Below are 288,358 nucleotides of genomic sequence, written 5' to 3' on the forward strand. Positions count from 1 at the left end.
CTCTCTTCCAAACTAGATTCCAAGTAATTTTTGTTTTAACTTCTTTATTTTCTTTGTTAAGTATATACGGATTAATTAGAGTGGGTTTGGCTAAACATCTGGATAAATGTCACATCCTCCCAAAGGGACCTATATAGGCTAAAAAAGGAGTCTGCTATTAGAATACTCCATAATAACTAAGTCATATGTGCTTTTAGTCAACATCCAGGGGAAACATGCCTGTCATAAAAAAACATCATATACATTATTACTCCTTGGCTAGCAGATATTTAGATACCATACTTAAGTACTTTCTGGTAGTTCCTCATGAGAACAATTTCTCCTGAGATGAATAGATGAAAGAAGAAAGAAGTAGGGAAGAATTATTAACGTGTGCTTACTTATAAAATTTACATATACTATTCTGGTGCTGAGTTCCTGTTAGCTTTTGGGTTCTGTTGAAGATTCCATAACATGAAGAAAGCACTGTCTTATGAAGTAGTTTCATCCCTTGTCATATTCTGATCCCCCAGGAGAATTGAGTCAGCCTTAGAGAGAGAGTGTGTGTGTGCAAAGGCAATTCAGGACCTCTTGGTAGCTGACTCAGAAAGCAACTGGGTAGAAAGGAGAGAACATGAGCCAGTTGGGTCCTTCCTGGAATTCTGGCTCTTTTAGTTACTGATTGAATACCATTATGTTACAGACTTGAACTTTCCTGGATGCCCCCACCCCCCATCTCTGTTTACTTCAGTGTAAAATGGCAACGATTTTACATGGCAAATACTATGGAAAACACAAATGGCAAATACTTCAGAAGACAAGAAAAGTGAACAAATACATGAAACACTTCCCACAGAGTTTGACTTTTACAAGACTCTCAAGTACTATTTTAGTTTTTCCTCTCTCTGATAAAGAACACAAAAGCTTTTCTGGCTATTTGATGAATAAAAATCTTATAATTTCAAGACTTCTAAATTTAACAATAATAAAGTCATTTTTCTAGATTAAGGCTTTCCATTTTTATAAGTGTATGAATTAACCAGTATTTACTGAGCTCTTATCCAGCATAATTCCCATATTCTAGATGTTTTAGCTTTATTTAGAACAATGAAAACATCTAGTTCCTACTTTGCTCTCTCTATGATATAATTTGAACAATGGAAATTACATGAAAATGGAATACAATTATGGGGAAAAGATATACAATAAATTGTAATGATATCTTTATGTGGAAGTAACATCAATAGACCTGAAGATTCTATCACTAGACTTTCAGATTATTTTATCAAAGGGAGTAAACAATGTGTAGGTTGTTTTCTATAAGTTTCACTCTATGCTGTGTTGTGTGCCCATTATCTCCTGTTAAACCTTGTAATGATCCTTTGCCCTAGGTGTTATTATATACATTTTAAACCAAACAATTATTTCAAACTAAGGAATCCAAATCTTGAACAGATTAAATAATTTACAGAAAGTCATATGGTTAACAAGGGATGAATCTGATATTCCAAATCAAGTTACTCTTTCAGTAAAGTCCATGCCTTTCTTAGCTACCCTCTTTCCATACAGGAAGTTCAGAACTCATTAGTACCAGTGCCTTTAGAGTTGTGGGTTTTTTTGTTTTGTTTTATTTTGTTGCCACCATCACTTCAAGAAGCCATTCCCAAATCATGAGTGTTTGTACAGTCTTCTCTCCCATGTATATACTGAATGTGTCGTGGGCAGAGAAGAGTTATATAGAACAGTGACTACTATGTCAGAAACAGAGGTCCCTAGATACCTGAGTTGTGAAGTAGAAAGAAGCACTGTTTTTTCCACATATTCAGTATTGTAAACAGTAATTGACTTCCAAAGCCAACACCCCAAAGCCCACTTAGTCTAAATACAACAGAATTATATTCCTAATGGTGATATTTTAGCCATTGATGATTTCCTCTTTTTCTCTCTTACCTCCTTTTAATCTTTTCTTTATATAAAAGCCAGAGGCATTGCTTTAAATCTCATTATATCTCTCTGTTGCTTCTACAAAGGTTTGCCTTTTCTGTGTTTGAAGATCCCAATTCTTCACCTATTCTTCAAAATACTGCATAAGCTGTTTTTCACATCTCACATTTTCAGCATCATCTCAAACCACTCTTCCTCTTAGTCTGTGCACTCCAGGTAACTTAGCTTTCTGTCAGATGCTTGAAACACTTCAGGGCCTTTATATATGCCTCTGTCTGGAAATATATTCTCCCCCATCCTGAGAGTTTTCTCTTTTTTTAAGTTTATTTATTTTTGAGAGAGAGACATGCACAGAGGAGAGAGAAAGAGAGTGCATGCACGCACGAGCCAGGAAGGGACAGAAAGAATCCCAAGCAGGCTCCTTGCTGTCAGCACAGAGCGCAATGCAGGGCTCCATCTCACAAACCACAAGATCATGACCTATGCCAAAATCAAGAGTCGGATGCTTAACTGACTGAGCCACCCAGGTGCCCCCCCGCCTCTAAACTTTTTCTTAATTAACCCATGCAGAACACAACCTTATACCTCAGTTTAAATAATCGCTTTGAGGAAAATTGTCCCTGACCCACTATTCTAGATCTGCTGTATGCTTCTATAACTCCATGGACTTCTTCTCCATAGGACTTATGAGAGTTTGGAATTACATTCTTGTGCAATTATTTGATTAGTGTATTCACTACTAAACTGTAAGCTCTTTGATAACAAGATCCCTTTTGCTGAGCATTGTTCACCTTTGATTTCCTTGCAGTTTCAGTCACTAAAATATGACCAACAACCAGGAGAGGGCCTGGTATAGGTAACCAAAAATTAATTAAATTAATTAAATTAAAATTAATTAAATTTGTGGAAAAATAAAGCATATTTTTATAAATTATATTCTTCTTTATTTCTCTATTCTGAATAGATAGTAAAAGACTTACAAAATAAGATGGGAAGATTAGAGAAAAAGAACAAAGCTTGTGGATAAGTTTATTGGAAAGGACACGGTATGTTAGGATATTTGCATTTCATGATTTTATTCACAAAAGAACACCCACTGCAGATAAGATTCTTTGGGTGGAGACAACGATCCATTTTATGAATGTCAGTTGACTTTTCTATCCTCAGTAACCCCAGTATAAGACCAGTGAATCCATGTACAACATGACCATGGCTTCAAAAAAAGATGGTATAAATGGGCTCAGCAATAAATATTCCATTCAACAAAAATTCTCTGTCAATTGCCACTAATGAGTGCCTAACTTGCCATTTACAAAGGCCAAAGATGAATTCACTATATGCTACCTGAATTCTGGGGATTATCTGTCCATCTGATGGCAAAGTGACTACATTGGATACTTCCATCATGGAGGGGTCCTTGCAGAGATGGATATTTGTTTACTTAATATTTTCTTTTCTTATCTGCTTTACTTTTCTAGCACTGCCATCAATGGATTTATTAAAGGCCTTATTTTCTATCATGGCATTCCATGTTTCTGACTAAGGAATTCATTTATTATCCCCCCCCAAAAAAATCAATGAGTTCATATCCATGATATTCATTGCTCTTACAGCATACCATACTAAAGGAAGCAGGTGGCCTTGCAGAACAATGGAACATGAAATAATTTGCTGAAGATTCACTGACAGTTGAAGAGCAAAATCTTGCAAATTTGTGCACTTTCCTAAAAAATGCAGTGCATACTTTGAACCAACAGTCCTTTATGGCCAGTATATACAGATCTAGAAATTAATAGATGGAAGTTAGAATGCCCTTTTTCTTACAAACTTAATAACTCATTAATATTTTCCTTTCTGTCTGAAACCTTTGGGCTATACTAGTTCAAAAATGTTAGTTCAAAAGGGAGAAATAATTCCAACAAGGGACAAAAAATGATTTTTGAAAATGGAAATTGTGATAGCTACCTGAGTATTTGGGGCTCGTCATGCCAATAGGAAAAGAAGGGAATCTACTCTGCTGTAATAGATGGAAGTTATTCAAAGGAGAGAGAGCTTTGTATAGGACCCAATGAAGTATGTGGGATCTCTCTTGGTATTTCAATATTAAGTGTTAAATGTTAATAGAAGACTACATATAAACAATAAAGGGAGGATGACTTAGAGACTGGACCTTGAGAAATAAATGTTCAGGTTGTTAGGCCATACTACTATGGGAAATCCTGGCCAGGTGAGGTTAAAGGAATCGATAGTAGAAAAAGGAACTCATAAATGTCAAACACTGTCTTGTGCGCAATGACGCATTTTTTCCTCCTTTTCCTATTATTTTAAATAAAGAGTGTTGAGGATGAAACTGCAACTGAACTAGAAGAGGAATTAACATTCTCCAAAAATAGTTACAACTACTAATACTATTTTCCTACTTTTGTTGGGGGGAGGGAATGAAAGTGCTGTCATTTATGTGAGCAATAGTTGGGTCATATTCATAAAAATATGATTCTGCATTATTATTGCTTTTCAGAAGTTTAAATATGGCAAGAAAGTGTATGGGTACTGAGTAATCAAAGTGTTGGAAGTGAACAGACATTCCTAGTTGGCACTTGACCCTATCATACTCTTCTTTCTTCTATACTTTCTTTTGTAAAGTCAGGTTGAAGACTGCAAATTACATTTCATATACTATCTTAACCAACTAGGTTCTAGCTGTCTTCTGGTAATGGAGACCCTATCCCAGATATGAAGGCTGTCAGGTAGAAAGTGTTCTCTTCTGACAGCAGTAGGTGAGCAACTATGGGTTCCTGCAAAAGCACAGGTGATTCCATATTTGTCCCAGAGTTCTGAACGTAGCTGAGTTAGTGGTAGCAGTGGGTAACTCTGGACCACTGAAGGTTATTGCAGGATGTGCCAATAGTTTTAGAGTTCTGGCAGTGACAATTGTTGTGAATGTGAACACTTTATGGATAACATCCAGCAGATGATGGAGCTTCTGCCCATATTATATTGCTATTTGAAAATAGTCAAATGGTTTCTAGTTTCCTAACTGGATGCTGGTTCATCTTTATCCCCCCTACTTCTTAATCTTGCCCCAGAGCTCAGTAATTCATCCTCTTCTATGTATATTCACATCTTCTGTGATCTCAACGAGATTTATAGGTTTTATACATATATTTATCTCTGTGCCAGCAACGCTCCAATTTAAATCTCTAAACACATATGTCCAACTGCCCACTTGGCATCTCCACTTGGATAGCTAATAGGAATCCCAAACTTGTTCCCTCCAAAAATTAACTTCTAAACTTTCTTCTCATACTTGTTTCCCTCCCATAATCTTTCTGATTTCGGTTGATGGAAAATCCACCTTCCAACAATGTTAGCATACTTTCAAATGTCTCTTTTTTGTTCATATTCTATATCAAATCCATTAGTAAAATGTATTTTTTCTACTCTCAAAGTATTTCAGAACCTGCTCATTCTTAACCACAATATTTGCTATCACCATCACCTGATTTACTTCAACAGTCTTCTAGATAGTCTGCCCTTCTATCATTATTCCCAATACTTCAAACCAAGTGCCATTTTCAAATTGTCAGTGAGGGGTCCTATAACTCCTCTGCTCAAAATCTTTCAGTGGCTCGCTTCCATTCAAAATCAAATCCGAATTCCTTATATCTGACTCTAAATGAAAAGGCAACAGAAGCAAAAATAAACAAGTGAGACTACATCAAACTCAAAAGCTTCTGGACAGCAAAAGGCAAAACAAAACAAAAAAGACAACCTACTGAATGAGATAAAGCATTTGAAAATTATATATACAATAAGGGGTTAGTAGGGTTAATATCTAAAATACATAAGAAACTCATACAAATCAATAGCCAAAAAACCAACACAATTTAAAAAATGAGCAGAGGATCTGAATAGCCATTTTCCAAAGAAGGCATACAGATGGCCAACAGGCACATGAAAAGACACTCAACATCACTAATCATCAGAGAAATGAAAATCAAAACCACAGTGAGATATCACTTCAAGCCTTTTAGAATAGCTATTATAAAAAAGACAACAAATAGTATCTATTGGTGGGAACGTGGAAAAAGGAACCTTTCAACTGTTGGTTGAAATGCAAAATGGTGCATACTGGAAAACAGTATGAAAGTTTCTCAGATAATTAAAAATATAACCAACTACCACATGATCCAGCAATGCCACTTCTGGGTATTTATCCAAAGGAAACAAAAACACTAATTTGAAAAGACAGATACACTCCTATGTTTATTGTAGCATTAATGCACCAGACAAGATATGGAAACAACCTAAATGTGGATGAGTGTGTAAAGAAGATATATACAATAAAATACTACTTTGCCATTAAAAAGAATAAAATCTTGCCATTTGTAATAACCTGAATGGATCTTGAGAGCTTTATGCTAAGTGAAATAAGTCAGAGAAAGACAAGTACTAAATCATTTCACTTATATATAGAATCTAAGAACAAAACAAACAACATAAAACAAAACTCATAATTACAGAGAACAGAATGGTGGTGTCAGGGATGAAGAAAATTGAGGGGGTGGGCATAATGAGTGAGGAGGGTCAAAAGGTGAAAACTTCTAGTTATCAAATAAATTAGTCATGGATGCAAAATCCTTAACAAAATACTAGCAAACCAAATTCAATAATACATTAAAAGGATCATATGCCATAACCAAGTGTTGCTCATTTACTCTAGAGATATAAAGATGGCTCAATATCCACAAATATATCCAAGTGATATACCACATTAACAAAAATTATATTATTGTCTGAATAGTACAGAAAAGTATTTGATAAAATTCAACATCCATTTATGATAAGAACTCTCAACAAAGTAGGTATACAGGAACATACCTCAAATAAATAGACTACATATGACAAACAACAGTTAACATCATACTCAACAGTGAAAAGCCAAAGGCTTTTTTCCTCTAAGATCAGGAACAAGACAGGATGCCTTTCTCACCACTTCTATTCAACATGGTACTGGAAGTCCTAGCCACAACAATCAGACAAGAATAAGAAATAAAAGGCATCCAAATTAGAAGAAAAAGTAAAACAGTCACTATTTGTAGATGGCATGATCCTGAATATAGAAAACCCTAAGGATCCACCAATAAAATCAGAATAAATGAATTTAATGAAGTTGCAGGATCCAATATGAATATACATAAATCCATTGCATTTTTATACACTAATAATGAACTATCAGAATGAGAAATTAAGAAAACAATCCCATTTCCAATTGCATCAAAGTTAATAAATCTCGTATGGACTTTAAGAATTAATATTGTTAAAATGTTCATACTACCCAAAGCAATCTACAGATTCAGTGCAAGCCCATTCAAAATACCAATGACACTTTCCATGGAACTAGAACAAATAATCTTAAAATTTGTATAGAAGCATCAAAGATCCTGAATAGCTGAAGCAATCCTGGGAAAGAACAAAGCTGGAAGTATCATGCTCCTTGATTTCGAACTAACACTACCAAAGTATAATAGTTAAAATGGTATGGCACTGGCACAAAAGCAGACACATAGATCCATGGAACAGATAGTCCAGAAATAAGCCCATGTCTATATGATTAATTAATCTTTGACAGGGGAGGCATAAATATACAAACCATGGGTAAAAGAGAGTGTCTTCAATAAATGGTGTGGGGAAACCTGGACGACATACAAAAGAATGAAACTGGACCATTTTCTTATACCCATACAAAAATACAAAGTCAAAATGAATTAAGGGCTTAAATATAAGATTAGAAACAATAACAAATCCAGAATAAAATAAAGGCAGCAAGCTTTTGTACATCAGTCTGAGAAATATTTTTTTTGGATCTGTCTCCACAGATAAAACATATGGACTGTATCAAACGAAAATACTTTTGCACAGCAAAGAAAGCCATCAACAAAATGAAAAAGCAACCTGCTGAATGGCAAAGGATATTTGCAAATAATGTAACTGATAAGAGGTTAATATCCAAATATAAAAAGAACTTACACAACTAAAAATTTAAAAAATAGACAAAACAAATAAAAAATAGGCAGAGGACCTAAATAGATACTTTTCCAAGGAAGATACATAGATGGGCAACAGATACATGAAACAATGCTCAATAATCAGGGAAATGGAAATTAAAAACACAGTAAGATAGCACCTCATGCCTATTAGAATGGCTATTATCAAAAAGATAAGAAATGATAACTATTGGCAAGAATGTGGAGAAAAGGAAACCCTTGTGCACGGTTGGTGGGGATGCAAAATGTTGCAGCCACTATGGAAAACAGTATGGAGTTTCCTCAGAAAATTAAAAATAGAACTACCATATAATCCAGCAATTCTACTTCTGAGTATCTGAAGAAAACAAAAACACTAATTCAAAAAGATATATGTACCCCTATATTTATTATTTATTGCAGCATTCTTCAAAATACCCAAGATATGGAAGCAACCTAAGTATTCATTAATAGGTTAGTGGATAAAGAAAATATAGCATACACATGCATACATACATACATACATGCATACATACATACATACACACAAGGTAATATAAAAAAGAATGAAATCTTGTCATTTGCAGCAACGTGGATGGATATGGAGAGTGTTATGCTAAGTGGAATTGTCAGAGAGATGAATGCTGCATTATTTCACTTATATGTGGACCCTAAAAACAAAACAAATGAACAATAAAACCAAACAGAAATGAACTCATTGATACACAAAACAACCTGGTGGTTGCCAAAGTGAGGAGGGTAGGAAGATGGGCAAAATAGGGGAAGAGAATTAAGAATTACAAACTTCCTGGGTGCCTTAGTGGCTCAGTCAAGTTGAGTGTCTGACACCTGCTTTCAGCTCAGGTCATGATCTCATGGTTCATGGGTTGGCGTCCCATGTCTGGCTCTGCAATGATGGGCTCTGTGCTATCATGCAGAGCCTGCTTGGGATTCTCTGTCTCCTTTTCTCTCTGTCCCTCCCCTGATCATGTGTGCATGCTCTCTCCCTCTCTCTCTCTTTCTCTCAAAAATAAGTGAATAAACATTAAAAATTTTTTTAAGTTACAAACTTCCAATTCTGGAATAAATAAGACAAGGAACTACAACATACAGCATAGGGAACGTAGTTAATATGTAACAGCTTTGTATGCTGACAGATGGCAGCTACACGATGATCACTTTGTAATGTATATGTGTTGAATCACTATGTTGTATACCTGAAATTAATATAATATTGTATGTCAATGTCACTTCAAAAAATTCTCATCACAAGAAAAAAATGTGTAACTTTGGTGACAGATGGTAACTAGACTTACTGTAGTGATCATTTTGTAGTGTATACAAATATGGAATCATTATGCTATACACTTGAAACGAATATAATGCTATTCATCAATTATACCTCAGTAAAAATCCAAATTCCTTGTAATAGATTACAAGATCTACTTCCTTCCCAGTTGTATCTCTCTGACCTCAATTCCTATAAACCTTCTCTTGATTTATGCTGGGTTTTTTTGATATACCATGCCTACCCCCCGATTCAAGCAATTTGTTCTAGCTATTGGTTCTTCCTGATACTCTCTTCCCCTACCACATCTATAAGTCTAACCTACTCATTGTTTAAGTATTTGTTGAATGTTTTCTTCTCAATTACACTTATCCTTACTACCTGTCCCCAATACTGTAGATGCCATTCACCATCTGAGTTTTTTTCTCAACAAGGCATATATTTATGACATACTAAAATGTTACTATTTATTATTTATTGCCTCTCCCACAAGAATATAAATTTAATGAGGGAAGAGATTTATTTTTAACAATCTTTTTCACTTATGCATCATTCCCAATACCTGGCATGCGTAGGTATTCAATGAATCTTTGTTAAATGGTGTAATAAATTTATTTTCTTGTACAGCTATTGTCTCCTGAATCTAGGAGAATTCTTTGAGAATGAGCATTGCTGAAATGTGGAAGCAGATTATCTTTTCCTTCCTGTATTCTTATCTTACTCCTTCTGTCTCTTTCACAGACACAAATACATACACAACCCCCCCTCAGACATGTTTAGGCACACACATTGAAGAGGAGAAACTTGGTAAGCGTGACCTGAAATATAAAAGGTTGATGTTGCAAGTAAGAGTGGCAAGAAATAAAAAGAAACAGAGAAAGGAAGGAAGGAAGGAAAGAAGGAGGGAGGGAGACAGGGAGGGAAGAAAGAAAAGAAGTCATGTGAAATTGATTATTTCTGATGAAACAAGGAGTAGGGTTTTAAGCAGCCACTTGAACTGTTGTGCACAGTATGCTTTCATTATTATTCACCCTCGTTTCTTCTCATGCACAAAGAAGGAAATTAAGATAATACCAAAACAATCATCCTACAAGAGAATATTTTTTATTTTTGGAGATGCTTTCAACAGCTAATGAATGAGACCACTAATTTGCATCAGAGTAGATTGTCATTCTGTATCCTGGAAACCTCTCTTAAAATATATTTTTGGAGCTTATATTATATTGTGCACTCAGGTGAATAATAGGGAGAAGTTTAATGGTACATTTTAGCATTCTCCCTTTATACTCCTTTACCTGCCCCATCAAAAAGCTAGCACAGGTTTGGAATTTCCTAACGACCATAGATTATTATGGAGGCAACTATATTCTCATCACAGTTCTTAATTACCAACAATGTTGTATACATGATAAAGGTGAAAAGTGTATGTGTCTATACATATAGAAATATTTTGTTTAAAGTCCTTTTGAGACCAATTAATTTACCAAACAAATATAAATATCTTCAAGACAAATGCCTACTGATTTGTGGTTACAAATTTGGATTTCAAAGTTGCAGATATATATGGAAACTGAGGATGTTGAGCCTTCTAATAGTTGGCATAAAGACCACAGAAACAGAAAGGAACTCACATTGTCCCAAGGTATTTTCCCTTGCCCTAACCTTCCCTTGGCTACACATTATTAAACATTCTAGAAGTCCCCCGCAGCCTAGGCTAGGAGTTAACAAACTAACCTGGTCTTAAACTAGTTTGTGTCAAGGTGGGCAGTGGTGGTTTACTTTAAAAAAGGCCTAAATGGAATGTTTAAATGGAATATTTTCAGTATCCTGTTGGACTTTTGGGCTGTGTGGATTGGAGCGCAGAAACCAGAGGCTTAGGAGTTATAAAGTAATTGACACGTCCTTACTTAGAACAGGATAGAGGTTTAGTTAAGGAAAAGTATCTCTGTCTCTGTCATTCTATCTCCTCTCTCTCAAAAGTAAAGCATATGAACTAGTAATAAGGATAAACACACAGGCAATTTTGCCTGCATTTAGCAGATGCTGCCAGTGTGGCACAGGTGGATGGTCACAGATGAGTCTTCCAGAAGACTACTGTTCTCACTCCACCATCTGAGGACACTTCAAGCTCGATATCCAGAAATCTTCTCAATGGGCTTCCCTCTGGATTCAGAAACTAGGTTTTCAACTATTAATCTTTGTTTTTCTTTTCATAGATACCCCCTCATTAAATGCCTAAATGTTTGTACAATTCAGCAAACATTCTCTACTACCAAGTCTCAACAGATGGTTCAGCAGGTCCTTAATGATCATAAAGCAATTGAAAGATAAAATGGACTTACATTGTTCAGAGGAAGGAAGGATGTCTCTTCTTTCCCCCAATCAGAGGAGGAACTGACAGAGATTCCTCGACCAAACTTTAGTCAAGCTCCTCTGAGCCATTTTCTGGACTAGGCCTTGACCTTTGGACTTCTGAGTCAGTCTTTGCATTGCCCAAGGATCCTGCTAAATAGGTTTAGTCAGAACTCTCCACCTTAATATCTAATCATTCTTGACTGCCTTCAGCAAGTATCCTGTCGAGTTGGTTTAGCGAGAATCTCCATCCCTCTTAATAATTTTCCATCCACAGCCCTGCTCCTTGGTTATAAATCCCGACTTATGGCTGAACCCAACCCCCCCTCTCCCCTACTGCAAACCCCATTGCACTAGTCCACTGAATGAAGTCTTCCTTATCATCTTTAACGAGTATCAGAATAATTTTTTTCTTTAATTTTTTTTTCTCCTCAATACATAGAGGAAAATGCAGGTACCTAGGATGAAACAATAGTTTTCCTGCAACAGAGAACCACCATTGTCAAGGATTAAAAGATATCCAAAGTATTTCAATCTTGTTGGACCAATGTGCTGCATGTTTGCCTCATATCTGATAATTAGTAGTAATATCCAGGTAGTCTCTTAAAGTAATGTAATAGTGTTCGTAATCATGGGTATTAGAATCAGACAGACCTATGTTACTATCCTAGCCATGTCAGTTTCATTCTGTGATCTTTAGGTGAACACTTGACCTTTCTAATATTTAACACTTCATTTGTTACATGAGCATAATGATGACATATATAATATATTAAATGAGATAATACATAAAAAGAGCATAATATAGTGCCTAAAACACAGTAGGTGCCCAATAAATATTAGTCACTTTGATTTTAAATATTCATAATAATTAAGTACTTTCCAAATATTTTGTTTTGAGTTGTTCCACTTGTTATATCAGACATTCCCAGGAGTCTCTTTAAAGGGGATATGCTACTTAACACCATATTCTGAAATGAGTGATCTCATAGAAAGGTACGTTTGATATGTGAGTTATATATACATATATAATTTTTTCAAAATAACTCACCTAGTAATTCTTTCTAAACAAATCATAGTCAAAATTTATTTCCTTTCTAATCATGAAAGCCGTCATCTGGAGCCCAGGTAACATTCTGATATTTTATAGGTAATCACAGAAATCCGGTAACTTCTGGTGGATAAGAATATTAATGTGGAAAAAATCCATTTTTCTGTAACTCCTGAGAATAAAATATGCTACATAAAGGTGTAGTCAACTCAGTAAGATATTCTTATTGTTGACTTGAACCTTATGGAATCACCACTGAATGTCAAAAATAATCAAATATCAGCAATTTCACATTTCATAGTAAAAAACTATCAAATTTGTTTCCATGAATAATGTTAACTACATTTCCCCTTGTGGGTTCTAATTCCAAAAGGATAACTTATTTACTTGAGCCCTATATTTGTCCATGCCAAGCCTAAACCTTCATGGCTTAATTCCCATGCATATGAAGGTGAGGCACTGTAAAATTGAGGTTCTTAGATATAAACAACAGAAATCATTTTGGGTAGCTAAGCAACAAGGGTATTTCCTGGAAAGATCGTCATGGGATAGAAAGGAAGTTTGGAAAACCAGGCTCAGGTACGAAGGCCAAGACCCTAACACTTGTCAATTTAGGATATTTCCATAGTTCGGGACTCTGCTCTCTCTGACATTAGCTACTCCACTGTATCTTCCAAAAATAATCTCTACTGGACCCTGCACTGTTTTTCTCACTCTCCCAGGTTTGAACTCCTGGGAGGAAGTATCTGATTAGCTGACCACACATCATGTCACTCTACCTTCTATATGACAACGTCCCCTCATTGTCTTCTGTAATGGAAGACAAAGCCCCACCTCCAACCTTTCCTGTTATTCCTGCCAAATAGGAAGTTTATAAGTTGGGCACATGTACATAGTTTTTTTTTTTTAAGCTAAAATCCTCTAGATTTACTCCTATATAACATTATGTCATGATAGTACCAGACTGCTACAGACTAGATTTTGCATTTTCAATATTTTTGGTTGTTTATATATACTCCTATTTAAAAATACATGTACAAATGTGTAAGTCTAAAAATAAAATATGATGAACTAAATAAATGATGAACTAAAACACAGTTTCTAACCCTTAAAAAGTCTGTGGTTCAGAATTGCCCCATATGTATTTGATTTTTCTCAATTGTACTGTCACTGTCAATTGCTGTTACACAAAGAGTGACATGAAAGTCACATAAAGAACAATCTTTTGTGTGTTTTATGGTGCAAAATATACTTAAGAGAGGACTTCCAGGGATGTTATTCGGATATAGAAGTCACACATTTAATCCTTGCATAGAAAGTACAGAAGATTATCAGTTTAACAAAAGGGAAACGAAAATCAATTTTGTGTGAATTTAATCAAAATTGAAAAGTAAATAAACCTGCCTGCTGATGAATATGCTTTCTATTTGAGGGGAAAAATATTTGCATTGTCGGTGAATAAATCATCTTTCACAAAAAAAATGATTTTGTTCTTTTCCAAGGTGAAGAATTTACTTCAGACTAACCTTAAACTTTGGTGTTATAGGAGAAGTTAAAACTTTATTAAGAGATCATAAAACTATATGTAATCAGAATTATTTCACAATAGGAATGAAACTGACTGAATCCTACTTTCCTGAATCTCCCATGATATTTCAGCTCTAAGAAAGATGTCTAGAATCTCAGAGGCAGTGTGTTTTTTACATCAGCACTTCTTAGCACATTATATTCCCTAGTCTCAATTATCTCTCCCTTTACTCATTTAAAATAAGCCAGGAAAAAAAAAAAAAAAAAACCAAAACTCAGTTTCAGAACATGCATTAAAATGTGACCCTTTCCATTGAATTAACAATTGAAATCACTTTAAGTTTCTATCCTAATTATACCTCTTTGTAAATGTTTCCTTCTCTAATTTAAAAAGAGAAGAAGTTTTTGTGTGGGTGTGGATTTTTGGTTTTTGTTTGTTGTTTTTTATCCCTTTTGGGGAGAGTAGAGAGGTTTGGGGGAAAGCTGCCTTTAATATTAAGGAAAAAAACAAGTTTGTTGGTAAAAAAACTGATTAGAAAGTAATTGAACATTCACTAAATCATAGTTTTAATACAGCAGTTGTATATATTTAAAAACTGTCTTTTAATAGTATTCAAAACATGGTGTTTTTCATTAAACAATGTAAGTTCAATACATGAATTAATTGAGTATAGTACTGGTGAGGTACTTTTCCTATAATTGGGATGATTTTTACCTAATCAACAACTTAGCTGAGAGTACTCATTTGAGGATGGTTGATTGTTAACATAGGGGTGTTGTTTCTTCATCATGAAACAGAAAAGGATGAAAGGGTCTATTGAACCTTGATTTCTGATCTTGGTAAATTAGCATTATGTTCAATCAGGTTTGGCTATTTGTTTTTTTCTATTTAATATTTAAATGATGCTATAATAAATATTTGGTATCCTATGTCTATGAGCAGGAAAGGACATTTTTTTTAGGGATGCCAAAAACTAAAGTTCTAAGATTGCAATTTTCATTTTCCCCCAGCTATTTCTATGGGGAACACCATTTTACAGATACCAGATACATTACCATGAAAGAAAAACATCAACAGAGACAAGTTTTGGATTATTTTATTTCCGTGAATAACAAAGTCTTTTTTTCTGAGCGTGAGCATGAATTCATGGTATGTACCTAATCATAGAGAACTTGGTTAAAAGGGGACTGTCGACGGTTCCAGGTCCAGTGGCTAAGTTATCCATATTGTTTTTCCCCAAAGAATAGGCTAGCAAAACAAAATGCAAAGATATCAAAGGAGGGAATAAAAAAATGTATGTATGTCTGCTTTTGCCCCCAGGTATATTTAATATGAAGATGTATGTGTATGGTGTGTGTGTGTGTGTGTGTGTGTGTGTGTGTGTGTGTGAGAGAGAGAGAGAGAGAGAGAGAGAGAGAGAGAGAGACATATATCTTAGATGACTCCTTTTAAGTTAGAGGAATTTGGAGCAAATATTAATCCTCTCTAAGGCACAAATATGTGCCACCTCACTTGAGTATTCAGCATCAGATGTGCTGAAACAAAGAGAATAAAACAAACAAAACTAACACAAACTACTAAGAGAAGGCAAGGAGGCATTTGGTATAAGACATCTATATCTTCCTCTCCATCTCCTCCGTTCCAAATCTTCCAAGTCTGTACCCAAAGTGTTTCTACCTCAGAAAGCAAGTCAATGATAAAAGACATGGCGTCAGCTGGTGGTAACCTTGACCCTGACTCTGCACGTCTGGGCCCTTGACTTCGGTGTCTTGTACAAGAGGAAAAGTCAGAGAGTTCGCATGCAGTCTTACAGCATCATATGAACAAGCATGAGGTGTCCCGTGCTGTGACTGGGAAAGTCCTTTCACTGAACTTCCCTCCTGATTCTGTCACTCAAGGCATTGAATGCAGGCATTTCTTGCATATCCGTTCATTTGCTGAGGATCCACTCAAAAGGCAAAACTTAGTTATTAATGATTCAACTATCCTATATTGATTAGGAAGACAAAGTTTAATGAATCCTAAAAGCAGACCTCTATTTCCAGCCAGCTTTTACTGACAATAAAAAATTATCTAAGGCATGTGCTCGAAATAGTGCATTCTATCAAAAACTTATTCAGGCTGACTTTACTTCAGCTTTACCCAAGATGAGATCATTATAAAAATAATCTAAAGGAGAAAAAAATTCTCCAAGCAACATGTATTTGAAACTCAAATTTCTCAAAAATAAACCAGTCTAGGAGTAAAGATAATGGCCTAATAAGCGTAATAAAACAGTATTTCTGTTTTTGCCACTATGCATAAAATTTCAGAAGCTTCAGCTTTCTTCAGATTTTTCCAACAGATTTTAAGCTGTCCCCATGGGGATAGCCAAAAGCAGTCCATTCAGCTCACATGCAGAGAGTATGGTTTCCTCTTACATATTCTTCTTGGATACCCCAGGGAGCCCTCGACTTCTTTTGTCTCCTACTCCAGCTGCTGTGAGGATATGTCTTTCTTCTAATGCTCTGATGTTCCAGCCCTGATATAGTTCTTTTCTTTTCCTTCATTCTACACAGAGGCTGGATTGGTTTGCTGCTTCCACTAATGTGACTACAGAGATCAATAATTATCTAAATTACGGAAAGCACTGTACTCTGCTATATAGACTACTGGGTTATGGTTTTGCTGTACTTTTCAGGTTTTACAGAGATTTTAAGAAACCAGCTCTATTTAATTCATGTCTCTTATACTCAGATTTCTGCTATATGTCTCTAAAGGAAATGAGGAAACACATAACATCTGATCTGAACCAAATTTTCCATCTTTTCTCAACACTTAAAGTTTATACGCACAGACTCTCTTTATCAAAGAGATTTGTTCTTTCCAAGGAAAGACCCTTTCCTTTATGCAAAAAGACCCTGATAAACATTTAAACAGACTCACTAGAGTTGCTGAAACATATCTGAAACAGATCTCTCAAGCTAAGATCCCATCATCATATATGTACACATATTAAAGTGATAAAATTCTAATTAAGAACAGGCTATTTTATTATTTTAAATATAATGGTGAATGGGCTTCAAATGAATTATTTTATTGTATTTGTGCCATAATTTACATTTAAGACTAAAGAAAATTTCTATTAGAGGAACAAGGAGAGCATCGCTTCTTAATATCATTTTGAATGGTAGGGTACCAGGGTAACTGAGTTTCCTGGAAAGAATCAGTGTTATTCCCAAGAATAACCATGATGGTCATTCTCAAGGCTTCTTGGGGGATTGAAGCACCAAGTGCACCATTTTGAGTTATTACAATGATCTATTCAAAGAAGCACTTCTCTAAGAAATTAGTCTTTTGCTTGATAGGCTTTGTTCATGTTTTTCAGACTCAGTCACTCCTAATCCTATGTGCAACAAACAAATCGCACATGCCCATACCAGTCATTCTCCCATATTTTCAAAACTGTTACACATGGGTGGTGCCTTGTCATTTTTACATATTCTATAAAAAATACATACACAGGATAATGTTGATCTAGTAAGAAATTATAACCTGAGTCTAAATGTGACATGGCTTTTAAAAAGGTGTTTATAAACCATATAAGGTTGGGGTTCTTATATGGCTATAAGAAGTTTATAAAGCCCCCTCCCCCCACTTTCATGCTCCTTGAATCCTGGTTAGGATTCAGTCTTCACTTTGGACAGACACCTAAGCCTACCACCATCTGAGTGTATATCTAAATGAGGGAAGTAGATGAGGTTCCAGAAGTCCTGGTCATAAAACTTCCCAAGCATGATATTTTTTTTGTATTCTTTTCCAAAAGCTGTATCCTTTAATCTTATAGTGATAAAATGGAACTTGATTAAATTTTACGTATTGGAATGACTAGTTTTATAAATTTTCAAAATTTTTTTCTGTCTTAGCTGCCATGCAAGTAAAGGTTTTGACTAAGAATTTTTTAAAAAAGACTATTTGATATTCCTATAATATTTATTTAATCCATTCCTAAGTGAATATTAATCAAATTTATTATAACAATGAGGCTATATCCAATCATTCAAAGAGACTTCAAATATCAAATCTGTATCTTCCTTCTTATTCCCTGACCTTGAGCTCAAGAGGTTGGAGTGAGCAAATGGGGTCTCTTAGACTTTTACATGGATGGGACAAAATAAAGGAAAAAAGACCAGATTTTTGAAAAGTTTGATGTATATCAACTGTGATAGGCTTCCATGTTTGTTTATTTTCCCTAATATCATATTTTGAACCAACTCCCTGACAAAAGGAATCCAATCCAATACAGAGGATTCTGGAATCCCAAAGTCATCAAACACCAGGATAGAAATATCAACTCAAAATTTTCCACAATGGAACCTGATTCATAAAACTAAAGATGTTAAAATATGGGTTATCTATAAGGAAAGAAAGAAAAGGGTCTCTATTGAAAAAGGTCTAGAGTAGAGCAAAGAAGAAAAGAGACAGCCAGAAGGAAAATCTGTAAAAGATATCTCTGAGAAAGGTCACTTCAATTGATGTAGGTTTTTCTGTTATGAATTCCTTTTTATGTGTTTAGCTGTTAAATGTTAAAGCTTCCATTTTAAAATGTACTTCAGTTTCACTATGGAATAGGGCTCTAACCCCTGCAAATGATGGTCAGTCTCTACATATGTATTTCATTTTATGTCATGTGCTCTTTGCTCATGCTTTCTATTTTTCTTATTTGGTGCATTGATATAAGGGCACTTATCTGTCTGAAATGTCATTGTGTGAATGTGTATTGATATCCTCTTGTGTAAGTGCCTCAGGGACATTCTTTTCTGATGGATGTCCCAGATGTCAGAGTTTACACCTGTTCCTAAGTGTAAAATGTATATGTTAACTAACAAAAATAAAGTTTTATAAGGCTAATATGATTTTAAATTAAGAAGCTCATGTAAATGGATATAGCAAGGTGTAGAAATAAAACACCTCATATTTGCTTGGAAAACATATTATTTCCAGAAGAATGCAAATATGACATTTGAAGGAGAGGTCTGGATTAAATATCATAAAATTAAGTGACTAAATAGGGTAGCTTAAGTAAATGGTTTCCTGGTTCCCACAGGGTTATGATTTTTCTCCTTGACCTGACATTAAATAGCCAATAGTTTGGGGGTAGAGGGAAAAAAAAGGGGGAAAATTAGAAAATAAATGTCAATTTTTGAATATAGAGTTTAATAGTTTTATGAGTTCTTTAAATATAATATAATCCACAATACAGTTAGTGGTGATATGTGTTAATAGAAGCCTAGATGATATTCTCCACTTTATCACTTATTAGTAATAGTTACTCAAACATCCATTCAACAAATATTTAAGTGCTTAATATGTATCAACACTATTTTATATTTATGTATGTCACAAATCAAAATAGTTCAAAAGACACATAACTGACACCATGTTTCCACTTATCCCAATGGCAGTCCATTCTCTACACAAAGTAATTTTTTTTTTAATTTTTTTTAATGTTTATTTATTTTTGAGACAGAGAGAGACAGAACATGAGCAGGGAAGAGGCAGAGAGAGAGACACAGAATGTGAAGCAGGCTCCAAGCTCTGAGCTGTCAGCACAGAGCCCGACATGGGGCTCGAACTCACGAACCGTGAGATCATGACCTGAGCCGAAGTCGGACGCTCAAACGACTGAGCCACCCAGGCACCCCATACACAAAGTAATTTTAAAATATAGAAATATATAGATATAGATAGATATAGATGATATAGACAGATATATAGATAGATATAGATATAGATATAGATATAGATATAGATATATAGATATAGATATAGAAAGATATAGATGATAGAGACAGATAGAGAGATAGATAGAGATAGAGAGATGATAGATCAGATTATTCTACATCACTCCTGCTCAAGACTCCCTGGTAACTTAAATTCATAATAAAACACAAACTCCTTATATGCCTTTAAACCATACTTGATCTGGGTCTTGCCTCCTCCTTTGACTTCACTTCTATTCCCATCTTCAGCTCCCCGCCCCCGCCCCAGGTCCCCACCACTGCCACCCATGGTTATCATGTTTCTTCTTTACGTGTATACTCTCTGCCCTTGAATACATCTAGCTTGTTTCTACTTCATGGCTTCTACACTGTTACCTCTCATTCATGTTCTCATCAGATCACATATCATTTATCCCATCCCATCACTATTTTTTTTTCCTAGTATTTAGCATTATCTGAAAGGACTCTATGCATTTGTTTACCTGTTTTTATTCTGCCTCTCTGACTAAAGTGCAAGTTCCTTGAGAGCAGAGAACTTGTCCATTGCAGTCACTGTAACTTCTCATGCCAGATATTTCATATAAGTTTCCCATGCCAGGTACTGATATAAGACTTAATATAAAATGTAGTTAATTTATTGAATGAATGATTTAAACTTTTACTGTTGATTAAAACTATCATGCTGAATATTTGTTACTCTATTCTCTTGTAATATGGTAGGCTACTTTGGAAGCCATTGAGAATCTAAGAACTTTGGGTCTCCATATTTCGGTACATTTTGAGTACTAAAGTATTTGGGTTAGTTCTTCCTTAGGTTCATTGATTTATCTTTCTGTTGACAGTAAGTCTTCTTTGAGTAACCAAGACTTCCACCCTACCTCATCTACTACTGTTCTGAAATCAAGAAGAGGCAATTTGGTATGCATTGTGTGTAAACTAAAGGTGAGAAGGTTTTGAAGGAGGTCAATTTACAACTATCTGCTTGATAAAATTGTTCCAAGTGAACACACCCGTGTAACTTCCTTCCAAATCAATAAATGCAAATATAATCTACAATGTGGGAGCCTCCTCCTACTTCTTCCCAGTCATTATTTGTTTTCAAAGATCAGAAAATTACTTTGATTTCTATCACCACCAATTAGGTTTTGTTTAAAATTTCACAAAAATAGAAGCAGAAATAGGTTTTTGTTTTGTTCTGTTTTTTGGCTTCTTTGGCTCAACAGGACCTTTGTAAGTTTTATCCATACTGTTGCATGTAAAAGTAGTTCATGCTCATTGTTGTATAACAGTTCATGGCAAATATATATACTACAGTGTATTTATCCTTTCTATTGCTGACAGATACTTGAGCCCTTTCTAGTTATTGGTTGTCACAAATATTGATACTGTGATATATCTGATAGATATTTAGGTAGGATTAGAATTGCATAAACTTAGCTATAATAGATCTAGCAAAAATAGATTTCCAAAGTGTGTGAGAATATTACTTGCTCCACATCATTGTCAACTTCTAAAATTGTCAGCCTTCTTAATTTGCCATTATAGTACTTGTGTACTATTATAGTACTTGATGTATAGAAGGTGTGTGTGTGTGTGTGTGTGTGTGTGTGTGTGTACATATCCTCAAAATGTCTTTTGTCAGATAATACATTGCAAATATATTCTGCCATTCTTTGATATCTTTTAACATTCTTTCTTTAAATTTTTCAATGTTTATTCATTTTTGAGAGAGAGAGAGAGTGAGACAGAGACAAAGCACAAGCCACAAGCAGAGGAAGGGCAGAGAAAGGAGGAGACACAGAATCTGAAGGAGGTCCAGGCTCTGAGCTGTCAGCACAGAGCCCAATGCGGAGCTCAAACCCACAAACCGTGAGATCATGACCAGAGTGGAAGTGGGACCCTCAGCCGACTGAGCCACCCAGGCGCCCCTCATCTCTTAACATTCTTAATGGTGAGTCCTGATGGGCAGAAATTTTAATTTTTGTAAAAATACTTTATTTATCTTTTTTCTTTTATGATTAATCAATTTTATGCTATGCTGCTCCACAATCATGAAAATGTATTCCAATGTTTTGTTTTAGAAGGCTTATCATTACAGCTTTTATATTTAGGCTTATTGTCCAAATTAAATTAATTTTCATGTTTGATTTGAAGTACATGTTAAGATTCATTCACAAACGAAACCACAACTAAGCAAATTATAATCAAATTGCTAAAAAAATGATATGGTTATGTGAAATTATAACTTTATTAGAGAGATTTACATTTTGGATAGTGACCTTGAATAGCAGTTTAAAAGAATTTTGAGGCTTGTTTAATTATCTGGCCTCAGAATTCCAAATGGATCTTTAAGGTGGCAAGATAGATACATGTTTCATTTTCAGAGAAACTACCTGAGCAATTTCCAACGTGGTTGTAAGATTTTCTACTTCCAACAGCAATGTACAAGAATTTCAGTTTCCCCATATCCTTGCTAACACTTTTCAATCTTAGCTGTTCCGGTGGGTATCTCATTACAGTTTTAACATTTTCCTGGTAACTAGTGACGTTGAATACCTTTTCAAGCACTTATTGGAAATTCATGTATCTTCCTTTATGGAGTGCCTATTCAAGTCTTTTGTCCATTTTTTTAAAAGTTTATTTATTTATTTTGCGAGAGAGAGAGAGAGAGAGAGAGAGGAGCAGAGAGAGAGAGACTGAAAATCCCAAGCAGGCTCTGCACTGCCAGCACAGAGCCTGATGCAGGGCTTGAATTCACGAACATGAAATCATGACCTGAGCTGAAAACAAGAGTCAGACGCTTAACTGACTGAGCCACCCAGGTGCCTCTCTTTTGCCCATTTTCAAAATTTGGTTTTGTTGAGTACTTAGAACAAAAGTTGTCATTCTCAGTGTTAATACTTTTGAAAGGAGAAGAGTATAGACAAAATAGGTAAGAATACAGGTGCAGTAAAAGTAGACTCGGACTCATAGAATCCAGTTGGGAATAATTTGGGGAAAGAGTGGACAGAATCTCAGAGGATTTAGGGTCAGAATTTAAGCCTATGGATTAGTTATTATTTACTACTTGAATATCAGCTTATTCACAGGAAGGGGAGGGTCCACCTAAATAAAACACTGTATTCTCTTTTTTTCTTAAATAATCTGAGGCTTAATCATTTGTATTCAACTTTTAGAAGATTTTTTTACTTTTTAAACATTAATAAATTATTAGCATTTAAAACTGACACTTGGTAGCTATTAATAAGGTTTCACATATTTTGAAAATGTAAACTAATGAAATATTTATCTCTTGACAACGTTGAAATTGAAAGCATTACTTTATTATTAATATTTTTAATATGAAATTTATTGTCAAATTGGTTTCCATACAACACCCAGTGCTCATCCCAACAGGTACCCTTCTCAATGCCCATCTTTATATGTTCTATCATTTATCAGGTTCTTATCATGATATCCATCTTTTAGTTTTCCTTTATTGTTACAAGTGAAATGATACATTTTATAGGTAACTTAGTTGAGAAACAGTGAATTACGTGTAGTTACAAGATACTCGGGAGCTCAGGATTCAATGGCATGTGGTGTGAAAAAGGAATTGAGGTCATTCACTTAAATCTAGATGTCCAGGGCACCCAGTTTGACACATAGGTTACGGAAATCAACATGTTTTGTAAATTTTTTGGAACATCAAACTTCAAACACAGTAAAAATTGTGTTTTTACGAAATATTGATCATTTTTTAGAACTGTGCTTCCACAATGCTGCTTTAGCAAGTTAAAGCAGGACAAGGGGTTCCCAGCAGCATCCTGACACATTCACCTCAAAAGTACTCTGATGCTAGGGGCACCTGGGTGGCTCAGTCGGTTGGGCGTCCCAACTTCGGCTCAGTCATGATCTCACAGCTCCTGAGTTTGAGCCCCGCGTTAGGTTCTGTGCTGACAGCTCAGAGCCTGGAGCCTGCTTCAGATTCTGTGTCTCCCTCTCTCTCTGCCCCTTCCCTGCTCACACTCTGTCTCTCTCTCCTTCGAAAATAAATAAACATTAAAAAAAAGTGTTTTTTTTTTTAAAGTACACTGATGCCACTTAACATCCTCTGTTTTCCTTTAGGTTATATTAACTCCAAGATGCTTACCTTTATTTGATATCATACCCATATAGAATCTCAATTTCCCAGATCATGTTACTGCCTTTGCCAAAAAAACTACTGCCACTATAAAAAAAGAAAAACCCAAGGTTAGCTATTATGTGTAGCTAGTGAATGAGAGTGCTACCTTTTCTGCTTCTCTATTTTCAATACTCTATTGTTATCAATTATCAAAAGCTGTAAAAGATGTTTACTGTAACACGTGAAGCCTCAGAATATAGCTAAGATGAATGTTAAATTACATATAATGTAATCTGCCTGCATAAAAGGACGATATTGTAGATTACATTTTCAACTATGCCACACACTTACCATCAACAGAAAACAACAGAGTTAGCCATGGAGTTGAACCAGCCCATGCCAATTTTGTTATTTCATATGCTGCTCTCAAAACAATAGCTCTGGAAGAAATCCAAATGGAAACTCAATTCAATAGCACTCTATTCCAAAGGGTTTGTGATGGGACCAGAAGTATAACAAATGTGACTTGAGGGCACAATGTTCTAAGAAAAAAAATGGCATATCTCACATAAAAGATGAGCTGATTACAACTAGTGGGGGGCAAATTATAATATGCGCATGGATATTCTGACACATAAGAACACAAAAACATTTTAGGTGCATGAAATAATATACTCTACACACTCAAAATCTGAAGTTTCACTACCCGATTTAATTTCAGCGCAGAATTCTTTTTGCACCCTACATATTACATATTAAATTATATTACCACTAGTATCACAACCTGTTGCTTTGTTTTCCTTTCATTCGAAAATGTTTCTTCTCTTTCCATTTATTGTAAACTCAATGAAGCTATTTATCGCCAGATGACAAACCTGCCAACAATATCTATTTGTACATAGAAGTAGAAAAATTTCTCAGGCAAAATGAGTGCTTTTTTTTCCCCTGAGGTAACAAAATATGTCATTTATCTAGATACAAATGTTTCATTTACATTATTGTAAATATGAGGCAAAAATATAAAGTTCTCACCTTTTGGGGGCTCCTGGGTGGCTCGGTTGGTTAAGCACGTGACTTCAGCTCAGGTCATGATCTCACGGTCTGTGAGTTCAAGCCCCATGTCAGGCTCTGAGCTGTCGGCACAGCCTGCTTCAGATTCTGTGTCTTCCTCTTTCTCTGCCTCTCCCCCGCTTGTTCTCTCTCTCTCTCTCTCTCTCAAAATAATATACATTTAAAAACTTTAAAAAAGAAAGATTTAAAATTCTCACCTTCTTAATGATTTCCTTGGGCATGAAACCAGCACAAGGCCAGCAATGTTAGAGTAATTTTCTCATAAATTTGTTACAGATTTACTGTAACAAATAGAAATACTCGTGTGTATGTGTGTCTACAGTCCTTAAGCCATCTTCCCTTGTATCACTCTAAAATCTTGATTTCAAGGATAAAAATTTGGTCCAAATATGAAACATGGCAATAAGAATAAAGGAGTTCCTTTTTTTCTCAATTACATTTAAGTTTCACCATAAAATTGTCCCTATTTCCTTTTCTTAACAAAACGCAAATATTCAAGGGGTTAAATTCCCTAAAGTACACCAGGAAGCAGCTTATCTTTCCCTCTACTTCACATCCTTCCAACCTTCCTTCTGATCTCCCTGTCCTGGCCTTTTGATGGCAACTCAAGCCTATCTTATGAGTTTACAGTGACTTTCAGATATTAGAAGTCTTCATTTCAGATATTAACAACTTTAGCCCAACCCATATCAAAACATCAATTTCTCCTTCCATTTAAATACTACCCCAATCTAGTCTAACCCATGGCCAAGCAAGTAGCATTATGGAAAGGGACATACACTGTCTATTCTTTTACCCAGGTTTGTGGAGTCTAAAATATTTACAGTTTGGGGAGAGGCACCCTCTTTACAAAAAAAAAAAAACAACAAATTAGTAATACAAAATTTGGTCCATGGCATCCCAAGGATATCTGTGCAAATGAGGCACTCTGAAGTTTCAGCTTCATTAGCTTCAAGGTAAATCCACCCATACCTTCACCTTGCACTCCCTCTCTTCCTCCTCATCCTCTTGGTTTTTCCAAGAACAAAAGCACAATGAAGAAGGTTTTGAAAAATGAAAGGTCTTTTTAGTAGTGGAATTATTGGCTATTCTTTCTTGGCTCGCAATGACTGGTTATTTGTCAGAGACTATGAGTCTGGAGTTCTCTATGCCCAGCAAGAGAGTGGATGCAGAATTGAATACGAGAGAGGCTAATGTCCAGGAGGAGACAAGAGACCTAAGCAGGGGTTTTGTCTCCGTATTTATTGAGCTCTCAAGACATTACCCTCGTGGTGAATGTGAAGAAAACAAGATCTTACACACATGGTGAATGTGAAGAAAACAATCAGAGAGTAATCATTAACTTGTATGTGTAAGAAGGAAAGGGTCTGGCGGGTAAGTGGAGTTTGTGATCAAAGCATAATAGTATATTGGCATCAGATGGAAAGTAATTTCCTGCAGATGATATAACAAGTTACTCGTGATCTCGTGACAATATCTCACTAACTAACCTCGGGCATTTTCACTCCATGGTGGCAGCTTTCTGCCCTAAGCTTTGTTCTAACTCATTGATGTAAGTAGAACCTATTTCCCCACAGTTATTGCCCTCTGTCATGGCAAACATCCAACACTTGTAATTTTATGAATCATGTTATTCGATTCTTTATGAACCACCTCCCCTCTCTACCCATCCCATGGTGACCTTCACTATTACATGTTCTATGGTGAAAATGTGGCCATCCTGAGATAACATTTTGATTTCACTCTTGGTTAGTGCCTCTGACAGTTTACCACACTAGGCCTTCTCTATGGCAAGCATGTTTTTGTTTTTGTTTTGTTTTTATTGGTGGTGGTGGTGGTGAGGGAGGGGCACTACTTTCAGTAATACTTCAGTCTAGCTATCTTCCACAGTACCCACTTGGCTCAATGAAACATAAACCCCCTTGTTTGTCAAATTATAGAATTTCAGCTTGCTTCTACTATGGCTTCTCTTCTCTTTACCTCATCAATGTAAGGGTGCTCCAGTCATCATCAGAGCTTAAGAACTTTTTTTCTTAATTTTTAAATGTTTATTTATTTATTTTGAGAGATAGAGTGCACAAGTGGGGGAGGGGCAGAGACAGAGACAGAGACAGAGAATCCCAAGCAGGCTCTGTATTGTCAGCACAGAGCCTCATGCGGGGCTCCTTCTCACAAACTGTGAGATCATGACCTGAGTCGAAATCAAGAGTCCAACGCTTAACTGACTGAGCCACCCAGGTGCCCCCAGCTTGAGAACTTTCAATGTGAGAGTGAGGCTGAAGTTTCTTTGCTGCCAAAATTCAGGCTCTCCTAAAACCTCAATACTCTCTACCCTGATAGCAACACCCTGAGTTTCTGAGCTCAGGAACATGCATTCAGGAACTAGGACCCTGATTTCTCCTTGGCCCCAATTTCTCCTAATCTCTTCAAGGATTTTTTAGAACTTTCTAATTTACTTTAAGGGGTACCTACAAGGAAGGTACCTACCTTCTTATAAATTCCTTCACTTCAAGAAATCCTGTCCTCATCAATATACCCCAATCTCAATCTACATAGGTTTCAGGTGAGCAATGGTTACTGTGCTAGTCTGACTTTCTTTCAACCAGTTCCATTACGATGTGTGTAGTACCTCTCTTTGGTTTGTGGCATTTGTATCAACAACCAATAGTATAAGCAATGTGGCTTTAGCCAAGATTATAAGGTAATGGAGAAGCCCCATTCTAAATGTTGTGCTTTTCTTTCCTGGCTGTGAAATGACCAAGCAGCTATTTAGCCCAAATTAAATACAGGCTTTGTGACCTACAAATAGAGAAGTTATATTGATTCAGCCAGAATTCTGTTCATTTATGGTTTATGGAATACCAGTGTAAAGGTTTGAAAAAAATTGCAGGCACATTATTTAAGACAGGATATGGACTTTCAGTGATGTCACAAAATTATCAATGTTTAAGATATGTCGGGGCTCACAACTCTCTCTCTATTTTGCACCTGGCTTCTTGACTGATCCTTATTAAATGAAGTTTTTATAATTTCAACATTTTCTTTCCATTTTATACTTTCCAAAAATATTTTAGCAGCTATTCATTGCTGTCCAGAGTCCAGCTTTATTCACTTGGTTATTTAAGCCCCTTTTTTATTAGAGTTGAGCCTTCTGGACAGTCATATTTTTATTCTACTCCAACTTATTTGATCCATTCTAGATAGTCTATTGCCCACTCTCCCAAGAATTTATTTACACCCTCTATACACCTGGAATTCTCCTTTTTCTTTACCTTATCTCCATTCTTCAATAAAATCTCTATAATACATCAACACAGAATAGATGATCCTAATTCACAATTGCTAGTATATATTTTTTCTGCTTATGAGGTACAACTAGTTGGTTATATACTGGTTTTTTTCAGGCACTACCCCTTTTTGAGCCACTACCCTATTCAGAATATATGTAGTGATTTGTCTTCTCAACTGTATTGCAATCTATGAGACTTTGCCTTACATGCATAGAACTACATTTTGAAGGCCCTTATTAAGACTTGCATTTTTAAGAATAACTATGAATAGAATTTTAAGAATATAATTAAGAGGTTCTCTTACATCAACCACGTAAGAATCACACTGTAAGAAGCAACAATCTCCTCTTCTTCTCCACCATCTGCTTGGCAGCCTCAAAGCAGCAACCATGCATGAATGCATCTCCATCCATGTTGGCCAGGCTGGTGTCCAGATTGGCAATTCCTGCTGGGAGCTCTATTGCCTGGAACATGGCATCCTGCCCACTGATCAGATGCCAGTGACAAGACCATCATGGTGGGGGGAGGACTCCTTCACCACCTTCTTCAGTGAGATGGGTTCTGGCAAGCATATGACCAGGGCCATATTTATAGACCTGGAACCCACAGTCATTGATGAGGTTCACACTGGCACCTACCACCACCTTTTCCACCCTGAGTAGCTCATCACAGACAAGAATGATACTGCCAATAACTATGCCCAAGGATGCTACACCACTGGCAAGAAGATCATTGACTTTGTCTTGGACTGAATTCAGAAACTGGCCAACCCGTGCACGGACTTCAGGGCTTCTTGGTTTTCTACAGCTTTGGAGGGGGAACTGATTCTGGGCTCATCTCCCGGCTAATGGAATGTCTCTCTGTCGATTATGGCAATAAGTCCAAGTTTGAGCTCTCCATTTACCCAACTCCCTAGGTTTCCACAACTGTAGCTGAGCCCTACAACTCCATCCTCACTACCAACCACCCTGGAGCACTCTGATCATGCCTTCATGGTAGATAATGAGGCCATCTATGATATCTGTCATAGAAACCTCAATATTGAATGCCCAATTTACACTAACCTGAATAGGTCGGTAGGTCAAATTGCATCCTCCGTCACTGCTTCCCTCAGATTTGATGGAGCACTGAATGTTGATCTGACAGAATTCCAGACCAACCTGGTGCCCCATCCTCACAACTACTACTCTCTGGCCACATATTCCCATGTCATCTCTGCTGAGAAAGCCTACCATGAGCAGCTTTCTGTAGTAGAGATCACCAATGTGTGCTCAGAGCCAACCAACCAGATGGTGAAATATGACCCTCGCCACGGTAAATACATGGCCTGATGCCTGTGACACCATGGCAACATGGTTCCCAAAGATATCAATGCTGCCATTGCCACCATAAAGACCAATTACAGCATCCAGTTTGTGAACCGGTACTCCACTGGTTTCAAAGTTGTCATTAATCACCAGCCTCCCACTGCAGTCCCTGGTGGAGACCTGGCCAAAGTACAACGAGCTTTGTGCATGCGGGCAACACCACAGCCACTGCTGAGGCCTGGGCTCACCTGGACCACAAGTTTAACCAGATACATGCCAAGTATGCCTTTGTTCAGTGGTATGTGGGTGAGAACATGGAGGAAAGAGAGTTTTCTGAGGCCTGTGAGGACATGACTGCCCTTGAGAAGGATTATGAGGAGGTTGGTGTGGTTTCTGTTGAAGGAGAAGGTGAAGAAGAAGGAGAGGAATACTAAAGTTAAAAATGTCACGTAGGTGCTGCTTTTACAGTTTATTCTGTTTTAAACATTGAAAAGTTGTACTCTGATCAGTTACATTGTATGTAGCTGTGTATACTCTCATATACAATTACTGACCTATGCTTTAAAACAACACTTTGTTACAGACTTAGGCTATCCATTACTCTTAAGGGTTTGAATAAGGGATTCCCTGTCTTAGACAAAAAAAAACAAAAACAAAAACAAAGAATAGGGGCGCCTGGGTGGCTCAGTCACGTAAGCAGCCAACTCTTGATTTTGGTTCAGGTCATGATCACACAGTTTGTGATATCCAGCCCAGCAGGTTCTGTGCTGACAGAACAGAGCCTGCTTGAGATTCTCTTTCCCAATCACATTCTCTCTTCCCCTCCCCCACTCATGCTTTCTTTCTCTCTCAAAATAAATAAATTTAAAAAACAGAATAGAATTAAAATAATTTACTTTTTTTCTTTTACAAAGCATATGCATGGGGCGGGGAGTGGGGAGACAGATGAAAACAATTCATCAAAGAAGCTGTGACACCTTGCCACGACATATTTTGTTATTATTGACTATGTCTAGTCAGGCAAGGGGCAGTAGGGGGGTCAGTGCAAAAAGAGTTGGAGAGGATCTTGTTGTTTTTCCCCTCTCCCCTGCTCCTTCTTTATTTCATTTGGATTAGATCACGTTACATATTGTTTAGTTAACTTTGTCATTCAAAGCATCATTATAATAGACAAAGATGAAGGGCAGAACCTCTCAATCTTTTCCAAGACCACAGTGTGTATATGTAGCTTATGTTTTTGGCATTGTGCTATTGGTTAGAAAGAGGGGTTAATAGAGATCCTATACAGTTGTTTCCAGAAGGCACCTCAAGTGTCCATAATATTGTAACTGTTCCCTATATTTTCACCCTTGGCTCCCTTCAATCCATTATAAATTCAGAAACTGATGTGATGCTTTAAATTATATTTCACACAATTTTCCTTTCTGAAAAGGAAAGTTAAAGTCCTTACAAAATTAAAGTCAGTCCTTACAATTAACTTCAGGGTACTGTATGACTGCCCCCTACTGTCCATTCCATCCACCCTATAATTTCACCTCATCTGCTACTGCTTTCTCCCTTTCTCTTTCGCCTTCAGCAACAACTCCACAGGGCCTTTGCACTTGCCATCCCATCAGCCTGCAATGCTCTTCTTCCCAATTGTCCCATGACCTTTTCTCCTACTTTCTTCAGCTTTCTTAACTTTTTCAGACGTCTCCTTCCCCTATGTTACCCTATTTACATGACATTCCCCCACCTTTTTCAGTTTTGTTTTTTCCCCAGCTCTACATTTTTACCAACTTCTTTTATTTATTATCTGTTTTCCTTCAGTGACATATATATTCCGTGAGCACAGTAAGTATTGTGTATTATGTTCATTGCTACATCCCTAGCATTCAGAACAGCACCTGACACCAAATAGGACCTCAATGAATATTCGTTGAATGAATGAAACAGCACCTACATGAATGCCGAAGTAGCAAGGCAACGGGGGATACACAAAAATGTGTAAAACATAACCTTTATGATCCAGGAGTCCAAAATGTGTTACAGGAGATCAATATAAACATAATGAAGATAAAACAAGTACAAAATATGTTACAAAAAAGAACTATGGTAAAGACTTCTTTGAATTTGAGTAGGACAACATTAATAATTATGCTTAATCTTGTAGAATGAGATTTAAATATAAGACAATAGGGGGCGCCTGGGTGGCTCAGTCGGTTGGGCGTCTGACTTCGGCTCAGGTCATGATCTCGTGGTCCGTGAGTTCGAGCCCCGCATCGGGCTCTGGGCTGACAGCTCGGAGCCTGGAGCCTGTTTCGGATTCTGTGTCTCCCTCTTTCTCTGACCCTCCCCTGCTCATGCTCTGTCTCTCTCTGTCTCAAAAATAAATAAAACGTTAAAAATAAATAAATAAATAAATAAATAAAAATATAAGACAACAGAAGTAAAAACTAATTCTCAGCTGGGGTGCCTGGGTGGCTCAGTCGGTTAAGGGTCTGACTTCAACTCAGGTCATGATTTCACAGTTCGTGGGTTCAAGCCCCACATCGGGCTCTGTGCTGACAGCTCGGAGCCTGGAGCCTGCTTCAGATTCTGTGTCTCTCGCTCTCTGCCCTTGACACTCTCTCTCTCTCCCAAAATAAACATTAAAAAATAATTACAAAAAAATAAAATGTGCTAATTATTTAAAAAAAAACTAATTCTCGGCTAATAACCAAGCACGAGAAAAACAAAAAGTCAGTGTTAGGCAAATATGTTGCCTATTAAGTTGGAGTCAATAATGCAATTTGATGGAAGTGTTGAGTATGAGGAAATACAGTGCAGACAGAAAGGTTATATCGGTGTTATGTTGGAGAAGAGTTTTAATGTCAGAGGCAGGGAGTGAGTGATATTTTATGGACAGCAGGGGACCTCGTAAAATTTTCTAGCAGGAAAATGAGATGGTCATGCCTGTGTTTTGGAGGAATAAATGGTAGTGAGGGAGAGGACAAGGACAGATTGGAAGTAGAGAGATTAGTTAGAAAATTATTAAAATATTTGGGGAAGCACAATGAGGGCTAAAGTAGGGAGTAGCAACAGGAACAGAAATGAGAGTAGATTCCAGGGATAACAGAGGGTGGATGGAAAGAACTGGGCGACTAATTTAATGTTTGTTATAAAAGTGCTGTCCGTTATCCATGCTGATAATTTTCTGACTCAACTATCAATGAGAGTGATCATCTGAATTAAAAATTTTGTTGTATTTCTACTCAGTCCTGGGATCTTACAGGTACTAGGATGTGAGAATATATTCAGAAGCAGAAAGTGTAAGGATCCTTTCTTTGCAATGCACTAAGAATTCATATGGAATAAAAATTTACTCCTAGCCTGAAATTTCCAGCAATGCCAGGAGCTCAGAGTTAGACTAATTTGTGCCTGTAACCATCAGATTCAAACAATGGTCTGGCACATATGGTAAACCAGTCATCCTCATTTGCCTCAATTCCACTAGGGAATGATAAAAAGAAAAAAAAAATATATTCTCAACATGAAACATTTCATGCTTGCAAGAGGAAGATGAGCATCTCTTTCAATGAGAATAAAACCTCCAAAAATATCCTTCAAATTTGAGCAGGAGGCTTGCGTACTAGAAAACAAAACACAACAAACAAATAAAGGTGATCAAAACACGCTCAGAATGGCTGAGCAGCAAACAAAGACAGAAAGGGTTATGTTGGGGACACAGCAACATAATTGGATTCCTCTGCCAATCCCGGTAATTAAAATGGAGACACTCCGTACCTTAGTTGCTCTGCAATCCCATAATATGTTTGAGATTAACAACCCTTGAATCTTGGTTTTACTGCTATATTATTTGAATATACAATACGTATCTCTTGCCATTTTCAGAATACACAGATCAAGGTTCCTGGAGGGCTGAGAGGATTTAGAAGCAGCTAACGAGAGAGCCTGACTTACACTCTCCATCTCACTTCCCTTGCTGCCATGGGTATTTTGGCCAAATCTGAACAGAAAACAAACAGAAAAGCGGAAGTAGCAACCTTTGCAGTGATTTAAACCTTTGCTTTCCCATTTCAGAGGGGGAAAAAAAAACAAGTTGCTGCTCTGTTGCTTTGCATAGTCTCTTCTGTTTTGCCAGCATGGGGTGTGTGTGTGTGTGTGTGTGTGTGTGTGTGTGTGTGTGTGTGTGTGTGTGTGTGTGCGCGCGCGCATGCGCGCGTGTGTCTGTGTGTGATCTCACCAGTGCCTTGTAAAAATGAAAGATATAAAATGCGTTGTTGGCTTGAGCTGCCTGGCTGCGTTATCTGTGAGGGACCGTTATCTTCATTGATGCTGCCTTACCCCACAGCCTTAATACCCGCCCCCCCGTGTCTCAGATCCCATCTGTGGAGGGGGTGGGGGAACTCGGGTCTCCTCACTGGTCTTTGGCCTTACCTGGCTGGTGCCCACAGGTAATGTACAGCTGGCTGGCCACTCCAACCACCCACACACAGGAGACTCTGCACATACAAAGAGCCCCTCTGCTGCTAAAAGGCTTTTCTGTCTATAGATGGTAATTTCAGCCAAATTCCTGCTTGCAGAGTGATGAGAGCTCCTCTAGACTCTTGTGGAGCTGCTTATCAGGTGGCAGATATGGTATTACAAAGGGAACAGGAAGTACATGCCAGTAATTAATATTATGTCTCGTCCCCAAAGACATTCCTGGTCCCTTTATATGTTAGTTAGCTGATCCTCCAAATCCTCTGAGAGGTAATGATGAAGTTCATATAAACACCGAGCTTTCTATCTAATTTCAGCTATTAAAAGGGAGGGAGGCAAACAAACAAATAAAGCAGGTTGGCAATGCCTAAGAAAAACCTCAGCAATATTGGGTATGCAATCCAGAGGACAGGGACTTGGGCACCTTGTTTTTCTGGCTGCAGGGGTAGTTTCCAGTAGGTCCGCTCATTGTGATGGGTATTCCAAGCAGCCTGGAGTAAAAGGAAGTTGAAAGGGCTAAAAGAGAAAGCACAGGAAGACTCTGCACCATTTTACTTCTGTTTCATCCCTGGACTAATACCTTTTGCAGAACAAGACCCTGCCAACAGCAACTCATCACTAGTCTGCCTGGCATGGTGCAAAAGAGAGCCCCGTTCGTAGCCAACCTGTCTGGTTAGTGAACGAGGCGGTGAGCAGGAGACCAGAGGTCAATCAGTGATTGCTCTTACCTCAGTGTACACATCTGTCCGTCTTTACAGGGTCCTGGCGATAGTGAGAGAACAAGTGGAAACTCACACCTTTAAAAATGACTTACGTTATACATCAACTACATGTTGGCATTAAAATAATAGGCATTCCTAAGGTAAATGTGTAGTCTAAGCCTGTGGAAAATCCTAGAATTCATGCTTTTGATCATTCATTTATTCAATAGATATTCACTGCAAGCTTCGCTGTGGCATCAGCCGCTGCTGGGCAGTACACATGACGATCCCCGTTTTCAGAGGGTTTATAGACTAGACGATCAAGTTGGTTGGATAATGCTTGAGAAAAATGGGACATCATAAGCAGACATAAATGCTGTTAGAAGTATTGACTGGAGAGAACAAAGGCGGATTTCTTTTTTAAAAACAAGATGTATTCCTCCAACCCACCCCACCCCCATCTGCTATGTTACACTGTTACAATTTTATTTTTTATTTTTTTTCCAATATATGAAGTTTATTGTCAAATTGGTTTCCATACAACACCCAGTGCTCATCCCAAAAGGTGCCCTCCTCAAACTGTTACAATTTTAAAAGGACTCAGAGATTATACAGGAGAGGGAGCCCAGCCCCAGTACAGTCCCATGAATGCTGAATATGATCTGCCACCAAAGAATCAAAACAGCCAGTGGAAATCTGATCATTGTGTTATTTCTAAGAGGAAACGCCATCCTATCTTTGTGATTTAATTGAGTTAAAAAATTCCAATTTGTGACTGACTGGGTCATCTTCATTATTTCAGGGGGATCATGCCATCTCTTGACTCACGATGGCCAAATATTTTTGATTCATATACAGTAAAAATAAAACATGACATACTTTACCTTGAGGACAAAGGCAAGGCACTGTAAAATAAAACAACTGATGAAGTGTCAAAACTCCTCCAATAAGGACAATCTTTGCATTCATAAGGTCTTTATTTTTTTAAAGACACCATTTCTCTAGCACCCATTAGCAAAATCAAAATATATTTTTCCTCCAGAAAAGTCACACTAACCTCTTATAACTATTTCTGTCGGTGGAAAAATACCCTGATTGAAACCACGAACACTACTTCTTCCGAACACCAGTATCGCACCAATGGCTGTTGGAATCTGAGTATTTGAGTTCAAGTAGAATTTTCGGATCTGAGAATATCAGGAGGAAAAATGCTCAAGTCTGGGTCCACATATGCTCAGCAGGAGTTACACTTCATAGCAGATGCTCCAGGGGGAGAAGAGAAGCAGATGTAGCTGTGGAGAGGAGCCGGCCTCGTCTCTGGGATGCTGTTCCACATAGCTGGGGCTCAGCGCTTGTGAATCTGGGCGCCGCACAGCATTATGGCGGGTGCAGTGGTTCAGTTGTTATTAGTGAGTGTCATTGTGCCCTGATTGCAGGCACTCAAGTGTTCAGAAGGGGAATCAGGGGTACCAAATGGAGAAAAACAATACACAGGAGCCTAATATCTTTAAGCGGGTAAATTATCTTTTCCTTGAGAAAGCAGAAAATGTTAATGGCTGAGTCTGCCAAGACATTTTATAACAGAGGTAAATAAAGAAACAAAAGATTGTTCGAGTACTTTCGTGTGCAATTAAAGCACGTTATTCGCTACCCTGAATGAATCTGGGATCACTGACTTAAATGTATGGATATGCCATAAAGAGGTGCGAGTTGGCTTGATTTTTGTCTTTGTGAAAAATACTTTGTAACTGGAGATTTTTCATTTGTGCAGTCACATTTGATATGTCTATACTGCATCAGAATTTGAGTAAAAGTAAGCTCTATTCCTGTTTATCTTCTATCTTTTCCCTCTTACAATCCATCTTATTGGACTATTTTTCCATCAAGACTAAATTTTGTTAATCAAAGTTTCTTTTGTTTTAGATGATAAAACAGTTCCCAATCTATAAAATTACATTAGGGGGAAAAAAAGGTAAGAGTCTGTGAAATAAGGGGTTGTCAGAAACAGCAGAGCTGAGCAGGCTGGACAATGGTGGCTGAGTCTCCCTGCCTGTCTCCTCAGTCTCAAAGGGGATGCTTTTACCTGTGACACTAAGAAAGTTAGGCCTACCTTCCCCTCTGGGGATTTCTGGACACGTTGAAGGAGAACTGACCTCTTTACCCCCAAACTGTGCCGGCACTTGACTATTCCACTGGTCAAATGGCAGAAGGCAATAAATGGAAGTTACTCTGCTGATGTCACAACAGAATACATTTGACTGCTAAAATAATCTCCCAAATGTCCTTCCTTCATCCCGCTCACAAATGACAAGTAGATTGATAGAAGAAAATATGTCATATCCTAAGAGGAGGTGACATGACAAAGTAGAATAATCATAGGATGTGTTTTCAGATCTCTTGGGTTCGTGTTCAAGCACTGCCTTTACCAGCTGTGAATAGTAAGTCATTTCATCTTCCCGAGCTTCATAATCCAAATATATAAAATGATAATGCCCCTGCCACCTAATTTACAGTGATCCCATGGTGACTGAATGAGAAATGGATATGCAAGCATATTTTCAACCCACAAGCATAAGATTATTGATATTTCCTTGTACATGGCATGTTCTCAATATAATATGTACATATTGAATGAAAGACTTGATGTACTACGAAACCCTTCTAAATAAGGCAAAATAAACAGGATGGGCCCTCCCTACCACCAAAAAGAAGAAGAGGAAGGAGAAGAGAGAGGAGGGGGAGGGGGTGGAGAAAAGGAACGGTGGATAGAGTAACCTCTTCAAAAAAATATTCGGTTTATCTACTGAAGCCAACATTTCATATGCATTGAGGGTAGACTCCTCCCCTACACATACTGAAAATATATTCAATTTCCAGAACTCTCATCCTGATTTGGAAGTTGATATCTTTCCTTTGTGGCACATCTCATTTTTATTTTTAGCTGAAAAGGGAAATTTGCACTCATTGACAAGAAAGATATTTTTCATTTGCTGCTTAAATGTCTACATTTAAGACATGGGTGTTTATTCAATATGTTTTTATAATGACACCTCTTAAAAAATGGAATAAATAACATTTGATTATGGCAAGTAATATAATGAATCCAACTACAAACTATGAAAACTGAATCACTGTACAATGCAAGTTAAATCATAATGAAATAATTTGAGTTTAATTTGAATGTAATAACCCATTACATCTTCACATCTTTTCTTTCTTTTAATATAGTGAGCTAATTACCTCCTTAAAACCTTTATATACAAACATGTATAAGAGCCAGAAAAGTATTCTGCTCTCTGAACTCCAAAAACACTTAGGATAAAAATATATATTTCAGATGAATTCAGTAGATTGTTACTGAGAAATTATTTTTATGCACTTCACTGTCATGTTAGGGTGAAGTGCTTATTCCTTTTCAGATTTTCCAGTCACTTTTATGTCTTTTAATATTTTTTAATCTTAAGTTCTTCCCTTTTCCTGTTTATTTTTAATTCTTTTGGTTTGAAGAGTCAATAGCCTGCTTTAATGCTCTTAGCGTTTTCATTTACAACTTTAGTGTGCATTTATTTTTGACAGAGAGAGTGAGCAGGGAAGGGGCAGAGAGAGAGGTGGACAGAGGAACTGAAGTGGTCTCTGTACCGACAGCAAAAAATCCTTATGTGGGGCTCTAACTCACGAACCCATGAACCACGAGATCGTGCCCTGAGCCGAAGTCGATGCTTAGGCACCTGAATCACCCAAGGTGCCCCTACAATTTTTTTTAAGTTTTTAAATTTATTTACTTATTTATTTTGAGAGAGAGAGAGAGAGAGAGAGAGAGAGAGACAGGGTGAGAGCAGGAGAGAGGCAGAGAGAGAGGGAGATGGAGGGTCCCAAGCAGGATCCATGCTGTGGGCACAGAGCCTAATGTGGGGCTTGAACTCAGGAACCATGAGATTATGACCTGAGCCAAAACCAAGAGTCAGAGGCTTAAACGGCCGAGCCACCTAGGTGCCCCCACAATCTTAAAGCACGGATTATTCTCCAACTGTATTATCACAAGTTACCGTAGTGGTTGAGTTCTCCTTTCTGTAGATGAGGAAATTTTACTCTTTTTAACTGCTGCCTTTCCAACTTCTGAATTTTAGTTTATGTTAACTGGTATTTCGACGCAGAGTACCTTTTCCGCTGATAAGATTTTTTCCCAGACCTCCTTTATCATACAGTTCTATTAGAATTCCCGTGATAAATTTGACTTTTTTCAGCATTTCAACTTTTCTAATAAACAAGACACAACAAAAACAGATACTGCATACATACACTGGCAAGTATTTTTTAATTTTCCCCGGTGTTATCTGGTGAAAAAACTGGCCACTTATTTTGAATCATTAGTTTCTATCTTTCGGGTCATTTTTGATTTCCATTGTCTTATTCCAGATTTGCTGAACCTATCAGTACTGTTTATAAAGGTCTTTGGAATTTATTTGTGGTAGTTTTTAGTAAAGTACACAGAAAAGATAGGAAAAAGAACGAATGACCGTTGGTGGCTTTGATGTCAACAAGAATTTAAATCACAGACTACCTTTTAAAAACATAATATATATTTAATCATGGAAGAGGTCAATTTCAGGGAAGTTGGTCAAGCAGTTTTTGTCTGATACAATCTCAGTAATTAAATGAAATCATAGATGTAAGAAATCCTCATCGGCAAATTGGCAAGGCTCACTAAACAAAATGTGCACTTGAGACCATTCAATGCAATTCTGGTTCCATGACCCTTGTCAGTACTGCCGCCACAATAATTCTTATGTTGAACCCAGATGCACATTCTACCAGTCTTACATAAGCAAAGACAACCACTTTCTTTTGGGCTTCCTTCTTGTCAGCTTTAATAAGGTGCTTCATCTTACTGACCATTATGGTGCTACCCCAAGAGCCAAAGATCTTTGATTATGATTGTTAAATTTATTTTAAAGAACATATTTTCCTCTTCAAAAACAATTTCTAAGCACTTGCTTTTTATTTTGGAATTGCACATGCTTTGGAGTTACATCCTTTTATAACCCAAACTTCCCTTCCTCTTCCTTATCTCTGTTTACCTCTGGTTTAACTGCCATGTGCTTTTCATTAACTGTTTTTATTGGGTAACATAAAAGGCATAGTTCCTGAACTCCTATATATGTAAGGTTGTTTTTCAATTAATTTCTCATGCGATCGAAAACTCAGATATATGGAATTTGGGGTCAAACCATTTTCTTCAGCAAAAAGTCTGTAGACATTGCCAAATCTTCTGGAGTTTGGGTTATCGAGTAGACATTTGAGGCAAATCCGATCAGTGATTTATTTATTGATTTATTTATTTTGCAAATTTTATTTTATTCAGATGCCTATAGAATTTTGTTAAAAAAAATATATTACATTCAAAAATTTAACCAGAGTGAGGCCAACACTCCTTCAGGACTGTAGAGTTCATTCCAGAGCAGTGTAAGCTGTGGTGTTTATGTCATCTGTCTACGTTGCATTATAACTTTCTGTTTTCTAGTGCATCTGCCAACTAGACATTGTCTCTTTAGCCCCAGCGACAGCTTCATCTTCAACCCGTATCTTTAACATGCTGCACAGTACTTGTAGGTACAATATAGCTTTCAAAAAATTTTTGTTGAGGGAATGAGTAAGCAAGCAAACCTCCCTTAAACCTCCCTTCAAATTCCAGAATGCAACAAATTTTTTTTCCACTGAAGTTCAGGGCAAGCCCACAGATAAGCAGAAATGAGGATGAAAAGTCTGTATATTTTTTAAGAAACTTTGAGAAAAAACATTAAAATATTATGACAAATATGAAAACATGGTTCCTAATAATGCACTATCAACTATTAAGATTGAAATGCAGCTGTTTTATCTTTGTTACATCTGTTGATTATTTCATAGATGTTTACTTTGTTATGTGGTTGGTGATTTTTGGTGGTATGATTATTTCCAGTGGGCACTGTCTTTCCTGGGAAAAGCCTGGAAAGCATACACAGGATTTTTAAGTTTGCCCCTGAGAGGGACAGAATTCACTTACAAAACACTGAGAAGAAATTGAATCTCCTAGCTGCATGTGGGTAGGCTTGGATTTCCATTTCTCCCACGTGATTTTTTTCTACCAGAGCTGTAGATAGATGGAAGGCTTCCGTGATGTACTTCAGGATAAACAGCAGAGTATGCTTTTGGTTCCTAAGTGTATTTGGAGGCTTCATGCCTTTGAAGGCATGAGGGCTTCATCTTGTATCTTTACTTGAGCATCAAAACCCAGGATCTAACCTCATAAAGTTAAAATCTATGCTGGAAAACCCTAGGCCCACCCTGCCTTCAGTTCTGCATTGACCGTGTTCCTGCCTCATTCATAGCATCTGACAACTTTTTTGTTTCAATTTTATTATTTGAGTTCAACCATATGATATTTAAAAGTTTTTATCTATACATCATTGGTATGTATTTGAAGCAGAAGTTCACTCTGCTTCTGACTTGACATGCATTCACCTTTTTATTTCCGGTGCCTTCTCAAATGTAGACCACAGTTGCTCAAATGTTTATGGAATTAATTATTGATAAGTGAATAAAACAGATGTGAACACCTGAAGTACTGATGTTTGTTAAAAGGGTGGAGAATAAGCCACAAAATGGTTTCCCTTATAGGACCAGGAAAAAGAAAATAATAAAAAATAATAATGGGAAATACAGCAGTGTAAAAAAAAAAAGCAGACAACAAAGCACTAAGGAATAACTTCTGTGATTTGCAAAATTTGGTCTGAGACTTGACTTCTATAGGGAAATAAAACAAAAGTCCTCATTATGACCCTAGGACCCTTAATTGCCATGTTGATACTTCACTTATTTTATTATATTAAGCTTCTGTTGCTCTTCATAAAATAAACACTATAAAAATTCTGCCAAAAATGAAAGAATATGTCATTGAAAATAAATAGTGAAAATGCCATCTAATGCAAATTTCTGGTAGCAAATTCCTCTCCATGACACCCCCAGCTTGACAAATTTGGATCATACTGTGGATGTATAATTTTTTTGGCAATAATGCCAGTTTTCTCCCAAACAGAAACTATGTGTTCACCGCTTTCCAGATGTACAACTCCCTCTGGTTAATTCTTACAAAAATGGCTTTCATTGTTCAAAAAAAAAAAAAAAAAAACAATTTGAACAAGTTTCTTTGTGTCTTTATTGTTTCATTTGATAAAAGCCAGTTTATCTACCCAGCACATACATTGCCTTCTCAAAGTACCTTGTGGCAGCCTAGCTTTTTTTTTTTTTTTTTTAATCTGCATTTGCTAAATTTAGTATGAACGGTAGGATAATCCTTGCTAGGAAAGTGGATTATAAAGATAAAAGAAAGAAGCATTAAGTTCTTTCCCCAACCAGTTCCAAATGTGCCTTTATGCCTATAATATCCCATAAACACCAGGGCAATTGCACCAGCTGCTCTTGACTCTCGGAGGGCATGATATTTCCTCTCATTCTGGCACCAGCCACCACCCCAAAGGAAAGAAACTCTCACAAGCCAGAAGTAGACAGGCGGCACTTTCACCAGGACTATAGATAAACACTAGGACCTGATAGCTCTCTGCTGACAGTCAATTCCTATAAAAATAAAAAAGTAAAGTATAAAAAGACACTCAATCCAGACATAAAAACAGGTTTTTGGATATTTTTGCATTATATCCTTCTGATATTTTATTAGGACGATATCCAGAACTCTTGGCAATGATGCATTAAATGGGAGTGAGGTGAAAAAAAAAGAGGGGTTTAACTCACTGATTAATACATGGTTTGCTCACTTCCATTAGCAGGAGCACTTTCTTTTGCGTTACTGTATTTTTGTATATTTGGCTTATGTTAAAGCAAGAAACACCATTCAAATACCATAGAGCATGAGGTATACATCATGCTTCACTTTATGGCTTTATTTCATGCTATCAAATGGTGAGACTAGACTAGACACTTTCTTACTCTTAAAACGCACATAAAACAAAACCACACCCTCAAAAAGCACTGAGAAGTGCTAATGATGCTGTCACTAATGATGCTGTCCCGAAGCATCATTATCTCAACATTCTTGAACACTGGCCACAAATTACTGTGTTACTGATACTGAAAATAAATAAATTAATTAAATAACAACAAAAGGAAAAAAAAAGAGTGCACCATCCCAAGCTTGAGCAACTAATAATGATTGTCCAAAGGGGTGTCCATATATTGTGGCAATTCTTTTACATGTATTCACCTCAACTCTTCACTAAATTCCCATCATACCCCCACCTTGTCCTGGCTCTATACTGGAGAGAGGCAGAAAAATACAACCCACTGAATCCTCATTCAATATGATGAGTGCATATAAGGGTACCTATCTACCTCTTTAGAACAGGCAGATAAAGCTTCAGCAAATTTTTCAGAAGAAAACCTAGATTTCAGTCTTATCCCTGACACTGCTGAGATTTGATGCTGGTTATTTAATTTTTTAAAACCTCTGTTTTTTCATCTGTAAAATGAAAATACTGTAAAATACCCTACACCATTTCTTCCTCAGTGTTTTTTGCCACCACAGGGTGAAATATAGCACACGAGAACCTTTTTGAGACGGTTTATAGTCGTCCCTGTTTGGGGAAGGTTTACATTTGGTATATACAGCTGACAGTGAGAACTTCCTATGGGCCAGATACTGTTCTAAGTGATTGAATATTTAACTCACTCTGTGCTCACAACAACCATAGAGAGGATTATTGCCCCTATTTGACAGATCGGTAAACTGAGACCCTAAGAGAATAAGTGACTCATAGATGTTGTTCATCTTTACATTCTACCAAAGCTTTATGGATGCCACTGACTGAACTGGTACCACGCTTACGCTATGACACAAGTAACTGGAGTCTAAAGTGGTTTAGCTATACTATTGTGCGACATTTGAGTCCTCAAAAACAATACCAGCCAATATGAAGGTAAGGTTGGAATCGATACACCAAGTATCTGAATTGTCTACGTGGAAACAATGGAGTCCAGGCATGGAAGGACAAAGGTCAATGACAGTGACCTGCTTTTGAATGGCCCATAACTGCGTAAGATTAGACTTTTATGTCATAATCAGTTTGGTGGTGTTATGACCACAGTCTATGGAGGCCACAGCAGGAAAAAAGGGTGGTGGGGAGAATTTGGGAAATCCTACCACACCACACTCTAGTGGTAGGAGATGAAAATGTTACCAACCAAAATTGCCTGAGCAGGGGAAGGCTGAGAACAGGAAGAAATAGGTATTATTAAATTGTTCATATAATCTGGAAGGCAGCCTCAAAGAATGCATTAGAGTCTTTCTACACATATCGTACTGTTTGACAAGAACAGCAAGTCCTTAGGGGGTGATCATAAGTAGTAATGGCAATAACAGCACTTTTATGGGGAAGGCAGAAATGTGGATGCATTCATGGGTGTATTACGGGGTATATGGTCCACCTTTTAGCTATTTTCTCTCTTTTTCTTAGAGACTATTGTTACTTCCAACTTAACAATCACCTAATTGCTCAACATTAGTTCCCAGCGTTCATGTCAGTTTCCAAAGAAATGGATGATTTTCTTTTTTGGCTGTAGACATGGCATCTTTTATCCATTGCTTAATAACAAAGCTTAATGGCTTAAAAAACAACTTCGTCTCACAGTTTCTGTGGGTCAGGCATCTGGGGACACTTAGCTAGGTACCTCTGACTCTGGGCATCTTGAAAGATGTTGTCCAGGACCTCAGTCATCTCAGGGTTCAACCGAGGAAGGATCTACTTCCAAGCTCACTCCCATGGTTGTTGGCTGGATATACTTCTTTTGCAGACTGCTGGGCCACGAGCCTCAGTTCCTCACTGGCTATTGGCTAGAGGCTGCCCTCAATTCGTTGCCACATCACCTCTTCATATCACAGCTCAAACATGATAGCTTTCTGGGAAACCATTGGACACGAGTGTCTTCTAGATTTGGGCCTTCGCTTGTGACATTTAGAGGCCAGGTAGTTTCAGGTATTGGTAAACTAAGAGTTTAAGATAAAAACAGTGGAAGGCGATAGCTAACCTCAAGTGTCCAACGTCTTTGGGAACCAGAAGGTCCAGGAACTGAGAGTCCACACACCTGGTGCATCTTTCACATGAATGCTGAAGTCATTATAATCGCTGACGGGAGTTGGAGTGCACAGAAAATTCTGAGAATCAAAGGGAAGGCGTCACAAATGTAAGACAGGGTGACAACATGACACGGGAAGCAAGGAAAATCCCTGATCGCACTGGGGACATAGATTCTGGGAGTGTGAGACATTAAGCTGCCTCTGATTGGGTGAATTGTAAGACAAGTGGTGACCTCTAGGGAGGCCCAGGTTATTTCAGTCCAGGAGGTGGAAGGCCATGTTCACTGCAGTTATTGTGGATCTAGAAGAGTATCTTTATCATAAAGTGTTAAGTCCAGAATTGCCCAAAGAAGTGGTCAACATAATAAACAAGAGCTATAGTAAGTGTCCCCCCCCCCGCCCAAGTGCTTCACTTGCCCCGTTACCTCCTATACTTCTTAGTTATTCTCTATGTAAAAGACTGGGAGGTGAATTTTTTAACAACGAGAAACTTAAAAAATTATTAAAAAATGAGTAGATAATTTATAAACAGAGAAAAATTACAGTTCAGAGCATGTACTAGTTTCCTAGAGCTGCTGTAAAAATTTTTCTACAGCTGGATGCTTTAAAACAAGACAAATGTATTCTCTCACAGTTCTGGAAGCTAGAAATCTGAAAGCAAGGTATTTCCAGGTCTCTGCTCTCACTAAAAGTTCTAGAGAAAAGATCTTCCGTGCCTCTCCCTAGCTTCTGGTGGCTGCTGGCAATGATTGGCATTCCCGGCTTATAGCTGCATAGCTTCAATATCTACCTCTGCTTTCACATGTTCTCTTCCCTTTGTGTGTATCTTTGTGTCTCCAAATCTTCCTTTCCTTATAAAGTTTCCAGTCGTTTGACTTAGAGCCCAGTCTGACCTTACCTTAACTTGAGTATATCTTCAAGACCCTATTTCCAAATCAGGTCACGTTCATAGGTACCAGGGGTTAGGACATTGTCTTTTGAGGGAACATAATTCAACCAACTACAGATAATTATCAGATAATTCTTGGACTTTCAACACTAATTTTCACAAGCCATATCATCCACTAAAAGAAGAGATGACACAATGAACCTTAGAGTATTTCTTATTCAGTTAAACTACAGTCTCATGGCCCTAGAGCAGAAACTGAAAAGAAGTTATTTCCTCAACCCCAATTAAGTGAGTTCTTTTTCGTTAAGTTGCTCAGCCTTTAATTGCGATATCTTCCCTTTTCAGAAAGTGTTGTACAAATAATGACTAAATGCATATGAACGAATTTAGATTAGACATAGCCTTAGCCTTGGTGATGTTTTTGCGGTGCTTTGCTCTTCACACTTCCAGGGCTGAAAACACTGTAGGGAGCTGAGCAATTGAGGAAAACGGAGGGAAGAGGGGCAATACATCAGAGCTGTTTTCCCACTTCAAGTGACTTGACTCTAAGCTTTCCCACCAGTTCAGGGTTCTCTGGGGTGGAATGCTTAACATCCAAACAACGTGCAAATGCATACCGTGAAACAATATGCAGCCTCCTTCCCATAAACACCACTGGGGAGAAAGAAAAAGGTGTTTTTTTTTCCATGTTGTCAAATGACTTTGGTCACAAAGGAAGTGTGAAAGCAAAGAGATTTCTCCCCCCCCCCCCCCCCCACCTCCGGCCTTATCACTGCAAATATGTGCTGTCACGTGGACCGGCTCTCAGGTCTGTACAATATAAAACCTCTGAATAGAGATGCTATACGCGAATGTACAAAGGGTGAGGTGCATTTAAAGTTTTTTTTACATGGTCAACTGAAATACATACTAGTTTTTTTGTTTTTTTTTAAGGAAACTACCATCTTTTATCCTTTTTTAAACCATTGGTGAACAATAATTCCTGAGGAATTACGAATGTGGAGTTAGTTCACTTATTTTGCAAAAAAAAAAAAAATAATGAAGACCAAATTTTATACATACATACACGTAGTTTTTTTAAGAGAGAGAGAAAGGGAGAGCGCAAACAGGGGAGAGGGGCAGGGGAGAGAAGAAAGAATTTCAAGCAAGCTCCTCTCCGAGCACAGAGTCCAACACAAGGCTTGATCCCACGACCCTGAGATCATGACCTGAGCTGAAATCAAGAGTCAGACACTCAATCAACTCAAGCCACCCTGGCCCCCCCAAAATGTTTTCATCTTTAACTGTCTTTGTTCTCTCTGATGACAACATTTTCCTTTTTTATTATTGACTTATTTTTCTTTTTGAAATTTTGACATTAGTTTCAATGTCATGAGGTTATCTTTAGACATAATTTGTGAGTGCATGATGTGATTCCTATTGTATTTTCTTCACCTCATTTTCATCACCATAGACTTTCACCAGATCCCGTTTAACTCACAAACACATCCCATGTAGTCGTGTTCTCACAAGTGGTCTTTACCTGACTTCTCTTTAGTCCATTTTGTCAGCCAGCACTATCGCAAACTATGAAAGCAAGTCATATTGAACTCTCGGTGTACCATTTCTCAACTGACTCTCTTCTTCCAATATACAAAACTCAATTTCCCATTGGCTTTAAAACCTACCACTAGGAACTCAACACTCCCCCTGGATGAATTATTTTTGGTGTATGCCTGTTGACCTGCAAGCACAGTTATTTATTCCTCAACAGTCCTGTCTGGGACACTTTTCTCAATCTCTGAACCTAATAATCAAAGCCCTTTCCACATCATTCTTCTGTATACAACTTTGGCCTATGCTATCCCAGCTTCAGTTTTTTTTTTTTACCTGTAAAATGAATGGTTGGAATAATTATTATAAGAATTTAAGAGTGCCTGGGTGGCTCAGTTGGTTAAATGTCGGATTCTTGATTTTGGCTCAGGTCATGATCTCACAGTTCATGAGATCAAGATTGCTCTTGCTCTCTCAAAATAAATAAACTTCTAAAAAAATCCATGAATTTACGTCTTTTGTAGTTATTTATTTATTTATTTATTTATTTTGTGAGAGAGAGAGAGAGAGAGAGAGAGAGAGACTGAGAGTACAAGCAGGGGAGAGGGGCAAAGGGGTAGAAGGAGAGGGAGAGAGAGAGAGAGAGAGAGAGAGAGAGAGAGATCTCAAGCAGACTCCACACTAGCTGGGAGTTGGACTGGGGCTCGATGTTACGACCCTGTGATCATGACCTGAGCCAAAATCAAGTCCTACGCTCAACCAGTTGAGCCACCCAAGTGCCCCAATCTTGTATAGTCTTAAACCCGGCGCAAGCTCTATTGGCTAAGTACTATTTTAAATTAATCTTATGAAAGCTCAGTAAGAAATTCTATTTGATATAAGAATATACTGCTTCATCTCATAATTTACACTCTACCCCAAATCTCATAAGTAGAAAAGAATGTAAAAATAAATGTAATAAACAAAAATATAGGCTTTACCAAAAACAGATGTTTTGAGAGCCTTTGCTTCGACCCTGAGCTCCACTGCTGCTGGCATATTGCTAAGAGTAAACTATTCAGTTGAAATTCCAAGTGACGTAGTGCCTGGATGGCTCAGTCAGTTAAGTGTCCAACTCTTGATTTCAGCTCAGGTCATGATCTCAAGATTCATGAGTTCAAGCCCCGTGTTGGGATTGACAGCACAGAGCCCCATGTTGGGATTGACAGCACAGCACAGAGTGGTTGGGATTCTCTCTCTCTCTCTCTCTCTCTCTCTCTCTCTCTCCCCCCCTCCCCTGCTCATGCTGTCTGTCTCTCTCTCTGTCTGTGTCTCTCTCTCTCTCTCTAAATAAATAAATAAACTTAAAAAATTAAATTTCAAGTTAAAACAAGTGTTTTTTGTTAGTGTAATTGATGAGTGATGAGCTATTTTATTCTTAAAGAGTCAAGTGGAAAATAATCATCTGATTAGACAGAATCTTGACAAGAATGTTGATGGTACACTGTAATGTGTAAAATAAAATCTACACATTTTTTCTTTCCCATATTGCTATGTAAAAAAGAGAAATCAGAAGACTTTAGAACAGAGATGATAAGATGAAAGGTCCTGATCTTTTGGATGATGACATGTGTAATGTGAAAAATACAAGAAATAAATAAAAATACAATGAAGACAATCCATTATTAGCATAATGGCTTAAATAAATTTTTAAAGTATGTATGCATGATGCAAAGATCTTTTCAGCAGCTAAACTAAATGTGATATTTTTACTTCAAGGTAACTTAAAACTAGAAAGCCAGTTTCAAGATGATTTAGTATAGTGTTAGTATAGGATTAAGGGAAATAAATACCCAAGTTACATCTGGGGATATGAAGTACGTCTGATTAAAGCTAGTAACAAAGAAATAGGAAAAATATTCAATTCTACATATTTACTAAAAAAGAGACAGATGTTTCTGTATAGAATTATTTCCTTAATTGCAGCATTGGGTAAATTCAATTGTTTAAAATATTAACTTTTAAGTAATAAAGAATGTGTGATTTATCAGTTTGCATCTCAGAAACATCTCTAATTCTTAAATTTTGCTATTTAGGTAGGGTGATGGTGACCATCCAAGATATTAAACTTAAATTCATTCATTCTATCAATTATATTGATTCAAGAAAAGTTTATTGTTTGCCTATATGTTGTCAGAATTGAAATGTTGAAGGATGAAGAAATAAATATTTATTACCTATTAATGTACATGGCATTTTGCTAGCTATTATGGGACTATCTGTCTAGGTGAGAGCTTACAATTCTCTAGATCCATGGTGTTATGGGCTGAGTTGTATCCTCCACAAATTCGTATGTTGAAAACCTAACCTCTACTACCTCAGAGTAAGACTATATTTGGAGACAAGACCATTCAAAAGGTGGCTAAGTAATGAGGCTTCTGGGTGGGTCCTACTCTAATCTGCCTCGTGTCCTTACAAGAAGAGGAAATTTGGCCACATGATGGGACACGATGTGCACAGAGAAAAGACTATTTGAAGACACAGCAAGAAGCCAACCATTCATTTATAAGCCAAGGACAGAGACCTCAGAAGAAAGCAAACCTGCTACCACCTTGACCTTGGGCTTCTTGACTCCAGGACTGTGAGAAAATAAATTTCTGTTGTTTAAGCCTCCCTCTGTGATATTTTGCCATGACATCCCTAGAAGACTAACACACATGGGTAAAAGCCTGAAGCAACTCCTGTGAGTTGCTTCAGAAGCCTTTCCATTTATAACACTGCATTGTCAAGGTTCAGCCTGAAGGAATGATTGCACCAAAAGATATCTGCTCAGTGACTCCTGTTTCAGCTCTTCTGGTGACTCACTGTTCTATTATAAACATATGCTGCCAGAAAAGGTCTGCCCACCCTGGCTTACTTCTGCTCTGTATTTCTGGACACCAGTTCTGTTTCTACCCATTTGATTCTCCTGGCGCTACCTAGGGTCTCCCTGGGCAGCCAAACTTCAGTAGGCATCACTACTAAAACTTAATCTTGCTGAACTTCAAATGGTGCCAATGAACTACCTACCCCACCAGCTTCTCTGTGCTTCCCAGAGCCATCACTGGGGTGAGGTGACCCTACACTGGCATGGCCCCAGGCATGAGTGCGTCCTGGGCCTTTGCACCTTTGGCATTTCACTCTCCTCATCAGAATTCCAGCACTGCTGGTACCACACATTTCCCGAGCATTCCTTAGTCCAAGTGCTTGACATTCTCTCAGAACATATACGGTGTCGTTAATCCTTGAGAATAAGTGCTAAATGAATGATATAAGTGAATTCTTCAGAAGCTGAGGGAAAATTTGCTCTACCTTCAGGCTATAAAAATAGCTTCATAACATGAGGAGCCCGAAGCATAGAATTTTACCAGTGTCTAGAAGGTAGAATCTTCAAAACCAACCATAGGAGGAGACGGATTATAAGTACCACAGTAACTGATTCAAAAACCTCAGAGAAAACCTGGGCTGCAAGTAGCCTGTCACTTACCAGCTGTGTAGCACGGAGCAAATTACAGCCTCTCTGAACCTCTATTTCCTCATGGGTTTCTTTAGATGATTAGAAATAGCCCATGTAAAATGACTTACTTTGTGCCAGGCAAATGGCCTGGACTCATTAAATGGTTCTACACTTATTATCATTGTTTCTTGATTAATGCAAATCCAACCGCCATCATCTCAGCAGGCCTCATTTTAGCACTCACATGACAGACATCAGAAATCAAAATTGACCTTAGCAATGATTTAGTCCAGTCTCCTCATTTTTCAGGGAAAATTAACGCCCAGAGAAATTAAATGACTAGCCCCAGGTTATAGAGCCAGTTGGTGGCAGTGACAGTGACAGCCACAGAACATATGATTGCTTACTCAGGTTCAGAATACTTCTCATTTCAGAGGATTTCTTTAACAGTAGTGCACATATCTTAGCAAACATGCATTTTTACATGTATACTAATTACATATTGTCAGTGAACTGAAATAAATGGAATAATTATTAAATCTAGGCGCTGGGTAGTGCGGCACATTTATACTCAGGACCACCCAACGTACAAAGTAATTGAGGGTTCCTGACTGTCTAATCTCCATCACAAGCCCTGACCCTGCCAAACAGGGACAGAGTTCATGGTCGAAATTTTAACTTGGCTAATTATCAGTATCTCGGACTCTGGATTAAATGTTTTTTTCAGGAAAGTGCTTTCTGTTCCAGACTGCCACTTGCAAGTCTCCAAATGGCAAATGGGAATGTGGAGAGGGGACCCAAGGGGGCATCCTGCCTTTGCAGAAGTGGAGATGACACCTGGGGCTCCTGGGGTGACCTCTGGGCCCTCTGGCCGGTCCATCCTCAGGATCCTTGTACTGTGTTCTGAGGTAAAGCATAAACCTGTGACTTGTTCTCTTAGACGCTTCAGGTCTCGATGGTCCTCTCCTCTTATTTTCAAAACCACCTCCCATGTGGTGCCTGAACAGACCATTTGTGCTGTGGCTTTGCACCATGATCACCCGTGTCTTGCAAGGGTAGTCCCAGGTAGGCCTCCTAGCTCTGGTCTCAGCTACCTTCCATCTTCTCCATGGGGCTTGTGGGCACTTCTGAGTCCCATCCATGCCCCCACAAAACAAGGGCATCTCTGTGCATTTTTTTTTTTCAGAAACGCTCTCTGCTTAATTCTGCCATTTTCTCAGATACTCTGTCTGCTTAATGCTGCCATATCTTCATTTTTTTCTGTGCCATGTCTGACCCACGTTGCTATAAATACCACAGTGTAGAGGTTGTCTTTTCAGAGTTCAAAATAGAAGTGGGCAAAACCCCTTCTGATTTGTCTTTCCCCTCAATTAACTCCACACCTCTGACTGGGATTTCACAATAGCTAGTGAAAGCTCTGACCCTTTTGTCACAATCTGCTTTTTTCTCCACCTTGGTGTCTGTCTTTCTTCCCAGACTTCATTGGATCATAAGGAACTCTCATGACCCTTTCTCTTCAGTCTACTTCAAACTCTTCTTCTGACATAATTTCCTGTGCCTTCTCCACACTTTGGATATTAAATACCTATGTTTTGAGTCAGATAGGCTACGATATCAATACTAGAGTTTCCGGAGTCTAGGAACTAGTACTTAATTGGGACAAATGATATTAATATCTGTGTCAAAAATGGCTTAAAACTCTTCAAAGATTTTTCTTTTCACTGGGAATAAAATACAAACTTGCTACCATAACTTATAGGGCCTAGTATCACCTGCCCCCCCCCCCCACCTTCCAACCTCATTTCATTCTTCTCCTTGGCCATTCACCCCAAATACATATATCATATCAAGGAAGCCAATGCCCCCATTCAGAATCTTTTTTTCTCATTCTCTTTTCTGGAGCTTTGCAGACCCAGCTTCTTCTTATCTTTTAGGTCTCAGCTTAAAAATCACCTCTCCAGGGGCACCTGGGTGGCTCAGTTGGTTAAACATCTGACTCGATTTCAGCTCAGGACATGATCTCACAGTTTGTGAGTTCGGGCCCTACATCAGGCTCTGCAATGACAGTGCAGGGCCTGCTTGGGATTCTCTGTCTCCCTCTCTCTCTGCTTCTCTTTCTCTGAAATAAATAAACATGAAAAAAAAAAACTCTCCAAAAAAGGAATTCTCTGAGCTTCTTATTGAAAAATTTTGGAAATTAGTACTCATTGCCTCCAGCCATTTGTTTCTAAAACCTTGGTTATATCCCTCATGGTGCTTAAGACAATTTGAAACTATTTTTCTCATTAGTATGTTTGTTCATGCTTTCTCAATAGAACAGAAAATGCATGGTACCTGAGATTGTGCACTTACCTTGTTCACCGTTTTTATCCCTAGAACTAAATAGTGTTTGGAGGATAGTAGACACTCCATATGGAAGGAATTAATGAATTAATGAATATATATTGATATGCTAGGAGTCATCATAAAGCTGACATTTTCTTATGTACCTAGATTATTTATACTTTTGAGAATATTATAAGTTCTATAATACAGAATTATGGCACATAAAAACTCAAAATCCTGTGATGTTTTTACCTAAGGGTATAGTTTTCCAAAAAGACTAAATGACATGTATTAAAAAAAGGAGAAACCTTAGAATTTGACTATATTTCAGACTAACATCTTATTTTCTTTCTAATGACTTTATCCATTTTATTGCTACTTAGTTTGCAATACTTCTGTTCTCCGTTGCACATTCTTTTATATAAAACATCTGTTATCTCTGTCGCACAAACTTGAACATCCTCTTAACAAACGACAGTTATAGCTGACCCTTGAACAACAGGGATCTGAACTGTGCAGGTGCACTTACATGCAGATCTTTTACAATGAATACAGCACAGTATTGTAAATGTATTTTCTCTTCCTTATAAATTTCTTAATAACATTTTCTTTTCTCTAGTTTACTTGATTGTATAATGTAGCATATATAATACATATAACATACAAAGTATGTTCATCAATTGTTTATGTTATTGGCAAAGCCTCTCATGAACAGGAGGCCATTATTAGTTAAGTTTTGGGGAAGTCAAGAGTTATGCATGGACTTTGACCATGTGAGGGTTGATACCCCTCACCTCTACATTGTTCAAGGGTCAACTATTATCAGATGTCTGCTTTTCAAGTATATAAACACCAGCAGATACACATTTATGGAAATTTTACTAAAAGTTAAATTTATACTAAAAGTATAAATTATTCTAATTTTTATTAATAATTATTATACCAAAATTATTATTATTATTATTATTATACTAAAATTATGATAATTAGTATGATAATATTATACTATATTAATATTATACTAAAAGTATATTAACATTATACTAAAAGTATATATTATTCTATCTGGGGATATTGAGGCTGTAATAAAGGGCAATTGTCACCTGATACTGTTGGTACCTTGTAATGAAGCACATCAAAGCAGTTTTTTTCAGCTAAAGCTGATAGAAAAATGGCAGAGCAATGGCCGTTTCTTCATTATTTCCTTCCCCCTTTTCTTCTTCTAGGACAAAATGGAAAACATGTTATTAAAATACCAATTATATTACTCAACTGGAATATACATAAGGATATACTTACAAGGAACAAGATTTAATAGAATTTTGTGACTAGGCTTGCATTGTAATTTTCATTTAATTGTCCGTTATTCAGAATTAAACCTCTGTTTTTCTGCTATAGCTCAATTACCTACTTAGAAAGTCATTTTATTGTATGGCAGAAACTATTCATTTCTATATATTCTTTCTTTTAATTAACCATTGCTTCATGTGGGTTCTAGATTTATAGTTTGAATCTTGAAACAATAGATTTTACGTGTTTGGGGTTGGATTGGAGGTTAATGATTTTAATAGTTCAGTTATAATTTAGCTTCCTCAGTGTAAGTCTCTATAGTGTTTTACGCTGGTGTTTTTCTGAGCCTATATGTTCCTACCAGTCCTAAAAAAAAAAAGAAAAAAATCCTAATTTTATCTTTGTTCCCTGCATGATTCACAGAACTGAAATTTAAACAAGAAAAAAATAACCACATTGAGACAGAGGCTGTTCCTATTCTGTAATAATATCTATTCATGAAGAAAAATGCATCACACTTTTGCCTTTTAATTCTAGGCATTCATTCATTTGCCATCTTCATCTAATACAACCTTATTTGAAAAAACAGAATATGCAGATATTAAATTTTTAATTATAAACATAACTGATAATTTAAATCTTATTTTCTTTCCATATTGATTAAACAGAAAAAAATTGCTTTACCTTTCAACATGGACAAATGTATTTATTTTATGAATAATATATGGAGTATTAATTTCTTCACAGCCTCCCATGGCCAATTTAACTGTAAGATGAATCATATTAGCTGCCCTCTACTGAATGTACAAACTGTGGTATTCATGGGTTAATTTTCTAGGTCTTTGTTTCATTCATGTCTTTTTTTATTTTTTTATGTTTATTTCTTTCTGAGAGTCAGAAAGAGAGCATGAGTGGAAGAAGAACAGGAGGGAGGGAGACACAGAATCCAAACCAGGCTTCAGGCTCTAAGCTGTCAGCACAGAGCCCGATGTGGGGCTTGAACCCACAAACTGTGAGACCATGACCTGAGCCAAAATTGGTTGTTTAACTGACTGAACCACCCAGGCGTCCCTCATCCGTGTCTTTTGTATGGTACAATATAAATTTTGTACATTGTAAAATATTAGTTTTTACTAGTTTTTGCTTAATGATTTCTTTCAGTCTCATAAAACATTGACAGATAACTAGAGAGTGTCAAAACTTAGATTGTTTTGTACTGAAAGATTTTCTTTAAACGAAATTAAAATTGCTGAATATATTAAAGCTCTAATACTCATGCTATTATGTTGGTAATGTTCCATATTTCATAAAAAGTGTATATATGATTAATTAGTTCTTGAATTATATCAAGAGCACATGTCGCCAGTTTGTTCACTGACTGAATAATTGAGACATTGGCTGGGAGGTTAGATTTATCTTTTTACTCTCAAGCTCTGTATGAAATAAGTAAAAATCTGATTACATTTTATTCTTTATCACTAACTTTTTGCCTCCCCCTCCTCTTTCCTTCTTCCTCCTCCTCCTACTTTTCTTTATTCTCCTCCTCATTCCCTTTTTTCATACACCCCCCCGTTTTTAATTTGTACCATTTACAGTAAGGAAAATAGCACCTTTGTATCCACTTAGTGTTTGTCAGTACACCTTGACAAATACCTGTACTATTATTTTTTTAAGTTTATTTATTTATTTTGAGAGAGAGAATGAGAGAGTGACGGAGAGGGAGAGAGAGAGAACTCTGAGCAGGTTCCACACTGTCAATGCTGAACACGACCCAGGGCTTGAACTCTTGAACTCTGTGAGATCACAACCTGAGCCAAAACCAAGAGCCAGACACTTAACTGACTGAGCCACCGAGGTGCCCCAACACCTGTACTGTTTTTTTTTTTTAAGTTTATTTATTTTGAGAGAGGAGCCTGCAGGAGGGGAAGAGAGAGAGAGAGAGTGAGAGAGTGAGAATCCCAAGCAGGTTCTACACTGTCAGTGCGGAGCCCGACGTGGGGCTTGAACTCACGAATCATGAGATCATGATTTGAGCCGAAATCAAGAGTCAGGTGCTCAACCGACTGAGCCACCCATGGGAGCCCACCTGTAATATTTTTACTCTTGGTCTCTTAAGTATGGAGTAATCCCTATTGGATTATCATTATTGCTTCCGTGCTCTGTGTAAAGAGTTTGTTTGTTCAGGGGCGCCTGGGTGGCTCAGTCGGTTACGCGTCCAACTTCGGTTCAGGTCATGATCTCGCCGTCCGTGAGTTCGAGCCCCGCATCGGGCTCTGTGCTGACAGCTCAGAGCCTGGAGCCCGCTTCAGATTCTGTGTCTCCCTCTCTCTCTGATCCTCCCTCGTTCATGCTCTGTCTCTCTCTGTCTCAAAAATAAATAAACATTAAAGAATATTTTAAAAAAAGAGTTTGTTCACACAGCTGTATTTTAACTAGACGAAAGTTAAGAACAAATTTTAATAATTAAAATGCATTTAATTAAATTTAATGTCCCGAAAGTTTGGAGATTTTATTGCTATTTTCGATGGAGCCATATAAAATTGTTAATGCAAGTTTTTATAACAATATATTATTAAAGCTTTAAATTTCCATCGAAAAATTAAATGAATACAGAAGTATATAAAGAAAAATGTCAAAGCTCTCTGCTTATCATCTTTAAATGTTCACACAGAAGGCAGTACTGATAAGTGCACACTTCCATAATTTTTAAAAATATATATAGACATATCCATGCAAAAACAAACACATAAATATATTTTTTAAGGAAAACTGGATCATAAAATACAGACTGTTTTAAAACCAGATTTTTAAAATGAATACTTTTTCAAGGATATCTGTATTTTTAAAATTATTTTAAAATTATGTGCTTAGGCAAGTATTTTAGGTATAAGTGACATAGATATGACATTCATATTATTGACATTATATGCTTTTCATCTTTAACTACAAAATGGAGGAGCAAAGCAAAAACAAAAACCTAAGCATGGTTCAGGTGAAATTCCATTAAGTTGCAATAGGTGATTTATTTGAAATTCCAGAATTTGTTATTTTGGGGGCTTAGATTTTTTTCATCTGACAAACATGCATGAGGTGAGAAGACATCGGTCTGGTTGATGTCTGATAACCTGTAAAGATAGCACTTTATAATTCCATAATACAGGTTACACACACAATTAACAGCAGTGGTGATCGCAATAGTGGAATAAATTGTAAATTGTATTGTGTTTATTAAAAGATTTTAATATAATCTTAATGTTACCCAGAGTAATTGTACTCTGAATACAATAGAACTTTTTCTTTCATATACAATTCTAAGTTGTGCGGTAGCTTAGTCATCAAAGTTGTCAGAAATTTAGGCTCCTTCCATTTTGTTGTTCTGCCATCCTGAACAGTAGCTCCCATCTCATGGCCCGAAAAGGTTGTTGTGGCTCCTATGGTCATGGCCACTTTCTAGCCAGCCTGATGAATAAGATGGGAAATGAAATGCTGTCTCACACCCTTTAAAAGCAGGGGTGCCTGGGTGGCTCAGTCGGTTAAGATTCCAACTTTGGCTCAGGACATGATCTGACGGTTTCATGAGTTTGAGCCCCACATCAAGCTCTGTGCATTGATTGCACAGAGAGTGCTTAGGAATCTCTCTCTCCTCTCTCTCTCTCTCTCTCTCTCTCTCTCTCTCTCCCTCTCTCTCTCTCTGACTCTTCCCCGCTGGCACTCTCTCTGTCTCTCCAAAATAAATAATAACAGAATTTTTTTAAAATTTTAAAAAATAAGCATTGTTGAGAATTTGCATACCCATCTAATCTATTCCATTAGCCAGACCTTTATCACCTGGTTATACCTAACCCCAGGCAAAGCTGGGATACAAGCTGGGATTCTATGTGTTTAGCAAAAAAATGTTACTGCATTGAAAATTATAGGAAGGGATATGGGGGACAAATAATATTTCTGTCACATATTGACACTGTCATGAAGAGTTTGAAAAAGGTTTTGAAATGCTTTATCTTACTTGATAAGGAGGACCAGGGGTGGCCCAAGATGGATGCTTTAATATTCATGACATCTATGATTTTATAAAGAAAAATGATGTGTCTAAGAGATTCTTGGATTAGAAATTAGCTTATCCTCTTTCACCCTGGCAATTTATCTCTCATGTCAATTATAATTTGTTTCCATCCTTTGTGTATGCCACCACTCCCCCACTGCCATTAGTAGAAAGAGTGTAATTGTAACAGTAGAATTGTCCTGTCTTTCCTATTCCCCTTGGTTAAATCACTTAACTTTATTTTATCGGAGTTTTTCCACCTGTTAAATTCTGAGCACAATGAGTGTGCTATTTCTGTGGATATGCCTAGAAAACTATTACGTAGAAAAAAGTAAAGACAATTACAAATATTAAGAAATTTGATAGATGTCACGGTTAAAGGAAATAATTATAACCACCAGTTATTTATTGCCTACTATGAACCAGACACTCTCTTAGATCCTTTAAATATATCTTGTTTCATTTAATCTCTACAACAACCAACCATATACTTCATTTCATATTTTCTCTATTTTACATTTGAGGGAACTGAGGCTCAAGACAGGTCACATGATTTACCTACAATGTCACTTTCACCATGCTCAGGCTTTCCTATGTCAAGCTTTTGGGGGTTTTATTCTTTTATGCTTTTGAACAAAAGACTAAAATATCCTTCTGAATTCATTTACTGTAGTGAGCTACTATATGAAATTATGTCAGATACTCTCACAAGTATCTGACATAATAACTCCATTGTGTGTAATAACTAAATAGTTCTAAGACTGACAATATTTTCTAAGACAGATGATATTAAAATCAAATACTTTGGTTCTTTCTCCTGAAGGTCATCCCTGTCACGCTATTTTTGTCCTCATTTAATGACTGACAAGTGATGCTGCTTAAAGTCCACTGCACTCATCATTAACTTGAATTGTCATCTATCTTAGTCCAGCCCTTTGTGAAATCAGCATTGAAACCCAAGGATAGCTCGGCATGTGCTTGCTCTGGTTGAGTGAACGTTGGGGCCTATAAAGACATGGAGGTTGAATTCTCATTTCGGTATATCACCTTGTAAGGTGGGCAATGTGCGCTGACATGGAAACCCAGAGACGGTTTCATCATGGCTAATGACAGTGTACCTAGCTGGTAGGTAATTGCAGGCCTTCAGCCTACAGTACTCCACTCTTCATGAGACTAATGTTTATTCGGAACAATAAATATAAGGTCTATGACACCTTTAAAGTTATGCTTAAATGTGTTCTGGCCACTGATGAATGACGGTAGCTGTTTCATGCCTTGCTAAACATACCTGGTTTTTCACAAGCAGTAGGTTCTGAAAGGAGAAGCATTGACAGTGAGTGCTAGAAAAGTACACATACTAATTTTGTAAAATCTAGCTCAGACTGGTGTCCACTTCTTCAGGGGATAACATTAATAGTTTTGTGATCCCATCTTGACTCTCATAAATGCTGAGCAGATGAGGGTGGGGGTGTCGTCTCTATATCCAAATCTGCACTCTGCTTGAGCTTTGTTTCTGACAAGAAAGCTAAAGAATGTGGCTCTCCAGCCCTTTTGGAGACACTGTGAGATAATGTACCTTTAAAAATTCCTTTTCTGGGGCGCCTGGGTGACTCAGTCGGTCAAGCGTGGGACTCTTGATTTTGGCTCAGGTCATGATCTCCCAGTGGTGAGATCAAGGACTGTGTCAGGCTCTGACCTGGGCACGGAGCCTGCTTAAGATTCTCTCTTGCCCTCTGCCCCTCCCCCACTTGCATGCGCATGTGTGCTCTTTCTCTCCAAAAAAAATTTCCTTTTCCGTCTAAATTAATCACAATGGACTTTACTGTCTGCAAATAAGAACCTTGAAGCTACATCCATGAAACCTGATTAAAAGTTCAGAAAATGAGATTCATCCATTCATTGGATCGGATGTTTGCTGTTTCCATTTATTAATTCTCTTGGCCCTTCCTGAGTAAATAACTGTCTTATTTAAGATATTTTTTGAGCACCAACTGTATGTATGCCTTTTTATTAGTTCTTGGGGGGGGGGGGTTAAAAATAAATACATTAGACAGGGATCCTATCTGCAAGGAATTTGTACCAAGTTGATTCAACCATGCTAGAAAACACAAAGTGGCGAGTGCTATGGGAAGAAGTACAGAGAAGTACTTTGCTATGAAGAATCAGAGGAGAGAGAGTGATTTGGTACAGCAAGAGAGTCACCTCCTTCAGAGAAAAGATGGCATAGGATATGGGACTAAAAGTTTGGAAAAATTGGGGCAGGAAGATCAAGAGATAGGTATCTCTTGGGTAGAGAAGGCATGAGGGAGAGAAAATATGTGACATGTATGAGCAACAGGCATACTTAATTTTAATGCAGCATGAATGGACCAAAAAAGGAACAAAACAGGAAAGGCCAGATCACAGAGCTTTTAGCTTATGCCCTGGCATTTTGACTTTAATTTGTCGACCAGCGAGATTTCTTGAAGGATTTTGATGAGGGAGCATTTTGAGAAGGTATTATTTTATATATTTATCGGCTTAACTGACATGTAATTCACATATCATTCATCAACTTAAAATGTGAAATTCAGTTTTTGGGTGTTCATGATGTTTTGTAGTTTTCGCGCTATAGATTTGGCACTTTTGTTAAATTTTTCTTAAGTATTTTATTTTTTGATGGTATTATTAATGAAATTGTTTTCTTAATTTTAATTTTGGATTGTTTAAGTGTATAGGAATACAATGGCCTTGAAATGAATTAAAGACCTGAACGTGAGACCTGAAACCAGAAAACTCCTAAAAGACAATGCAGTAAGCTCCCTGACATCAGTTTTGGCAATGGTTTTTTTGTTTGTTTGTTTGTTTTTGTTTCTTTGTTTTTTGGGTTTTTTTTTAATTTAACACCAAAAAGAAAGGCAACAAAAGCAAAATCAAGAAATGGGACTATATTAAACTACAAAACGTCTGCACAGTGAATGAAACCATCAACAAAATGAAAAGGCAAACTATTGAATGGGTGAAAATATTTGCAAATCATATTATCTGATTAGAGGCTAATACCCCCAAAATATAAAGAACTCATACAACTTAGTAGCACAAAACAAACAATTAAAAAATGAAAAGATCTAAACATTTTTCTGAAGACATACAAATGGACAATAGGAACATGAAAGGATGCTCAATATCATAAATCATCAGGGAAATGCAAATCAAAACCATCATGAGATATCACCTCATACCTGCTAAAATAACTGTTATCAAAAAGAAATAACAAATAAAATATTAGCAAAGATGTAGAGAAAAGGGAACCCTTGTGCACTGTTTGTAGGAATGTGAATTGGTGCAGCCACTAGGAGAACAGTATGCAGATCCCTCAAAAAATTAAAAGCAAAACTACCATATGATTCTGCAGTTCCACTTCTGAGTATTCATCCAAAGAAAATGAAAACACCAACTAAAAAAGATATATGTACCCCCATGTGTACTGCAGCACTATTTACACTAACCAAGATACTGGAAGCAACCCAAGTGTCCATCGTTGGATAAATGCATAAAGAAATGGAATATTATTCGACCATAAAAAAGGAAATCTCAGAGAATAAATTTTAAAAGTACTCATTGCAAGAAAAAAAAATTGTAACTATGTATGGCAGAGGATGTTAACTGGATTTGTTGTGGTGATCATTTCGTAATATATATAAACAATGCATCATTACATTGTACACCCGAAACTAATATAATGTTATATGTCAGTTATATCGAAAGAAGAAGGAAAGAAAGAAAGAAAGAAAGAGAAAAGGGAAAGAAAAAAGGAAAGAAGAAGAAAGAAAAGAAGAAAAAAGAAAAAAGAAACGACAGGAAGGAAGGAAGCAAGGAAGGAAGGAAGGAAGGAAGGAAGGAAGGAAGGGAATTTTGCCATTTGAGACATGATGGATGGATCTTGAGGGCATTAAGCTAAATGAAATAGGCGAAACAGAGAAAGACAAATACTGTACAATCTTGCTTATATGTGGTCTAAAACAAACAAACAAACAAACAAACAGCAACAAAACACTGAGCTTACAGATACAGAGAACAGATGGCCAGAGGTGAGGTGAAGGAGATGGAGGACAAAATAGGTGAAGGAAGTTAAACTTCCAGCTATAAGATAAATCAGTAATAGGCACATAATGTACAACATGGTAACTATAGTTAATACGGTATGGCATTTTTGAAAGTTGCTAAGGGAGTAGATTTTAAAAGATTTTATCATAAGGGGGGGGAAATGCAATGGATTTATCTGCATTCATCTTGTATCTTGAAACCTTGCTGAACTCATTTGTTAGTGAATAGATTTTTAGTGCTTTCCTTAGCATTATCTACAGATAAGATCTTGTCATCTGCAAATAGAGATGTTTTTATTTCTTCCTTTCCAATACGATTTCTTTCTTTCTTTTTCTTGCCAATGGCTCGGGCAAAACTTCCAGTAAAAGACTGACTGGAAGTAGCAAGAATAAACCTGCTGGTCATGTTTTTCACCATTAAGCTTGATGTTAGCTGTTCATTATTCATAGATGACATTTCTTAGGTTGAGGAAGTTCTCTTCTTTTCTTAGTTTTTAGAGTACTTTTATTATGAAGGCCATCCCAATATCTGTATATGCAAGGGACTGGAAACTGAAGATACTGAAGATGTTATGCAAAAATCAAGGCAAAAGGTGATGATGGTCTAAGTTAGATCATAAAATACAGCATAGCCATAGATGAGAGGGATATTGAAGAGATGCAAATGTTAAGTACTGGCGACTGAGTTGATAAGGGTGAAGTGCAGAGGGAGGTGCCCATGTGGGCATCTGAGGGCGTTCAACACGACAGAATATGGTTAAGAAGAGTCTGGGTTAAAATCTCCGCTTGACTCTCACAATTATGTGATCTTATAGCCAAGCAACCAAGCCTCTTTGTGGCCTCATTTCCTTGGCTATACAAATGCTGATAACAAGAACTGCCTCACAGATTTTCTGTGAATATTAAATGCATCCTAATATGTAAGTCTTAAACAATGCCTGGCTCTGAGTGTTACCTGCAATTATCATTATTTCAAAAGAATCTATTTGTCCCCATAGTTTATGAACAAATACAAACGTATAGTCACCACATCGATATTTTCCAGCCAAAAAGTAGACATAGAAATAATTTTCTACTCACAGTGAAATGAAAAATGCATTGACTTTATTGGTGTAAAGTATTATTTATCAGAGGTGAGGTTGAGAACACATCTTTTGAAATGACATGTTCACATTTTCAGGGCAACAGGTTTTTTTTCTCTATTCAAAACCCTGACTATTAATGAGAAGACGGCACAAAATACTCAGAAATGTTTAGAAATAGGTATCCAACTAATATATGCAAAATTTGTCTTTAGAGAGTAAAAATGCATAGTAAATAAATCCAGTGAAACACAACCATAGCTAAATTGTCTCACACACAGACCTGCTAAACAAAAGGAATAAAATGTCTCGTCTCTAGGAAACTACTGCAGTTAATCAAGCCTTAACATATTTTATTCTTGAACTTTTCTTTTATCCAAGTCCAGAATAACACCTAATTAGAACATAGAAAATGGTGATACCATGGATTATTTTATCTAAAATGGCTACATTTAATCATTATCTCAACTTCTATGTTCATATACCTGCTCCATAGTGTAGAGTAATTCCTTAATAAATATATTTGAACATTATTCCAAAATCACAATTTAAGAAATGGACTAAAGAAAGCCTATAATGCCCAGAAGAAATATGGTGCCATATAAAATAAGATTCAGGTCACATATTTATACTTCGCGTTGATAAGAGTATAACTTGTTTCCATCCCAAGCTAATAGGGATTAAAACCTTAACAAATGTTTTCCTCAATAGGTCCAACTTCTCTCTTTCTAATCAGACTCTTAAATGTCGCCAATTTTAGGGGCGCCTGGGTGGCGCAGTCGGTTAAGCGTCCGACTTCAGCCAGGTCACGATCTCGCGGTCCGTGAGTTCGAGCCCCGCGTCAGGCTCTGGGCTGATGGCTCGGAGCCTGGAGCCTGTTTCCGATTCTGTGTCTCCCTCTCTCTCTGCCCCTCCCCCGTTCATGCTCTGTCTCTCTCTGTCCCAAAAATAAATAAAAAACGTTGAAAAAAAAATTAAAAAAAAAAATGTCGCCAATTTTAAACTAGTTTGGAAAATTTGAATAAATAAAATAGCATATTAAATGAAATTGTTTATGCAATGTACTTTTTATCTAATGATGTTGCATCTGAAAAAAAATACATATCATAGAATATATGATACAATTATACTGCTTCAAATTCCAAAATATACTCAATAAAATTTTACCACAGGAATACTGAGAATAAAGAATAAGTGAACACTACTATGAGAAACAATGGAAATAAAATAATTCAACTTTCTACAAGCAGTTTAGATTTAGGTTTCAAGAACTTAATAAAGGATGCATTAAAAAATAAGACCTCTATATTTCAGAGTCTGTATTAGAAAAATAATCAGAGACATTGACAATGACCTAAGTTGAAAACGGCCTAGAAATTACAAAATAAAAAAGAATATTTTATGTATTTATAACAAATATCCTTTAAATATACTCATTTGTAACTAACTTTAACATATAAAAGTTGGAATTCGCCTATACAGTGAACTTTTGAACAATGTGGGGTTTGGGGCACTAACCCTCTACACAGATCTATGTATAACTTTGATTCCCAAAAACTGAACTACTGATAGTCTACTGTTGACTGGAAGGCTCTAGTGATAATATAAATAGTCAATTAACACATATTTTGTGTTATATGTATTATGCACTGTATTCTTACAATAAAGCTAGAAAAAAGAAAATGTTATTAAGGAAATCATAAGGAAAGAGAATATACAGTATACATAATACTATGCTATATTTATTTAAAAAAAAATCCACAAATAAGTGGGCCCATGCAATTCAAACCTGTGCTGTTTAAGGGCCAACTGTATATTCCAAAATAGAGACATAATAGTACAACAATAGGATGAAATATTTAGCAACTATTCAATAATGGTTTAAAGACATTTCACTGACTTATGAAATAATTCACTATATAAAGTAAAAAGGAGACACAAAACTCTAAATATTTCCTGTTTTAATTTACAACATTCATATATATTTATCTGCATGTTTTCTCCGTTATGGTTAGCTATAAGAAATCTTTTTTCTCTGAGGCCCGGGACTCCTGAAGCAAATGTGACATTATAACGCAAAGTTTTTAGTCACTAGATAGTCAACTAAAGAATTTCAAGCCCAGAATGCTTAAATATTACATTGATTTAGCAATTTGCTTACGGCATGACTAGTTAACTTTAAAGACCAGTACAAGTTTAGAAATGTAAAAGTGTCGACTGGCTTTTAGCTTTGTTGTAGGAGGCCCAGGGGATTGTTGTTGCTCTGGAATCCATAGCTCTTGGACCACCTTAGATGTGATCAAGGAGTCCATCTCCATTGCCTTGCCACTCTCGACTAATGTAAGAACTAAATCCACCTGCCGCCATGAGATGGAAGGCCCCATGACCATCTTTCTATAACAATCAAAAGTAAAACGAGCTGCACTGGATACTGGACTCAAGACACCACCCTTATACCTAGACCTGCTGATGAAAATGTAGCTCCTCCTTCAGTCAAACAAGAACAGATAATTGTAGGGTTCCCTCTATTCGCTCTTCTGTGCCAACAGCAATAAGGCCTGCATCAGTCAGTTTGGGCTATGATAACAAAATACTATACTGGGGGGCTTTAAACAAATAGACGTTTCTTAAATTTTAATCTTAAACAATAAAAAATTTCTTAGAGTCCTGTGGGCTGGAAAGACCAAGATCAAGGTGCCAACTTGGTCAAGTTCTTAGTGAAGGCTCTCTTCTCGACTTGCAGACAGAGTCACCTTTTCATTGTGTCCTCACTTGGCAGTGAAACAGAAAGAGAGCTAGTCTCTTCCTTTTCTGATAAGGACACTAACCCCATCATGAGGACCCCACCCTCATAACGTCATCTAAATCTAATTACCTCCCCAAACCCCACCTCCAAATATTATCACATTAGGGGCCAGGGCTTCAAAATATAAATTTTGAGGAGACACAAGCCTTCAGTCCATAACACTAGGGCTCTTTTAGTTCTTCCCTAACGTGTGTCAGAAAACTGAGAGCTGTCAGTAGGGGTTGTATGTTTCAATGATAGTCTGTGAGTTCATTGTAAAGACTCAGAAATTTTGAGAAGAATCTGCTTCTGATTGTACTTCTAGGCCTAAAAGTGTACGTCAGATAGGACATACAAACCTATAGATGGATGTACAAATAATAGAAAGAAATCATCAAATTTCTCTTGGAAGTGAAATTACAAGCAAAAATTTTCTCTTACACTTCCCAATTTTTAAATCTGTTCTAATTTAAAAAGATAAGCATAGGGGCACGTGGATGGCGAAGTAGGTTAAGCATCCGACTGTTGACCTCAGCTCAGGTCATGATCTCACAGTATGTGAGTTCAAGCCCAGCATCGGGCTCTGGACTGATGGTGTGCAGCCTGCTTGGGATTCTGTCTCTCCTCTCTGCCCCTCCCCAGCTTGTGCTCTCTTGCTCTCTCTCTCTCTTTCTCAAAATAAAGAAATAAACTTAATTTTTCACCAAAAAATAAAAAACTCATAAACTTAATCATAAAAATGTATAAATCCAATGACATAGTGCCTGTTCAGCCATTAAGGGCTGGAGATTAGACTTAGGCCTATCGTGAAATCATCCATGTTAAAGAAGGGATCCATTAAATAGATTATAAACATATTATTTTTTGTATTTTAGGTTCTGAAAACTTTACATGAAGGCACACTAAAAGGCACACCAGTTTACATCATGATAATGCTAAATCAACTCAGAATTCTGTCTTTGACAATGGCAATGAGGGTTACCTCATCCATCGTATAGTACCTCTAGCTTTACTTTCGGAGACCAAGTCCAACTGAGGTGAGACACATTAAAAGATGTGAGATGTGTCCGTGGCATTTACCTGTCATCATCTTTAATTCACTATCATTCCATATTTAAACACAAAGGTTTAAATTTACTTGCACTATGCTCAGATGAATAAAATAAAGTAGCTCCTTTATTATGTCTCTAAGTTACTTGACCTTTCTCTTGAGCCTCCTGAACCTCAGAGAAGGGAAAAATCTTATTCAGTAAATCAAAGAGTCAGTTCAATGCAATAATGGAGAGAGTCACCTTAAGCAAAATGCTCAATTTGCTCATTCTACTTCTCTTTTCGTTTTCGTACCCAGGATGGCATCTGACACAGGAGAGAGACTTTGTACTGGAGGAGAAAAGTCTCTGCTGTTGTTGTTAATCACTGCGGCATTTTCTGATTACTTTAGCTACCTCTCCCTTCTCCTTGCCTAGTGAGTGCTCACCTTGTTGTTATTTTTGGTTCCAGGGTAATGTTTTTTCTGGCCTGCCCATCTAGGCTTTGTCAGAGCCTGGTCTTTATCCTCAGTAACCCAGCCTTCTCTGCAATAATAGGTGACAGAAATCTCTCTAATGCTTCCCCACACCTTCTGTCTACACCATGGCCAAGATGTCCTCTCCTCAGCCTCTCCAGGGTCCTTGGAAGGCTCTGACAGCTGACTGTACACCGTGTCCCCAACATGAGACTGGAGTTCCATCCATACAAGACAAGAACTAGGTGAGTACAATACAGTTAAACATGAATCCATTTTTTCCTTAACAAAACTGAGATTCCAAATTTACTTGCCATGGAGCTGTTCTCCAAGGTCATGGAGGTGCAGGATTTGGTGGTAAGAATTGGGAGAAAGAAAAAACTAACATTAAAGAAGTGTTCCCAAATTCTAACATTTATATGGAGCAAAGTGTCCTTCCCTTTTTCCCTCATTTTCTTTTTTTTTTTTAATGTTATTTATTTATTTAGAGAGAGAGAGAGAGTGGGGAGAAGGGGCAGAGGGAGAGGGAGAGAGAGACTCCCAAGTAGGCTGTGTGCTGTCAGTGTGAGATCATGAGATCATGACCTGAGCCGAAATCAAGAGTCAGTCGCTTAACCAACTGAGCCACCCAGGCACCTCCCTTCATTTTCTTTTTAATGCACCTCCCTTCTCTAGACTAAACCTCCAAAACAAGAGAAAATCAGGATCTATTTGCCTAACCTCTCTCTCTCTGGCATCTTTTTTTCTTCTTATTCCTATGACTTTTATATTACTAAAAGGAGCAAGAATCTCTTTGTAGAAGTTTTGTGCCATATTCTCCTACCATTTTCCTCCCAATCTCAATGCATCGCCGCACTATCAATCAACTAGGTACACCAGAAATCTAGGAATCATCCTTCACATTTCTTTTTTCTTCATTCCCCATATGTAATTCTACCAAGTAATTTTGGCTGATCCTTGTACGAATCTCTCAGCTTTATTCACACCTCCATTTCTTCTTCCCTCAATATCTTACTTCAAGTAATAATCCTCATCTTCTGCCTATTGCAGAAGTCTGTACTATTGCAGTAGTCTGCTAATTGCTCTTCCTGAAACTACTTTTTTTTTTTTAAGTATAGTTTAAACTATAACATGCAACGTTGTATTAGTTTCAGGGGGACAACATAGTTATTTGACAACTCTAAACATTGTGCTATGCTCACCACAAGTATAACTACCATCTGTCACCATATGCTTTTACATTACCATTGACTATATTCCCTATAGTGTACCATTTATCTCCATGACTTATTCATTCCATAACTGGAAGTCTGTGCCTCCCACTCCCCTTCCCCATTTGGCCAGCCCTCCACCACCATTCCCTTTAGCAACCATCAGTTTCTTCTGTGTATTTATTGGTCTGTTTCTGTGTTTTGTTTATTCATTTGTTTTGGTTTTTAGTTTCCACATACAGGTGAAATCATATGGGATTTGTCTTTCTTTGTCTGACTTACATCACTTAGCATGACACACTCTAGGTCCATCTGTACTGTTGCAAATATACAATGGAATATTACTTTGCCATGAAAAAAAAACAATGAAATCTTACCATTTCCTGCAACTATTTTTGCCTTCCACAAGTTGTATCTTGCAGCTTGATTGCTTTTTAAAAACTTTTTGCTCTCTAAGGCTTTCCCTACCTAATTCCTGTCTCACCTCATACTATTTATTTCTTCACTCTCTATGCTGACCCATATTGACTTTTGATGCATCATGAATCATTTTCTTCATTGTTCCTGATTCACTCTAACTCATTCTTCAGATCTGAGCTCAAATATAATTTCTTCAAGGAAGGCTTTCTTGAATTTGTTGGACTAGATGAGGTTCCTTTACTATAGATCATTAGAATATTTTTTCATAGCACAAAATAGTTTGTAATTATATTAGGTAATATATTTCTTTGATAGCTGATATACTGTAAGTTCTACAGTGGTAGGGATCATACTCATTTGGGTTTTTATTATTATATGTATTACTATATTTTTATTAGTCCTAACATTTTTTAGAATAACTGGAATATAATGGTATTTAATAACTTTGTTAAATAAATTAGATGATACATGATTTTGAATTTGGATGTGGAATATAAGTAATATGAAGTCAAAGATGATTGTAAGTATAGAAGGCTTGTACACATGATGTTCCTGTGTCAGATATTAAATATTTTGCTTCCCCAGTCATAAATATTAGAGAAAATATTTTTATGCTGATCTCCACTGAGTTATAATTGACATTATATATAAGATATTTCGAGGTTTATCATGAGCTTTATGTCATTAAAACTGAAATTAAGCACTTTCATGTGTACGTGTGTATGTACACACATATAGAGTAGCTGGGCCATAAATATTTAATTATCTAGAAGTACTTCAAATGCTATGACATAAATATATACATGATCAATCCCATATTCCACGTGATATTAAAATAAATAGTCTAAAATTTTCTGTATTTGCTGTGTATATTATCAGTGAATCTCAAAAACAAAAATGATTATATGCAGTAATATAATTGATTTATTACCACTAATTATTTCAGTGATAACTTCAAAGTGCTTGAAGAGATTCAAATTATTATATGAAACACCAATTAAAATAGATTTGACAGCTGATAATAAACCCTTCTTTGATTATCTTCACCAAATTTTATGATAAATTTGCACTTTTTAATAGTGATACTGGGAAGAGACTGAGTGGTAAAAATAATTTTTGTAAATGACTCTAAGATTTTATTACCATACCATTTTCAATATCGTAAGAATATGTTAGTTTTAATTTGGTCTGAGATTAAAATACAACGCATGATTTTTTGAAGAGTTTCCCCAGTAACTGTAAGTGAGAAGTATTCCCATTTTATAAGGCTATTAAAATGTTGAATCTGCTAATTTTAAAAAATATGGATGAGTATATTTCCCAAACTCCAGGAAGGCAAAGACCACGTCACACAGCATAAATTTCAGTTTTATCACTACTTAAAACATATCATTTGAAAACTTTCCAAATTATCATTAAAATTTATATTTAAGATATTAAAATCCACCTGAGCAAAACTGGTAGTATTTCATTTTACACACACACACACACACCAAACTAAACAGACTGTATGATATTAAAATTGACCTGAGGATATTTTTCATTTCCAAATTAGATTCAGATGAACCTTTCTTTTTTTTCAGGAGTGCTCCCATTTATATATTTTAAAAGGTTACACATAACTCTTACATAAGTAAGGATATGAAGTTTGCCTTCTTAGAAAGTGTTTTTCCCATTAAAAAACAAACCAAAAAACAGATGCACCATTGTCTGTTTCACAGTCAGAGCCAATCTGAAATGGCTGATGCTAGCTCAGGGAAGTCATAAAGAGATCAAATGACTTCTGGGCCAATGGAAAGCCCTACTGTCTAAGTGCTTTTCAGGCCAATTTGAAGAAGTAATTAGACTTACTGGAAGCTTGTGTGAATAATGCTGCAAGTACAATTATGAATGCCCAGACATACTGCGTTCAATATAGAAGACCCTGTCTACTGATTCTGATGGGACAGATGCAAAATTCAAGACTTTGATATTAGAAAGAGTAAAATGATGGTGATGTTATGATATATTAAAAATTGTGGTTCATTTCCAGAATTAGTTGTCATTAGGTGAAAAGCCAGCTATTTGTCAGTTCAAATATAAATATGCTCTCCTCCTATCTGTCTTTATCATTCAGCTTTTCTTGTTTTAAATGTATACAAATGACTGTAAATCTAAGGAGTTTACAGGTAACAATAGAAAAGGCTTCTAAGAACTGAAAATCAATAAACACATGGCAATTGCAGGCCATTGTAATGTAATTAGGGGATGTTGTGTGGATGCCTCTGAAGTGCCTATAAATGAATGTGACTTCAGTACTGCTGCCAAATGAGTCCAATGTCCCACAAATGAACTGAAAACAAAGTGCCTGGAACACTGTATCTGCAGTGTCACTTTAAGATGACTGCTGTGCTGTATTACTGCAGTGATTTGCTGGAAATAGCATGGCATATATATATACCCAGATACTGTATTTAAGCCTCATCTTATTCTAATGAAAAAACATGTTCACCATTCATGAGAGTCTGTATGTCACCAGAGTCAGTATTCAGCATGACTGAAAAAGATGGAAAAATGCTTTATTCAATGTATGACTAGAAGCCGATTCTGACAATATTAAAATGTTCATTACGAAGTTGTAATAATATAGAATATAGTTGGTTTCTATTGATTTCAAACGTGCAATAATAGTCAATATTCAATACTCGGACGCTTTCTAGGGAGTTTTGTTTTTCTTTTTCTATAGAAAACTCGTGTTAACTAGGACCTGGTAGTTCAAATAAACATGTACTATTTTCATTATCCTTTTACAAACTCCTATTTTCTTAGTGCTTATTATGTGCCCGGTAATAATTAATTTATAAATGTGAATTCACTTAACCCACATAATAATCCTGTGACATAAGTACTTTAGTCCTATTGGCAGTTGAGGAAGACAAAACACAGAGAAGGAAGGTTAAATAATGAACCTAGGGTCCCAGAACTGAGTGAGTGAAGGAGCCCAACTTAAACCCAGAGGGTCTGCTTCAGAGTACTGGATCTGAGTGTTAAGCTGCAACATATATATTAGTATGTATGCAAACGAGGATCATCACAGAGTTTTAAAAAACGTTTTGATACCCAGATCCACCCACCCCCCCAACTCCCCACCCTAGGTTTTGAATTAGTGAGTCTGGGATTAGGCGCAGGCATCTCCAATTTTAATAAGATTTCACAGTGATTTTGGTGCTGGTATTTTGTCGGCCACCCTTAGAGACATACTGATTTAGAAATGCCAGGTTATGTCCGTAACATTGGATTCTTTATTCTCGTTCCATTTTGTGTTCATCCACAGTAATTTTTGTCACCAAATGATTAAAGCTACACCAGCACTCATTCTGCTCCTAAATAGAGTGAGTTCAGAGACAAAAAGCCCATATGGCCCATGCTGCCATTTTCAATTATCGCTGAGGTCTGACCCTTCACAGATCAAACACTTTTAGGAATATTATTTATTAATCTACAGTAATTAGTGAGCCAAGAACTATATAAATTTGTGTTAACAGAAATAGTCATGAGCATCTTTACTTAATACGACTAAGATACGTGTCTGGGAGTCTTTGCACTCTTTTCTATTAAACTTTTTTTTTTTTTTTCTTACTTCATCCACAATGATCTAGGATGAAAATTTCTTTTTGTTTTTCAAATGAATACTCCCTACTAGCACCACAACAGTTAATTGAGTACTTTCATTTTATAAAATATCTTTGAGTGTAATGACTGCAAGTACTTTGTTGAATATTCATTAACTATCCTTTTCTCACAGGGCATATAAATCCTCTGAAATGCAATACATATACACTTTAAACTTTGACATAAAATACTCATATTTCTAAGATAAAGGAGTTTTTCTTCCTTAAGCACTCTCTCAAATCATATATAATCAGGAACATTGGCAACATTGCCGCTATGAGAAGGACAGAGAGAACATCAAGAAATCCAAATGAATTCAAACCCATTAAATGTAATGGTGTGGTAAATCTCAGTGTACCATCTGCTGTAGAACACTGATACACTATTGGAATTCCGCATCTTATTTACATAACAGATAAGAATGCGCTAGTAGATTTATACGGTGAATAAATACCGGAGACAAAACTAAGTTTTTCCTATATTCACATCTGGGGATATCCACATCTGTATGAAATTTAACCTATTTCTGGTTAGCTATTCTGGTACAATTTAAAATACCACCTTACCCAAATGTTATCAGTAATGTTGCGTATACGAACTGATCAATAAAAGAAACAAACAGTTCATATACAATACTGTATAAAATGTGAAACTTACACGAAGAATTCTATCTCCTCAATACTGATATGCATATTTAAGGAACAGAACTCTAAGACTATAGTAGATGCTTAATATATCTGTGCTTACATTTCACAAATAACTTGGTAGTAATTCTTTCTAGGGATGTTAGACTCCTACTTACTCATAAACACTTCAGGAATTTTAGGGTTGTAATTAAAATCCCATTAAGTTTATACAACTAATTAAGTTCAAATGCTTTGAAATCTAAAATATTTAAGTGAGATCCTAAAAACTAGAACAAGTTTGAAAGAAACAGAAAATCACATTTTAAAGTGGAGTAGTCTCTTGCCCTGGAATTCAAATTAATCTCTCCTTTCTTCCTTTGCTTTTATTTAAGGATTTACCTTAAATATACATGAATCACAAAGCCTATAGATATGTTCACGAAGCATATCCCCCAGGAGATCACATTATCTATTTCTATATGTATCTTTTTCAGCAGCTGGAATTAACAAGGTATTCTGATGAGTTATGCATACTTTCATCTGCATTATTTTTAAAGTATTTTTTTTTATTTAAAGGAGATAAAGAGAAAATTGATATTTTTTCAGGATTACTTAAATTGATTTTTTTTTCAAAGCTCATGAGATACGAAATTTCTGCTGGATCCTCTTGTGTGACTTCCTTCACTAGCGATGTTGAATAATTAAGCACTTTTGCATTTACATCCGGCGACCAGGATTTAATTAAACACAGTTCTCATCTCTTCAACTGCTCTTACCAAACCTCCCGAAGTTGAAGAGTGTTGCTGTTGACAATGGCAGTCCACCAAGTGGAAAATTATGCAAAGAAAATTGGGAAAGTAGGAAAAATGCCAGGCCTGGTGCCTTAGGGAGGGTGGAGGGATATGAAAGTAAATACAGTACAGAGTATTTTGGTTATTGCTGTTGGCACTCTCCTTGATTATGTAATTGACTTTGTAAATTGATATATTACATGTTTATTACTTATTATCAAATCACAGGAATAGGAAACAATTTTGTTCTTGAAAGAATGATGGCCCATTACACAAGTCCCATCAAGAATATATTTGGCTATGTAATTGACCATGGTGGTAAATTGAACTAATTTTAAAATGGGCTTTGTAAAGCAATATTTATGTGTGATTCCCAATAGTGAGAGACAAGTTTTTTACTATATTCGCATGTTTCACATCTTACAGAGGACCAATTCTTTTTCATACAATTAGAATTTTGCGAACAGGGACAATTAATGATTATGAAAGTAGACTCCAGATTCACATTTTAAATGCTGTGAAACCACGGTGTCCTACCAATCTGTTAACTTTAAAAAATTAGTTTAACTTTATAATTTAACAAAATTCTAGAAAAACTTCAATTATTGGTCACAAATGCTATTCTAATTCTTGCAGTAATTGTTAAATACCTATTGTGTGCAGACACGCTCCAAAATACACAATGCCACAAAAATGAAGAGAGGGTCTTTGCTCTCCATACGACTTCGATTCGTTTCCAAATTGTATTTTATTGAAGTATAATTAACCTACTGTGTTATATTGGTTTCAAGCGTACAATACAATGATTCCACAGTCTTGAACGTTACTCAGTGCTCATCTTCTTTATCCATTTGTCTATGGATGGACACTTGGGCTTCCATATCTTGGCTATTGTAAATAATGCTGCAATAAACACAGGGGTGCATATACCTTTTCAAATTAGTGTTTTTGTTTCCTTTGGGTAAATACTCAGTTGGAATTATGGGACCAGATGTTAATTCTACTTTTAATTTTTTGAGGAACCTCCACACTGTATTCCACAGTAGCTACACCAGTTTGCATTCTGCACATAGGTTCCTTTTCCTCCTCCTTTCCAACACTTAATACTTCTTGTGTTTTTGATTCTAGCCATTATGATAGGTGTGTGGTGATATCTCATTGGGGTTTTATGTTTTATTTTCCGGATAATTAGTGATGTGGAGCTTCTTTTCATATATGATGACCTCAGTTTAAATGTGCTTAACTCATAAACATATGTGTAGTGGTTGAATGGTGTCACTCTTCCCAAAAAATATATGTCCATGCCTTGAAATCTGTGTATGTGACTTTATTCAGAAAAAAAGAGTCTTTTAAGATGAAGGATTTTAATATGAAATTTTCCTAGATTATTGTGGGCCCTAAATCCAGTGACATGTTCTTTTTTTTTTTTAAGTTAACTGAGAGAGAGAGAGAGAGAGAGAGAGAGCGAGCCCACACGTGTGCGAGCAAGTGGGGGAGGGGCAGAGACAGAGAGAGAGAATCGCAAGCAGGCTCTGGGCTGTCAGCACGGAGACTGATGCAGGTCTGGATACCAAAAACTGTGAGATCATGACCTGAGCAGAAATCAAGAGTCAGACACTTGACCGACTGAGCCACCCACGTGCCCCAGTGACATGTCCTTACAAGAGAAGACATAGAGTCTAAGAAGAAGATACTGCGCCCTTATAAGAAAAGACACAAGTATCATGCTAGGTACAGAAAGACAAATACTGTATGATTTCACTTATATGTGGAATCCAAAATCACCAAACTCACAGAAGTAGAGGGTAGAAGGGTTATTGAGAGGAGCTACTGGTAGACAGGGAAATGGAAAGGTGATGGTCAAAAGATACAAAGTTTCAGGTATGAAAGACAAATAAGTTCTGGATATCTACTATACTATGGTATTGTGCCTATAGCTAACAATACTGTATTGTACACTTAAAATTTTCCAAGACGGTAGATCTTATGTTAAATGTTTTTTCTACACACTCCTCATCCTCTTCCTCCTCTCCTGCTCCTCCTCCTCCTCCTCCTCATCATCATCATCATTATCAAGGTGGCAAAAGGTAATGGGAGGTAATAGATATGTCTATGACCTTGATGTTGGTGATGGTTTTATGGGTGAATACTTATTCCCAAACTATATAGTATACATTAAATATGTACAGTTCTTTAAATGTCAATAATACCTGAATGAAATGGTTTAAAACAGAGAAAGAGAGAGAGAGAGAGAGAACAGAGACACAGAGGAGACAGCCATGGGAAGATGGATACAAAGATTGGAGTTAGGTAGTCCTAAGCTAAATAACCTCTGGAGCTACCAGGAGCTGGAAGAGGCAAGGAACGACTTTAACCTAGAGTGTTCAGAGGGAGCGTGGCTCTGTCAACACCTTGATCTTCTGGCCTCCAGAACTGTGAGAAAAATATTTCTATTGTCTTAAGCCACAAAATTTGCAGTAATATATTATGGACTCCCTGGGAAACTAACACAACATGTTTAATACAAAGCATGTGCTGCTGTAGCATAAAAAGATATGGGCTTTGGCGTTAGATTAAGGCTTTAAGACAACTATTTATTACTTATGATTTTAGGCAAGTTATGTGACCTTCCCAAGACTGTTTTCTCAACTGTAAAATAAAAATGGTAGAGGTCAAGTACTGTGAGGATTAAATGCAATTGACTATGGCTGTGGTATGCCTGGAACAACCGTGCCAGTAAGTTCTCAGCACATATTTACTCCTTCGTTTTCCTCTCTCCTCCTTTTTGTTTTTCTTCTTTTCTCCTGTCTAAGTAATTAGCTAAAATATTAATTTGTTAGCATTTCATTTGTTATTAACTTGTGGGAAAATGATCATAAGAAACAAAAGATACATTAACATTCAAAGAAAACAGAACATTTTAAAATCTTGTGTTCTTTTTATAATCACAGATAGTGCTATTTATGACTAGGTAGAACAGAGAGATAAGAACATTTTCTCTGCTGGGGGCACGTGCGTGGCTCTGTGGGTTAAGTGTCTGGCTCTTGATTTCTGTGCAGGTCATTAACTCACAGTTCGTGAGACAGAGCCCTGGATCTGGCTCTGCACTGAGAGCAAGGAACCTGCTTGGGATTCTTCGTCTCTGCCCCTCCCCCATCCTTGCATACACACATGCGCTCTCGCTCTCTCTCTCTCTCTCTCTCTCAAAATAAATAAATTTTAAAAATTTCTCTACTTTCCTCAGTAAATAATTTATTCTCTCAAAATAATTTTATATACTATTTTAACTCATCCTTATAACATACAAATAAAGAATGCAATATAAAATACATTTCCCCTCATTTAATGGATGAATGAATTGGGCCTCAGAGAGGTGAAAATAAAAATCAATAAAGAGAGAGGCAGTTTTAGAATCTAGAGCTGGTAGAATCATGGACCCCAGAATGTCTACATTTTAATCCTTAAAACCTATAAATATGTTATCTTGCATACTAAAAGGAACTTTAAGGTATGATTAAGTTAAGGATCTTAAGATTTTCTGGGATTTTCTAAGTGGGCCCAATGTATGTGCACGGGGCCTTATGAAAGGGAGGCAGGGAGGTCAGAATTAGTAAAGGCAACATGACAGTGGAAGCAGAGATGAGACAGATGAAGAGAGAGAAAGGGAGAGAAAAAAGGAGGGAGAGAGGAGTGAAAGGAGGGAGAGAGGGAAAGAAGGAATGAGAGAGGGAGGGAGGGAGAAGACTGAAAGAGGATATACTTCTGGCTTTGAAGATGGAGAAAGCAAGGGGTTATGGGCAAGAATGCAGATGGCCTCTAGATGCTGGAAAAGGCAAGAAAATGGATCCTTCCTAGACCTTTCAGAAGGAGTGCACCCCAAGGTGCAACACGCTGATTTGGGGATTTCTGATCTGTAGGACGATAAGACAATAAATTTGTATTATTTAGTACATTAATTTTGTGGTATCTGGTTAAAGCAGCAATAGGAAACTACCACAGAGTCTGTGACTCCTTTTTGTAACTATTATTTATTCCCCTCTCAAAAACTTCCCCAAAATATACTTGAAGTCATCCATTTCATCCAACAGTGAAAAGCTATTTTTTCTGCCTGTTCTAAACCAAATCAGAGGATTAAATATATGTCGACTTAAAAAGTAATTTCTGTAATTAAATTTGGAAAAGGTCATATTTATCTGGACCTTCATGCCTGAAATTGAATTCCGTCAATTTCACATATTCCAAAATATGGGTTTTTGGAACATTAGCCCTGGGGTAAGGAGTCTGAGGTCATACACATTGGAGGCATTCTACATATCACCTTTTCCCCTGGGAGGCTCACAGGGAAATTCCCTGTAACTTTACATACATATGAAAGATTCAGCATGTGTTACCACTTTTTCACTTACTGTTTACCCTTGATGTCCATCTACTCTGACTTACGCCCCTATTCCTCTACTGAAATTATTCTTGTTGAGGTCTTTAGAGAAGTCCATGATGTCGAATACAAGGGAGATTTTTTTTCTCCTCTGATGTTTCTCAAGTTTTTAGGAGCAGTAGATTTGATTGATGACTCCCTCCAATTATTCAATGATTTATGTTATATTTATACATATTTATCTAAAGAATAGAGTTGACTTAAGATATTCTTATATTCATGGTAAATGATCACCATCAATTGATGTAAACCTCTTATGCTGCCTTATTTTTATTTATTTTTATCTACTTCTCTAAGTCCATCCCTATTCTTATTATCAAAATAGGCACCCACTCTAATATATCTGGCATACACTTTGAGAAATACATACTATTTTGTGTATGTTCTTTAAACGTACATAAACTGTATTGTGTTATACATTCATTCTATAGAATTCATTCTGTTTCTTAACTTTTCTCCTGAATTTGGTTTTAACATCTATCTATATTGTTGAGTATATTTTTAATTCGTTGTTTCCAAATGAAGCAAAATTTTTTTTCTAAAGAACTCATCTATTTTCACTTACTCATTCCCTTTGTAATGGGTACCCAGGTTACCTTCAGATCCTCACTATCATAAGTATTACTATAATAAATATCTTCACACTTCTTCCTGTAAAACCTATATGCAGGGTCTCTAGAGAATATATCCAAGAATGGGATGACTGGAAATGAGGATAAATGCATAGATTTTGACTGAGAGTTTAGTAAATCTGTTAATAAATTTGTGAAAAGTTTAATTTTTAAAACTACTGATTTTTCCAATCCATGAATATGTTATATCTCTCTTGTTATTTAACTTTTTTAAATGTATCTCAATAATAACTTGTACTTTTTTGTAAGAAGTCTTTTAAATCTGTATTAGGCTTAAATCTAGGTATTGGATAATTTGTATACTAGTGTAAATGCTATATTTTTTAATTTAATTTTTTTTTTGCTGTTATAAAGAAATTAAACCAGAGATTATCTTCACTCTTTCACTTTACTGTTAAGTCTCTTGGGAGAAAAACTGACTTCTCATTCTCTATTGTGTCCACAGGAAAGAACACAATGTATGTACTAAACAAAGTACTGTTGAAAAAATAAGTGAAAATTTTGCAGGAGTACAGATACTTGTGTAGTCAGAGAGCCCACCCCTGGGCTTTGTTGGTGCTCCGTGTGTGTGTGTGTGTGTGTGTGTGTGTGTTTTAAAGTTTATTTATTTTTGAGAGAGAGAGAGAGAAAGAGTATGAGCAGGGGAGGGGCAGAGAGAGAGAGGGAGACAGAGAATCTGAAGCAGGCTCTGCACTGTCAGCACAAAGCCCAATATGGGGCTCAAACCCATGAACCATGAGATCGTGACCTGAGCCGAAGTCAGACGGTCAACCAACTGAGCCACCCAGGCGCCCTTGATGCTCCTTGGTTTTAATCAATAAGTCCTTAGCAACAGCTTCCTGTCATCCTAAAATGGATACGATTTGGCCCAAATGCATAGTGTTAAATTATTTCACCATAAATCATAAGTCTCTACTCTCGATACCAAAGACAAACATTATCTCCAATACTAAACACACAAAAGAGTATAATGAACAGGAGCTGCATAAAAATTACAGCCTTGTCTACTGACTGTCAAATTCTGTCAAACTGGCATCTCTGAAATTTTTTAGAGATTGTCCAAAAGCTTAAAGCACAAACAGGGCAACAATTCTCAAAGTTTAATTCTCGCCAACGAAGTACTTATCTTTTTGCACTGAAAGAAATGAACTGTTATAGTTTATATCTCTGAGAAAGCCCCAGAAAAGAATTCCTGATTCTCTTCATTCAAAACCTAATAAATCACCCAATGTTCTGTTTTTAATGAATATTTTCACATAATCCAAGATATAATCCAATAAATAGAAAATGCAAACAAGTTGGTCATGGGCATTAAAATGAGACAGTTTCTATGTGACTATTCAAATCAAATATTTGGCTCTGCTTCTTCAGATGAGGTATCTGCCAACTGTCAAATGTCAGGCTAGATGAGGCTGGAGGAGAGGAGAGGAAGAGCAGCCTGGAAAGAGGGATTCCTTCTGTTTATATCATCACACTTCAGCACCATCCATGCAATGCTGTCATGAAGAATCAGTATCTTTTGTCTAACATTCAGTCCAGTCCTACCATCTGGACAGCTCAGCTCACTTCTGCAGATGAAAAACCCAATGTAGTCAGGATTTGGGTTTTTGGTGTTTGGCTGGGTTTTTGTTTTTGTTTGCTTTGGGTTTTTTTGCTTCTGTTTTAATACAAAGGTGGATCATTTTTACTCTTACTTCTACTATTCTTGATTGCCACATCAACATAGAAGGTAATAATCACTGGCTTTCTTCTCAGAGATCATGCAGAAAAGACATCTTTTGGCATTGCATTCGATGAGATATTTTTCTTTACGTTTATTTATTTTTGACAGAGAACGAGAGAGAGGATGAGCTGGGCAGGGGCAGACAGAGGGGGATAGAGGATCTGAGGTGGGCTCTGTGCTGACAGCAGAGAGCCTGATGCGGGGCTTGAACCATAAGATCATGACCTGAGCTGAAGGCAGACACTTAACTGAGCCAGTTAAGTGAGCCAGTTAAGCCAGACGCCCCTAGATGAGATATTTTTCTAATGAAAGAGAAGTTTACCTGCTCCTTATTAGTGTAATCTCTCATTTGACTTAAAACTTTGGAACATGTTACCATTTACTGTTTTTTACTGTATTTTCTCTGAAAATCCTAACCCCAAAAGTTTTATCTGTCAAGACTTCAAGTAACCAATCTGCTGGATACACAGCAAACATTTTGAAGGCAAGCATACTATTAGTTTCTTTCCAAGATTCAGAGATTTTATAAAATAAAACTAAAAATAAACTAGATAAACTGAAATATAAGCTTTATGTATATATCTGACAAAATTTATACTCATTATCAAAAGTATGCTTTAAAATAGCAAATGGGATCATCTCACTACATTTTGATTATATGACATTGTACAAGGAAAATAATTATTTCTATTTTAATATAAGCTTTATCAGTGGAAGAAAATAGTTCACCTTCCTCAAAAAGTTCAGGATCAAATTTCATCTTTACAATACACAAAGAAAGAATGTGAAATCAATTATTTTGGTAGGAAAAATTTTGGAAAGGAAAATGAATTTGCCATTTGGAATGGTTCAGAACTTGTCAAATGTATGAAAATATATTGAGATCCAAAATAGTATGCTGCTAATTTATTATAAATCCAGTGGCAACTTCTTAATATCCTTTGTTGGTAAGCAATCCTATGAAAACACTCTTAAAATCATTTTGTTGTTATGATATAGACAAGGGTACCAGAATGCTTTTAATGAAATTATATTAATTAATGGCTTCCTAAACATAATCAGAAGACAATATAGAAAATCTTAATAAAATTATGTAATATGTATAATATTGTATATTATTTATATATTTATATTATATATTATTATATATTCAATATTTATTGAAGGTGAAAGCTAATTTATGAAAAATCTTTGGTGCTTTTTATCATAAAACAGTACTCACTTTACTATCTGCTATGTCTTACTATATAGACATTCAATAGTTACCTTATGGCATTACGTTATGAAAAACCCATGAAATTTTGCTCATTTTGGATATAAAAACTCATCTTCTTCAAAGAAGATGTTATTGACACTACTCTAAAATGTGTTTGTGAATCCCCTGGTAGAGGCTGAGGTAGGGCAAGAAGGAAACAAAAATTCAAGGTTCTGGGGAGAATGCCTAGAAGAGGTAGCCCTGACACCAAGAGGCTCCCCAGAGAATGGGGGAGAGGAGTCTGTCACGGCACTTAGACACTATTTTGGATTCGGAAGAGTAAGGCAAGAGTCTAAACCTTACAAAGGTCACTAGTGGTTGACTGAACATAAACATGGGACGAATTCCAAGAACAAGAAATACGTAGTCAAGAAGGAAATCAAGAAACCAAGAATTACAGGAGATTGGTAAAGAAAATTGTGGATATGGCATAAGTTGGCTCAGACAGGATTCCTTTTACCCCTAGGCTTATGCACACTGGACATAATTTCTGATGGGTATTGATTAGTCCAACAACCTACCTTGTATTTTATTGTTTCTAAAATGACATGTCACTGAAGTAATTAGATAATAGTTTGAATACCCCCATTTTTCATAAACATATCTGTTAAGATTCACAGAGGAAGCTGAAATGAGGGTAATACCCAGTCATAAATGTCCAATATCCCAAAGATAGGTAGTGATATATGACAGATAATTCATCCTAACTTTAAAAATAAAACCTTAGATTTCATCCTATTAAATTATTTTCCCATCCATGTTTCTTCAAATTTTTATCAGTAGTACACATTATGGATAAATGCTTTAATTAAAATCTATATACTTTATATGAGGTAGATATTATTAACAATAAAGTGTCTTGAATACCATTCATTTAATTTTTCTCTGGGCTCAGAAGTGACAAAGTTCAAAGTTCATACATTTTTATACATTAAGATAGCTGCATAAATACTATCTTTCACATGTTATTTTTTTCCCTGTTTGCAAACAAATGCTGATAATCAAACAAAATCTCAATACTAGGGAATTTTACATAAATCATTTATACTTTGAGAGTCTCAAAATGAGTACTAGACCAGACATTTCACAGTTAGAAATACTGGCACAAGCAGTTTAGAAGCAGCAGCATCCAAAACTTAGGAATTACACAATATAATGGATCATGAGTAAGAGCCATAGGATGAAAAATAAAATAAAAATATCAGATCCAACAGAATTTTTATGGTGGTGATGTTATTTTAAATTTTTCCATTTATTTTTTCCTCCATACCTTCAAGCAAGATACCTGTCTTTTAACCTAGCTGTCTATCTGAAATGTATCTCAGAGCCTTTCTTGTAAATCTTTTCAATATTTTTCAAGTCTTTCTACCCAAATAGATTCTTTTTTGAGTATTGGACTTCCCTTTTGTAACTTAGTCTGATTTTCTTATGTTTTGTTTTCAGTGTATAAGTAAAAGTGCCCGGGATTCCCCCAGAGGCAATGTTCATATTTACTGCTGGTCAATTGCCAGAGATGTGGAATAGATTAAAAATGCCTTCCTTCCCTAAGTTCCATGATGTCATTACTCTACCACCACTCAAAGAACAAGGTCTTTCCGGGAGAATGCAAACTTGAGAGTTTCTGAAGTGAGCTATCCCACCCAGTTCTACTCAGCCTTTTTGTGGTATGCACATTACTGTTCAAGGAATCTTGTCATGTAAGCAACTCCTGAAAAAGTCCAGTTTCCTTTGACTTAGTTCCAGCATCCGTCCCCCTTAGACAAGTAGATGATATTTCTTCCAGTTACTCAAATATTTTTCAGGATGAATTCAATCACAGCTGAGCCTCTTAGTTCAATTCAGAATCCATCTCATTTCTCCAAAGACATACAACACAAGTTCCCTTGACCACAAATATATCTGACCAGTCTCCCTTGTTAATAGGCACTTTGTAATGTTCTTATAAGAATTTAAGAAATAATCCATGTAGCACAGCAAAGGCTTTACAAGGTAAACACTTGAAAAACTATAGCTTTCACTACTTTTAATATGACTAGTGTCTTCTTCAAGTCAGTTCTGCCTCCCCTTCCAAGTTTAGGTTTAAAAAAAAAGTTTATATTTCTTGGTTTATACTTATTTTCTGAAATAATCTCAGGCACAAAAATGCCTTTATTTTGGTTTGGTTCAATCAAATAATTTAAGTGCCTATGTTTTCAGTTTTTAAGTATCAGTATGTTCAGTAAAAAAGTTATAGTTAATTAGGGAGGGAGATAAGATGTAACTACATATAACAAATACAAAAGGAAATAAAAAGTATTGTTAAATCAGTAAAAGTATCTTATGTTTATAGAAAAATTAAAATGCGAGAATTTTCAAGAAGATATTGATAAATAAGAACACCAAGCAAAGACGGCCTAACAGATATTAAAACTTAGTAAAAAACTAGTATAATCATGAAATCACATGGTTAGCACAGGAATAGAAATATTTATCAGTGGAACAGAATCAAATCTAGAAGTAGGGTAAAGTTTACATAGGAACTTGAAAATGTCCATGGGATATCAGGGTGCCTGGGTGGCTCAGTTGGTTGAGCATCCAACTCTTAACTTCAGCTCAGGTCATGATGTCATGGTTCAGGGCTCATGGTTCAGGAGATCAAGCCCCACACTGGGCTCTGTGCTGTTAGCACAGAGCCTACTTGGGATTCTCTCTCTCTTCTGTCTCTGTCCCTCTCCCTTGCTTGCACTTCCTCTAGCTCTCAAAATAAACAAACAAACAAACAAACTTTTAAAAAATGTCCAGGGGGTTTAGACACATTATTCAATAAATTGTGCTAACTACAACTTACATTGGGAAAAATTAGATCAGACCCTACAATACATTATATAGAGAAAAAACTTATTCATGAATTAAAAACATATATGTAAATCAAGTAAAGATACTAGAAGAAAACAGAAAAACATTAAATACGAGGAGACTATTAATTCACACTAACAACCCAGAAAGCATGAAAGAAAAAATGTACGTATTTAATTACATAAATATAAAAATAATTTATTTGGCAAAAAATCACATCAAAAGATGATTGATAGATGAGGAGAAAATGATTGGAAACAAATGTTAAATAAGAGTTAACCTCTCTAAGGTACAACATGTTTCTACCAATTATTAAGAAAGGCAGGTAATGCAATTTGTTTCAAGGAAATAAAGGTACTTTGCTGAAATATAGATTAGATATGAGTGAATATTATGATTAGTTCTCAGTAAAATGAAATTAAAATAGATACTATATTCACTGGGTTGTCAAAAAAATTTTTTAAATGATAGATACATTTAAAGTTGCTAAAGTTGTGGGTATTAAGAATGTGAAGTATTACACACTCTTTTGGAAAATAATCTAGTATTTAAATAATTATTACTGAATATTTTATTTTATTTTAGCATTTAAATTAGAATTTAAATAATTTAAATATAGTACTTAAAATGTGCATAGCACTTGCCCTATTTCTCTCATTTCTTAGCATTTATCAAATAGAAATAAAATTACTATGATATTTATTATATCATTGTTAGTAATAGCAAAGACTTGAAACATTGTGTATTGTCTCCCAAATTAGAATGATTAAATGGTATATCCATTGATAGCTTGGTGCATATGCAACATTGAGTATTATGCAGCTATTCACACAAATCAAATTGGCATATGTATTGCCTTGGAAAGATATCTAAAATATATTGTTAGGTCTCAAAAGATGGAGGATGTACATGTAGCATGTGTGTGTGTGTGTGTGTGTGTGTGTGTGTGTGTGTAGTAATCTCGTTCTATAAAATGTGACCACAATGTTTGGAAATGTTTTATATTCAAAGTGAAATGTGTGAAAGTTCACAAATCAAAATGCTATTAGTGGTTATATTTGATACAAGAAAATAAAACTAGTTTTATTTTAAATACATGTATTTATGTTCAAAGTTCTAGTGATTGGTGTATAACTTAGACCCCTAAGAAAAAAAGGCAATTAAATATTTCCAGGAACTTGGGAAGTTCCTGTCTGAATAAAGCAGACACTTGACCTGGCTGTAGCCCAGGCCTTGAGTAAATCACCCCCATACTGGCAATTTCTTAGTCTTCAGGTCTTAGATTAAATTTCACTTCTTCAAAGTTCTAGAGGTCAGAAGTCTGAAAAATGCCATGTTGGTTTGCATATTCCTGACATCTAGTGAGTTAAGCTTTTTTTTTTTGCATATTAATACCCACAGGTATTTCTTATTCTGTGACTTGGTTATAGTTGAATTCTGACCAATTTTTGAAGTGTAGTTTTAATTTTTCTATTAATTTTAAAAAGCTTTTAGACAAATTATGTATGGCAAATATTTGCCTCATATATGTTTCAAGTATTTATTCCAAATTTGTTGGGTTTTGTTGATGGTGTCTTTTATCCTATACGATTTAAAAGTTCTATATAATCAATGTTACTGTCATCTCTGCTTCATTCTATCATGATAGTTGAAATGTACTTTCCAGGTTCAGGGTCACGGGAAATAGTCTCCACTTCTCGATAGGAAATGTTGAGGTTCTGCAGCAAAATACTGGACCAGGAATACTGCTCTGGACTTTTTGCGAAAATACATCTGCCACAGGATGCATTTGACTAAGTGCTTCTCATATATAGGTAGGTAGGTAGATAGATAAGCAGACTGAGAAAAACAGATATTGGAAGAGAATTTAGGTTTTGTTTTGTTTGTTTTACAGAGACAGAGCATGTGAGCAGGGAAAAGGGGCAAAGGGAGAGAGAAAGAATCTAAAGCAGGCTCCATGCTCAGCAAAGAACCTGATGTTGGGCTCCATCCCACAACCCTGGGATCATGACCTCGGCCAAAATCAAGAGTTGGACACTTGGGGTGCCTGGGTGGCTCAGTCAAGCCTCTGACTCTTGAAATAGGCCTGTCTCTCCCTCTGTCTATATCCCTCCCTTGCTTGCACTCTCTCTCTCAAAATAAACAAACAACCTCAAAAAGAGTGTTGGAGGCTTAACCAACTGAGTCATCCAGGTGCCCATGGAAGAGAACTTAGAAGAGAATCTAAGTTTAAAATGCAGGACTTTTGCCTCAGAACATTGATGAAATTGCTTCATTGCTTTCTCAATTCAATTTTGCTGAGGGAATATCTGATGCTACTTTGATCCGTCCACCTTTGTAGATAACCTAAGTCTACGTGTGTGCATGCACATTTGTGTGCACATGTGCAAGTGCCCGTGTTTGTTTACTTGCTTTCTTGTTTTCTTCTGCAGAAATATTCTTTTATAATTTTGCCATTATTTTCTTTGCTCTGAACATTCACTACATTGAATCTATTTGTCTGTGTTTTTATTGTATCTCGGTAGCTGCTTTCAATGTGAAGGCATGTCTTCCTTCAACTCTACAGTATTTATCTTATTTACTATTCCTGCCTTTTTGAATGCAACTTGGTCAATACTGGACTTCTACGTCTATCAACTTGTCTTCATCCATCTCTTTGCAATTTTGTTTGTTTTTTTTTTTTTTTTGCATCCTGGGGTATATTTTCCATCTTAATGTCCAAATTCAATTCCTTCAAAAATTTTTCTGCATCAAAATGCAAACCTAGAAGCTAAAAGTAATTTTTAGTAACCTCTGCAAGTACTCATCCTTAGTCGACACTATATGTGCTTCAAAACTGTCTACACATGATTCTGACAGGCTGCCAAATTTTAACTCAAAATCATTCCCACATTGCTTTGTTGAAAATGTTGTATTTAGTTTTGGGTAAATAACTACACATTTTTACTGTATAAACACCAGATAAAATGGTAAGTTCTATGAAGTTTCAATATCAGAGAAATGTTCTGTCCTGTCTGGTACTAATTTCTTAGAACAGTCTTTCAGCTCACCAGTTTTATCTTGTGGTTTGACAACTTGGTTACTTTTTCCATAATTAAAAACTGATGTTTTGTTAATCAGTTTATTCTTTCTATTCATAGCTTTTGTTATTATTGTTAATGAATGTTTTGTTTTACTGCCTTCTTCCCTCCCTCAAAGGTTACTGCTTATATTTAAAATTTTCTATTTTCCCTAAAAATAGGGACCTATTTCCTGTTTTACTCGTTTGGTCCCTCTCATTGTACTGATTTGTTTTGTTTTGTTTTTTTTCTCAAAAGGTAGGTAATTTTAGATTATCTGTTCTTATTTTCTATTGATATTCTAGTTTGAATAGTGCATTTCTTCGACCAAAATAGAATTTTATTTTTCCTTTTTAGAAGCTTTTGCATGCATATATTCTTTGCTGTGTTTTATTCAGGCCTGGTTTTTCTATTAATTCAATTTTATCTATTTGCTATTTTATAGGAATTTATCATAATTCCTGGTTTACTTAAGATATATATATATCATATATATATGATATATATATATATCTTTCATATATATATATGAAAGATGTATATGTATCTATGAAAGAGACTAAGTATATATTTGTGTTAGCTTTATAATTCTTTCCTTTTAAAAGTTTATTTATTTTGAGAGAGAGATGGAGAGGGACAGAGAGAGAGACAGAGACAGAGAGAGATACTCCCAAGCAGACTCTGCACTGTCAGCATGGAGGCCAATATGGGGCTCGATCCCACAAACTGTGACATCAGGACCTGAGCCAAAATCAAGAGTCAGATGCTCAACCAACTGAGCCACCCAGGCGCCCTAGTTTTATAATTCTTTAAAACATTTTTTTCTTAAGTACATGATATTTTTAATTGTAAGAGAGGTGAATTTCTTTGTATGCAATCTGCCATTTTGGCTCGATTTCCACCTACTTTGCAACCTTTTAGTCAAGTTGTTAATATAAATTTTGCATCTTTTAATTATATTAATATATAATTCCAACACCCAATCTCCAGGTGTGGGGTTTTCTCCCCACATCACCAAGCAATTCTCCAACACCAGCTAAGTGTCCTTACAATTCAACTCAATGCTGATACTACCTTGAGCCAGCATCAGCTCCCACAGGTTAAGGGCTCAGTCCCACAGGACCGCCCTGCCCCTTTCACTTCAGAGGCCAATCGCAAGTTCCAGTTGTCATTTGAGCTTTTGACCAACTGGCTATTGGAGGTTCTAACAATCCTCTCCTTGGGTTTGACTAATTTGTGAAAGTGGCTCACAGAACATGGAAACATTTTATTTACTAGATTCGTTGGTTTATTATAAAAGGACATAATTCAGAACAGCTAGATGGGAGAGATGGATAGGGCAAGGTAGTGGGGAAGGGTGCGGACCTTTGACGCTCTTCCTAAGCACACCACTCTCCCCAAACCCCCACATGTTCACTAGCCCAGATGCTCTCCAAACCCGTCCTTTGGGGGTTTTATGGAGGATTCATTACTTAGGCATGACTGATTAAATCACTGGACCTTGGTGAACTTGATCTCCAATCCCTCCCTGCTCCCTGCAGCTGGGGGGCGGGGGCGGTTGGGGGAGGGGGCATGGACTGAAAGATCCAAACTTCAAACCTCAGGGTTGGTTCTCCAGGCAAACAGCCATCTACAGGTGCTTCACCAAGGTCGTTAACATGACAAAAGTTACATTTACTACTCTCATCTTAGGAAATTCCAAGGATTTTAGGAACTCTGTGTCAGAAATGGGGATGAGGACCAAATAAATATTTATTATATTTCACAAAATCACAACTCATAATTCTTTTTTAATTACACATCCCTCTTGATAATTTGGTGACCTAAGGGGAGAACTGCTGAAGCATTATTTGCTTTAGAAGGTGATTTTTAATCCAGCTGCATTTTTTTAGCTGAAAGAACTGGATATCATTTAACATTTTATTGTTTGTATTCCCAGATTTAAAAAATAGATGTAATCAATAATGGAAGCCCAGCCTTATTTTCCTCATTGGATAATCTGCATGTCAAATTAATGACAGGAGTGGATTCTGCTATGGTGTAAGATCATATATATGAAAGGTATTATTTCGTTCTTGCTTGCTAAATTAAATCCCTTTGAGGGAAAAAATGATTTTTAATTTTTCACACGTATCTACTGTCTATATCATGGTTGAAACACTTAGTGTTCATCACACAGTTAACATTTTCCTGTGGTTGATGCTTTTACTTAGGATGATCCCTTAGCTTGGAGTTCTCAAACTCCTCCCCTCCTGACTGATGCATAGTCTTCAGGACCCAGTTAAACGCATAGGACCTTATGGAATTGGCCCCCAGTAGCCCTACCTTCATCAACTGTACAACCTGCAGGCTAGACTAGTGACCCATTCTGGGTGCTGTTTCCTAGCCAGAGCATAGTTCTGTCACTTCTCTTACTACATTGCATTATAAGTCTCCCACCCGTGCCTGTGAGCATCTTGAATTGCACATCTTTGCATCTCTAGTGGCTAGAGATTCACTTCTCTCCTAAACCAGCTTATGATCTTCTTGACAACAGGGACTCTGGGTGTTTTCTCTTTGTTTTCATGGCACGCAATAGTAATAACGGCAATATTTATAATGTGTCGTCACTCTTGTAAGCAATAACTTTATATATTTTTCTTCATCTAATCATCATGACAAACCTGAGACATAGATAATGTTATTCCATTACATTTTGTAGAGAAATAAAATGAAGGCACAGAGAGATCAAGTAAACTCCCCAAGGTCACACAGCTAGTCAGTGTCGGAACCAATATTCAAACCCAAGGAGTTCAGCTCCAGAGTGTAATACTATGCTTAAGCACAGACTTGATAACACTGACTCAATGAACATACGTCAGAAGAGTGTAAAGCACACTGCGAATTCTCAAGTAGATACCATGGTTTCTAAGCTACCTCTTCTCACATATCCATTCCAACATTTACTATAAAAAGCTGTGTTTTTAAAAGTGAACATGATAAAGTCAAGTAATTTCTTCACAGACATGTAGCAATTTTCCTATAATATTTACGAACTATTACAAAGGTGTTTTCAATAATTTAACCATTAATTTTAAGAACGTATTTGCAGCATGACCTGGTGATTGAGAATAGCTTTGACCACATAGCTATCTTTCTAAAAGAGTGTAATTATCAAAAGATTTAGATAGATAGTGCCTCAATACAAAGAAATCCAGTTTATGCACTTGCAAATACTTTCTTAAATTTTAGGGTTAAATCAGCTTATTCTTTGAATGAATAGCCATACATCATCAAATAGAGATTAAGATTCAAGTATCAATCTTGTACTCCCTTGGAAAAAGATGCTTTTGTTTTAACACCGTATATAATTACAAAATATCTAAATTTATAAGACTGATCTTTTTAAAAACTCTATGTATATTTGTGATTCATTTTTACATCTTTTCAACCATGTCTTTTTGAGAATGACACATGGAGGAAAAATATGTTAATATCTTATCTGTCCTGACAAAAACTCTCTAGGATAAACTTTTAAAATATTGTCATATATCACTTTAAATGCATGTCCAATCACTTTATTTGCATCAGAAATAAACTCATTAACTCAGTAAAACAAGACCTGCAAAAATCATGGCCTACAACACACACTCACACACAAAGTTAAATATACCCTTTTCTGCATGTTAAGGTATTTCATGCCAGCCTTCCTAACTCCCTGTGCATGGAAGTAATAATACTACATATCCCTGGTTTTATTTCACTTCCTTTTTTTCTCTTCTCAAGCACTGTCGTAAAAATAAATGAATATTGTTCCACTGTGCACGCTTTTTACACTTCTCATGATGAGAATGGATTCGTGATAACCCATTTATTTTCTTTTCTTCTAACAATCTTTGCAGCAAGAATGAGATGCCTGAATTTTAATGCCTAATATGATCTTTGGAAGACTATAAACTTTTAATAGACTTTAAACATAAAGTGAGGGAGAGGATAAATAGCAAGGAAGTCTGTGGTTTGTCCCAGGAAATCCTGATTAATAGCCTTCTGATTGTGTCAGACCACCCTGAATATCTTCTGAAAACAATTGGTTCATTTTATTGCCAAATAAATTGTAATTGAACTTACCAACTTCTAACCAAATAAAAATCTAAGTGCAAAGAAGGGACAGAAGAACACACATTTCTTATGTGATACAGCATCTAGGATCTGTCTCATTTTATTTACTCTGCAATATTCATTCCTGTTAAAACACAACAGGTTTAAGATGACAAAGTTTTTCTTTCTTTAGATTTGTCCTCTCTGTGAATCTTTCTTAGATATCCATACATTAACAGCAAGTCAGAAACATTCAACATTGTTTTAAAAATCTCAAGGCAAAAGACTGACTAATTTCAGGTGTATGTAGGCACAAAATTTAAAGCCTCCTTGAAAAAAATCTCTTCTGTAATACCACTTTTAGCAATATTTCTTATATGGTTTGTTATTTTGGCTTCTGTTTAAGATTTTTAAAAGTAAAGTGTAAGCATTGTGATGCTTACAGCTCTGTAAATACGTCAGCCTTTCAAGCCCTGAATGAAACAAAAACGCAAGCATGCTTTATAAGCAGGAAAAAAAAAGAGGACTTAGGCGTTGAGCATGTACAAAAGGTCCAAATCATACGAATTTTTTTAATTTCCTTTTATTGACTTCTTTTTAAAATATAAAATGAATTTTTTTCACTACATACAAGAGAAGCAAGAACATGATCTCTTGGAGTGATAAAATAAATGATTCTTCAAGAATTGCATCTCCCTTTAAATGGAGAGAAGAAAAGAAAACAGTTTTAAAAAAAATTAGTTGGTATTGCTACAATATACACAACCCCCTGAGCTTTGCCTTTTAAATCAGCATTCTGCTGTTAAATAATAAAAGAAAAGTCCCATTATTTTCCCGGCTTCCCTTTGCTTAAAGTGATTGATGTAGAATTTTACTGCCATCCAATGGCAGCTGCCTAATATAGCTCAAGTAAATGTCTAAAGCTTTTTGATCAAATTGCAGTCTAGGGAATTTAACTTATGTAGTACACTCACAACTTACATCAATACATCTCTGTTTGTTACACAGTGAGAAAGAAATATGACTACAGTTTCAATTTATTGTGCGTTCTTCAAATTCAATTTAACAGTGAATTACTAATATTGCTGAACATAATTACCTAAATGAATAAATCAACCTAGGCTACTCGCTAGAGAGAACATTAGAGCATAATATTAATTTTTACATGCACCTCATCATATTAGTTTAAAAGGTTTCTTTTTACAACTAACAATCTTTTCCTACCAGGCAAAATGGCCTTTATTAAAAGACTGTTCTCAGCTTTACTTCTGTTATTTGGAAGTCATTTGAATCTTTTTAGCTGCTACTGTATATCATATAATTTCTGATTAACATCAAATCGCATACTGTTTTAATTATAATCTCCATTCCTAAATGATTGAGTATTTAGATCATTTCTCAAAAAGGCAAAATAAAAATTATGTCTGATTGATATGAATGAGTTTGTGCTTTAAATATTCAAGCTTAGTTATTTAAAATTCCCAATTTGGCATAGAGGAGTTGATGGATAATAAACCAATTTTATTTTTCATTAACATTAACTAAAATATAATATGTTTAATATTATAGGTAAATTGCTATTACATGATGATAGGATGTGAATAAAACTTCACAAAAATGTATGGTTTATTTATATACGAATGACACTTTGCTAAAATATAAAAAGTTTAGTTCAGTAATTATTTTAAATAAAAGGCAAATTGAGATAAATATCTGGCTTATAATTTAAAAATATTGCCAATGTTATTTTATTCAATTGAATGTTTTAGAAGAGAGAGAGAGAGAGAGAGAAAGAGTGAGTGTGTGTGTGTGTGTGTGTGTGTGTGTGTGTATGTATGTATGTGAGTGTGTGTGTGTATAAAAACTGCCTCAGGCTTTAAATATGTTTTAGTACTCTTGAACATCTGAGACCAATAATTCAATGGAATTGAAACACAATAACATATTTATTTTAACTGATTTTGCATTAGAATATTTAATTCCAACATTTCTTTTGGATAGAAATGTCACATTTTTGTTTTTCTAAAAGATTTCCAAATGAAGTCCAAGATATTTTTTAGAAAAATCCAGGCTGACTTCATGCTGAGAGAGATTTTGTAAGGACCTTCAAACAACTCTAGGAATTTTGAAAGGAAATAGATAAACTGATGAGCATTTTCTGATCTCAGATGAAATTTGAAGACTTGGTCTTTACAGAATAAAGGCAAGGTGCCTCTGTGTATGCTGGGAACCTTAGCATTACAATATCTGGTTTACACAGAGGTGCTACAAAATCACAACTCTGAAGAAAACATCATGACTTTGACGGACACCAACAATGAAATTGTACATATAATCCTAAAAATACCAAGCTAGCAAATAACGAAAAGAATTATTCTTTTTGCCTGATGGCTTTTTCAAATTTTTCATTTCTCTACACTGGATTCTATTCTTGTTTTACACATTGAGTAATTATATCACCATTTAAGTACTTTCTGGCCTGATATTTTTGGTGTGACCCCTGAAAATCTCAGTTTTAATCATATCTGTAAAGAAAATCTTAAGTTCACTCTAGCTCAGCTGTCTTATTTACCAGATTAGAAACTAAACCTGAAAGATAATATTGTCAATAGATAACTCAGCTGCTTACTGTTTTCAGACATTTTAAGAAGTTTGAAAAATATTTAAATGAATTTGCATCAAAAGTTCCATTCTACCTATGCTATATTTTATATATCATATATTTATAAATTATGATTTATATAATATACACATAAATATATTTCTATACTATAAAATATCACTTTTAGAAAGTTTTATATTTGACCCCCTATTCTCAAAATTTAGGAATCAGTTTCATTTGTGAATGATGTTTTAAAGGTACCAATTATATTTTCTTCACTTCATTGATATTACTCTATAAATTCTCTTTACAAGGGAAGGGCATTTTGCTTTACCACCAATCATCCTGCCCTTTATGTGCAAGTTAGTATTTTCTCCATCCGTATGTGTTTTCAAGAAATCAAACCAAAGTATAAACAGCAACTGCAGTTTTACTACTTAAATCTCATTTGTGAATAAGAAAATTGTCATTGATATGACTTGTACATCTACTCCTATCATTTTTTCATCCAGTGTAACAAACAAGGGAGACAAGTTAATTTCTTTATTCTTTGTAAAATACGGAGAGTTTGAAAGTTTCAATTACTTGAAACATCTTCTTTTATAGTGATTTTCAATTTCCTTTTCATTAACAAAAATGCAAAGGACTGCTTAACTATCAATGGCATACAGTACTCTATGTCATATTAGGCCTTAAATCTAACTATATAGAGACACATTTTAATGTGAAATTAATAGTATGTCAATATATAAACTTTTCTTGTACGTTCATTTTTGTGCTCGGAGTTAGCACAGTTATGGCGCCTTTTTCAGATGCAGAGAGGAAAACAGATAGAGAAAAAATGATGTTACATCCACCGAGAGACAAGAATGGGTAAATTTTTGAGATGTATATCTTTGATGAAACAAATGTTCTAAGACATACCTAGATATTTACTTTTTTATCCAATAAGCATCTTGCTGCCAAACTCATGCTCTTATACTTGCATTACATTTTTTAAAAAATCATTTGGAATAAAACCTATTTACATTAAAGCTACGATTAGTTACAACATTTTGGTTGCTTCTTTCCCTGAAAATAAAAATCCTACACCGTGGGTAACACAATTCCTATGCCATGACACAGAAGTTCCCACAGCTTTCCAATTTCATCAGAAATGGAAAAGCCCATTATGTTTCTGCAAGACAGCATTGCTGATGGCTACCAGCCATCTAATAAAATGATAGCTATTTTGAGGTAAGCATGCTAATATCAGACCCGATCAAACCAAAGAATTTCAGAAGCACAGAGCTTGGTCTTTCTTCCTCCAAAGACAGCATCAAAATCTGATCAAGATAAAAGCAAAAACTTCTGATGAATATACACTACATGATTAAAACCCTAAGTCCCTATGGTTTAAACCTTGAAGACATTTTAATTATCTATTTAACATCTTGCTATTTCTGGAATTCTGACTGAGAATGTTTCTGACATAGTATTTCATGGAATGTCCTTTTCTCATACTGAGCCGCTTTTATACTCCAGATGTAAATACAAAAGCTTGCCTTTCATCTTTTTAAACTCTATCACATAAAAGGAAAGGTAAAAATCCTAAAGATTGCTTTTTCATGGACTTTTTAATATAGACTATAAAACTGAAAACTTTCTCTTAATCCAGAAATTTAGTCATTCTCCTTAAATTTATACACTTCTCGAGAGTATATTTAAAATTCTTTGATTGTCATGATCTAATTTTATTTCTTTGAGAAAGAAGAAAAAAATATTTTTGATATGTGTGGAGATGTTTGCTTTTTCCACAGGAATTAAGTCATTACTTAAAATTTCCACTAATTTTTTTAACCTAACCAAATAAACAGACTGTAATTTAAAAAAAAAAATCTTTCCTTAAAATTCCAAAGTAGTATTTACTAAATAAATTTTCACCCAACACAGAGTTTGCCTCAGCTAAGATTAATTCTAGCTAAACTAGGTCCTATGAAAACCTGAAGAGAAAATTTAAAATATCATGTATTAAGGGGATTAGTGTCACATTTTCACATACTCGGAAGTAATTTACTGATTTTTTTACAAGGATAAAAGAATGTAAACCTCATTTTACTGCTGGAGTCCGATTTTCCTTCACATTTTTTGTCATTTCTTTATATTCTTGCCAGTTTTAGTTATATGTCTCTGCATATCTATTTACCCATGAAGATTTAATTGTATGGTTTTATAATTGCATATTCATTTTATCTTTGAAAAGATGAATAGCATATCATGATACGTTTTGTATTAGTACATATATCCCAGAATGCATATGGTCATGAACCTTAACTTTTTGCATTCGGTTAAAAAATAAGCAAAGTTAAACAGTGTTCATTTCTAAAATGTGCCTAATTTATAACAGGATTTGGACCAGAAAATACACTTTCGTTTGGGTTTATCGACCTTATGGCCCTGATGGCTACTCATAGGAGACAGATTTCATCTTAGAAGGGGGTATTTGCTAACTAGAATTGAAAGCATCATGGCGGTGGCATGCTCCCAGATTACCACTTGAGATCTATTGCCGGCTGATCAACAGAGCAGCTTTGATTGCAATTTTACAAAGCCAGGTTCCTGCTGTCCTGGCTACAAAGTTTGTTTTCTTTTGTTTGTAGCAAGAGGGGAGGTGAGGCTTGGTGTTTCTGCTTACCTCTAAACCTTAAAGCGTAATTTTGGCCTAAGGAAAGAAGAGAATTTCTTAAAACGGAAGTGTTTCAATTAGTTTCAAGAAAGTGGACAATAAGAAACAGCCCCTGTTGTTTCCTTGTTCATATTTTGTCTACTAACTGCTGGACTAAATCTCTTTTTCAATTTCAGGATGGCCTCTGAACCAAAGTAATAAGATGACCAAGGTCCCGAGCCCTGAAAACAGAAAAAGAGCTTTCACAGGGGGAGGAAAAAAAAAAAAAAAAAAAAGATGGAACGAGAAAATACAGAGGCTCTGAGGTGTCCATCAAATCAATTCTAAGCTCCTCTGCCTGACAGTCAAGACCTTTTTGCAACTGGTTAGAGTTCAGAACACAGCTCATGTGCCATTTCGTGATCTTCATCTTTCCTTATATAACTTTACTTCATCAGATATGAATAAAATCATGTGAGAGACTCTAAACTATTGAGTAGGTTGTGAAATAAAATACTGAATTACAAAGTAATGTAGAAAATAATGGAAGATAGGATAAAAAATTATATGAGTTTTCAATTACTAAGAAATTTGAATGACAGATTTAAGGTGAGTTTAGACTTTAAAGAACCACTAAAAATATGCTTTGATATGATGCATATTATTGTAATACAATATCGTTAAAATGTATATCATACAGTTCACATTTGGGTGTGGCTTGCTTTTCAAAATGGATTATATATTTGATGTCAGAGATGACAATTTTCATGTATTTGGCATCAACAGATCGATCCCACATTCCATATGTGAAGTATATCTTCAACAAAATATTCTTGAACAGAAAAACAAATGAATAGGACTAACTGTAATATTTAGTAAATTAGCAGTATTCAGTGTAACATACATCATTCTCACAAATAATAATAATAATAATTCTTAATATTAAAGGAGTAATGAATTTTATTTATTCAAATAATTCATCACAAACATAATTTCATTCATCTCAGATACAATGAGTTCAGTGACAAAATTAGCAGAGTAGGATATATTCTTTGTTTACTAACTATAAGTTACAGAAAGTATAAATAGATGTCATCTAAGTTTGTCTCTGTGAGAAACCTAGTAACAAATGCATTTCTTACACACAGTTTGCTCTGTATGAAGTTCTGAGGAGACACCTTAATACTACACATTAAAAACATTTGCTTATTGAGTTTTTAAAGGATTAAAAAGCCTTAAGAAATGAATTAAAAATTTAAAAACAAGTATTACCTATCCTGCATTAACCAGAGACACTGATAAATTAATAGGCAGAATTTTTGCTAGATCAAAAGATATTTGAGTGTTCATTGGGACTGGTTATGTGAAACCATGGCCAACTGCACTTTGAGAAAACATACATAAATACATTATATACATAGAAGATGGAAGATGGCCCACTAATAGAAATTTTCTGATATCTCAACTTGGTCACTTTTTGGTCTCAATTTGTCCCTGCAAAGGTATGGGGAAGGCCACACTCCCCTAGGTTGCTAGAGATATACTCTTTATGTCCAGATCAGTTCATTTTTAGAACTGTCAGTTTCTAGGGTCACTTACATGTGTCAGTCATCGTGTCTTATCGGGAAAAGTCAGTATGGGTCATCTGACTAAATGTGCCTAGGATCTTCAAAATGCTTACAGTGGTCAGTGTACAAGAACAAAAAAATGTGTCAGGCCTGAGGGCCTTTCAATTGGGAGTAGTCTATACAGTCTCCTGTAGGGGGCAGTCCATTAAGACTGGTGGACATATATTGTACATTTCATTTACACATAGTACTTGGTGGAATAAAAATGTATTAAGTGACAGCCAAATATACAGAACTATCAGGAATGTTTCCCCAAATTGTCAGCTGGGTATGATTTTATATTATCACAGTATCCCTATAAGAATACCACGTTCAGTGAAATGTTAGGGAAACATATACCACTGTTTCATACAACAAGAGTAATTGAATGTCTCGTAGTTTTGCCAAGGCCATAAGAACACTTGAGGTGTAAAAGTTTATCATCGAAAGTGCATTTGTGGATCTATTTATGTTTATGTTCTATGAAAAGGTCTGCCATAATAGCAATAACAGTAATAACAGCAATAATTTACTGAGCCCTTACTAGAAATCAAATGTCAAAAACAAACTTAGAGATACAGGTATTTAGAAAAGAAAATAAGTTGACCTGCAGAAAAGTTTTCATTGGAGTGCAGATTTTACCAAAACTAGTTAAGATTAAAAAAAAAGACTAGGCATTTTTAAAATTTTTACTGAGTGTTCACAGTAACTTTCTGACATGATTATCATATTAACAATGATTTACAGCAGCAACTTTGCAAAGGGTAGGATAAAATGATTTTTGTTAGGAAGTCAGTACCTTAAAAGAAAGCTCAAGATTTGTATTAATTTGTGAACTAGAGCTAGACAGAATGATTCTTTTTGTTGTTGTTGTCATTGTTTACTTGCTTTGTTTTTATTCACCCAAAGGTGCAAAGTCATTTTTGTCTCTTTCCCTGATAGAGAATATGATATGAACAGTTATTCTTTAAAGAAGCAATGCAAAGGATCAGATTATTTCTTCATACACATTATGCTGGCCACCTCATTTCACTTAATTCTTACAAAAGGCTATGATGTTCATAGGGTACTATTTACTCATGAAATTTAAAATTACACTGGAGGTGAAATTTAATTTCAATCAGTAATACATTAGGCTTAGTAAATAATTTAGTGAGCCCCCTTGAGAATGATCTAAAATGCCAGCACCCACTTGTACCATATGTATGGTCAATATTATTTTCTGTTAGAGACTCATGATGAGATTACGGAGAAATTAGAAACTAATTAAGCATATAGAACCAAACTTTTCACTCCCTAGTCCATTATATGCAGCCTATTACTCCTCCAGGAGCTTCTTAAACTTCATCTTAACAAGCTGAAAAGACATTATGAAGATGAATTTATCAACAGTTCTAATACATATTTGCATATGATTAACAATGCAAAAATAAAACACTCTCAGAACTCTACTTGGTGGGATGTAGCCTTTTCCTTCTGAGATATATCTTCCATACCTATTCATTGGTGAATGATAATATAACTTTGTACATTAAATTACCTTCACTATTGAAACATTAGTTTAAAAAGCAGTCTGGGTGAAAATAGAAAATAGTGTACATGAAGTCAACTTTACATTTTTTTAACAATACAATTTAATTTTCTCCCAAATATATTCATAATGAATTAACTAACAGTATTTTCAAGCAAGACCTCCTTCTGAGTTTAACCAATGAACAGATCAAATTCATGGGTAAGGGGCATTTATTTATTTATCAATAATTAAAGCGCTAACATTCTTAGAAATCATTTGTAAGCCAAATACGGTCTATTGGAATCAAGATGACCTTTGATAATAAAGTAAAAAATTTAGTTTTGCTTGGGTTTGCTTACCACATTTTCCTTTCCATTCCATGTAGTAAAGGATCACAAAGACAAGGCAAGAATCTGGGCTTGGATGTTAATATTGGAGTGGGGACCACAGAAAGGGAGTGAGCTAAACAGCTGATATTTAAGCTGCTTTCTGGGTGTTTCAAACTCACCCCTCTTCCCCATTCTCAAAACCTTACTAGGATTCAAAATTGCCATGTCTCACTGAAATATCAGAATAACCTCTTCTATTCCTGACTGGTCTGCCTGTCCCTAGGTTCTTTCCAACACTAACTCTTTTCCACATCAACATCAGAGTCTGTTTCTAAAAAATCAGATAAAATCAAATTTCACTTCCCTGCCTAAAAACTGCACATTGATTGAATGAGTGCCTAATTTCAAATGGTTAGTCTATATTTCTACTTTAAGCTCTCACCACCAGTATTGCCCTCCACTCCCCACCTCCACAGCCCTACGCCCCTGCCTTAGTCTACACATGCTCCAGTCTATTTGCTATTCTTACCACCTTTCCCCCTGTTCTCCAGTGAGCTTCAGTATTCATCTCTCAACACTCTTTTTCCCTTGCTTAGGATGTGACCAAACCTCTTCTCTCTTCCACATCATTAGATTTTAACGGCTTTAAGATGCAGAAATAATCCCTTGTTTTTGAAAGTTCCTCAACTCTAGTCATTTATTTTCCTGTGAATGGCTCTTCTCTTTTTCTCTCTCTCCATCTCTCTCCCAGCCTCTCCTTTCCTCTCAGTAGTGAATAGATGAAATCACCTCTATGGTCCTGTAATACTTAAACAAACCACATTATATGCTAGTGAGAGGATGACGCAATATATTCCCCAAGGTCATTGCCTGTTTGAAGAGTTAAGGACGGCCCAACTAAAACAATAAACACCGAGAGTCACAAAGGCAGAGTGATAAAGCATCAGTGACAAGATCTGTCTGTTGTCACTTCTGTTTCATCCAGGAGACCAATTTTCTTTTCATACAAAGACAGGATTTACTCCCATGTCTACAGTGGGGTCAGCTCAACCATAGTAAAGAGTTGGCTGAACTGATTTGAGTGGGAAATGTAAGGCCCAAGTTAGACATAAATACGCATGTATGTACTTCTTGCTGTTGCACCTATAGATCAGCTGTGGTTTGGCTCCTCAAAGCTGGACTTGGTTTTATTTCAGTGCATTGTGTCCTCTCCAAACCAACAGCCAAGCCAGTTATTTTCTTCTCATGAAGAAAGAAAAAGCAGGCAAGAGGGCAAGTCTAATTGCCAAGCACATTTGAAGTCCCTATCCATGCCCCACGTGCTAATATCCCATTAGGATCTTGACCAGAGTCAAGAAGCTGGGAGGTAGAATTCTCCCATGGAAAGGGTGAATATTTGCTAAACAACAGAAATATCATTAATTTTATGTTTCTATAGGCTAGTACCTTTATTTGGGGAACACTCAGATTATATGTGACTTGCACATACAGCATTTCCTCTCCTCCAGGAATCCACACTCTGAGAGAGCTCTTCCTTGGTTCTGACCTTAGAGGTATTCAGTTGCCAGATCTCATCTCCAGTGACTGCTCTTCTGCAAAACTCCTACCCTCTCCGAACTTATTCTAGGGACAAAGTGAATCATAACTTTGTAAAAGCTACTGTTTATCTTGTATTTTGCAAATATGAAAAGATTGCTCTACGTGTTAGTACTACTAGTGACATTATTCTTATGGGAAAATGTAGTGTTGTTTCTAAACAGCTAATTTGCAAATAATTTTGTAACACAACCTACTTTACATGTGAGACTATGCAGTATATATTATATATAATCTGTTTAAATAAATGCTATCTATGGTTCATTTGTTATCTAGTATTAATAATTCAAATAAACTGTGAAATATTGGAGAAGTTAATCACATAAGTAGTAAGGTTTTCTGGTTAAATGCAAGGTAATTTGATCTAACTTAACATTAGTTTCTTATTGTAAATTTATTATATACCTATGGAGAATTTTATCTTTTAATGACCAAAAATAGTTGTCAAAAGAATCAACCTATAGTATTATACTAATACCACATGACAAACTTTGACATTAATTTGTCTTTAGATTCTAAAATTCTTCCTATTTTAATAAGATATACATGGCAATCTAATCTGTCTTGTGCCTTTTTAGGACTCCTTTTAATAATGGCCCAGGAAGTTAGATTAAATGTATATATTTAATAGTGTTATTATTATGGTCTCATTTTTATAAGTAGGCTTAGTGTCATTTCAATGATGATACATGATATGCAGGCAAGAGAACCTTCTTGAGCCTTTACTAATTTTGTTTAGATGTTATATACATAGCTCATTGTAGCTAAAGAGCCAGGAATTAATCAACACATCATAGATTTAAAGAATTAAATATCCCAAATGAGAGGAATGTATTTCCCAGATCCGAGATCAAGTAAGTTACCATGGAAAATTATTAACAAAGGTCTCATTCAAGAGGATTTCAGACACTAAACTATGTATGCATAGCAGGATTAGTAGCATAATGTGGTACAAGGGCACTGAATAAAATTTTGTGATTAACGCTTTCTTGTGGCTGCAGGTAGGCTCTTGTTTCTTACAGTGAGAAATCTGTCCCATCCAAATGTGAATTGCACTGAGGCACTGAGGTTTTGAAGGAAAATCTGACAAGTAGAATCCAGCAAAAGGGAAGAATACTGGATTTGCCTGTATGGTTCCACGATCTTTCACAAGGTTAACTATAAAGTGATGAGGCCAGACAGCATATCTTCTGCTTTAAATTTGATTTTTCAACTAAAGAATATTATCTTAAATTTACTCTTCTTACTTTAAATAGTTAAATCTACTGTGATTCAAGATTTGAAACGTAATCAAAAGATTCTTTAATCTTACAAAGAAATATAAAGGTATCCTAGGCTAAAATTGATTAGTGGACATAGAAATAATGAAAAACACCTCCAAAATTCTCCTTAATGCGGACATGAATAAACTCATTCTAGGATTTTGTTTTGATTTGTGTCTCAATAATGATTTCCCCATTAGGAGACCCTAGGAATAAATGAATCAATAAATTTCAACCACACTGAAATGATTCAGGAGACAGATTTACTCATGCTTTAAAAAGTATACTCTTTAAAATTTTTCATCGGAGGTAATTAATCTCTGAAAGGAAAGAAGAATTTTTTTTAATTCCTAAATACCTGACTAGTAGTATCATTTTTTATATCAGCCATTTTCATTCATCATGAATTATTCATGCACCTATCTTAATTTTAATTACCAACCCAACAAAGTTAAAAATCACACTGTACCTAAAAATATAAACACTATCACACTGAAGTTGAGAATGCATTATTCTTTATACATAATTGCTATCATGCTGAGGTTGGGTTGCCACCTTTTCTTGTGAAACCACAAAGAGGTTCTGTATGTATGCCTTCAACATATGCACGTGTTAGCTTCTCTAACTCTTGTTAAAAACGGACCCTTTTGGCAATCTTCTTTTTCCTAATACTTTGTATCCTAGAAGGTTTATTCGTTTTACTTTATAGAACCATTCAACACATATTGCCACTAAATAGAAGACTTCTCACCAGATCATTGACTCGGTAATTCAAAGAAAAGACGAAAGCCAGGGCTCCAAGAATCCTAAACTAGAGGTTCTTCCAAGAGCTACAGTAGTTCTAAGGATCCGGCATTGTTTGCTAGGAACAAACAAAGACTGTGGGTGTTGGGGGGTAAGGGGTACTACCCTAGTGGCATAACCTCTAGCGAGGGTAAAGCCTATTCAAGATGGATGCCAGTTGCACGTACTCCATTTACATACCCATGGGTCACGTGATGTAGATTAAACGGTGGACCACCTTTCCATGACACAGAGAAAACATGACAGCATACTGCATTCCAAATATTGTATCTTTAACTCTCCCAAACACATCCAAATAAATACAGTTGAAATACGAGCTACTCGCTTCTTGTTTATAGAAAATATATTTGAAGCCTTAGATTTCTAATTAAAATCAATTATAGTATTAACCATTAAGAAAATGGCCTCTTTTTTGATAGCTTCAAAAAATTTATAAATTGGCTGTTGGTTCTAGCTATATAAGTAACTATCAGAATTTAAAGTGCAAAATATGTAAACTAAGTTAGAATAATCATTTCAGCATTGTTTACACAGGCTATGTCTGCAAAAGTCATATCACATACATTATTATTGGGAAGCTTTTACAAAGAACCAGGCGGACAGGTAAAATGAAGGAACTATATTACTAAGTCAGAAAAGCAAATTTCAGCATTATTTTTGTTAAAATATGTACATCAACTCATTTAATGTTCATGACAACCACATGGAGTAGGTGCTACTATTATAATAGTATTTGTAGTGTATTTACAGATGGGGTAAGTGAAGCACAAATAAGTTAAAAAATAAAAACAAAACAAAACTGTCCAAGGAACTGGGATTTCAACCCAGGCAATCTGGTACCAGAGTATAATTTTCCTAATCAAACCACTCACTTTTAGAAGAAGAGCAATTTCACTGAGTTAATGAAGAAAGAATGTGTGTGTGTGTGTGTGTGCACATCAAAATGTAAAATATTTCAATATATAAAAACTCATTTCAAAAATGTCTTAAACTGATTTACCAAAAGGTATTTTCACACTGACTTCAAATCAAAATCCTCAAACTACTCCAATCATATTTTTCTGGAATGTTTCTGATTATATGCTACCCCTTCACATAATAAAATGAACCCTTCTTACAACACAAAAAGATGAGAAATGACATGAGAAATGACATGAGCAATTGAAATCTACCTACTGACTATGAAAACAACTCACATGTCTTTTTAGTTGTTTTTAATACAAGGGTTATATTCTTGGGAAACAGGTACTGGATTGATCAAGACAACATAGTAGTATTAAAAATACTGGTTTTTACATGTTTTCACTAATTACATGAACAGTCATTTTCATGGAACGTTACAAAGCAGCAAGTAAAATACCAATCACCTCTGCAAGCAGACCCCTCTGCTTCATTCTAAAGAATCTGGTAACTTTCACATACTTTGTGGGTTGCTTCTCTTGTCAATTCTTTTTGGCATTCAGACGTCAACTGCTCAAATATGCACAGGTATCTACTCATTCATTCTTGCATTTCATTGTAAGTAGGAACATTGCCAATAAGATCAGCAGCTGAATTCAGAGAAACACAGAACTATTTAAGTGGTTTCCCAGCATAATTGCTATTACTATATATTAGGAATACTTAGTGCGTTTTCACCTTCTGTTGTTGACTAAAACTGACCGCCATCCCTATGTGCCAACTTTGCCACACGACTTTTAAGCTATCCTAAATACTGAAATTGTACAGGAAAATTCCTATGCAACATAATCCACCAATGTCCTCACTAGTTTGTAAAAAGCAATAAAAATCCTTTGAACCAAACTCCTTTGTGTGCTTGTGCAAGATCATTCCAAGGAATGTCATGCTTATTGTATGTATTAGGATTCCTTTCCTTCATGACTTTGCAAGAAACTCCTTCCATCTCAAAACACACCTGCTGTATGCCATGACAGTGCCGGCTATTTGCAACATGTCCAGAGGTGAGCTGGAGCTCGCAAAATTGAGGCTCTGAGAGCTGAATTTTTTTTTTCAACGTTTTTTATTTATTTTTGGGACAGAGAGAGACAGACAGAGCATGAACGGGGGAGGGGCAGAGAGAGGGAGACACAGAATCGGAAACAGGCTCCAGGCTCTGAGCCATCAGCCCAGAGCCCGACGCGGGGCTCGAACTCACGGACCGCGAGATCGTGACCTGGCTGAAGTCGGACGCTTAACCGACTGCGCCACCCAGGCGCCCCTCTGAGAGCTGAATTTTAAACTCGGGAATTTTTCAAGCCTATTTTCAAGTCACTGGCAGTTTATACAGGCCACAGGTTACATCATGAAACTATACAAAGCCTATAGATCAGGGTTTTTCCCCACTTTAACTGGCTTACCAAAGTGCCAGTGGGTTTACCAGATGTGATCCCTTCTGAACAATGCTATCTATTTCAACAATTCCTTATTGAAACTAAGTAATCTGTGGATCATATACAGACTGTCACCTTATGCCTTATCACCCTCATGCAAAAGGTTGAGTAAAATTAGAAAGGATGATTTCCTGCAGATTGACAGAGGGAAAAACTGAATTTTCACAGCTTTTCTAGATTTCCCATTACCAACAGGTCACTTCTTGTGAAGAAATAGGAGAAAGTTCTGCTGATTTAAAAATGATGTATCAATTTGTCTTAAATGTCTCCCTTCTGTTTTAACTCTGGTCTTTCTTATTAGTCTATGAGCATATTCAACATATTGCCTTGTCTGTTCTTTCCTCATTTATGCCCCAACTGTTACTTTTTTATTAGGCACTGTGGAGTCAGAACAAGGTACTTTGCTACTCAGTTAAACTTAACCCAGGGCACAAGTGCTCTTACACAAGATCTAGGGAACAGATGGGCCAGTAAAGCAGGACCATGGTGACCAGCCATAAAAGAGCTCCTCCCAGGGTGTCTTAACAACAGCCGAAGCATTAGAGGCATTTCCTCCAGAGCCATCTGGCTTTGATTTTTTTAGCTATTTTTTCTGTCGACAGACAGAGCCACAAAGTTAAGGAAGCAATAATTCTTCTCTAGTTACTGTAACTGCTGATGTAAAACCACCAATCTTTCTAAAGCCACTCACAGAGTACAGGGACCCATCTCACAGAGGAGTGTTCTGTGGGTTAAAAGACGAAGTTATCTAAGGGAAGACTGGTACAATAGACACAGTGGTTTAAAGTCAGTGTACAGGTTCTTCAAGACTTCTTATAACTACAGGTTGAAATGGCATTCATTTGTTTTATCCTAACTGTAACTGAACATCTAGGTATTCCCTTCCATTATACTGCCCCCCGCCCCCCCCCAAAAAAACTTTTCTAAAAATGAAGCAAAGTAATGGTGCCTTTAGAAAAGCACTCCTCCTCTTACCCTCTTCCTAGGATTTATTCTGGCAATATTTGAAGTCATTTTAGAGGTACCTAGGTAATGCATTGAGTTGTATTTGCTAAGGCTTTAGGAAGTTCTGATTACATCTGTCACTGCAGTTAGATGAAAGGTCTCATGTACATTGCTGAAGGAGAAGTTTCCCACCAGGAGTGGGGAGGTGTCTGGCAAGGTCCAATTAGAAAAACATTGAGAAGATGAGGAGGTCAATTAACATAGTGGGAAGAAGAGGTGAATGAAAATATATGGGATTGTTTGCAAGTTTTTCATGAATAACGGGGCTCAAATCATAGGTTTCATATCATTATAAAGACAAAAGATTGATGACCCAGTATCAACCTTGGTGCCAGAGAAAAACAAAAGGAGATGCCAGCCACAGTGGTCTCTCCTAACAGGGTTTCAGAAAAAAAAAAAAGGATTCTAAAAATAGTAAATTAAAAAGCTGAGAGTGAATTGTAAGACTCTCTAGAGCGCACTGAAGAAATAAGGCCATAAACAGAAAAATGAACCATATTTCAGAAGCTGCAGGAACATGGTCAGTTATTCCAGAGGGTGCAAGCTGGGTCTGGTTGGGTCCACTGAAGCCAGAAACTGGATAACGCATGGCTAACAGAGGTCCACTTCTATTTTATGCTTCCTTCCTGGCATGGGAATTAACCTTCCAGTTTAATGGAGTAATACAGGAACAGAGTTGGTGCTAAGGGCAAGCTTTCAGTTATCTTGGATTTTTGTTGGCCATTGCCTCTTCCTTTTGGTTTAAAATAGCAGCCCAATGGTACTGTGCCTTGTGCTTATTCTGACACAAAGTACTGGCTTTAACTATCCCTGATTGAACCTCATGTCAAGTGGTCAAGAGGAAACAGTTATGGATTCAGTCTGGTTTAGTTTCTCTTTGATTTGAAATTTAAAGCATGGAAATGAGATCATCTATAGCACCCTGAGTGGGAGTAGTTCTGTTGAAGACCCAAATGATAATTAGCATATTAAATCACTTTGGTCTTCCATTAACATATTTTTTTTTTTTAGAGAAGTTTTAGGTTCACAGCAAAAAGTAAGCTAAAAGAAAAAAAGAGAGCTTCCAAATGTCCCTGTGCCCACACCTACACAGCCTCCCCCACTATCAACATCCCTTATTACAACGGTACATTTGTTACACAGTCTATGACCCTAAATTGACACATCATTATTACCCACAGTCCATAGTTTCCATTAGGGCTCACTCACTCTTGGTGTTGTACATTCTACGGATTTTGAAAAAAGTATACTGACACAAATCTGTAGTATCATGCAGAACAGTTTTGCTGCCCTAAAAGTCCTCTGTACTCTACCTATTCATCCTTCTCTTGCCCTAATTCCTGGCAATCATGTATCCTTTTACTTTCTCCATAGTTTTGTCTTTCCAGAATGTCATGTAGTTGAAATTATATAGCATATAGCCCTTTCAGATTGGCTTCTTTCACTTAGTAATATGAAGTTAAGTTTTTCCATGCATTTTCATGGCTCGACAACTCATTTCTCTTTGGTGCTGAGTAATATTCCATCATTTGGATGTATCATAGTTTATTCATGCATTCCCTTGCAAGGATATCTTGGTTGCTTCCAAGTTACAGCAATTTTTAAATTTTTTATTTTATTTTTAAATTTTTTAATGCTTATTTAGTTTTGAGAGAGAACGACAGAGTGCGAACAGGAGAGGGGCAGAGAGCAAGGGAGACACAGAATCCAAAGTAGGCTCCAGGCTCCGAGCTGCTAGCCCAGAGCCTGATGCAGGGCTCGAACTCACGAACTGAGATCACGACGTGAGCCAAAGTCAGGCATTTAACTGACTGAGCCACCCAGGAGCCCTAATTTTTTTTTTTAATTTTTTAAAGTTTATTTATTTTTGAAAGAGACAGAGACAGCATGAGTGGAGGAGGGGCACAGAAAGAGAGAGAGAGAGAGAGAGAGAGAGAGAGAGAGAGAGAGAATCCCAAGCAGGCTCCCCACTGTCAGCACAGAGCCCAATCGGGCGCTCAAACTCATGAAACCGTGAGATCATGACTGGAGCCTAAACCAAGAGTCAGACGCTCAACCAACTGAGCCACCCAGGCAACCCCCAAGTTTTAGCAAGCATGAATCAAGCTGCTATTTTTGTGTGCACATGAGTTTTAAATTCATTTGAGTAAATATTAAGGAACCCATTCCTTGTATTACTGCTACCATTCATTTCATCTGCGGGGTGTGTGTGTGTGTGTGTGTGTGTGTGTGTGTGCATAGATGCACACAAAATGTATCAGGTTGTATTGTTGCTAATACTATTTTGAACAAAGACTTATCTATAGAATCAATTAAGAGCAAAAAAACAAACATTTTAATTTCATTTTTACCTATTCAATCTCTGCTGGCCTTCCTTTCTTTATGCAGATCTCAGTTTCTCACCTGTATTGTTTCCATTCCTTCTAAAGAACTTCCTTTAACACTTCTTCCCAAGTAGGTTTATGGGCAACAAATCCCCTCAACTTTTGTTTATCTGAGAAATTATTTTTCCTTCACTTTTATAGGATAATTCTACAGCATACAAAATTCTAGGGTAATGGGGTTTTTTTCTCTTAACACTTAAAACATTTCACTCCATTTTCTTCTGTTTTCAAGGCTGCTGAGAAGGAGATGTAATTCTTCCCTCTGCTCCTCTATAAGTAAGGTGCTTTATTACTCTGGGTTCTTTCAGGGTTTTGTCTTTTGTTTTTTGTTTGATCTTTGATTCTCTAAAATCTGAATATGATTTTCCTAGGTGTCATTTTTTGTTTGGTTGTTTGGGTTTTTTTGTTTTTTTGCATTTACCCTGCTTAGTGTTCTCTGAGCTTTCTGGACCTGTGGGCTGGTGTCTGACATTAACTTGGGGGAAATTCTCAGTCATTATGGCTTCCAATATTGTTTCTGTGTCTCATTTTCCCCTCTCTTTCTGATATTCCCATTATATGTATGTTACACCTTTTGTAACTGCCCCACAGTTCTTGGATATTCTGGCATTTTTTTGCTTTTATTTATTTATTTTTCAATCTTTGCTTTCCAGTTTTGTAAGTTTCTACTGTCCCATCATCAGGCTCAGAGACTGTGCCCTCAGGCCGAGCTCAATCTCCTGCTGAGCCCATCAAAAGCATTCTTCATTTCTCTAATAGTGTTGATCTCCAACATTCTTCTTTAATTCTTTTTTAGAATTTCCACCTCTCTGCTTAAAATGCATCTGATCTTGCATGTTGTCCACTCTTTCCATTAAAGTCCTTAGCAGATTAATGATAGCTTTATTTTGCTCTGTTTTGTTTTAATCCCTGGTCTGATTATTCCAACATTCTGGCCAATTCTGACTCCAGTTCTGCTTGTTTAGTCTCCTCAACCTGTTTTTTTGTTTTGTGTGTGTGTGTTTTCAGTATACACTGTAATTTTCTGTTGAAAGGTAGGCATGTTGTAGGAGGGTAAAAGTAACTGCATTAAATAGGCCTTTAGTCATGTCATGGTAAGGTGTGGGGGAAAGGGAACCATTCTATGGTCCTACTGTTACGGCTCAGTCTTTCCGTGAGTCTATCCTCCTTGACCAAAAGTTCACCAGCACTTCTCAGTCACCTCCAACCCCAAGGCAGGACAGGAAGGCAAGAATGAGCTGGAGTCGGGTGTTTACCTTCCCCCAGGCAGATTACAAATTGTGACACAACCTCTACAGCAGGTTAGGTTTACTGAAATAGCTTCCCCTCGTGGGCAGGCCTTGTTAAAAAGAACAGAATGCTCTAGTGTGTTTTTAAATGTTTCCTTTTCCCCTCTTCCTGCTGGAACCATGAGGGGATTTATCTCTGATGTCCAGTCTGAGGATCTGGTCAAGCCCGGGGAGTTAAAACTCACAAAACCATGAGGATGCCCCCATGATTGCATCCCACTGGAGTTTTTAACTCTGGGAATTGTTCACACTGAACCTTTAGCAATTTGTCAATTACGGTTCAGGTTTTCCTGTCCAGGCACCAGTTCCCTACTGATGTTTCTGCTCCTGGATCTGCCCTGGTAAATTGTGCTTCTCTGTACGAGCCGTCTGCCTCTCCAATGCTTAGGGCCATGGCTTGCCCTATGACCTCACTTCTCTGATGGGTCTGAGATGGGTTATTGATCTTTCAGTTTGTACAGCTTTTTATTTTTGTTAGGACAGAGTGGCAACTTCTTAGCTCCTTACAGACTGGACTAGAAACCAGAAGTTAACCACTCTGTTTTGAAATCTTGAAGAACTTAGCGGAAACAAAGACAGTAGAATCTACCAATAAAATGAGCTAAGACTTTGGGATCAAGCAGAGTAGCACAATAACAATTTCAAGTTGCTAAAGCTGATATTCTAATTTTCTCTGAGAAAATGACAGGGTGCAGGAGTAGGGAATATCAAGCAAGAAAGCGCTGCTTAACTGAATTAAAAAGGAGTTAGATATCGTAGCATTGGTTTAAAAGTATGCTAAAACTATTCATTTCACCAAAAAAAACACAAAACTACTTGTCAATAAATTGATAGTTTTCTTAAAAAAAGTAATTTTTTTTTTAATTTTTAACATCACACACTCCAGGCATACACATGAAATGTGAAAGAACACAGGTGCTGTCTATTAATTTAATGGCAAAATAGAGGCATACCTCAAAGATATTGTAGGTTTGGTCCCAGACCGCTGCCGTAAAGCAAATATCACAATAAAGTGAGTCAAATGAATTTTTTGGTTTCTAAGGGCATATAAATATTATATTTACACTATACTATAATCTATTAAATGTGCAGTGGCACTATGTCTAAAAAACAATGTACATATCTTAATTTAAAAAACACTTTGTTGATAAAAAATGCTAATCGTCGTCTGAGTTTTGAGACAGTTGTAATATTTTTGCTTGTTGGGGGTCTTGCTGGCTGCTGACTGATCAGTGTGCTGGTCGCTGAAGGTTGGGGTGGCTGTGGCAATTTCCTAAAATAAGACAACAGTGAAGCCTACCACATCAATTGGCTCTTCCTTTCATGAATGACTACTTTGATAACATTTTACCTACAGTAGAGCTTCTTTCAAAATTGGGATCAGCCCTCTCAAACTGCCGCAGCTCTATCAACTAAGGGTATGTAAAATTCCAAATCCTTTGCTGTCATTTCAACAATCTGCACAGCATCTTCACAAGGAGTAGTTTCCCTCTTAAGAAACTACTTTCTTTGCTCATCCATAAGAAAAAACTCCTCACTCCTTAATGATTAACCATGAGATTGCAACAACTCCGTCACATCTCCAGGCTCCACTTCTAACTGTAGTTCTCTGGCTGTTTCTACCACATTGTACTCACTTCCTCCAGTGAAGCCTTGAACCCCTCCAAGTCCTCCATGAGGATTGGAATCAACTTCTTCCAAACTCCTGTTCATGTTCATACTTTTACCTATTCCCATGAGTCAATGAATGCTCTTAATGGCATCTAGAATGATGAACCCTTTCTAGAAGGTTTTCAATTTCCTTTGTCCAGATCTCCAGGAGGAATCACTATCTATGGCAGCTATGAAATGTATTTCTTAATTAAGAAGACCTGAAAGTCAAAATTACCCCTTGACCCAAGGGCTGCAGAATGGATGCTGTGTTTGGCAGGAATGAAAACAATATTAATCTCATTCTACGTCTTCATCAGAACTCTTCGGTGACCAGGTGCATTGTCAATGAGCAGTAATACTTTGAAATGAATCATTTTTCTGAACAGTGAGTCTTAAAAGTGGACTTAAAATATTCAATAAACGATGATGTAAACAAATATGCCATCATCTAGGCTTTGTTATTCCCTTCTAGAGCACAGGCAGAGTGGATCTGGCATAATACTTAAGGGCCCTAGCATTTTCCAAATGGTCAATGAGCACTGGCTTCAACTTACACCTTCATTAGCTCCTAACAAGAAAGTCAGTCTGTCCTTTGAGTATTGTCCTTTGCCAGACATGCAATGACTTCTCCTCTCTAGCTATGAAAGTCCTCGATAGAAGCATCTTCCACCAGAAAGCTGTACATTGAAAATATGTTGCTTAGTGTAACCACCTTTATTAACCACCTTGGCTAGATCTTCTGGAAAACTTGCTGCAGCTTCTACATCAGTGCTTGCTGCTTTGCCTTGTACTTTTTTTTATTATGGAGATGGCTTCTTTCCTTAAACCTCATGAACCAACATCCATTAGCTTCAAACTTTTCTTCTGCTGCTTCCTCACCTCTCTCAGCCATCATAGAACTGAAGAGAGTTAGGGTCTTGCTCTAGATTAGGCTTTGGCTTAAGAAAATGTTGGGGCTGGTTTGATTTTCTATAGAGACCACTAAAATTTTCTCCATATCAGCAATAAGGCTGTTTTGTTTTCTTATCATTCATGTGTTCACTGTAGAACTTTTTTTTTAAGTTTATTTATTTATTTTGAGAGAGAGACAGCACATACCCGAGAAGGGAAGGGGCAGAGAGAGAGGGAGGGAGAACCCCAAGCAGGCTCTGCACTGTCAGTGCACAGCCCAACGGAGGGCTCAAACCCATGAATCGGGAGATCATGACCTGAGCCACAGTCAAGACTAGGAAGGAAGCTTAACCGACTGAGCCAGCCAGGCGCCTCTGGAGTAGCACTTTTAATTTCCTTCAAGAACTTTTCCTTCGCATTCACAAGTTGGCTAACTGTTTGGCACAAGAGACATACCTTTCAGCCTATCTCAGCTTTCAACATGCCTTCCTCACTAGGAGTAATCATGTCTAGCTTTTGATTTAAATGAGAGATGTGCAACTCTTCCTTTTACGTGAAGAGACCATCGCAGCATTATTAATTGGCCTAATTCCAATATCGTTGTCTCAGGGAGAGGGTGAGAGACAGGGAGAAGGCTGGTCAGTGGAGCAGTGAGAACACAAGACAACATTTATTGATTAATTTCACTATCTTACGTGGGTGCAGTTAATGAGGCCCCCAAACAGTTACAATAGCAACATCAAACGTCACTGATCAGAGATCACCATAACAAATATAGTAATAATGAAAAAGTCTGAAATATTGGGAGAATTACCAAAATGTACACAGAGACACAAAATGAGCAAATGCCATTGGAAAAATGCATCACTAGATTTTTTTTTTTTTTCACAGAGAGAGAGAGAGAGAGAGCGAGCATGTGTGCACATGAGCGATGGAGGGGCAGAGGGAGCAGAGAGTATCTTAAAAAAACTCCAAACACAGTGTGGAGCCAGCACAGGCCTAGATCTCACAACCGTGAGATCATGATCTCATGTAAGGATTTGTAAAAACACATCAATCTTGTTCTTTTTATCTAGAAAATATGAACATTAAAAAAAAGAAAGAAAATATGAACATATACAGAATAAGAACCACCATAAGAAAATAAAATCATTTTTCAACAAAAGTGAAAAATAACTCTTCATGGTGCCACTAGCACATCTGTAAGGGCTAAACCTGAATGGGCCACAAAAGACACTAAGGAGCATGTCACAGAGCTATATTTGCATCATAAGCACTCTGTCATGACTTAGCTTGTATGTGATACTTTAGGTGAGAAGTGCGAGGCAAACCACTGCTTGTCCCTGCACTGATCCTGCACCACACACTATGAAGTAAAGCTACCAGGGGTGGTTAAAACACACACACACACACACACACACACACACACACACACACACACGCCAGGTATAACATAGAACATTCAGAGTAGGGGCTCCGTTAGACACTTGCAAACCTCAAATGGAGTGCAAAGTACTTCTCAAGAAAGCAGTGTTCCTTCAGCTGTATAAAGAACATCTTCTTCCCTACAACATACAGGTCTCAATATGCCAGGCAGAATGCATTACATTCCTAAATCTTGGGATTTCACAGAGTAGCATAGGATATGGGATTGCATGAGGAATAGTGCAGGAGCTAATGTTTGCAGGAACTAGCTGTTGTTTTTGGTTTTTTTGTTTTTTGTGGTTTTTTTTGTTTGTTTGTTTGTTTTAGGAAAATCAAGAAATACTGGGGAGAAGCAAGCTGTACAATTACTGATATAAGACACGTGGAGAGAAGAAAATTCCTTATTCACAGCAAGACTTAAGGCCTGGGACTTCCCAGACAGCCCATGAAAACCTTCTCCCAACCTAAGGAAAAGACAAAGTCCAAGTTTAGAGTATAGAAGAGGAAGGCTTCTCTCCCAGCTCATTCTCCAGGCCACTTCCCTATACATAGCATATGTGTATTTTCTATAGCACAGAAAATACCAGAAGAATGAAGCCATGCAAGATTAGTACTTAACAGAAAGCAAGCAACATGGAAGCTCTGTAAGGATATGGGAGGGGGAAAAGGGAAGAAAATAAATAAACAAACAACACATGAATAATGCACAATAGGAGAATTACATCATGAAGCAGGCAAAAAAAGAGCAAGTGTTTCACATTAAAATCCAAAACATTAAAGACAATAAGTATGGCATTTCTGAAACAAAATCCAAAGATGAATTGCAATGGCTCGAAGGAAAGAAGACAGGAAACAAAGAACTGGAAAAAAAAAAAGAAAAACAACTCAGAAAAGAAATGGAGATGGAAACAGATAAAAATGGATAGAAATGGAAAAAAGAACATCAGAGTGAAATTTTGAGTCATATTAAAGGCATTAAAATATACCAACAGCAATTGAGAAAATGTAGGCAAATCAAAAAAGATGTAGAAAAAGAAAAAAATAAACAGCAAATGAAATACACATAATATTCTCCACATATATAATTGCTGCTCCTGGTGAAAAAGAGAGCAAATGAAACAAATAATATTCAAATATGTAAAAGAAGTATTTTCTGTAATAAAGAAGATTTGATTCTACAGAAAATATATAGAAAAAAATTCTAGAATATAAAGTGATGTTTACAAAATCCTTAGAAAAAGGATTTCATACTAGTTCAAATAAAAAGCAGTATGTATTTGGGGCGCCTGGGTGGCTCAGTCAGTTAAGTGTCCAAGTTAGGCTCAGGTCACGATCTCGCAGTCCGTGAGTTCGAGCCCCACGTCGGACTCTGTGCTGACAGCTCGGAGCCTGCAGCCTGCTTCAGATTCTGTGTCTCCCTCTCTCTGCCCCCGCCCTGCTCACGCTCTGTCTCTGTCTCTCAAAAAGTGTATAAATGTTAAAAAAAAAAAGGTAATATATATTTTCAAAAGTGAAATAATTCAATAATATACTTCCCAGTGGTATCTCTTATAAAATAAACCACTTAGCTGGTATTGCACACTAGATAATGTATAAAATGTATATCATAATCAATGACAAATGGTTGGTTCAAGGACAATATTTTAAATAGTACTAAACTCACTAATAATAAAAGAAAGTCCTTAGAACCTGATCTTAAAGAGCAACCTATAAGCAGAGCTAAGAATGAGGAAATGAGCTGAGGTATGTTCTAGGCAGTAGGGAGGTTTCTTACCTTGAAGAATTAATGGGCATGAATTTCAAGGTCCACATAAAACAGAAGAGGAGACCCTGAGATCTGCAAGAAGTGAGAGTGCAGGAGGATTTGTTTATCTCTGCTTGGTACTCAGAAGAAAAAGAAAATACAGTACCTGAGAATTCCAGGTAGTAGATCTGGGCCTCATGATTTTAGGATCAAATTTACATCACCTGGATTACATGATCCAGAAACTTTCAGCTTGTCACCTTTTTACACAGGAATTCAGGTAAAAATTAGTCTCTAGTCAGCACTGCTCTAAGAGATCTTGGTATAAGAATACAAAAAATGCAGGGCGCCTGGGTGGCTCAGTTAGCTGAGTGTCCAACTTCGGCTCGGGTCATGATCTCACGGTCTGTGGGTTCGAGCCCCTCATAGGGCTCTGTGCTGACAGCTCAGAGCCTGGAGCCTGCTTCGAATTCTGTCTCCTTCTCTCTCTGCCCCTCCCCACTTGTGCTCTGTCTCTCTATCTCGCAAAAATAAATAAATGTAAAAAAATTTTTTAAAAAAAGAATATAAAAACGCTCTGGAAAGATGCTCCCACAAAGTAGCCATACATGATTGTCATGCACACACACACACATGCACACAAATCCTCACTAATGGTGAATTCACTATGTAGTACACAACACAAAGCGATGTGTGTATGTCATATTTACCCATATTTAAAGGCATTTTTACATTTTTAGATATCTGGAAACAATGGGGTATTAAAATTATAATCAGTAGCTGGTTTTTTGTTTCTGAAGAATATGAAGAGAAAGGTTACATCTTACAATTGATGACATTTTAGCTTTGATGATACATGCAAATCCATGATGAGGAAAGTCAAACAAACAGTGAACAGCCTACTACAAGAGTAAGTATTTGGAAGATAGAATGATACACTGAAAACAATATGAAATTAGAATTAAAATGATTTTTGGGGTGGCACCTGCGTGGCTCAGTCAGTTAAGTGACCGCCAGCATGGAACCTGCTTGGGATTCTCTCTTTCCCTCTTTATCTGCTCTCCTCTTGCATTCTCTCTCTCTCTCAAGAAAAAATAAAGAAACTTTTTAAAACATGATTTTTAATGTTTATGTTTTTTGAGAGAGGAAGCACACAAGCACTCACACCAGTGCAGGGCTTGACCTCATGAACCATGAGATCATGACCTGAGCCGAAATCAAGAGTCAGAGGCTTAACAGACTAAGCTACCCAGGTGCCCCAGTGATTTTTTTTTTAAGTAATTGGCACAGTAGGAAAGAATAAGACATTAAAAAAAAGAACAGGCAGATTTAAAAGTCACTTAAATACCATCAAATGGATGAACAGGTTAAAGATATAATGAGACAAAGACGAAGAGAGCAATAAAAAATTAGAAAAAAAGCCAGGGAAAATTCTTAGAGATGCCACAGAGAGTGCAGGGACAGAAAATAAAAACAAGAGATGAAGGGGCCATGTAGGAGAGCATGACAAGTCTAACATCAATTAAATGGGAATCAGAAGAAGTAAACAGAGAAAAGAGATGCGATGTGATGCTCAAGGAAGCAATCGCTGAGAATATATTGGGATGGATAAAATATATTAATATTCAGTATCAAAAGCACAATAAGTTAATAAGTAAATTGATTAAACACCAAGCCATACCTAAACAGAATGCCAAACTAAACCCAGAGGTAACAAGAACACTAGAAAATATTTGGAGACAAAAGGCAAAAAACACTCTCTAGTTCAACTCATGTAATATGGATGAGCAGGAGACATTACAGTCCATTTTGAGGCTTTAAGTGAATATATTAGAAGGAAAAAAATGGACTGAAAATTCATGACCTATCTCCCCATTCAAAAAAGTATAAAATAATAGAGTACACCCAAAGAAAGCAGAAGGAAGGAAATAATACGCAGAGGAAGTAAAATTACACACATGGAAAACAAGGATAGAAAGAATCAAGAGAATCAGAAGCCGCTTCTTTGAAAAAGGTAATAGAAGAGATGTTTCTCAGGCAAACATACAGAAGAAAAAGGAAACAAAGACAAAAGCAAATTTAGGAATGAATGACAAAAGAGACAATCACAAAAGAATCTTTTATATAGCTTAGAAAATGCTATGAAAACTAAGACTGATAAATTATAAACGTTGAAATGAACAATTAAAACAATTACTCATCAAAAGTAACTCCACAGGGGCACCTGGGTGGCTTAGTAGGTTAAGTATCCAACTCTTGATCTCAGCTCAGGTCATGATATCATGGTTTGTGAGATGGAGCCCCCTGCCCACCCCCAGTCAGGCCCTGTGCTGACAGCATGGAGCCTGTCTGAGATCCTTTCTCCCTCTCTCTCTGCCCCACCTCTCTCCCTCTTCCTCCTTTTTCCTCCCCCCCCCCACTTCCTCTCCCTCTCCCTCTCTGTCTCCCCCTCTCTCTATCTCTCAAAATAAAATAAGCTTAAAAAAAAGTCACTCCATAAGAATGGGGAAATCAAACTTAGAACCATTAAAGAATTGAAACTGGTATCTAAAACATACCAGTGACAAACTAAATGCAGCAATAAACAAAATACGTACTGTTCTTTTATAAGGTGCCCCTCTCCACAGCCAATGGAGAAATGGTGGGTTGTTTGTTTGTTTTTAACATTTATTTACTTTTGAGAGAGACAGGGAGAAGAGAGAGCTGAGGACAGGCAGAGAGAGAGGGAGACACAGAATCTGAAGCAGGCTCCAGCTCCAGGCTCCAAGCTGTCAGCACAGAGCCCAATGTGGGGCTCAAAGTCACAAACCACAAGATCATGACCTGAGCTGAAGTCAGACCCTTAACCTACTGAGCCACCCACCTAGGGGCCCGGAATGGCTTTAAGATAAGCCAACTTTACAAAATTTAATCATGTACTTTCACTACACTAAAGAGAGAAAAAGTCATGTTGCCATTTCAGCTGATCCAGGAAAAAAGCTTTTGATAAAATTCAACAGCCATTTGTGTTAAAATCAAATGAAATAAATAACCTTAGCAAGGTAGAACCACATAAGAATTTCCTTACCCAGATGATACTCCTACTACAATCTCACATAAAATATCACACCTTGATGATGAAGTTTTAAGAACGTTCTTTTAAAAGGGGAAAGAAGGGGCGCCTGGGTGGCGCAGTCGGTTAAGCGTCCGACTTCAGCCAGGTCACGATCTCGCGGTCCGTGAGTTCGAGCCCCGCGTCAGGCTCTGGGCTGATGGCTCGGAGCCTGGAGCCTGTTTCCGATTCTGTGTCTCCCTCTCTCTCTGCCCCTCCCCCATTCATGCTCTGTCTCTCTCTGTCCCAAAAATAAATAAAAAAACGTTGATAAAAGGGGAAAGAAAACAAAGATTCCCAGGACTAACATTTCTATTCAACATTGTACTGGAGTCCCTAATAAATATAATAGAACATAAAGAAGATTTTAGAAAAAGTTATGTGAAATGAAAGGAAAGGAAGAAACAAATTATTTGCAGAAGATATGATTATTTATACAGAAAAGAAAGAAGAAAGTGAAGATAAGTTACTAGTATGAATAAGAGTTCAGTGAAGTTGAACAAGATTAACAGACAAATACTAACTGTAGTTATAAACGCCAAGAAAAAAGGCGTGTAAAATTTAATTGATACCATTAACAAGACCAAAATCATCAGACACAGGAATAAACCTAGCAAAAATAATACATGTCTTTCAAGGAAAATCATGAGACTTTGTTAAAAGAAATAAAAGAGAGCCTATATAAATATGGAGAGAGATGCCATGTAATGACTAAGGAATCTTTGTATGATAGAGACAACACTTCTCTCTAAGTTAATCTAAACATTCACTATAGACCACACTCAGTCACTAGGTGCCCAGGGAAAGGAAAAGGTACACGAGGAAGAAGGGGAGGCAAGACAGGAAGGTACAATTTATCTACTTCAGAGTTCTGTTCTGACAAAATTCCAAGTTGAGAATTCGCAGGATGATTTGAATTTTTAAAAGTTTTTCTGCAGTCTTTATCTTTATAGATAAGAATCTCAAGCTTAACAGGGAGCCTGGATGGCTCAGTGGGTTGAGCATCTGACTTGGGCTCAGGTCATGATCTCACAGTTTGTGGGTTCAAGCCCGTACTGGGCTCTGTGCTGACAGCTCAGAGCCTAGAGCCTGCTTCAGATTCTGTCTCCCTCTCTCTCCCCTCCCTCACTCCCTCCCGCGCGCGCGCACTCTCTCTCTCTCTCTCTCTCTCTAAAATACATAATAAAATTAAAAAATATTTTTAAAAACGAGTCTCATGCCTCTCAATGTTCTCAGTTGTATTATCTGGTCTAAGAGGGAAAAAACAAGATTGAAATTCTGGGGAAAGTGAGAGGAGAGCTCACTTAGATGAAAGCAATGCTATTAAGGACTCAAATTTAAGAGGCTGGAATTCTCTTACACATAATTTTCTTAAAAGCCTGCATAATTTTAATTTTATTGTAGTCATCACCTTCAGACACTGATTATTTTGGAGAAGCAATCACTGAAACCTGAAAAATCAAGGTCTGATGAGAATCCCTAAATAAACCACATTTCAGAAGCCCAACTCTAAAAAGTAAAGAAAGGCGTTTTAAATTTAACATCCCAAATTCTGTATCTCTTCTCTACTGAGGAATATGATGTTGCAAATATTAAAAGCAGAGAGGGAGTATTAAATAAAAATTTAATTGAGTTAAGAGAAGTATCTGTTTGGTGAGTTTATATGACATATGGATACAGAAGTAAAGCAAAGGAATAACAGAAAACATCTGCTGATAGAATTTACCGTAATTATTTAATTTTGGCTTATAAAATGCTGACATTAAAAATAATTTCATTTTATACACTTATTTATCACATGTAAGTGGTTTCATCATTTTTTCATTTGGATACCTGATCAAAGACACTCTACAAATTACATTATTTCTCCAATTTGCTAATTAATAGCTAGTTGTCTCAATACCTCTTACAAAATAATGTCTTTTTTCCATTCGTTTTAAAGTGAAATTTATTTGTATTTTGTTGGCTCCTCTACCAAATCTTTATATGTTGTTATTGCTAGGTCTTCATCATGAGCCCTCTTTGCTTTCCTTCCCAGGTGTATGTGTTGTTGGCGCTTTAAACACCATTTCTATGCTGACCAGAAACAAATTTACATGCCAGGTCAGATCTTTGCTCTGACAGCCAGACAGGACGTGTATAACTTCCTACTTTATATCTCTGCGTATCAAAACAAGACCTTTTATCTTGCCCACAAAACATGGGTCCTCCTTTGGTCTTCTTCTAGCTCAGAAGTTAGTGGAACCATATACCCCGTATTTCAGGCTAGAAATTTAGAGGATCACCCTTGAGGCAAGGTTTTCTCAATGACTCTTCCTCCTTCTCATCTCACTCTTCAGTGCAAGCTGTATGTCCTCTGAAAATTGTACAGACATAGTAAATAATGACTGTCTCCTAAATAACCCACAATTATCCACTTTTTCTTTTTTTGCAAGTCCTGTCAATTTCCTTACAGAACAGCTGGAGCCCTGAAAAGTCAATGTTGGACTAAGCACCCTGTTTTGCCAGAATAACTATTCTTTTCTTCATCACCAGGAAGGTATTTCTTAAAGATACCCATACCAAGCTATCCAGAGTAACTAAGTTAAATGGGGTCTTTGTTTTAAGGAAAAGTACAGGGCAAATGTAATCAATTGCCATTATTTTATTATATAATTTTTATAACCACCCTCTCTGGTAGTAGATATCTTTAACTCCATTTCACAAACCTGAAATTTGAGACTTAAAACGGTTAGCTAACTTCTCAAAGTCTGTTATCTGACTACGAAATTGGCCTTTTTCCACAATAGTGTTGCCATATCCCCTTAAGAGCCTACTTGAGAATCAGGGAAGAATCAGAAATATCCTTGGCTTCGAAATCTCCCAGCTGAGCCAAGGTCTAAATTTCCTGTGGAGATCTTACCATGTGCAATCTCACCAAAGCTTTTACAACTTTAACTACAGTTATCCTTCAGTGACCTACCTGTTCATCCAATACCTGCACATCTACTTCAACACAAAACAGTTTAGAATTAATAAGAATAAGAACCCTTCTCATTACAGCTTCTGATATCTCAAGCTGCTTTTTTTATAGCCCATAAATATCTGGAATTCAAAATGTCATTCTCCAAATTTTCAATATAATTTTAGTTGCAAGCGGAATATTTACAGAGGTTATTTTGCCACAGTGGCAAAACATTTTTGTTAAATACTGCTATTTTATAGCAAGAAATAAGCATTAACTGACACATGAGTGTGTAGCCAGAAATTTTATGTTCCCAAGGAAAATGCTCAGAAATAGGTTTCTTACTCTTTGCTAAATTGCAAACCAACAGATTTCTGACTCTCATGAAATGCTGGATGCCTGGAGCATTATTTACCAAGATTGAGAAAGAAAATGAAGGTAGATGATTGGGGAAGGAGCAAGGTGGGAAGAAGATAGGTATTTCTTTCTGACTCTAACTTGCTTTCCATTGTTTTTGCTATTTGTGTCAGAGTAGAGTTTCCCAAACTTTCCCAAAGATAAAAATGACTTGAGTCTTTTTTTAAAATCCAGAGTCTGAAGAATTCTCTTTGGAAATGCTGACTCAGTGATCTGAGATAGGACTGGGAGAACCCGCATTTTTAACAAATATGCTAAGTGGTTATTTATTACCAAAAGAACAATCATGAATATTAGTGGATCATCTAAGATCCAGGTAATTAACATTTAATAAGTAGGTTCTTTCTATAAGGGCAGGGGATTCTGTTGAAATAGCTATTTAAATGCAGCATTTTTTTATGACAGCGTTTAGTGCTTTAGAGCTTTTTAATGAAGATCTTTAAATATGTCTTGCCAAAATGGCAAAATACTTTAATTAATTTGCAGTTCCCATTATAGCCCCAGAAGAACTTCTGAGTTGGCTGTGTGGAAACCTTCAGATCATGGGTTCCAAAGTTTACCTTGGCTGTCCATGAAATTTCCGGTAAGCATTATTAAATAAATATATTTATATACATATGGAAAAAGTAATAATATCCCCCAAACCTCATAATAACTTTTGCAAATCAATGAGAAAAAAAGACAATCTAACCTTATAGAAAAAAGGAGGTAGACAAATATAAAGAGAACACTCATCACTAATAAGAAAAAAGAGGCTCAAACTCATTAATAATTAGGAGGATACAACTCAAAACCACATGAAGTTCCACCTTTCATTCATTATCCTGGCCACTTTTAAAGTAATACCAACCATCAACAAGGAATAAATCTGTTGCATCAATCCACAGAGAAATTTAATGATGTCTCATAAAGCTAGGGTGACCATAAAAATGTATTTGCAAACCATGAGGTTTTTAGAATAAACCAGTGTACTAACATGTATAAAATTGTGTGATATTTAGTATTTGTTTTTATATTTACTGACAAATTGTTTTGATTACATTGATGGATTTATAAGTAGTTCTCTTCAGAATTATTTTTGAAAATAAAATTTCTCAAAAATTTAAAACCATAATTGTATACCTTGAAGCAAAACAGAAAAATAACTTTATATTTATTTAAACATTTAAAATAGCAAGCAGAATAATTATTCTAGAACATGTTTATATACTTAAAGTGGTTTGTTAGCCATAATTATCTTTGGTTCTTTTCTGAAAAATTGTATTTCATTTAATGTGGTTTGTTATTGATTTTTTATGAAATTATCTACAATCTTCTCCAAAGTTGATTTGTGTTTCACCAAGCAGGAGTTATCACCAATGTTTACTTAAATTTTTTTTTTTTTACATTTTATTCACTTTTTGAGAGACAGAGAGAGACAGAGCACAAGCAGAGGAGGGGCACAGAGTGAGGAGACACAGAATCTGAAGCAGGCTCCAGGCTCTGAGCGGTCAGCACAGAGCCCGATGAGGGGCTCGAACCCATGAACTGCAAGATCATGATCTGAGCCGAAGTCAACAGCTTAACTGACTGAGCCACCCAGGCGCCCCTAATGTTTACTTTTTTGAATGAACTTTAAAAAGCATTCATAATATTGTCAAACGTTTTATTTCTAGGAGAATAAACTTCCAAAGCTTTATTTTGGTTCCATTAACTGGATGTTCAGTTGAAGCATTTTTAGATCTAATTTTCTGTGTGAAATACCTAAAAGGCAATATTCAATTGTTTGTGAATCTCCTCTGCAGCTAATGGAGTTCACATATTAACAGCCACTGCTGCATATTTCATAAGTGAAGAAATGACTTGGAATAAAAAATGAACACAATTTATTTAAGAAAACAGCAATTTGATCTAAATGAAAAGCCATGCTTCTTAGAGTGATACAGTTACACACTCTCTCCAGATTCACATATTACCAGTAAAAAGAACATCTTCAGGCAGTTTGCTTAAAGCAACTATTAACTTTTGAAATAACAACCCCCTTTTTTTCCTTAGATTTTTATCTTCTGAATTTTATGAGATGGGTCTTAACTGTTAGGGCTTCAGGCCCCTACAAGCACTAGAAAAGACCAACAGATATATTGTGTAAGTTTTACGGTTGCCATAAACTTTCTTGAAAGGGAAATTCAGTAATTCAGTACCCAGTTTTTAATTAAACATGCACTTTTACTGTTTTAACTCACTGGTGAAACGTTTTAAAATAAGTAACCGTTACCAAACAAAGGGCTGTAGGTGTTTGGGGTTGACAAAACCATTGTAGCAAGGTCAGTTAACCACTGTGTGCTCAGCTTCCGTCCTCTGCACATTATTCACATACACCTCATTCCTTTATTTTCTAAACCCACCATATGGTTGCCTGCTATTTTCAGCTAAATGGGTGGCATGAAAAACTACGTCCAATACTTCCACCACCACTATACAAGAATGGAAGGAGTTCATTGTTCCTAGCCACTACTGACTGACCCAGTCCATGTTGCTTTATCGTCCAGCATTCTGCATGCTGTCCCTGAACAGGAGGCATTAGCTATATTTTAATTGAAATGGATCCGAAAAATTAAAGCCAATTTTCACATTTAACCCTGTATTAAGGTTAGAACTCTGTTAACATGTTATTGCCCAGTATTCTAATGGAGCCATGACAAAAGCTATACAACACGGACATTGAACAAACCCACACTAGTTTTTATAGATGCAATTGATGATACTACTTCATTTGAAAAGAAAAATCCAGGACAGATGCTAAAGCCAATCAGGATTTGTGGATAAGAGTAGTTAAATCGCACTGCTGGGAACAAATGAGGATGTTTGTCTGATCTCCCCAAAACTGAAATTGTGTACACACTGCAACCTAGCTATTCCTTCTCTATACATTCATTAGAAACTTACACAGGGATACCTGGAAGCATAAAGAAGGGTTTTTATTACAGCATTTGAAGAAACACATCACGGAACAAGACAGAATATAGCAAATTGGGATCTATTGTATCAATATGCCCAGCTCCCAACAAGAATATTAAGTGGAAAGAAAATAATGAACTGATACATGCCTTATGATAATAGTCACATAAACATTAAAAACCCATAAACACTAATACGTATTATTTGTAAACCTATATATTCCAGTGGAACTATGAAAACATGAAGGTAAAGTTAAACCCTAGGTTCATAATAATGGCACCATTGGACAGGGGAAAGGGAATGGATCAAAGCTGATATCCTACAACTATAACTGAATGTAATACAAATGGAAGAAGGTATGCATTAACAGCTATTTCTGGGTGGGGACAAATAGGTATTTATTATACTATTTTGCATTTTATGTTCTAAAATTTCACGCAGAAACAAAACAGTTTCATAATGAGCAATATCCAGTTTAACTCGGAATCCACTTCTTACCTAACTACTTTGCTTAAAAAAAAAAAAAAAAAATCCCCTACCCTCAAGATCATCTCCAAGGAGTCTGAAAAAGAACACCTGGAAAATATGGCACTTTATCAAGGAAAAACTTTTTATAAATATGAAATAAAATGTATAATCAGCATATCACTGTTCTTGGCACATTACCACATACGATCATAGAGGAGAAGGTGGGAGAAGGATGTAGGCAGATTTTGACTTACGGATAAAGGAAATCATTATTATGTTTAACTATTAAACATCTTCTTAAAAGACATAGTAAATAATACTTCAGAATTGACATTATTACAGTGAGAAATGATTAAAATATGCTGCTAAAATCTATATAAACTTTATGGAAATCTACATAAGCTTTACATAAGTATAAAAGATGGAAATAGCTACCTTCATGCAAATGAACTAGACTTTGGTTGCACTAATTAAGAGAACTACAGCTTAGTCAATCTAATGATAATACATGAGTTATAATGGATGTCAAAATCATGCTTTATTAAATTATCTTCAGAGTCATATCTCAAGTTTCCTTTTATTTTGAGAAACATGAATACATAGAAAAAAAGATTGTGCAGATTAATATGATTTCAGTAGAACATGTTTCATCTTCAAAATCTGATAAGAACTTTCCAATCCATAAAACACTGTAAGAGAAAACTGTGAATCAGGCTAGACACACATTTCAAAGAGCTGATGAGGTTGCAAATCACTTATGCCTCACTCTCAAGTAACCATGATAATGCTTAGCACTTGCATAGTGTTTTCTAGCTTCAAAGAGCCTTCAAACTTTAACTAATTAATCCTTACACTACCCAGTGAGATAGTGATAAGAAATCCCTTGAAGAGAGCATCCAACTACATAATTCGCATTTGCTTATACAGAATTCGGCATATATACCACGTTGTGTTTTCCTATCTTACTATTTCAATAAATCTTGAGAGAGATGATATCCATATGTGAATAGATGATACATAGCCATCTATTGTGAATAAAATGATGTACATTGCACTCAATCTGCAACTAAAAGCTAACAAAGAAAGATATATGTGCAGCCAACACGTGAAAAACATCTGGTACACTCTGCTGTATTTTCGTTTTTCATTCATTTTACATCTTGTTCTCAGCCATTCCAGAGTGGACTTGTTAAATGTGAATAGTTGAAAACTTTTTCATGGAGGATATGCAATTCTCTTGTTAATTTAAAATTATTTTTATTTCTCTTGAAATAAAGTGTTTTAAAATTAAAAGTCTATAAATTATGCTGAAAATAAGAGCATACCATATGGGATAGCTTCACCAAATGAAAGAATATTTAACTACTGTATTAAGAATTCTCTCTTCTAGGATTCCCTTCTCTCTGCAGGTAGCTGGCTACAGCAGTCTACCAAAACAAATCTATTCCTGCAGTAAAGGCCAACACTGGGTCACTGAGGAGATAGCACTTTCCGCTTGAAAAGTGCTCTACATCTTTTCGCTGAAATAGGGGAAATCTTTACCCCATTTTCGTGTTTAACTGAAAATTACTTTAAAAATTAGTTCTGTTCTTTTTCATTTCAAAGAAATTCTGCTCACTTTCAATTGCTTGGCCCTTATCTAATCTCTCTAAATCTCTAAATTCATACAGACACGCTCACGTGCAAAAGATAGAGTACAACGGCAAGACCATCCAACGTGTACAAATGCTGTTTTAAAAATTCTCCAGTGCACTATTTGCATTAAGGTTTTAGCTATTATTCAATGGCTGATCTATTTTACTAATGTCCCTAGGATATCACTGGCACATGTATGTACAATGTGAGCAACAGGATTTTTATATGTGTATACTTTCTGTGTAACTAAATTTATATAGTTAAAATGGTCAGCTTTGTTGTCAAAGACAGATACTGGCGACAGTTTAATTTTTTTACTATTCTTTCTTCTTTCCAAGCACTAAGCATTTGACCACTTAGGTTGACCTAAAACGGACCGTTAAATATTAAAATAGAATGAAAAAAGGTAACCTGAAAATATCTGATTTCGTAATGTAAATAATATACACAATCATTTCAGCTGTTCTTTAAATGAATAAATTATATGGAACAAGTTAAAGAGCTAATTATGCCATATTGATATATTTTTGAGACTCTAGAGAAAATAACACTTAATTCATTAGTAAGGGGAAATAAATTAAGGATTTTTGCATGGACCTACAAAAAAGCAGTTGAGAGTTTTACAAATACTAAGCTTTTACAAATACTAAGCCAGAAACAATTAAATATATCCTTTCTCCTCTTTCTCTCTCTTCTATCTTAATATAGATGTAAAAAGGTAGGATTGGAACATGGAACAGAGAGAGGTTGCTTATCAAAAGAGTTACAAAGGTTTCCACAGGAGTCTGAGGTCTCAGATGAACAGTGCAAATGATATGGGAATGTAAATTGTGCAACCACAATGGAAAAGAGTATGGAGGTTCCTAAAAAATAACATTGAATTACCTTATGATCCAGCAATGCAGTTTCTCGTATATAACTGAAATGAAGTCACTATCTCAAAGAGATATCTGCACCCCAATGTTCACTGCAGTATTATATACAATAGCCAAGACACAGAAACAATATAAGTGTCCATTGGCAGTTAGTGGACAACCCAGGTGTCTTTCAAAGGTAATTTCCTGATAAAGAAAATGTGGTCTGTACATCCACACATCCACACACACACATGCGTGCACACGCATGCACAAACACACACTGGAATACTATTCAGCCATAAAAATAAAGAAATCCTGATATTTGTGACAACATCGATGGATCTTTTTTTAAAATATAGATGGATCGTAAGGATACTTTGCTAAGTGAAATAAGTCAGGCAGAGAAAGACAAATGTTGTATTTTCTCATTTACATGTAGGGTCTAAAAAATATGTCAAACTCATAGAAACAGAGTAGAATGGTGGTTTCCAGAGGCTGGGGGTTGGGGGAAATGGGGAGATTTGAACAAAGAGTACAAACTTCTAGTTTTAAGATGAGTAAGTCTTGAGGATTTAATGTATAGGATGGTGACTATACTTAACAATATTGCATTACATACTTGAAAGTTGCTGACAGAATAGATCTTAAATGTTTTTACTCCACCACCACTCCAAAAAAGATGGTAGCTAAGTGAGGTGATTGATATGTTAACCTTATTTTGGTAATTATTTTACAGTATATGCTTATATCAAATCATTATACAATTTCATGTCAGTATAAATCAATAAAGCTAGGGGTGGCAGAGAATATCAAGGGATCTTTAAGAGTAGAAACAATAACAGCTTTGACAATTGCATTAAGTAGGGTTTTCTAGAGAAACAGAACCAACAGAATTTGTGTATATATGCATATTTGTGCATATATATGTTTGAATATACATGTATATGTACATAGATGTGTGTATATACTTATATATCCATCTATGTATACATATATAGAGACAGAGAGATTTAAAGGAATTGGCTCACATGATTGTAAAGATTTGCCAAGTCCAAAATCTGAAGGCTAGGCCAGTAGGCTGGAAACCCAGGGAAGTGTTACAGTTTGAGTCCAAAAGTAGTCTGCTGGCAAATTTCCTCTTCTTCTAGGGAGGTCAGTCTTTTCTGTTAGGGCCTTTAACTGATTAGATGAGGCCCACCAAACATAATAAAAAGGTAGCCTGCTTATCTCAAAATTTAATGATTTAAACGTTAACCTCATCTAAAATATGCTTTCACAGAAACATCTAGAATAATGTTCAACCAAATATCTGACCACTGTGAACTAGACACACATAAAATTATTACAGCAGAGAAAGAAATTTTGTAAAATCTAGTATATATTAAAATATCCTTCATGTATTTAGTCTGATTTCATCTGGGTATATAGACAAGGTCCTGAACCCCTTAACTCAGTTCCAGGATTGTCATAGAAAACAGAAATGCATCTACTGCTCATATTTCAGGACCAGTTGCCATATCAATAGATCACGAACTTGAGAAATTCTGCCTATACAGAGTCACTTTTCTGAGGAATGACAGTACCAGAACTTGAACTTGAACCCTAATGATTGACCTTCATATATTTAACCTTAGTCAAACTAATTTCAAAGCCTAAGGAGGGGCTCTCTTTTTCAAGAATTGTCCCTTCAGTGAAAGATTCTATCCTGGAAAATCTAGCCAAGTGATATATTTGGTTGTAAGATGGTTAAAAAAAAAAAAAGAAAAGAAAAGAAAAAACCTATACTGCCGATGGCCAGGACAATGAGCCTCAAGGAAAAGTACTCTGCATAATAACATGAAAATTTGTCTGAATTAAGACAAACGCAGCATTTAGATAAAATTTTTCCTGTTTTTAATTGCTTCATTTTTGAGGGTGGATTTATCTTTTAAAAATATTACTGGTTTTTGTGACTGTATGCGTGTGTGAGTTCTGCAACATTTTCATGCAAGGTCAGACATGGAGAACTCATACAAGGTCAATAATGACATAAGTATTTGGGTCTTGTGAGATGGTTTTCTGTAAAGTGAAAGGGGCCACTTTCTTCATCCTGGATTTCTCAGTTATGATAAGGCAAACTACAAAATAATTAAAAGTAAAAGCTAAACAAAGAAGAACTCATTCTCCAATGTCTGATTTGTTGTTCTCTCTCCTGTAAACCCCTTATGCTACCTCAAAGACCTCATTTAAATGTCTTCAAACATTAGATCCTGGTCTTGTGTGCTTAGATAGGGAATATCCATGCAGTAGCTACTTGGGGGGGGAGCTGGTCTAAGCATAAAAATAAATGACACGTAGATCAGTGGGCAGTGGTCCAGTCCCAGATTCCCTAGTAAAGGCATGGATAAGCCTATCAGGATTTCTAGAAGTATGACGGGAAATGGAAATGGTTAACTCATAAAATTAAGTGAGAAGACATCACAGACTACAGTATACTGAGCAGAAAAGTGAGGTTGTATACAGCAATTCAATCTGGGCTTTGGGGTAAATCCCCCGATTCAATGTTACATCATAAAACATGTTTGAAATGAGTTAAATAAAAACCATTTGATTTCTAATTATTTTCTATCATTAATGGAAATAAAACCTCATGAAACCTAACTTTAAATTGTATATTTGTATATTTCAACTTCAATAAAACTTACCTCAATTGTAATAAACGTGATTTTTTTTTATGTTAAGATGCTATGATTAAATGAGAACTTCCCTGGAATTTTTACCCTGCCTGGTATCATGGCTTCCATGTGAAACGATAAACACTGTGCAAAACTAACAAAATAATGAATGCGTCAAGATTTATCCTCTTCAGAACAAGAGTTGCCATATTTTTACTTATTTTTATTCTTATTTGAGAGAGAGAGAGAGAGAGAGAGAGAAAGTGAACATGGGGAGGGGCAGAAGGAGAGAGAGAAAATCTTAAGCAGGCTCCGCACTTAGCACAGAGCCTGCTGTGGGGCTCGATCCTGACCCTGGAATCATGACCTGAACTGAAACCAAGAGTCCAATGTTCAACCAACTGAACCAGCCAGGTGCCCAGGACAAGAGTTGTTTTAAACTATTATCATAAAATGGTGTCTTCAAACATCGAGAGTCAAGCAATACCAATAAAAAATAACAGCAACAAAAGTTTGCCAAGAATAATATTACCAAAATATATTACCACTTATTTATTGGAATGTGAAAAGGAAGGGAAGTAGAAACTTCTCACTTCGGTACGATTTCAGGAATCTTAATTATATTTTTGACACTTGTCAAGATGTGTCCTAGTCCCTAATTTCACCCTTTAAAATCTCTTTTTTTAATCTTACATTTTTTTTCTTTACGTACAAGTTGGGTAAAACAAAGCCCCAGATTAAAAAAAAGAAAAACATTATAAAATACTTGGACAAATGTACATTTTGGTTCTCCATTCCTACAACCTTCATCGGTATTTGTTTTTAACCTTGAACACCGACATTAAACTTCTTAAGTTACATTCTCTTTAAACAGAGATATCATATTTTTTATTTTCTCTCTATTAATAATATATTTTGAAGTCTCTTCTGCTTTTTAAAAATTCAAGTATGGAGCACCTGGCTCGCTCAGTCAAGTAGAGCATGTGGCTCTTGATCTTGGGGTCATGAGTTTGAGTCCCACACTGGGTGTAGAGACTACTTAAATAAACTTTTAGAAAAATTTAAAAAGAAAAAAAATTCAAGTATATAATTATTCTAGTAAATGTAATTTATCCTTATTTAAGTATATATTTGCTGTTCATTTTATCTTACTCTCTGGGCTGGCAGCATATTCCCTTTATGGACAAGTGTGCTTTCTCAGTTTATTCTCTGAAATGAAATAAAAAGGATTTGAGTGATTTCACAACTTTTGGAAAGAGATCTCAAAACTAATTTCTTTCATTTGATCTTTCCATATAAGTCATGAATAACTCAATTGTATGAGCAAAGGTGATCCAAAAGTAACTAGAATTTTTCATAATTCATGTTCTCCTGGAGCTAAGAGTCTTTAAAAATATTAGCTAGAAACTTCTCTGGATTAAAATAATATTAATAGAGAGTATTACAAAGTTTTCTTGGAGGTGAGTAGGGTTTCTAATTACATACAAATAATGAAAATATAAAGGTTGAAAGATATGATAATGAAAGAAACCCTAACGATTAGAATTAGTGAAATATATACAATGCCTTTTTCATCCAAATTACATATATCTTTTAAAAAGGAACAACTCCTAATGCACTTTTTTGGTTCTTTCTCTGCAATTATGCTAACAAGTATCATGCTGAGAAAGGATTAGTCCTGATGGACAATCAAAGACAATGCTTCCTTCCTGGTAAAAAGGTGAGAAAAGACGTAGGCATCTGAGCTGCAGTTATTAGGCTTAGCAGCAGGGGGTCCATATGACCAGTTAGTGAGCAAGATCAGAGTTTGCGAAGAAAGTAGAGAAACTGCCTAGTCATTATTGCAGCCTTCTCGGTACCATCATATATGTAAAATCTCTGACTTGGTGGGTGGGAACCACGCTGCACACGTCTCCCTGACCGTTCAACTTAGTGTTCTGTCAGCTTAGCAGCCATGACACCTGGCCAGGTAAAAACTCCCGCTGGGATAAGGCATTTGGCATAGCAGCGGGACATGTGCACCTGCAAAATCTCAAGGAACAGAAAACATCCCTAATAGGAAGCACCAGAAAGGACCTACTCATTTAATGGCATATTAACAACAACAACATATGAGAAAGCAAGATTTTAAAAACGAGACTAGAGTTTTGCTTCACTGCATCCTTATAATGTCCCTTATAGTAGCTAATGCAGCAAAATGTTAAAAAAAAATGTAGAGCAAGATCTCTTGCTAATTTTAATAATATTGCTGAGCTATGATATATTTTTTCATACATTTTTATATTTCAGTTAGTGTTTTGCTCAATATGACCTTCTGAAAATATTTTGTCTAATATCAAAGTCTGAAACCTAAAAAGCAGGTTAAGATTTATTATCTCTTTAGTGTTAATTGTTGACATATGTCAAAATTCAATTCCAACATTTTTTAGCTGTTCATTTAAGTAGCATAATAGATATGTGTTAGCTTGCCCCATATATATTGTATAGACTACTCATATTAGCATGAGAAAACCATAGGTCTCCAAATGAACTAATCATATAATACTAAGTAAACACGCCTTGTCTAAAGAATATGGGTTAGATTACATTCCAAAAGGACAACGTGGAATAAAAACATGGTATTTTAGAAATGGATGTCTAATACAATCATTTTTAATGTACCTCCCAGAGATTGCTTTAAGGCAAAGGTGACCATAAGGCCAGTGGTAGATGGTTACAAGCCGTCTTCCCCAACATCTGTGTAAATAGATTCAAAGAACTAAAGGCTGCAGTTTCAAAAATTAAACTACAAAAGGCCATATCTATAACTGTACACAAAATCGCCTTGTCTACCCCTTCTTCTTACCCCCCACTACTTCTGGTGCTATTAAAGAAAAAGAATGTCTGAGGACCACCAAGGAGAAAAAGGGCAGAAAGAGGACATGGGAATAATTATTTTCAAGGGTGCCCCGAACTAGTCATTAGTCCTTTCTGTATTCTGTAGAAGCAGTACCTGCATATATAAATCAAGCCAACGTGTTCAGATCACCTGTATTCATAAAAGTGAGTGGTTTCCACTGGCATTTGTATTCCTTCCTATTTTCCACTTGTTTTAATTTGTAACGAGATTGTTAAACGTGACATGTAGAAATGATATGCTACCTTGCTAGGGTTTGTGAACACAAAAACTGTGGCTACCCAACTTCTCAGCAAGAAGACTGAAAGAATCCTTCTGTGTGTCTTTAACTCACCAATCTAAAATGATCTTCTACAAACGTAAGGAAAAAATAACACACATTTTGATCAAAACAAAAACACTGTATGTGTGTGTATGAGGTTGCGGAGGGTGGCAGAAAAGTGAGGATTGTGGTGGCAGTGTTTTTCAGCTCTTGAAAACGTAGCCAGCCTTTATCGAACCCTGGGTCTCAGAGGCACAACATAGAGCTAAACCCCTTCAAGGTAAAATGAAAAAGTAGGACTCTGAGAGTTTCCTCAGGACAGCAGAGTTAAGCCGAGGCCGGGCCAAGACCAAATTTATCTCACTCCCCGATCTGTTTTCTTTCCTCCAAGCCCTACTGTATTTCATCCAGAATTACTCACTCACAGATGGGAAATTTGCTAACATTAGAAAAATGGTATATTAAGGTTCAGAAGAAATCAAAAATATAGCTTCCCTAAGTCACATTGTTATTATTACTACTGCTGCTAGCGTAACAAGCTACTTTCTTGACAGGTGCAAAGGCTGCAAAATTTACTGTGTCTTCTTTCGTTTACAAAGTGCTCAGAGCCCCACCCGTTCTCTACCCAAATAGGAGCGCAGTGAGTGGCACATTTATTTGCTGCATTTGATGGCCTCTGCTTTCTCTCTTTGTAGCTTTATTATGTATCACCTTTTTTTCCTGAAGCAGCTAAAGTCCTTTTTCTTTTTCCATCAGCAAGGAAATGAAATCTGTTGTATAACCTATTACGTCTCCGTCGTCGGAGACCACATTTTCACCTTCTCACTTTATTTTTCATTGTTGTTGTTTTTTTTTTGGTCTGTCCCTTTGATAGAAAGGTAAAATGAGGCCCTGTTCAATCAGCTCTATGGTCAAATCTTCAGTGATGCCTGGAGGCTGACATGTCAAGCATCAGTGCCTTGAGCTGCTAGACACAATCCTTCACAATCCTGCTCCTTTCCATCTCCTCTGCCTTGCACTTTAAGCACTAGCAAACACAACTGCTAATTGTTGACACTTTACCTTACATTGCTTGAGACAGTCCTATAAAGAACTGTTAGTGTCCCTCCTTGCTTATTAGGAATTGAAGTACCATAAGCTGATGAGTGGAGACTATGGTCTCTTAAGATGGCAGTTCTCAGGGGTGTAAAAACCAGAACACTGAGCCACACTAGAAAATTTTCATGAAAGCTACACATAAAAGTGACAGACCTACCCCATGTTTTTTATCTCCACTTTCTCTTCTAAGACCCACATTAATACTACAAATGATAGTTAACGGTAATAAGAAAACATATATGTGCCAAATGAGAAACAACTTGGATGTCATAAAACGAATGAAGAAAGCCACCTACAGGACATACTAAACCATAGCCTAGAAAATGTCTGAAGGGAATCCAACCAAGGAGGAAGAAGCTAAAACCTGCAGAATCCCGGAGAGCCTCTAGACTGGGAAATAGATTTGCCAGAGAACAGAAATAAGGCCTAGGGCTATAGGACATGATTAAGCCCTTCACCTTTTCCTGTACTCTGAGAGAACATCTGCAGTCAAGTATGTGTGTTCCACACCTTTCACCAAAGGAAATAACAGAATGGTTCTATTCTGTTCAATTAAATGCCTTGCACACATATGCAACTCTACTCCCTTCTGAAACATAAATCCCGTACCTCCTCCATTTAGGAGAATTTCAGCTTCAAAGTTTACTTGATCCATGATAGCTCCCTTTTTAAGTCTTTGGGAACCTCCATACTGTTTTCCATAGTGGCCGCACCAATTTACATTCTCAGCAATCCCACTTCTGGGTATATATCTGAAGGACATGAAATCACTAACTAAAGGAGACATCTGCACCCACATGTTCATTACAGCATTATTTACAACAGCCAAGACGTGGAAGCCATATTATTTCTAATAATAGAATATTATTCTAATAATAGAATATTATTCTAATAATAGAATATTATTCTAATAATAGAATATTATTCTAATAATAGAATATTATTCTAATAATAGAATTATTATTCAGCCACATACACACAAAAATAAAGCCTTGCCATTTGTGACAACATGGAAGGACCCTGAGGGCATTATGCTAAGTGAAATGTCAGACAAAGATAAATACCACATGATCTCACTTTTAGGTGGAATATTTAAAAAACAAACAAAGCAAATTCTTAGAAACACAGATTGGTGGTTGCCAGAAGAGGAGGGTAAGAATTAGGAGAAATAGGTGCAGGTGGTCAAAAGGTACAAACTTTCAGTTATAAGCTCTAATGATGGAATATACAGCATGGTGCCTATAGTTAACAATACTATATTGTGTATTTGAAAGTTATAAGTGAACAAATCTTAAAAGTTCTTAGCACAAGAAAAAAAAAAATGAACTATGTGAGGTGGTGGATGTTAACTAAACTTACGATGATAATCATTTTGCTAAACACACATATATAAAATTATGTTGTACACTTTAATGCATTATATGTCAATTGTATCTCAATAAAACTGGGAAAAACTAAAACAGTTGATTTGAGTCTCAAACACTGAGCATTAAAATTTTATTACACTCTTTATTAAGCCCTTTCCCATGCCAGATTTCAGTCAGTGTTTGATTACATCATTCTTAAACATGAAAAACAAACAGGAGAGCCAGACGTTTGAAGAAAGCTTCCAACATCCTACATCAAAATGCAGATATTGTGTGTGCCCTCATGGAACCTATATTTTATAAGAATCAAAAGTTACTGCTGAATGTTTATAGGTCATTGCTGTAGCAAGGGAACTGGGAGAAAGGAAGGGCCATGTAGGAAACAGCTGCATTAAACTTTAATCTCTAGAATTTTCTTTTTAAATTATGTGTACCTAGGGGCACCTGGGTGACTCAGTCATTTAAGCATCTTACTTGGGCTCAGGTCACTATCTCATCGCTAGTGAGTTCAAGCCCCACGTCGGGCTCTGCGCTGACAGTTCAGAGCCTAGAGCCTGCTTCGGATTCTGTGTCTCCCTCTCTCTCTGTCCCTCCCCCACACACTCTGTCTCTCTCAAAATTAAATAAACATTAAAAATGTTTTAATTATGTGTACCTATTATTCGGAAAAAAAATAAATGTAAATAAATTTGTCTTAAGGTTGGTAAGTGTATATCATACCACACAATCTATGGAGTTGCTTGTTTGGGGCTTGACCCTGTCTTAGTGTTCTTTTATCAGTACTCTGGGAGTAAAAAAACAAGGGCTCAAAAATCAAATGAAAGAACAGGGACAAAAATTTCTTTATTTTATGTTTTGATGATTACAGTAAACTGCCTCCAACTTAAGTGACAAATATTTTGCTCCCCTTCCTTCGGTTTTGGCAAACTCAGAGCTATAGAAATCAATCTGCATTGGGTGAATGGTTAAAATAATCTTGTTTATATTATTATCATCTCTTAATGCCTGAAGATATTAGGCAATAATTCTGCAGTCAGTAACATAAATTTTTCAGTTTGATATCTTTGTTTTGAAGAGGTTTTCCCCATAAGGGTTTAGTTGTTTTCAACTATGAGTTCGTGTTCTCTTGGGCACTTCTACTCTCCCTGCAGTATGGGGGGCTAGGGGGGTGTGGATTCAGGGCAGGACTCAGTGTTGATCTCTCCTTTGAAACCACTCCACTAGCCAATAGTGAATATCAGGGATTATCTTTTAACTCTCGACGGTGAAATGACATTGGTGGTGAGCCTTGTGCCTAGTTAAAATCTATCAGGCCAGAGGATTTGGAGGAGTGAATGTAGAGTTGATCAGTCCACACTTCTATATATAAATTATTCACCCATTCAAGGCCCTATTATTAACCAAAGAACAGCACCTGATGGGGACAGGGAGCAAAGTTGAAAAGGATTTTCCCCACAATTCTGTTCCCCGGGTTATAACCATATGCCCAGATAAAGGCATTTATTATTCTTTCTAGGGTTTCCCAAAGGGACCATTTTGTGGTGGTGGTTGTTAATTCCTAACCTACCTTTCACATCCATATTTTGGTGAAATATTATCACTTTACTGACTCATAATCTAATTTCTGAAAATACAATATTTAGGTCAATAGTACCATCTAACAACCTTAAGAGAATTTTTTTTTTTGCAGGTTGTTTCTGGAGGCAAAAAGCCACCAACCCTGGCTAGTTCACCATCTCGGCATTGATAAGAAATCACAGGTAAAATAATTTTTAAAAGATGTATCTCAAAAATTTATTTTTGCATAAAGTACACAGTTCTATAATTTGTTCTGGTTGTTTATTGTTAAATTATAGCTATGAAGAACATAAGGATTAGGCAGAGTGGATGGTGGACTTTAGAAATTTAACACTGACCAATAACTGATTCATAAGAAGGAATATGAAGTGCTCCGTGGGAAGGCGACTCAAATGGAAAATGGGGAATTGGTCACAACACTGGAAATCTAGGTGAATATGTGACTATTCCAAAAGATGACAGCAGTCACATATATCACTTATTTTGTTTCTGACAGGAATATTTTCTCTTTTAACAATATTAACACCTCAGAAAAATTAGTGTTAATGTGACTCACTCTGGAACATCCCCCTCCCCATGTGATACTGTGAGTTCAGAATTTTGAAATACTGGTTATAAGGCTGCCTGAAAAGGAACTTAATTTTAAACCAAGAACAAATAACATGAAGTCAACTTAAAAAGTGCCATTATAATTCTAACAAAATTGCCATTCAATCTCAGCTGTCTACCTTCAAGAGAAATCTCATGTGTTTTCTCATCTTGCTTACTATAAAACTAAATCAAATGATTTATGCAATACATGTAACTTTTCAAATAAATCAACTGTGCAAAAATGTGTCTCTTGCTTTCTCATCTAAGTACTGTGACAAATGTTTTGAGGACTGCAAGTGGACTGAATAAACACTTACTTTCACAGATAGAGGAATGTCTATTTGCTTCATTTAATTCTGGGAGTATGGTGCATGTATGAGAATATTAAATTATTGGATAAATATTAAAGATCCGACATTAAATCCTACAAAGATGCTCAATGTTTAGGGGGAAAATGTGCTTAATATAGCCCTATTATGTGATTATAGCCTATTAACATATAGATTGTTATCTGCAAAAAAAAATTCTCTTAAGGTTGTTAGATGGTACTATTGACCTAAATATTGTATTTTCAGAAATTAGATTATGAGTCAGTAAAGTGATAATATTTCACCAAATAATGTTAAGTTTTTAAAACACGATGCTTTAAAAATGCAGTTTTAAAACCTTGTTTAAACGTTTGGTCATTACAGAAGAATGAAGCCATTAACACAGAGGGAACAAGTTTGTGTTAACAACTTTTTAAATAAAACTATATAGCAAAGATAATAAAAGCCAATGCATATAGGAGAGGATCCACTGATCCTCAGCTTTGGACAGCTTCTGGTAACCTCGAAATCTCCAAGAATCTGTTTCTCATCATAAAATGAGGACAATAAGAAGAGTTACTTCAAAAAGTCATTGTGAACATTCAACAAAAGGACGCACAGAAAACTCTGAAAAAACTGGCACATGAGACTTTAGTGAATATTAGCTGTTATTATTTGCATGGTTTATGATTATTGTAGCTTTTAATTTGGAGTACCCTATTTTAAAACGCTTCTCTAAATTGAAGTAGGCTTGGGTGAAGGATGACCGAGATAAAAGATCTGAAAACCAACCATGGAGGAAATAGTTAAAAGACATAGCAAACGGTCAACAAAAATATCGTGTAAATACCAAATACTAAAACTGCATTAGCCTCTGAGAACATACAGAAAGCCCCGATGCTTTCACTTAATATAAAACGTGTGAAGAAATAGACTACCTTGTCTTTAAGCAACAGTGTCTTATAAAAGAAAGCCTAACCAAGGACAGAACCAACTCCAATATAAGGAAGTTCAGTGAGGAGGGTTCCATAAGGAGGTGTCCAAAACTGAAAACCTACAAACAGAGTAACCAATGCACCTCTCACTTCAGGCATGTAAGCAAAAATAGAAGAGTCACCTTCCAATAATGATATAGACAGGAAAAAAAATATCAACCTGGATCCAGTAAAAAAGTGGTAAGTGAGCCTCTCTTCAGTGTTAGATACCAGACTAAATGCTGTAGGGAAGGGGCGCCTGGGTGGCTGTCAGTTGAGCTACTGACTTCGGCTCAGGTCACGATCTCCCGGTTTGGGAGTTCGAGCCCCGCATCAGGCTCTGTGCTGACAGCTCAGAGCCTGGAGCCTGCTTCTGATTCTGTGTCTCCCTCTCTCTCCGCCCCGCCCCCACTCATGCCCTGTCTCTCTCTGTCTCAGAAATAAATAAACATTAAAAAAAATTAAATGCGGTAAGGAATATAATTGAATAAAAATGGGATATTTATGTAACATTCAAGTAGGCAAAATGAACAAAATATTAGTTACATTTACTATGTTTCATTCCATATTTTATTAGAAATCATCAGAATTAATTAGGTATAGTACACTTAGAAGGCATAAACTATCCCAGTTTAGTGCAAAACAATCTCTTGAGGGCAACAGTGAACCAAAGTGTGAACACAGACTATGTTATTATTAAATTACCTTGAGAGTTGTCCTATTATTAAAATCTATTTTCTGTGTTGTGCAAAACTCAGTATCATTCCTAAAAGATGATAGGGAAAACTAGTTTTCTTAGGGAAAACTAAACTATTATTATTTTGCTTTCTATGAATATTTCATAGAAATGAAATCTTTTTTTTTTTAAAGGTAGAGAGCAGCTTTGAAGTAGGAAAGTCACTGTGAGCCTGTGGAGGTGGGGGACAATAAAAACTGTATGTATTCGTTGTATGCATAAGAAACTTACAGAATTCTTTGGTAGCAGCTAACAAACCACATCACGACTATATAGGATAGTACAAAGTTTGAAGGCAGCAGAGTTAAAACAAAGATAGTCCTGAAAAAGGCATTGTCATTTACCAGGTGCATTACCTTGGGACAATTCATCCACCTTCTCAGAGCCTCAGTTTCCACAAATGAAAATGTGTCTGGTAACTTGTGTGTTTTGTCCAACACCTTCAACTTCATTTGTTCCAAACTTGGACATTAGCCAAGTTATTTCTTAACACAAAGGTTTTTCAACAACACAATTTACGTCTCTCATAGCTGGCATTTGCTCACTTGTCTGTGGTTAAAATTGTTCCCTTTTTCTCCTCTTTCTTGGCTGGCTAACCCATAACTCACTCTCAGCCTTCTTTTCAGTTGCAACCTTCACTAGGGAGACTAAAAAATCTAAATATTCACTTCTTCAGTCTCCACTATAACTGTGGTCCTATGTCACGGGTCTAGCTAATAAGGTTTAAGTGAAGTCCTCTGAGAACACTAGAAAAACTTGTTTTCACGATAAAAAGGGATAGACTTGGCTTGGGAAGCCCTTATTTTCTTTCTTCATTAGGCATGGACATTATACCTGGAACTGCATGTTCCATGGAGACCACAGCAAAGGAATCACTGAAATGTTACCACCACATCGTAGACCAACTGAGCTAAAGGCAGTAACTGCCTAACTCTGACTGGTTCATGTGTAAGAAAAAGAAATCCCCATTTGTTTAATCTATGGTTAGTTTTCTGTTAAGTGAAGTCAAAAGCATTTCCTTCTGACACAACGTTTCTTTTGTTCCTTCTTCCTCAATTTTTTTTTCAAATCTTCTCACGTTAGTTGTAATGTGTAATATCTTTGTCAAATACATTCAATGAAGTGACACTGTAGTATTGTGTAAAGAATACTGCATGAGAAATCAAAGAAATGTTTTTATGGGCACCTGGGTGGTTCAGTCGGTTAAGTGTCCAGCTTTGGCTCAGGTCATGATCTCACAGTTTGTGGGTTCGAGCCCCGCGTAGGGCTCTGTGCTGACAGCTCAGAGTCTGGAGCCTGCTTCAGATTCTGCGTCTCACTCCCTCTCTGCCTCTCCCCTGCTCGCTCGCTCGCTCTCTCTCTCCCTCAAAAATAAACAAACATTAAAATTTTTTTAAAAAAAACAGATGTTTTCACTCTGTTTTAATATCTATTAGTACATAAAACTTTGGAGAGAAAAGTTAATATTTCTTACCTTCAGTTTCACCTTATACACAGTTATTGAACTAGATAATGAATATTTTATATTTAAATCTCTAAAAATGATCTCAGAATCCTTCAAAGGAGACAACTGGAGGAAATGGTATTACTGGAGCCCAGGTTAGGGTCAGCACATGGGAGATGGAAGCATGGCGAATGTATCTGACAGGATATGGAATTAGGTGGAAGCATAACCTCTGCAAAAGTAGACGCACACTCTGGCTTCTCTCATCCTGCCCTCTAATTTGTCTCAGTGTCACCCCTTGGCTGAACTCCACCAAGAAGCAATTTCTATGGAAGCCTAAGAACCACAGCTCACAGCAATGTGATACAGTGCAGGGCCAGGGAGAGCTGAAGGCTACGTCTGGGCACATAGGTCCAGGAACGCACACAAAGAAGTATCAGAAATGAATTTCACATCGGGGGATTAAAAGAGGAATGAATTCAGGAAGCACTTATGGGTAACATTTGTGAAAGAATCCAAAGAGTAAAACAAAGCTTGAGAAATGGGGGTAAAAAAAGCACAAAAACGTAGAGAAAAATAGGCAAAATTATAAAGACAAAGGTCTTTACCTTCGCTTTTTAGAATAATTTGTAAAAAATCGTTTCTAGGACCTTTCTTCCATTTTCTGTCATTCTTTGACATGTTCATTCACTGATTCATTCAACAAATTCTTATTGAACCCCTAGAATCTTCCAGGGACTAGGCACCCGGAATCATATGCACTCTTATTACGCTATTCATTTCTACACCATGTTTCTTTTTCCTGGAATGCTCTTCTCCCAAACACTGTTCTAGCAAATTCTCATCCTTCAATATCCCGTCAACTATCTTGATCTTAAGAAGGTTCCTAAAATCCCTCTAAACCCAGTTTAGAATTTCCTTCCTAACCACTACTAACTTTGGATGTATTTTAGCATTGTCACTGTACATTGCAATTATTAACCTAAATTGTATTTGCCAACTGGGCTATGAATATTTTGAGATGAAAGCCTATGAAAACAACTTCCTGACCTTTGTTAGAGTTTATTTTACAAAACTCTTTTGTATATTTGTGTATAAAGATTTGTGTGCAAAATTATATTTTTTAACAAATTCATCCTGATTTTTAGAAAATGAAATGTAAAAATTCTGTCCCCTGACAATTCCCCCTAAACCATTCAACTAAAAAAAAAAAAAAAAAAAAAAAAAAAAAGAAAACAAACAAACAAACAAACAAAAAAAAAAACCTTTCTCTGTTCCAGAAAGAAATCTCAAAGTGTAAATTTTAGGTTTGTAATATTGCCATATTCTAGACTTAATTCTTTCTTTGGGTTTCCTGTATTCCCCACGGGACTTGGAAGTAATCACTTACTAATTGTGACAACATGTGGTTTCTTATAGCTACTCATCTACTTTTCAATTTCTATTCTGTTTACCTAAACCATAAGAATTGGCAGACAACATGGCTGAAAACCAAGTATATGGGTGTTTTTGTCTTTTTTTTTATATATGGAGACTAATATAGAGAGATATTAAGGACCAAAAGGACATTTCTTTTTTTTTTTTGTTTTAATTAGTTTTAAGTTTATTTCTTTATTTTGAGAGAGAGAGAAAGTTGGGGAGGAGCGGAGAGGGAGAGGGAGAGAATCCCAAGCAGCCTCTGCACTGTCAGCACAAAGTCTGATGTGGGGCTCCACCTTCCAAACTATGAGATCATGAACTAAAATGAAGAGTTGGACACAGCTAACTGAGCCACCCAGGCACCCCAGGATATTTATTTTTCTACATAAAAACACTTATCTTTGTATACTGGCTGTATATTTGAAGGATTACACTGCAAAATACTATGAGAATCATTATTTATTGCTTACTGTATCCTACACACTATCAATGCCCTTTATATCCCTTGACTCATGTTACCCGTAGCACAGCTTTACAGGCTAAGTACAGTTACTTTAGCCAATTTATGGCTAAAGAAACTGGAAGTTATCTAGGAATCCACAGTTAATATGAAGATTCCAACAAGTCAATAAAAAACAAAATGCACAACTAAGACCAAGGACTCAGTTTTCACTCATAAGTACTGAAACTTTTGGTTTGTTTTAAACAAAAGTGGTGCTGGGGTGATTAAAAACTGTAATGTTAAAGACCATTTAAATTGTCTGCATCGAGGCACAAATGTATACTTGAGCACTCAGCTGGGATGCCATATTGCCAATGTAATTCAGATTCCCTTCTTTAAAACATTTATGTGAGAGCTTTATCATTACAGCTGAGGCATCCTACATGGCATGAATATTTTTATAAAACACCCTGAAAATACATATCTTAGTGATCAATTCAGCACTTGTAATCTCCCAAACTTTATTTTAATCAGGAGTTAATGATGTATGGCACTTCTAGTAAGTAAATGAATGTCTGAATTGCTGTAAGTTATTTTAATAATTGCTCAGCTAACCATTTAAATTATCAAAGATCTTTACTTGTGCAATGTCATATAAATGATGGAAATTAAAAATTAATCAACACGATTTACGTAACTAAAAGCTGCCATCTAATGGGATATTTTTCAATAAGACGACAGCAGTAATTATGCTGAAAAATATTCATTCCTGTAGTTTGAACGATTATAGCAATTTCCACCAGGGGATTTCGCAGTAAGATTCTAGTTCTGGGCAACAGTGATTAATATAATGGTTATTAATGAGAAGTAATTTTGATACTTCTCACAGTGTTTAGGTGTCAATGCCTTGAAAGCAATATGTTTAGCATATTAATAATAAAACTTGCATTGGATTGGCTAGCAAGTAACCTTATTGATTTTTTTTTTCTTATCTTCTATAATGGGAAAGGTCGATTAGATGTATAGAAACAATGGAACTTTTCACAGCTGGACTTTACATTTCTCTGTGCTGACATCTTTTGAACTGTGTACAAAGTTCATTAAATGTGCAAAGGTAGTACTGTTATAGGAAGAAAGTGGTAGGGTCAGAGGTCACAATCCACAGCAAGGTGACAATCCCTTGTGGATGGCACCCTGGGAGCTGAGTTAGTTGAGAACTGTCTTTCAGGTTGCCAACAGAGAGAGAGAGAGACTAAAGCCATCAGCAGCTAATATTATTAGAGTAATTAAAATGAATATTGACAGAGATTCGTGGGCTTCATATTAAGTCGAACACAGAGAAGGCAGTCACGCATCAGATTCCATAAATATAAAATTGTGAATTAATGATTATACAATATATATGATTCGGGTAACACTACATAAATATATATACACACTGGGAGTCTGCAACAATGTATATACATTAAATGCATCCGAATCTATTGGCCCAAAGTTAGAAAAGCAAGAAATTATTCTTCCTCCCTACTCATTCCCTTTCCTAGGATTTTGTCAAATATACTCTTTCCCCATCTATCTGAACTTGCTGTTTGGAGACACATAATATACGGAAACAAACTATAAAAATTATATCCTACTGTTTGTGGTAAGCAAAAGGATAACACTTGTGTTGTAGGAGTCCTAAATTGTGAGGAGAACACTAAGCCAGGTATCATTATGGATAGAGAAGTATGATTTTACCCAAAGCACAAATTAGTCCAATATATTTCTCATGTTTTATTAAAAACATATAATCTAAAGAGATTTCAAGTAGAATGACACTATTGGCAAAATCAATGTTTAAGGATTACCTTTAGTTTGTTAATCATTGCAAGTGTAATATATGAAAAATTACCAAATAATAGAGTCACATAAAGGATTATTCAGGAGTTTCATAAAACAGTCTGAATGGCACTATTTCTCGAGACTGAGAAAGTCTTGCGTTACATTTTATGACACTTCCAGCTTCTTTGTTGTTTGGATGTTATCATTAATGTAAAGAAAAGTATTTTTATCTCTACGCGAAACTTGAATTTTGTTTCTATTTCCTGGTAATCAAAGTCTTCCTAATGTTAATTATATCGAAACATTTTTATTTGCTTGAAGTGGTTACCTTAACTTTCTTTTCTTAAAGTCTCGTATTGCAGTAGGGGTCTGACATGGAAGTGAGTGTGATCACTCTTTGATTTCACATGAGTGATGAGTTCTTAATGTAGTGTCAGGGAACAGATAGACTTTAAAGCTTACTTCCTTCTTCCTGCTCTCTATCTCTCTTCGGATTTATATGTCTGCCTTCTACAGTAATATATGCATCATTATCGGAGATAAGGTTGGTGAAAACTACAAGTATAAATAGAACTCTATTTTCTGATTCTGTGGAACAGACAAAATTAAACTAAAATAACTGCGCTACGAATATAAGTCAGAGACTTATCAGAGAGGAGCAAAAGGAGCGTGAGAATAACTAACTAAACATTTTATCCCAAACATGAACACATTTAACACAAAATATAGTTTAAAAATTTAAGACCGTTTCTGATGAGAGTAAATGGCATAAAAATCCTACTCTTGCCATTTTATGGAAACATCATCGCATCTTCAGGCTTTACAATAAAAGTGCATTGTAACTTAAGGTGTAGTTGTTCCGCCATTTCAAATTGATGTGCAGTATTTTAGAAGTTCTAAGGATATCTTTGGGTATTCATATAATTTAGCATCTTTAATAATTAAATTACTTCCATGAAATTATCAGGACTGTAGTCTCATAATTTAATTGTGTACCTTTTAGTCTTTTTTATTATGTACATGCCACTCAAAAGCATAGTATGAATAACAATGGCTAAAACCAGTTATGAAATAAAATTGAGCTGAACAGATATTTTCAAGGTTTCTACTGAGAATCCACATTAACCATGTGATGTGCACATGCTAGAGAGAATTGTCAGAGCAACGACTAACATTTGTGTAGCACTTGACAGTATCATAGACATCTCAAATATTCCCATTTAACCTTCAAAAAGATCTTAAACTCTGTTTCATAAACGAGGAAACTGAGAGTCAATAATACAAATCAGAGCTGTTACATCTCCTTATGATCACATCAGTCAATAAAGCAGGGCATTTTTTTTTTTCTCTTTGGGGGGACGGAAGAAACAAAAATCCATTAAAATCATGAATCCTTTTTTTTCCCATTTCTGTTTTTTAATAATGCTAAATTTACGTACTTGTTGCTCTTGTCTTCAGTTCTATGTCACCTATATTGGCCAGTGACAGCAGTTATCTCACCATTGTCATTTCTCATTTGTCTATTTGCCTGCTAGAACCGCATATGCTCAGTATGCACGAGGGCCATGCTTTTCTGGGCATCTCACAAACTGTCAGGCCCATCTTGACATTTAGACTATCTGTTGAGTGTTTCCAAGTAAGTTTACATTCTAGAATACTTAATAATACTTTTATTTAGTATTTGTTTGGAGAGCTCTTGTTCCGATTAATATTTTTACTTTTTAACGTTTATTTATTATATTATTGAGAGAGAGAGAGAGAGACAGAGAAACACAGAGTGAGAGAGGTGGAGGGGCAGAGAGAGAGGGAGACACAGAACCCGAAGCAGGCTCCAGGCTCCGAGCTGTCAGCGCAGAGCCCCACGCGGGGCTCGAACCCACAAACCGGGAGATCGTGACCTGAGCCGAAGTCGGACGCTTAACCGACTGAGCCACCCAGGCGCCCCTTTATTAACATTTTAAAAAATATATTTATCCTCGGGCCACCAGGCGCCCCTTTATTAACATTTTAAAAAATATATTTATCCTCGGGCCACCAGGCGCCCCTTTATTAACATTTTAAAAAATATATTTATCCTCGGGCCACCAGGCGCCCCTTTATTAACATTTTAAAAAATATATTTATCCTCGGGCCACCAGGCGCCCCTTTATTAACATTTTAAAAAATATATTTATCCTCGGGACATCTGGGTGGCTCAGTCGGTTAAGCGTCCGACTTCGGCTCAGGTCACGATCTCCCGGTTTGTGGGTTCGAGCCCCGCGTGGGGCTCTGCGCTGACAGCTCGGAGCCTGGAGCCTGCTTCGGGTTCTGTGTCTCCCTCTCTCTCTGCCCCTCCACCTCTCTCACTCTGTGTTTCTCTGTCAAATATAAATAAACATTATCCTCCTCTAGTGAAAAAGAGAACCATGAAGCTATTTTTCAATGTTATCTCATACCATTTTAGTTATGATTGCTTCTGGTTTACTCATTAGCTACATTTTCCCTGATATTTTATTTTTCCTCTTCTTTTAAGTTTGTTTGTTTATTTTGCGAGAGGGGGTGAGTGAGTGGGGGAAGGACAGAGAGAAAAAATGCCAAACAGGCTCCATGCCGTCAATGCACCCAACACAGGGCTAGATCTCAGGAACCATCAGATCATGACCTGAGCCAAAATTAAGAGTTGGATGTTTAATCAACTGAGCCCCCCAGGCGCCGCTATAGCTTCTTTTTAATAATATCTCTTCTAATTTAGGCAATAAAGTGATTTATTTTTAGAAATATTAACTAATGTAGTACCATTGGTAATAAGCTCATAATAAATTATTTGTAATTTTGGTAATACCCCCCAAGTCACTTTAATCGGTAAATATTTTAAAATAAATACACATTTTTCTTTGTTCTTCTCCTTTTCTTTCTTTCTTTACTTCCTTTTTTTTCCCAATAAACAATTACTGAGCCTCTACAATGTACTCATTCTTCAGGGAATCTCAGGTATAGTGGAGAATAAACCTTACCCTCCTGGAACTTATATTCTAGTGCTAATAACAAGTGTGAGCCCTCTTTTATGAAAGTAGTACAAATACACAAATCTAAAGAGCAAGAAAGAGTCATGAATTTCAGGCAGCTACTTTGATAAAATTATAAAATTAATAATAAGTGTAATTTTAAATGAAAGCATCTGGTAGAATGTTCATGAATTCATTTATGATAGAAGACTAGTTGTTCAAGCAAAATAAGCGAAAATCGCTTGGGTTTTTTCACAATTGACTAAATCTGTAATATACATTTGAGTATTTTTATTTCAATTTAAATACATCCAACACCTAAACACTTGCAAATTTCATAAGAATATTCCATCTGTAAAATACTGGTATTGGAATAATTTTCAACAAAACACTGTCAATATCAAAGTTGAGAATGTAGTCTAAGAGTAAGTAGATGATAAATCAGCAAGATTCTGAATTTCAAAACATTCTACTAGCAACAGAGAAATCACATACAGATTCATTAATCAGCTTTTTCTTTATTAAATCCATATTTCAGCTAATACTTCCAACATCCTCAGAGAAAGGAAAGTTATGTACAAATGATCCCAGTCTGAGAAAGGCTGTGATCTGAATGATAGTGAAAAGTGCACAAGATTCCATTGGAATGAACACAGCAGTTGTTCCTCCTTTGTATGTTATTATAAAGAGAACTGGGGGTCAAATTGCATGAATGATAAATGGAAGGTACTTGAATTGGGTTGGTTCTTTTATGAACATTATACATTGACCTTGGCAGTTTTGACAATTACATCCATCATTTCTAAGAATCCATTCCAACACCCCAGCCTGTTCTCTAATGTGACCAAATAAACAGGGTTTGTGAATATAAGAATCAAAGATTGATCTTCTGTGCCACTGCACTGATTAACAGTTTGTTACTTACTGTAGCTTTTTCAATCTATGGATTATGCAAGGATCATAACTCAGTATGGCACACCTGTAGATAGCATGTTAGAATGCTTTAATCTTCACTTACAGGCTTCAAAAGGATCAATATTAGACTCCTATATTTGAAAATCAAAATGAAGTAAAACCTTTATGGAGTTCATTGCATACTTTCAGGGTGCATTTTAATTATTTCCATGTTGCTTCTATAGAAACAGCTGGTTGAAGATGGAAGTAGACCAACCATTTCAATTTTTATACTATTTTAACCTGTGGGTAACCTACTTTTAGGTTAAAAAGAATTTTTCTGTCTCAAATATTTTTCCTACAAGTAGAATTATATATAGGTTGAGAAGCAATCCCCCACTCCATCACCAAAAATATTAAATGCAACATTATTTGAAGTCACAGAAATTTTCTCAGAAAGTGTATTGTCAACTATATAGCAGTACCTAAAAGTTTGGAGTAAATTATGTGTTTGTGAGCACTGAGAAATCCTAAGTTATGAGCTGTTTTCAAATCCAAGGACTTGAAAATTAAGTTTTTTAATGACTTGGGTTTCTTTAAATTTATGTCGTGATAATGGCTTTATGTTAGAGCTAGCTGGGTTGTCACATTAACAAAGTCTTCATATTTCAACTGGCAGGCAAATTTGCAAGAATTAGGGATGCACTGTGTATTCCCAAGCCCCCATTTCACCTTGGTTTCAAACATGTAATCTGGCATATATTAAGCATTCAGGCTAATTCAGTCATTTCTCTTACATGTTTTCTCCATTTTTGTACCTTTTACTAAGGGACCCACAAATTATGATATTTATCTTTTAAGAAAAGACTCTGGGGAAGAGGCAGGAAGATGGCGGCAGAATTGGAGGACCCTAGGCTTGTCTTGTCCTACGAATACTAGAGAACTATCAAATCACCTTAAATACCCCAGAAATCAACCTGAAAACTGACAGAACAAACTCTACAGCTAACAGGAGAGAAGAGGTCATCTTGAAGAAGGTAAGAAGTATGGAGACATGGTTTGGAGAGAATTGGATCCTAGCTGCTGCAGAGAGAAGGTAGCCATTGTCACAGAGAAGGACAAGAAAGAGAGAGAGAAGAGCACCCAAAGAACACACAAAGAGAAGCTTTCCCCGGAGCTGTTGGTTTGGAAAATGAGAGGAACTGAACTTCCTGAGTTCTTGCAACCAGCAGGGCTTAAAGCATGGAGTTTTAAAGGTCACTGGACTTAGCTAGGATAGAGCCTAGAGGGCACTGTGCTATTCTTGGAGAGAATGCAAACAACCCAGGGGCATACAGCGTGGAAACAATCATCTGAAGAGCACCTGGGGCACACAGTGGGGAGAGGCAACCTTCAGCAAGACACCTCTATGGGAACAAAGGAGCTGGCTGGTGCCACTTGCCTCCCCCATCCCTCAGCATAAGCCGGGAGTCCCTGCAGGGAGCATACGAGCATGGATAATGGCTGCCTAACTTACTTACACTAAGCTCTACATCCATGCACTTCAGTGGAACTTACCTTCTCAGTCACACCTACCTCAGTCATAGCCTGGTGAGCCTCTCCCCCAGAAACCAGCACAAACCCCTGTCCACACCACATCTCTCAGAGATTTTGCAAAGCCTCAGTTCTGGTGGAGGTAGTGACAGGTCTCATTTCACAGATTAGCGTATACCTACTCAAAACTCACCACATTCAGCACAGGGACCAAATTCTGTCCACAAGAGGCAAGGAGGGCCTCTGCAAATGACTAGTCTGAAGGACAGGTGCAGCCAGAACACAAGAGCAGACTGTACACAGCAGACACTCCCTGACGTGCCAGCCCTGGGTACTACAAGACCTCTTCATCTTAAGGCTACTACTTTCAGGAGCAGGAGACATAACTGGTTTTTCTAACACAGAGAAGCAGCCAGAAACTTAGACAAGATGACAGGACAGAGGAATTTTTCCCAAATGAAAAAACAAGATAAAGTCACACCAGAGATCTAAATAAAACAGATATAAGTAACATGCCTGATGGAGAATTTAAAGCAACAATCAAAAGGATACTCACTGGACTTGAGAAAAGAATGGAAGACATCAGTGAGACCCTTACCACAGGGATAAGAGTTAAAAAAGAATTAATCAGAAATAAAGAGTACAATAAATAAGATTAGAAACACGCTTGATGCAATGAACAGCAGGCTGGGAGAAGGAGAGGAATGAATTAATGATCTAGTAGACAAAGTAATGAAAAGCAATGAAGCTGAACAAAAGAGAGAAAAAAGAATTATGCAACATGAGAATCGACTTAGAGAATTCAATGACTCCATCAAACATAATCACATTCATTATATATGAGTCTCAAAAGAAGAAGAAGAGAGAGAAAAGAGGACAGAAGATTTATTTGAGGAAATTTTGGCTGAAAACTTTCCTAATCTGGGGAAGGAAACAGACACCAGATCCAGGAGGTAAAGAGAATTCCCAACAAAATGAACAAAAGTAGGCCTACACCAAGATACACTGTAGTTAAATTTGCAAAATATAACGATAAAGAAAAAATCCTAAAAGCCTCAAGACAAAAGAAGTCCCCGGGGCACTTGAGTGGCTCAGTTGGTTGGGCATCTGACTTTGACTCAGGCCGTGATCTCGCAATTTGCGGGTTTGAGCCCCATGTTGGGCTCTGTGCTGACAGCTCAGAGCCTGAAGCCTGTTTCAGATTCTCTCTCTCTTTCTCTCTCTCTCTCTCTCTCTGTTCCTCCCCCACTTGCTGTTTGTTTCTCTCTCTCAAAAATAAGTAAACATTAAAAAATTAATAAAAAAAGAAAAGAAAAGACAAAAGAAGTCCCCGACTTACATGGGAAGACCCATAAGGCTAACTGAAGATCTCTCCACAGAAACCTGGCAAGGTGGAAGGAAGTGGCACGATATATTCAATGTGCTGAATGGGAAAAATCTGCAGCCAAGAATAATCTATCCAGCGAGGCTATCATTCAGAATAGAAGAAGAGTTAAAGAATTCCCCCAAACAAAAATGAAAGGAATTCATGACCACTAAACCAGCCCTGCAAGAAAGATTAAAGGGGACTCTGAATAGAAAAGAAAGACCAAAAGTGACAGTATAAAGAAAACCAAAAGGCAGTAAAAATGAGTATTTCTGTAAAACACTAGCCAAGAAACTCATAAAAAAGGATATAAAATATAATAACACATACCTAAAATGTGAGGAGGAGAGGAGAAAAGAATGTGTTCAACCATAAACAATCATAAAATGTAACATAGACTGTTACATGCAGAAGAGGTTATATAAAAGCCTAATAGTAACTATATATCCAAAACACTAATAAACATGCAAAGAATAATGAGAAAGAAATCCAAATATATCACCAAAGAAAATCAACAAAATATGAAAAAGAGAAAGAAAGAATCATAGAAAATTATACAGAAACAACCACAAAACAAGTAATAAAATGACAATAAATATACATCTATCAATAATTACTTTGATAATGTAAAGGACTAACCTCTCCAATCAAAAGATATAGGGTATCAGAATGGATTAAAAAAAAAGGACCCATTTATATGCTGTCTATAAGAGACTTATTTCAGACCTAAAGACACACACAGATTGAAAGTGAGGAGATGGAGAAATATTTATCATAAAATGGCCATTAAAAGAAAGCCAGAGTAGCAATACTTATATCAGGCGAACGAGGTTTTAAGAACAAAGACTGTTAAAAGAGACAAAGAAGGGCACTATATAATAATAAAAGGGACAATTCCAAAAGAAGATATAACAACTGTAAATATTTATGCACCCAACAGGAAACACCCAAATTCGTAAAACAATTAATAAAAACATATAGGATCTAACCGATAGTAATACAATAACAGTAGGGGACATTAACACCCCACTTACATCAGTGGACAGATTATTTAAACAGAAAATCAACAAGGAAGCAATGGCTTTAGACACACTGGACCAAATGGAGTTAACAGATACATTCAGAACACTGCATCCTAAAACAGCAAAATACATTCTTTTCGAGTTCACGAACAGATAACATATGAGGCAACAAAACAGGCCTCAACAAATACAAAAAGATTGAAGTCATCCCATGCACCTTTTTCTGACCATAACACTATGAAACTAGAAGTCAACCACAGAACAAATCTGGAAAGAACACAAATACATGGAGGTTAAAAAACATGCTACTACACAATGAATGGGTCAATTAGGAAATCAAAGAAGAAATTTAAAAAAATAGATGGAAACAAATGCAAATTAAAACACAATGGTTTAAAATCTTTGGAATGCAGCAAAAGCTGTTCTAAGAGAGAAGTTTACAGCAATACAGGCCTATATCAAAAAGCAAGAAAAATCTCAAATAAACAACCTAACCTTACACCTAAAGGAGCTATAAAAAGAACAACAAATGAAGCCCAAAGCCAGCAGAAGGAAGGAAATAATAAAGATTAGAGGAGAAATGATATAGAACTAAAAAAAATAAAAATAAAGAAAGAAAAAAAAAGAACAGATCAATGAAATCAGGAGCTGGTTCTTTGAAAAAAATAAATAAATAAAATTGATAAACCTCTACCCAGGCATCACAAAGAAAAGAGAAAGGACCCAAATAAATAAAATCACAAATGAGAGAGGAGAAATAACAACAAACACCACAGAAATACAAACAATTATAAGAGAATATTATGAAAAAACTATATGCCAACAAATTGGACAATCTAGAAGAAATAAATAAATTCGTAGAAACATATAAATTACCAAAACTGAAGCAGGAGGAAATAAATAACTTGAACAGACTGATAACGAGCAAAGGAACTGAATCAATAATTTAAAAACTCCTAACAAACAAAAGTCCAAGACCAAACTGCTTCGTAGACAAATTCTACCAAACATTTAAGAAGAGTTAGTACCTATTCTTCTCAAAATAGTCCAAAAAATAGACAAGGAAGATAAACTTCCAAATTCATTTGATGAGGCCAGCATTACCCTGATACCAAATCCAGATAAAGACACCACAAAAAAAAAAGGAGAACTGCCAACCAATATCTCTGATAAATATAGATGCAAATATCCTCAAAAAATACTACCAAACCAAATTCAACAAAACATTAAAAAAATAATTCACCACGATCAAATGGGATTTGTTCCTGGGTTGCAAGAGTGGTACAATCTTGCAAATCAATAACATGATACATCACATTAACAGAAGAAAGGATAAGAACCATATGATCATTTCAATAGATGTAGGGAAAGCATTTGTCAAACTACAACAACCATTCATGATAAAAACTTTGAACAAAGTAGGGTGAACATACCTCAACATAATAAAGGCCATGTATGAAAAATGCACAACTAGTGTAATCTTAAATGGAGAAAAACTCAGAGCATTTTCTCTAGAATCCGGAACAAGACAGGGATGTCCACTGGCACCACTTTTGTTCAACGTAGTAGTAGAAGTCTTGTCCAGAGCAATCAAACAGCAAAAGGAAATAAAATGCATCCAGAACCACAAGGAAGAAGTCAAACTTTCAGTATTCACAGATGACATGATACCAAATATAGAAAACCCAAAAAACTCCACCAAAAAACTACTAGAACTGATAAACGAATCCAGTAAAGGCTAGGATACAAAATCAACATACAGAAGAAATCTGTTGCATTTCTATACACCCAGGGTGAAGCAGCAAAAAGAGAAATTAAGGAATTAATCACATATACAATTGCAACAAAAACAATAAGATACATTGGAATAAATCTAACCAAAGTGGTGAAAGACCTGGAAATTATAAAACACTGATGAAAGAAATTGAAGATGACAGAAAGAAATGGAAAGACTCCATGCTCATGGATTGGAAGAATATTGTTAAAATGTCAATATTATCCAAAGCAATCTACATATTTAATGCAATCCCTATAAAAATCTCACTAGCATTTTCACAGAGCTAGAAAAAAACAATCCTAAAATTTGTTTGGAACCACAAAAGATCCCAATAGCCAAAACAATATTGAAAAAGAAAAAGCAAAACTGGAGGCATCACAATTCCAAACTTCAAGTTATATTACAAAGCTGCAGTAACCAAAACGCTATGGTACTGGCACAAAAACAGACACATAGTTTAAAAGAACAAAATAGAAAACCCAGAAATAAATTCACAATTATGTGGTCAACGAATCTTTGACAAAGTAGGAAAGACTACCCAGTAGGCAAAAGACCGTCTCTCCTACAGATGGTGTTAGGAAAACTAACATGGACACCAACATGCAAAAGAATGAAACTGGACCACTCTCTTACAACATACACCAAAATAAATTCAAAATGGATTAAATATCTAAATATGAGACCTGAAACGATTAAAATCCTAGAAGAGAACATAGGTAGTAACTTCTTTGAAATTGGCTGCAGCAATTTCTTTCTAGATAGGTCTCCTGAGGTAATGTAAATAAAAGCAAAAATAAACTATTGGGACTACATAAAAATAAAAAGCTTTAGCACAGTGAAGGAAACAATAAAACTAAAAAGCAACCTACAGAATGGGAGAATATATTTGCAAATGACATATCCATTAAAGGATTAGTATCCAAAATATATAAAGAACTTATAAAAATCAACACCCAAAATATGAATAATCCAATTAAAATATGTTCAGAAGACAATGAAAAGACATCTTTTTTATTTTTTACAAAGAAGACATACAGATGGCCAACAGACACACGAAAAGATGCTCAATATCACTGATCATCAGGGAAATGCAAATCAAAACTACAATGAGATACCACCTCACACCTGTCCAAATGGCTAAAATCAGCAACATAAGAAACAATAGGTGTTGGTGAGCATGTGGAGAAAGAGGAATCCTACTCTTCACTGATCATGGGAATGCAAACTGGTGCAGCCACTCTGGAAAAAAGTATGAATGTTCCTCAAAAAGTTAAAAACAGAACTACTCTATGGTCCAGCAATTGCACCACTAGATATTTATCCAAAGTAACCTTTGGATAAAGAGTAATTCAAATTATGGAAATTATGGAATTATGGAAAATTCCATATTTTGGAAAAAGCCTAAGTGTCCATCGACTGATGAGTGGACAAATAAGAAGTGGCATGTGTGTGTGTATGTGTGTGTGTGTGTGTGTATGTGTGTGTGTGTATACATATATATATATACATATGTATGTATACATACATATATATATAAAAGAAGAATAGAATAAAAAAAGAATAGAATCTTGCCATTTGTAACAGCATGAATAAAGCTACAGAGTATTATGCTAAGTGAAATAAGTCAGTCAGAGGAAGACAAAAATCGTATGATTTCACTCACAGGTGGAACTTAAGAAACAAAACAAATGAACAAAAAAAAAAAGAAACACAGAAAAACAAACTCTTAAATACACAGAACAAACTGGTGGCTGCCAGCAGGAAGGTAGATGGAAGGATTGGTGAAAAAGGTGCAGGGGATTAAAAGTACACTCATTGTAATTAGTAGTGAGAAATGTGTAGGACTGTTGAATCATTATATTGTATACCTGAAACTAATACAACACTGTATGTTTATTTTATTTCATAAAGACATATATACTAATACATGTTAATAATTAGTATATTAAAAATTATTTAAATCTCAGATTAACTTAATTTTTATGTATTTTTAAATATATGTAATATATTCAAAAAGTAGTATGTAGGGGCGCCTGGGTGGCTCAGTCGGTTAAGCGTCCGACTTCGGCTCAGGTCACAACCTCGCAGTCCGTGAGTTCGAGCCCCACGTCGTCGGGCTCTGGGCTGATGGCTCAGAGCCTGGAGCCTGCTTCCGATTCTGTGTCTCCCCCTCTCTCTGCCCCTCCCCCATTCATGCTCTGTGTGTCTCTGTCTCAAAAATAAACGTTAAAAAAATTTTTTTAAAAAGTAATATGTAATTAATATGACTAAAATAATAAAATATGTATATTGGGCTGGTATTCAAAGTATTTTATTGCTAAATATTCCAATATGTTTGGAATCTTTTTTTGTTTTTAAATTCCAAATAGTTAACATACAGTGTAATATTAGTTTCAGGTGTACAAATATAGTGATTCAACACTTCCATACGACATCAGGTGCTCATCACAAAAAGTGTACTCCTTAATCCTCATCATATATATATATATATATATATATATATATATATATATATATATCTTCTTTATCCATTCATCAATTAATGGACATTTGAACTGCTTCCATATTTTGGCTAGTGTAAATACTGCAGTCAACATAGGGGTACATATATCTTTTCAAATTAGTGTTTTTGTATTCTTTGGGTAAATACCAACAGTGCAGTTACTGGATCATATGATAATTCTATTTTGAAATTTTTGAGGAAACTCCACACTGCTTTCCACATTTTCTTCAACCAATTCACATACCTACCAACAAAGCACAAGGGTTTCTTTTTTTCCACATTCTCACCAATATTTGTTTGTGTTACAAATATTACAGATATTAACCATTCTGACAGGTATATAAAAAGTGCTATCTCATGGTGGTTTAAATTTGCATGTCCCTGATGATTGGTGATGTTGAGCATCGTTTCATTTATCTGTTGGATATCTGTATGTTTTCTTTGGAAAAATGTCTATTCAAGCCCTATGTCTATTTTTAATGAAGTTATTTGGGTTGTTTTGGTGTTGAGTTGTATAAATTCTTTACGTATTTTGAATATTACCCCTTTATCATATAAATCATTTGCAAATATCTTCTCCTATTCAGTTGGTTGCCTTTTTATATTGTTCGTGGTCTCCTCTACTGTGCTAAAGCTTTTTATTTTGATGTAGTCCCAATAGTTTATTTTTGCTTTTGTTCCCCTTTGTCTGAGGGGACATATCCAGAAAAATGTCCCTGGCTAATGTCAAAGAAATTACTGCCTATGTTTTCTTTTAGGAATTGAATGGTTTCAGGTCTCACATTTAGATATTTAATCTGTTTTGAGTGCTTTTGTATACGGTATAAGAAAGTGGTTCTTGCACTGTTGGTGGGAATGCAAACTGGTGCAGCCACTCTGATAAACAGTGTGGAGGTTCCTCACAAAATTAAAAATAGATCTACCCTATGACCCAGCAATAGCACTGCTAGGAATTTACCCAAGGGATACAGGAGTGCTGATGCATAGGGGCACTTGTACCCCAATGTTTATAGCAGCACTTTCAACAACAGCCAAATTATGGCTAATAATTGAGCCTAACTATGGCTAATAATAAGAGCCTAAATGTCCATCAACTGATGAATGGATAAAGATGTGGTTTATATATACAAGGGAATACTTTTTGGCAATGAGAAAGAATGAAATCTGGCCATTTGCAGCAATGTGGATGGAACTGGAGGGTATTATGCTAAGTGAAATAAGTCAGTCAGAGAAAGACAGATACCATATGTTTTCACTCTTATGTGGATCCTGAGAAACTTAACAGAAGACCATGGGAGAGGGGAAGGAAAAAAAAAGAGAGGGAGAGAGCCAAAAACTGAGAATAAACTGAGCGTTGATGGGGGGGTGGGAGGGAGGGGAGGGTACGTGATGGGCACTGAGGAGGGCACCTGTTGGGGATGAGCACTGGGTGTTGCATGGAAACCAATTTGACAAAAAATTTCATATTAAAAAAAAAAAGTGGTCCAGTTTCACTTTTTTGCTTGAAGTTGTCCAGTTTTCCCAAAACCATTTGTTGAAGAGATTGTCTTTTTCCCATTGTATATTCTTGCCTCTTTTGTTGTAGATTAATTTGACCATATAAGCTTGGGTTTATTTCTGGACTTTCTGGTTTATTCTATTCAGCTATCTCTTTTGGTGTCAATACCATACTGCTTCGATTGCTACAGCTTTGTAGTTTATCTTGAAATCTGGAATTGTAATACATCCAACTTTGTTTTCCTTTCTCAAGATTGCTTTGGCTATTTGGGGTCTTTTGCAGTTCCATGCAAATTTTAGTATTATTTGTTCAAGTTCTGTAAAAAATGTTGTCGGTATTTTAATATTAATATTAATTTAATATAAATTTTGTTGGTATTTAATCTGCATTAAGTGTGCAGATTGTTTTGGGTAGTATGGACACTTTAATAATACTTGTTCTTCCAATCCATGAGCATAGGTATCTTCCATTTGTTTGTGTCATCTTCAATTTCTTTCATCAGTGTTTTATACTTCTTGAAGTACAGGTCTTTCACCTCTTTGGTTAAGTTTATTCCTAGGTCTTCTGTTAATTTTGGTGCAATTGTACATGGGATTATTTTATTCATTTCTTTCTGCTATTTTTCTATTAGTGTATAAAAATGCAACAGATTTCTGTATATTAATTTTGTATCCTGTGTATGCTGAATTCATTTATAATAGTATATATTAATATTATGCATTACATATTAATATAATCAATATCATTACAATATAACAATATTATACAATATATTAATATAATCATAAATTAATATATTATCATTATTATGTTGTCTTATTTTTTTTGCTAATTAATGGCACAAAAATTTTTATATGAATACTGAATGATCTCTAATTACATATTTTCCTATGAGCTGTTTAATTATATATGCTTCATGTTTTTCAAAAACATAAAACATTGTTCAATATTTGTGGATAAATAACTTTCATTGTCAGGTTCTAAATTTAGTTTATTTCTATGTTTGGTAGTAATAGATGGTAGTAATAGATGAAAATGATATATCTATCATTGCATAATATGTACAACATAATATATACACAAAGGATGAGGTTCAGTCTTTATAATAGTATATATAAATGAATGTTTCCAAGAGTCTTGGAAAATCTTAATAATATCACCTTGTGTTTGCTCACTTTTCGTCACTATCATTGTTTCATCATGCATTATAACTGAAAGAAATTGTAGTGTCTTGATCAGTTTTTCGGTTATCTGTGCTTGTATTACTTGTGTTGTCTTCTTTACAAGAGTCATTTTAAGCCATTTGTATGTAAATTTTATGGGGGCTAGATTACTTCCAACTATATAAAATTATGAATAAATTCCATTATTTGGCTAGACACATAGTCACATTGAAATCACATGAGGGCAAACAAAGACACTGTGGATCTTCCCCTCTTCTCCATCCCTCTCATCTGTCCCCACCCATCCTCCTGCTCTTTCTTCTTTACCTGACATTAGACTTTTCTGGCATAGGTAATGATAAACAGAAGAATCCAAAACAAAATCTCTAACATCTACTTAAGATTCAGAACTTACAGGAGCAAATATATGCAATTACACTTTCATATTACTACTACCTGTTGTCACTGCATCACATCTGCATTAGATAACACATCCAAAACAAGCTCCATTTTATACCCTAAATTTCTTTAAAATGGTTTGATTTCACAGAGGTCCTAACAGTATCATTTTCTCAAAATTTTCTGAGAGATCTCTGTCAACAACTGTCCAGCCTAAATCATGGTCATTTCCTTTTGCCTCATTGTAATTTAAATGACTTCATACTATTTCAGGAGTGGAAATAAGCTTAGACTTTAGCTCTTTGAAAAAAAACATTAGAATTGGGCTACAATAATCACCTACCTCCTTCTGATGATTTCACATGTGCCGTCAACTCTCCAGGATTATTTGATTTGTTTATATGAATTTTTTTGTAAATGCACCTGTCATATTATCAACATATTGCCAACAAAAAACTCACTAAGTTCAAACAATTATTATGTTAAATAAAAGTTTAATATTAGTCATATTATATCTTATCAATGTTATTACTTAGCTTTTCACATATGGTTCCTGCTTTAATTCCATAAATTAGGAATATCTTCATGCTTTAAAATTATAAAGTATTAAAACAATAAGGATTCACCATTTTTCTGCCACTTCTCTTCTAATGAGTATATTATTAAAAGAACAAAAATAATTGCCCAGTATAGACAAGAAGAATTAAATAATTTACTAAAGATAGCATTAAGTAAAAATCCCCTGAATGTGAATTAAAATTAAATTGGAGAAAAGAGGGTAATAAATTGGCCTCAAGCATAGATCATATTAAACATAAGATTATTATCGAATGCCAGCTGTGCTTTTCTTTGAAGTAGCAGGTTTATCGCTTTTAAAAATTGAATGCCATTGGTTAATTTGATATAAAAAGTTCGTGATTTCCAGATAGCAAAAGGGTACTCATTAAAAATATTTAAATAATTAAAGTGTCCTTTTTCTATTTCAACATGATGTTATTGAACTAGTGTTCTCAGATCAGCTCTTGGCTTGAATTAGAGGACAGGTCTCCTGCTCTGCTTCCTCATAATCAAGAATTTTTGAAACAACAAACTCTAATTAAGGGGCAGAATGTATTTTACAAGGGTATGACATCATGGCCTTTGCCAAATTAACAAACAGATTATAGTATGGACAGAATAATAAAGTCACTGAATTGTATATAGAGTGAATGTCATAAAATGCATATTTTGCAGAAAGAAAAACACTTAAATGTCAAGGAAATTCAGCCCACCATTTTACCCAATATTTATACCATTGTGAACTAACACTGAAGGTGTAACTCAGCTCTTCTCTTGTTCCATATTAATTCTAATGTTATTCTCATGGTTTGGTATAAATTTTTTCATATAAAATGATCCCTACTGAAGGGGATCCCTACTGAAATTCTTTATTGAACGTTCACATGAAGGAACGGCAATATATCGTAAAGCTGGAAATACTGACAAATTTCATGTTGAGCTCGAAGGTGGCATCTATATGAAGGATTTTCAAGGGTAGTTTGGATTACAGTCATCCTCACTTGTCTTAAAGATCTAATACGCAAATCTTTCACAGCTGCACTACCACTAGAGTTGACGCAATTTAAATACGAATTTCAAGGTCTCCTCCAACTCAGTCTTATCACAGTGAACTTTAGCACTGTCATATATTTCTGGAGCTTTCACTATTTTATGTCCCATTTTAAATTAGTTTACATGGGAAATCATGGCTCTTTGGTGCCTCTAGTATTTTCTTAGCCAGAATTTCTCCATTACATCTATATGCTTTAGATTGTTGTTGGAAATTTTATGGCTTTAGGATTTCCTGTACGTGCTCAAGAAGCTAATGTCAAATTCATTTTTGCAACAGACAATGCATTCTTATATAAAATATATGAGCTAAGTCCCAAATTCCACACAGCTTCAGTATCACTGGAAATTATTTGAATCATATCTAACCAATAACTATTGCATTGTTAAATCCCAACAGATTTTCCAGAATCCTTTTTGCCACAATTTCTAGTCAAAATCACATGAAAGTACCTTATCTTGAAAAGTAAATCTCTCCTCTCTCAACTGAGATACCTAGTTTTCAGTCTCCTGCTATAGCAAGCAGCAACAATTGTTTATTAAAAACATGTATAACATAGGGGCGCCTGGGTGGCGCAGTCGGTTAAGCGTCCGACTTCAGCCAGGTCATGATCTCGCGGTCTGTGAGTTCAAGCCCCGCGTCAGGCTCTGGGCTGATGGCTCGGAGCCTGGAGCCTGTTTCCGATTCTGTGTCTCCCTCTCTCTCTGCCCCTCCCCTGTTCATGCTCTGTCTCTCTCTGTCCCAAAAATAAATAAAAAACGTTGAAAAAAAAAATTAAAAAAAAAAACATGTATAACATAATACATTTCATTTTATTTATTTTTAGAAGGCTTCTTATTGGGGTGCTTGGGTGACTCCAATAGTTAAGCGTCTGACTCTTGGTTTGAGCTCAGGTCATGATCTCACAGTTCATGTGGGATGGAGCCCCATGTCAGGTTCCACACTGACAGGAGAAGCCTGCTTGGGATTCTCTCTCTCTGGACTTCACCCACACACAACCTCTCTCTCTCTCTTTTTTAATAATTTATTTCAATAACTAATAATAAATAATATAATATAATAATAACTAATAATAACTAATAATAAAAATAGTTTATGATTAAATAAAGAAAGATTTCTTATTGATTGGTCCTGAGGGTATAGGATGAATGATATTTATACTCTCCTCTTCAGAAGTTGTAATAAAAAATAGTAAAGTAGAATATAAAAGTTAATTTTAAAAACTTAAGTGATATTAAGAGTATGGGAAGTATACCCAGGGAGTTTAGAAAAGAAAGGAACCTACAGTATCAAAATAAATTTGTGGTATCATAGCAGCAGTTACAGTGAACAGGGTACCTTGAGGAAAGAGAATACTTTTTGTCAAGCAGAGGAGTGAATAGTATCTATGCAGAGGAGAGAGTCAATGCATCGAGGTGTGAACAAGCATGCATATCAGGAGACGAGTGCAAAGCACAAAACGGGGTGGGATTGAAACCTGAGTATAAGAAGTAAGAGTGGCAGGAATCAATGCTGACTATGTAGATCATAAGACATTGATCATTCTAAGACTTTAGAGTCCTCATCCAAAGGGCAATGATATCTTGGAGGTTTTTAAGCAGAGAAAAGATGTGATGATGTGAGCATTCTGGCGGAAATGTACAGAATGGATCCAGTAGGAGAAACAAGATGACCTGTACCTATAACCCAAGTAACAAATATTAAGTTTTAATTAAAATAATTAATAGAGAGATTATGGAGTAGGATCAACAGAACTTTGGGATAAGTTTTATTTAACAAACAAAGGAAAAAATGAATTTAGGATGACTCAAAGCTTTGTAGCTAGGAAAACTCTACAAATATTTTTATTTTTACCTGATAAAGGAGTAGAACACGTTTGGGCAGGGAGGAAATGAAGGAGGTAAGATGAAGAGGTAAATTTCAAAGAACTTCAACTTTAAGGCATCCACATGAAGATATATCAAGTACATAATTGGAATGATCTCATAGGGCAATTTTCAATATAATACAATATAATATAATACAATATAATATTAGAAAAATATTCCATAGAAAACAATCTCAATAAATCAACATGTATAAGTTACACAGAACAAACTGTTGCTATACTATGTCAAGACTATACTATTTCAACCACAAAAAATATCTGAAAGGTGCAATTAAGCCACTAGCTGTTTTGAGCCAAGAAAAAGTTCCAGAAATTTTTATCAGCTTTCCCTTGTAAGATTAATAGAATAACACTAAGCAACTATACAAAATAACTAACATTTTCAAAGCTGGTCTAGCTATATACATTTTATGTCCTTACTAAATTTATGTCAATTTTCTGAATGGTGATATGACAGGAAAGCCACGATGTAAGGATATATGAGTCAAGATGAGCTAAGTTACACTGTGGTAAAATATACTCTTAAATCTCAGTTGTTTATCACAGCTAATACTTTGTCATTCAACCAGAGTTCCTTGTGGGTAAAAAGGGATGGTTCTCCTTCTGAGAACATAGAGATCCAGGCCAACTCCCACAGTAATCTGAAATTTGCCATCCTAACATGTGGCCTCCTATGTTTTATTGGCCAGGAAAAGAAAGATCAAGGAGAAACACAGTGCTAAAGAAGTAATTCACAACTTCCACTTACCTTCCTGTTTGCCAGAACACGATCACATGGTCACACCTAACTGCAACTGATGCTGGAAAACATAGAAAAGCACATGGATATTTAATGAGCATTATTTGTCTCTGTCGATAGAGACGATCATAGAAAGGTGAAACCAGGGTGGAGTGTTTCAATAATCTCTTCATTGCCTCTTACGGAAACTAGATCATACTAAAAATCTAGACTCTTTAGTTACCAGAGATTCAGTTTATTCTTATAGAGACACTTTTTGAAGAGTATCAGGTGATAAGGTTCTCAAAAAGAAAGAGTAGAGAATCCAACTTGTTCATATGTTACCATTTTTTTAAATTTTTTTAATGTTTATTTATTTTTGAGAGGGAGAAAGACAGATTAAGTGGGGCAGGGGCAGAGAGAGAGGGAGACACGGAATCCAAAGCAGGCTCCAGGCTCCGAGCTGTCAGCACAGAGCCCGACTCGGGGCTCAAACTCACAAGCCGTGAGAGCATGACCTGAGCCCAAGTCGGACGCTTAACTGACTGAGCCACACAGGCTCCCCAATCCAGTGATCTTTTTTACTGCACAGTATCCCTCTAGGAGAGTCATTCATTCTCTATCTGTAAATATATAAGATTCTAGCTGGAATTATCTCCAAGACTATCTGGAATCACCATACATAAAAATTTGCCTTTCTCTGTCATTCTTGCTACTGTTGACATTCATGATCATTTTATAAAACAGCTATCTAAGAAAAAGAATCAGAGAATAAGTCAATTGCTCTTACATGTAGATGACCAAATCTGATAGCCCAGTAAGTATCATTCATGTGTTAGATGTACACAGCCAGTCTCTAAATGCTTCTTCATACACTTACATAATACATTCACCTATTTATGTATTTACTTATCTATTCAGCAATTATTTGTGTGTGCGTGTGTGTGTCTTCAATGTCTTAATCTCTGAGAATTGAGAATAAGTCAGCAGCTGACTGCCAAGAATTTTGTCTTATAATGCTGAATCAAAGAGCCAATAACATGCTAAGAGTGAAAGGAACCTGACCTATGAAACCAGGAGACCTCATTCTAACTCTGCTTCTCTCCCTGATCTATTATCAAATTCCTCAATCTGTCTTGAGTCAGATTCCTCCACAGAAGGAAAGGTGAGTGGACCTGGAGGCCATGAGCCTGAACCAGTAGCCTCAGCTCTGAAATCTCCAGCTCCCATTTTCAATTCTCAGTCTCAGTATTCTTCCATGCATTTAAACACCATTTCCTTTCTACTTAACTTGAGTAAATGTATATACATTACAAATGAGAGGTTACTGACACAAGTAGAAGTGAAAACAGAACACTTCTGCTTCTATTGGTCTCCTACAAAGAAAAAAATAAATGTCTAAATACCATGAGAGCCTTCTGTCTCCCAATCTTTCTCTCTCTCTCTCTCTCTCTCCCCTCGAATTTACCCTTGGGATATAACATGGGGCAAGCTCAATGACTTAGATACCAAGATATACTTCTCAACATTATTTACATGGAAAAATGTGTATTATGTTATGTAATGCTATGCAGCCATCTAAAATAATTTCATTAAAACTATCTTCTAGCTTAGAAAATTGTTCTTGATTTATTTTATAGTTAGCAAAAATAGATTATAAGCAATATATGCAATTTGACACTTTTTAATATGTATATACGCAGACACACAAACCTGAAAAGAAAAACATCGAAATGTTAAAAATGTTAATAGTATGACTCTCTGGAGGAAAAATTACCTTTGCTTTTAATTTTGTTCTTTGGACATTTCTATTATGAATATGCAGTATATTTGCAATTGAAAAAAAACTAACTCATAAGCATAAAAATGGAGCTTTACAAAAATATACTATAGATTTGGGGTAATATTTCTAGAACTATGACATAAAATATACACTTAAAATGTAAAAAATATAGCAAATAAAATAAAAATTTTTTAACTTTTCTAGAAAAGTGAGAAAGACTTTTAAAAAGATTTCTCAAGAAAAACGGTATTGGCAGTCCGGGGTAGAACGATTCCTCCAGGGGCTAGACTGTCCTTGGAATCGCAGAACATGGAGCATTCCTGCCTCCCATTCACTAAATGCCCCTGGCCTACTCCAGCCACCGAGATAGATAAAATGCCCTTATTATCTCTAAATGCTCAAGGGTTGAGAACCATGGCTAGAATATGACTGTATCAATGAGAAAAATCAACTGGCCATATTTATGAATGGGTTTGCCTGCAAGCTGACTATGTAAGATCAAAGATTAAGATCAAAAATAACTCCCAACTGATCTTTCTTACGTTCAATGTCCTTGGGTTAAAGCATCATTCCAAGAAGATTTCTGCATGCCCACTACCCAAAATCGCAGTTAGTTCTGAGCTTCAGGTTTTAGCTGAATCACTTCCCTAAATTCCCTCTTATGACCCTGGATGTCACTTTGCTTCATTCCCCTTGCATCACTTCTGTACTTTTCTGAATCTTTTTGAAATTAGGCTAATAAAAATTCCAGCTCTAAAATCCCAATGTTAATTGACTTGTAGGTTCATTCATGAATATATTCGTAAGTTTTACTAAGAGTTACACATACAGAAACAAAATAAGCAACAACCTGTATGTACCCTCATCAAGGTCACAATCCAGTAAGAGGTTATGGATTTAGTTTATCTAAGAGAGTTAATAAAGTAAGCATAAGAACTGCCTTTATGCTTTAATATCAGAATGATTACATAAAGATTTATGAGAAGGAGCATCTGCTTGGCTCAGTGGGATAAGCATCTGACTCTTGATTTTGGCTCAGCTCATGATCTCATGGTGCATGAGATCAAGCCCGCATCGAGCTCTGAGCTAGAAGCAGGGGTCCTGCTTGGGATTCTCTCTCTCCTTCTCTTTCTCTCTGTCCCTGCCCCGCTCATGCTCGCTCTCAAAACAAACATTTAAAAAAAGATTTATGAGCAGAAATCGTGATTTAAAAAAATAGGACTCAGAGATACTGGAGAAAAACAAAGATCCAGGAGATAGAAAAATCATGATACATTCAAATCAATTGGTTTGACATAAACTGAACTTCAAAAACCAGCCTCAAACAACAATACATTTTCCATAATTATGTTGCCCCAGATGTCTTTAGTTCGCTGCCCTTACCATACACATTCTTAGTATTTTATTTATTTATTTGTGTGTTTGTTTGTTTGTTTTATTACTATGCTCAACACTATTATTTTTTAATATATTTTTGCTCTCTCACTAAACTGTGAGTGCTGTGAAGGAAGGCACAGGTCTGTACTGAAGATTATTATGTACTCGGTGTCCCAACAGCTCTTGGGTACTTTCCCTTACACTGTTTTATTATGGCCACTTTTTATGTATAATCTGCTTATGACTTTTTGTTATGCCCTTGCTTTTCACTTTATTTTAGTGCCCTTGTACATGCACCGATAGGGAAATATTGCACAGACAGGAAAGCAAGTTTTACATGCAAAGGCAGCAGCAGCAGATTGGTCATTGTATCTTCTTCCACGTCGGTTCTGTACGTACAGCAGTCTTGCCTTGTGCCATTCTGCGCTCAGGACTACTACTGCTTATAGCCTGCCTTCAGCGTGGGTGGGGATGTGACCAGAAACTTGAGAGCAGTACAGTCCTGCCGAACCCTTTGTACCACAGCCCCCTGAGAAGGGGCTCACCGCCTGATGTTAATCCATTTGTTTTTTATCTATCTTAATTATGCTTGAAATGTGGTCACGGAAAATCTCTTTTTTAACTTGAGACAGAATGCTTTGTCATATCAAAATAATGTTTTTCATTGTAAGGTCAGAAGTACATTTTTTTTTTACTTACTAAGGATTTTTGTTATTTATGTACTAAATAAGTAAATTTTATTTATTAAGGGGTTTTATTTATGAAGGGATTTTAAAAATAAGAAAACCTAGGTATAATGACATAATCCTTATATATAAGCTCTATGATCTCTATCATTAACTTGCACTTTTCTCACATTAAAGTGGGTCTTTTGTCAACCCTTTAAAATAAAACTTTTGGTTCTCATAAGCATGTTTTATGTTAGATCAATCAGTGATTTTTATGAAAGGTATATATTTTTCAGATAATATATTCTCAAATAAAACTACCCATTAGCTATTGGACTTTGGAGTAAATGGAAAAATAATGTGATATTATTTGAATTATCTAAAAGGAATTAAGAATAAAATTCCGAATAAGCTTTGAGACATTAGAATAACTCAGAAAGTCAAAAAATTAAAGAACACATCTGAGTGAATTGCTCACGTTTGTTCTTGACTTTTCTTTCTTAGGATGACAGGAATATATCACAAAGAGATAGCAAACAGCAAATATCTGTATTCTCATTAATGTCTCATTAATTGTGCATTTGTGTAATTTGTTAGTCTTTTATAAAGACACTATGTCAAAGAGCATGCCAGATAATTAATACATGAGATGCCAAACAAAAGCAGAAAAAAATAATTATAATCCATCGAAATCTTACACCCATTCATAGCAAACCAAAGACAAGGACATTCAACCATCTCTTTCCCAACATTTGCAGCCTTAGTTTTAGAAATGTAGCTGAATGAAATGGAGTTTTGATGTTCGTGCTGCATTCCTCAGTATAATGTGGGCAGAGAGCACCCTCTACTTTCTTCTGATTAAATAGCACTCCTAGTCTGGAAGAAAGGAGATGCTGGTTCTACACAGATATTTTGCTCAGAAAATCAGAAGGTATTTGTCTATAAGGTTCATTAACTCTTGGCCTCTATTGGCAATAACCCATATTCAGGAGGCCACCATTGTGACACCCTCAAAGGAACTCCCTGAAGGAGGCAAAGTCTAGAAGGAGAATACCTGCTCTGAAGTTTCCCACCTTCCCTGAACTGAATCTGCACAGCCACCCCAGGAGGGAAGAATGCAGCTTTGAAAAATAACACCTTTGTTATTCCAAGTGTTAGAGATGAAGCTGAGTTTTCAGATGGCCTCAAGGTTTGTGCACCCTTCACCAAACACAGATGGAAACTGGACTCTTTGAACTGCTTTGAAAATCTGTTACTAAGTATTGCTGTGGGTCTGTGAAGCAGCCATTGCTAACTTCTGACTGCCTGCAATTTTTATGGCTATGTGATGACAAGGAATAAAATAGCTTCATCTTAGAAGTAAATGGCTAATATGCCAGGGGTGGATAACCCATCATCTAAGCAAGATTTAATCTTAACGATGGTAATTCTAAATGGTGGTCTTTTTTAAAGACTCACGTAAACATCAGCATTATATACAAGTCAGAAACCCTGTAGATAATATTAATTCATTCACATTATTCTGTGGATAATTTTCACTTTTTATGGTTTCAATGCTTTTCTCTGAAAACACTAAAATATATAAAGATGAATATCACCTATTTATATATCCATTGGCATTACAGTTCCTTAGAGCTTTGCAGTTACGTTAGAATATATTGACTCTTGAATCTAGAATCAGAAATATATGCTGTAGTAAGTCAATGTCACACTGTGTTACATATTAGTTCCATTAAAAAAAAATTTAGATTTAACAGAACCACTTTCATTTGCCTATATTAGAAACAACCATTCCATAAATAAATAATGTTACTTAAGCTAGATTTGAGGCAACAGAATTCACAATGTACCATCTGAGTTTGTTACATACACAGCAAATAACAAGTTAGGTTGCTCTTATTGTTTCCCCTTCTAAGAAAATTGAATATTTGTATAGGAACAAAGACATTCCTACAAATTGACAGAAAGCTGTGAGAATTTTGGTTATACTATTCTTAATAAGGAAACCAAGGTTTGGTCAATGTAACTGACAGCATAAAACTGTATGCTCTCAATGTAGTTTACCATAATTTTACAAATACTTAAAATTGCACTGTGTACTTGTGTCTGGGCCAAAAAAACAAAACAAAACAAAACAACAACAACAACAAAAAATATATATATAAAAGAACTACCTCTTAGGTTAATATTCTATTAAGCAAGTTTTAATGCTAAGGTTCCTGAGGAAACCTGAATTTAGCTCTGTTGTTTATACGCAACTCTTTTTATGGTAGAAGTTTAGCAATATCAACAGAGGTACATCATGATATATATTTAATAAGAACATATACTTTAGCCACAGCAGGCCTCCTCCTTGGAGCATGGCAAGGATAGCTGTGTGACCCTCTACCCCAGCTCAGCAGGCATACACCAGCAGGACTGAGCAGACTCAGTAATCTCTTCCCTGGACCTATTGAACTTTTTTTTTTTTTTTTCAAAAAAAAAATTGATGTATATATAAAGAGAACAGGAATCTGAGCTTCCTTGCAACTTCCACCCCCCAGGGTACACGAGTGACTGTAAAATTCCAGCATGCACAATATTCTTTATTCCATCCTTCCTGCCGCAAGTATTAATCATGGTGAAAGGAAGAACCTCACATCATGGGAATTTACAATCTCTACATCTTCCTTGAGTTTAAAATGCTTGTATAATTCAAACGTGGCACTAAAATTTAAATGATGTTTCAAGAAGGGACTAGTGGAACTATTACCAGGGTCTGATAATAACTACCTGATGTAAGAAAAGGAAAGATATCCTGGAACTAAAGGGAAGAAACAGAAGTAAAGAAAGAATGCTTTGTCACCTGGCTCCCCCATCTATTATTTCACTGACAAAGAAGTCAGGAAGATGTGTAAAACCTCATTCACATTCTTGAGGAAAGAAAAAAAAAACACTTGAATGGAAAAAAAAAAATTATATGACTACTCTGCTGATGTTCACACATCATTCTTAAAAATACTTTCAGGAAAAATAAGATGATACACAACTGATGGGATCTTCAAATAAGTAAACTCATGTAACAACCTGAGACATCTATAAATTTATTCTATGTCCATTATTTTAGAACTGCAAATTATAGTAAGGGCTAGAAATAAAATGATCAAGGCAGAGTCCTTGCCAAGGCCACCCTGTGGGATCATGCCAATTGTGAACACCAAGGACAGGAGTAGGGCTGTAACATAGCTATGCTTTGCTCACGAACCATCGGCTCACAATGTTGGACCCGGCCAGTGGAGGTGGCCCAGGGAATACATTTCCTTTAAATTCACAGAAATAAAGGAGACACTTCTTAGAAACTCACACACTGTCATACAGGAAATGCTGATCTACATGTAGTTCAAAGAATATTGGTATGTCAGATATAAAAATTTATTAAACACTTTCCTCTGTAAGGCGCAAGCTATCTGCCATGCACTTTCTACATTATAGGTGACATTATATATACATACATATATATATATATATATATATATATATATATATATATATTTGTATTTACATTTAAATATACATACATATTTAGGTCTCAAAATAACAAAAGGTCTTTAACAGGGCCAACATGGTGTCATCCCCAAGCTTGTTCTCTCCCCTCACCTATTCTCTCTTATGCTTCCTTTGTTCCTCACTGATCTAGAGGTCTTTGCACTGGGTAGTCCCTCTGCCTGGAACAGTTCTGCCACACAGCTGGCCTGTGGTTTATTTCCTCACTTCATGCAGATGCTCAACAATCCTCTCATGAGGAAAGCCTTACTGACAAGTCTACCTAAGAGGGAGCCACCTCTCTGACAACCTCCAAGCATTCTTAACTTGCAGTCCCCTTATTCTGCCTAATTTTTCTTCATTTAATTTACCATTCCCTATTTTATGTAATCAGAGGTCTATTAATAGTCTCTCTCCCAAAAGTACAAGCCTAAGTTTCAGAAAAGCAGGAATTTTACCTGTTTTGTTTTCTGCAATATCCCTACCTCTGACAACTCTGGGTTGTTACTTGTGACTTAAGCCCCCTCTGTAGACCTGTCCTTGAGTTTATCCCTCCAATCAAATATGCCAAAAACAAACAAACAAACAAAACAAAACAAAACAAAACAAAAGGCAACATTTACTGGAAGCAACCCGATCTCACATTTCATCAATATTAAGATATTTTGGACTAACATATTGTCTATTCTCTTTTGGAGAAATCTAATTTGAATATATGATGTAAAATGTTAAAATTTTTCTTAGGAAGTAATTTATGGTGGCATAGGACTTTCTTGCCATCTTAAACAAAATCAAAGTTCTTATAGCCCCTTTATCAGTTAAGAATTGTGCTAGGCTACATGTAACAGCAACACTATGGAATGGGTTTTTAATCCATTAGGAATTTTTTCTGTAGCAAGAAATTTTAAAGTTGACAGTCTGGGGAAAATGCAGCCCCTCTACAAAACCTTTATTACTTTAGTTCCCTTATTTTTGATCTCCATTTTCAGGGTGTGTCTTTCACCTCAGGGTCAGAGTAATGCCTTCTCCACCATCCCCTATCACTGAGGCCATGTTGCAGGCAGGAAGGGTAAGTAGGATGAAATTCAAACATATATTCCAGTTAAGTTTGTCCCCTCTGAAGGAGTTTTTCCAGAATTCTACACAGCAATTCCTATCCCATAGAAGAGCATTATGTCTCATGTTTGTCTATTCTACAAAGAGAACCAGGAAGTAGCTTTTTAGACAAATTCATTTGCACCTCCATTTAAATCAGGTGTGCTGGCAAGAAAGAAAGGTAGAATGAAAAATGAGAAAGCAACTAGTAGATAATATATCATCATTTATAGAAGAGGGTCATAGATACCAGGCTGTCAACCAACAGTGTCTGCTATGGTGAAAAAGGAGAATGTTTTCTCCATACACGCTCCCAATTTTCATATGGTCTTATAACACATTACAGTTACATCAGTTATAGTTGATGTAATTTTTTACAGAAATTTAATTCATAAAGAATTATACTAAATCAATAATAAAAAGATAAATACCCTAATAGAAAAATGACAAAGAGAGAGCCTCGAGTAGAAAGATCCTGAGCTCAACTTGTCCCACAGACACACCAAGTCAATAGATACATCTACGCAACTAAATCTGAAAATGACCTGCACACTGGCAGAACAAATCTTCCACAGCTAGTCCTAGGGAGAAGACCACCTGAAAAGGTAGGAGGGGAAGAGATGTGTGGTTGGGAACTAAACCTCTGGAGTGACTAACCACAAATGAGAGGGACTCATAAGCATCGAGAAGCAAGAAGATCATACCCTCCACTCTGAGCATCCCCAGCCCTGGGGACCCACACTGGGAGGACAAGTCCCCATAATGTCTTGCTTTGAAAAACCAGGGGGCTTAACTCTAGGAGCTTTAAAAATCAGCAGGCTTCAGTCCAGGAGAGCCTGAGGGCAATAGGAAACCAAGACCCCACCCTTAAAGAGCCACCATATTAAATAACTTGGCAGGAGACACCGCATAGAAGCAGCATTTTGAAAACTGCCTCAGGTATACTTGAAGATTTATTAACTAATGTTAGAACTTGCACTAGAGGAGCAGAGATCTGTAGGAGATTTCTCTAGGAACAAAAGTACTGGCAGACACCATTTATCTTCCCCTCCCCGACCCTAGATAGCCAGGAGCCAATGCTAACACTCTCCATCTACCTTGCTAGCACTACCTGCCCCATCCCAACATTCCCTCATGGACCCACTCCACCCAACTAACCTGCCTATCCCTACAAGACATCTCCTGCCCTGCCACACCCAGGAGGCAGCCTATGCTGGACCTATGCCATTCTAAAATTACTTCTGCCCTGGGTAGGTGGGGAGATATTACCAAATACCAGTGTGACAACAACTCCTGCAACCAGATTTCTTAGATAGTTGGGCAAGGAGCAAGCCCTGTCCTTTGGTGTGCCTGCAGTTACTTGGCCGCCTAACTGCAGACAGCTAGGATGAGTACTGGTCATGCCCACCAACGAGGCTGTGGTGGGCGCAACTGGGCCTCAGTAGCATGGGGAGCAAACCCTGACAGTGCACCTTCAGCAGGCAAAGCAGGTCAATGCAACCACCTGTGCTAAAGGCAATCTTGACTCTGCCGTAACAGAATGGTGCACACAGCCCACATGGGAATACCTCTGGAGCACCTGGTTCTAGTGACAAGAGCGACGTGTGCTATGTGGCACCACAGGACCTCTTCTACACAAGGCCACTACTTTTTAAAGACCAGGAGATATACCTGGCCTACCTGACACATAGAAACAAACATAAAGAGAGAAATTGAGGAGATAAAGGAATTGCCACAAATGAAAGAACAAGACAAAATCACAGCAAAAGACCTGAATGAAATGGAGATAAGCAATATGCCTGACGAAGAGTTCGAAGTCATAGTCCTTAAAATAATCATTGGACTTGAGGGGAAAAAATTAACAAATTCAGTGAAAACGTCAACAAAAATATACATAAAATATAAAAAAGGACCTGTTAGAACTGAAGAATTCAATAACTAAAATAAAGAATGTACTAGGAGAAAACAACAGATTCCAGGATGCAGAAGAAAGGATTAGCAGTCTTGGAGACAGGATTATGGAAAGGAATCAAACTGAACAAAAAGAAAAATGAATAACAAAAAGTGAGAATAGGTTAAAGAATCCCTGCAACATCAATGTAATAATATTCACATTATACGAATCCCAGAAGTGAGAAAGAGGCAGAAAATTTATTTGAAAAAATAATAGCTGAATACTTCCCTAATCTGAAAAAGGAAATAGGCATCCAGGTCCAGGAAGCACAGAAAGCCCCTACTATGAACCTAAGAGGTCCACACTAGAACACATAATAATTAAAATGGAAGAAAGTAATGATAGAACTTAAAAGCAGCAAGAGAACACAGTTACATACAAGGGAAACCCCATAAGGCTATCAGGTGACTTCTCAGCAGAAACTTTGCAGGCTAGATGGGAGTGGCATACATATTCAAAGTGCTAAAAGGAAAAAACCTACAGCCAAGAACATTGTACCTCACAAGATTATCATTCAGAATTGAAGGAGAGATAAAGACTTCCCCACACAAAAATTAATGGAATTAATCACCACTAAATTATCCTTACAAAAAATGTTAAAGGGAATTCTTTAAGCAGAAGGACAGGCCTTCACTAGACAAAAATTACAAAAGAAAAATTTCATGGGTGAAAGCTACACACAGTAAAGGTAATAGATTAATCATTTGCAAAGCTAATATGAAGGTTAAAACACTTAAGTTATATAATCAATTATATTCTACAAAAGTTAGACAAGGGAGACATAAAATAATAAAGACATAAAATGTGATATCATATACATAAAATGTGGAGAGGGGAATAAAAATCTAGTGCCTTTAAAATGTGTAAAATTTAAGTGACTGTGAACATACTATATCCCACTAGCCACATAAGATGTTACATATGAACCTAATAGTAACCATAAATCAAAAACTTACAATAGATACACAAAAAATAAATAGGAAACCAAACTTAACACTACAGAAAGCCATCAAACCACAAAGGGAAGAGAGCAAAGGAAGAAAAAATAGAGAAAAACTACAAAAACAACCAGAAAACAACAAAAGAGCAGGAAAAACATACCTATCAACAATTACTGTAAATATAAATAGACTAAATGTTCCAATCAAAAGACATAGGGTGACTGAATGGATAAGAAAACAGCATCCATCTATATGCTGCTTATCAAATATTCACTTCAGACCTAAAGACAGAGACTGAAAGTGAAGTAACCGAAAAAGTCCATAAATAAAAGCCGGCGAAAAAAATAAAAGCTGGGGTAGCAATATTTATATCAGACAAAGTAGACATTAAAACAAAGACTCTATGGGGGTGCCTGGGTGTTTTGGTCGGTTGAGCATCCGACTCTTGTTTTTGGCTCAGGTCATGATCTCACAATTTGTGAGTTCGAGTCCCAGATCAGGCTCTGTGTTGGCAGTGTGGAGCCTGCCTCAGATCATCTGCCTCCCTCTCTCTACCCCTCCCCTGCTTGCACTCTCTCTCTCTCTCTCAAAAATAAATAAACATTAAAAAAAATAAAGCGGGGTGCCTGGGTGGCTCAGTCGGTAAAGTGCCCAACTTTGGCTCAGGTCATGTCCTCGCTGTTCACGAGTTTGAGCCCTGTGTCAGGCTCTGTGCTGACAGCTCGGAGCCTGGAGCCTCCTTCAGATTCTGTGTCTCCCTCTCTCTCTGCCAATCCTCTGCTCACACTGTCTCCCAAAAATGAATAAACGTTAAAATTTTTTTTAAATAATAAAGCAAATACTGTATCAAGAGGTAAAGAAAGGCATTACATAATGATAGAGGGGTCAATCCAACAAGAAAATATAACATTGTAAATATCTATGCACCAAACATAGAAGCACCTAAACACATGAAGCAAATAGTAACAGACACAAAGGCAAAAATTGACAGTAAATAAAATGACAGAAGGAGACTTTAATACCTCATTTACGTCAATGAACAGATTAGCCAGACAAAAACATCAAAAAAGAAACACTGGCTTTAAATGACAAATTAGACCAGATGGACCTAACAGATACATACAGAATCTTCCATCCAAAAACAGAAGAATTCATTCTTTTCAAGCACACATGGAACATTTTCCAGGAGAGATCATATTTTGGGTCACAAGACAGGTCTCAATAAGTTGATGAACACTGAAATCATATCAAGCATCTTTTCTGATCAAAATTGTATAAAACTAGAAATAAATTACAAGGAAAAAAAACTGGAAAAAACACAAACACATGGAGGCCAAACAACATGCTATTAATCAACTCAAGTGTCCATAAAAAAATCACAGGAAAAACAAAAGATACATGGAAACAAATGGAAATGAAAATACAATGGTCTAAAATCTATATGCATAGCAAAAGCAGTCCTAAAGGGGAAGTTTATAGTGATACAAGCCTACCTCAAGGAATAAAAAGAATATAGTATAAACAACCTAGCCTACACCTAAAAGAGATAGAAAAAAAAAAAAAAAAAAGAACAAGTTAAGCTCAAATCAAGTAGAAAAAAAAAGACTAGAGTGGAAATAAATGAAAGGGGAGACTAATCAAAAAGGATCAGTGAAATCAAGAACTAGTTCTTTGAAAAGAAAACCAAAATTGATAAAACCTTACAGCTAAGGCTCATCAAAAAAGAAAAAGAAAAAAGAAAAGAAAAAAAAAAAAAAGAAAGAACGCAAATAAAATAAAAAATGAAGGAGGAGGGGAAGCCTGGGTGGCTCAGTCAGTTGAGCGTCCGACTTCAGCTCAAGTCACGATCTCGCAGTCCATGAGTTCGAGCCCCGCGTCGGGCTCTGGGCTGATGGCTCAGAGCCTGGAGCCTGCTTCCGATTCTGTGTCTCCCTCTCTCTCTGCCCCTCCCCTGTTCATGCTCTGTCTCTCTCTGTCTCAAAAATAAATAAATGTTAAAAAAAAAATTTTTTTAAATGAAGGAGGAGAAATAGCCATCTATACCACAGAATTACAAAAAATTATGAAACTACTGCAAAAAATTATATGCCAACAAATTGGCAAACCTAAAAAAAAATGGGTATATTTCTAGAAACTAACAATTCCCCAAAGCTGAATCAGGAAAAGATAGAAAAGTTGAACAGACTAATTACTAGTAATAAAATTGAATCAAGTAATCAAAAAACTCCCAACAAATAAAAGTCTAGGACCAGATGGCATCACAGGTGAATTCCACCAAACATTAAAGAAGAGTTAATACCTATTTTTCTCAAACTATTACAAAGAAATAGAAGAGAAAGGAAAGCTTTTAACCTCATTGTATGAAGTCAGCATTACTCTGATACCAAAACAAGACAGAGATAGTACAAAAAAAAAAAAAAAAAAAAAAAAAAAAAACTATAGGCCAATATCTCTGATGAGCATAGACTCAAAAACTCTCAACAAAATATTAGCAAACCCAATTCAACAATACATTAAAAGATTCACTCACCATAATCAAGTGAGATTTATTCTAGGGATGCAAGTAGCTCAATATTTGCAAATCAATCAATATGGTACATCACATTAACAAGAGGAAGGATAAAAACTATATGATTATCTCAATTGATGCCGAAAAAGCATTTGACAAAATACAACATCCATTAGTGATAAACACCCTCAACAAACTGGGTTTAGAGAAACATCTCAAAAAAGTCCACATCTGAAAAACTTAATGCTAAAATCATACTCAGTGCTGAAAAACCGACAGCCTTCTCTCTAAGTCAGGAATAAGACAGGGATGTCCACCACTTTTATCCAACATAATACTGGAAGTCCTTGCCACAACAATCAGACAAGAAAATGAAAAAAAAAAAAAGGCAGCCAAATTGGCAAGGAAGAAGTAAAATTGTCACTAGCTGCAGATAGTGACATGACACTATACATAAAAAACCCTAAAGACTCTACCAAAAAACTATTAGAAGTAATAAATGAATTCAGTAAAGTTGATGGATACAAAATTAATACACAAATCTATTGTGTTTGTATACACTAATAATGAACTATTGGAAAGTGAAATTAAGAAAGCAATCCCATTTGCAGTTGCTCAAAAAGAATAAAATACGTAGGAATAAATTTAACCAAAGGGGTAAAAAAGACCTATACTCTGAAAACTAGAAGACAATGATAAAAGAAATCAAAGACAACATAAACAAATAAAAAACATATCATGCTTATGTATTGGAAGAATTAATACTGTTAAATGTCCATCCTACCCAAAGCAATCTATAGATTCAATGCAATCCCTATCAAAATACACCTTTCAGAGAAGTAGCATCTTTCACAGAACTGAAATATACAATACTAAAATTTGTATGAAAACACAAAAGACCTCGAATAGCCAAAGCAATCTTGAGAAAGAAAAACAAAGCTGGATGCATCACAATTCTAGATTTGAAGATATATTAGAAAGCTGTAGTAATCAAAACAGCATGGTACTGGCACAAAAACAGACTTCTAGATAAATGGAATATGATAACCTAGAAATAAACCCACACCTATATGGCCAATTAATCCATGATAAAGGAGCCAAATATATACAATGGGGAAAAGACAGTCTTTTCAACAAATGGTATTGAGAAAACTAGAAAGCTACATGAAAAAGAATGAAACTGGACCACATTGTTGCAACATACACAAAAATAAACCAAAAATGGATTAAGAACCTAATTGTGAGACTTGAAAACATAAAACTCGTAAAAACAAACAAACAAACAAACAAAAAAAAAAAACAAAGGCAGTGATCTCTTGGGCATTGGCCTTGGCAACATAGTTATGGATATGTCTTCTCAGGAAAGAGAAACAAAAGCAAAAGTAAACTATAAGGACTACCTCCATATAAAAAGCTTTTGCACAGCAAATGAAATCATCAACAAAACAAAAGGCTACCTAATGAATAGGAGAAAATATTTGCAAATGATACATTTGATTAGGATGTATCCTAATATATATAAATATATATCCAAAATATAAAAAGAACTTATACAATTCAACATCCCCCCCAAAATAAAAAATGGGACAAAAAATGGTAACCACCCGTATTGTCATGAGCATGAGTAATGTATGAAATTGTCAATTCAATATGTTTCACTGCTGAAACTAATATATCATTGTGTATCAATTATCCCTCAGTAAAAAATTTTAAAGAAAAAATTATCAGGGACCCCTGAGTGTCTCAGTCAGTAGAGCATCCAACTCTTTATTTTGGCTCAGCTCTTCATCTCACAGATTGTGAGACCGAACCCTGCCTTGGGCTCTGCACTATGAGCTGCTTGAGATTCTCTCTCCCTCTTTCTCTGCCTCCCCTCCCCAAAAAATAAATAAACATGAAAAAAAACTGAAAAAGAAAAATGATCAGGAGATATGAGACATGTGCAAAACTGCCAATAGAAAACAAAAGTTGTTCAACCTCATTTGTCTCCAGTAAATACAAATTATAACAGTGAGATATCATTTCACATTTTCAGATTGGCAAACATTTACAAACATGTAAGAAAATGACAACTCATATTTAAGATAAGAGTGTAAATCAGTACAACTTTTGAGAGCAATTTGGTGATACCTAGTAAGCTGAAGACGCTCATGCCCTTCACTCTCATATTCTGCCATTGTCATTGACACTAGAAATAACCTTGCATAGTGAGCCCAAGTAGATTTGTATACATATACAGATTTTATTATTGTTTGTGCTATCAATTGGCTAGTATGGATGGGTATGGTTTTACTACATCAAGAATTAACTTTTATTGGCACCTGGGTGCCTCAGTCAGTTGAATCCAAATCTTGATTTTGGCTCAGGTCATGATCTCATAGTGTATGAGATTAAGCCCTGTGGCAGGATCTGTGCTGACAGCATGGAGCCTGCTTGAGAGTCTCTCTCTCCCTCTTTCTGCCCCTCTTCTGCTCACACACTCTCTCTCTTTCAAAATAAATACATAAATGTTTATAAATATAAATATAAATATATAATATATAATATATAAATAAATATAACTATATATAATATATAAATATAAATATAATAAATATATTATTAATATAAATATATAAACTTAAAGAACTTTTAAAAACCTTATTAATTGCCTAGATCACCCATTTTATGGTTTTCTCCTTCCTTTTGAGTTGGAGTGATCCAAATATTTTAATACACATGGAACCAATTCTCTACATATAAAAAAATGCTGACATAGCAAATATTTACAAATACCCTTTTGGGGGGTCCACATTTCTATCATGTACTGAAATTAAGAATAAATGTTCTCTTATTCTGTTATGGCTTTGCACACTGCAGCCTCCCTGACACTTAAGTCTACTTAATCTCTACTCCATCACAAACTGTCAACCTGGTGGAGATAAAGTAAATATTCAGCAAATATTTAGCTAACTAAAACTGGCTTCAGTAGTGACATCAGCAAATGGTCAAAAAAGATGTCCCTTGCTCATATCCTCTCGCAACGATAATTTGGCATCCATCCACAGACAAAAGTACCTTATGAGAGATGTTAGATGCAACGCCACATGCCAAAGTACCCAGGAGAAGTACTCCCTGGCCCTGCATTGAGTAATAGGTATATCAACCTCAATCCTGGCTCCAGCCCCTCTTGACTGCACTCCAGGAGATCTGGGGAACACTGTCTCAGACAACCACCCACAAATGAGAGATCCTTTGTGAAGTCAAGTTTCTAGCAGAGAAGTTCTAGCACACCAGTAAAGCAAAATTATATAAGTTTGTACGCACTGGGGAAGAGAAACAGTTCAACACATCACCCCTCTACCAAGGCAGCACAGTTCAATGCCAGAAGAGATTTTCTTGGCCCATGATTTCTCCTGCAAGGGAAAGTAAGAACATATGAGTAAGTGCCTAGCTCTCCAGCTGTGCAGGAAACTGCCCAAGAGGCCCATTTCTTTCTTGTCACATCCAAAGTATTAAGTCATGAGTTGCATGACTTTGGGGTAGGGAGTAGCTGAAAGCAGTAGATAAGATTCTCACAGGGGATTAATGGGACATGGGGATCCTACTGTGTCACAGACTCCATTAAAAAGCCAACCCACAATCACTAGGGACACTTCACTAACAGATTTTGTCAGTTGGCCCATAGGCACCACCAGCAGTCTGCACATCTAACTCACACCCCAACCCTGTGGCTGATACCTTCAGTATATTCCCAAAGACAGTGACAATTGAGCTTTGCAAGATGACTGGTGAGCACATGCAAAAACCTGGCCCCTAATCTTCAGGACCAGAAGACACCACACACTTGACCTTTAGCTCCACCCTTAGGAAAATGAGAGGGAGACTGTCAGCACCCAGATAGGTGCATTGCAGAGTTGATTTTTTTTAATGCTTGTTTTGAATTTCTACCACAAGAGGGAGCAAGAAACATGGATCAGATGTATCTAGAGAAGGTCTGAGAATGTTGCAGAATAACTAGAGGGTGGACAGAAGACATTTCTCTCCAGTCAGTCAGTAAAGACTGGAGGAAGTTATTGTTATTCAACGCAAAGGTAGCAACACAAGACTTCGAGGAACATGAAAAATCAAAGAAACATGACACAAGCAAGGACCATAATAATCTTTCAGTAACCAACTCCAAAAACATGAATATCTGCAATTTATGATAAAGAATTCAAAATAATTGTTTCAGGGAAGCTCAGTGAGCTATAAGAAATACAGGAAGACTATTCAACAAAATCAGGAAAATAATACATGAACAAAATGAAAAGTTTAACGAAGAGTTAGAAATAATAAATAAGAACCAAACAAAAATTCTGAAGCTGAAGAATACAGTGAATGAAATGAAAAATGCAATAAGAAGAATCAACAGAAGAATGGATCAAGCAGAAGAAAGAGTCTGTGAATTAGAAGACAAGATCTTTTAAATTATTCCGCTGGAGAAGAACAAAGAAAAAAGAATGAGAAATAATGAAGAAGGCCTACATAATCTATAGGATACCAGCAAGATCAACAATTTGCTAATTATTTGGGTCCCAGAAGCAGAACAGAGGGGAAAGGGTGCTGAAAGCTTATTTAAGGAAATAATGACTGAGAACTTCCCAAATCTGGGGAGATATTTGGACATCCAAGTTTATGAAATGTATAGGTCACCAAACAAACTCAAATAAAGAACTCTTCTCCAAGACACATTATAGTAAAACTGTAAAAAAAATCAAAGAAAAAAATCTTAAAGGCAGCAGGGAAAAGAAGTTTGTAACTTACCATGGAACCCCCACTGGACTATTAGATTTCTCAGCAGAAATCTTATAGGCCATTACAGAGTAAATATGATATAGCCAAAATGCTGAAAGAAAAAAAAAAAACTGTCAACCAAGAATACTCTATCTGGAAAATTTGTCTTTCAGAAATGAAAGAGAAAAAAAGAAGATTCCATACAAACAAGGGAGTATGAGGGAGGCTGAGGGAGTCATCACCGATAGACGTATTTTATAAGAAATCCTGAAGTGAGTTCTTTGAGTTGAAAGAACAGCAAGTATTAACATGAAAACATATGAAAATATAAACAAATTGATCAAAATAAGCACACAGTCAAATTCAGAGTATTCTAATACCATAATATTAGATATTAATATGCTCATATGGTAGCCCATTAACCACTTAACTCTAGTATAAAGGTTAAAGGACAGTTAAACAACTATAGTTAAAATAATTCATTAATAAACACATAATATAAAAAAAGATAAACCTAACATCAAACACTTTAAAGAGGGGACTAAATGGTGAGTTTTTGTATGCGATCAAAGTTATCAGCTGAAAATAGATTGTTTTTATACATAATGCTTTATGTAAGCTTCACAGCAACCACAGAACAAAAAACCTACACTAAATACACAAAAGATAAAGAGAAGGAAATCAAAGCATCCCATTATGAAAAATCATTAATTATCAAAGGGGCACAGCTAGAGAAGAAGAATAGAACAAGGAAACTACAGAAGAGCCAGATTAATAAAATGACATTAGTGTACTTACCAATAAGCAAGGACTTAAATTTAAATAGATTCAATTATCCAATCAAAATTCATTGAATGGCTGGGTGGCTAAAAAAAATGAGACCCAAATAAACACTGCCTCCAAGAGGCTCACTTCAGATTTAGGAACACACACAGTCTCAAAGTGAAGTGATGGAAAAAGATCTTCCATGAAATGGAAACCAAAAGAGAGCAGTGTTAGCTATACTTATATAAGAAAAAAAAAACAAAAAACAGACTTTAAGCTAGAAAGGGTAGACAAAGAAGGTCATTATGTAACAATAAAGCTGTCAATTCATCAAAAGGATACAATCATCATAAATATATATGCACCCAACATTAGGGTACCTAAATATATTAAGCAAATACTACAGATCTGAAGGGAGAAATTAACAATACAACAGTAGTTGAAGACTTCAATACCCTACTTCTGACAATGGATAATCCAGACAAAAAATAAATGTGAACACGGACTGGAATTATACTTTAGGCCAAATGGACCTAAAAGATATGTACAGAACACTGTATCCAAAAGCAGCAACATACACATTCTTCTCAAGTGTAGAAGAAGCAATTTCAGAGGTAGATCGTATGATGGGTTACAAAATATGTCTTAATAAATTTAATAAGATTGAAACCATACCAAGTATCTTTTCTGAACACAGTGGTCTGAGACTAGAAATAAATAGCAATAAAACTGAAAAATTAACAAACATGTGGAAATTAAAACAGCCCTGAACAATCAATGGGTTAAGAAGAAATAGAAGGGGAAATCTCAAATATATATATATACACGCACGTATATATATGTATATACATATATATACGTGCGTGTATATAGATAGATAGATAGATAGATAGCTATACATATAAACAAATGAAAATGGAAACACAATACCAAAACTTATAAGATTCAGCAAAGCAACTGAAACAGGGAAGTTTATAGCAATAAATGCCTACATTAAGAAAAAAAGAAAGATCGCAAATAAGCAATCTAACTTTACACCTCAAGGAACTAGAAAAAGAAGATCAAACTAAACCCAAATGTAGTAGAAGGAAAGAAATGAAAAAGAACACAGCAAAAATAAATGGAGACCATAAAACAATAGAAAAGGTCAAATGAAATTAAGAGCAGTTTTTTGAAAAGATAAAATAAACAAACTTTTCATTGACTAAGAAAAAAAGAATAAAATAAAGAAAATCAGAAATGAAAAAGGAGACATTACTGAAACCACAGATGAAAAAAAGGATTATAAGAGACTACTATGAATGATTACATGCCAACCAACTGGATAACCTCAGAGAAATGCACAAGTTTCTAGAAACATACAACCTACCAAGACTGAATTGTGAAAATAGAACAAACCAATATTGAGATTGAATCAATAACCAAAAATGTCTGAACAGAAAAAAAGTCCTGGGCCAAGTGGTTTCCCTGGTAAAGTCTACCAAACATTTAAAGAAAAATTAACACTAATTCTTCAAATTCTTCCAAAGAATTGAAGAGTAGGGAACACTTCCAAAATTATTTTACAACACCAGCATTACCCTGATACCAAAGTTAGATAAAAACACTAAAAAACAAACAAACAAAAGGCTATAGGCCAACATCCCTGTTTAACATGATGCAAAAAGTTTCATGAAAATGTTAGAAAACTAAATTCAATAATACTTTAAAAGGACCGTACACCATGATCAACTGGGGTTCATCCTTCAAATACAAAATCGTTTCATTATTATATGAATACATAATGTAATACATCACATTAACAGAATAAAAGATAAAAAATCATGATCATCTCAATAGAAGCAGAAAAGGCATTTGACAAAATCCAACATCCTTTCATGGTAAAAACTCTCAACAAACTGGATATAGAAGAAATATACTTCAACATAATAAAGGCCATGTATAATAAGCCAACGGCCAACATCTTGCTCAAAAAGTTGAAAAAAAGTTGAAAGCTTTTCCTCCAACATCAAGACAAAAACAAAAGTGACCACTCTCACTATTATTAAACATGGTACTGAAAATCCCAGCCACACCAATCAAGCAAGAAAAAAAATAAATAAATAAAAGGCATCCAAATTGAAAAGTGGTAAAGTTGTCTCTGCTGCAAATGGTATGATCTTATATATAAAAAATCCTAACTATTCCACTTGCAGGATACAAAACCAGCATGCACAAATCACTAGCATTCCTATACATGAACAACAAAATATCTGAAAAATAAATGAATTGATCCCATTCACAATAGCATCAAAAACAATAAAATACTTAAAAATTTAAACAAGAACAATGACCTGTACACTGAAAACTAGAAGACATTGATGAAAAAAAAAAAATGAAGGCATAAATGAATAGGAAGATATCCCATGTTACGGATTAGAAGAATAAATATTGTTAACATGTTCATATCTACTCAAAGCCATCTGTCAGTTCAAAGACATTCCTAACAAAATTCTAGCAGCATTTTTCACAGAAATAGAAAAACAATCCAAAAATCTATATGGAATCACTTAGGGCTCCAGACAGCCAAAGCAATCCTAAGAATGATGACTGAAGCTGGGAGCATCACACTTTCTGATTTCAAATTGTATTACAAAACTATAATAATCCAGACAGTGTGACATTGGCGTAAAAACAGACACATAGATTAATGGAACAAAATCAAGAGCCCAGAAATAGACCCTCACATGTACAAACAACTAATATTTGACAAAAGAAGGCAAGAATACTCAATGGGGAAAGGACTCTTTCTTCAATAAATGGTATTGAGAAAATTGGATAATCACATACAGAAGAATGAAACTGGAACCCTATTTTATACCATTCACAAAAAATTAATTCAAAATGGATTAAAGACTTAAACATAATACCTGAACCTCTGAGAAGAAAACATAAGGAAAGCTTTTTGACATTGTCTTGGCAATAATTTTTCTGGATATGACACTAAAAGCACAAGTAACAAAAGCAAAAATAAATAAATGAGATTACATCAAACTAAAAAACTTCTGCATAACAAAAGAAACAACAAAATGAAAAGGCAACCTAATGAATAAAATGAGATATTTGCAAATTATATATTTGATAAAGGGTTATATTCAAGTTATATAAAGAACTCATGTGATATTATTTACTGAACAGTTAAAAAAGCAAACAGGATTTAAAAATGTGCAAAATTAATGAACAATTTTTCCAAAGAAGACATAGAAATGGCCAAAAAGTACATGAAAAGATGTTCAACATCACTAATCATCAGGGAAATGGATATCAAAACCACAACATACAACCGCACACCTATTCGAACGGCTTTTATAAAAGAGAGAGTAAGAGAACAAGCAAGGATGGGAAGAAAAGGAAATCCTTGTGCACTAACAGTATGAATGTAAATTGGTACAGCCAGCATAAAAAAATAGTGTGGAGGTTTCTTTAAATATTAAAAATAGAACTGCATGATATAGTAATTTCACTTCTAGATATGTATCCAAAGGAAATGAAATCAGGATCCCAAAGATATATATGCACTCCCGTGTTCTCATGGCATTATTTTGTAATAGCCAATAAGGAAACAACCTAAGTGCCTACCTGTAGGTGAATGGATGAAGATGTGGTGTGTATATATTGGATATGTATACATTCATACATACATACACACATATAGTGGAATATTATTCAGCCATGAAACTGAAGAAAGTCCTGCCATATGACAACATGGATGGAACTTGAGGGTATTATGCTAAGTGAGTCACACAGAGAAAGACAAATACTGTATGATATCATTTATAAGTGAAATCTTGAAAACATGAACTAATGGAAATAGAGAGTAGAATGGTGGTTGCCAGGGACTAGAGAAAATGGGGAGATATCCGTCAAAGGATCTAAACTTCCAGTAATACAATAAATAAGTTCTGGGGATCTAATGTACAACACAGGAATTATAATTGGCAATACTGAATTATATACGTGAAAGAGACTAAGGGAGTAGGTCTTAATTGTTCTTATCACAAAAAAGAAATGGTAATTACGTGAAGGGTTAACTAACACTACTGTGGTAGTCATTTTGTAGTGTGTGTCAGATCATCACAATATACACTTTATTCTTTTTAATTTTAATTTTAATTTTTTATTCTTTTAGAGGGGGAAGGGACAGAGGGAGAGACAGAGAAAATATCTTAAGCAGGCTCCACACTCATTTTCAGAGCCCAATATGGGCTTTGATCCCACAACCCTGGGATCACGACCTCAGCCAAAATCAAGTCGGCTGCTGAATTGACTGAGCCACCCAGATGCTCCTACAATTTAAACTTACACAATATTTTATTTCAGTGATATCTCAATAGACCTGGAATTATAACTTTTAAAAAACTTGTTTGTGATCAAGGAGGCAAACACTTCTGTACATATGCTGCTATTAAAAAGTAAAATCAGGGGGGAGTGCCGGAAGATGGCGGTGTAGGAGGACGCGGGGCTCACAGCGCGTCCTGCCGATCACTTAGATTCCACCTACACCTGCCTAAAGAACCCAGAAAACCGCCAGAGGATTAGCAGAAGGGAGTCTCCGGAGTCAAGCGCAGACGAGAGGCCCACGGAAGAGGGTAGGAAGGGCGGCAAGGCGGTGCGCGCTCCACGGACTGGCGGGAGGGAGCCGGGGCGGAGGGGCGGCTCGCCGGCCAAGCAGAGCCCCCGAGTCTGGCTGGCAAAAGCGGAGGGGCCGGACAGACTGTGTTCCGACAGCAAGCGCGACTTAGCGTCTGGGAGGTCATAAGTTAACAGCTCTGCTCAGAAAGCGGGAAGGCTGGAGGACAAAGGGAGGGAGAGCTGCTGAGCCCCCAGACGGCAGAGCTCAGCTTGGCGGGGAACAAAGGCGCCAGCGCCATCTCCCCCGCCCATCCCCCAGCCAAAATCCCAAAGGGAACCAGTTCCTGCCAGAGAACTTGCTCGCTCCGCGCAAACACCCAACTCTGTGCTTCTGCGGAGCCAAACCTCCGGCAGCGGATCTGACTCCCTCCCGCTGCCACAGGGCTCCTCCTGAAGTGGATCACCTAAGGAGAAGCGAGCTAAGCCTGCCCCTCCACCCCCCGTGCACCTTGCCTACCCACCCCAGCTAATACGCCAGATCCCCAGCAACACAAGCCTGGCAGTGTGCAAGTAGCCCAGACGGGACACGCCACCCCACAGTGAATCCCGCCCCTAGGAGAGGGGAAGAGAAGGCACACACCAGTCTGACTGTGGCCCCAGCAGTGGGCTGGGGGCAGACATCGGGTCGGACTGCGGCCCCGCCCACTAACTCCAGTTATACACCACAGCACAGGGGAAGTGCCCTGCAGGTCCTCACCACACCAGGGACTCTCCAAAATGACCAAACGGAAGAATTCCCCTCAGAAGAATCTCCAGGAAATAACAACAGCTAATGAACTGATCAAAAAGGATTTAAATAACATAACAGAAAGTGAATTTAGAATAACAGTCATAAAATTAATCGCTGGGCTTGAAAACAGTATACAGGACAGCAGAGAATCTCTTGCCACAAAGATCGAGGGACTAAGGAACAGTCACGAGGAGTTGAAAAACGCTTTAAACGAATTGCAAAACAAAATGGAATCCACGATGGCTCGGCTTGAAGAGGCAGAGGAGAGAATAGGTGAACTAGAAGATAAAGTTATGGAGAAAGAGGAAGCTGAAAGAAAGAGAGATAAAAAAATCCAGGAGTATGAGGGGAAAATTAGAGAACTAAGTGATACACTAAAAAAAAATAATATACGCATAATTGGTATCCCAGAGGAGGAAGAGAGAGGGAAGGGTGCTGAAGGGGTACTTGAACAAATTATAGCTGAGAACTTCCCTGAACTGGGGAAGGAAAAAGGCATTGAAATCCAAGAGGCACAGAGAACTCCCTTCAGACGTAACTTGAATCGATCTTCTGCACGACATATCATAGTGAAACTGGCAAAATACAAGGATAAAGAGAAAATTCTGAAAGCAGCAAGGGATAAACGTGCCCTCACATATAAAGGGAGACCTATAAGACTCGTGACTGATCTCTCCTTTGAAACTTGGCAGGCCAGAAAGGCTTGGCACGATATCTACAGTGTGCTAAATAGAAAAAATATGCAGCCGAGAATCCTTTATCCAGCAAGTCTGTCATTTAGAATAGAAGGAGAGATAAAGGTCTTCCCAAACAAACAAAAACTGAAGGAATTTGTTACCACGAAACCAGCCCTACAAGAGATCCTAAGGGGGATCCTGTGAGACAAAGTACCAGAGACATCACTACAAGCATAAAACATACAGACATCACAATGACTCTAAACCCATATCTTTCTATAATAACACTGAATGTAAATGGATTAAATGCGCCAACTAAAAGACATAGGGTATCAGAATGGATAAAAAAACAAGACCCATCTATTTGCTGTCTACAAGAGACTCATTTTAGATCTGAGGACACCTTTAGATTGAGAGTGAGGGGATGGAGAACTATTTATCATGCTCCTGGAAGCCAAAAGAAAGCTGGAGTAGCCATACTTATATCAGACAAACTAGACTTTAAATTAAAGGCTGTAACAAGAGATGAAGAAGGGCATTATATAATAATCACAGGGTCTATCCACCAGGAAGAGCTAACTATTATAAATGTCTATGCGCCAAATACCCGAGCCCCCAGATATATAAAACAATTACTCATAAACATAAGCAACCTTATTGATAAGAATGTGGTCATTGCAGGGGACTTTAACACCCCACTTACAGAAATGGATAGATCATCTAGACACACAGTCAATAAAGAAACAAGGGCCCTGAATGATACATTGGATCAGATGGACTTGACAGATATATTTAGAACTCTGCATCCCAAAGCAACAGAATATACTTTCTTCTCGAGTGCACATGGAACATTCTCCAAGATAGATCATATACTGGGTCACAAAACAGCCCTTCATAAGTTTACAAGAATTGAAATTATACCATGCATACTTTCAGACCACAATGCTATGAAGCTTGAAATCAACCACAGGAAAAAGTCTGGAAAACCTCCAAAAGCATGGAGGTTAAAGAACACCCTACTAACGAATGAGTGGGTCAACCAGGCAATTAGAGAAGAAATTAAAACATATATGGAAACAAACGAAAATGAAAATACAACAATCCAAACGCTCTGGGATGCAGCGAAGGCAGTCCTGAGAGGAAAATACATTGCAATCCAGGCCTATCTCAAGAAACAAGAAAAATCCCAAATACAAAATCTAACAGCACACCTAAAGGAAATAGAAGCAGAACAGCAAAGGCAGCCTAAACCCAGCAGAAGAAGAGAAATAATAAAGATCAGAGCAGAAATAAACAATATAGAATCTAAAAAAACTGTAGAGCAGATCAACGAAACCAAGAGTTGGTTTTTTGAAAAAATAAACAAAATTGACAAACCTCTAGCCAGGCTTCTCAAAAAGAAAAGGGAGATGACCCAAATAGATAAAATCATGAATGAAAATGGAATGATTACAACCAATCCCTCAGAGATACAAACAATTATCAGGGAATACTATGAAAAATTATATGCCAGCAAATTGGACAACCTGGAAGAAATGGACAAATTTCTAAACACCCACACTCTTCCAAAACTCAATCAGGAGGAAATAGAAAGCTTGAACAGACCCATAACCAGCGAAGAAATTGAATCGGTTATCAAAAATCTCCCAACAAATAAGAGTCCAGGACCAGATGGCTTCCCAGGGGAGTTCTACCAGACATTTAAAGCAGAGATAATACCTATCCTTCTCAAGCTATTCTAAGAAATAGAAAGGGAAGGAAAACTTCCAGACTCATTCTATGAAGCCAGTATTACTTTGATTCCTAAACCAGACAGAGACCCAGTAAAAAAAGAGAACTACAGGCCAATATCCCTGATGAATATGGATGCAAAAATTCTTAATAAGATACTAGCAAATCGAATTCAACAGCATATAAAAAGAATTATTCACCATGATCAAGTGGGATTCATTCCTGGGATGCAGGGCTGGTTCAACATTCGCAAATCGATCAACGTGATACATCACATTAACAATAAAAAAGAGAAGAACCATATGATCCTGTCAATCGATGCAGAAAAGGCCTTTGACAAAATCCAGCACCCTTTCTTAATAAAAACCCTTGAGAAAGTCGGGATAGAAGGAACATACTTAAAGATCATAAAGGCCATTTATGAAAAGCCCACAGCTAACATCATCCTCAACGGGGAAAAACTGAGAGCTTTTTCCCTGAGATCAGGAACACGACAGGGATGCCCACTGTCACCGCTGCTGTTTAATATAGTGCTGGAAGTTCTAGCATCAGCAATCAGACAACAAAAGGAAATCAAAGGCATCAAAATTGGCAAAGATGAAGTCAAGCTTTCGCTTTTTGCAGATGACATGATATTATACATGGAAAATCCGATAGACTCCACCAAAAGTCTGCTAGAACTGATACATGAATTCAGCAAAGTTGCAGGATACAAAATCAATGTGCAGAAATCAGTTGCATTCTTATACACTAACAATGAAGCAACAGAAAGACAAATGAAGAAACTGATCCCATTCACAATTGCACCAAGAAGCATAAAATACCTAGGAATAAATCTAACCAAAGATGTAAAAGATCTGTATGCTGAAAACTATAGAAAGCTTATGCAGGTAATTGAAGAAGATATAAAGAGATGGAAAGACATTCCCTGCTCATGGATTGGAAGAATAAATATTGTCAAAATGTCAATACTACCCAAAGCTATCTACACATTCAATGCAATCCCAATCAAAATTGCACCAGCATTCTTCTCAAAACTAGAACAAGCAATCCTAAAATTCATATGGAACCACAAAAGGCCCCGAATAGCCAAAGTAATTTTGAAGAAGAAGACCAAAGCAGGAGGCATCACAATCCCAGACTTTAGCCTCTACTACAAAGCTGTCATCATCAAGACAGCATGGTATTGGCATAAAAACAGACACATAGACCAATGGAATAGAATAGAAACCCCAGAACTAGACCCACAAACGTATGGCCAACTCATCTTTGACAAAGCAGGAAAGAACATCCAATGGAAAAAAGACAGTCTCTTTAACAAATGGTGCTGGGAGAACTGGACAGCAACATGCAGAAGGTTGAAACTAGACCACTTTCTCACACCATTCACAAAAATAAACTCAAAATGGATAAAGGACCTGAATGTGAGACAGGAAACCATCAAAACCTTAGAGGAGAAAGCAGGAAAAGACCTCTCTGACCTCAGCCGTAGCAATCTCTTACTCGGCACATCCCCAAAGGCAAGGGAATTAAAAGCAAAAGTGAATTACTGGGACCTTATGAAGATAAAAAGCTTCTGCACAGCAAAGGAAACAACCAACAAAACTAAAAGGCAACCAACGGAATGGGAAAAGATATTTGCAAATGACACATCGGACAAAGGGCTAGTATCCAAAATCTATAAAGAGCTCATCAAACTCCACACCAGAAAAACAAATAACCCAGTGAAGAAATGGGCAGAAAACATGAATAGACACTTCTCTAAAGAAGACATCCGGATGGCCAACAGGCACATGAAAAGATGTTCAACGTCGCTCCTTATCAGGGAAATACAAATCAAAACCACACTCAGATACCACCTCACGCCAGTCAGAGTGGCCAAAATGAAGAAATCAGGAGACTATAGATGCTGGAGAGGATGTGGAGAAACAGGAACCCTCTTGCACTGTTGGTGGGAATGCAAATTGGTGCAGCCGCTCTGGAAAGCAGTGTGGAGGTTCCTCAGAAAATTAAAAATAGACCTACCCTATGACCCAGCAATAGCACTGCTAGGAATTTATCCAAGGGATACAGGAGTACTGATGCATAGGGGCACCTGTACCCCAATGTTTATAGCGGCACTCTCAACAATAGCCAAATTATGGAAAGAGCCTAAATGTCCATCAACTGATGAATGGATAAAGAAATTGTGGTTTATATACACAATGGAATACTACGTGGCAATGAGAAAAAATGAAATATGGCCTTTTGTAGCAACATGGATGGAACTGGAGAGTGTGATGCTAAGTGAAATAAGCCATACAGAGAAAGACAGATACCATATGGTTTCACTCTTATGTGGATCCTGAGAAACATAACAGAAACCCATGGGGGAGGGGAAGGAAAAAAAAAAAAAAAAAAGAGGTTAGAGTGGGAGAGAGCCAAAGCATTAGAGACTGTTAAAAACTGAGAACAAACTGAGGGTTGATGGGGGGTGGGAGGGAGGGCAGGGTGGGTGATGGGTATTGAGGAGGGCACTTTTTGGGATGAGCACTGGGTGTTGTATGGAAACCAATTTGACAGTAAATTTCATATATTAAAAAATAAAAAAAAATAAAAAAAAAATAAAAAAATAAAAAAAAATAAAATCTTTAAGTATAAAAAAAAAAAAAAAAAAAAAAAAAAGTAAAATCAGGGGTGCCTGGATGGCTCAGTCTGTTGAGTGTCCGACTTCAGCTCAGGTCATGATCTCACGGTTCATGAGTTTGAGCCCCGCATCGGGCTCTATGCTGACAGCTCAGAGCCTGGAGCCTGCTTCCAATTCTGTGTCTCCCTCTCTCTAGGTCCCTCTCCCCCTCATGCTCTCTCTTTCTCTCAAAAATAAATAAATGTTAAAAAAAATTTTTTAAGTAAAATCATTATTATAAGCAAATATGGAAGAGTATATCATTATACAATAACAGTATAATCTGTGTATTCATGCTTTTGTCAATAAGTCATATTAATTTGAAACTATAAAGAAAAGATCTTTTCTCTACAAAGTATTTATCAGTGCACCTGGGTGGCTCAGTCAGTTAGGCGTCTGACTTCAGCTCGGGTCATGATCTCGCTGTTCATGGGTTTGAGCCCTGCATTGGGCTCTGTGCTAACAGCTCAGAGCCTAAAACCTGCTTTTGGATTCCATGTCTCCCTCTTTCTCTGTCACTCCCCCACTAGCACTCTGTCTCTCTCTCTCTCTCAAAAATAAATAAACACTTTTAAAAAAGTATTTATATATACTTCGATGCAGCAATCACTGTGTTCACTAAAGTCATCTTTAAGAATAGTAATTCCATTCTTTCAGAAAAATTAAGATTAAATTTAGGAGGATTATGTGACTAGAGAGGATTCACATATGGGATTCATGGAATTTTATGAAACTCCCTTTCTAGGAGTCTCACTTTGTGGTTCTATCATTTCCAAGAGATAGGATAAAAAAGTTTGGTATTTCTTAATAAACTTGTCACCATACAAATTGTTACTAAAGTTTAAGGGCTATTTTTCTTCTATTTCTTTATTTTGGCTTCTCTGAACTATCTTATGATTTTAGAAATTGCATATACTTCTACCATACTATGAACAATGGTCATCTATATATATAATCAAGATGGAGAATTCTCCTGAGGAACTGAACTATTAAAAACCATAACGTGTTCACATCTAATTTCTCCTGGTATATTCACTACAGTAAGAAATACAAGATTATTTGTAGAAAATAAATAGAAAAATACTTTATTGTATTGTGGCCACATGAATAATATATGATATTTTAACTGAGAAGTTACATTTCTTAAATCATTAACCTGTTGGTGGCTTGTTTTTTTTTGCTTTTCTTTTTTTTTTTTTTTTTCTTTTTCTTTTTTTTTAGTTCATGTCAGTATGCAGTACATTTACTTCTCTGGGGATGTTTTGTTTTCTCTTTCATGCTCTACAGGCCTCCATTTAAACCAAAGTTTACCAACAGACCATTAGAGTTGTTTATCAAAAGCATCCATTTTTTATTAGTATTTGTGAGTAGTGCCCTTTAATGTAAAGTGAACAGAATACATATTAACCAAGTTATAGATCTTCATTCAGTGATTACATATATTTGTATATATGTATATATTTCCACATGCAATATATGAAATCTAAATGTGATATTTTTATTCCCATTTTACATAACTTTCATTCTAATACCAGTTTGAAATCATGTATTTTTAAATATTACATAAAGACTCAAAGGTTAGTTTAAAATTAGCTGTTTCTCTATCTTGCCTTCCTCTCCCCAAAAAAGCAATGGGAAAAAGAAGGGTTAGCATTCATCACTAATGTTAAAGAGATACAAGACAAATGAATAAAACAAAGTGTGAAGAAAATGGCTAAACTAAAATGTGATATATTGATTAGAATCTCTTAAGATTTAGTCATTAATGCACCTGTATGGCTACATTTTCATATTTACCTAACAAAAAAATATTGGTCCCCCAAGAACTTGGAAAGAAATAAGATTTTCATCAAGAATTAAAATTCAAGAGGAACACATAATAAGTCTTCTCGAAGAGGTAGTATGATTCTCAGGCAAGGTTTAAGTGACTTTATAATAATCTAATGGATAGTGTTACTATAGCACAAGGAAGAATGTGTAAATGCCAGGCTGGTTAATCTAGAAGCAAAGAGAAAAATAGAAGCCGTGCCCATCTGTAGTAGGTCATTTCCAAAATGGTCCCTGATAACTCCTGTGTCCTGGTATTCAAATCCTTACTTGATCCCTCCCATACTGTAACAGCAGTCATTGGTCAGAATGACTAATAGAAAATGGCAGCAATGATAGTATGTCTTCTCCAAGATTAATTTCTAAAAGACTGAGGTTTCTGTCTTGGTTGCGACATCTCTCTCAATTCCTTGAATCTGGGGAATTCATGTCATATGCAACTCTATGGTGATAACTATGTGGTGAGGAACTGAAGCCCCCTTAAGCCAGTTAAGTGAACTGAAAAATAGATCCTCTAGCCCCATTCACATCCTCACAGAATGCAGCCTGGGCTGTATGCAGCTTGACCCCTGAGACTTTAAGTCAGGACCACTCACCAAAACCAATCCCCTATTTCTTGACCCTCAGCAAGTGTATGAGATAATAAATACGTTCATTGTTTCAAGCTGCTATGTTTTGGGAGTAACTTTTGTGCAGCTATGGATAACTAATACAACATCGAAGCACAGCAAGAGAGAGAGATTGGGCACTAAATTTTGATTTTCAGAATCACTAAGTTTTTCCCTTAATGAATATGAAAGCAAAGACTTTCCACCAAGAACTCCCAAGACATATCTGAGATGAATGACTCCATGTGACCTACTTGTATCCTGCAACTTAGCCTGCTGTTAAGCAATCCATGCACATAATTCCTCTTTTCCTGGTGGAATATTCACCACGCGACCCTCTAACTAACTTGAGTTACCAAGAAGTTCAACTACAAAGAGAAACTGCACTGACATGAGCATTCAAATCACTAGGAAAGCTACTCTCCCTTCGAAGTTACGTTAGCAATCTGACTGGAAATATTTGCATTGAAAGACCAGTCAATATGATTCTGCCATTGACAGAGTGCTATGAAACTTGGGATTCCTAGCCCACGACAACTGAGAGCCAAACTATCAAAGCACAAAAGTTGGTGTATTCACAAAAGTGGTATCTCCTTGAGGGGATAACCATAACCCTTCTGCAGATGACACTTCTCTTGAAACCAACATGGCTCTGTGAGAGTACCTCATGTCTTCGTACCAACATGACAAAAGAAATTCCCTGTCTCTGAAATCAAGCAAGAATTCCATGCAGGTTCCATGAGGAAAGGGATATTGTCTTATGCACTCATTGGTATATCCTTTGCCTGGCACAGCAGGTCCTCAATAAATATTTATTGAATAAACATAAACTTAAATACTAGTCAGACATTCTTCTGTGTTTCACACTCATTCCTCACAGAAGCCATTGTCTATCTTTCCTAATTTCCTCATACGTCCAAGAATGCAACATCTCCTATTATCAAATGACTTCTCTCCTAGTTCACCACTAAAATATATAAATTCTCAAAAGGGAAGATCTCTTAACTTCCTGCCACAAAATTTATACCAATTTGTATCAACATTAAGAATACTAACATTAAGAATACTAACATATCCTAAAGACCATTCCATATTCATACATACACATGCACCTCATTTGGTTAAACTGGTAGATTCTTGACTTGTTGCTAATTCTAGTGGAAAATTTTCTACTATGTCACTATTTGTCACAATACGGACTAGGCTTTGTGGATGTAATTGTAAAGGAATTGTATTTCCAGCTCTCTTCTACTGATAACTATTATCAAAAAATAGATGTTTCACAAATTATTTAACATTGGTTCTAGGTGTTAGAATAACATTCTAGTTAATAAATGTATAGGTCAAATGATATATATATATTTTTTTAATTATGAAAGATATTGCCCTACTACTCTCAAGAAAGTTCTACCACCTTACAATATTGCCACTATTCTATGGTAGTATCTATATACACACCTACTAGATATAAAGTTTTGGCCAATCTATTAAGGGAAAATTGGTTTTTGCATGCACTTTTTATTTTGTATACTGTCCAATTAAATGTGAGACTGACCACTCCTTTTTGTATGTATAATCCATTTTGAATATTTTTCCAGTAAGATGCCTGTTTAAGGTTTCAAAAAAAATTGTTCAGTTCATCTAGTGTTTATTGATTGGTGTAAATTCATTTTATAAAACTAAATTTTTTAATTTTAATAATTCTTTGTCATTGCTATATGACACAAGTATATTATATCCCTTATTTTTTGCTAGTTTTATTACATATTTGAGATGTATAAACTTATATATGTAACATAAGTAAATTTATGAAAGCATAAACTTGTAAAGTATATGAATAAAATGGGCAATTAACTTCATAATTACTTTGCATCTACCTGTGACATCTGTAAAACAATTGGGGAAAAATTGACTGCTGGGTTTTCCTATTCATTCAAGGTACATAGCCTTTCACTTCTTTTATATCTTACATTTATGCTCATGCCTGTTTGGATGGATACTATTGTCAATGTATCATTTTTAAAAAATTCTACATTCCAGTTTGGTTTTTAATTGATTTAATTTCTTGCTAAATTCACTGCCTAAATCTAGTGGTTTATATTTTTTTAGAATTTTTCTATTCTTCACATCATTCTCTGGGTGAATTATAGCTTTATTTCTTCTATTCTAAGCTTTATATCTTTCTTCTTGCTTCATTACAATGGCCATGATATGATATCTGGAATAATGATGAATAAACATGGTAAGTGCCAGTCTCTGACGAAAAAAAATTTAATATTTATAACCAATTAATATGCCATATACTCTATTTTTGTAGATACCTTTAAAGTAATTTTAAGTTTACTCTTTGCTTACAAATAACTTATTTTTTATCATTAAGAAATGTTATAATTTACCAAATGCTATTTCTACATCTATTGAAAAATTACACAATTTTCTTCCTTATTTTGTTGCTGTGGGAAGTTATACTGGCTGATTTTAAAATGTTAAAGCAATCTCAAATTTCCTGTCTAACACCAAATTGTTCCCAAAGTCTCATCTTTTTATACATTGCTTGATGAATTTGACAATAATTTGCTTTGAATCATCACATCCTTGTTCATGAGAGTCATTAGTTTATAGATTTTTTTTTTGAAATTTCTGTCCAGTTTGTTATTAATCTATGCACTAACCAAGGTAGGAAAATTTCTTTTTCATTCTCTATTCTCCTTAACATTGTTTTACAAAAGTATCGTAAGTTCAACAGTAAATCATTTAGACCTATTTTTTTTTTTATGCAGGGAAAGGTGTATGTATGTGAAGATTGTTAATCATGCATCCAATATATTTGGTAGATATAAGACTATTCAGATTTTCTATTTCCTCTTGTATTGGTTTTGGTGAATTTTGCTTTTAAAGGAAATTGTCCATTTAATTTATATTGTGAAATTCAGTAGCAGGTATGTGTTCATAATGTCAACTTTATTATCTTTTAAAATTCCTGCGAAAATTGTATTGTTTCCTTTTTCATTTCTGAACTTCGTACATTTTATTTTTTCCTTCTCTGGTCAGAGGTTTGATTCATTATTTAATGATTTCAACAATACCGCACTTTTGACTTGGTTGATTATCTCAATTATGTTTACTTTTTATTATTTTTTTCTTACTTTATTATTTTATTAATTTAGATTACATTTGTTTTTTTTTTCTAATTTCTTGAGATATGTATTAGAAATTGATTTTCAGGGGTGCCTGGGTGGCTCAGTCAGTTAAGCTATGGACTTCTGCTCAGGTCATGATCTCACAGTTTGTGAGTTTGAGCCCAGCATCTGCTGTTTGAGTTTTTGAACCTGCTTCAGATTCTCTGTTTCTCTCTCTCTCTCTCTCTCTCTGCCCCTCCTCCGCTGGCTCTCTCAAAATAAATAAGCATTTTTTAATTGATTTTCAGCCTTTATTTTTTCCTAATGGATGTACCAAATATATCATGTTTCTGCTTAGATGCAGAAAACCACAAGAGAACATCACTTCACACAGTGAGGAAAATCCAAATAATCCCGCAAATCATTTTTTTTTTTTTTTTTTAGCCAGAGAGCTGAAGTCAAAAGGCAACCAGATGAACTGAATTTCAAAAAGGTGTGTACTCCTGAGGAGCTAGAGACACAAACTGTTTTACCTTTTAAACAGCACTGGAGGGAGACGCGGCAGCCACAAGAGAGTAAGAAGAAAAGTAACAATTTCACAAACCCATCACTAGCTGGAAAAGCGTGGAATTCATGGAATTCATGGGAGCCCCAGACAGACACGGAGCCTGCACTCATTCAAATCGCTTTTCCCTGCCTCTAAACCCTGCGCTCCCGGGAGCAGAGCAGGACACCTCTGGAACTGTCTTTCCGGCCGGCGTAAAACCCCGCCCACTTCCTGGAGCCGGCTCTCGAAGGAAGCTAAAGCATTCCGCTGCGCCTGGAGAAGCAGGGAGCGCTCTCACCGCTAGGGTTCCAGTAAATATCTACTGACTGATGGAGGGGTGGAAGCAAAAGGTGTCCGCCCCCTTGGGATGGAATGGCCAGGCTGTAGCCCTTGCTTTAGGTGAAGGGAAACCGCTGCTGAAGAGCCGAGAGGTAAAAGCTGCCTGCATTTACGTGGGAGACAGGAATGCCCACCTGCCCGCACCCAAAGCCCCGAACAGAGAAACAAACTGCAAGCCCTCTCACAACAGCCACCCAGGCCGAGATAGCTGCTGCTGCTGCTGCTGCTGCTGCTGCTGAGAGAGCAGTAAAGCGGCACCAACTCCCTCAGAAGGCAGGAAACCGGATTGAGCGCGGAATCGGAGTCGTGCACTGCTCTGATACAAAACACAGGTGTGCTATCCCTGGGGGAGGCCAGGGAGCTCTCGCAAGCAGGCTTACAGGGACATTTTAAGAATGGTGTTTACAGCAAAGGAAACAACCAACAAAACTAAAAGGCAACCAACGGAATGGGAAAAGATATTTGCAAATGACACATCGGACAAAGGGCTAGTATCCAAAATCTATAAAGAGCTCATCAAACTCCACACCCGAAAAGCAAATAACCCAGTGAAGAAATGGGCAGAAAACATGAATAGACACTTCTCTAAAGAAGACATCCGGATGGCCAACAGGCACATGAAAAGATGTTCAACGTCGCTCCTTATCAGGGAAATACAAATCAAAACCACACTCAGATACCACCTCACGCCAGTCAGAGTGGCCAAAATGAAGAAATCAGGAGACTATAGATGCTGGAGAGGATGTGGAGAAACAGGAACCCTCTTGCACTGTTGGTGGGAATGCAAATTGGTGCAGCCGCTCTGGAAAGCAGTGTGGAGGTTCCTCAGAAAATTAAAAATAGACCTACCCTATGACCCAGCAATAGCACTGCTAGGAATTTATCCAAGGGATACAGGAGTACTGATGCATAGGGGCACCTGTACCCCAATGTTTATAGCGGCACTCTCAACAATAGCCAAATTATGGAAAGAGCCTAAATGTCCATCAACTGATGAATGGATAAAGAAATTGTGGTTTATATACACAATGGAATACTACGTGGCAATGAGAAAAAATGAAATATGGCCTTTTGTAGCAACATGGATGGAACTGGAGAGTGTGATGCTAAGTGAAATAAGCCATACAGAGAAAGACAGATACCATATGGTTTCACTCTTATGTGGATCCTGAGAAACATAACAGAAACCCATGGGGGAGGGGAAGGAAAAAAAAAAAAAAAAGAGGTTAGAGTGGGAGAGAGCCAAAGCATTAGAGACTGTTAAAAACTGAGAACAAACTGAGGGTTGATGGGGGGTGGGAGGGAGGGCAGGGTGGGTGATGGGTATTGAGGAGGGCACCTTTTGGGATGAGCACTGGGTGTTGTATGGAAACCAATTTGACAGTAAATTTCATATATTAAAAAATAAAAAAAAAAAAACAAAAAAAAAACTGAGAACAAACTGAGGGTTGATGGGGGGTGGGAGGGAGGGGAGGGTGGGTGATGGGTATTGAGGAGGGCACCTGTTGGGATGAGCACTGGGTGTTGTATGGAAACCAATTTGACAATAAATTTCATATATTGAAAAAAAAAAAAATAAATAAATAAATAAATAAAAGAAAAAATAAAATAAAAAAAAATAAAAAAAAAAAAAAAGAATGGTGTTTATATTAGAAAATAAGAAAGGTCCTAAGTCGGTTAATTCAGCTTCCTCCTAAAACACACGCAACTAGAGAAATAAGGACAAATGAAGCCCAAAGCAAGAAGAAAAGAGGAAATAATAAAGATAGCAGAAATCAATGAAATAGTAAACAAGTGAGGGGAAAAAAAAAGCACAGAGAAAACTCAATGAAATTCAAAGTTGGCTCTTTGAAGAGATCAATAAAATCGATAACTCTCTAGTCAGAGAAACCAGGAAAAAGGAGAGAAGACAGTATTACTATTTGTAGGAGTAAAAGCAGGGGAGGGTCCCTGCAACTCTTACAGACATTAAAGGATAATATGATAATGTTAAACACAGCTGTATGCAAATAAATTCTCTGAAAGACACAATCTGGCAAAGCTCACTCAAGAAATAGACAAATAGAATAACCCTACGTCAGTTCACGAAATTGAGTGTGGAGTGAAAAATCTTCCCACCAGCAAAAGTCCATGCCCTGATGCCTGCTTTGTGAATTTATGGAAGGAATACTAATTCTACACAAAATTTTCCAGAAAATAGAAGAGGAGGGCACACTTCCCAACTCATTTTTTAAATTTTTTTAATGTTTATTTATTCTTGAGAGAGAGAGACAGAGCATGAGCAGGGGAGGGTCAGAGAGAGGGAGATATAGAATCCCAAGCAGGCTCCAGGCTGTCAACACAGAGCCGGACACAGGGCTTGAACCCACGAACTGCAAGATCATGACCTGAGGTGAAGTGGGATGCTTAACCAACTGAGCCACCCAGGCACCCCTCTTCCCAACTCATTTTAAGATGCTAGCATTATCCTGACACCAAATTGGAAAACACTGTAAGAAAACAATAGATCAATATCCCTTATGAACATAGATGCAAAAATCCTTAATAAAACACTAGCAAAACAAATTCGGCATTTATAAAAAGAATTATACATTATGATCAAGTAGGATTTATTCCAGCAACACAAGAGTACTTAAGTGAAATTTATAGAATTAAATATCTACACCACAAAAAAAGAAAAATCTCAAAATGACCTCATAAACTATTAAAAACTAGGGGGGTGGGGGTGGGGCGCCTGGGTGGCTTGGTCGGTTAAGCGTCTGACTTCGGCTCAGGTCATGATCTCACGGTCCGTGAGTTCAAGCCCCGCGTGGGGCTGTGTGCCGACAGCACAGAGCCTAGAGCCTGTTTCAGATTCTGTGTCTCCCTCTCTCTCTCTGCCCCTCCCCTGTCCATGCTCTGTCTCTCTCTGTCTCAAAAATAAATAAAACGTTAAAAAAAAAAAATTAAAAAAAAAAAAAAAAACTAGGGGGTGTCAAAAGGAGGAAATGAAACTCAAAGTAAGTAGAAAGGAATCATAAGCATAAGACCACAAACACAGAAAGAAAACAAAAAATCAATAGAGAAAAGTCAGTAAAAGTAAAAGCTTATTCTTTGAATATCAATAAACTGATAAACTTCTAGCCAAACTAACTGGAAAAAAAAAAAAGGGAGAGAACATAAATTACCCATAGCATAAATGAGAAAACATCACTACAGATTCTACAGTTACTTAAAATACAATGTGGAAATATTATGAAAAAAAATATTATGCCACATTTGACAACTGAGATGAAATGGTTACATTCTTTGAAAGACACAAAGTAGTAGTGCTCACTAAAGAAGAAACCGATAATATGAATTGAACTGTAGCTAGCAATTAACTTGAATTTATAGTTTAAAAAAATTCTTGCAAAGGAAACTATAGGCCCATATGGTTTCACTGGTAAATTCCACCAAGTATTTAAGGAAGAAATACCAAAATTATACATACGCTTCTAGAAAATTAAGGAAGATGGAACACTTTCCAATTTATTATGTGAAGTCAGCATTAATGATACCAAATTCAGACAATCAACACAATTTTAAAATGGGCAAGAGACGTGAACAGACACTACACCACAGCTAATATACTGAAGAAAAATAAGCATATGAGAAGGTATTTGGCATTATTAATCAGTAGGGTAATGTAATTCAAACCACAATTGGATACTATTCCACAACCACTAGAATGGGTAGAATTAAAATGACTGACCATACCCAGTTTTAGTATGGGGATCGAACACCCGGAATTCTCATATACTGCTGGTTTGGAATGCGATGCAATCAATTCACAAATCAGTTTGCCAGCTTCTTAAAAAAATTAAACACACACCAACCATCTGACACAGCTATTCCACTTCTAGTTATCTCTGCAGAAAGGAAAGCTTGTGCCCAAAGATTCCTACATAAATGTTCATAGCTGTCTTATCTGTAATAACTAAAAAGTGGAAAATGTCTGTCAATAATTAATAGATTAAAAAATTTTGGTATATCAACACAATGGAGTATGCTCAACAACAAGAAGAAATTGATTAATGATACACTAACATGGATGATCTAAAAAAAATTATGCTAAGTGAAAGAAGTCATGCTTCCATTCATATAACATTCTAGAAAATGAAAGGGAATTTTAATAATAGAAAGGAAATTATTAAATGGTTTAGATTATTTGTTTAGGGATGAGGGGGCAAGGAAGAGTGAGGAGAAAGGACAATGGTGGGACACAATGAAACTTTAGAAAGGTGTTGCTGAAAATATTCTTTATCCTTGTGATGGTGTTTTCATGAGTGTATACATATGTCAAAATTTATCAAATTGTACAATTTAAATATATTTGGTTTATTATGTCTATTATATTTTAATAAAACTATAAAAATTTTTAAAAATATATCTACAACTAGGATTGCTGTTTTACTCATATCTTCTTTGATTTTACTCAATTTATCCATTCCAAAACTGTGTTATTAGGTTGATTTAAAACTAGGATTCTTTAATCTTTTGGTTGAATTGACTAATCACTATGCAATGTCTCTATCTTTCATAATGTTTCTTAACTTAAAATATACTCTGTTCGATATTTCTACAACCCCCACCAGTTTCTTTTGGTTAGTGTTTGGGATAGATAGATAGATACACAGATATCTCCAACCTTTTACTTTACTTTTTAAATTTTTTTTTACACTTAACTTTTATTTAAAATAGAATGAGCAGACACCTTGTAAATATGTGTTGATCTGGAAATGCTTTACATAATTCTTTTTTTTTTAATTTATTTATTTAAATTCAAATTAGTTAACACACAGTGTAGTATTGGTTTCAAGAGTAGAACCCAGTGATTCAATCACTTATATCTAACACCCAGTGCTCATCCCCAAAAGTGCTCTCCTTAATGCCCATCACCCATTTTGCCCATCCCCCCACCCACCTCCCCTCTAGCAACTCTCAGGTTGTTCTCGATTCTTAAGAGTCTGTTATGGTTTGTCTCCCTCTCTGTTTTTATCTTATTTTTCCTTCCCTTCCCATATGTGGGGTGCTTCCTGTATTGGTCGTCTGGAGCAGAGGCCTCCTGTGTTGACTCAGTCTTGCCCCAGCAAATAAGCAGTCGCCAGGCATAGGGCGACGGGGTTTGGTGTGAGTGATCCTGCTTCCACTGGAGGCCACTATGCTGCTCTCTGAAGTCCCACCGTGTTGGTGTTGGGGGTATAATGGCACCACCCCAATCTCTTGACCCTGGACAGGGGATCTCACACCCCTCACTGTTCAGGCAGCCCTAACAGCCTTGCGAGGGCAGTCAGCTCGCCCTGCACCACAAATCTCCCACATTTTTTTCTTTGGCGTGTGGCTGGATTCAAAACTCAAAGTCTCAAAGTCTTAAAGGACCTGGCACCGGGCGGACCCACCCCTCCTCCTCTGGAGTAGAACCTCTCGCTCTTTGTCTGAAATCCTTTGTCCCGGAAAAAAAACAGTCCCACATTTGCACAGTGCACAGGATCTATGGTGTAGCACCACTAAAAACAGCAAAGCTTATATTCGCTCTGGATGAGCCTCTGTGCCCTGCTGATGAAAGGCCGCTTGTTGGCACCTGCAGGGTCTCTTGTCCTTGGGGAGGCAACAAACCTCCTTCCAAAAGCCATCCAGGAAGTGGAATGTTCGCTCCCAGTGCTCCCTAGAGATCCCTACACCACCCTATGCACTCCAGGGCCAGCTCCTTCCTCCCCAGGAATGTGCCACAGCTCCGCTCCAAAGAAAGTCACGCATTTCCAAAACCTCAGTTTGAGCCCCAAATGCTGTTTGCAAAAAAGAAAAAGGGGGGAAAAAATATGTGATGCTCAATACTTCTGGCTCCCCAGTCCGTAGAGAGGTTTGCCTCTTGTGCAAACTTGATGTTGCACTTTCTCAACCCCTCTCATTCTCTCCCTTTTGTCTCTCCATGTAAAGTGTTCCCTCCCCTCTGCAGAACTGTTTTTCTCTGCTCCAATTCACTTCCGTTCACACCTTGCACGTGCCACACTGTCTCCCTCCATGGAGATCCTTCCGCCACTCTGCAGATCAATTTCCTGGGTGTTCCAAGTCATCTGACCTCAATACAGCTGTGTATGAGGGACGAGGAAAGCCCAGCGTCCTTCTACTCCGCCCTGAACTCCTCCCTCCAATCTTTCACTTTAAACCAGCGTTTCAGATTGTGATATTTAAAATATCCCTTTGTAATTAGCATAGAGTTAAGCATTTTCAATCCAGTATTAGAACTTTGTTTATAAATTGAAGCATTAGCTCATGTACATTCAATTTATATACTGATATAGTTTGGATTTAAATGCTTATATAGTTTAACACTATAATAATATAACTTAAAGCTGCTATAGCTTGTCTATTACATTGTTATTTCTCATTCCTGTTTCTGAAACATGAATGCCTTGAATCTGCCCCAGATCCAGTGCACAATGGGCCATGATTACATTATGCAGGGTTTGTTTGTTTGTTTTTAATCTAGATTACTTAGTAAATCTTAAAAGAATAGAATAAACAGGAGTTGAAACTTTGAATTTCATGTAAGAGAAAGAGAACTTGCAGATAAACAAAAAGATTGGTACCCCATGACATGATTCCAACAGTGGTAATCTTCGCTATGATTTCTTTAGATCCTACTATATTCTAATGAAGACTCCAGGCATTTTAAATCTTAACAATAGCTAGTACCTGCTAGTACTCTAAGTCTTAAACGTAATTCTATTAGGTAACTCTATTAGGCAAATATAATAATTCTCCCTTATTATGGATAGAACTAAAACACAGAGGTGTTAAATAATTTTCCAAAGGGCACACAACTATTAGGTGATTGAATTAGAAACTGAATCCTTATCTAAGTTTAGAATCCAACCACAATCTTTTCACTATTTCATTTTGCTATATTAAAGCATTTTAAGAAATGATTAGAGGGCTGACTTTTGTTAGTTATGAGAAACTAAAGTGATATCTTTTTTTTTTCAATTTTTTTTGTTAACGTTTTTATTTATTTTTGAGACAGAGAGAGACAGAGCATGAGCAGGGGAGGGGCAGAGAGAGAGGGAGACACAGAATCTGAAGCAGGCTCCAGGCTCTGAGCTGTCAACACAGAGCCCGACGTGAGGCTCGAACTCACAGACCGTGAGATCATGACCTGAGCTGAAGTCGGATGCTCAACCAACTGAGCCACCCAGGAGCCCCTAAAGTGATATCTTACAAAGAAAATATAAAAAAGCAGAAATTCTTGTACATATTTTGCTAAAGTAAATCACATTGGAGAAGGCACAGGAAGATAGTGTTCAATTATAAGAAAATAAAATTGCACTTATGAAAAAATATTTAAAAGAAGTCTTCTCATATAATTTTCATAGCTAACTAATAACGAACTGTGTCATCAATGACATATAAAGGTTTCTGAAGCTCACATTTCTTAGATATAAAATAGACTCAAATAATCTATTTTTTAGGTTACTTGAACCCATAATTCTCTCCATATCTACTTTTAAATTCAAAACTCTTTCAAAGATATATATTTTAAATAACAGAAATAGAGATTGCTTCTTGGCCTTTTAGCTAAGATTAAATATAAATAACAGAAATAGAAATAATGCAACTTGTTTCTAGGTATATGTAAAGCTCTAATCAAAGGACAATTAGTTTTACTAAATAAATACACAATGTCAAAGACGAATATTGAATCCAAGATACATGGTGCTGCTAAATAGCAAGACTTTGAATAACTATAATGCAGCACATTCATATAAGAATAGACTAACTGATTTGTAGTCTTAGGAAAAGTAGATAGGAAAAAATCATACCAAGAATGTAGAACATTTTTTCAAGAACACAATTTACTAGATATATCATTCAGGAAATAAAGCTGTCCTAAGATAGCTTCACTAATGCTGATTTACCCAAGCAATTAAGATAAATTTCTATATATAAATTATTGATAAGATATTTTTAAACAAAAATTCATTAAGCATATTGGTTTCATATTGCTACTATAATAAATTAGCACAAACTTAGTGGCTTAATACATACTTTCTGTTGTACTTCCAGAGGCCAGAAATATGAAATCAGTTTCAATGGACAAAAGTCAAGGTATTAACAGAGTTGCATTTACTTCCCAAGGCTCTAGGGGTCAATCTAGAGCCCTAGACACCACCAGCATTTTCTAGCTTCTGGACACCACCATTCCTTGTTTGGTGACCTTTTCCACGCGTCTCTCACACTTCTTCCTTCCATCATCGCATCAGCCCCTTCCTACTTCTGACCTCACCTCTCTCTTATAAGGACCCTTATGATGATATTGATGGCCTGTCAGGATCGTAGTGGGTTGAATTATGTCCCCCTAAAATTCATATATGGGTTTAATCCTAACCACCGAGACCTCAGAATGTGACTTTATTTGGAATTAAAGTCACTACGTATGTAATTAATAAAGGTCAGATTATTATGGTGGGCCCTAATTCAACATGGCTGATGGCCTTATGAAAAGGAGAAATTTGGATATAGAGACAAACACCAAGCACAGAGGGGAACACATGTGAAGATGAAGGCAGCAATCTGCATGATACTTCCATTGGTCAAGGAGTATGTAAGACTGCCAGAACACAAGCTAGGGGAGAGGCATGGAACAGATTCTCCCTCACAGCTCTCGCAGAGAACCAACCCTATTCACACCTTGATCTTGGACTTTCAGACCCCAGAACTATGAGACAATAAATATGTGTTGTTTAAGCCACCCAGTGTGTGGTACTTTGTTACAGCAGCCGTAGCAGACTAATACAAGGATAATTTACTATTTCAAATCCTTAACTAAATCGCACCTGCAAAATCTCTTTTATACATAAAGTAGCATTCATAAATATCTGGTGTTAGGGAGTAGATATCTTTGGAAGGTTATTATTCAGCCTGCCACAGCATGCTTACTGGCATTCCAATTTATACTTTGGCAGATATAGGGTAAATAAAACATACTCCCTTCCCCCAAGATTCAGTGTTATTCATAGTTCAAAGTGTCATGTGGACTCTTTGCAGGAATTTATATGGATTCTAGCAACCTGCTGTGATATTTGACTGAGAAAATTAAAGAAAATGCAGCTTAAAGAAGGAAAGCGTTCCATATCACAAAACTGTTCTTTGCCCCAAAAATCGGTACTTTTGACCTAATCCATTTTCCAGATTAAATCGATTCCATGAACGAATGGATTTAAGAGTAATAGGATGACTTATTTTATTTCATTCCCATAATAAGAATCACTAATAATTAAGACTATATCTCAATAACATCTCAGAATTTTACCAAGAAAATAAAACAATTTATTTTTGTATTATAATATTGCATGATTATAGTATCCCAGATAGATATAATCAGTGTGCATTTTAATGTTATATACATAGAATGCTTGCATATGTTTACAGAAATACATTGGGAAAGGTCAATTCAGGAAATACAAGCCTGTCAGTAACTTCACAGTCTGACAGTTTATCTTTTCAGATTCCATTCAACATACGATTTATTCTTTTCTTATCTCCCAAGTTCTCTTCTAAAAGGCCAGAATCTATAATCCCATATATTATTGACATAGGAAGGCAGAACATAAAAACCGCTGTAGATATTTTAAGCAGAAAAGTAGTCAAGACAGGGAATTAGGTACTTATAATTTTGTGGGAGGGACTCAAGGATCAGAAATCAGGGTAAGTCATGGCATTTCAGCAGCCAAATAGCCACTACTGCTGCTACTGAAGACGCTTGTGCACTTCTTCCATACATATCACACCGAACACTAGATGCAGGCTCAAAGTCAGGCCACTGCCTCCCTTTCTAAATACTCATATCTCCACCATGTCGCTTGCCAACTGCCACAGCAGGAAATGTGTAGCCTCCACTTACTTCCATCTTCCATGTCTCATACAAAGTTAAATAATGAGCAGAATCTAATTTGCATCTAGACCTCCAACTTCAAGGGAGTTTTCTCACTTTCTACCTAGAAGGAAGTTGAGATAGTAACCTATGAGAGTCACCATTTTCTCCTGCCATTGAGGCAGAGAGATAGAAAATGCATAAAAACTAAGAAGAGAAAGAACAGAGAGGCTATAATGAGAAGAGACGGTCATTCTCAGATTAACCGGGTACAGACATTTGGTAGAGCAGTAATTAGTACGGCATTTTCATGAAATTATAAATATTATGTTCATCAAGTCTAGAGACGCCTTAAGTAGTCAAATGTTTAGGTTGTTGCACTCTAAAAATTCCACAAAATCTGTCCTAAGACACACTTAATCCATCATAAAATAGCATGGGATGAGGAATAGCTAAAGTATCCCTGATCTATGAAAATACTAGGTTGACAAAAAGAGAAAATGCACCATCTAGTCACGTTGAAGTGGCAATAATCTTGTACCCCCTATATTAGTTAGGAGTCTTTAAAGGCACATGAATTCCGGTTCAAAATGGGAAATTTATTGTAAGTTTATTTATTTATTTTGAGAGAGCGAGAGACAGAGTGAGAGAGCACACAGGAGGGGCAGAGAGAGGGAGAGAGAGATAATCCCAAGCAGGCTCCACACTGCCAGCACAGAGCCTGATGATGCAGGGCCCAAACTCATGAACTGTGAGATCATGACCTGAGCTGAAATCAAGAGTTGGGCGCTTAACCGACTGAGCCACCCAGGCACCCCCAAACTGGGAATTTAAAAAGAAATGTTTTGGGTTTTTTTTTTTTTTTTTTTTTCATTAGAAAAGTCTAACTCTAGGTGGCTTTATGTATGGGTTGATTCCTGAATTCATTTAAACTACCAGGACCTGGTTTGTCTTGATTTCTTGGTTCATTCCTCTGGCTTCTCATCTAGACTCCATGAGAAGATTTTAGGTAATTCCAAACTCATGCTTTCCCCACATCCTGTACATTCATGTCCATCAAAATAGTTGGCAGATTCTTTCTTCCAAGTCTAAACCACGTGTTTATGCCTGTGGTCAGAGGTGAAGTGCAGTTCACCCAAAACACAAAAGTTGATCTTGGGAAGGAGCAATGCACCAGAAAAAAAAAAAAAAAGAAAAAAAGAAAAAAAACCAAAAACAAAACCTGAATACTATTATCAAAGAAGAGGCAATGTTTTAGATACATACTTGAGTTTACTACATCTCCAAGCCCTCAGTTGGCCCCTGCTGCCCTCCACTGGTTCTGGAGAGAGATGGACAAAAGCCAGATAAATGCTATATTTCACTACACGTGGACTTTAGCCTCACATCCCTATGTGGAGTTCTGGAAAATTAGGCACTAGGTGTGTGACAAGGGCTCCTTTCCTTTGGGTTGACTACAGGCCTTGGGCCTAATGCAAGCTGCTGAACCCTTGGCCCTTTTCCCAGAGACTCCCGCGGTAATGTTACCACACAGTTGGCTATAAAAGGCAAGGACAGACAAATCTATGGTAGAGCACATTGCAGAAAGAAATAAGGAATATTTGCCTAAAGACAAGTTTTTTTCTACTCCTCTTACTAAAGCTGCATCCTTAGAAACACAGCTTAATTTTTTCCTGTCCTGTTTGAAAATATAGCACTTCTTTGAAGGTGGAGGACGAGAGGGACTTTGAGAGTTGGAGACCTGACAAAAGGCCCATGAGCAGACAGAACAGAGGGCAGACTTTTTTCTTGTAAGCTTTTAGCTAAGGAGCTGTTCTGCTCCTTGGTGAGGAAGAAATATTAATTTATTTTTTTTAATTTTTTTTTAACATTTATTTATTTTTGAGACAGAGAGAGACAGAGCATGAACAGGGGAGGGGAAGAGAGAGAGGGGGAGACACAGAATCTGAAACAGGCTCCAGGCTCTGAGCGGTCAGCACAGAGCCCAACGCGGGGCTCAAACTCACGGGCCGTGAGATCATGACCTGAACCGAAGTCGGACGTTTAACCGACCAAGCCACCCAGGCGCCCCAGAAATATTAATTTAAATCAGAAATTTTCAAATTTTTAAATTCAGCTCTTCCTCATAGAAAAATGACAAACTCACACCCTCAATCACTGTTATCTGGCTATTTCACAAGTCAGTATCAAAATCCACATAAAGATCATTTTCAAAGGTATCGAGGCATATTGTTATCTTTAATTTGAATACAGAGAGTCCAGTTGGATGGTTGGCTTGACAGACGCATATCCGTTCTATAAACTCTGAATAAGGAACATACTTCCCTTCATTGGCTTTTATTATGCTGCCAATTTGTAAATGATCTCAATGTAAAGAAACATACTCTATTATTTTGAATAGGCTTTTTAAAACTAAGCATGCATTCAAGGTTGCCTTAGAGTTTGTTCCCTGGGGGAGGGGTTGGGGACAAGAACGGACAGGGCACGGGCAAGAGGGGCTTCTTTCCAATCCCCACTGAGAACCACAACCCTCAACTATTTGTTACTGCAATGCATATATCATTATATTTAATTTATATTTTTAACAAATGATGTAAGTTTACTCTGCATTGTGTTTGAAGCGAATTATCTCAGTGTATTATTAAGAAGCAAATGATTCAAGAAGGATGTATCCATGTATCTTTAGCAGTTAGAGATGGCTGGTATCTTTTCTAATTGTTCATGCCCAGCCCAGGGTACTCAGCACCCATATCAAATTGTTTAATTATGTAGATATTTTTAAGTTGTCTTTGCATAGAAATATATAGGCAGGCAGATCAATGAAGCCTAAAATAAAGAATAGAATGATGGGGCGCCTGGGTGGCTCAGTTGGTTAAATGGCCAACTTGAACTCAGATCATGATCTGATGGTTCATGAGTTCAAGCCCTATATTACACTCTCTGCTGTCAGCACGGAGCCCAATTCGGATCTTCTGTCCCTCTCTCTCTCAATTTCTCTCTCTCTGCCCCTACTCTGCTCACACTATCTCTCTCTCTCTCTCTCTCTCTCTCTCTCTCTCTCAAAAAAAGAATAGAATGATTGCCAGAGGCAGGGAGGGGCTAGAGAGTGAGTGACATAGGTGAAGGGGGTCAAAAAGTACAAACTGCCAATAATAAAATAAATAAGTCATAAATATGTAACATACAGCATGATGATTATAGTTAGTGATATTCTTCTGCATTTTTGAGAGTTACGAATAGAGTAAATCTTAAAAGTTCTCATCACAAGAAAAACATTTCTAATTATGGTGACAGATAGTAACTAGACATTGCGGTGATCATTTTATTTATTTATTTATTTTTTAATTTTTTTTTAACGTTTATTTATTTTTGAGACAGAGAGAGACAGAGCATGAACAGGGGAGGGGCAGAGAGAGAGGGAGACACAGAATCTGAAACAGGCTCCAGGCTCTGAGCGGTCAGCACAGAGCCCAACGCGGGGCTCGAACTCACGGACCGTGAGATCATGACCTGAGCCGAAGTCGGTCGCTTAACCGACTGAGCCACCCAGGCGCCCCAACGGTGATCATTTTACAACATAAAGAAATACCAAGCCATTATGTTGTACACCTGAAACTAATATAATGTGATATGCCAATTATAGCTCAATAAAAATTAAAAATAATCCAGAGTTCATACAGGGATTTTGAAATCCTGTAAATGTAAAAGTGACATTTTAAATCAATATGACTAGGGGCACCTGGGTGGCTCAGTCGGTTGCATGTCTGACTCTTGACTTGGGCTCAGGTCATGATTCCAGGGTCACGGGATCAGGCTCCATGCCTCTCTCTCTCTCTCTCCCACTGTCTCTCTCTCTCTGTCTCTGTCTCTTTCTCTCCCTCTGCACTTCCCCCACTTGTTCACACACACTCTATCTCAAATTTTTAAAAATAATAATAAAATAAATAAATGTGACTAGAGAAACTATTGAATCTATAGTGTTGGGGCAACTGACTAGCCTTTTTTTATTTTTAATAAAACTGGGGAACTATGTCACTGCTTGCTGCTTTCTAAAATCCAGATGAATAAATGTTTTTAAGGCCAAAAAATGAAACCATAAAAGTATCAGAAGAAAAATGGGTAAATCTTACTTACAATCTTAGACTAGATAAGGACATTCTAAGTTTTATCACAGACTGCAGACGCTATAAAAGAAAATATATACAGGATTGACTACACAAAATTTCTACATAGAAAGGGAGAAGAAAATTTGTTAAACGTTTGCAACACATTTGAAAAGCAAAGGACTAATATCTAAACAGAAATAACGTTTGCAAATCAAAATCAATTAAAATTACAAATATAAATAACCTAGCTGAAACAATACAGAACAGAAATAGAGAAACTAAAATAAACAATAATTACATTAGAAAATTATTCTTCACTGACGACGCAATTAAAGAGAGATAATATTGGAAGCATGTGCATGACTAGAAATTTTTAAAACTTTTGGAGAGCAAGTTAATTTGTTTAATCATTTTGGAGGGCAATTTGGAAGTGTTTGTCAAAATTTTAAATGCATGTTTCACTCTTTGATCCAGCTTTCCCATTAATAAAAATTTTGGCAGATACACTCAAATAGGCACGCACACACACATGCACACACACACACATACTATTATTTGTAGAAGGGAAAACATGAAAGACCTAAATGTCAATGAACTAGGTACTAGTTAAATCATGATGCATCAATGTAATATTTTATTAGGTTGCCAAGAGAAAGAACAATGTGATTTATATGAACTTTCGATAAAAGGGAATCAAAATAATTCTTACGTGGAAATAAGACAAAAGCATAAGTCAGTATCACATGAGCCATTTTAGTAGAAATATGTTCATATGTATTTATATGCATAAAGAAAAGCACTAAATTTTTAACAGTGGTTACCTCTAGGAGTTTTTTTACTTTATTCATGCCCATATTTTCTGACTTTTATATGTATTTATAAAAAATTGAAGGTAACTTCAATTTAAAATTTTTAAAATTATTTTTATAACGAGTATAAGTTTTGACAACACAATTTACCTTTATTCAAATTGCCAGATATTCAGGTTATTGAGCTTGAAGCTTCAGATTTGTCATCTGTGAATTGGGGGTAATGACTGATTCTTTGGAGTTTGGAGGAGGGTAAAATGTGATAATGCACTTCAGTGCTTATCCTAGTGCCTGAAATATAAAAACATTCAATAAATGGGAGCTGCTATTATGATGTTATTACCAATGCCCTAATACTGCTATGAAATGTAAAGGTAGCAACATCATGTTATTGTTATAAATAAATACATGAACGCAGAGACTCAAATTATGACTGCAATTATCATTTAGACAAAATAAACAGCATCTTGTACTAAATAGTTCCGTAGATAAGTTTATTTATTTCTAATGGATTTCTCCACACATTCTTAATAGATTTAAGGCAAAGTGTATAAGATCATAAAAAATATTTAATATTTGAGTATCACCTGGGGAAATGAAATTACATAGGCAGTTAAATTGAATAATTCTTACTGGAAATGTTTTAATTATCCATCCACCCTGAAATTGCCTAAATTTGCTATATGGAAATACACATTGCTAGCTAATAGCCAACCCTGTTTTACTTTTGGATAAAGTGGAAATAGGTAAAAGTACCCACTAGCTCTATGGACACCCAAAGTGACAAACCATGATTCCCTCTCAACACCTATATCTAAAATACTGCTCCATGCTGGGATTATTTAGATAATTTCTATGACAAGAACGTTTATGTGCATTTGGGTTTATGTGTATCTTTTTCAGAAAATCAATCTCTAAATGAAAATGGACCCTAACCAGGATTTTTGAGAAATAAATATCTTCTAATCTTTCTCATCTCTTCAAAGTTTAAGACAAGAAAGTTTTGGCAAAATAAACACTGCCTCCTTGCTTGGAAAAAAAGACCGGCTTTTTATTCTATTCTTGGACCACTATGCTATTTAAAAATACATGTGCAATTTAATTGACATTATAATAAATGATATGGCAAAGTGTTGTTGTGTAAAGGACACAGAGATATTATTTCCCATTGTTACTATGAATAGAACCACCCAGATACCAATTAACATCTCATCACTATGATTACCTTTTATTGTTCTTGTTCCCCTAATCAAACTCACACTTTTTTAGTTTATATTTTGATTTCAAAAAGTTATGCTAAGAAAAGATTAAATTTATTATGAATGCAAATAAATGTGAACCATATAAAGCTAATTAGGTTTATAACCACTGAGAACAATATGAAAAAGAAAATTAAATTGCTTTGCTTCAAGGAAAACCTTGCAGGAAACATTTGTTGAATAAATATGAAAGAAAAAATTTTAATGTTTTCTCACATAGTTGATATTTGGCTTTTAGTTTTACATGTGAAAATCATATGCGTTTTCTTTAATTCTTAATATACACTGACTACTGTCTTCATTATATGTTAGCATTATGTGTTGGTGGCAGGAGAGAGGGGAGAAATATATTTACCAAACCTTTAAATGGAGCTCTCACAATTTTTAAAGCTTAACAGTGACAGATTCCAAGAACAAGTGAAAATTTATGGGAAACACAAAGATACACCAAAAGTTTTGGTGATAAAGTAATATTAACTAAATACTGTTTTGACATGTGTGACACGAGAACAATTTAATGAGTGATGTCTCTTAAAGATATTTTCTTTAATTATATATCTCAGCTATTCCCTAGATTCTCAGCCATTTAGCAGGCAATACTTTCTATGCAAGTATTTCGTTTATTATGGAAATGGGATTTCAATGTTGAAATGCATCCGTGATGATTTATTGACTAGTTTTAGGTCCCATGTAAGGAAGAAGAGTGTTGAGTGGAAGTTTGGCACCAGTAATGATTTTTTTTTTGTTCCCCAGCTGACAGGTTTACAGGATTAAGCTTTAGAGTGTTTGCTAGCATCCCCAGGATGCCTTTCCATAGTGGAGCGGAGTTTAGATCGACTCTGGGGTATTAGCACATGATGAAGGTAATCTGTTTCCTCAGCTGAAGCTCACAAACAAAGCAGTTAAATCCCCATCACAAATGGCCATACTGGGACTCATTACACTTTTCATAGGCCTGGATCTTTTTGTTTCTAAGTCCCTAAAACATTTATATAGGGCAATGAAATTTTCACAGAACCTGAGCCAATTCCTTTAACGAAGAATGAGATACATTGCTTTGAAAGGTACAGTGTTCTTCCAAAAGTAGGAAGGTAATTTAAGGAGCAAAGAAAGAATGGAGGAATGAAGGATAAACACCACCTCCACGGTTCCCGGTTGAAACTAGAGTAGGGACGTTTGTCTAGAAATGCTGCTTAGTTGGCCAAGGTTTTCATTTACATGTTAACTTGACAAACCTCGGTTGAGTTTCTACCATGTGCCAGGTTTGGTGTGAGGAGCTGAAATAAGAAAGTGGTTATGTCATGATATCAATCTCCAAGGGGTTCAGTGCAGCAGAGGAAAAAGTCTGTAAAAATTGTTATGAAACACTGCGGTCGGTGCGCCTGGGTGGCCAGTTAAGCGACTGACTCTTGATTTTAGATCGGGTCGTGATCTCACAACATGATCTCATGGTTTGTGAGTTCAAGCTCTGAGTAGGGCTCTGTGCTGAGAGTAAGGAGCCTGCTTAGGATTCTCTCTCCCTCTTTCTCTGCCCCTTCCCTGCTCGTGCTCTCTCGCTCGCTCTCTCTCTCTCTCAAAATAAATAAATAAACTTAAAAAAAAAACCAATGTGATAGGCTCTATTAAAAGATAAGGGAAAAGTGCCTAACATTGTGGGACCAGGTAGAAACGGGCTATTCAGACAGTATTGGGGCTGGGATGAATGAAGAAGACGGGAACACGAGAAAGCCTTAGAGATCTATGAATTTATATGTTCAGAAGTGACAATTTCTTGGTATAAAGTAAGAAGAGCTTTTCTGGAAAATGTTTTTTAAAGTTTTAGAATACTGGTTTGCTGAGTGCAATAAATGTTAACTTTCTAAGTAAGTGAAGTCTAGCATTATGACCTTTCTTATGTAAGTTCCTACTTACCAAGCCATAGGTCTACCTTTAAAATGGGAAACGAGGGGCGCCTGGGTGACTCTGTCAGTTAAGCGTCTGACTTTTGATTTCAGCTCAGGTCACGATCTCATGGTCATGAGATAGGGTCCCCTGTCGGGCTTTGCGCTGACAGTGCGAAACCTGCTTGGGATTCTCGCTCTCTTTCTGCCTCTCCCCATGTTGGCACTGTCTCTCTCTCTCTCTCTCAAAATAAATAAACATTTTTTTAAATGGAAAGAGAAACGCCTACAGAAACATTAAACCAACATGGATGTTAGACCTTTAATAATAAGTCATAGATATATAGTCATTATATGTCATCTTTATAGAGAGATAGATGGAGAACAATTGAGATTCATGAAAGCCTACTGGGCACTGGGGTTTGAGAGCTAAAAACACGTCCTGTTCTGTCAGTGATCAGTCTGTGCAGTAGTGTATGTATATTACACTAACAGTGCCCTAAGATCAGAAGCAGTGCTGACTTTGGTGAACTTAAGTCAGATAGCTAAAAACTATCATTTATGGAGAACTTCTGTGGTAGGTTCTCTTCTAAAAATGTTCTACAGGTGCTGTCTTTTTAAATCCTCGAAAATCTTCATAAAGGAAATTGTATTATTTTATAAATAAAGACACAAAAAGGCTCAGTAACTTGCCACAGGTGAAAATGATGGAACTGGGTAGATGTGGGTTTCAGACCCAGGTCATCTCACTCCAGGGCTCACACAGGTAAACCAAGTCTATTTTTTCTAAATAATAATTATTTGATTTTTTTCTCCTGAAAATTTGAATTGGTTACTCTTTTCTAAAGATGTTTTATCCACAGCAATAAGTATTTCCTGCTACTTGCCTATGATGTTATTCACAGAGTGCTTTCCATGGGTAGCCTATAGCAGAGTACTAAAGTGAGATCCTTTTAAAGGGATAATTCTAGTGCTTAGCACATAGTAAACACTCAATAAGGAGTGGTAATATCCTGAATAGAATTGCTTTTCCTGGGAACTCAGGATATAAGTATAAATATGTTTACATCCAAGAAAATTTTTTTATGTCTATCAATATGTCAAAAGTTTCTTGCTGAACTTGAACCGGTCTCAGAGGTCCAAAGTGTCCTCAGAGATATACTATTCTGGGAATATCTGAAAACCTGATAGTATAAAGGAAAACATTTCAATAGTTTGTCAACTACAGTGAGGGAAGGGATATAAACAGTAGTATGATATACTAGTTTGAGAACTCACCCGGAAAGCAGGAGAGCCAAGTTAGTTTTCTAGCTTTGCCACAAATTTGCTGTATAACCTGAAGAATTCATTTCATCTACTTTGTCTTCAGTTTTTCACTTGTCCATTGAGGATTTTTACTTAGACAAGAAGGACTTTTCCCTTCCTTAAGTGCTATGAAACTGTGCTTTTTACAGTAGCTATCTATCCGGCCTTCCTGTGTTTATTTATTTGCTTAAGAAACAATTTTACTGAGTGACTATCTTCTGGTAAGTACTGGGGATAGATGCCTAAAGTAAATAAATTAGGAGAACATATCCACAAGCAGGAATAGAAGAAAAGAAATTATAAATAAATCTTATAAGAAATTATAATAAACAATTAAAAAATAAGGTGATTGGCTACTAGAAAGTGAGGGTTCCTAACTCTGGTTGAATATAGGTGAAGAATTACACGTGATTTAAAAGAAGACAAAAAAAAAAACATGGTAAAGCATGGTATATCCAAGGGATAGCAAAAACGTTTGTATAACTGGAGCATAGAACCTAGGCATAAAAGAAAATAACAGGGAAAATGGAGAAGAGGCATTTTACAAATGAGCTTGTATTCCATACCAACGAGTTTAAACATTAGCATCTATTTGAAGACTTATAGGCTAGGATATAGTGTTTGCCAAAATGAACTTTTCCTGTTCACTTAATATTCCCAAAATTCACCTACTTGATCATCAAATTCTATCTCCTACTTTCTCATTAGTCCATTCACTCTTCTATGCCCTCAGACTAACGTTGCTAGTTTAGGACTTGTTCATTTTTTTACCTGGATTTTACAATTTTGGGGGAGGGGAAATATCACAAGAAAAGTGGAGAACTACTGTTCTATATGCATCTAAATTTTCTTCTCTAGTTACTAAAGAACAAAGGTTTCTTGTCTAAAGGCAATTCCTCCACTTCTTCTTTATTCCATCCTTTTTTTTTTTTTTTTTTGCCTTTTTTAGGGAAACATACACTCCTGATGACGCATCTCTTGAGTATACTAAAAATTCTTCCTTTCATATGGACACTACTCATTTGCATTTACTGCTTGAGATCCCAAGTTAAAAAATTACTCCTTAAACTCTTCATACTATTCCAGGCCCAACACAAAACACTCTGTAGCACAAAACCTTAAGAGTTTCCCCTTATTTATTGCCTCAGTTTCCTCAGCATTCACTTCTCAATCCCCTCAAGTTCTGCTTCTACTCCTATGAATCTCTTGGAACAATCTTAATTAAGAGTACCATTTTATATCCAATGAACATAGTTCATTGTTTATCTTTTTGAACTCTCAGCAGCATTGTACATAATTAACCTCTCTTTTCTGCTTGAAACACTCTCTGCTCTTACTTTCTGTGTCTCCATATACTCCTAGTTTTCTCTATGCTTCTATGGTGGCTTTTTCTGTCTCCTTTAATGATACTTTAAATGATACAATTCTTCAATTCACTCTTTGCCTTTTTTCTCTATCACTATTCTCTGAGCAATTTTAACCATGTCCACGACATATGTCCACATATGATCTATACTGCATAGACTGCATATACTTTGGACATATCATATGTCCACATATGATCTATACTGCAGCCAAAGTGTTATCTTCAAAATACACCTCACCCCTGTGTTCCAGACACACGCATTCACTTCCCTCCTTGATATTTCATGGAAGTCGCAAATGCACTACAAACACTACATGTCCAAAAATTTACTCCTGATATTATTCTTCAAGTCTTGTCATCTTATTTTCTTATTTCAGTAGTTGGCACCATCATTCATCCAGTTATTCAAGCCAGCAACCTAATTCTAAGCAAGGGATTAATTTGTTTGTCAATTTCTTATGTGCAGACCACTTTTAGAGAACTCTGAACACTGCCTGAACTCTGCAGATTCCACTCACAATTGTATCATCTACTAAAGTTAGTGTTTGCTCATGCATGTTGTGTCCTCATGTATAAGAGTGGCACTTGACCACATTCTATGCCCCAAAAGTGCCTTGCCTGAAAAAGACATCAGATTCACAGGCAATAAAAATTATCAAATGGCTTGTTCATGGATGATTAGTGTGCAATCCTTGAGATGTCAGAACAGCCCATGGAATATTTCAGCGGCATTGACCGCATCTAAACCCCTGGCTTTAGCTAGCGTCTGCACAAAGAAGCAGGATTCTGTTAGTCGGACTGTTGTCATAGGTTTTACAAATTTCGTGGGGATAAAAAAGAGTGAATGCTTTTTATAGGCCAAACTATATCACTTCCTATTTCCTGGGTAGTTATTTGATAGAGCCACTCTTTCCCAAAATTTCACCCTTACGTATTTAATTAATGATTTTCATTCTGTAAATTCAAACTTTTGTGATGAATGACCCAAAGAGGAAAAGGAAGAGATATTTTGTGACCCACTATAGGCCAGATAAAGATTTTTATAAGTAGAAAGATATTCTGGTCTGTTATTAAGAAAACTATGAAAATCGCAAAAAGGTTAGACTATCATTCACATGGAATCTGTGATAAATGTTGGCTATGAGGACATTAATTTTAAAACCTGAGGTTGTTATAATAAATATGCCAACCAAGATTTTCTTCATTAAACAAAAATTATTCAAAACATGTAATACAGGATATATTTGATTCTGGTTTTATATGTATATTTTCCTAGTTATCAGCTACAAATATGTGGGAAAAAATGAGTTGGCTATTGATATTTTTCACACAGGTACATAAACCTAGACTTATACTAATAGATCACTGGTGCGTGAATTCTAAATCTCTTAGCTGCACAAGATTGTGGAATGCATTGCGGAGTTAATTAAATTGTTAATGTGAATTTATATGGTTTCAGAAGTATTTTTTTCACAATACACTTAAAAAAAAACCAGAAGATACGCCAGCCTATTTCCCTGACTTTGTATTCTAATTATTAATTATCATCAGCATTAAATTAGAAGTATGGGTATAATCTCTACTTAGCCCAACTTGGAGGGTTTATTTTGTTCTCTTCACTGAAGCTGTGTTTATATTATTGATTGTTGTGAATATCCATCGTGGAATACTAGAAATCTTTCAGGTCTGACATTTATGCTTTACCCCACTATACAGTGGTTTCAACCCTTTAACTGCAAGCATTTATATTTAAAAAGTTCCCAACTAATAGATTTTCTTTCCTGAACTAGTTATGTTCAAGCAATTCTATCAATTCTATTACATAGTTGCATAAATATGGATTTTAGTAATTTTGTGTTAGAACAGCCAATATATTCATGGTGCTACCTATTTCCTTTTTATAAGACATATTACAATAATTATATTTATCAAAGCAAACCCTTGTATTTGTTATATTTAAAATTTGTGTGTTTGACTTCATGAGTATTCTGGAGAAAAAGGGTACGTTTTGGCCCTTGAGTAACCACAGGTTCATGTTGGATTGAGGAGGTGGGTAGTTATTTATTACCAACAAAAATGTTAACTTATCTGCATTAGCACCTCCTGTATGTCAGGAATGACAAGAGGCAGTCATTAGGAATGTGCTTGTAATTAAATATTGCTAACACAGAGTATTATATGTAAATTTTCTTTTTAAAATTTTTTAAGATTTTATTTTTAAGTAATCTCTCCACCCAAAGTGGGGCTGAAACTCACAACCTCAAGATCAAGAGTTGTACACTCTAGGGACACCTGAGTGGCCCAGTCAGGTAAGTGGCTGACTTTGGCTCAGGTGATGATCTCATGGTTCGTGAGTTCAAGCCCCAAGTAGGGCTCTGTGCTAACGGCTCAGAGCTTAAGACCTACTTCGGATTCTGCTGGATTCTGTCTCCCTTTCTCTCTTCCCCGCCCTCGCTCATGCGCACGCACTCTTTCTCTCTCTCTCTTTCTTCTCTCTCTCTCTCTCTCTCTCTCTCTCTCTCTCTCTCTCAAAATTAAATAAACATTAAAGGGGCGCCTGGGTGGCTTGGTAGGTTAAGCGTCCGACTTCGGCTCAGGTCATGATCTCGCGGTCCGTGAGTTCGAGCCCCGCGTCGGGCTCTGTGCTGACAGCTCAGAGCCTGGAGCCTGTTTCGGATTCTGTGTCTCCCTCTCTCTCTGCTCCTCCCCTGTTCATGCTCTGTCTCTCTCTGTCTCAAAAATAAATAAACGTTAAAAAAAATTAAAAAATAAATAAATAAACATTAAAAAAATACTTAAAAAAAAAAAAGAAGAGTTCTGTGCTTTACCTACTAAGCCAGCCAGTTGTCCCTGTAAATTGTCATTAAATAAATTTTTTTAAGTTAAATTCTGAAAGTACAGAACAACACTCTTATGAGTGTTGAAAAGTTTGGGTTTGAAAATCTTTAAAAAACTGAAATTTCATGCTGGTCAGCCATAAAATACACAAAATACCAAGTCTAATTCTCTGTCCGGTTGTTCATATCAGAAAATTTTAAATGATTTTTCTGAGATCATATTGCTTGTTAATTCATATCTGCATTCATTTACTTGACAAATAATTATTGAGCATGTATCATGTATTAGGAATTATTCTATGCACTGGGGGTAGAACAGGAAACAAGACAGTCTTGTTTCCTGTTCTCTCAGTTTATACTCTATAAAGAAAGGGTAAAAATTAAACACATTTCAAAGAATAATTTCAAGACATTAGTTAGAACATGACCGATATTCACTCATGTCTGAAGGAGATTACACATATAAAGATTGTCTCTCCAAACAAACAAAAAAATAGTGTTTATAAAAGCTAAATCTACAGATACTGTATACATCATACTCCATGGTCTTTTTCTCCCTTGGGTATGCTGATTGACTGGAAGCTATTGGGAAGACCATTTTGCCATTAATGAAGCTAAGTTATCAGAGAAGGCACTTACAGTTATTTATAGGCTTCCCAATAAACATTGCAATTTTGCTTGTGAGATCAAAGTAATGGCCTCTCCTCAGTATGATGGCTGTTGTTGCCTTCATTACATGCTTCCCCTTTATTCAGCCCAGATTTGTGCCACTTCCCACATTAGAACTATTTTGAAACTATCTTATTCAACCTCAACTCCAAGAAGAATAGGGTTAATTGTGATACGAGACTTTGATTTCATCTTGAAGTAATATCAGCTAGATGTTTGTCAGCGATAACGGCTGAGTAAGAACACCAAAGCATCTAGCCATCAAACAGGAGAGGAAGGCAAGAACTGTGAGGACAATTATACATATCTTGAGAAACTTTAGACTATTTCTTATTCACCCAAGTAGGCCAAAAGCAGCCAGGTTAGTCATTTAAACTATTTCAAAAGAATAATTATATCAAGAGGTGGGAGAAAAATATATGGACAAGAAAAGTTGCAGGGTTCTCTGAACAGGGGTCTTGATCTGAAGGTTTTGGGGAGAAGCTGAGTAGCTGTTTGGAACCGATGTCATCCTGTTCATCCATGGGTTATTGGGTAGCTGTCTACACCTAGAGGTTGTCTGGTTCTGCAGCCTTTTAATGAATCTCAGAATTAAATTTCTAGTGGGAATGTTTTACGATGTAATAAAATACTCTAGAGGGGAAAAATAGCAAAACGGTTATATTTTCAAGGCACTGGTGTGATAAATTGGAAACTGGGTACAAGAAAGATTTTCTCTGTGAGCCATTTATTGGCTTCTGATCAAGGGCGAGAGGCTGGGAAGTCACACCGAAAGTCTACAGCCTTGTGTACTAGAACATAAAGACATGCCAGGGAAAGAAGTGTAGGGAATCAGTCTCCACTTAAATATATTTGCCAAATTTTGACACGACATAGCACTAGAAGATAGAGATCTGGTCTGTAAAACTATATGATAAACATGTATGACACAATAACACAAAAGATAGGAAGAGGAGGAAATGTGTTAAAGGCTGTTAGACTTTAGCACGATCAGGAAATAGTAAAAGTATTAATTTGTTTTATATGTTCAGGAGACAAGGACACATGCTGTAACTTAACTACAAAAAGACTAGAAAGATTTAGCCCCGGTATTCAAAGATGTTTCAATATTTAAAAATCAATTATTGTAATCTACTATATCAGCAGGTTAAAAAAGAAAAATCACATGATCATAACAATAGATGCAGGAAAAGCATTTGACAAAATCCAACACCCATTAATGATAAAAAAATTCTAGGAATAGAGGCGAACCTCCCCAATTTGATTAAGAATTTCTACAAAATCCTACAGCTAATATCCTAACATACCTAATGATGAGAAATCAAAGCTTTTCTGCTATGAACAGGTACAAGGCAAGGGTGTCCCCTTTCCTCCTTTTCAATATTATACTAGAAGTTCTACCTAATGCAATGAGACAACAAGAGGAAATAAAAAGTGTATGGATTGAGAAGTAAGAAATTTTTGTTTACAGATGACATCATAATCCATGTAGAATATCTGAACAACAATATACCACTATACACCCATTAGAACGGCCAAAATCCAGAACACTGACAGCACCAAATGCCTGTGAGGTTGGGGAGCAAAGGAAATTTTATTCATTGCCGATGGGAATCCACAATAGCATAGCCATTTGGGAAGATAGTTTGGTGGTCTCTCATAAAACTAAATATAGTCTTAGCATACAACCCAGCAATCATACTTCTTGATATTTACCCAAAAGGTCCTTACAAAAATCTGTACATGGGTGTTTATAGCAGCTTTATTCATAATTGCCAAACTTTGGAAGCAACCAAGATGTCCTTCGATAGGCAATGGATAAATAAACTGTGGAACATCCAGATGACGGACTATTACTAAGGGCTAAAAAGAAATAAGCGATCAATTCATGATAAGACACAGAAGAACACTAAATATATATTACTAAGTGAAAGGACCAACCCAGGGGCACCTAGGTGGCTCAGTTGGTTGAGTATCTGACCTGGGCTCAGGTCATGATCTCACAACTCATGAGTTTGAACCCCGTGTTGGGCTCTGTGCTGATAGTTCAGAGCCTGGAGCCTGCTTCAGATTCTGTGTCTCCCTCTCTCTCTGCCCATCCCCTGCTCATGCTCTGTCTCTCTCTCCTTCAAAAATAAATAAACAGTAAAAAAATTGTTTAACAGAAGTAAATAAATAAGAAAGGAACCAATCCGAAAAGGTTATGTATTGTATGATTTCAACTATATGATATATCTGGAAAAGGAAAACTATGAAAACAGTAAAAAGATCAATGGTTGCCAGCAATTGGGGGAAAGAAGGGATAAATAGGTGGTGCAAAGAGGATGTTTTAGGGCAGTGAAAATCCTCTGTATGATACTTTAATGATGGAAACATGTCAGTTTACATTTGTTCAGACCACAGAATTTATAGCATGAAGAGTGAACAGTAACACAAACTATAGACCTTAGATACTTATGATGTGTCAATGTAGGCACATCAACTGTAGCAAATGTACCACTCTCATGGGGAACGTTTATAATGGGAGAAGCTGTGCATGTGTGGGAACAGGGGGTTTGGGGAGATCTTTGTACCTTTCCCTCAATTTAGTGAATCTAAAACTGCTCTAAAAAAAGTCTCAATTGGAAAAAAAAAAGACTGAAGGACATTCTCAATACATATATCCAACAAAAAACTCGTATCTGGAATATAGAAAGAGAACTCATACAAATCAATAAGAAAGACAACTGAATTAAAAATACCCAAAATACTAGGGAAATGGACAATTCTCAAAAGGCCAATGAAGTATCACTGCATATCCTCTAGAATACCTTATATCTCAAAGACAGAATACACCAAGCGTTGTTAAAGATGTGTGTTAAAAGTTCCTTACATTGCTGATGAGTGTAGAAATTGGTTAAACTACTTCAGAAAACTATTTAATATTATCTGAGAGCTAAACATATACCTTTTATGACCTAGCAAGTCCACTCCTAGATATATTAACAATTACACCATATCAGGGTGGACTAGGGAAATATCAGCCAGGTAAAGATGGGAAATACTTGAATTTTGAACAGCTGTTACATGGTCAAAAACTTACTTTCATTAGGAAAAGAAAGGAATGTAGCTCTTAATTTTTATTGCTTATATAGAAAGCAAACAATAAAAACTTCCATAGCGGGGAGCCCAGATGACTGAGAGTTTTTCACAACCATCTAGGTGTTCCTTTGGATCTATTGCAGCATTTATAGAGGTCACGCTTCCCACAGGCTGCTTCCAGCTTGTCTGAGCACAGCAGGGTTATTGGTGCTGGTCCATTACTACCGGATGCATGACTCTTCTAATTGATGACTCTGGCCCCCAGCATGATAAAGCTTTCCTGGAATTGCACTGCTGTCTGAGAGTCTTCCAATCAAACCTCACTTCTTTCCTTTTATCTTCACGGGTGTCAGCAAATACAGACAACAGAAAGTTGGTCTCAAAAGAGATCAGATTCCACTAACGACAGTAACCTGACAGTCAAGGGACACACGTTAATTTCCCGAGGTTACTGCTTCTAACAGAAGATATAAAATGGCAGTCTCAAAAAGATATTAATCAAGCTTGTTCGAGACCTATATTCTATGCATAAGCTCCAAAGAGTGTAGTTACTATACGTCATTAGAGGAGTCCCGCTCAAGCTATGTGGTTTGGTCAGCCCCAGAGAAAAAGACTTAGGGATGCAAATTTTGGTAGGACCTCCCTGAAAAAGTGGCAAAGAGTAACTCAGAGACGTTTAGTTATAGTTGATACTTGTATCTGAGGAAGATCAATCCTGTTAAAGACTGTCTCTCTTAACAAATGAAAAGACAGTATTTATGAAAGAAAAATCACAGACAGTGTATAAAATAATCTTGTTTAGTCTTGTTTGCTTATCACCTCCTTGGACAACCGATTAACTGAAAGCTACCAAGTTGTCTGTTTGTCCTTAAACAGGTGTAAAGAGTTGTCAGGGGAGGCCATTTTTGTTCTTCGTGGGCTTTATGGGCTACCTGGGAAATTCTGAGATTTATGAGATAGTTACTGGTGACTTTTGTTGAGGCCTACACCTTAATTAGGCCATGCCATCATCGTATCCCTCAGTGTGTTTCTCACAAATAAATTAACAAATTAATGTTAGCTGCTACTAAATTTTACTCAAAAATAAATAAATAAATAAATAAACAAGGGCTATGTGATAGATGGTGATGTTTACATGTAGGGGGAATGTATTTTAAGTGCATATTCATAGATATCCTCTCTATGGAGAGGAAGTGATCTTTGAGTTGAATCTTCAGTGATGATACAAATCAGTCATGAAAAGATTAGAAAGAGAATCCTCAGGGGCGCCTGGGTTGCTCAGTTGGTTGAGTGTCTGACTCTTGATTTCAGTTCAGGTCATGATCCTAGGGTTGTGGGATCCAACCCCATCTCAGGCTTCACACTGAATGTGGAGCCTGCTTAAGATTGTTTTTCTCTATCTCTCTCTCTCCCTCTGTTCCTCTACTGCACTTGTCCTCACTCTTTCTGGAAGGCAGGAAGGAAGGAAGAAAGGAAGAGAGGGAGAAAAAGAGGAGAAAGAAAAGGAGAGAGAAAGAGGGAGAGAGAGAGAAAAGGAGAAAGAGGGAGAGAGACAGGGAGAAAGAGAGAGAGAGGGAGGGAGAAGGAAGGAAGGAAGGAAGGAAAGAAGGAAGGAAGGAAGGAAGGAAGGAAGGAAGGAAGGAAGGAAGGAAAGGGAGGTATTTTCCAGGCTAAATGATCTGACATTAGAATTAATTTGTCTTTTTTTAGGAACAACAACAAAAATAAGGTGCTTGGCCTATCCCTAAGACAGGAAAGGATAAATGAGCTTAACAGGAAAGGATAAATGAGCTTAGAAAAGTAGGGCACCATAAAGGTTTTCATTTTTTTAAGTGAAATTGGAAGCCAGTGGTAGGCATTATGTAGTACAGTTCTATGATTTGCTTCATGTTTTAAAAAGATTACTCTGACTTCACTACAAATAATGAATTGGGGGTAGAAAGAGTAGAAGCAGAAACACAAGAGACAGTAATTGATTATATCATTGAAAATGCAAAGTAAAGCTGAAGATCATGAGATATTTGAAGACAGCAGTACTAGGTGTGCTGCTAGACTGTTATTTGTGTAGGGAAAGAAAGAGAGAAATGAACACGGACTAGGGATTTGGGCATGAATTACTGGTGGATGTGGTTCCATCAACAGCTATCCAGGAAGAGTAGGTGAGAAATCAGAATCAAACGTTCTTCTGTGGACCTGCTTGGTTTAGCCTGCCCATCTGACATCCCAGTGAAGATGTCAAATGGACTATTGTATACATAAGTCTGAAGGTCAAGAGTGACATCAGTACTGGTGATACATATTTGGAATGGTCAGAGTATGGATAATATTTTAAAGTCACAGAACTACATTAGACTTCCTTAAGAAAATGGATTTAAAAAAAAGGGGGGGGGGGACTGACCAGGATGGAGCATTAGGGTACTTCAATATTTAGAGACGGAATAAAGGAGGACAACTTAAAAAAGGAAGAATCTAGAGAAGAGAGTATGTCAAAGATTATGAAAGGTCAAGTAACATGGAGACAAAAGGAAATAATCATTGCATTTAGAGATATGGTAGTCATGGGTTGCCTTAGCAAAATCAATTTCAGTGAAATTGTGGGGATGGAAGCCCATACATTCCATTGTAATATGGGAGAACACTGAGAACGTTGGTTACATGAAGGTTGTTGGACAAGTATTTTGATGGAAGTCATTTCATCAAGTTGTTCCTATAAGATTGCCTTACTCCTGTAAGATTTTTCTTAATGAAGTGTGGCATAAAGCACTGGGTAGGAGTAGAGGGTGCATGTTCTGTGGTATGGAAGAGAGAGGGGAAGTTTACTTTGCTATCAAATTTCACATATTTCAAAGGCTTGGCTATAGGCCCATGAAATTCTAATAAAATCAAAAAGATTAATCTTTCCTGGGAGTTAATTCACGTGCATGTGACTAGAATGGGCTGCCATTTGTAACTATTTTCCCCCCAAAAAATAATATTTTGAGGTAATTCTAGGGAGGTAAGAGTAGTATGTTGGCCCCAAACAAGAACATATTTGAGAATAAGTGATTTAAAAGGTGTATTTGAAGTGGTATAAAAAAGTATTTGAATTTGCAAACATTATGAAAGTTTAAATACTGAGCTCTGGGATGGGCTCCTTAACTATTCTATCAATATGTGACCAGGTTTTTATACCATTTAAAGAAGCAGTATCTTTGTTTTTCTCAAATTAAGTAAAAAATAAAAGATTGATGGTTATTAAATACAAATACATACTGATGCTCACATACATAGAGATAATAAATGAAGTCCAAAATGGTAAATGGGCACAAATCAGAAATGATTCCTAATATCCCAAGAAGAGGTTATATTTAGGAATATTCCTGTAACCAATGTGACAACCATTCAAGAGCCACACAAAAAATTAGCCTTTGTTTTTCCAAGTGGTAATGTAACAGTGAAATAATTGATTCTTTACTATATGCTTGGTTCTTTGTATATATTACTACTAAATCTTACTATAAAACTGAAATAAAAACTCTCATCAATCCCCATTTTATAGATGAGGCAACTTTGATTCAGGGAAATAAATGACAAATCTAAATTCACACAAGTATTAAAGGTAGAGCCTGGATTCAAACTCGGGTCTTCTTAGTACGGTGCGGTACTCTTTCTACCATGCTACATTATCTCCAAAACAATATATAATAATTCGAGTGTTCCAGTGGTGACTGTGTATACAAAACTTTCAAAAGAGGACACCTATGTATGTATCTGACCAAAACCAGAGGCAAGACATGTCCTAGAATATTCTGATAACTTCCAAGAACAAGTCAACATGAATAACAATTTAGGTAATATTTAAATTCTGATTTTTTCGGGGCGCCTGGGTGGCTTGGTCGGTTGGGCGTCCGACTTCGGCTCAGGTCATGATCTCACAGTCTATGAGTTCGAGCCCCGCGTCGGGCTCTGTGCTGACAGCTCAGAGCCTGGAGCCTGTTTCAGATTGTGTGTCTCCCTCTCTCTCTGCCCCCCTCTCTCTCTGCCCCTCCCGTGTTCACGCGCTGTCTCTCTCTGTCTCAAAAATAAATAAACGTTAAAAAAAAATTAATTCTGATTTTTTCTTACTACGTAAAATTTCCACTGAGCAAAATAAGATGATTTATTACATAGAATTCACAAAGTATACATTCCCAAACTTTTAAAACCATTCCCTACACACGCGCACACACACGCACACACTACTTGGTACCAGCAAAGGTTAGGAATAGTCAACCTCATGGCAATCTTGGGCATCTATCAAAGCAGCAAGAAGAGATATGATTGTCCATTGACAACATACACATCTACTGAATTGAACATTCTCCACTGAGTCTCAGTCTTTGTTTTTAAAGTCTGACAATATTTATTCTCATGCCATAGGGAAGAGTCATTTCTAAACAATGATTTCAAGAAAAGGCAAAGTCTTACCATTTAGCTGAATTAAACACCAAGAGGGTTTGTCGTATTTCATTCCATATGTATTTCATTTCTAAACTTTGTACACGAATTCACATCCACCATGTTCATCGTTTTCACCCAAATAGTGAATAACAAAAAAATAATAATTAGATTCTCTCTGAAACCACAACATCTTGGATGAGAATGGATATGCTTGAAAACACTAATGACTAAACATTTTGTTTGCTATTTTGAGCTGCAATTGCATTTAACGGCCCCAAATTACATAGCGTGATTGGCCAGATTTTTATGAAATCTGTTACTGTTTTTAAAATTATATTGTCTTCAGAGTGATTGTTGTTTGAAATGCATTGACTCAAGCATGTAAATGAAGAGATGTCTATATTTGGTATGTAGTAAATTCTTATTATTTTACATAGAGGCAATGAGTAACCAAAGATGGATAGAGAGAATGAATGAAAGGGAGATAATGTCAAACTGCTTCTTATGAAGGTAGAAAAGCACTCCACACTCATCATTTCACAATATAGACCCTGGCTTCCTAAAAAGGAAGTGAGAGCTGAAAGAGCGAGGGCTAATAATCTGTGTGTTGTGATTGAATCCTATTATCTACCTGTGCTCTCTGGTTATTATGACAGACAGGAGAGCCTTTGTAACTTTATTACCTAATGTCTCTTTATTTTTAAAGATAAATAAAATTTCCATCTGCATGCTATTTTAATTACTCATAATCTCAGAGTTACTTTAATATGCATCAAGATACTCCTGGAAAAGGGGCTCCTGGGGGGCTCAGTTGGTTAAGCATCCAACTTCAGCTCAGGTCATGATCTCATCCAACTTCAGCTCAGGTCATGATCTCACGGTTCGTGGGTTTGAGCCCTGCGTCAGGCTCTGTGCTGACAGCTCACAGCTTGGAGTCTACTACAGATTCTGTGTCTCCCTCTCTCTCTGCCCCTCCTCTGCTTGCTCTCTCTCTCCCAATAATAAATAAATGTAAAAAAAAAAAATTTTTAAGATACTCCTAGAAAATATACTAATAAGCGTAATTTCCTCTGCATTCATTGCATATGTGACAAAATCTAGGGAAAAGAAAAACTCACTGTGCGTTCTTATGCGAGAAACCAATATGATATAAATATTTGTACCTTCATTGTAAGTAATACCATCTAGTAGCAATCCCCCCAATCAAGACACAGCGGATGAATCAAGAATGGTAATAGGCTAACTCAGTGACAGTCTGAGATTTTTGTATAGTTGAAGCTAGAGAGGACTCATGTTCAGTAGTGCACTACTTTATTAAAATTTTAGATTATAGGGGCGCCTGGGTGGCTCAGTCGGTTGAGTGTCCAACTTCAGCTCAGGTCATGATCTCACGGTCCATGAGTTCGAGCCCCGCATTGGGCTCTGTGCTGACAGCTCAGAGCCTGGAGCCTGCTTCAGATTCTGTGTCTCCTTCTCTCTCTGCATCTCCCCTGCTCACACTCTATCTCTCTCTCTCAAAAATAAATAAACATTTAAAAAAATTTAGATTATAAACACTTGGTGAGTCTGCAAAAAAAGGAACTATTTAAACTAGTTGCTTGTTAAAAAAAAAAAAATAAAAAAAAAAAATAAACTAGTTGCTTGTTCTAATCTCTAATGTCAATTTACATAATAAATAAGCACATATCTGACAGGCTGCTAAATATTACTCTTGGAATCTATTAATAAGAAATACAGATTTCTGAAATTTAATTCCCTAAGCTTAATGGACCTAGTAAATTTGATCTGATGTCTTCCCCAGTTAATATGTTAAGTCTAAATTGACTTATTTTTTTTAGGAACACATTTTTTTCACATTGAAATTAATCTTGAAAAAATATGTAATGCTATAGAAATGTGTTATTTATAGTCTTCATATATAAGGGTCCTCCTTATCTGATTTCATTCATTTATTGATTTAAAAGGAGACAAAAATAATTAGCTCAACATATAATGTTTGTGTAGCAAATGCTAATTTTTTGCAAGGGTTTCTTAAGATAGCACATTCAATTCATTATGTGTGACCAATTTCCCACTAAGTGTAAGCCCCCATCCTAGGTTTTATATTTTTTTTTAATGTTTATTTATTTTTGAGACAGAGAGAGACAGAGCATGAACGGGGGAGGGGCAGAGAGAGAGGGAGACACAGAATCGGAAGCAGGCTCCAGGCTCCCAGCTGTCAGCCCAGAGCCCGATGCAGGGCTCAAACTCATGGACCATGAGATCATGACCTGAGCTGAAGTTGGACACTCAACCGACTTAGCCACCCAGGCACCCCCATCCTAGGTTTTATAAAGTATGCAGCCATAGCGAATATACAAAACTTCCCCCAGAAACTTCAAGCCAACAAAGATGGCTTCTATTCAACTGCACATATTCTTTCAATATCATTTCCTATTTATTTCATGGTTCCTATGTATGATATCACATTTTCTTAACTTTCATATCTATTTTAGGATAGAGGTTATATACAAAATGCATTTATGGAAAACATAAATATAATGCATGTTTATCTAAAAGAAAATCTTCTATTTAGAGTCCCAAAAAGTCACAAAATCATACAACCACAAAACAGAGAATGTATAATCAAAGACCATAGTATAAATACTGGTGGCGGGGGGGGGGGGGGAACAATAAAATTACGAAGATGAATAGGCCTAGGATTGAGTACCCAAGATGGTAAACAGAAGACAATTACAGGATGTCACATTTAGACCGCAGCCAAATTATTTGTGCAGCAGATGTACTGAGCACTGCCTTTTTGTTGGGTCCTGCGTGACGTACAAAGGACAGACTGGTTTAAAAGGGACAAAGACTCTACCTTCATAGAACTTATAGCTGCTAGAATGAGGAGGAAAATATTAGCCAAGTAATCATCATTCTAGACAGGGATATGAACTATGAAAAGCGCAAGCACAGAGAAGTCTCATCTCACCTGAGATCTGAAATGTGAATGGAATTTGGATTGAGGAAGGGGTTAGGAGGTGTTCCCAGGAAAGAAGGAAATGGAATGGGAAGAGGTCTTGAAGCAGAGGCAGGAAAGTACATCTGAAGAAGAAACAGAAGCCTGTGTCTGAAATGCCGAGAGTGGGGGGCAGAGAGTATCAAAAGCTGAGAGCAGGGAGAGAGTTGAAGGCCAATATATGCATAGTCCCACTGGCCACTGAAGCATTTTGATCTTTATTCTATGTATAAGTGAAAATCACTGAAACATGTTATGCATAGGTTATTCTTTTTAGAGAATTGTTCAAGTTGTAGAGTGGAAGTCACCTTGGAGGTATACCAAACTGAAGGGGAAACCAGCTAGGTGGCTGTTTCAATAGTTCGGGCAAGAGGTTGTCATAATGTCGATAAGCATGCTGTGCCGAAAGTGCAGATGAAGTAGAAATGGATTAATTTTAGAGATGTTTAAGTGAAGAAACCAAGAAAACTGCTGAGGAGTTGAATGTGCGGGAGGGTGACAAAAATCGTGTCAAGGATAACTCCTAGCTTTCCAGCTTGTTCAATTGGTGATACTACTTACTGAAACTGGGAATCCTAGAAAAAGCCAAAATTTGGGAGTGGGTCATGGACTGGCAGGTCATTGTTTGGGCTTTTGGTGTATTGGAATATTCAAGAATAGATGCCATGTGAAATTTTGGATAAAGACTTACGGAACTCAAAGGAGAAATCTGGACCGAAGATTTAATTAATGAAACTGATCAGTCTTCTCCAACGTTTAGCTGAAGAACAAACAAGAAAAAAGAAGGAAGGAAGGAATATGTTATAGTGTGGAAGATGAATTTGGAGGTAAAAGCGTTACTGGAAACTCTGCACAGCTAGCAGACCCAAATATACTATTTATCTTTGTGATTTCATCACATCAGGATATGAACTTCTGCTCTATGATCTAAGAAACAGGATTTTTTTTTCTGTTTCACTTTGGTCTAGACCACAAGACAGTTAACTACTATTAAACCACCAGAGAGAAATAATGAGGAGAAAGACAACTCCCACTGAATGGCAGGCACATGTGAACATAAGCAGCATATTCTTTCACTGCAGAATGACGTACATGGGAAGTTTAGCTGTGCTTAATGACAATGTCTGATAATCTTACGTCTTTCTCCTGGAAATACCGAGCTACTTGTCCGGTAAGTCTTTGGACCTTGCCACTTTTCCTTCAGTCATTGTTTGGGGAGGGTTACTCCCGGTTCCGCAGGCTTTCAGTTTTAGGTCTCCATCCTAAAATTAAGTTTTTGTTCAAACATTTCTCAAAGAGGATTTTTTTGCCAAGTCTTGTTGTGCTTCCCTTCCCCCATAAATAACATTGCTGAGTTCCCCCTGATTATGAAAAAACATATCCGCATAAAAAATCTGAAACGATTTAAAGAGTAAAAATCATTTGAATACCCACTACTGTAAGATAATCATTATTAATATTGTAATGAGTGATTCATGTATCTTTTTAAGCACCATATATATCAAGTCCCCTTATTCTTATTCTCATTCTTACTTTACCCTCTCCTCTTATACATCATTTTTCAAGACTATGAGAGTCTAGGTAGCCAGGTTTAAAAACCTACTGTGTAGCTTTTCATACCTTATGTGGTGTTTGTGTAATGAAAATCAGTTACATAGGTACATGAGAGAGATAGATGATAGACAAGAGATAGATGCATATGTATACTTATAACATACATTTTTGTCATTTACGTTATAAAAACAGGATCACACTTTTTCCACTGCCCAATTTGATATTTTCCTCATTTAATATGGAAATTACCGGGGCGCATGGGTGGCTCAGTCGGTTGAGCGTCTGACTTCAGCTCAGGTCATGATCTCGCGGCCCGTGGGTTCGAGCCCCACGTCGGGCTCTGGGCTGATGGCTCAGAGCCTGGAGCCTGCTTCCAGTTCTGTGTCTCCCTCTCTCTCTGCCCCTCCCCCGTTCATGCTCTTTCTCTGTCTCAAAAAAAAATAAACGTTAAAAAAATTTTTTTTTAAAAAAATACGGAAATTACCTCCTTCTTTTAATGCTATGTAATGACGTGGATGGTAGATACCCCATAGCATGAATAGCATCCCGTTACTATAGTAACATGCAGTCAGCCATTCTCCATCGCCTTCATGACCAGTCACTTTTTTCTACTTTTTACCAGGAAAACTGTTACAATAGACACGCTTATAAGAAAAAAAATACTTTTACAGTTGTACTTTAATTTATTTGGTATACAGTCCCAGGAGTCCTATTGCTTAGTACAAAGATCTGTTTATTTTTCAAGAGAGCTGCAACAATTCACGTTTCTATCAGCAAGGTGTGAGAATACTACATCCCTGTGAGCAGCAGGTGTTATCTTGATTTAATTTTCCCAATATGAAGTGCATAAAGTGATATGACTTTATTACTGTAATTTACATTTTTTTTTGCTACCCAGAGAGAGAATCATTTCATGTTCCTGTTTGATGTCTTCTAAATTTTTTCTAAAATATTTATTTTATTTTCGTATTTACATTTGAATCTACCTAGCTTTGTTTTTCATCCCAGATGGATCATCAGTTGTATGACTGCAATTTAGTGAATAAATCATCTGTATCTCACCAATATCTATTTTATTATATGTAAAGGATCCATGTATACTGGTATTTATTTCTAGACCCAACATTTACAATGGTTATGTTATTTTCCTATTGCCCTGTATTTACTAACACGTCTAAACAATATTGAATAATAAGGGAGAAAGCAGCCATTTGTATGTTGTTCCTGGTTTTAATAGAAACAGCTTTAATGTTCTACTATTTACAACGATGCTCGTTGGGGACTTTAGCATTCTCTACGATATTTCAGGAGTTGGCTTCTTTTGCCTTTTTTAGGAACAATTTTAATTTGGAATGGCCTCTGAGTTTATCAAATGTTTTTTTAGCACATATCAATAATGATCATATGGTTTTCCTCCACTGACTGAATGATATTACAAATAAGGTTGAAAGATTTTGTGATATTTAAATTTTTTTCTTTTGATGCTTCTACACATGCATTTATTTTTTTCCAAGTTTTTATTTAAATTCTACTTAGTTAACGTATAGTGTAACATTAGTTTCAGGGGAAGAATTTAGTGATTCATCACTTATATACAACTCCTGGATCATCACAAGAAGTGCCCTCCCTAATCCCCATGACCTATTTAACCCATTCTGCAACCCCCACCTTGCCCACCTCCCCTCCAGTAACCATCATTTTGTTCTCTACAGTTAAGAGTCTGTTTATTGGTTTCTCTCTCTCTCTCTCTCTCTCTCTCTCTCTCTCTCTCTCTCTTTGCTCCTTGGTTTTGTTTCTTAAATTCCACATATGAGTGAAATAATATGGCATTTGCCTTTCTCTAACTTATTTCATTTAGCATAGTACTTTCTACCCCCATCTACATTGTTGCAAATGGTAAGATTTCATTCCTTTTGATGGCTGAGCAATACTTAATGATTTTTTTAATTCCCTGATATAAATACTACTGTGTGCAATGAATATGGTTTATCATACTTAGTATGTTTTATCATACTTAGTCTTGATTTCCCAGAAGTTTATTTAGAATTTTTGTGTCTACATTAATGAGATTGGTCTATAGATTTTGTGATTGTTGTGTTTTCTTACTAGCTACTCAAGTTATCAGTCTGTATAAAGGTAATAATGGCTTTATTAAATGAATTGGGAATAGTTCCATCATATCTGATACCAGATGGTCTTGGTAACTTTAATTTTTTTAATTGAGAATCCTTAATTGCTTTTCCAAGATTTTCGTAGGTAATTTCTCTAAGTAAGTTTTATTTTCTCCCCTGGTAAGTTTTGATAATTTACAATTTTTCTTTTTTTTTAATATATTTCTTAATATTGGAACACCTTGCATTCCTGAAACTAATATATGCTTATATAATGTACCATATATATGTTTGTGTGTATATAAGTTTTTTTAGATGTATTTATATGCAACAGGCAAAATGGGCTATTTTTCATTTCTTGTTTTCATGGCTATTAGCCTTCTGTTTATATATATCTAATTATGTGCGTGTGTGTGTGTGTATGACAAACTAACATATTTTGTATACAGAAAACATAAAAGCTATGGGTCAGAGACAAAAACAGTTTACTACTAAAAGCAAAAGCAGCAGCCAGAGCAATATTTTGTGTCTATTTCCCAAACCCCAATCTCCAGAACACAATGTATTAGGGGCCAGATGGTACTTGCACATTACAGGAGAGGATGCCTAAAATTAAGAAATCGATGGTATATAGGGCTGCTAATGATTTTCCCAACTTCCCCCACCCCCCAACTGGAGAAAGAAGAATCCTAAATTCACTCTGGATTATAAGCATGTATTTCCCGGAGATGGGGAGATGTCTCTATCTTTACTACCTTGGACCATGTCTAGGAAGCTAGCTGTCTCTAACCTTTACTATCCTGAAATATTTCCTTGTTCAAATATTCTTAAATTAGCTATAAATGTCTTTGCTCAGACAAAGTAGATATATGAAATATTCATGGAGAATTGTTTCCAACAAGAACCAAACAAAAACTTTTTTAAAAAATCAAACTTTTAGGGGCACCTGGGTGGCTCAGTCAGTTGAGTGGTCAGCTTTGGCTCAGGTCATGATCTCATGGTTCAAGAGTTCAAGTCCCACATTAGGCTGGCTACTGTCAGCACAGAACCTGCTTTGGCTTCTATGTTCCCATCTCTCCCTGCCTCTCCCCTGCTGATGCTCTCGCTCTCAAAAATAAAAGTAAACATTTTTTTCAATTTTAATAATAAAAATAATTTAAAAATTTATAAATCAGTCTTTTATAAAAATGAGGGGTACCTGGGTGGCTCTGTCAGTTGAGCAACCAACTTCGGCTCAGGACATGATCTCAGGGTTCATGGGTTCGAGCCCCACATTGGGCTCTGATCTGATAGTTTGGAGCCTGGAGCTGCTTTGGGTTCTGTGTCTCCCTCTCTGTCTGCCTCCCCTACACCCCCCACTCGTGCTCTGTCAATCTATCTTTCAAAAAATAAATAAATATTTTAAAAATTAATTTAAAAAAAAGATAAAGTTATTAACTGCCTTCCCGATACCTAGTTCAGCAGAAAATATTTGTAATCAAACCTATTACATAAAAATATCTATATCATTGTATTTTAGATATTCACTGTCCCATTTTCTATTAAGTTAATCCAATTTACACTGCTTATACATTAGTATGCCTCTTTTACATTATTCTATAACCCCCTGGGTGATGGCTCAGCATCTATTCCTTCCCTTGCAAATTCTGTTCTCACCAAACAGAGCTGTTTGGACTTTCACTGTCCCCGCCTATGTGCTACAGTACCCACGCTTCTCCAAATGGAATGATTTTCTCCCTTCTCTTTAAATTCAAATCCAAACAGTTCTTTTTGAACTACTAATCATCACTTACTGCATGAAATCTTTTTCATCCCATCTAGGACCTGGGTCAATGAGATAATGTGTGTCAAGTGCCTAGCACAGAGCCTGATATTATGACATAACATTTTGTAGTTTGTTTTTATTCCCCTAGACATTCACAATATTGTATAAGTACCTACCACATTTAATCATGTGTAACAGATTGGCACCTGTATTAATTCTACCTGACAATTGACTCTTCAATGACATTTATCATCCTGTATATATTTTGCAAAATCCTCTTAGCTTAGTGCCAGAATGAATTAATAATACAGTAGAAAGTTGGATAGATTCAGCGAATAAATGAGTGCCTGAATAAATGAATTATAGTACTATTAATAGCAAATGTTTACATAGCATATACTATGTGAAAGATATTGCTTTAAATTCTAGATATGCATTGCTACTTTAATCTTCAAAATAATCCTATAACGTAGATTCTACTATTCTACTGGATGGTAAATGGGGATACGGATGCCTGAGAGGTTAAGTAATTTGCTGTAGTCACCCAGCTAGTTAATGGCTGAACAGGCTTCAAATCCAAGCAGAGTTTATGCCCTTAGCATTACATTATCTTAAAAAAATGATTCTGGTGAGCAAAGGACATATTAACTGACTAATAGCTCTTCTTCCATGACAACGTATAAGGGCATCCTCTTAGTAAATATAGAAACAAAGGACATGATCTTCTGTTTCTTAAAAAGAAATGGTATTTAACATAAAACCCTTTGCAAATATCTGCTGTTGTTGCTGACATGCCTGCTTAGTAACTTAAAAGAAGATTTATGCAAGGCAGCTGAGTATATGGGGAAATAAAATTTATTACTGCCATACTGAATTGTATATGTGAAAGTTGCTATGAGAATAAAGATTTAATATTCTCACCATAACAACGACAATAACAAAATGGTAATTATGTGAGGCAAAGGATGCGTTAGCTAACCTTATGCTGGTAAACATTTCACAATATATATGTGTATCAAGAGATGACATTGTATACCTTAAACTTACTCTATGTTACATGTCAATTATATCTCAACATGGCTGGAAAAAAATTATTCCTATCTATGGCTATGGAGTCCAAACCCAGTGGCGATGCTTGTTAAAGGAAGATGAATCGTGATCAGCCACAGAAGTCTTGCTGCAAAGACCATCATCTGGCTTGTTTCTTGCCCCATGCCTCCTTTCCTTACCCTTCCAATTTGGTTTCTACGTTGGATCACAAATCTACGACGGAAGGCATTTTTAGGCCTGCTTTATTATGCCAAGTATATGAAATTCAAAAAGAGTGTAACCCAGGGGGGCCTGAGTGACTCAGTCAGTTAAGCTACCGACTTCGGCTCAGGTCATGATCTCACAATTCATGAGTTTGAGCCCCACGTCTGGCTCTGTGCTGACAGCTCAGAGCCTGGAGCCCTCTTTGGATTCTGTGTCTCCCTCTCCCTGCCTCTCCCTAGCTCATGCTCTGTCTCTCTCTGTCTCTCAAAAATAAATAAATGTTAAATTTTTTTTTTTTTTTTTAAAGAGTGTAACCCAAAGGCAAATCCAGAAATTGCTGTTGGGTTTAACCATAGTCCAGAATAATGTCTCTGTTTCAAAGTAAATTAAAGGGAGAAAAAATTTTGAAATACCTCATAAGCCTAAATGGTAAAATTAGACTTCAGCAAATACTTGGATAAATATGACATTTCTTTCTCCATCATCTAAAACAAGAATAGTCCAAAATTCGTCTTTATTCATTCTAAGTTCAACCTAGAGTGGAAGCTTGGACATGAGCCCAACTCTGTTTCCAGACTAACTCAAAAGATACCTCAAGAGTTTATTCTAATTGTAGCCTGCAGTAGACCATTCCAATTTTAAAAGACTTTAGTATAAGACTTCATTTTTATATTTCCATGAGTTGACATTTACTACATTAAGCCAATGGGCTCTTTAAATCTTAAAGAGGAAAGCTATAGTTCGAAATTATAGCAAATTATTATCAATGTTTATTTAAATTTCAGATATTTGAAAGATAACAGCAACATGAAAAATAGTCAAACTGTAATACCAAGGTCAACAATTTTTGGTATTAAAATCAATTTACAGTACGTTTGCTTGGAGGTGCACATAAATTTGAAGAGGCTGTAAGTGTAAACAGAATAGCTGATTTCTTGGATGCACTCCAATATAATTATAGCTATTCACCCTTGTGACTATATGTGTGTGCAGCTTAAAGCTATTTCTCTGCCCCAAGCCACACTAGCAGTATTTTTAGATAGGTTTGCAATTGATTGAAATGCAAAATCTCTGTAAACTAGGAAAAATACTATCTAAAATAAATATATAAGTAAATTTAAATAGTAGATTGAGCATGTATTTTGGCATCCATATCAATTCATAGCCTGTAATCTCATGACTTGGAATTGAGTTATCTCTAAGTATTTAATCACAAAATAGTGTACTTCTAATAGGCAATTGTGAAAAAAATCATCAATCACATTTATTACAAACATCTCATAAAACAACAAAACGTTTATGGGACTGTAGAAGGCAGCTAGGTTGTTCGGTAATGTATAAAGATTTGCATATATAAAAAAACCAGCAGGCAGCAAACAAGGTTTCTCTGTTTTCCAAAAAGTAAAATTGCATTTGATATAATATCTACTTAATTTTTATTAAAATATATTAAATTTTTTTTCTGGCAATAGCATTGATCATCACTATAGTTTAACCAGTTTGTATTTTGAAATAACTAAGCTCAAACCTTAATATATAGAAAAGAACTCTTTCTCCAGCCCCAGGGGTAAATCAGAGCTTCTCAACCATATTTGTGATTTTAAGTGATATTACCTTGTATCTCATGCAGATATATGTATATGTGAAATTGTTATTGTTTTTATTATTGTTTTGTTTTCTATGATGAACATATTTAAGTGAAAATAGTGTTCTCAAAATCATCCTGTTTATTAGTTTACATAGCTGGCGTTGTTTGTGTGTGGGTAAGAATAAAATGTGATTTCATGGAGAGAAAGTGAAGCTCCTTTTATCTGTAGCCTTAAGGCCACCAACTGTCTATACCTTAATCCACTAATCCCCTCTGTAATCATGTGTTCACGTGCTGCGTCAACACTCAGACATCACTCTAAGAAACTCTTGTTTTTCCGAGTCAAGAGCACATTCACTATAGGTCATATGTTATAAAATGGCTAATAAAATATTTGAATATTTATATACCATCATTGAAAGCTATCATTTTTAGGCACATCTTTTCCCTTAAAAAAGATATGTCATGAAAACTGAAGAAGCAAATAGAACAATAAAGACAAAAATGAATGACATCACACTGTATAAATCCGCAGGATTTTTCACATTTGGCTTTCTACTAATTTTTTAAAAAGATTCTGCCTTCTATTTACTTGTCAGGGACTAGATTTAATTTTTGTATGCTGTGTAGAATTCTTCATGTTAAGATATTGATATAAAAAAAATTGCTGAATGTTTTAGTGATTGATTCTTGCTGACCAAAATGGGCTTTCACATTAGAAGTCTTTCTTTTTTTCCTAGAAGACACCTGCTGAGATAGAAGTCTGACTGCCACACAAAAGAAATATATGGTTTCTTCAACTGGCTCCATGTAGCAATTTGCAATGCTATCAAAAAATGGTATTTTTTAATGAAAATTACCTAAGGATCTGGCGGAAAAAAAAACACACACACACAAAACAAAACAAAACAAAACAAAACAAAACAAAACAAAAAACAAAACAAAAAACCTTGGTTAAAATGGACTAACTACCCATTCTCGGGCAGTATTAGCATACTGATTGGCCGTTACTTCTGTCACTCTTCTGCCTACAAAATTATGACAGGCCCCACAGCAGGAAGCAAATGATCATTAATACCCAGTCCTCTGGGACACAATAAACTGCCATTCACTTGCATACAAATAAAATACACAAGGCTTGTCAGCATGGGCACAAAAAGGGAAAGATGCTTTTGCAAAAAATGGTTTGATACTACGGTGGGATGGGACCATTCAAAGGGGTTTGTTTTTTGGTCTATCTCATCATGGTAGAAAAATTCTTATCTATAGATTTCCTTTTAAAATATCCTATCTTTCTCTACTTGAGCTCTTTGAGTTCTTCACTTGAATGATAAGATCTTGCTTCTGAGGAGGAAAAAAAGCTTTATAATCCTATAACTAATTCCACAACACAGAAAGCATAAAAAATTTCTAAAATTCCATTAGCATAAGACAATGCATCTTTTTAGTTCAAAAACAGTCTGGCTAGTGCATTTGGATAACCCCACTACACTTAGAAAAAATGAAATATAGTTTAGTATCACATACTTGATGTGATGAGATCAATAAAAATAAAACAATTGGAAAAAAGATACATGCATGTAGTACTACAGCTGAAATTCTACTGTCTATTTGTTACATTAAAAGGTAAGGTCATATTTAAGCTTAATAAAATATTATCATATGACTGAGATTATATATACTTATTACCAGATAACATGGGATTGAGGAATAAAATGAGGGCAATACTTTGTAAAGAATGGTGAATAATCAATTCCTTTGATATTTATTAGAGCAACAATTACTCTGATAAATGTTTAATTTTCAATCATCTAACCTAAACTTTTCCTGAACGCATGTAAAGAATACAACCATTGCTGGTAGACTTAGATGCTTTTTATAGACCGTATATTCACCAGTCTAAACCTATAAAGGCATTATTTTTAACTTAAAAAAGTATAGAATGTACATATTCAGATTCTTCAAATTTGGTTTGCTTCATTAGTTTAGTTTTTTGTTTTTCCTAAATTTTTATTCTCCTTGTGAATTTCCACTGGAACAGACAGATGTTATGCTCAGGGATTGAAAGTAGGTATTTATATACTCCCAACTTAAAAATCAGCTTTAAAAGAGTTTGAGGGGCGCCTGGGTGGCTCAGTCGGTTGAGCGTCCGACTTTAACTCAGGTCATGATCTCGCGGTCCGTGAGCTCGAGCCCCGCGTCAGGCTCTGGGCTGATGGCTCAGAGCCTGGAGCCTGCTTCGGATTCTGTGTCTCCCTCTCTCTCTGCCCCTCCCCTGTTCATGCTCTGTCTCTCTCTGTCTCAAAAATAAATAGAAACGTTAAAAAATTTTAAAAAAAAAATAAAAGAGTTTGAATAAGGGGCGCCTGGATGACTCAGTCGGTTGAGCATCCGACTTCGGCTCAGGTCATGATCTCACAGTCCGTGGGTTCGAGCCCCACGTCGGGCTCTGTGCTGACAGCTCAGAGCCTGGAGCCTGCTTCAGATTCTGTGTCTCCCTCTCTCTCTCTGCCCCTCCTCTGCTCATGCTCCGTCTCTCTCTGTCTCAAAAATAAATAAAAATATTTTTAAAAATTTTAAAAGAGTTTGAATAAGAGATAGTTGCTGATTATGTCATTAAACTCTAGGCTAAAAGGAACAAACTACTGATACGTCAGCAATACAGATAAATGTCATGTGCATTATGCTAAATGAAAGAAGCCAGACTCAAAAGGCTATATAATGTATGGTACTATTCTAAAAGACAAAACCATAGGGACCAAAAACAAAACAAAAACATACATCAATGTTTCCTGGCAGCTGGAAGTGGGAGCAAAAGTTGACTACAAATAAGCACAAGGAATTTTTTGGTGTGGTGGAGCCAGTTCTGTATCTTGATTTTAGTGACAGTTACACAATGATATGCGTTTATCAAAACTCATAGGACTGGACACTAAAATGAGTGAATTGTACTATATGTAAATTATACCTTAATAAATCTGACGCTTAAAAAAAAAAAAGCTCTAATCTTGGCAATGTCACGAGAACATCAGAATATTCTGAATTGGGGTCATTTTGTCCGGGCAAAGTAGCAGAAATGACAGTCATGTCTTTAGAATTGGGCAGTTAGAAGCAGTTTTTGTAATTGCCTGTAGTGATACAGCTCCCAGTGTTGAACGTTAGAAGACTGAGAGTAGATTAAAAATACTCACTGCTATTTTAATGTCTCCCTCACGTAGCATCAAGCAACATTTCAATATATTAGTTAACACATTTCAACAGACATAGAGATTATTATCTTCAACGGGAAAAAAAAATGGCAGAAAATGCAATTCTGTTAGGCACACTAACTCCTTCCCCCCTTTATGAATTGCTTCCCACTTTGAGGCCTTAGACCGAGTATTAAGTTGAAATTATAAGACTGAAAGAAAAAGATTAATAGTAAAATTTCCATGAATGTACTTAATAACATATTAGCCATGTTAGAGATATATCCGTAGAAAATACATAGAATGAAGCACAGAAAGAAAAGAGGACAGAAATTTAGAGAAGAGAAGAAAACATATATGGGGAATAGGAAATACGACTATATTTAATGGAAGTCACAACGGAAGAAAAAGAAGAGAATGCAACAAAGCTATATTTGAAGAAAATATGGCTGAGAATTTTCCCGATTGTGAAAATAGACACCATGCCAGAGATTTGAGGTATCTGCAAGCTCCATGAAAAATATCTACAAAAAATGTCACCAAGGGGTATGATAGTACCCCTTGAAGTGCTGAAAAGTGCTGAAAATTGAAGAGAAGGGAAGGGGGAGACTATAAAAACAGAGTTTTTAAAAACAACAATAGTGACAACCAATTTTCAATAGAAAAAAGTGGAAACCAGAAGACAGTATAGCAATATCATTAAGTGTTATAATAAAGAAATTGCCAAATTAGAATTAATATTTCACCAACACTCAGAAAAAAACAACATAAAGATATTTTCAGTCAAAAATAAACTAAAAACGGGGGCACCTGGGTGGCTCAGTCAGTTAGGCATCCGACTCTTGGTTTCAGCTCAGGTCATGATCTCCTGGTTCGTGGGATTGAGCCCCACATCAGGCTCTGTACTGATAGCATGGAGCCTGTTTGTGATTCTCTCTCACCCTCTATCTCTCCTCTCTGTCTCTGTCTCTGTCTGTCTCTCTCTCAAAATAAATAAAAACATTTCTAAAAAAATAAACTAAAAATAGTCACTACCAGCAGTCCTGAAATAAAAGAAATGCTAATGGGCATTCTTCAGGTAGAAAAGATGCTATCCTAGAAAGAAACACAATCGTGTAGGAAGGAATAAAGAACACCACAGAGATATTCAAGAAACTCAAACTAAACATTGTTTAAAACTATATTAACAATGCCACATAGGGATAAAATATTGAAATGATTCAATTTTATGAAATAACATCCCCAAAGGCAGGAAAGGGCTAAAGAGAGTTAAAGTTTGGTAGGTTCTTGCATTATCCAGGGAGTAGAAATAGTGCTAATTTAAGGTAAACTGTAATGAGTCTAGAATGCATGCTGAAATCCCTACTGCAGCACTACTGAATAAACTTGCTGCCATAATAGACATGTTTCATAATCTGTGCTGTCCTGTACGACAGCCATTAGCCACATGTGACATTGAGCAATGGGGCAAGTGCGATGGAGGATATGAATTTTTAACATTTTTAAATTTAAATTGCCACATGTGGCTAGTACTTACTGTACTGAACAATGCAGCTCTAAGAAAATTATTTAAAATGTAAAAGATGGGGTTGTATAGAGGGGAAAATGGGTGATGGGCACTGAGGAGGGCACTTGTTGGGATGAGCACTGGGTGTTGTATGTAGTCAATCGGACAATAAATTATATATTTTCTTAAAGTAAAAGGTTATATGATTAACAAGCTCAAGAGAGGAGAGGGGATTGACATAATTTTTTTTAAAACATACTCTATTTAAAATGAGACAAAAGGGGGTACCTGGGTGGCTCAGTTGGTTAAGCGTCTGACTTTGGCTCAGGTCATGATCTCACACCTTTTGAGTTTGAGCCCCGCTTCGGCTCTGTGCTGACGGCTCGGAGCCTGGAGCCTGCTTCAGATTCTGAGTCTCCTTCTCTCTCTCTATCTGCCCCACCCCTGCTCGCACTCTGTCTCTGTGTCTCTCAAAAATGAATAAATGTTAAAAATTTTTTTAAATAAATAAAATAAAATGAGACACAAAGGAGAAAATAACAAAAACAAATAGTAAGTGTAGTAGGCTTACACCCAAAGAACAGAAATTACATAAAATTCAAATGGCGGAGATACCCACAAGAAAAGTGTGTAATTGTCAGACAAGTGTAAGAAAAAGTGGCACCTGGGTGGCTCAGTTAGTTAAACAGCCAACTTACAGTCAGGTCGTAATCTAGTATTTTGTGGGTACAAGCCCTGAGTCCAGTTCTATGCTGACAGTTCAGAGCCTGGAGCCTGCTTCAGATTCTATGTCTCCCTCTCTCTCTCTGCCCTCCCCCTGTTCATTATCTCTCTCTCTCTCTCTCTTTCTCTCTCTCTCTCTCTTTTTCTCTCTCTTTCTCTAAAATAAACATGAAAATTTTTTTAAAAAGAAAAATATATATTTTGCTTATAAGAGATATACTTTAAATATAAAATCCCAGAAATGATAAGTGTAAAGATTTGAAAATATATACCATGTATATACTGACTCCCCAAAAAGCCCATAAAATATCAGAAAAAGACTTTAAGGCAAAGAGTATTACTGGAGATCAAAAGGGACATTTTATAATCTTAAGAGTCAATTCAGTAGAGTGGTATAAAATCCCAAGTTTGTATACACCTAACAGCATGGTCTTAAAACAACTGAAACAAGACTAACAAAATTATAAGGAAAAATACAGAAAACTACCATCATATTTGATAGTGCCTGACAATACCTAATAAAACAAGCAGCTACAGAAGATTTGAATAGGATTGACCAAATTGACCTAGCTGTACATACTTCTAGAAATACATATTCTTTTCAAATGTACATGGAACATAGTTGACCTTTGAACATGTGGGTACACTTAGACATGGATTTTTTTGATACCGTACTGTCTACCTTACTTAATTGTAAGAATAAAAAATATATGTTAATGGACTAAGTTATTGGTAAGGCTTCCAGTCAACAGTAGACTACTAGTAGTCAGAAGTTGCATGCAGATTTTTAGGGGAAGTCAAACGTTATATGCAGATTTTCAACTAAGCAAGGGGTGGGCGCTCCTAACCTCTGCATTGTTCAAGGGTCAGTTATATTTACCAAAATCCCACTCAAAATACCATCAAGGGTGTCTGTGTGTGTGTGTGTGTGTGTGTGTGTGTGTGTGTGTGTGTCTGTGTGTGCCTGTGTGTCTGTATGTGTGTGTCTGTGTGTGTCTGTATGTCTGTGTGTGTTTGTGTGTGTCTGTGTGTCTGTGTGTGTCTGTGTGTATACATTGACAAATAAGTTCTAAAATGCATATGGAAATTCTGTCCAGGACAGTCTTGAGAATGAAGAGCAAACTGAAGACTTACACTTCTAGAAATTAACACTTGTTATAAAGCTACATAAATTGAGAGAGCTTGATATTGGCAAAAAAGATTTTTAAAAGTTACTACTGGGGAAAGGCACAGTGACTGTCAGGGAGTCCTCTCTTAGTGCACCAAGCAACTAGCCTGAGGCTTGACTGCACAGGGCACTGCATCCTCTGTATTAATAATGGACAGGAAAACACTTTTCTTTGAGTTCTTTCTCTTTGACCCCACTGCTCCCCATGCAAACCCGGTTCTTTCCCACCTCTGTGCCTCTGCTGGAATTTCTCCCTGCTCCTTGCCCCATTTCCTATATGTTACATCCATATCCTGCTTGCTTTGAAAGCCCCAGCTGAAAAGCCATCACACCAGCATCACCTCTTGGACCTCAACTTGATCATGCCTCAAATGTTACCAAGTCCAAAACCATATTCTCACTCAGACCCCTCAGTCTTGGTGCCCCTCTCTTCCCCCTCCCCACCTCCCTCCATTTTCCTTGTCTGCACATCTACTTGGGTGCTAGGCTCATCCTTTTGTAAGGAGAGATTTCAGGCTTTAGAATGACAAGAGAGATTATTGGATATTCTTTCAATGGGACTCAGGGGCTGCTAATAATCATCTGATTTCACGGGCTGCATGCCTTTGTTTTTGCCTGCACTCTATCATACCTCTGTAGGAAACAGACAGCAATCAGAAACGCAAATTAGCTGAGTTTAGTGAAATACAATTGACTCTTGCCCTATGGATAGACCAGTTTTTGTAAATTTATTTCAGCATTTCCTTGCCTCTCCTTTGAACAGCTGTAACATCTTATTGCTTCGTTTATTAACTGAAATAAAATCTTTGACGTGCAATCAATCAATAAAAGTAACCATTGGAATAAAGTAGAACAATTTAAATAGGCACATCATAAGAATGGATATGACATGGTTAATAGCATGTAAACAGAATAATAAAGATGAAAACTACTGATGGCTGAAATGAAAAACTTTGACAATACTCAATGTTTTCAAGAAAGGGTAGAACAGTCTTTGAACTTTCACACATTTGGGTGGAAATGTAAATCCCTAGAACCACTTTAAAAATGGTCAGCAATATGTACTAAAATTGAACTATGGTCCAGCAATTTTAGCAATTTCACTTGTAATTATATACCAGTGAAAAATAAATATATGTGTGCAACAAGAATATGTACGACAATGTTCATAGCAGCACTGCTCAGAACAAAATCTGAAAAGAATAATCATACCTACTGATAAAATTGAATGGAATTCCTATTATTCTACAGTAAGGATGAACAAACTACTGCCACAGGGAACAATCTGGAGGAATCTCACATAAGTATCTCTTTCTAGACATGTTACATGAATGTGTTTATTTTTTTGAAAATGTACAAATACATGCTATAATACAATGAAAGTTTACTTAAAATAAACATTTAACTATAACTGCTCTTTTAAGAATGGAGTAGGGAGTCCAAGATAAGAAGATGAGAAAGAAAGCTATTGCAGTAACCCACTCACTGAATGATGCTGCCTTCCACATGGGAGGAGTAGGAATGATAAGAAGCAGTCTGTGGGAACTTTCTGGGAAGATGGTGGAGTAGGGGGATGCTAAGCTCACCTCCTCCCATGAATAACACTCACATCAATGCAAATAACCCAGAAAATGACCCAAAGACTGGCAGAACAGACTCTCTCTCCACAGTTTAATATAGAGAAGAGTCCACATGGCAGAGGGCAGGAAGGAAAGAGACTTGGTTGGGAGCCAAAGGGACCCATGAGACTGTCCGTGGGAGAGACATGGTGGGTGCAGACAGGAGAAAGGACTAGACCCCCCACTCCAGGCACTCCAGGCATAGGGGACTAGCACTGGGAAGATAAATTCCCACAATATTTGGTTTTGAAGGAGATGGGCCTAACTGAGTAAGTTCTTATAAGGAGAAGGTCTTAACATATGGAACTTTAAAAATCAGCAGGCTCGGCTCCTGGAGAGGCCAGGAGGGCAATAGGAAGCTGAGTTTCCACCCTTAGAAAGAGAGTACAACAAACAGGCCTGTGGAAACAGCATAGAAGCAGCAATTTGAAAAATGCCTGGGGTATACCAGAAGGAAATTTATATTCTAATCTCAGAGCATGTGCTGGAGGGCAGGGATTTTGAGAGATTTCTCCAAAAGCAAAGGAGCTGGCAGATGCCATCTCCCTCCCCTACTCCCTAGCCTAGATATAGGCACACCTGCTGGAACCACATGGTACCAACACTCTCCACCTAGCTTGCTAACAGTGTGCCCCACCCCTAGATGTTTCTGCAAATCCACTCCCTCCAACTCAGCTGGCCTAAGCAGGAGTTTTTCCAGCCAACCAACATGGACTTTGCTTGCACTACATCCCCACCCCCCATGTTCTCCTACAGACTTGCCCCCTCCAGTATGCCCTTGGCTGGAGCCTATCCAAAGCAGTGTCACAAGACTCACAGTATGCCAGCAGCCCTGACAGAGACCACTCGGAAGTGACTCCTGCTCTAGAGTGAGGGTAAGATAACCACACACACCAATCTAACTGTGGCCAGTATGCAAGATTCTCTGGGGACAACACAGGGAAAGTGCCCTGCAGTTCGCTGTAACTGCATCTGGCAAATGACTGATCTGACTCAACTCAAGCCCAGGGTGGCCCCAGACCGGTCCACAAACACCACAAGGACCAAACCCTGTTCACAACAGGCAAAGAGATCCATAGCAAATGATTGGATTAAAGACAAAAGCAGCTCAGCCACCATAGTAGGGCACATACAATATGCACAGGAAACACTCCTCGAAGTGCCAGGTTCTGGTGAACAGGGGACACTGCACAGCAGGGCACTGCAGGACCTCTTCTTCATACAGACACTACTTTCAAGAGGAGGAGACATAGCTGACTTCCCTAACATACAGAAACAGACACAGAGAGTTAGACAAAATAAGGAGACAGAGGAATATGTCCAAAATGAAGAACAGAACAAAACCACAGAAGAGAGGTAAATGAAACAGAGGTTAATAATGTGCCTAATAGAGAATTTAAAGTTAGGATCATAAAGATACTCACTGGACTTGAGAAAAAGCTAGAAGATCTCAGTGAGACTCTCAACAAATGAATAGAATACATAAAAAGAACTAATCAAAGGTGAAGATTTTAATAATTGAAATCAAAAATACCCTAGATGAATAAATAGTAAACTACAGGAGCAGAAGAACAAATTAGCAGAACAAATCAGAAGTAATGGAAAACAATCAAGCTGAACAGAAGAGAGGAAAAAATAATTTAAAAAATGAGAACAGATTAAAGGAACTCAGAGACACCATCAAGCATAATAACACTTACGTTATAGGGATCTCAGAGGGAAAAGAGAGAGTAAAGGGGGCAGAAGATTTATGCGATGAAATAATAGCTGAAAACTTCTGGAATCTGCAGAAGGAAACAAATATCCAGATCAAGGAGACCCAGGGAGCCCCCAATAAAATCAATCCAAGTAATCAAAAATTACTAGCTTAATAGTAATTAAAATGGCAAAAAGTAGTGATAAAGAGAATTTTAAAAACAGCAAGAGAAAACAGTTACATACAAAGGAAACCCCATGAAGTTATTTGCTGATTTTTTCAGCAGACTTGGCATGATACATTCAAACCTCTGAAAGAAAAAAAACTGCAGCCAAGAATACTCTATCCAGGAAGGTAATCATTCAGAATAGAAGGAGAGATAAAGAGTTTCCCAGGCAAACAAAAGTTAAAGGAATTCATCATCACTAAACTAGCTCCACAAGAAATGTTAAAGGGGTCTCTGTGAGTGGAAAGGAGAGGCCAGGCCATAAGTAGGAATAAGAAAAATAGGAAGTGCAAAAGCAGTAAAATCAAGTATATGTATAAAAATCAGTCAAGGGATACACAAAATAAAAGGATGTAAAGTATGAAACCAGTATGTAAAACACAGAGGGAGAGGAGTAAAGAATGGATTCAAACTTAAGCAACCATCAATTTCATGTAGACTGCTATTTGTATAAGATTGGTATACGAACCTAATGGTAACCACAAATAAAACCTGGTAATAGATATGCAAAAAAATAAAAAGAAAGGCATCCACGTATATCGCTAAAGAAAGCCAACAAACCTTGAGTGAAGAATGAGAGAAGAATAGAGAACTACAAAAACAGGCATAAAACAAATAACAAAATAAAAACAAGTACATATCTATCAAAAATTACTTTGAATTTAAAGGGACTAAATGCTCCAATCAAAAGACAAAGGGTGATGAAATGGGTAAAAAGCAACACCCATCTATATGCTGCCTGTAAGAGACTCATTTCAGACCTAAAGACACTTGGAGTTTGAAAGTGAAAGGATGGAAAAGCATTTATCATGCAAATGGAAGTGAAAAGAAAACCAGGATAGCAATACTTGTATCAGACAAAATAGACTTTAAAACAATGACTGTAACAAGAGACAGAGAAGAACTCTATATAATATTAAAAGGATATATCCAACAAGAAGATATAACAATTATAAATATTTATGTACCCAACATGAAAGTACCCAAATACATAAAGCAGCTAATAACAAATATATGAGATAATCAATAGTAATGTAATAATCGTAGGGGACTTTATAACACATCACTTATATCAATGGATAGATCATCTAAACAGAAAATCAACAAGGAAACAGTGGCTTTGAATGGCACACTGGACCACATGGATCTAACAGACAAATTTAGAACACTGCATCCTAAAATAGCAGAATACACATTCTTTTCAAGTTCACATGGAACATTCTCAGAATAGATCATATATTACACCACTAAACAAATCTCAACAAATTCAAAAAGATGGAAATCATACCATGCATCTTTTTTGACACAACACTATGAAACTAGAAATCAACAACAAGAAAAAATATGGAAAGAACACAAATACATGGAGGTTAAATAGCATGCTACTAAATAATGGAAGGGTCAACCAAGAAATCAAAGAGGAAATTAAAAAAAAAGATGCATGAAGACAAATGAAATTACAGTGGTGCAAAATCTTTGGGATGCAGCCAAAGTGGTTCAAAGAGGGAAGTTTATAACAAAATAGGATTACCTCAAAAGCAAGAAAAATCTCAAATAAACAACCTAACCTTACACCTAAAGGAGCAAGAGAAAGCACAACTAACAAATACTCAAAACCAGTAGAACAAAGGAAATAATAAAGATTGGAACAGAAATAGACAAAATAGAAACTTAAAAAAAATCAATGAAATCAGGATCTTGTTATTTAAAAAGATCAACAAAATCTGTAAACCTTTAGCCAGACTCACAAAAGAAGGCGGCGCGGGGGGGGGGGGGGGGGGGGGGGACTCAAACAAAATCAGAAATGAAGGAAGAGAACCAACACCACAAAAATAGAAAAGATTATCAGAGAATTTTATGAAAAATTATTAGCCAACAAATTGGACCCAGAAAAAATGGATAAATTCCTAACATATAATCTCCTAAAATTGAATCAGGAAGCCATAGAAAATCTGAATTTACCAATTACCAGCAATGAAACTGAATCGGTAAACAAAAAACTCCCAAAAGAAAGTCCTGGACCAGACAGCGTCATAGGTGAATTCTACCAAACATTTAAAGAGTTAATACCTGTTCTCAAACTATTCCAAAAAATAGAAGAGGAAGGAAAACTTCCAAATTTATTCTATGAGACTAGCATTACCCTGATACCAAAGCCAGATAAAGACACCACAAAAAAGACACCACAGGCCAGCATCTCTGATGAACACAGATTCAAAAATCTTCAACAAAACACTAGCAAACAGAACCCAATAATACATTTAAAAAATCATTCATGATGGTCAGGTGGGATTTAGTCCTGGGTTGTAAGTGTGGTTCAGTATTCACAAATGAATCAACATGATACATCACATCAATAAGAGAAAGGATAAAAACCATATAATTATTTCAATAGATGCAGAAAAAGCATTTGACAAATTACAACATTCATGATCAAAGCCCTCAACAAGGTAGATTTAGAGGGAACATAGTTCAACATAATAAAGGCCATATATGAAAAAAACACACAGGTGAATACCACACTCAATGGGGAAAAACTGAAAGCTTTCCCCCTACAGTCAGGAACATGACAAGGATGTCAATTCTCACCACTGTATTCAACATAGTACTGGAAGTCCCAGTCACAGCAATCAGACAACAAAAATTAATAAAAGGCATCCAAATTGGTAAGGAAGAAGTAAAACTTTCACTATTTGCAGATGACATGATATTATATATAGAAAACCCAAAGGACTCCACAAAAAATCTACTAGAAGTAATATATGAATTCTGTAATATTGCAGGATACAAAATCAATATACAGAAATCCCTTGCATTTCTATACACTAATAATGAAACAGCCAGCAGAAAGAGAAATTAAGAAAACAATGCCATTAACAATTGCACCAAACATAATAAAATATCTAGGAATAAACTTAACCAAGAAGGTGAAAGACCTGTACTCTGAAATCTGTAAAACACTGATGAAGGAAATTGAAGACAACACAAACAAATGGAAAGATATTCCATGCTCATGGATTGGGAGAACAAATATTGTTAAAATGCCCATATGACCCAAAGCTTTCTACATATTTAATGCAATCCCTATCAAAATACAAATAGCATTTTTCACAGAACTAGAACAAATAATCCTAAAATTATATGGAATCACAAAATACCCCACATAGCCAAAGAAATATTAAAAAAGAACAAAACAGGAGGTATCACAATTCCAGATTTTAACATATACCACAAACCAGTAGAAATCAAAACAGTATGGGATTGGTACAAAAAATAGACACATAGCTCAATGGAACAAAACAGAGAGTCCAGAAACGCAAGGTTTTATGGTGAATCAATCTTTTGACAGAGGAGGCAAGAATATGCAATGGGGAAAAAGAGTCTCTTAAACAAATGGTGATGGGAAAACTGGACAGCTACATACAAAAAGCTTACACCATACACAAAAATAAACTCAAAATAGTTTGAAGACCTAAAAGTCAGACCTGAAATCATGAAAATCCTAGAAGAGAAAACAGGCAGCGATTTCTCTGACATTGGCTGTACCAACATATTTCATTATATGTTTACTGAGGCAAGGGAAATAAAAGCAAAAATGTTGGGACTATGTCAAAATAAAAAGCTTCTGCACAGCAAAGGAAATGATCAACAAACTAAAAGACAATAGAAGATAATTGCAAATAACATATCCAGTAAAGGGTTAATATCCAAATGAAAATGGGCAGAAGACATGAACAGACATTTCTCCAAGGAAGACATACAGATGGCCCACCAACACATGAAAAGGTATTCAACATCACTGTTCATCAGGGAAATACAAATCAAAACTACAATGAGATGTCAGCTCACACCTGTCGGAATGGCTAAAATCTAAAACAGAAAAAGCAACCAATGTTGTCAAGGATGTGGAAAAGAAGGAACCCTTATGTACTGTTGGTGGGAATGCAAACTGATGTAGCCACTGCAGAAAACAGGTGGAAGTTCCTCAAAAAGTTAAAAGTACATTACCCTATGATCCAGTAGTTCTGCCCCTGAGTATTTACCCCCAAAATATAAAGATGATAATTCAAAAGACTATGTTTACCCCTATGTTTATTCCAGCATTGTTTACAATAGCCAACTTCTGGAAGCAACTAACGTACCCATGGATAGATGAATAAATAAAAAAGATAGGATATATATAGATGTATATACATATACACATATACATATATATACATATACATATATATATATCCCATCTTCTTTACCTTATATATACAATGAAATATTATTCAGCCATAAAAAAGAAATCTTGCCATTTGTGACAACATGGATGAACCTAGTGAATATAATGTTAAGTGAAATAAGTCAGAGAAAGACAAATACCATATAATTTCATTCATATGTGAAATTTGAGAAATAAAACAAAAGAGAGACAAACCAAAAAATAGACTCTTAACTATAGAAAACAAGCTGATGGTTACCAGAGGGGAGGCAGGTGGGGGATGGGTGACATAGTTGAAGGAGATTAAGAATATGAAAATCATGATAAGCACTGAGTAATGCATAGAACTGTTGAATCACTATATTGCATACCTGAAACTGATATAACACTGTATGTTAACTACCCTGGAATTAAAGATAATACAAGAAATAATCTGTGTTCCTCCATATGTTTTTTAAAAAGTGAATAAATTTCCTGATAGATTAAATGTGCTGTGAGAGAAAGGGACTTTAAGCACATGGAAGAATGAAGTTGCTAATAAATGAGATGGAAGAGGCTTTAGGTGGATCAGGTTGTAGGGAATAAAATTTGAACTCAATTTTGTAGCTCCTGGGTTTAGCATATCTATTGAGTATCCAAGTAGAGCTTTTGAGTACATCATTGCACATACAAATCTGGATTTCAGGGTAAAAATCTGGGCCTGGGCCTGAGATATAAATTTGGGAGTGAACATCATTCTGATGGTTTTTAGAACCCTGAAATCAACAAGGAAGCGAGTGATGATAGAGGAAAAAGAAAAGGTCCAAGAATGGAATCTCGGCACACTTGAACACTGAGAGAAAATTGAGAAGGGAAGGAATGAGCAAAAAAGACAAAGAGAGACAGAAGGAAGGGAAAAAACTACAAGACTGAAGTATTCTGGCCGAAAATGAAGAAATGTATGAAGTAAAAGAGAGATATCAAGTGGATCAAGTAAGGTGATATTTGACTAGTGAATTGATTATTGGGATTATTCATGACTTGAGAACAGTGTTGGTGGAGAACTAGAGACAAAGGCCTAACTGGAACATATTTAAATGAGACTGGATGGATTTTAAAAGCGTATCTCTCACAAACATAATATGAGCAAGAGAAGGCTAATACAAAAGAATACATACTCTATAACCCCATTTATAAAAATGAAAGGAGGAGATACCAAGTGAAGTGTGTGCATTTTTGGTAACTGTATACCTCTGGTGAGTATACGGTACAAGTTGTATAAAAATGCAGAATTTTGTTTTACTTTTTTTTAAGCTATGTAGTTAGCACACAGAACACTTCATTGTGGTAATAGAATATCTCCGAAGCTAGAGGGATGCAGGGGGAGAAAAACACCTTTCCCATCTAGTTCTGAGAAACGTCCTCTTGGTTCCCTGGAAGAGGGATTCCTTGATGTTGACACACATTTGCCACCTTGGCTCAGATGCCTTGTGGTTTGGAAAAAGTAAAATTCATTTTTCACCCCCTCTTTTCCCTCTCTGCCTTCAACACAGACTTGATTCCCTTAAACCCAAAGACCTGTTGGAACCTGACCCCAAGGAATGCTTCCCAGTATGTCAGGCAACCTGGACTTTACCCAGTCGCTATTGAAATGGCATTCCAGAAGAGTTACTCTTTTAACTTGTAGATCTTCAGATTGATGATTCTGCCATTTTCATTTCACTTCCTGAAAGTCAGGGAGCTTGTGAAAAGTGGTTAAACAGCATGCTAAATGTGAAATGTCAACTCTCACTCTAAACTTTCCCTGTTCGGAGCATCAAATGAAGACTTCTTTGGGCTTTATAGTAGCTTTCTGATTTTGGTAGTCCATTGAAGAAGGGAGTTTGAAAGTTGGTGCATACTGTTTACAAATCTCTGCCCATGTCCTGTCTGAAATACCATGACTGTCTATGAAAAGTATCTTTAATAAATCCGGATACAGTTTCTCTTGAAAAAAATTGTTTTAATTAAAAACAAATGAAAGTAAATGCAGTAACCCTCTGGTGTTATAAGTCAGAAAAATTGAGAGTTTAGGAAGGTTGTTTCTTAAAATGAGCATAAAGAAGGCTTCTGGGGTGCTAGTATTATTATTTTCTGGGTGCTGTTTTCATGAGTGTGTTCAACTTATGAAAAATTATCAAGCTATACACATATACTATGTGCATTTTTCTGTTTTAAAAGCAAAAAAAGATGTGTGTGCACAAGAATTGGAGATTGAAATGTAGAAAGCTCTTTAGAAAAGCTGGCTGTGAATGGAAGCAAAGAAATGAGGTGGTCGCTGGTAGGGAAAACAAAGCCCGGATTTGGTTTTTGTCGTTTTCTTTTCCTTTCCCTTCTGTTTGGTGAGAGAAAGAATATGTATATTCCTGTGCAACCTGGACAATGCCTTCAGGAAGAGAGAAATTGATCATGTAGGAGAGAGAAAAGAATGGGATGGAGAGATGTCTTTGTGTAGCTTAAGAGCAGTGGGACCTAACACAAGAGGGGAGGGTGGTTTCAGATAGGAGTATAGATAGTCCACTTGTCACTTATTACCATCAATGGCGGAGGATACAGATGTGTACAGATTTTCTGTACCAGAAATGGATGACACAGACATGTACAGATTTTTCTTAAACCACTTTGATTTTCCCAGTGAAATTGGAAGCAATGTCAACAACAGGGAATGAGACTAGTTAGAAGGTGATAAACATGTGAAGAGATAGAGAAAAATAAGCTATAGTCAGCCAAGACAGTGGCAGAGAAACAGAATATAGAAATTATGTATGATTATCAGGCAATTAAGTCTCGCTTAAGTTTTGTTGTCATTAATTTAAAGCAAAATTAATCAGCATGGCAGCTTGTTTTTCTCCTACAATTCAGCTGCAGAGATGCAGGTATTGAGTGGGTGGTGAGTTAGATTTAAATTATGTACTGGCTTTGCTACGACAGTGCAAAGCAGTCAGTGAAATCAAAAGACAGGGTGTATGCATAGTACTATTTGTAATGTTTAAGCTGTGGAAGTGAGGAGAATAGGGCAGTGAAAAAGTATCAGGATCAATAGATTAAAAGTCCCAATCAACTGAAAATTTTTTTGGAATCAGGGCATTAATTATATACGATAGGAATATACTATATATGAGAATCATTATTGCTTTATCAGCCAATCTTAGTTGTCCTTACTATTTCTCTTTGCATGTAAACTCAGTGTCTTCTTCCTAAAAATATCTCTTAGACTTTTTTTAAATGAGAGTCTCTTGGTAGTAAACTCAGTTTTTATTTTTCTGAAAATATATTTTTCTGAAAATATCTCCATTTTCTGAATATGTCTTGAATTTTTCTGAAAATACCTTGAAAGATATTTTTGCTAGAGGTCTAGGTAGTTATTTTCTCTCAGTTCTTTGAAAATACTATTCTTCTGTATTCTAGCTCCCAAAGTTGCCGTTGATAAGTTATCCTTCTTTCTAAGTGCTATTCTTTTGTAGGTGAGTTCTCTTTTCTCTTTTCTCTGGAATTTTTTATAGTAATCTTCTCACTTTCTTTGGTGTTTTCTAAATTTTCTAGCATGTATGTTAAGTGTGGATTCATTTTCATGTATCCTGGATTAGGTTTTTCTTTTCATCCTGAATGAAAAGATGGCTGTTTTTCAAATATATCACCTGGAGATAAATTTCGTCTCACTATGATTGACTGCTTTAAAAGGGGGGGAGCAAAGACTCCATCAGGAACCTGTAGGAGCCTACCTATATTTGGGAGGCGTAAAAGATTTTCAACCTAAAAATTCACATCTATTGTCATGCTTGACAATAGTATCTACAATACAGCATGTTTGTGTATACAAGTGTGTAAACTAACGTGAAAAACTCCAGGCATGATTATGAATCATGGAATGTGAGATTTTTTTGTATCATGTTCATCTTTCTGAATCCCTGTGCTGCCTCAAGGTTTAGGGTCATCCAGGTTTGGTCCTTTTCCTTGAAACATTCTTCTAGATTGATATCATCCAGAAAGAATCAACTATATCTGATTAAGAGAAAGGAGTTCTAGATAAAATGTTTTATGAGCTAGTATTCTATCATTTACATTTTGAGGCTCTCTTTCAATTAGTGAAATGGAGAACTTTGCCACTAGTTAAAGGGTTTTGGTCACCAGCAAACAGGTAAAAAAAATTGGGGACTGGATGGAAGAAGTAAAATGTGCGCCATACTGTGGTCTGAAGGAATTTCTTGAAATACTCATGTATAAATCAGGGATATAATTAACCATGCACACATTCCTATTTAACCTTTTTAAGGTAGACTGAGGGTGAGGAAATGTATTTACACATGCTCCATGGTCTGTCTTATTTCTGATCATTGCTAGCTTCCCAAAGAAACAGGAGTAGGGGAATTTTCTACGTATTTGTCCTGGACCCACATTACGCAAGAGTCGTTCAGGATGAGAGAAGGTGTTTCCTTGTTTCTGTGGATTCAAAGAAACTGTGCATGTTCATCTGGCAGGATTCCTTTCTCACAGCCACCCCTAACTGCCATCCTTTCCCCAATGCATCCCTCACCCTGAGCCCTTTTTCCACTCGACACTAACTCTCACATAAAATCTGTTGTGTTTTAGGACACAAACTTAAACTCATTAGGTTTAACATACAGATGTTACTCCATTGGTTTGAGCCATGCTGAGGTGAACAGAGAAATGAATAAAATATGGCCACTGCCATGCCTAAGCTTCTCACATAATTTCTGGGTTTTGCTAATGAAGTATCTGACAAAGTATAATAACGCTGTTAGAAACAGTGCTTTTGGAATCAAAAAAACCTATACTGGAATATTGATTTCATCATTTGCTGCCTTAAGTTTCCTTATCTATCAAATGGGGGCAATTACCTGAGGCAAACTTACCCTAGGATAATGAAGCTTAAGCCTCAGCGCGCCTCACCAATGGACTTCTTTTGGGGCCCTGGGGAGGACCTTCACAATGTGGTCATAAAGTCTTTTATTTCTGTAAAATCTTATAAAAGTAAGATCTTTTTGGTTTTTTCTTGAGAACCTCCTTCGCCAAAATTTTATGAGCTTTTCGTCTCTCCCACAAAATTTTGTTCTTCTGTGACATTAATAATACAGGTATACATATAGGGGCGCCTGGGTGGCTCAGTCAGCTAAACGTCCGACTTTGGCTCAGGTCGTGATCTCGTGGTTTGTGGGTTCGAGCCCCACATCAGGCTCTGTGCTGACAGCTCAGAGGCTGGAACCTGGTCTCCCTCCCTCTGTGTCCCTCCCCTGCTAATGCTCTTTGTCTCTCAAAAATAAATAAACACTAAAAGAAAAATTTTAAAAAGATAGTAATAATACAGGTATACGTTTATGAAGAGAAATAGGATAACACATTTTTTTCCTGCTCTTTTATCTTCTACTACCTTTACCAATTAATTCCTCTTTATTATCTATATTTTAGGTTACTATCACTCCCACAAAAAAGCTTCCCAGACCTTTCCTCCACCCCAGGTCAGGTATAGGGGTCAATGTTCTCCAAGCTTTCTGTGTTTCTACTTGTTGACATCAAATTATAATTAAACAATTATTTCTATAATTGGTTGCTTTCACATATATGTCCTCTGCTAGAATATAAACTCTATGAGAGAGAGGTCTGCATCTATCATGATTATCACCATGTTCTCTATGCCTATAAATGAATTAATAAATCAATTAATTCATTCATCATTAATGGATTAATAATCAATGAATTAATCTGGCACCCAGTAAGTGCAAATAAATAATATTTCCATCAATGAATAACCACTTCAGTGACATACAAGTAAAACTATAATATTAAGATAACAAGTAAAATATATTTTTAATTGAGATATGTTATTTTCTATTTAACAAATTCTTAGAGGCCTCATATGTAAGGGTATGTATAGGGATGAAAACACTTAAATGTATGCAATTACTGCCATATTTTATTTTGATTAATGGCTTTTAAATGTTATTTTTAGTTCATTTTATTTTAAGTAATAGCTGTGGATTTTTTTAATTACTACAAATAGACAATTACCACGCAACTTGTCATAAGCAAAAAAGGTCAAATTTCAATAAACAGGCCATCAACTCAACTGTTAATGTGTAGCTCCTGAAATTAGCAGTGAGTGTAAAAAATTCCTATTCAAACCCACACTATCATACAGTTAGAACTGGGTTCAAGTTCTAGCTCAGACATCTATTGTTGTAGGATTTGAGGAAAGTTGCTGAATTTTTCTAACTTTCCTCATAAAATCATGACAATACTTACATTGCTGTGGTAATCATTAAATAAGTCAATGAATAAAACCTCCCTACAATACTTGGCAAAGAGAAAATGATGTTTGTTAGCAATTTTTATTTTAAAAGCAATAAATAAATTTGAACTAAAAGTTCCAAACAGACTAAGCTGTTTGGCATTAACAAGTAGATAATGCCTTTGGTTTGTTAAAAAACAAACAAGCAAACAAACTCTAGAAGTTTGGACTAATTATTTTAAGCACACTTTGGTTTGAGTTGAATATAATGCCTATCTATTTTGCATGACTCTGATAGTGCACAAGAAAACAAATTTTATAACAAAATACAACTTCGTTAGTCACTATTCTAATGTGGGAAACAAATAAAGAAAAAATGATACTGATGAGAAACACATGCAATGGTAATTATCAGGAGCAGATGCAATTCCTTAAATATTCTTTTGAAACAGTGCAGCTTTATATCTGAACGTTATACGTTCAGTATCAAGGCTCAACATATTTTGCAGCTATGATTCAAAAATACTGTACTGTACCCACTAGAATTACGCAAACGCTTGTGAACATTTTCCAATAATCTTATGGACGATGTGGAATGTTGTGTCCTGAGAAAGTACAAAACTTCTCATGAGAATGTTTGAAATGTCACTCCGGTTCAGTTTAGATCAGAGTGCAGGTGGCTCTACAAAGCATTTGCTGGAGGCTTTGTGTTTATACAGTTGTTGCTTCCAGGATGGTATTGATTGGTTAGGCAACTAATAAAACAAGCAGGCTGCTTTCATCTATGTGCATTTGGGGGATTCTGAAAGATAGAAAAGTGGTTTTAATTAGGACATGCTCCCTTCACTTATTTTACTTTTTAATTCTTTTTTGTGTCTTGACCATTCCAACCCACATCCTTCTCCTATTTCAGAATTTCTCTCCCTGTTCCTGATTCCAAACCCACAGATGCTTTGGAAGGCAAACGATCCTGAGGAAGACATTCTTCTTGGATCCTTACAGACAGAAGCTCTTACCATGAGAAAAATCAGCAAGCTTTAATGTTCCTATTTCATCAATTTCTATTCAGAGTTACTTATTTATAACCTAAGGCAATATGGATCAAAGTTTGTCAGTTGAAAATAAACTGAAATTTATAACGGAACGGATGAAAAATATCCAATATAAAATATTTCACAATTTATGGGACAGCTTCAATACATGAAAGCATGTGTGTACCAAATCATTATATATATGTGTGTATACATGGATTATAGGTATATATGACAATGTATATATGACATATTTTAAAATTTATGACACATTTGTATTTTTGAAATATTTCCTCCATATTCTATAGATTCTTTTAATTTATATTTTCATGTTTTTTCTCACATTTTTGTGGTATTGCCTTCTATCTCTATTTTCTATACCTCCCTTTAAACTATTCAAAAATACATCTTTGATTTTATCATGAACATCAAAGGAAAACTAAACACAATATCCAAAATGCAATTCAAAGGCTATAAATGGAATTTCTTGTCAGATAGCTGTGCACTATACACTGTGGAGAGGCGGGGGGAGGGAGGGAATCACTTTTTTTCCCCAAGAAAACTTTTAAAAAATAGAAAAAGGTGGCAAGTATTAAAAACTGACCACGTAAATTAGCATATAAACTGGAATTAGGGGTGCCTGGATGGCTCAATGGGTGAAGCATGAGACTAGATTTTAGCGCAGTCATCATCTCGGAGTCGTGAGATCAAGTCCCGCATCAGATTCCAGATGGAGCCTGCTTGGGATTCTCTCTCTCCCTCTCTCTCTGCCCCTCCTCCTCTCTCTCTCTCTCTCTCACACATGCACGTTCTGTCTCTCTCTCTCTCTCAAAATAAACACTTAAAAAGAAACTGTCTTTAAAAAAAAAAAAACTGGAATTGAAGTGTTTCCAAAGAGGAACATAAATTGGAAAGGTGCTGGTGTGATTCAAATAATAATAGACAGCTAAAAAAGTGAATTATCAAATAATTACTGTACCTTTGACTCAAGACAATTCTTTCATTTAAAGTATTTCGAGACTCTGAAGAAAAAGACAAAAAAATTATTTTGACAGACCTTCAACTATGTTTTTGAAATCTTCATATTGACATTTTCTTCTAACGTGATTTAATTTATTTGAATGAGTTCTCTTGCAAGAGAAATCATAGATAATGTAAATTCTGAAGAAGGAAGGTGTAGTATATACCACAGTACGTCTTGCCTTATGGCCCCTGGGCCAGCAGCGGCAGGATCACTTGGGAACTGGTTAGAAGTGCAAATTCTCAGGCACTGCCCCAGACCTACTACACAAGAAACTCGGAGGGTGGGACCCTGCAATTTGTGCTTAACAGCTCTCCAGGAGATTCTGATGCCCTCCAGCTTGAGAAGCATTAGTAAACTGATTAATAGTATTTACTCTGCAGGCTGAAAGTTCAAATCTCAAATTTGCTACCAATTAGCTGAGTGATGACTGTCAAATAATCTGTTGTTCTTCTGTTGCCCTTTTCTAAAATAGGGCAAAAGTAGTATTATCTCATAATGGTGTGGTAAAGATTAAATGAATCAATGCATGGAGAGCACCTAGGCCATTTCCAGATACAGACAACACTCAATAAATGCTATCAATTGTTACTGTATATTTAAAGCCAAATTCTACTAAAAATAAGTGACTTGGCCAAGGTCATACAGCTAATGTCACTTAAGGAATAAAATCCCAGTGTTCTCTCCTCATATATAGTGTTTATTCCACAGCTTGGAATTGTTGAAAATCACATTTTTTCTATAAATTCATATCTTCCAATAATCACTCTAAACGTAAAGACACTAAATGCTCCAATCAAAAGACATAGGGTGTCAGAACAGATAAGAAAAGAAGATCCATCTATCTCTATGCCATCTACAAGAGATTCATTTTAGATGCAAAAGCTACCTGTAGATTGAAAGTAAGGGGATGGAGAACCATCTATCATGCTAATGGATGTCAAAAGAAAGCCAGAGTAGCCATACTTATATCAGACAAACTGGATTATAAAACAAAGACTGAAACAAGAGATGAGGAAGGGCATTATATAATTAAGGGGTTTATCCAACAAGATCTAACAATTATAAATATTTATGCCCCCATCTTGGATACACCCAAATATATAAGTCATTGATAACAAACATAAAGAAACTCACTGATAATAATACAATAACAGTAGGGCACTCTAACACCCCACTTACCACAATGAACAGGTCACCTAAGCAGAAAATCAACAAAGAAATAATGGCTTTGAATGACACACTGGACCGGATGGACTTAAAAGATATATTCAGAACATTTCCTCCTAAAGCAACAGAATACACATTCTTCTTGAGTGCACATGGAGCACTCTCCAGAATAGGTCACATACTGGATCACAAATCAGCCCTCAACAAGTACAAAAGATCGATATCATACCATGCATATTTTTAGATCACAACGCTATGAAACTTGAAATCAACCACAAGAAAACATTTGGAAAGACCACACATACTTGGAGATTAAAGAACATCCTACTAAAGAATGAATGGGTTAACCAAGAAATTAAAGAGGAAATAAAAAAACTACATGGAAGCAAATGAAAAGATGACAAGCCAAAACATTTGGGATGCAGCAAAGAGGTCATATGAGGGAAGTATATAGCAATCCAGGCCTTCCTAAAGAAGGAAGGATGGTTCAAATATACAACCTAAACTTATACCTAAAGGAGCTGGAGAAAGAAAGGCAAATAAAGCCCCAAAACAGCAGAAGGAAAATAATAAAGATTAGGGCAGAAATCAGTGATATCGAAATCAAAAACACAGTAGAACAGATCAAAGAAAGTAGGAGCTAGTTCTTTGAAAGAATTAACATTTTCTCTAAAGCACTATGTCGTAAACTAACCATATACATGTATAGTATTTTTACAATAAATATTAGTCTGAATCTTCATTTTGCATTTTTAATGATACATACTGAAAAAGCTATTAGCAACCTTTCCACAAAACGGTTAAGACATAGTCAGCTTTTTATCTCGTTTTTCAAAATAGTGATAATCATAAATTAGCGTTATTTCATAATCAGTATAATAAGCATGTGTCAAAACGTACGGAAAGGTTTGTGGAAAGAAGATCATAAAAGCAACGTCTACTATAGTAACAAATAGAAACCTGTATCTTCTAAGTTACATCAACAGGGAGGGAATTAAGTGGCCCTAACAGAATATGTTTTAAAGTTTGGAGACAGAAAGCAAGGACACAATGAAAATAAGCATGCATTAATATAATACTACTGCTTTACCAAATAAATTCAAATGGTACCAGAGCTCAAAGGAAGTGTATTTCTAACCATCCACTGCAGGAGCTCCTAGTCTGTGGGCAAATTTTCTCCTTGGCAGCAGAGGCTTCTTCTACCTTGTGGTTCCAGTATCTTGAAAGGCCTTGTCATAATCTTCACCCTGCTGGAAAAAGGGGAGCGTGCGTACCCACTTCCTACAAGCCTTAGCCTGAACACAGCACACCCTCTGTCCTGTCCTCTCATACTTCCTGTACCATAACTGTCATCAGGTCGCACCTGACTGCAGGGAGGCCGAGACCTACAGATCAGCTGTGCATTCGCTACAACCAGCCACAGGACATTCACCTGACTGAGGCCAGGTGTACAATCAGAGTTTTTTCTTCATTTGTAGAGGCAAATCAGAACGTCTGCTTAAAGTTCTTCATCCAATAAATAAGGAGCAAAGCTCCCTCATATGCTGCAGGAATACAGTGAGGATTATATGAGAATGCACATTGTTTTGTTGTAGCCTTACAATCTGCATAATAAGAGGCCAACTCAGGCCCTACGTGAACATTTCTGAGAAAACATGCCTAGAGCTAGGGAAAGGAAATGGAGGTAAAGCGAACAATGTCTGAGTTCAAGAACTAGAAGCAAAAACAAGTTTGGAGATTTTAATATTTATCAGAGTTTTTTAGATAACCGCTTTAATTATGAGCTCTTTTAAGCTTTTCTTTCGCACGTTACTCTATGGCATTAAAGCTTATTAGCATTTTAATTAGAGAAAATTCCATTTCGACGTAGCGCAAACAGTTGTAATTTCTCTAGTTTGTAAGTTATATATGGCTTCGGAGCCCATGAGTTCACGACCAAAAGGCCCGAGCCTCAAAGAATGCTTGCTTCTCTACTTCCAAGTGGGAATGAATTTAGGAGGCACCATCCCAACCACCCACACTGGTCCAATTTACTTTCAGGAGAAAGTTGTTTTAAAAAACTGGTGCGCTTTATGCAATCCAGTGACTTACCCTCCTTAACAATATATTTTCATTCCACAGCAAAATCTTCTGTTAAAGGACACTTTTCTGAAGAGATTTGTTGAATTTAATTTGAACTTTTTATGGGTTAGAAGAGAATAAACAGAATATTCAGTCATCACGCTGAGAATATGCCACTTGGCCTGGGCCAGTCATTGAACATCCCAGTAAGAGGGTACACGAAACCCCCTCCTACCATCGAGGTCAATAGTCATGATCAGGTTACCTTCATTCTGATTTCGGGTCAGATGCCTTGACCTTTGTACCAGGGATTCTATTAATAGTCAATATTAAATTATTAAAATATTCCCAGCAAAGCCAACACAATAGTGAATACTATAATCACAAGTTAGTGGAAAAGAAAACTTAAAAGAATGTTCTGACCTAACTAGAAAGTCTAAATTCACACAATAGATGAGAAGGAATTTCTAAATATTTTAAAACCCTAGTAGAAGAAACCTTTGTTTAGAGAATCTTGAGGGTTTGTTTGTTTTCTCTATTCATCTTGAAATTCTGCCTGAAAGTCAAGAGAACATTCTCAAGAGAAAAGAGGAAATATGTAATATTTGAACTAAAATAGCTAGTTGAGAATACATGACTTCCTTTTAGTCTGCTATATCACTACGTTTCCACACAGACCTCTCTCCCTAAAACATCCAGGAAATGAGAAGATCACAGAGTAAACCATGATGGCGAAGCTTTACCGAATAAAGACGGGGGAAGATCCGTGTGGAAAGAGGTTCACTCCGCACAAGCATCGGATTCCACGCACAGCTTCCCTTCAGTTCTTACCTTCTCCACTGGGCTTGTGGACAGCCTGGTATCAGCAAGATTGTGTCCAAAGTTAAGCTACCCCATGTGACCTCAAAGTGGTCAAATAAACAGAACCTCTGAGGAGTCACATGCAGGGCAAAACCAGGAAGCCACTCTAATTCTGATTTTGAATGCTCTGCCCCCCACCCCGCACCCCTACCCCGCACACACGCAGCCGGGACATTACTAGTCTCTGCCGACATTTGTTCACCATGACACTAAGTGGCCTTCATGGTAACCAAACTGTTTTAGAGCACTGGACCAGCGTTTTGCAGAATTATAACAATAAATGTAAAAATAACCCCGATTGTTGTTGTTTAATAAATGTTAGTTTCTACCTCTTCTCAGAAATAGCTGTACTATTAAAAAGGATTTGAAACTCTGATCTTTAAATCCAATGATTCTAAAAAATTAAATTCTAATTATAAAATCAGATTTCATCACAGGTGCTTGGAGACAGATTTGAGGGCACCCCCTCTCCCCCCCTTAAGTCAGATCACATGACCTGTTACCTGGTTTTGCACAAAGATTTCATCCTAAACCAGTGCTTTGTGAATTACTGTAGGGAAGGACCAGGGGTTTCTCCCCCCTCCCAATCCCCACCAGAGCAGTACTTTTGTCAAATCCCAAGTCATGTACTTGCCTGTCCTGGCACTCTCAGTTTCTGTGCTTCCCTCCTCACAAAAGACAAACAATTCAAGGACGGGCCACTGCTACCACACCACGTGGGATTAACATCATTGTAAATCCTCACAGCTGTATCAGCTTCAAGGCTACTTTACGAGGGAATTAGTAGCCCCTGAACTTTTAATCATTCTTAATTGTAGTAATTGTCAGCAGAAAGTAAAAGTAGTGTCTGTGCTATTTTAAGTAACAGAGGTTGCAATTCTATAAACAATAAAGTGGAGTACATGAGCCGGCTGGGAAGGAACTCATTTTAAAAAGTCTTGGATGTCAGTTCTAATCAGAAGTGACCCTCTCACGGCTGTTTCCAGGCAGCTCACTCAATCAATAGCCTGCCAATCCAGGAGATTTTCTGGACCAGATACATCTGTAGCTTCCAGAGTTCGAAAATCAATATCCATTTTCTAAAGGGCAAGTAGGTTGGAAATGGGAGATGTACATACGTTTTGATTCCAATAGCATTAAATATAAAGGTTTTTAACTAGTAACTAACATACGTTGAGTAATGCGTATTATGCCCCAGCTTTCTTCTATGCATGTCCTCTCAGCCTTAACACAACTTTGTAACTACTATTGTACTTTTACTGATATAGAAACATAAGACTACCAGCAATGGAATTCTATTTCTCTTCTAAATTCTATTTCTTCAGAAACACCTACACGCACAGACCCACACAAATCCTTGTTCCTCACTCCCATGCCAGAAACACGCTGCTCAGCCTTTTTTCTCTTCATTGGAAAGCAAGCAGTGACTATAGTATCACCACAAACTATTTGTTTTTCACCTTCTGGCCAAGATCAGAGTAAGAAGAGAAAAAAAATGTGAACAAATAAAGACTAGTTCATACCACCTAATGGGAATTCCTTAGCATTTAATAACAACAAAATCCAGACCCAGATTTTGGAGAGGAAATATTTACATGAGCTTTTCTATCCACTATGCCCTGATCCACAATTACATGTCTTCATGTAATGCTCGACATTTTGGGTTTTTTTACCGCCCTATTTATTTCTCTTGGGAAAATACAAGGTGCCAAAATCTGTTTCTGAGTAGTTACTTTAAAAAGTCAATATAAAACATTAGCTTTCCATAGCTGTAGAATGGCTGCTATCAATATGAAAGGAGTATATTTATTTCAGTTTGGACTTGTTTCGCTTACATGCATTTGAGTGAAGTGTACCGTGCCATTCTGCTTACTGTGCAAAGGCTATCCACCTGTACTCTAAACTAAACACGTTAAATGGGACATTCAAATTTCTTCATGAAAATCAGAATCCACAATACTAAACTATCAAAATAAAGAATACTTTCATAATTGATCAGTGACTGCTTGGGGATGAGGGTTGGGGAAGGGTTACAAAGGGATACAAGAAAATTTTCTGGAGTGATGGATATGTTCACTATCCTGATTTTGCTGATATTTCATGAGTGTGCATGTGCGTGTATATGTGTGCGTGTGTGTGTGTGTGTGTGTGTGTGTGTCAAAACATCAGTTTGTGCACATTAAATATGTGCACTTTATTGCGTATCAATTACGCCTCAATAAGACCATGGAAGGAAAGAAGCAAAGAGAAAGAAACAAAGTGGGAGAGAGACAGACAGAAACTCTTCATAATTTCCTAAAGGGCAATCAGGTCTGAATTAGATCAGGAATGAAAATAATAAAATGCCAAAGTACATGCTCACTGTGGTTTATAAGTCAGAGGTGACCATTTATGTGGTAAAGAAACAAGTTGGGCAAGTAGTCGAGGGAAACCTTTTTGCCCTTCCTTTAAATAAAGTAAAATAGAAACCCACATTAATGAGCCCTACCTTTTATAATGAATTAGAATGAAACTGATGATTTGTTCAAGTTCTGCTCACCACGTTCATTAACTTAATGTAATATACGATGAAAAGGACCTTACTCACCATGATTATAATTAAAATGCAAATGTTCAGTATATCGATCTCACACTCGATTCTGAGTACCTAAAAACATGCCTCATGCTACAATTCAGCTTCTTGCGATATTACGCAAAATCACTCTTATTACATGACATTGCGCATGCCCTGTTACTATTTGGAGGCTACTGTCTGTACTGATCATAAATCATACGTAAAAATAAACCCATAATTTAGGGTCTCCTGTAGGCTTTGTTGTAATTGGGTTTTTTTCCTCCACTCACATCTTAATTTCCTCCAAATACTTTCATCCATCTCGTCTGCTAAATAGGACACCAACAGGCAGGAAGACAAGAGGTCAATGAAAAGAAAACTGAATTTTGACAAAAAGAAAATAGAAGCATTGTCCAGAGAGCAAAGAATAAACTCCCAAACATTTCAAAATGTCCCTGTTTTATTTAATTCCTAACAGGACACCACATCTGTTAAAATACTTTTGTTGTTTTTTAATCAGCACCCTTCCGTCGCTTTGGCATCTCTACTTATCTGCAAGAACAAGTGCCTGGTGGGTGGAACTGGTAATCCAAAATCTGCTTGGCCAAGCCAAGTCCTCTGGCTATACTGTTCTCTTCTCTCCACCCTATGCATGTTGGAAACATTCAATGTCTCATACTTTAGGCAGATTACAGAGGCAGAGGTTAGTAAAATATACACTGATATGAATCTAAACCGTTGCTAAATGTTCTTGTAAAATTTTAAAAAACACATTAAATCCAAAGGCTACTTATTTGAGTTACTAACATCTTGCGACGTTTTCTACCAGCTGGGGTTGTTAAGATGAATTAGAAATAGGCTCTGTCCCCATTTGTCCTTTGGTTTTTGAAGTTATATATGCTTCCATATTGCTTGGCAAATAACCACTGCCATTGTTTGCTGAGTGCTTCCCAGTCACCTCAGCAGCCAAGGCCCTGGGATGCCTTGGAATTCTATAGGATCCAACAGCTAAAAGATTAATGGCCAGCCTAGAGGAGCTCCAAACTTCAGCACTTGGTCAGTATCTCTAACCAGTTGTTAAATATGTTTAATATCAACCCTAGTCATGATGTCAATTTATTTTTAAAAGTGTTCTGGGAGCTGAGAGGATGAGGCGATTAACTCCAACCCTGGTGATTTAAGAAAACCTAATGAAAGCAGTTGAAATATGAATTGAGTCTGTAAGTGACCAAAACAAACCTTTCTTCTCCCATTCAGTCTTTTCTCCGTTGCTGTTTCTAATTGCTTCTATATGATGAAATAAAGCTTGTTCATTTGTTTGCTTACGTTTGATGGTTGTAAGAATGGTGTGCTAAGAAGAAAGAGCTTCTGATCAAAAGTGAAGGACCTCTCCTGAAGACCGCGTGTGACTTTGGTCTTAAAGTCTTCAGCCAGCAGCTACAGTCATACAGGAACCATTTTATGTCCTGGTCCTCGGGTCTCTTCCGGCTGTTGAGATTGGAGCCAGGAACTTCCACGTACGTGGATATTAAATGGCTTTTGGAAAAATTTGCAAATAGAACGAGTACTAAAGGCAATTTGACAAAGTACAAGCCCTCTGAACTCACAGCATATTCGATATGTAGCTTTTTTATGCTGCTGTATTTACTACATTTAGGAATGTTAATGAAAAGACGAGATTTTTTATCCAATATTTTCATTAACCCCATATCTTAACCCAGATTGTTATTGTTACCTTTCACTTATGCCTTGGAATACGAAAACGATAAAGTAATAATCTCGGAAAAAAAATGAGACAAAAACTTCAGGTATAGTATTTAAAAGGTCCTGTCGAATAGACAAGTCTAGTATAAAAAAATAGTAAGTGTATGGAAACCAATTTGACAGTAAATTTCATATATTAAAAAAAAAAAAAAAATAAAAAAAAAAATAAAAAAATAGTAAGTCATATTTTTACACAATATTGAAACGAAAAACCCTCAACGATAGTTACTTAAAATGCCTACAACTGTGTGGGATTCATAAGGGCCACCCCCTGCTGCTTTCCATTCAAATGAATGGAAAGCACATGGGTAAATTACCACCTGCAGTGCATGCTAGCGGACATGGTAAGCAGCTGTCACTGTAGCCCTGTAATTATGCAAGTATCTTTCCACTATTATACAATTAGAAAGACCTCTCTTTCTTCCACTAGGTAATGTTTTGTTGGCGTCAAGAGCACTAAACTATCGCTACTCGTTCAATCACTTGTATCTGAATTGAATATAACCAGTACATTACTGGGAATTTATTTTTTTATCATTATGTTCTGGTCCCTCTGAGAAATTTCTATCAGAGTAAGAAAGCTTATCTTATTCTAGTTAACTTTCGTGAAATAAAAAATCTGTCAACTTTTCCTATGGTCTTTCCAGTGATTGGCTCTCTTGGAGACTATCAAGGTAGCAGGTGGGGAATCAAACCTTTGGGAAAAAGGAAAATCTTGCCATATCATAAGGAAATCAGAGGACGGAAGTAAAAGCTAAAGCACAATTATTCAATATTTTTCCATGTCACTTTTATAATCTAAAAAATTAGGGCGCCTGCATGGCCCAGTCAGTTAAACGTCAGACGCTTGGTTTTGGCTCAGGTCATGATCTCACGGTTTCATGAGTTCGAGCCTCATGCTGGGTTCTTCGCTGACAGTGTGGAGACTACTCAGGATTCTCCATCTTGCCCTCTCTCCCTCTCTGCTCCTCCCACACTCATGCTGCCTCTGTCTCTCTCAAATAAATAAACTTTAAAAATATATTTATAGGGACACTGGGGTGGCTCAATCGGTTAAGTGTCCCGACTTCAGCTCAGGCCGTGATCTCACGCCTCGTGAGTTCAAGCCCTGCATCGGGCTCTGTGCTGACAGCTCAGAGCCCGGAGCCTGTTTCAGATTCTGTGTCTCCCTCTCTCTCTGACCCTCCCCTGATCACACTCTGTCTGTCTGTCTCTCTCTCAAAAATAAGTAAACATTATAAAAAATTTAAAAATATATATATATATATAAAATCTAAAAAATTAGATTTAAAATATCTAGAGTTTAATAAACCTTTAAAATTTGAATATTTCCTGATTATTGAGGAATGGAGATTTACTTGAAATTGAGATTATCACAAAAATAATGATTTACCATAAATAAAAACACACTTCAGGAAACTTGATGAATATCAGAACACACATGACTAAAAAAAGAAACGTTTTCACTTGACCGGAGCTAATCAGCAATAGTTGCACACAGTGACTGAGCCGTGAATTTGAGTCTCTTTTATAACAGAAGCAGAATTGGGTGGATGGTTGATCATATAAAGCTGTAACATTTGCATGTATATTAATTGCTATCTATTTCTAGTTTACAGCCTAAATTATATACTTCATAATTCCTAATCTTCCTAATTATACTCTAGCAGTTTATTTTTAAATGTTTATTTATTTATTTTGAGAGGGAGAGAGAGAACACGCAAGCAGGGAAGGGGCAGAGAGAGAGAAGGAGGGAGAGAATCCCCATCAGGCTCTGTGCTGTCAGAGCAGAGCCTGACATGGAGCTCCATCTCATGAACTGTGAGATCATGACCTGAGCAGAAATCAAGAGTCTGAGGCTTAACGGACTGAGCCACACAGGCACCCTTATATTAACATTTAAAAAAAAGACCAAACAGGTCACATAGTAAACTAAGAAGAGTCATCCTAAATGCCGCCAACCAGATTACTGAGGATTTGAATTTAGGATATCATTAGAAAAGACTAAATTGTGCACCAAGTTCAGTATCACGTGCTAATAAAACTTCTATTTACCACTTGACACAATCAGTTCAATAGGCTGTTTTTGGATGTTCTTAACTTTTCCCTATCTCTACTCCTTGAATTCTTAAGTCGAATGAGGACAATGTTCACTGCAATGTGTCACAGATTTGATGTTCTCCATTCCTGATGCCACCGTCTAAGCCCTAGCCCTTAAATATCTTCTGCCTCTGTACCCATAAGGAACTTTTGTTTTCAAAGAAGCAGAAAATCCAAATGGGCTTGAGCCACAAAGGTCTCTACTGCCCCAAGGAACTAACAAGCCCTGAGATAGATCTAGTTTTAGGAGTCTATGTCACTCTCCTTCTTGGCTCTGCGCTCCAGTGTTGGCTTCATGTCCAACCCGGCAGTTTTTTCGAGGTGGTAATATGGCCACTACCAGTTCTAGGTTTTGAACCAACTGTTCCAAGTTCATAAAAGAGAACTACTCTTTCCCAGAAATCTGAGTTAAAAATCCTGTAAAATCACTCTTAGGTCATGTAACCATCCCCAAAAAGATAAGACACAATGTCTTCTGATTGGCCAGGGCTAAGTGGGTGGGAAAACCTTGCAGAGGAAGACTCTTCTAACCAAAATACCAATAGTGGTATTGGTAGGAAATGTTCATTTGTGTTCCAGTGACAAGCTCTCTGGGGGGCGGGAGGAACCCAAATTTGTTGAATTTGCTGATTTCCCTGATGTAAATACTCCGACAATAGCTAAATTCAAGGTATGAGCATGCAAGTAAAAAAAAAGTCACAAAGATTTTGTTGAATATGGGTTCTAATGCCTAGAAATATGCAAATATATATATATATATATATATATATATGTATATATATATATGTATATATATATAAAGTGACCTTTACCAGAATAACTAAAAATTCAGTATATACAACAAATTCACAATGATGATTACCTTTATCTGATGAAAGGGACAGAGATTGGGAAAGCAAATTAAAAGTTGATGTTAGACTATTATTTAATGTTTTATTTTTTACAAAAAGCTAAGAGAATTTTTCTTGCAATAATGGTATATATATATATGTGTGTGTGTGTGTGTGTGTGTGTGTGTGTGTATGCATATATACAATTTCAATAAGACTTTTAAAAAAGCATTGACAACAGTTATACAACTTTGGATGGAGACAGAAATGATCTTTGAAGTTGTCTTATCTTCAGTTTCCTTCTTTCTGCTTCATGAAACATGAAAGAGATGCTTCCCATTGAGAAATATATTTTCTTCTATCTAAAACTTTCAGTTTTAAGTTTAAATATTTAATCTACTAAATCCTGGTTTACTCTATATTCTGTCTGAAACCTAAATCCATGTAAAACTTGAAAAGATAAAATATTCAAATGTTATACATTGAAAGAACTCCTTAATTAACTTCATAAGATCAATAATTTTGAAAATATTTGTTTTAACAATGTTCACCCTAGTTGTCTAAAGGTCCAAAGATTTCAAACTTTTGTAATGCTAAGAACATAGCTTCGTGATTTTTATCCTTAAAGCCTAACTTGAAAAAAGTTTCCATTTATAATAATACATAATGGAAAAAAATTGATTTAGATAGAAACACTTGAAAATGCCAATATTTCCAATTTAAGGAGGAAGCAAGCCAACTTATGTTTTAAAACTATTATATTTGGATTAAATATAAGTTGGCTTGGATTTTTATATCAGTTTAGAATCATATGCATTTATTGAAATAGTGATAAATTGGTATAGTATTTTCTCTTTTGAAATTAGGTCCTTGAAGGATAAATAATGAGGTTCATATTCATTGCCAGCTCTGTCAATATCAAACAAATATGTTTCTGAATTTAGAGAAGTATTCTTATTAGGAAGAAAATCCAGGGTTTTTCCTATGAAACAAAATATTTGCCTTGATAGAGAAAACCAAAAACATGACATCATAATGCCCCCTATTGTTTAAAATGGGGTATGCATTAGAAATGGTTCCCAAATTATATCCAAATAAATGGATATTTTGGTAACTCGTGGTGACATTCAGAGCAACTGCAAACATGAATAAATAAAAAGTCACCTGGACTCTTAAGAGAGCAATTTCAAACAGTTTAAGATCCATAAATTGAATAACTGCCCATAAAAGGGGGAATTCTAAGAGCTTCAGAAGATACAGATTAAAATCCCATTGTGTGAGAATAGCAGTAAACTTATTTTAATGTCTATTTTAAATCAATATGCATAAATATTTGTCATTTCATTGTAATAATGACCCTAACAGACACTATAGCTAACCCCTAATACTCAAACACAAATAAATACATCATATAAAAAGAGCCGGAAGTACAGTCTCACCCAGAGGAAAGAGAAAGATGTGATAGATGGACTGGCCACATGATGGCAACATTTCACCATATAAATGCAAATAAGCCAGAATTTGACAATGGAAATCCCCCAGATTTAGAGAAACTGCTCTAAATAGGAAGTAAAATAAAGGCCCACTTCCTCCACGGCACTTTATTACTTTTATAGTACTACTTTGCTTCCTCTATCGTAGAGGAAAGATCGTCTAAAATCCTACCCACTATCTCCATTTCAGTATGGACATACTAATTTTATTTTGCAGCTGAGTCTATCAATTCCCACATATAATCCAGTTTACATGAAATGAATATTTTATTTCAACCTTTCAAAATATTCTATTAAATTTAAATTTCAATGTGTGAAGGATTTGTTGATCTCCCCCCTCCCCCCACCCAGAACTGGTATGTATTATTGAAGACTATTTTAGAGCAGCGCTATCTCCTTAATCCATTCCAAATCTATATCCCTGCTCAACTACTCCCCAAAACCCCTCTCTGGTGGGAGAATCATACAGAAGCCTTCTGGACTCCACAGCTGTTCTTGGCATCCAAACTGCAAATAGCCCTAGGGTTGGAGGGAATTTGATTGTTTTAGTGGAAACACCTAGAGTGGGGAAATAAGACATTCCAGTTCTCCTGACAGCTGGGCCCAAAGTGGTTTCCAAGAGAATCTTCAATTGTCTATGATACTATTGATAATTAAAGGATTAGGTCCACAACATTCAAAAGAACTAAGAGGTAGTATTTGATTAAATACTGTGATAAAGATAAAAGCAAGTGATATACTTTTCTACTAAGGAGATACTTTCAAGTCACATACTTAACTTTATATGCAATGGAAGTCAACTCATATTCTGAAGGGCCCTAACGTATATACTAGTTGTTCATGCACTGATCTGTGAGATGATAATTCATTAACATATAAACAGGTCAAAGATACAAAACTCTTAGAAATTAACTAACATTCCTGTATTCTGTGGTCAGAGCATAAGTAGGGACCTAATCCTCTCAAAGATGGGTACTGAGTCATTAGAAAAGCAAAAAAAAAAAAAAATAGCAATGTCTTTTTACAAAATCAACATTTCTATTAGAAGAGCAATCCAACCACCACATTTTAAAAACTAAACAACAGCAACATTTTAACTCTAAAAACATATATGTTTTGGGGCGCCTGGGTGGCTCAGTCAGTTGGGCATCCGACTTCAGCTCAGGTCATGATCTCGTGATCCGTGAGTTCGAGCCCCGCATCAGGCTCTGTGCTGACAGCTCAGAGCCTGGAGCCTGTTTCAGATTCTGTGTCTCCCTCTCACTCTGACCCTCCCCCATGCATGCTCTGTCTCTCTCTGTCTCAAAAATGAATAAATGTTAAAAATTAAAAAAAAAACATATATGTTTTAGGGGCACCTGGAGGGCTCAGTCGGTTAAGCGTCCAGCTCTTGATCTCAGCTCAGGTCATGATGTCACGGTTCATGAGTTCGAGCCCCACCTCAGGCTCTGCACTCACAGCAGAGTCTGCTCAGAATTCTCCTTCTCCCCTTCTCTCCTTTTTTCTCTCCTTTTTTCTCTCAAAAATAAATAAATAAACATTTTTTAAAAACATATATTTTATCACTCGAACATGAAGTGGAAATAATGAATGTAAAAGATAAGTATATAATTAAGACTAAATTACAATTTGCATGATAAGTTAATAATGGTTAGAGAGGAGGGTAGTGATGCATTTCAAGGAAATCATTAGACATGAAATGGTTATGATTTGCCACGTAACAAGTAACTTAGGCTACTATGAACATCACAGTCAAATATACATATATAAATATATGTTTGTAATATATATACACACAGATAAATAGTTGAAATTACAGAGCAAAGACAAAAGGAGAAATGCTGAATTATTTATAAAAAATTTCTGTGCTCTGCGCCTAATTGTGCTTGAGATCCTAAAATCTGTACGCCCAGAAAAACTGACGGAGCAAATATGGTACAGTGATTGAAGCATAATGGAGGACCATTATATATATTTGTGAAATAATATATTTTCTAGTAACCTCTGATGTTGCAAACTATTCCTAAAAAGAAACTTATTTCATGAAGAAAATTTGTGTTATTAGTAATTGTCTTTTAATTCGTAGGCAACCAAGAATTTTAGGATGCTAAGATAGCATTGTTCCATAGATCAGGGATCTGTAGGAATATCAATAACCTTAATCTACATGCAGGACAAAGAACATGGAAAGAAGCTAAGGTTAAGTTTTTACACTGCTGATCTGTTGTAGGGAGAATATAGGGAAAGAATCATAAAAATTGTACAGGGAATTTTACTCATTTGGCATTGAGAAGCACACACATATAAACATTAATATTTTCATTATTTACTATTATTATACATGTATTTCCAAATAATTACAATTTGTATCTTATTTATATCTTATAAAAATAAAATTGTCACTTGCATCTTAAATGTTATTTCATAAAACTGCTGTGAAATCTCAAAATCCGAAATAATTTTTGTCTCTATAACACATGCTTCTAACCACTAGGCGGCTCCATTATGAAAATTCCCCCTTATTTTTTAAATTATGAATATTTATATTCTTTTCAATGTATTATACGAAAAGCAGAAAGAAAGGAACAAGCAAACAACATTAGCTAAATGTTCTGTGTCAGCTATTTCATATTCGAGAACCAACTTTGACCCTAATAACAGATCCCAAAAATCAATTTATAATGGCCCAAACCAAAAGGATATGTACGGGTCTACATAACAAGCAGTCTGGGGTTGAATAGTCTATCTGTTCTATTATATCATCAGGAACCAACTTGTCTTTTGGTCTCTACATTCTACCATCAACGGCTGCAACCTAAGGCAGCTTCTAACCTTGTGGTTTTAAGATGGTTACCATTACCAATCAAAGCCAAATGTTTCCTTGTCCATGACCAGCTCAAGAGAAAGAACACCCTTTCCCTAACAGCACAACAAAATTCCATTGTATTGAACTCACTGGGCCACTTCGGTTACATGTCTGTTCCTAATCACTGTCACCAAGGGAATGCAATGCACTGGCTGGCTTATGCCTGGGTTCCTGAACACTGACAAGAGAAGCTGCATTTTCATGATTGCCTTGGACCTCTCAAACCTCTAGTCTTGAATTTAGTCTATTCAATAAACTGTATATCAGCTACACTGAGCGTGAGGGATGCACAGATGTTGGGAAGCTGATCAATTTCAACTCCCCCATTAAATAAATACACCGCCTAGCTTAAATTAACCACTATCTACCATGTCGTCAATTCTGAGTCAATATCTTTCGGTATGTTTTTGTTTAGAAAAGGACTCCCCTTTTTCTTCTTAATAAAAAGTTGCTTTCAAAGCAACTCCTAAGCATATGATTTTATAATGTAGAAATCGAAAAAAAACAAAAAACAAAAAAACAAAAAACATGCACCCGATTTGATGTGTGGACATGAAGGAAATATTCAACTTTCAAAGTAACAAATATGTTTAATTCTACTCTAGACATATGTATGTATTTATTTGTATACAAGTGCTTTTCCAATGATTTAGATGTTTAATTATCCTTTCTAGTTAAACTTAATCGTGGATCATTCTAAATTGTATCAAACAAGGTTAGTCATTAAGAGGATACATGAAGATAATAAGGAGTCTACTTGGGGTAAAAATGAATTTTTCAGGGCATATGTAGTGTTTGAGGTCCAGCTAGTTCAGACATTGGCACATAATGAGTACCAGTCACACTTTTATCTCCTTTTTATTCCTCCATTGCTATTTCTTCATATATTTGCTCATAAATAGTTTACTAGAATTTCTAACTCAAATATTTACTTATTATATAATCATAATTATACTTAGAGCAGATTCATAGACTAATTTATTTTTCCCAATTGTTTTAAGTTTATTTCATTATGTAAATTTAAGAGTAAGATGATGCTAACATTTAACATTTCAAAACAGGAAAAAGAAACTATACAGATTATTTGAGAGAGAGGAGGACACCTACACCACCAAATTCCTCACTTTCTTCTCTGTATTATCAAAGAACTCTCCTATTTCCATTTCTTTTTTTTCTCTTTATTTATTTATTCTTTTAATTTACTGTTTTAATTTACATCCAAGTTAGTTACCATATAGTGCAACAGTGATTTCAGGAGTAGATTTCTAATGCCATTTACCCATTTACCCCATCCCCCCTCCCACAATCTCTCCAGTAACCCACTGGATGTTCTCCATATTTAAGAGTCTCTGATGTTTTGTCCCCCTCCCTGTTTTTATATTATTTTTGTTTCCCTTCTCTTATGTTCATATGTTTTTTGTCTTAAAGTCACATGAGTGAAGTCATATGACATTTGTCTTTCTCTGACTAATTTCGCTTAGCATAATACCCTCTAGTTCCATCCACGTACTCGCAAATGGCAAGATTTCATTCTTTTTGATTGCCAAGTAATACTCCATTGTATATATATACCACTTCTTCTTAATCCATTCATCCATCAATGGGCATTTGGGCTCTTTCCATACTTTGGCTATTGTCGATAGTGCTGCTATAACCATTGGGGTGCATGTGCCCCTTCGAAAGAGCACACCTGTACCCCTTGGATAAATACCTAGTAGTGCAATTGCTGGGTTGTAGGTCATTCTATTTTTAATTTTTTGAGGAACCTCCATACTTTTTCCAGAGTGGCTGCCCCAGTTTGCATTCCCACCAGCAGTGCAAAAGAGATCCTCTTTCTCCGCATCCTCGCCAACATCTGTGGTTGCCTATGTTGTTAATATTAGCCATTCTGACAGGTGTGAGGTGGTATCTCTTTGTGGTTTTTATTTGTATTTCCCTGATGATGAGTGATGTTGAGCATTTTTTCATGTGTCGGTTGGCCATCTGGATGTCTTCTTTGGAGAAGTGTCTATTTTCTGTTTCCATTTCTTAATCCCCAGTGAGAAACAACTTCAATTTTTTACCTCCTTTTTTTCTTTTTGGTAATTTATTTGTATCTTTAATTTTCATGTTTTTACACCTATTTCTTGACTTGTTTAGATAGATTATAGACATTATCTATTTATTTTGCATAATGGTTAAATTCAGGATCAGGCGTTCTCCATCTCTTCTTATTCTCTTGACTCTAGGCTGCATGGGAACATCACAAGTAGCAAGTAAATTCTTTGTGTCTTTCTGATAAAACTTAAATTTTTCTATCACTGATACTTTGCAAAAAGAACCTATGTCTTTATCAGCCAAGCAGTATTAAGTATTCTATTAGATATTTATTCTTAAAGGTACTGAAAAACCTAAAACTAGCAGTCTTATGCTTTATCGAATTCTGTGGTCTAGTCTGTGGTGACTATTGTAAAAATTTGTCCAGAGCCATTTAACAATTACACCTGTATTACCTAAACTTTTACTTTCAGTTGAAGATCCAAAGCCGAGAAGAAAAGGACAATTCTACCTGTGTTTAAAATAGGGATCAGAGAAATTATGCTGAACTTGCCGAATGGTGTCCCCAAAACAGTCAGACAACTTAGCCCATCACTCATACGAGGATATATAAGAGGCAGTGAGAATATTAAAGGAAGACTGGGAGAGAATAGATTTTTGGAGAGAATGGCCAGGGGGCCATGAAATGTCCCAGTCCTCTGAGGAGGGGAGAAATGTGTTTCCTACCCACCTCAAAACAAGTGGGAGGGATTCAACCCAACCACTTGGAGAACTTGATCCGGAGTTCATGTCTTCAAACTCTCAACTAGAGATCAGTGAATGTAAGAAATTAAGCAGGAGTCATCTGGACATAGGAATTATGAGTGTGAACAAGCACATTGGTGTTCCCCTAGGCCACACTCACCCAGGGAAATCCCCAGATGGTGGGACATGAATTGATTTCAAAAGGATCCAATAGAAAAGTTTGAACCATTCTAGGATATAGGAGCTAAAGGAAAGTCTAAATCATCAGGGAAGAATGACCTTTCAATTCTCTCTGTGGTTGTGCTACCAACAAACACACAGATTCATTTATTGCATTTTGAGTTTGACTTTTAGGGACTGAATTTTTTAAATTTAAGTTAGCTTTATAGTTATTGAAATATATAAGAAGTAGAAAAGTCAAATCTATAGAACAAAGTATATTCAGTGAAGTCTGGTTGCCATCTTATCCCTTCTGCCCTGCTACATCCTGATTAGATAGGTAGGTCAGTAGGTAGATTTATAGATATACACATACATTTATGTGATATACGTGATATGTAATATACATGATATATACATAAATAATACACACATATACACATACAGAGAGAGAAAAAAAGAGAGAGACACAGAGATTCTACAGCTCCATAGTGCTCCTTGGTGTGGATATACCAACTCCTGACTGATAGGCATTTGATTATTTTTGGTCACTATATTTTTCCATTACAAATCATTTAGAGGATACTCTGGCAAGAAACAGAACTTGTAAGGCTTTGAGGACCTTTGTAATAAATTTGTACTTTATTCTAAGGGTGTCCATAAGCCATTGAAAACTTTCAAGCAGAGAACTGGCATGAAATGAGTTTTGTTTTATCTAAGACTGTGTGAATTGAAG

The 288,358-nt window shown here is 36.3% G+C and overlaps 1 long non-coding RNA gene and 1 pseudogene across 2 annotated transcripts; one reads left to right on the forward strand and one right to left on the reverse strand.

The window, feature by feature from the left end:
- Positions 1 to 28,785: 28,785 nt before the first annotated feature.
- LOC132682715 (tubulin alpha-1A chain-like) lies at positions 28,786 to 30,137 on the forward strand (annotated as a pseudogene).
- An 11,842-nt stretch (positions 30,138 to 41,979) lies between these two features.
- On the reverse strand, positions 41,980 to 203,287 carry LOC132683198 (uncharacterized). Of its 2 annotated transcripts, none has more exons than XR_013557779.2 (4): positions 203,084 to 203,287; positions 167,184 to 167,235; positions 54,336 to 54,438; positions 41,980 to 45,072 (listed from the first exon to the last, which is right to left on the reverse strand). It is a non-coding gene; the product is annotated as an uncharacterized LOC132683198 (long non-coding RNA). The 2 variants fall into 2 exon arrangements; XR_009612096.3 differs by lacking the exon at positions 203,084 to 203,287 and adding an exon at positions 184,309 to 184,380.
- Positions 203,288 to 288,358: the final 85,071 nt, after the last annotated feature.

Source organism: Panthera onca, chromosome C2 (genome assembly GCF_046562875.1).
Source record: "Panthera onca isolate mPanOnc1 chromosome C2, mPanOnc1 haplotype 2, whole genome shotgun sequence".
NCBI classification, from domain to species: Eukaryota; Metazoa; Chordata; class Mammalia; order Carnivora; family Felidae; genus Panthera; species Panthera onca.